General features: G+C 36.5%; 29 protein-coding genes, 1 long non-coding RNA gene, 1 other non-coding gene and 2 pseudogenes across 62 annotated transcripts; 14 read left to right on the forward strand and 19 right to left on the reverse strand.

Annotated features, from left to right (window-relative positions):
- The window catches only part of LOC122282530, a 12,299-nt pseudogene extending 4,606 nt beyond the window's left edge, over nucleotides 1-7,693 (reverse strand).
- A 627-nt stretch (nucleotides 7,694-8,320) lies between these two features.
- Nucleotides 8,321-12,415, forward strand: LOC122280843 (electron transfer flavoprotein subunit alpha, mitochondrial-like). 6 transcript variants are annotated; one of them, XR_006230049.1, is made up of 6 exons: nucleotides 8,326-8,825; nucleotides 9,202-9,470; nucleotides 10,836-10,999; nucleotides 11,211-11,360; nucleotides 11,458-11,544; nucleotides 12,187-12,415. XR_006230049.1 is itself a non-coding variant. In XM_043091905.1 (5 exons), exons 1-5 carry the CDS (start codon nucleotides 8,544-8,546, stop codon nucleotides 12,262-12,264), a joined length of 864 nt encoding a protein of 287 aa, XP_042947839.1. In that variant the 5' UTR covers nucleotides 8,321-8,543; the 3' UTR covers nucleotides 12,265-12,415. The 6 variants fall into 6 exon arrangements, 5 of the variants coding, with proteins under 5 accessions (XP_042947839.1, XP_042947836.1, XP_042947837.1 ...); XM_043091905.1 differs by lacking the exon at nucleotides 11,458-11,544 and having other exon boundaries at nucleotides 8,321-8,825; nucleotides 9,259-9,470; nucleotides 12,209-12,415; XM_043091902.1 differs by lacking the exon at nucleotides 11,458-11,544 and having other exon boundaries at nucleotides 8,324-8,825; nucleotides 12,209-12,415.
- Nucleotides 12,416-34,335: 21,920 nt separating this feature from the next.
- Nucleotides 34,336-35,393, reverse strand: LOC122282604 (vascular-related unknown protein 4-like). Its single transcript, XM_043094542.1, has 3 exons — nucleotides 34,963-35,393; nucleotides 34,791-34,862; nucleotides 34,336-34,664 (listed from the first exon to the last, which is right to left on the reverse strand). Exons 1-3 carry the CDS (start codon nucleotides 35,326-35,328, stop codon nucleotides 34,524-34,526), a joined length of 579 nt encoding a protein of 192 aa, XP_042950476.1. The 5' UTR covers nucleotides 35,329-35,393; the 3' UTR covers nucleotides 34,336-34,523.
- Nucleotides 35,394-39,308: 3,915 nt separating this feature from the next.
- On the reverse strand, nucleotides 39,309-47,831 carry LOC122282591 (AP-5 complex subunit zeta-1). The gene is made up of 16 exons (XM_043094529.1): nucleotides 47,583-47,831; nucleotides 47,281-47,424; nucleotides 46,695-46,786; nucleotides 45,659-45,755; nucleotides 45,021-45,064; nucleotides 44,421-44,509; nucleotides 43,088-43,179; nucleotides 42,855-43,001; nucleotides 42,291-42,438; nucleotides 42,070-42,146; nucleotides 41,747-41,818; nucleotides 40,822-40,869; nucleotides 40,605-40,732; nucleotides 40,345-40,504; nucleotides 40,043-40,253; nucleotides 39,309-39,553 (listed from the first exon to the last, which is right to left on the reverse strand). Exons 1-16 carry the CDS (start codon nucleotides 47,691-47,693, stop codon nucleotides 39,504-39,506), a joined length of 1,710 nt encoding a protein of 569 aa, XP_042950463.1. The 5' UTR covers nucleotides 47,694-47,831; the 3' UTR covers nucleotides 39,309-39,503.
- A 631-nt stretch (nucleotides 47,832-48,462) lies between these two features.
- On the forward strand, nucleotides 48,463-52,219 carry LOC122282600 (aspartic proteinase nepenthesin-2-like). Its single transcript, XM_043094539.1, has 2 exons — nucleotides 48,463-48,975; nucleotides 51,097-52,219. The coding sequence occupies exons 1-2, from the start codon at nucleotides 48,970-48,972 to the stop codon at nucleotides 52,189-52,191; spliced, it is 1,101 nt and encodes a 366-aa protein (XP_042950473.1). The 5' UTR covers nucleotides 48,463-48,969; the 3' UTR covers nucleotides 52,192-52,219.
- Nucleotides 52,220-53,862: 1,643 nt separating this feature from the next.
- Nucleotides 53,863-55,300, forward strand: LOC122282531 (aspartic proteinase nepenthesin-2-like). Its single transcript, XM_043094468.1, has 2 exons — nucleotides 53,863-54,242; nucleotides 54,337-55,300. Exons 1-2 carry the CDS (start codon nucleotides 53,863-53,865, stop codon nucleotides 55,298-55,300), a joined length of 1,344 nt encoding a protein of 447 aa, XP_042950402.1.
- Nucleotides 55,301-61,539: 6,239 nt separating this feature from the next.
- LOC122281910 (glucose-6-phosphate/phosphate translocator 1, chloroplastic-like) lies at nucleotides 61,540-66,213 on the forward strand. 2 transcript variants are annotated; one of them, XM_043093775.1, is made up of 6 exons: nucleotides 61,540-61,939; nucleotides 62,062-62,587; nucleotides 63,098-63,323; nucleotides 63,893-64,115; nucleotides 64,873-65,086; nucleotides 65,845-66,213. In XM_043093775.1, exons 2-6 carry the CDS (start codon nucleotides 62,096-62,098, stop codon nucleotides 65,854-65,856), a joined length of 1,167 nt encoding a protein of 388 aa, XP_042949709.1. In that variant the 5' UTR covers nucleotides 61,540-61,939; nucleotides 62,062-62,095; the 3' UTR covers nucleotides 65,857-66,213. The 2 variants fall into 2 exon arrangements, with proteins under 2 accessions (XP_042949709.1, XP_042949708.1); XM_043093774.1 differs by having other exon boundaries at nucleotides 61,541-61,939; nucleotides 62,070-62,587.
- Nucleotides 65,998-69,617, reverse strand: LOC122281908 (tryptophan synthase beta chain 1-like). The gene is made up of 5 exons (XM_043093773.1): nucleotides 69,208-69,617; nucleotides 68,298-68,654; nucleotides 67,664-68,106; nucleotides 67,485-67,579; nucleotides 65,998-67,312 (listed from the first exon to the last, which is right to left on the reverse strand). Exons 1-5 carry the CDS (start codon nucleotides 69,538-69,540, stop codon nucleotides 67,137-67,139), a joined length of 1,404 nt encoding a protein of 467 aa, XP_042949707.1. The 5' UTR covers nucleotides 69,541-69,617; the 3' UTR covers nucleotides 65,998-67,136.
- A 1,824-nt stretch (nucleotides 69,618-71,441) lies between these two features.
- LOC122281911 (FHA domain-containing protein DDL) lies at nucleotides 71,442-77,084 on the reverse strand. 3 transcript variants are annotated; one of them, XM_043093777.1, is made up of 12 exons: nucleotides 76,929-77,084; nucleotides 76,439-76,508; nucleotides 75,383-76,259; nucleotides 74,876-74,904; nucleotides 73,780-73,846; nucleotides 73,516-73,573; nucleotides 73,269-73,361; nucleotides 72,530-72,644; nucleotides 72,404-72,451; nucleotides 72,266-72,311; nucleotides 72,061-72,131; nucleotides 71,442-71,696 (listed from the first exon to the last, which is right to left on the reverse strand). In XM_043093777.1, exons 3-12 carry the CDS (start codon nucleotides 76,223-76,225, stop codon nucleotides 71,657-71,659), a joined length of 1,410 nt encoding a protein of 469 aa, XP_042949711.1. In that variant the 5' UTR covers nucleotides 76,226-76,259; nucleotides 76,439-76,508; nucleotides 76,929-77,084; the 3' UTR covers nucleotides 71,442-71,656. The 3 variants fall into 3 exon arrangements, with proteins under 3 accessions (XP_042949711.1, XP_042949713.1, XP_042949710.1); XM_043093779.1 differs by lacking the exon at nucleotides 76,439-76,508 and having other exon boundaries at nucleotides 76,933-77,084; XM_043093776.1 differs by lacking the exon at nucleotides 76,439-76,508.
- Nucleotides 77,085-77,233: 149 nt separating this feature from the next.
- Nucleotides 77,234-79,486, forward strand: LOC122281913 (F-box protein At3g62230-like). Its single transcript, XM_043093781.1, has 3 exons — nucleotides 77,234-78,414; nucleotides 78,695-78,868; nucleotides 78,959-79,486. The coding sequence occupies exons 1-3, from the start codon at nucleotides 77,497-77,499 to the stop codon at nucleotides 79,253-79,255; spliced, it is 1,389 nt and encodes a 462-aa protein (XP_042949715.1). The 5' UTR covers nucleotides 77,234-77,496; the 3' UTR covers nucleotides 79,256-79,486.
- A 356-nt stretch (nucleotides 79,487-79,842) lies between these two features.
- On the reverse strand, nucleotides 79,843-82,122 carry LOC122281912 (septum-promoting GTP-binding protein 1-like). Its single transcript, XM_043093780.1, has 6 exons — nucleotides 81,700-82,122; nucleotides 81,450-81,570; nucleotides 81,246-81,342; nucleotides 81,104-81,143; nucleotides 80,585-80,668; nucleotides 79,843-80,280 (listed from the first exon to the last, which is right to left on the reverse strand). Exons 1-6 carry the CDS (start codon nucleotides 82,036-82,038, stop codon nucleotides 80,116-80,118), a joined length of 846 nt encoding a protein of 281 aa, XP_042949714.1. The 5' UTR covers nucleotides 82,039-82,122; the 3' UTR covers nucleotides 79,843-80,115.
- Nucleotides 82,123-85,893: 3,771 nt separating this feature from the next.
- Nucleotides 85,894-90,649, forward strand: LOC122280644. 2 transcript variants are annotated; one of them, XM_043091623.1, is made up of 9 exons: nucleotides 85,894-86,063; nucleotides 86,285-86,451; nucleotides 86,778-86,890; nucleotides 87,749-87,827; nucleotides 88,473-88,501; nucleotides 88,891-88,984; nucleotides 89,485-89,574; nucleotides 89,696-89,886; nucleotides 90,073-90,649. In XM_043091623.1, exons 2-8 carry the CDS (start codon nucleotides 86,308-86,310, stop codon nucleotides 89,822-89,824), a joined length of 678 nt encoding a protein of 225 aa, XP_042947557.1. In that variant the 5' UTR covers nucleotides 85,894-86,063; nucleotides 86,285-86,307; the 3' UTR covers nucleotides 89,825-89,886; nucleotides 90,073-90,649. The 2 variants fall into 2 exon arrangements, with proteins under 2 accessions (XP_042947557.1, XP_042947556.1); XM_043091622.1 differs by having other exon boundaries at nucleotides 86,300-86,451.
- Nucleotides 90,650-91,786: 1,137 nt separating this feature from the next.
- Nucleotides 91,787-94,970, forward strand: LOC122282847 (chloroplastic lipocalin). Of its 2 annotated transcripts, none has more exons than XM_043094895.1 (5): nucleotides 91,787-92,017; nucleotides 92,625-92,748; nucleotides 93,648-93,887; nucleotides 94,184-94,474; nucleotides 94,588-94,970. In XM_043094895.1, the coding sequence occupies exons 1-5, from the start codon at nucleotides 91,950-91,952 to the stop codon at nucleotides 94,858-94,860; spliced, it is 996 nt and encodes a 331-aa protein (XP_042950829.1). In that variant the 5' UTR covers nucleotides 91,787-91,949; the 3' UTR covers nucleotides 94,861-94,970. The 2 variants fall into 2 exon arrangements, with proteins under 2 accessions (XP_042950829.1, XP_042950828.1); XM_043094894.1 differs by having other exon boundaries at nucleotides 91,788-92,017; nucleotides 92,616-92,748.
- Nucleotides 94,971-96,469: 1,499 nt separating this feature from the next.
- On the forward strand, nucleotides 96,470-98,573 carry LOC122282897 (probable metal-nicotianamine transporter YSL14). Its single transcript, XM_043094959.1, has 2 exons — nucleotides 96,470-96,790; nucleotides 96,959-98,573. Exon 2 carries the CDS (start codon nucleotides 97,291-97,293, stop codon nucleotides 98,452-98,454), a length of 1,164 nt encoding a protein of 387 aa, XP_042950893.1. The 5' UTR covers nucleotides 96,470-96,790; nucleotides 96,959-97,290; the 3' UTR covers nucleotides 98,455-98,573.
- A 179-nt stretch (nucleotides 98,574-98,752) lies between these two features.
- Nucleotides 98,753-106,097, reverse strand: LOC122281648 (protein LHCP TRANSLOCATION DEFECT). Its single transcript, XM_043093348.1, has 2 exons — nucleotides 105,750-106,097; nucleotides 98,753-99,193 (listed from the first exon to the last, which is right to left on the reverse strand). Exons 1-2 carry the CDS (start codon nucleotides 106,008-106,010, stop codon nucleotides 98,936-98,938), a joined length of 519 nt encoding a protein of 172 aa, XP_042949282.1. The 5' UTR covers nucleotides 106,011-106,097; the 3' UTR covers nucleotides 98,753-98,935.
- Nucleotides 106,098-108,712: 2,615 nt separating this feature from the next.
- On the reverse strand, nucleotides 108,713-111,548 carry LOC122282532 (protein FAR1-RELATED SEQUENCE 5-like). Its single transcript, XM_043094469.1, has 3 exons — nucleotides 109,239-111,548; nucleotides 109,063-109,152; nucleotides 108,713-108,790 (listed from the first exon to the last, which is right to left on the reverse strand). Exons 1-3 carry the CDS (start codon nucleotides 111,546-111,548, stop codon nucleotides 108,713-108,715), a joined length of 2,478 nt encoding a protein of 825 aa, XP_042950403.1.
- A 3,718-nt stretch (nucleotides 111,549-115,266) lies between these two features.
- LOC122280346 lies at nucleotides 115,267-117,212 on the reverse strand. Its single transcript, XR_006229886.1, has 2 exons — nucleotides 116,993-117,212; nucleotides 115,267-116,310 (listed from the first exon to the last, which is right to left on the reverse strand). It is a non-coding gene; the product is annotated as an uncharacterized LOC122280346 (long non-coding RNA).
- A 1,227-nt stretch (nucleotides 117,213-118,439) lies between these two features.
- LOC122281354 (microtubule-associated protein TORTIFOLIA1-like) lies at nucleotides 118,440-124,746 on the forward strand. 2 transcript variants are annotated; one of them, XM_043092765.1, is made up of 7 exons: nucleotides 118,440-119,603; nucleotides 120,407-120,598; nucleotides 121,217-121,319; nucleotides 121,415-121,435; nucleotides 121,538-122,133; nucleotides 122,577-123,464; nucleotides 124,373-124,746. In XM_043092765.1, exons 1-7 carry the CDS (start codon nucleotides 118,905-118,907, stop codon nucleotides 124,565-124,567), a joined length of 2,694 nt encoding a protein of 897 aa, XP_042948699.1. In that variant the 5' UTR covers nucleotides 118,440-118,904; the 3' UTR covers nucleotides 124,568-124,746. The 2 variants fall into 2 exon arrangements, with proteins under 2 accessions (XP_042948699.1, XP_042948698.1); XM_043092764.1 differs by having other exon boundaries at nucleotides 121,415-122,133.
- A 348-nt stretch (nucleotides 124,747-125,094) lies between these two features.
- On the reverse strand, nucleotides 125,095-143,597 carry LOC122281353 (DNA polymerase I A, chloroplastic/mitochondrial-like). 2 transcript variants are annotated; one of them, XM_043092762.1, is made up of 12 exons: nucleotides 143,186-143,597; nucleotides 141,032-141,794; nucleotides 140,656-140,847; nucleotides 138,297-138,976; nucleotides 137,145-137,604; nucleotides 133,542-133,637; nucleotides 133,259-133,351; nucleotides 132,983-133,177; nucleotides 132,270-132,362; nucleotides 131,975-132,187; nucleotides 126,878-126,967; nucleotides 125,095-126,293 (listed from the first exon to the last, which is right to left on the reverse strand). In XM_043092762.1, exons 1-12 carry the CDS (start codon nucleotides 143,323-143,325, stop codon nucleotides 126,132-126,134), a joined length of 3,177 nt encoding a protein of 1,058 aa, XP_042948696.1. In that variant the 5' UTR covers nucleotides 143,326-143,597; the 3' UTR covers nucleotides 125,095-126,131. The 2 variants fall into 2 exon arrangements, with proteins under 2 accessions (XP_042948696.1, XP_042948695.1); XM_043092761.1 differs by having other exon boundaries at nucleotides 141,032-141,815; nucleotides 143,186-143,596.
- A 1,517-nt stretch (nucleotides 143,598-145,114) lies between these two features.
- Nucleotides 145,115-148,511, reverse strand: LOC122280899 (probable serine/threonine-protein kinase PBL23). Its single transcript, XM_043092018.1, has 5 exons — nucleotides 148,131-148,511; nucleotides 146,678-146,859; nucleotides 146,382-146,571; nucleotides 145,821-146,212; nucleotides 145,115-145,574 (listed from the first exon to the last, which is right to left on the reverse strand). The coding sequence occupies exons 1-5, from the start codon at nucleotides 148,315-148,317 to the stop codon at nucleotides 145,296-145,298; spliced, it is 1,230 nt and encodes a 409-aa protein (XP_042947952.1). The 5' UTR covers nucleotides 148,318-148,511; the 3' UTR covers nucleotides 145,115-145,295.
- A 5,853-nt stretch (nucleotides 148,512-154,364) lies between these two features.
- Nucleotides 154,365-157,103, reverse strand: LOC122280450. Its single transcript, XM_043091349.1, has one exon. It carries the CDS (start codon nucleotides 156,531-156,533, stop codon nucleotides 154,560-154,562), a length of 1,974 nt encoding a protein of 657 aa, XP_042947283.1. The 5' UTR covers nucleotides 156,534-157,103; the 3' UTR covers nucleotides 154,365-154,559.
- Nucleotides 157,104-160,064: 2,961 nt separating this feature from the next.
- Nucleotides 160,065-161,297, reverse strand: LOC122280451 (fatty acid desaturase 4, chloroplastic). Its single transcript, XM_043091350.1, has one exon. It carries the CDS (start codon nucleotides 161,148-161,150, stop codon nucleotides 160,227-160,229), a length of 924 nt encoding a protein of 307 aa, XP_042947284.1. The 5' UTR covers nucleotides 161,151-161,297; the 3' UTR covers nucleotides 160,065-160,226.
- A 1,087-nt stretch (nucleotides 161,298-162,384) lies between these two features.
- LOC122281483 lies at nucleotides 162,385-166,990 on the forward strand. Its single transcript, XM_043092991.1, has 7 exons — nucleotides 162,385-162,992; nucleotides 163,686-163,826; nucleotides 163,973-164,338; nucleotides 164,806-165,051; nucleotides 165,253-165,345; nucleotides 165,968-166,168; nucleotides 166,529-166,990. The coding sequence occupies exons 1-7, from the start codon at nucleotides 162,678-162,680 to the stop codon at nucleotides 166,742-166,744; spliced, it is 1,578 nt and encodes a 525-aa protein (XP_042948925.1). The 5' UTR covers nucleotides 162,385-162,677; the 3' UTR covers nucleotides 166,745-166,990.
- A 277-nt stretch (nucleotides 166,991-167,267) lies between these two features.
- LOC122281484 lies at nucleotides 167,268-174,512 on the reverse strand (annotated as a pseudogene).
- On the reverse strand, nucleotides 167,751-169,283 carry LOC122281485 (cytochrome P450 716B1-like). Of its 2 annotated transcripts, none has more exons than XM_043092993.1 (2): nucleotides 168,700-169,283; nucleotides 167,751-168,333 (listed from the first exon to the last, which is right to left on the reverse strand). In XM_043092993.1, exons 1-2 carry the CDS (start codon nucleotides 168,757-168,759, stop codon nucleotides 168,022-168,024), a joined length of 372 nt encoding a protein of 123 aa, XP_042948927.1. In that variant the 5' UTR covers nucleotides 168,760-169,283; the 3' UTR covers nucleotides 167,751-168,021. The 2 variants fall into 2 exon arrangements, with proteins under 2 accessions (XP_042948927.1, XP_042948926.1); XM_043092992.1 differs by having other exon boundaries at nucleotides 167,751-168,390; nucleotides 168,700-169,269.
- Nucleotides 174,513-176,588: 2,076 nt separating the features above from the next.
- LOC122281137 (CRS2-associated factor 2, mitochondrial) lies at nucleotides 176,589-179,016 on the forward strand. Its single transcript, XM_043092419.1, has 5 exons — nucleotides 176,589-177,146; nucleotides 177,694-177,821; nucleotides 177,909-178,134; nucleotides 178,277-178,404; nucleotides 178,520-179,016. Exons 1-5 carry the CDS (start codon nucleotides 176,672-176,674, stop codon nucleotides 178,643-178,645), a joined length of 1,083 nt encoding a protein of 360 aa, XP_042948353.1. The 5' UTR covers nucleotides 176,589-176,671; the 3' UTR covers nucleotides 178,646-179,016.
- Nucleotides 179,017-179,060: 44 nt separating this feature from the next.
- On the reverse strand, nucleotides 179,061-182,881 carry LOC122281136 (purple acid phosphatase 18). The gene is made up of 5 exons (XM_043092418.1): nucleotides 182,576-182,881; nucleotides 181,144-181,812; nucleotides 180,244-180,432; nucleotides 180,079-180,167; nucleotides 179,061-179,565 (listed from the first exon to the last, which is right to left on the reverse strand). Exons 1-5 carry the CDS (start codon nucleotides 182,708-182,710, stop codon nucleotides 179,346-179,348), a joined length of 1,302 nt encoding a protein of 433 aa, XP_042948352.1. The 5' UTR covers nucleotides 182,711-182,881; the 3' UTR covers nucleotides 179,061-179,345.
- Nucleotides 182,882-183,475: 594 nt separating this feature from the next.
- On the reverse strand, nucleotides 183,476-207,390 carry LOC122281567. 7 transcript variants are annotated; one of them, XM_043093175.1, is made up of 14 exons: nucleotides 206,919-207,388; nucleotides 205,211-206,339; nucleotides 204,377-205,124; nucleotides 203,381-203,867; nucleotides 202,108-202,256; nucleotides 198,630-202,031; nucleotides 198,278-198,490; nucleotides 197,394-197,597; nucleotides 197,040-197,243; nucleotides 189,429-189,587; nucleotides 188,562-188,912; nucleotides 185,586-186,015; nucleotides 184,424-184,520; nucleotides 183,476-183,866 (listed from the first exon to the last, which is right to left on the reverse strand). In XM_043093175.1, exons 1-14 carry the CDS (start codon nucleotides 206,950-206,952, stop codon nucleotides 183,662-183,664), a joined length of 7,812 nt encoding a protein of 2,603 aa, XP_042949109.1. In that variant the 5' UTR covers nucleotides 206,953-207,388; the 3' UTR covers nucleotides 183,476-183,661. The 7 variants fall into 7 exon arrangements, with proteins under 7 accessions (XP_042949109.1, XP_042949108.1, XP_042949106.1 ...); XM_043093174.1 differs by having other exon boundaries at nucleotides 202,108-202,259; XM_043093172.1 differs by having other exon boundaries at nucleotides 203,372-203,867.
- LOC122283615 lies at nucleotides 207,115-207,248 on the forward strand. The gene has a single exon (XR_006231011.1). It is a non-coding gene; the product is annotated as a small nucleolar RNA snoR111 (small nucleolar RNA).
- A 163-nt stretch (nucleotides 207,391-207,553) lies between the features above and the next one.
- Nucleotides 207,554-212,787, forward strand: LOC122281569 (polyadenylate-binding protein RBP45C-like). Its single transcript, XM_043093178.1, has 7 exons — nucleotides 207,554-208,061; nucleotides 209,020-209,494; nucleotides 211,078-211,133; nucleotides 211,210-211,340; nucleotides 211,491-211,587; nucleotides 211,685-211,849; nucleotides 212,435-212,787. Exons 1-7 carry the CDS (start codon nucleotides 207,786-207,788, stop codon nucleotides 212,435-212,437), a joined length of 1,203 nt encoding a protein of 400 aa, XP_042949112.1. The 5' UTR covers nucleotides 207,554-207,785; the 3' UTR covers nucleotides 212,438-212,787.
- Nucleotides 212,788-216,955: 4,168 nt separating this feature from the next.
- LOC122282926 lies at nucleotides 216,956-232,469 on the forward strand. Of its 3 annotated transcripts, none has more exons than XM_043095005.1 (13): nucleotides 216,956-217,467; nucleotides 218,119-218,240; nucleotides 218,360-218,511; nucleotides 219,711-219,861; nucleotides 220,717-220,748; nucleotides 221,062-221,119; nucleotides 221,236-221,266; nucleotides 221,866-222,161; nucleotides 223,825-224,079; nucleotides 230,906-231,007; nucleotides 231,147-231,197; nucleotides 231,403-231,478; nucleotides 232,029-232,469. In XM_043095005.1, the coding sequence occupies exons 1-13, from the start codon at nucleotides 217,284-217,286 to the stop codon at nucleotides 232,175-232,177; spliced, it is 1,659 nt and encodes a 552-aa protein (XP_042950939.1). In that variant the 5' UTR covers nucleotides 216,956-217,283; the 3' UTR covers nucleotides 232,178-232,469. The 3 variants fall into 3 exon arrangements, with proteins under 3 accessions (XP_042950939.1, XP_042950937.1, XP_042950938.1); XM_043095003.1 differs by having other exon boundaries at nucleotides 216,957-217,467; nucleotides 231,391-231,478; XM_043095004.1 differs by having other exon boundaries at nucleotides 216,958-217,467; nucleotides 221,236-221,263; nucleotides 231,391-231,478.
- A 528-nt stretch (nucleotides 232,470-232,997) lies between these two features.
- LOC122282927 lies at nucleotides 232,998-237,404 on the reverse strand. Of its 4 annotated transcripts, none has more exons than XM_043095009.1 (3): nucleotides 236,982-237,404; nucleotides 233,597-234,826; nucleotides 232,998-233,501 (listed from the first exon to the last, which is right to left on the reverse strand). In XM_043095009.1, exons 2-3 carry the CDS (start codon nucleotides 234,767-234,769, stop codon nucleotides 233,433-233,435), a joined length of 1,242 nt encoding a protein of 413 aa, XP_042950943.1. In that variant the 5' UTR covers nucleotides 234,770-234,826; nucleotides 236,982-237,404; the 3' UTR covers nucleotides 232,998-233,432. The 4 variants fall into 4 exon arrangements, with proteins under 4 accessions (XP_042950943.1, XP_042950942.1, XP_042950941.1 ...); XM_043095008.1 differs by having other exon boundaries at nucleotides 232,998-233,478; nucleotides 236,982-237,402; XM_043095007.1 differs by having other exon boundaries at nucleotides 232,998-233,487; nucleotides 233,597-234,893; nucleotides 236,982-237,395.
- A 969-nt stretch (nucleotides 237,405-238,373) lies between these two features.
- On the reverse strand, nucleotides 238,374-243,015 carry LOC122282917 (1-acyl-sn-glycerol-3-phosphate acyltransferase-like). Of its 8 annotated transcripts, none has more exons than XM_043094986.1 (6): nucleotides 242,430-243,010; nucleotides 241,697-242,046; nucleotides 240,224-240,373; nucleotides 239,650-239,748; nucleotides 239,481-239,573; nucleotides 238,374-238,878 (listed from the first exon to the last, which is right to left on the reverse strand). In XM_043094986.1, exons 1-6 carry the CDS (start codon nucleotides 242,452-242,454, stop codon nucleotides 238,612-238,614), a joined length of 984 nt encoding a protein of 327 aa, XP_042950920.1. In that variant the 5' UTR covers nucleotides 242,455-243,010; the 3' UTR covers nucleotides 238,374-238,611. The 8 variants fall into 8 exon arrangements, with proteins under 8 accessions (XP_042950920.1, XP_042950924.1, XP_042950925.1 ...); XM_043094990.1 differs by having other exon boundaries at nucleotides 242,652-243,007; XM_043094991.1 differs by having other exon boundaries at nucleotides 241,697-242,067; nucleotides 242,652-243,007.
- Nucleotides 243,016-243,999: the final 984 nt, after the last annotated feature.

Below are 243,999 nucleotides of genomic sequence, written 5' to 3' on the forward strand. Positions count from 1 at the left end.
TGATCCTAAATTTCTTGAATATGCTTAAACCAAAACATCATCACAGCCGAGTTCGATTAGTTTCCACATTATAATTGTATTACAACATAACACCAAACAACATGCAAATCATAAGAATGTGCATCCCCTTTCGGTCTAATTTATATCAAATATATTAATAAATGTGGCTCAGAATGGTGTAAATATTGACAACATCTGTAACAAAGGAGCCAAACATTAAATGGCTGCAAAATCCCACCCAAACCCCAATTGCCTTTTGTGGAAAGTACCACAAATTGCAATATGAACATTCGGGTGAGGATTACCCCCCCATATTGATGAGACCCCATTAACACTTGTGAATTAATGGCCACTATAACACCATCATCATTGCCTAATAACTAGTCCCCCTTCCCTAACAGATCCGAAACACTGCAAAGGACCCAATATGATGTTAATCACAACCTAATTAACACTTGCATGCTACGAAGAAAAAAAATTAGTTTTAATAATATCTAATATGATGTAATAGTTTGCTTTTAGGTATATTTTCCATTAGGCAATGACCCCATGATATAAAAAAAAAAAAAAAAAAAAAAAAAAAAAAAAAAAAAAAAAGAAAAGCCTAAAGATTCATTAGACCCAAGATTATATATGCTAGATGCCAATGGACCCCACGATAAAATTGAGTTATCTCGCAACAAAGAGGCCATGAATATGCATCTAGTATGTTAATATGCATCCATGAATATGCATGCATGTGAATCCATGAATATGCTTAAACTTTCTACAAGAGTATACCATGCATCCAATTAAATAGTCCAAGTTACATCATCATAGGGAAAACGAAGGTTGTAGAAAATGGAAAAAATAACTCAGGGTCTAATAGTTTAGCACAATAAATATTCAACTAAATTTAGTACTCTGAAAGTTGCAATTTATTTTCCAGAAATGTGGCAATTCGGACAAGAGAGAGTTTAACATTAGCATTAAGAGACTAGAAAGTAAGTGTCATTTGAAAGGTTATTACTGAGATGTCAAAACACTTCCCTAGCAATATAAATAACAATCACTGAGCATGAATTTAAGAGTGAAACATTGATATATGTATTCAATCCGAAACTAAAAGTTTTGTCTTCTCTAGCATAACTATAGCTAAACAACAATCAACAATCAAGTCTCATTTCAACGATCCATTACAATTGAGTTCAAAATGATAAAGTACATATTGTCACAACTACAATGGGTCTGCACAGACCAATCCATTAAAATGACATTCAAAACCAGCAGATTTAGAAGTATATATAGAAGCAGTTTCCTTGGTCCAATTGCAGTTAATATAATATCTCAGTCAACCAAAATAATAGTTATTTTTTGCATCCGCACCATCCACTTGTTTAAGCCATATAATAAAATATCAATTATATTTTATAAGTATAATAAAAAATCACTTATATTTTATAAGTATAATGAAGGGTAAATGAATATCCACCAGCCATATCATATGGATTGAGTAGTCCTGAAAGAAAAGAAATTCAACGTGTATCCAAGTGCAAAAATAAGGATTAGATATCCAGCCCCCAATAGATAGATACTAGAAGTCCAAAATCTCACCATACATCTTCACACCTAGATGAGATACCAAGCAAAAAATGAGTAATATTGCACGGTATCAAGGCATAACATACATCACAACAGATCTCAGTGCAGAGAAACCACAAAAATCAATAGAATGCCAATTAAACTTGGAGATTTATCAACTTGCCAAACCCAGAACAACTATATACAACTACATAAAGATTGGTTGCATAAAAATTGGAATATAAAATCTGCATGATAAAATTGAGCAATGGTAATCTCAACAACAAGGTGAAAGCAACCCAAATATTTACAACAAATTCAGAGCAACTGAAATCTCAACAACCATTTTGAGCTACAATTTTGAGCAAGAATAGCAACTGAGTTCAGACCTAGATTAATTTGCAAGTTTCAGACCCAAGTGCAATGTTTTTGAGCTACGGTTTTCCTTGTTATAACCACAAAGTTTTAGACCCAAATGCAATAATTTCGATCCTTCAACAAATCTCAGTGGAATATGTAATCTTATAGCAATGGTAATTGAAACAACAAATCCAGAGCAACTCATAATCGAAACAACAAATTCAGAGCAACCCAAATCGAAACTCAATCCCTTCATCAACAATTTTGAACAAGAATAGTTAGGGTTTTCAGACCTACATACATACAAAAAGCTAGAGTTTTGAGCAAGAATAGATCTCCAAATACATGCAACCATGGAGGAAACCGAGTGAGGGATATGAAATGAGATAGAGAAGCTTGGTGGCCAACCATGGAGGATCCCAATTCTCACAAAGTCCAGCCATTTTCAGATGCCAAAATATAGAATATGCAAGAGAGAATATGAGAATCCAGCCGAGGAAACCGAAAGTTGAGGGATGACTTACAATCGTCGCGGACTGGTCTGCTTGCGAGGGAGGAGGTGATTTCATGAGGGCATCCAACTGTCCAGAGCAAAGAACCGCGAGACAAGAGAGAGAAAAAAAATTTAGGGATGTACAATCGATGCATAAATATGGAGATTTACTATACAAATCGGAAACCCAAACCCCATTTTAGGAAATGGGATGAAGAAGCCAAATCATCCGAAACCCTATAATTTTCTCCAAATTATGGGAAAAATATCGGTATGTAAATGTTGATTGGGATGCTCTTACAAGTGCAAAGAGAAAAGGCTAAAGTAATTCACACCTAGATGACAGATTTTCATACAAAAGTAGCTCTAAGCTCTCAAAGAGCTCACGAGCTGCATCTTTGTGCGAGTCTCCACCCCCACCATGCTCCCCAATGGCCCAGCACAATTGTAATGCCAACTCTGTCTATATAAGGAAAACAAAAAAGGAAATAACTCGTCCGAACAAATAATGACACCTTTCTGCCTTGATTACTAGGAAGGTCATGAACTGACCTTTGCAGGGCTGTCATAAGCTTCTCCGAGCCTGTCCATTATAGGCTTCTGCAAAGAATTCAACTAACCATTCATTTAAGAGAAGTACAATAGCAACCAATAGACTTGAAGCATGTCGAGAGGAAAAAAGTCTCCAAAAAGAAAGAAAGAACTATGCCACATTAGCACGGGAGAGTTGTTTTAATTGTTTTCCATGCTTTTAACAATTAGAACCTTAAAAACCAAATTTTGTCAAAATACCAATATAGCAAGTTGGTTATGCGTTATTGGGTAATAAGATGAGGTTGGTTCTAACTCGCAAGTTCAAGGTGTAGGTTATCCCTTTTCCCCTCTTTGGGGCGAAACAAAAACGCTAGTCCTCCACAGACTGAGGTTGGTATTGTACAGAGAAACATGACAGGTTTTTGACCAAAAACAAAAAACAAAAACAAAAATTAGCTGAGATATTTGTCGGATTAGACATTGTAAAACAGCTAAAGAGAAAGTGCCTAATGAATGCTTTTTACCAAAAAGAAAAAATTAGCTGAGATATGACACACAGGTTTTGACCAAAAAAAGCCAAAAAGAAAAATTAGCTGAGATATTTGTTGGGTTAGACATTGTAAAATAGCTCAAGACAAAGTGCCTAATGAATGCTTTTTACACCTAAACTTTCCCACTTTTTTTTTTATTAGTAAATAAGAGCTTTATTAAAAATAGGCATAGCCAAGTACACCTAAAATTTTCCAAATTAGAACCCTTTCCCTTCGGACGGGATGTTCTATATATGTGGTGGCGTTAACAAACTTTGTATCCCTGCTTTTCAATTTTGCTTGAAAATTCCTTGTGGCATTACCGTGTAACAGTCATCAGTAGGGGGGCCATAAACACCAGCAGTGAAATAAAATCAGTACAATAAGAAAGCGTCTGTTTTCTGGAAACCACCTTCAAGAGTGCAATAAAATCTGGAGAGCGGTGAAATGGGGCGAGCATGAGTCTTTTGTGAACCTACAAGCATAACTAACTCTTCAGACATACGTACTCCTACTTCTTCAAAATCACATATTAGTAAATTGACATGAAAATATCCAAGCAACAAAGGATAATCAAGACTAAAACAACAGAAAGTCATCTCTCTCTCTCTCTCTCTCTCTCTCACACACACACACACACAACACACCTCATAGGAGAACCTTTTGTCTGGAAATATTGTAGCGTGCCTTGACATAAGCAGAGAAATCAATGCACATATTAAAGCTGCAAGTAGAGGAGACACATAGATCTCATAAGGGTCGCGCTACTGTGCCGCTCCACTGTGACCGCAGCTTTTGACCGCCTGACGTGGCACGCCACGTGTCACGCCACGTGGCATTAAATATATTAAAAAAAAAAAACCGAACGAACGAACGTTCAGAAATTTATGGGATGAATCTGCTGTGCGAGTGAAGCCATTCTCATACCCAGAAAACGCAAACCCAGGAGCCCTACGGTTGCCGTCTCCTCCCAGCCGTCCCTGCGCCGTCACCGTCACCCAAAAAAGGGATCAAGCTGTCGTCCGTAAACCCATACCATCGCCGGTTCACCGGTTCCCTCTTCATTATTTTTTTAATTTCTGGTAAACTCTATGTGCTGCTCCCCATTTTTCCTAATATTCTCTCCATAGGTAGGCGTATGATGCAGAATGTTTTTCCCCAAAACACAAAGCTTTCGACTTGCTTGTTAGTGGGTTCGGGTTGTTTAATTTTTTTAGTCTAGAATCAACTTGAATCACTGCTAGTTTTTCGTATTTGACGTATTTTGTATGGGAATCTATACCCAAGAAACAGAGTTGCCTATAGCAGAATATTTACAGAGAGCAAATCACAGATGGGAATCAGTGGATGGATGGGATATTGATACACATTTACAACGAAAATTTTGCAACACTCAATGTGCAGTGAACTATCATTTTACCTGAACCTGCCGTGGAGTGAATGGCATTGTCGGGGGGCTGAATCAGAAACAGAGTGTATGGGTTTTCCGGTCCCCTCTTTCGGATTCCTCCAGGTTTTTGAGCTACTGTGTGGGACCTTCTATCGCCGGAGATGGGCCGAGTGGCGGTCGGTGCTGTGAAGTTGGGGGCCGGTGGATGGATGGGATATTGATTTCCTCTTGGGAAGGAGGGAGACGTGTGTAATGGGAGGAGACACTGTATGTACTGGGAGAAACCAAAGCAGCGGGAAAGTATTTTTCTCACTTGCCACGTCAGAACTAAAATATATTGTCCACGTCGAGCGGTCATCAAATGCGGTAACCTTCAGGCGGCAGACTAGCTTTATCCATCTCATAAATGTCAACTAAAGGATATGATCCTTCAACAAATCATTTTTGAAAACAGTGAGGTTTCAATGTGGAAGAGGAGCACCAAGGTCAAAAGAAGACTCAAAACTGTATTGACATACAATTATTGACATCACGCAACGTTATGGCAATGTACACATCAAGAATCCGAGGTGTGATATTTGTGTCAATTATTATAATTCACTCTGTTACTAACTGATCCATGCAGAAATTAAAGTGTTTTCGGTGGCTTTGAAGCAGCAGCACTTATGTTTAAATGAAGTGATGCAAACACGTGCAGAGCACATGTTACTATACGGTGCCGTATCAAGTAAATGAGGGAAGTGAAGAAGAGCCGTCCGATTCAGCCTTGATGTAATCTATGCTTCATATAAATACCTGCGTGTCTATGTTAGGGTTATCGAGAGAGGGCTTTCATGTGTATTGTGGCCGTCAGGGTGTTTTGGGAGTGAATCTGTTGAGGGAGAATTAGGGTTTTGTCGAGGAAGAAGTGGCTTTTCTTCGCTCGATATTGGCTCATCTTCTACTCTGAAATTTTGGCTTTATAGATTCATCAATAAAGAATGATATCTGAGGCTGTTCCTACCGTGGAGGTAGGCCATTAGGGCCGAACCACGTAATCTCTGTTTGTATTTCTATTTCCTTAATCTTTTTCATATTTCTTGCTGTTTTACAGATTATTTTGCTTATACTGTTATCCTTGATATCGTGTTGCAACTCTTTTCATTGGATTTCGTTTCTGAGTCTTTAAACACAAGAGACTCTGGTTGTAATCTTTACACGAGGTGCCATTTTAAGGATTTGTTTTAGCCTTTCAGACTGGGAGGTATTAATCGCTGCCTGTAACGTCGTTGCCATTCCAGGAGAAGTCCAGTGGCGTTCCTGAATTATGATATTAACAACATAGTTAATTTCAAGCATCCAGTCAATAAAATCATGTCGTCAAATAACAATCATACAATCCAGTTACACGTTAATGTAGTGCATCCAAAACATCCAAGACAACCCAACAAAAAGGTTTGATGTAAGTTAAAAAGTAAAATATAGTCACAACTGATGGAATGATATTATGGCTAAAATGTTTAAAGAATCCATACACAATTTAATTTATTTCCTCTTAATAGAAAGGCTTCGTTTTAGTAAGTAATAGCTAACCGATATGAAATAGTGAATTGGACATAACAAACATACAGTGAATGAATCAAATAAACAAGAATATGCATTTATCTGCAAGTAAAATGCACATATGCAAAATGGAAAATGAGACTTAAGAAGGAACATTTTTTTTTTATAAGTGACTTAAGAAGGAACATACGGAGATGCCATCATTTTCATCCTTTAAAAGGTCAAGGAACAAAGGAACAGCAACATCTATCGTGTTGATATCTTCATACTCAGAGTCTACCCCCCATCACCTATGGTTGAACCGGTATAAGCTTCATCCATGAGCGCAAGTAGCATCTGGATCCACATAAATCAAAACCGTCAATTCACTCTGTCCTAAGTTTTGGATAGACTTATTTAATTTTTTAAGTCTCAAAAATTACCTCAGGAGCCGCACTCTTCTGGATTGAAGCCATGCTGCTTCAAATAAGTGATCCTGAGCTCCTCTCAACCTTTTCCAATGCAACTAGCAAAACTAACACAGGAGACTACAAAAATGTCAAAAACAACATAATTCATTTAAATCAGGAAATTTAAAAACATGGATACACACACACATGTTTATATCAGAACGCACATACACTTAAAATTACTGACGCCAAGAGTGGATATTACTCACAACTTGCAGTTTAGTAGTTAGACTGAACGAGGAAAGAATAGGGATCATACCAAAAGGGTTCAGTCATTTTGAAAAATTTATATACAGAGTCGTGGCGACAGCTACATATTCTGAAAGCTTTACTACTTTCTTCTGGGCAAACTCCCCATCTTGATCGAAGTCCTGAAAGGCTTGGTTATGGTAGTCCTAGGTCTACAAGACATAGGCTTATCAAGCAGAGGGAATTGCATATTCAAGTGCTGGAGAACAGAGCGTGGTGATAATGTGATGATAATATTGTGGTGTATAGAATTTTCCATTTGATTTATCTTTGTTTAACATCACTTGGCTAAACGACTATAATTTAGCTCTAGCCGGACGCAGTAGGCTACACTTGTTGACGTGCCGCTCCAAGTACGACGACGTTGTGAGCCTTCCCTAAACAAATCGAGTTCCCATCGTCGTCCTAATCATTATCTCGCAGAGAAGAGAGAAGCTGAGACAATCAATGGCAACTCGTGCGATGCTCAGAGCTTTCTCGAAACCCACCTTTCCGTGCCGCACATTCCAATATCTTTCCCTTGCATCCGTTTCTCGGTCCGTATGTTATCTCTCACATATCTATGCTTGAGCCTTGAACCATGCATGTATGATGTAATTGATTGTGTATATCATTCTTATTTTGAAGAATCCAAGCCCATATATGTATCTATCTCCGTGTGTTTGGAAATATGGAATGATTGAGCTCGATGGTCTTGATGTTAATTCAATGCTCTGAAAGAGCGGAGGGTGGTTACAATACATGTGAAATTGATGCCAAAAATGTTAGCATCACATTATCAATTTTATAATATAGTGGCGGAGATGTCTGGATTTCCGAACACAAATGCACCGCAAAATGCGTATATCTTGCCTACCTTGTTCGAGACAAGTGGTTTCAACAGGAAACGTAGTCTTGCTATCAAAGTAGGATCTTATACACGCTTTTTCGGCGACTCAATCCAGGTTTAAAATTGTTATTTTATCTATTTATATATTAAAACCTCGATCGGGAGTTAGTATTGTATTTTTTGAGATTCGCATTGCGGAAAGCTTTTTCACAATTATGAGGTTTAAACACCAGAAAACATTATCTGTTTCAAGCATGATCTACTTTATCTCGCCTTACATAAGAAAGGGATTCAATGAGTCTTGGTTAAACCGTTAAAGAGAAAATTATTGTGCATGCTAAATATTATGGACGAACTTTTTGGAAGACAAACGAACTAAAAGAATCAAATACCTATATTTTGATATAAAGGGATATGCATCATCTCGACCAGCTTTTTCCTAGACTACTACGCCATTTGAGGTGCTCAATTTTTTCACTCGAAGCATTAATCCTAAAAAAGTAGAACAAAACAACTCAGACAAGACAATTTAGATGTTCCAACATACATTAAATTACCAAAAGACAAAAGCAAATGGAAGGCATGTTCTCTTCACAAATTGGAACACATGAAAAGAAGAAACTATGTGCAGAGGGCACTTCAATCAGGTTCACTGGCCAGCAGGTTAGAGTTGGCAATGACTGTCAACAGTCCTTTTTCTTTGCAGGCTAGTACGCTGGTTCTTGCTGAGAATGAAGCTGGTTCTATCAGGGCACCATCTGTGAGTGCAGTAGTGGCTGCAATTGTTTTAAGCAAGGACAACTCCATTACCGTGCTATTGGCCGGCTCAGGTCCTTCCCTTCGAGAAGCTGCCACACATGCTGCCTCATGCCATCCTTCAGTTTCTCAGGTAGGTAAAGCACACTCTTAATCCTCATTACTCTGCAGAACGTTGGAATGAATATTAGGACTGTTGCTTTGGTCCTTTTTACAGCCCATTAAATTGAAGCGACATTGCTATATTTTCTAAGAGTTATGCATTGTGGCCAGCAAGAAATTTTCACTTTGAAAAAGCCCAGAATATTGTCAATCTGCAATTTATAATTGTATTCGATTTACCATCTTGTGTACTTGGGCTATGCCTATCCTTATTATTACTACCGTTTACTTATCAAAAAAATAATTGTATTCGATTTTCTCTTGGATAGTCTTCAGGGATAGAAATAATATATTAGGACTTCCTTCAATATCCTGAGATCTTACACTGATTTGTCTTTGAAACACAGTTCAAGGGCATAATATTATGGGATTCTGAAAGTTGGCTGATGCTATTTCTTGCAAAGGTGCTTGTAGCTGATTCAGATAAATTTACACATCCAATAGCGGAACCTTGGGCTAAACTAGTCCATTTAGTGCAGCAGAGAGGTGACTACTCGCACATAATTGCACCTTCAGTTTCATTTGGGAAAAACATTCTACCACGTGCAGCTGCTCTTTTAGATGTTTCCCCCATTACAGATGTTATTGAAATAGCTGAGTCTGATTTATTTGTCAGGTATATTCTATGGTTTAGCTCCTTTGATTGACATTGCCTTCTCAAGATATTTCATCTGTTGGTTGATATGTGAGTTAATGTTGCTATCAAGTACCAAGCAGACTTCAAGCATCGGATTACATCTCTCTTCATTTCATTGTTTGGATATTGGCAAACTACTTGATGAGGTCTTGGGAAAGGTCTTATTATCAAACTGAAGTTTAATAGGACAGATAACAGTGCTACTTTTTCAGGACCTTAAATTCTTGTATGGGCTGTCAAGACACTTGCATTCTCTTTAATTCCAAATATTGTAATAAAGCCTGAATTCTGGCCTCAATCATGTAGCTCTGCAATGAAACCATGTAGCCTTTATGATGTCAAAGCTATATCAGCTTTAAAAACTAATGGATCTTACCTGAGGTCTTTGGTCATCAGGCGGAAAAAAAGTTATATTATTGGAAATTTTGTGCTGCCAAAATCTTGGAAGAACTACTGATGGGACAAGAGCCTATTTTTCTTTTTTTCGTTTTTACAATTATTGTATCTGTTCTTCTCTCTGTGTTTTCCCTCTTGTGGCTCTTATGAAGGAAATAAAACAGAGAAAACATGGGTAGTTACTGATTTTGTTTTTTGATAAGTAGTTACTGCTTTTGTTTTTAGTGGTCCCTATATCTGTGTTTTCTATGGGTCTAGCTGGTGTCCTGTAAAATGTTTCCTGTCTAGATTACCGAATATTTCAATTCATGGCTACCGGATGCTCTTGTTTTGAGAAGTTCGAGGATGTGCTGCACACATATATAAATAATAAAATGCTTCAAAATATTGTGGTTATCAAGTATTCCCAGTATGTAGAAGTTTTTTTTTACTCTCTTAAACAAGGCAAACTGATCATCAAGTAGAAAGCATTATTCCTCAAAACAGTCTTACCTACAATCTACAAGCTTCACATTCCATTCCATTTACCTGTAAGTAAAAAATTCTAGCCATTCATGTCCTCTACATTGTTTTCATTGCAATCTTTTGTCGGTTAATTTACATTGGTAGAATTGTTTGCAGACATCACTTGACATTATTAAAGAAAAGGATGAACAATTTTTAGAATCTTTTTGCTTCACCTACCTCTTAAACCTCTCTGGTGTGTGACTCTGACTTATTTGCCTCATTTTTTAGCCAGAAAGTTTTCTTAGGCTCAATCACCGACAGTTTTCAGCTCATTATATAGATCTACAATAATCAAATAAATGCTCGAAAGTTGCTATGGTGGAGCAGTTGCTGCTTCTTGTGCTGTAGCATTATGCAAATTCGCTCTTAGGCCTTAACCGTGTGTCTAAGGTGAATGCTGATTTTTTATCTGACATGAAAAATATTAAAATCATTTGCCAGGCCAATATACGCTGGTAATGCACTCTGCACCGTTCGCTACACTGGTGCCAATCCTTGCATGTTGACCATTAGATCCACATCTTTCCCGGTGCCACCAACCTTGGCCGATTCAAAATCTAAGGAGGCTCCTATCTCCCAGGTTGCTCTCTCAACCTTTGGTGAAGGTCTGTTTATCTTTTTCTAATCCCTAGGAATTTTTGTTGGCCACTCTCCGACTTGAACATATACAAAGAAGAGATTTAACAATTCCCATTTTGTAGTTCTTCATTGATAGAGATTTGACTATTTCTTGGGTGATTTGTACTGATCACTTTTATCTGGTAACTCCATGCATGTATTGACATAAAATTATGTACTTATCAACGGATTCTATAGGTAATTCGAGATATATAAAGCAGACATCTCAGGATACAGAACGCCCTGATCTTGGGAATGCACGAATTGTAATCACTGGGGGGCGTGGGTTGAAAAGTGCTGAGAACTTTAAGATGATAGAGAAGCTTGCAGAGAAACTTGGTGCGGCTGGTACATTTTACATATAAAAAGAATTTAGGTTCTTTCATCTTGAATCTATTCAAGCCATTGTTTTCAATATGACCTTGTTTCTTTATTCTACTGCTAGTATAATTTGGAACTTTGTTGATTTTTTTGCTTACTTGGTGCCACCCGTGCTGCTGTTGATGCGGGATTTGTTCCTAATGATCTCCAGGTAACACCCATTATTATTATCTCCAACTTTGTGCATATCGTTTGATATTTTGACATGATTTCATCAGATATGCCTTCCATTCCATTAATTCCAGTTTCTTCGTTGTCTTAAAATTGTTAAAAAAATGATAATAAATAAAAAAAAATTGTTCAAACTCAGTTTTCCTAATTGCCACTATGCAACACGGAAAATAGATATGTGCCAGCTGTCCGTTGGCACTTGAAAGCTATGATGATTCTGAATTTGGAACCTCTTTCTCTCCCTAGAAAGAAAGAAAAATTTTGGTGATATGTGTGCCTGATGCATCTGTATATAAGTTGAAATTCTCATACTGGCATGAGAGGTTTTCTACTTGTTGTCTTTGGGATTGTAGGATGCTTCCAATAGCATTAACTACCAGTATATTTACTATTCACTTTTACCACACATGTTACAATTAGTCTATCGTGCTAATGTAGGGTTCTTAAAACTGCAAATTATAAAAAGCGATAGGACGATGCATTACACTTTTGCCCAATGTTTTACTCACTGTGAAACTTAAATCTGCTTTGCTTTTATGCTCTTTTTCGATGCAAGATTTCGGGGATAGCAATTTTGCTTGCGTTTGATTTTTTCCCCTCTAACGACACCCTTCAATTGCAGGTTGCTGATCATGGACTTGTAGGTGATCTTTTTGAGGTGATACCGGAGTTCCTCGAGAAGGTTCCGGAGAGAAAATAAACCTCTAACCTGTGCTTTTCCAGGATTCCCCCTTGGAGGTGAAAGATTAAGAATGAACTGTCTTGTTTATAATAAGTTCCAAATTCTCATTTCTTTGAACGTCCTTTTATATAGCATGAAATCAAAATCACCCTTTTCAAATCGCCTTAAACTGGTCAAAGGTCGTGATAAGCAATACAGCCAATACTTCCAAATTCTCATGAAGAGGTATTTATTATTATCAAACAACATAATGTCAATGTATAAACAATGAGTTTTAGAGCCAGGTTTCCCATTATGGGATCTGAGTGGTGGTTGTTATCCAGATGACTAACATAAGGGGGGAGTGAATTGAGTTGTATTTAAAAATTAATAATTATAAATCAAATATACAATATAAAATATAAACAAAAAATGAAGCATAAATATAAAGAGTAAGGGTAAAAGAGAAGTAAACACAGTATGTTAACGAAGTTCGGTCCCCACTGCCTACGTCTTCGCCTCAAGCTACCCATTGAGGATCTCCAAATTCACTATTCAACCCCTTTCAAGTAGAAATAGAAACCCATTACACTTTTGAACAACACCGCTATAAAGGATCCGTGTAGAACACCCTCTACACATGCAATCACCTTAAACGTGGTAATTCAACTATTCTCTGCGTAGAACACTTTCTACACGCACAAGGGTTATACACACTCTTTTACTAATACAAGAGCTGATAGTGGGTAGGCTATAAAAAAATACTCCTCAATGACTGAAATAAGAACAATACAGCGTAAACTATCTTTCAAAATGAACAAGGTTTAAGACTCAATGTTTAGAAAAGAGAGAATGAAAGTTTTGAATGAATGTTGTATGCTCTTAGTGTTGTAAATATGAAACTCTCAAATGATTTATTTATAAGCATATGAGATTTCATATTTAAATTTAAAAATATTCACATGTCAAAGACAACATCAGTCATTTTTCAAAAATTTCAAAGCTAATCTTTTTACTTTTTGCATATGACAAAAAGAACACACTTTACTTTTTAAAATTTTCAAACAAAATCATCTACTTTTTGCATAAATCAAAAAAAGTATCAATCATTTTTGAAAATATTCAAATAAAACATGCACATGTGAAAAATGACAATTAATTATTTTTAATATTTTCAAAAATTTCAAACACAATCATCTACTTTTTGCATAAATCAAGAAAAACATCAATCACTTTTGAAAATATACATATAAAACATGCACATGTGAAAAATAACAATCAATCATATTTAATATTTTCAAAATTCAAATCTTTAATCATGTCATGCACATGTGAACGATGATAATCAATCATCTTTTAAAATTTTAACTTTAATTTTTAAAATATTCATGCACATGTGGAAAATGTATTTTAATACTTTATGATAAAATATTAATTTTAAATCTTAATTCTAATTTTGAATTTTTAAGAGATTTACAACATTACACTATGACTTTAATGTAAACTTGTTTCCTTCTTACTCATACTTGGTTTCTTGATGAGCTTTACTTCATTGTGTAGACAACTTGAGTTTAAGACTCCTTTATTCTTTGAATTTATTTGTTATCATCAAAATTCATATGTAAATTTATAATTAAACAAAACTTGAAACTTTGGGTTCAACAATCTCCCTATTTTTGATGATGACAAATACTTGATAGAACTTGAAACCTGTATTAATATTTAAGCTCCCCATGATAATGTGCGTTAGTTTTTCAAGTAAAAGTATAAATATAATTCCAGACATATATAACAAATTTAACAATTCAAACAATATTAATGTTCTAGTCTAAAAATTTAAATAATATTAATGTTCTAGTATAAAACTTCTTCCCCTTTTGACATCATTAAAAAGGATCCACAACAAGTAAATGAACTGAAAAAAAAAATGGGGTGTTAGGAGAAACTGTAAATAGTTAAAAAAATTAAGCCGCCCGTGACCCGACAAGTGTGACTGGAGATTTGAAAAAATCACCTGATGTTATTGATAAACGAGATTAAGGGCTCCAAGTTTCTAAAAAAAATGTCATTTTCACCAATCGGTAAAAAATTACATTGCTCATTGACTTAGATAATAGCTTGTCTTGTTCTTTATACTATCTCTATAAAATCAATCTTAAAGTTCATCCAATCTGTATCAAATTTTCTTCTCATCTCTATAACTCATATGCATTCTTTCAATATTCTCGCTTTAAGTTTTTAATTCTTTTCTCAATGGCTCATTCTTCTAACATTCATCTGAATTCATCTATGAGGTATTCTACACCTCAATCTCTTGTTCTTTCTGCAGCTATTATTTGTGTCATGTTGTAGTAAGAAAATAACAATTTGGCTAATAAGTCAGACTCCAATACTATTTACGACTTGGTGAGTCTCGGGACTCGTTACTCCTCCTCTATAGTTGCTTTTTTTTCCAGCGGCTAAAAGTCAGAAACTATGAGATTGAAAAGCTTAAAGAACAAATTGTTGTACTTCAGCAAATTGTTCAAGAGTTTCACATAAGGAAATGAATATTTTGGCAGAAGAATAAACAGTTGAAATCTCTATTGGATTCTTCATTTCGCTTGCCAGTTTCCATGACTTAACCTCAAGTTTATGTAAAAGTATTTATAAAAATTCTCTCTATTTTTATTGACTCTGGTCTATCTTTTAAGATATATTCGTAACATGCATCATACATATTTATCTTCTAATCATACATAATCTATCTTTTGGCAAAGGTTTTGTGAAAATATCTGCTAACTGATCGTGTGTATTTGTGAACTCTAGTATTATATCGCCCTTCTGCACATGATCTCGAAGAAAATGATTTTTTATTCCAATATGCTTAGTTATAGAATGTTCTATTGGGTTCTTTGAAAGATTTATGGCACTTGTATTATTACATTTGATTGGAATGTGATTATATATGAGTTTAAAATCTTCAAGTTGTTGCTTCATGTAAAGAACTTGAGCACAACAACTACCCGTAGCAACATATTATACCTCAGCAGTAGATAATGCAACAGGATATTGCTTTTTATTAAACTAAGAAATTAGTACATGACTTAAGAAATGACATGTTCCACTTTTTCTTTTTCAATCAATTTTGCAACCAGTATAATCTGCATCTGTGTAACTGATCAGATCGAAAGATATATACTTAGAATACCATAACCCTATGTCAATTGTATCACTAATATATCTCAGAATGCGCTTAACTACAATTAAATGAGATTCTTTTAAAGATAATTGAAAGCATACACATAAAAACACACTAAACATAATATTTGATCTACTGTCTATCAACTATAATAAGCTACCAATCATATTTCGATATATTTTCGAGTCAACTGACTTACTGGATTCATCTTTATCAAGTTTAGTGAATGGACTTATCGGTGTTCCAATTTCCCTACTACCTTCCATTCCAAACTTCTTGAGTAATTCCTTAATATATTTTGATTGATTGATGAATGTCCCACTTTTTACTTGCTTAATTTGCAATTCGAGAAAGAATGTAAATTCTTTCATCATGCTCATTTCAAATTCTTCCTGTATAGTCTTAGCAAAAACTTGACACATATTTTCATTAGTAGCACCAAATATTATATTATCAACATAAATCTGAATCAAAAGAATATCATCATTTTCGTGTTTAATGAAAAGAATTGTGTCGATTTTTCTTCTTGAAAAATATTTTTCAATTAAGAAACCACTGAGTCTCTCGTACTAAGCTTTAGGAGCTTGTTTGAGTGCATATAATACTTTTGTGAGTTTAAAAACATGATTTGGACAAATATGACTTTTAAAATCTGGAAGTTGCTCAACATATACCCCTTCATTTACTTTTCTTGCATAGCTAAAATTCAAGATTCATAAAGAAGTGCTTCATCAATATTTTTAGGTTCAATCTGATATAGAAAAGCAGTATGATTGTAAATATTTCTAAGAGATGACCGAGTACTTACACCTCGTGAAGGTTCTCCCAGAATTTGTTACACTGGATGATCTTTCACAAATTTTCACTATTTTATTGCATCTTGTATTAAATTTTGATGATCTTTCTTATGTCTTCATATTGGACTTCCTCTATTGTGTTATCTTTGTTGAAATTGAGACTTTCCGTGTTATTTATACCTCTTATTTTTTCATCAATAAATTTTTTAGAAAGTAGAGAATTAGATTCATCAAATACTACATGCATAGATTCATGTACATTCAAAATCTTTTTATTAAATATTCTATAAGCTTTACTATTAGTAGAATATCCGAGAAAGATACATTCATCAGATTTTGCATCAAACTTCCCTAAATTATCTCTGTCATTTAAAATAAAACATTTGCATCCAAATACATGAAAGTAACCAATGTTAAATTTTTTCTCATTCCAAAACTCATACGGGGTTTTATCTAATTTAAACCTTAGCATAACTCTATTTATAACATAACATGCAGTACTTACCGTTTCGATCTAAAAGTAACTAGGCAAGTTGTTCTCATTGAGTATTGTTCTTACCATCTTTTGAAGAAATCTATATATCCTTTCTACTACCTCATTTTGTTGAGGAGTTAGAGAAGCAAAAAAATTATGTACAAAACCATTTTCATAACAAAAAGTTTCAATATTTTTATTAACAAACTCTTTTTCCCTATCACTTCGGATACTTGAAATAGTATAGTCCTTTTCATTTTGAATTCTCTTGCATAACTTGGTAAATGCATTATGTGCCTCATCTTTATAAGTAAGAAAGATGACCCAAGTATATCTAGAGAAATCATCAATAATAATAAATACATCATATTTTCCTCCTAAACTTGCAATTTTATTTAGTCTAAAAAGATCCATGTGTATCAGTTGCAGTAGTCTAGTAGAAGAAATATGTTTCTTGGTTTTAAAATAAGTTTTTGTTTGTTTACCAAATTGGCATGCATCACAAATTTTATCTTTAATAAACTTTGTCTTTGGTAAACCTCTCACAAGATCATTTTTTGAAAGTTTAAAAATAAGTTCCATATTTGCATGACCTAGTCTTCTATGTCATAATCAACTAGTTTCATTTTGAGCTGAAAAACAAATAGCATATTATGAGATAATTTTTTCAAAATCGATTGTATAAATATAGTTACTTCTAAGAGCAATAAAATAAATATTACAATCATAATCATTTAAAATAATGCACTTATTCATTTTGAAAGTAATTGTAAATCGTTTGTCACATAATTGACTTATACTAAAAAGATTATACTTTAGACCTTCAACAAGTAGAACATCTTCAATTATGAAAGAATATTCATTACCAATTTTACTTATTCTCACGATCTTCCATTTTGAGTTGTCTCCAAATATCACGTGTCCTTCTTCTTTAGATTTAAGATCAAAGAATTTAGTCTTATCTCCCGTCATGTGTCTTAAACATCCACTATCTAAAAACTATTTGTTTTTACTTGTGGAGGATTTCATGCATACCTATAAAAACAATTAAAATGATTTTTCTTAGTACCCAAATTTTTTAGGTTCCTCATTTATTAGTATTATAATAAACAAGATTTTTAGGTATTCATATGACCCTAATAGTCATTGTATGTTTTCTTCTAATAAGACAAGCATGATAATTATGACTATTTCTATTACAAAAATGACAAATAGCGTATAACATATATGAAGAACTTGAGTGATTGTAATAGTATCTTTATTTGACAAAATTATTTTTATGAAAATAATTTTGAATACTAGAATTTAATATAGAATGATTATCAAAAGAGTTTTTATAAAGTTTGTATTTTTATTTAGACATATATCTCAAGTTTGCCTTATCAAAAATACATCTTTGACTACCAAAAAAATTTTCAAAATTTCTTTTTCCATTCGTAATGTTTTCAATAATATTTTCTAAATCAATTTTCTTCTTCTTCAACTCAAGATTTTCATTTTTTAAAACGATAATTTCTTTTCTTAAAATATCAATTTCCTTTGTTAAAAAAAAAAAAATTCTTTTTCAAAGCAGTATACTTGATACCCAATTTTTCAAATTTTCCATATACCTCTTTTAAAATATTTTGTAATTCTTCATATGAAGGATCTTCAATATTATCAAAATTTGTTACTTCAATGTCATCTTTAGCCATAAGACAAAAATTTGTTGGTTTTTCATTACTTACTTCACTATCTGAGTTACTTGAATCATTAACCCATATAACTTTTATTACTTTCTTACTATTGTTTCGATCTTTTTTTAGTAGATGACAATCTTATTTGATATGACCAGACTTATTGCATTTATAACAAATAAAAATGTCATTTTTATCTGAATCTTTCTTGGAAAACTTTTTGAATGATTTCCTTGGATGAGTTTTATTCTTCTTTAAGAACCTCTTAATTCTTCTTGTTATCATCGTAACTTTTTCATTTTTGTCGTCATTTTCCTCATCTTCGTCACTTTTACTTTCATAAAAAACAGTTTTAAGTGCCAATCTCTTCTTTGACTTTCCTTTTTCTTTTCCTCTTTTCAATGTGTACTTATGGGTGATAAGTGACTCGATGAGTTCATTTACTTTGAGCTTCTTGAGGTCTCTAGTTTCAAGAATCGCTGTCACTTTTGATTCTTAGCGTTTTGGTAAACAGTTTGAATTATTTTTACTATCTCCACCTTGAAATAAATTTTGCTAAGAGCTGTCAAGCTGTTTATGATGTTAGTAAAACGAGAGTATATATACTAGAAATAAATTCATCATCATGCATCTTAAACATTTTATATTCATGAGTAAGAATATAAATTTTTGATTACTTGACTTCGAAGTTCCTTCATAAGTAACTTCCAAGTTATCCCAAATTTCTTTTGCCGTAACGTAAGTCATTATTCTATTAAACTCATTTCCGTTGAGAGTATTATATAATAAATTCATAACAGTTAAATTCAAAGTATAAAGTTTATCATCTTCATGATCAAACTTTTCTTCTTCTTTTTTGACATTTACTCCATTAACAACTTTTATTGGAATGCATTTACAAATTTCTCGACTTTGAGTATAAAGGAATATTCTCATTCTAACTTTTCAGAATGAGTAATTGTCTTCACAAAAGAGCGGGGGCCGATTGCTAGATTGACCTTCATCAAATGAAGCTGTAATTTAGCCATAAGATCTTAACTCAAAAGATAGCTTAATCTTATAACAGATCCCTCACTCTGATACCAATTATTGCCTAGATGACTAACACAAGATGGGGTGAATTAAGTTGTATTTAAAATTAACAATTATAAATCAAATATACAATATAAAATATAAACAAAATATGAAGTAATAATAAATATAAAGAATAAGGATAAGAGATAAACAAATTCAGTATGTTAACGATATTCGGCCCCCACTGCCTACATCCTCGCCTCAAGCTACCCCTTGAGGATCTCCAAATTCACTATTCAAACTCTTTCAGGTGGAGATAGAAACCTATTATACATTTGAACAATATCGTTACAAAGGATCCGTGTAGAACACCCTCTACACTTGCAATCAGCTTACACGTGAAAATTCAACTATTTCATGTCTAGAACACTTTCTACACGCACAAGGGTTATACACACTCTTTTACTAATACAAGAGCTGATTGTGGATAAGTTATCAGAAAAACACTCATCAATGAGTGAAATAAGAACAATATAGCGTAAACTATCTCTTTCAAAATGAATAAAGTTTAAGACTTAATGTTTAGAGAAGAGAGAATAAAAATTTTGAATGAATCTTGTATGCTCTTGGTGTTATAAATGTGAAGATTGTTGAACCCAAGATTTCAAGTTTTGTATAATTATATATTTACACATGGATTTTGATAATAATAAATGAATTCAAAGAATAAAGAAGTCTCAAACTCAAGTTGTCTACACAATGGAGTCAAGCACATCAAGGAAACAAGCATGAGCAAGAAGGGAACAAGTTCACATTAAAATTATAGAGTAATGTTGTAAATCTCTTCAAAATTCGAAATTAGGATTAATGCTCAAAATTAATATTTTATCATAAAGCATTAAAATACATTTTCCACATGTGCATGAATATTTTTGAAAATTAAATTTGAAAATTTTGAAAAATGATTGATTATCATCTTTTGCATGTGCATGCCTTGATTAAAGGGTTGAACTTTGAAAATATTAAAGATGATTGATTGTCATCTTTCACATGTGCATGTTTTATTTGAATATTTTCAAAAGTGATTGATACTTTTTTAGACTTATACAAAATGTATAAAGGTAGATGATTTTGTTTGAAAAATTTGAAAAGTAAAGTGTGCTCATTTTGTCATATACAAAAAGTAAAAGATTAGGTTTGAATTTTTTGAAAAGGAAAGTGTGCTCATTTTGTCATATGCCAAAGGTAAAAGATTAGGTTCGATTTTTTTGAAAAAGTGAATGATGTTGTCTTTAACAATTGAAAAAGAAGAACTTTTTATTTGAATTTTTTGAAAAAGTGAATGATGTTGTCTTTGACATGTGAATCTTTTTAAATTTGAATATGAAGTCTCATATGCCTATAAATAGATTATTTGAGAGCTTCACATTCACAACACCAAGAGCATACAACATTCATTCAAAGCTTTCATTCTCTCTTCTCTAAGCATTGAGCATTAATCCTTGTTCATTTTGAGAGATATAGTTTGCGTTGTATTGTTCTTATTTCACTCATTGAGGAGTGTTTTCTGATAACCTACCTCAGCTTTTGTATCAGAAAAAGGGTGTGTATAACCCTTGTGCGTGTAGAAAGTATTCTACACAGGGAATAGTTGAATCACCACGTGTAAGATGATTGCAAGTGTAGAGGGTGTTCTACACGGATCCTTTATAGCGGTGTTGTTCAAAGGTGTAATAGGTTTTTATCTCTACCTAAAGGAGGTTGAATAGTGAATTTGGGAATCCTCAAGGGGTAGCTTGAAGCGAGGACGTAGGCAGTGGGGCCGAACCTCGTTAACATACTGAGTTTGCTTCTCTCTTACCCTTACTCTTTATATTTATTGTTATTTCATATTTTGTTTATATTTTATATTATATTTGATTTATAATTGTTATTTTTTTTAATACAACTCAATTCACCCCCTCTCTTGTGTTAGTTATCTGGGTAACAATTGGTATCAGAGTTAAGAGCTCTATTATAAGATTAACTATCTTTTGAGTTAAGATCTTATGGCTAACATTGCAGCTTCATTTGGTGAAGGTCAATCTAGCAGTCGGCCTCCACTCTTTTGTGGAGATAATTACTCATTCTGGAAAGTTAGAATGAGAATATTTCTTCAAACTCAAGGTAGAAAAATCTGGAAATGTATTGTAAATGGATCTTATATTCCAACAAAAATGGTTGATGGAGTAAAGGTCAAAAAGAAAGAAGAAGAGTTTGATCGTGAAGACGATAGACTTTATACTTTAAATTTAACTGCTATGAATTTATTATATAATGCTCTTAATGGAAATGAGTTTAATAGAATAATGAATTGCGCTACGGCAAAAGAAATTTGGGATAACTTGGAAGTAACTTATGAAAGAACCTCGCAAGTCAAGGAATCAAAAATTTATATTCTTACTCATAAATATGAAATGTTTAAGATGAATGATGATGAATCTATTTCTAGTATGCACACTCGTTTTACTAACATCATTAACAGCTTGACAGCTCTTGGCAAAGTTTATTTCAAGGTGGAGATAGTAAGAAAAATTCTCAACTCTTTACCAAAACGTTGGGAATCAAAAGTTACAGCGATTTTTGAAGTTAGAGACCTCAAGAAGCTCGAAATCAATGAACTCATCGGGTCACTTATCACCCATGAGTACACATTGAAAAGAGGAGAAGAAGAAGGAAAGCCAAAGAAGAGCTTAGCACTTAAAGCTATTCCTCATGAAAGTGAAAGTGATGAAGATGAGGAAAATGACGATAAAGATGAAGAAGTTGCGATGATAACAAGAAGAATTCAGAGGTTCTTGAAGAAAAATAGAACTCCTCCGAGGAAATCCTTCAAAAAGTTTTCCAAGAAAGATTCAGGTAAAAATGACACTTTAATTTGTTATAAATGCAATAAACCTAGTCATATCAAACCAGATTGTCCTCTGCTAAAGAAAGATCGAAACAAGGGCAAGAAAGCAATGAAAGCTACATGGGATGATGATTCAAGTAGCTCAGATAGTGAAGCAAACAATGAAAAATCAGCAAATTTTTGTCTTATGGCTAAAGATGACATTGAGGTAACAAATCTTGATAATATTGAAGATCCTTCATATGAAAATTTGCAAAATGTTTTAGAAGAGTTATATGAGGAATTTGAAAAATTGGGTATCAAGTATACTGCTTTGAAAAAGAAAAATTCTTCTTTAACAAATGAAATTGAAATTTTAAGAAAAGAAAATATCATTTTGAAAGATGAAAATCTTGAATTGAATAAGAAGAAAACCAATTTAGAAAATATTGTTGAAAACTTTACGAATGGAAAAAGAAATTTTGAAAAACTTCTTGGTAATCAAAGATGTGTTTTTGACAAGGCAGGTTTGGGATATATGCCAAAACAAAAATTCAAACCTTATAAAAATTTCTTTGATAATCATTCTACATCAAAGACTAATATTCAAAATTCTTTTCATAAAAATAATTTTGTCAAAAAGGGATATTGTTATAATCATTCAAGTTTTTCATATATGTTACATGCTATTTGCAATTTTTGTAATAGAAATGGTCATAATTATCATACTTGTCCTATTAGAAGAAATCATACAATGACTATTAGGGTCATATGGGTACCTAAAAATCTTGTTTCTTCTAATATTAATAAATAAAGGACCCAAAGAACTTGGGTACTAAGAAAAATTATTTTAATTGTTTTTATAGGTATGCATGAAGTCTTCCACAAGTAAAAACAAATGGTTTTTAGATAGTGGATGTTCAAGACACATGACGGGAGACAAGACTAAGTTCTTTGATCTTAGATCTAAAGAAAAAGGACACGTGACATTTGGAGACAACTCGAAAGGGAAGATCGTGGAAATAGGTAAAATTGGTAATGAATCTTCTCTCATAATTGAAGATGTTTTACTTGTTGAAGGTCTAAAACATAATCTTTTGAGCATAAGTTAATTATGTGATAAAGGATTTACAGTTACTTTCAAAATGGATAAGTGCATTATTTTGAATGATCATGATTGTAATATTTGTTTTATTGCTTTTAGAAACAATAATGTTTATACAATTGATTTTGAAGAAATTACCTCACAAGATGCTATTTGCTTTTCAGCTCAAAATGAAACTAGTTGGTTATGGCATAGAAGATTAGGTCATGCTAACATGGAACTTATTTCCAAACTTTCAAAAAATGATCTTGTGAGAGGTTTACCAAAAACAAATTTTCTTAAAGATAAAATTTGTGATGCATGTCAATTTGGTAAACAAACAAAAACTTCTTTTAAAACTAAGAAACATATTTCCACTACTAGACCATTGCAACTGATATACATGGATCTTTTTAGACCAAATAGAGTTGCAAGTCTAGGAGGAAAATATTATGCATTTGTTATTGTTAATGATTTCTCTAGATATACTTGGGTCATCTTTCTTGCTCATAAAGATGAGGCACATAATGCCTTTACCAAGTTATGCAAGAGAATTCAAAATGAAAATGACTATACTATTTCAAGTATCCGAAGTGATAGGGGAAAATAGTTTGTTAATAAAAATATTGAAACTTTTTGTGATGAAAATAGTTTTGTGCATAATTTTTCTGCTCCTCGAACTCCTCAACAAAATGGGGTAGTAGAGAGGAAAAATAGATCTCTTCAAGAGATGGCAAGAACAATGCTCAATGAGAACAACTTGCCTAGTTATTTTTGGGCCGAAGCGGTAAGTACTGCATGTTATGTTATAAATAGAGTTATGCTAAGGTCTAAGTTAGATAAAACCCCCTATGAGCTTTGGAATGAGAAAAAACCCAACATTGGTTACTTTCATGTATTTGGATGCAAATGTTTTATTTTGAATGATAGGGATAATTTAGGCAAATTTGATGCAAAATCTGATGAAGGTATCTTTCTCGGGTATTCTACTAATAGTAAAGCTTATAGAGTATTTAATAAAAAGACTTTGACTATACAAGAATCTATGCATGTAGTATTTTATGAATCTAATTCTTCACTCTCCAAGAAATCTATTGATGAAGAAACATGAGGTATAAATAATACAGAAAGTCTCAATCTCAACAAAGAGAAAACAATAAAAGAAGTTCAACATGGAGCCATCAGGAAAGATCATCAAAATTTAATACAAAATGTAACCAAACAGTGGAAATTTGTGAAAGATCATCCAGTGGAATAAATTTTGGGAGAACCTTCACAAGGTGTAAGTACTCGATCATCTCTTAGAAATATTTGCAATCATACTGCTTTTCTATCTCAAATTGAACCCAAAAATATTGATGACGCACTTCTTGATGAATCTTGGATTCTAGCTATGCAAGAAGAGTTGAATCAATTTGAAAGAAATGATGTTTGGACACTTGTTCCTAGACTCAAAAATCATACTATTATTGAAACAAAATGGGTTTTTAGAAACAAGAAAGATGAATCCGGAGTCATTACTAGAAATAAGGCTCGACTTGTAGCCCAAGGTTTTAATCAAGAAGAAGGAATCGATTATGATAAGACATATGCACCTGTCGCAAGATTAGAAGCTATTCGAATGCTACTTGCATATGCTTGTTATAAAGATTTCAAACTTTTTCAAATGGATGTTAAAAGTGCTTTCTTAAATGGTTTTATAAATGAAGAGGTATATGTTGAGCAATTTCCAGGTTTTGAAAATCATATTTTTTCAAATCATGTTTTCAAATTCACAAAAGCACTATATGGACTTAAACAAGCTCCTAGAGCTTGGTACGAAAGACTTAGTGGTTTCTTGATTGAAAAAAGTTTTTCAAGAGGAAAAATCGACACAACTCTTTTCATTAAATATGAAAATGATGATATTCTTTTGATTCAGATTTATGTTGATGATATAATATTCGGTGCTACTAATGAAAATATGTGTCAAGTTTTTGCTAAGACTATGCAAGAAGAATTTGATATGAGCATGATGGGAGAACTTACATTCTTTCTCGGATTGCAAATTAAGCAAGTAAAAAGTGGGACATTCATCAATCAATCAAAATATATTAAGGAATTACTGAAGAAGTTTGGGATGGAAAATGCTAAGGAAATTGGAACACCAATGAGCCCATCAACTAAACTTGATAAAGATGAATCCGGTAAACCAATTGACTCGAAGATATATCGAGGTATGATTGGTAGCTTATTATATTTAACAGCCAGTAGACCAGATATTATGTTTAGTGTGTGCTTATGTGCACGCTTTCAATCATCTCCAAAAGAATCACATTTAATTGCAGTTAAGCGCATTCTTAGATATCTTAGTGGTACAATTAACCTAGGGTTATGGTACCCTAAGCACACATCTTTCGATCTAATCAGCTATACAGATGCAGATTATGCTGGCTGTAAAATAGATCGAAAAAGCACTAGTGGAGCATATCATTTCTTAGGTCATGCATTAGTTTCCTGGTTTAGTAAAAAATAAAATTCTGTTGCACTATCTACTGCTGAGGCAGAATATGTTGCTGCGGGTAGTTGTTGTGCTCAAGTTCTCTATATGAAGCAACAACTTGAAGATTTTAAACTCAAGTATAATCACATTCCAATCAAATGTGATAATACAAGTGCTATAAATCTTTCAAAGAACCCAATACAACATTCTAGAATTAAGCATATTGAAATAAGATATCATTTTCTTCGAGATCATGTGCAAAAAGGCGATATAGTACTAGAATTCACAAACACACACGATCAGTTAGCATATGTTTTCACAAAACCTTTACCAGAAGATAGATTATGTATGATCAAAAAAGAAATAGATATGATGCATGCTATGAATATCTCTTAAAAGATAGACTAGAGTCAATAAAAATAGAGATAGATTTTTTAAATACTTTTATATAAACTTGAGATTCTTAGCCTCATGTTTGAGACGCTCATTCTCTTCATACAATATCATGTCATTCTTATCCATGGGAACCGGCAAGCGGAATGAAGAATCCAATAAAGATTTCAACTGTTTATTCTTCTGCCGAATGATTCCTTCCCTTGTGTGAGACTCTTGAACAATTCGTTGAAGTACAACAATTTGTTATTTGAGCTTTTCAACTTCATGATTTTTGGTTTGTAGCCGCTGAAAAAAAGCAACAATAGAGGAAGAGTAGCGAGTCTCAAGACTCACCAAGTCATAAATAGCATCAGAATCTGACTTATTAGTCAGATTATTATTTTCTTGCTGCAACATGGCACCAATGGCAGCTGCAGAAAAGATAGGAGGTTGAGATGCAGAATGCCTCATGGATGGATCTAGAGAAATGTTATAAGAATGAGCCATTGAGAAAATAATAGAAGGCTTAAAACGAGAATGCTGAAGGAATGCAGATGAGTTATAGAGATGAGATGAAAACTTGATGCAGATTGGATGAAATTCAGAGCTGATTTTATAGAGATGGCATAAAGAATAAGACAAACTATTGTCTCTTCAAATCTTATTTAGTCAAAAGAAATACAAGATATGCCGGACACACATTGTCAAAAGTTTTCTTACTAAGCCAGCGAGATTAACAGTAAATTGTCCCTATTTTTCTAGTAAACGATGAACCTCTGCTGTTATCTGCCGATGTTGACCTTGTATCTGAACCCTTTCTCGTTCCAGCTCCTCTATTCGTGGTTGCAGATCATGAGCATACCAATCTGCAAATTTTTTCAACTCTTGGTTTTCTTGCTTTAGCCTTTTATTCTTACTATCTTTATTAGCAAGCTTCTGTCGTAACTCAAATATTTGCATGTTAAGATGATCAATCTCACTCACACTCGCCATTAACCTCCGAGACATGATCGTAACAGAGGCAGCATATTGACTATTGAGCATTCTTGATTCTGCAATAATCTCAAAATCAGCCTTACTAGAAAAACGGTTCACTGCTCCTATCATGGTATTGACGGCCTCAGGAGAGAAGATTGAAGATTGATGCGTCAAGGATTCCTGATTCAAGTCTGGAACATTAGTGGAAGAGAATTGCTCAGCCATTCTATCGTTGTGGTAAAACAGAACTCAGGTCAAGAAGCAATTATTTTTTTTTTACATCCGATAGATGAAAATGATCATTTTTTTATAGCAACTCAGAGCCTTCAATCACGTTTGTCAACAACATCAGGCGATTGTTTAAATCTCTAGCCACACTAAATTCATAGAGTTAGGCCTCGAGACTTTGCAGCACTTGTCGGGTCACGGACGGATGAAATTTATTTATTTATCTACAGTGTCTACTAACGCACCGTTTTCTTCAGGTCCATTTACTTGTTGTGGATCCTTTTTAATGATGCCAAAATGGGGAGAAGTGTTAGACTAGAACATTAACATTGTTTGAATTGTTAAACTTATTATATATACTTGGAATTATATTTATACTTTTGCTTGAAAAACTAACGCACATTCTTAGGGGAAGCTTAAGTATTAATACAGGTTTCAGGTTCTATCAAATATTTGTCATCATCAAAAAGGGGGAGATTGTTGAACCCAAGATTTCAAGTTTTGTATAATTATATATTTACACATGGATTTTGATGATAACAAATGAATTCAAAGAATAAAGAAGTCTCAAACTCAAGTTGTCTACACAATGGAGTCAAGCACATCAAGGAAACAAGCATGAGCAAGAAGGGAACAAGTTCACATTAAAATTATAGAGTAATGTTGTAAATCTCTTCAAAATTCGAAATTAGGATTAATACTCAAAATTAATATTTTATCATAAAGCATTAAAATACATTTTCCACATGTGCATGAATATCTTTGAAAATTAAATTTGAAAATTTTGAAAAATGATTGATTGTCATCTTTTGCATGTGCATGCCTTGATTAAAGGGTTGAACTTTGAAAATATTAAAGATGATTGATTGTCATCTTTCACATGTGCATGTTTTATTTGAATATTTTCAAAAGTGATTGATGCTTTTTTAGACTTATACAAAAGGTAGATGATTTTGTTTGAAAAATTTGAAAAGTAAAGTGTGCCCATTTTGTCATATACAAAAAGTAAAAGATTAGGTTTGAATTTTTTGAAAAAGAAAGTGTGCTCATTTTGTCACATGCCAAAAGTAAAAGATTAGGTTTGATTTTTTTGAAAAAGTGAATAATGTTGTCTTTAACAATTGGAAAAGAATAACTTTTTATTTGAATTTTTTGAAAAAGTGAATGATGTTGTCTTTGACATGTGAATCTTTTTAAATTTGAATATGAAGTCTCATATGCCTATAAATAAATTATTTGAGAGCTTCACATTCACAACACCAAGAGCATACAACATTCATTCAAAACTTTCATTCTCTCTTCTCTAAGCATTGAGCATTAATCCTTGTTCATTTTGAGAGATATAGTTTGCGCTGTATTGTTCTTATTTCACTTATTGAGGAGTGTTTTCTGATAACCTACCTACTATCAGCTTTTGTATCAGAAAAAGGGTGTGTATAACCCTTGTGCGTGTAGAAAGTATTCTACACGAGGAATAGTTGAATCACCACATGTAAAGTGATTGCAAGTGTAGAGGGTGTTCTACACGGATCCTTTGTAACGGTGTTGTTCAAATGTGTAATAGGTTTTTATCTCTACCTAAAGGAGGTTGAATAGTGAATTTGGGAATCCTCAAGGGGTAGCTTGAGGCGAGGACGTAGGCAGTGGGGCCGAACCTCGTTAACATACTGAGTTTGCTTCTCTCTTACCCTTACTCTTTATATTTATTGTTATTTCATATTTTGTTTATATTTTATATTATATTTGATTTATAATTGTTATTTTTTTTAATACAACTCAATTCACCTCCCTCTTGTGTTAGTCATCTGGGCAACAAAGATCTTAAATGATCTATTTATAAGCATATAAGATTTCATATTCAAATTTAAAAAGATTCACATGTCAAAGACAATATCATTCATTTTTCAAAAATTTCAAACATAATCTACTTCCTTTTTGCATATAACAAAAGAAGCACACTTTACTTTTCAAATTTTTCAAACAAAATCATCTACATTTTGTACAAATAAGAAAAAGTATCAATCTCTTTTGAAAATATTTAAATAAACCATGCACATGTGAAAGATGATAATCAATTATTTTTAATATTTTCAAAATTTTCAAACAAAATATCTACTTTGTGCATAAGTCAAGAAAAACATCAATCACTTTTGAAAATATACAAATAAAGCATGCATATGTAAAGGATGACAATCAATCATTTTTAATATTTTCAAAATTCAAACATTTAATCATGTCATGTGTATGTAAAAGATGACAATCAATCATCTTTCAAAATTTTTAAATTTAATTTTTAAAATATTATGCACATGTGGAAAATATATTTTAATTCTTTATGATAAAATATTAATTTTGAGCCTTAATCCTAATTTTAAATTTTTAAGAAATTTACAACATTACTCTATGACTTTAATGTGAACTTATTTCATTCTTGCTCATACTTAGTTTCTTGATGTGTTTTATTCTATTGTGTAGATAACTTGAGTTTGAGACTCTTTTACTTTTTAAATTCATTTTTTATCATCAAAATTTATATATAAATATATAATTACACAAAATTTAAAATCTTACGTAGTGGTATCATAATACCCTTCCGCGGTACTAACGGTGGTTCGATTCCCCAGATGCGCAGTTTTTTGTTCCCTTTTATTTTTTTAATATATGTTAAAGACTAGAGCAAAATTCTTTTTAAAAAATAAAAAATAAAATCCAGCTAATTCAGATTTACTTGGCTTACCAAAAAATTACTTTTGAAAAGCTATATGAAAGAGTGATAGGCTTACATGCAACCTATTCACAATTTATAGACAATGATAAATATAATAATATTTTTTTAATAAATTTAAACCCATCAAATCAAAAGTAAGAGTCAAAATAAAATTTAAAATAATATTATTTTATTATATAATTATAAACAAGTTGTTATAAGGTAGCAATTAATTCTATCATTTATATTGAATGACATGTTTAACGTGTTGCATGTGAAGGTTATATTTTGAATCGAAGGATAGAAGTGATTTTTGAGAGATTGAATGGGTTGTGCTAGAACCCACTAGAGGATGGCATAAAATTAATTCAAACTGTGCCATAAAATCCATTCTAACATCAATCAATCTTATAAATGTGGACATAGCTTTTGTATATATATATATATGTGTGTGTGTGTGTGTGTGTGTCGAACACCTTGTACTCTCTTTGTGAGATCGATGTCTGTTTGCATGTGCTGGCCGCCTATTAGAAACATCTAAAATAATATTCTTCTTTTTCTAGACTGTAAAATGATCCAAATTGTTCTTTAGAAGCTACTGCATGCAGCATGTGAGGAGTACTTAATCAGTGAGTTTCTTCAATTGACATATGATCATGCAGTATAGTACCTGCATGCATATAAAAACTCCAACCTGCGCGCATTATATATAACTAGGGCTGTTTGGATTTTGCTCATCATAGTTACAAACAACATCGGTTCCAAGCTGTACATGAGAATGCATGCATGCATGGGAGCTTGACTTTAATTAGCAGATGATCGATATATAGTATCCATATAAACATATTCATCATGTGGGATCCAATCTAGGACGTGATCATGTACTTTGACAAAGCTTCCAAACTTCCTGAATTATAGGTTTAATAATTAGGTGGTGCTAGCTAGATAATATTATGGGGTACTGAATAATTTAGGTTTGATTTTCTTTTTCTAAGCTGCTCTCATGATCATCTTGATCCTCTTTTAGGAAACTTTTCAAATGATATAATTATATACATAAAGAAATATTGTCCAAATATGGGTTTTGACCAATCACATGAACAAATTAATTATTCTAGTTTGATTGGCTGATTAATGAAGAATGAAAACATATATATTTCGCTCGCAAGGAAAAATGATAAACATACATCATTTTTCACAACACTTGATCACACAATAATATTTTGTAAAATACCATATAAAAGTAAAATCATTTTATAAAAATATCCTTATTTTACAATATGATGTGTTGTGAAATATATATGTTGTGTGGGTATGATCAATATTGCTCCTATCTAAGTAATTTCTAGATTATTGAACTTTTGAGTACTGGCTATCCTGGCGGCCAAACAATCTGTCCTAATTAAAGATTTTTTCCCCTTAATTCTGACCCAATTATACCTTAAGCTAGCTAGCTAGCAATATCCCTAAATTTGTATAGAGACTCGATCCAAAGAAGTGCTCGTGCATGTAGGTTTTGGCTTATCCACAGTACTGGCCAAGCAATCTGTTGTAATTAAAGAATTTTCAAAGTACTGATCACTCAAAACAGTAGTACTTTTCTTTTGTTTTTTTGGGGGCGGTGATCCGAAGGACACCCGTAATTATTCATGTCCATGATTAATATTATGCTATTTTGATCTTTACTCTTAACCTAGCCTCATCAACAACAAGCTGGAACGTCGACATGCGTTAATAAAACTAGTCGATCGCTCTATTTATTGGCATTTAATATTACAATGTTGGGAATTTGGACCTTCCAAATTCACCCTTCTTAAGATCTACATTTTGCAAGCATAACAAGAAAAATAAAGAAATAATAACACAAGAAATTTACGTGGAAACTCCAAAACAGGAGAAAAACCATCAGACCCAGAGAAAAAAATTCACTATGTAAAAAATTGTTACAATCACACAATTTTTCTCCTCACCACACCTACAAAGTTACCCCACTAGTAAAACGTTAACTTTACACCTCTTATCCTTTTACAAAAGGTTAATAGAGGAATTTAAGTAAAGTCAAAAGTTACTAGATAAGCTTTCAACTGGTGCACTTAAACTAAGAGGCTAAGCCTCTTATTTATAACCTCAAAAACTTACCCCTTCATTATTTCCCACCGATGTGGGACTAAACAAAGAAGCATAGTTTGTCAACAATCTCCACCTTGCGACTTTGACTGGTCTCACAACCAAGCTCCACCTCAATGAAGATCTTTATAGTTTCCGCTATCATGCTTCACCACAAAAGCAAACCCACTCAGAATAAACCAATTCCAAGCATTTCACTTCGGCCCATGTCGAAAACAACCTTGCTGAAAATTATGGTGTAACTTCCACGTTTGGCTCTCCTGGAAGTTCATAAGCCATGGACATAAATTTCCACCGCACACCCTACATCAATGCCAAATTAATGCCTGTGTGAAAACTTGTGAAACCGCTAATATTAACACATCCTCTATCATTGCAACTTTGGAAATTAGCGACATGCCATAAGGATATACATGTCTCTTTTTAAAGATCAAAATCTTCCATGAAGAGAGACACAATATTAGCATCAATATCAGTATCTCCATTTACTGACTTGGAGCCACTTGCCGAACCTGCTCCAGCTCTTGGACAATTTTTCTTAACGTGCCCAGATTGTCCACACTCCCAGCAGACTACTTTCTTCTTCATGGAGTTCTTCATCTTCCCATTTCCAGCTGCTACCATTACTAAGTTTTCAAGTGAAACATTACTTCCACTACTTAGTCTTCTCTCTTCAGAAAAGATTTTACTGGTAACTTTTAAAAAAATTATTTTCTTCTTCCCATGTATCAAAATAGGTTTCATGTGCTCATAGGAAGTTGGAAGAGACCAGATGAGTCTCAAGGCTTGATCCTCATCATCAATTTTAACTCCAATTGCTTCTAGTTCAGTGACAATGCCATTGAAAACGTTTAAATAATCTGAAATAGTTGTACCTTTACTTATCCGCAGTGTATGAAACTGCTCTTTCAGGTACACACGATTTGAGACGCCCTTCGTTTGATACAACTCTTCAAGTTTTTCCCAGAGTTCCTTTGCCGTAGATATTCTATGCACATTTGCAAGAACATTTTTGGCTACGCACAGACGTATCGCACTTGCTGTTCTCAAATCTAGATCCTCCCAATCTTCATCGCTCATTTTATATCTGCTCCTTTCACCAGTCACACTAGTACCAGTGCTGACTTCAGATGTTGGTCTGCCCTTCAATGCCTTGTGTAATCCTGATTGAATCAAGACATTCTTAACTTGTACTTGCCACAAGCCAAAATTGATTCTCACATTAAATTTCTCCACCTCAAATTTTACAAGATTTGAAGGCCTACTTCCTAACATTACTTTGATGAATTTAATGTAGAAATGAATAGTACCTCACTAAGTCAATTCTCAGGAAAAATTGGAGGGTCACAATAGACACTTAAAATTTTCAATCTCCTAGACAGAACCTCCTTAGAATGTACGTATCCACACTACCACACCAAAACTCCACCCCACAAAAAGAGCCTAGTGGCTCTGATACCAATTGTTGAAAATTTAGACCTTCCAAATTCACCCCCCTAGGATCTACCATTTGCAGGCATAACAAGAAAAATAAAGAAATAATAACAATACAAGAAATTTACTTGGAAACTCCAAAACAGGAGAAAAACCATCAGACCTAGAGAAGAAAATTCACTATGTAAAAAATTGTTACAATCACACAATTTTTCTCCTCACCACACCTACAAAGCTACCCCACTAGTAAAACTTTAACTTTATACATCTTTCCCTTTTATAAAAGGTTAATAGAGGAATTTAACTAAAGTCAAAATTTACTAGATAAGTTTTCAACTGGTGCAGTACTTAAACTAAGAGGTTAAGCCTCTTATTTATAACTTCAAAAACTTGCCCCTTCATTATTTCCCACCGGTGTGAGACTAAACAAAGGAGCACAGTTTATCAACATACAAAACTATATATATATATATAATTAGTTTCGAAAGCATTGCTGATCAGCCTGCAGCTCCTTGGCCGGATTATCACCACCTAGATTTTGACATAAATTGTTAATGTCTTTGATAAATTCTTCTTATATATATATATATATATATATGTAATTGTTTTTGTTAATATTAGCGTTTAATTACTTTGGATTTAATTTGGTGTGTAAAGCAGTGAAAAGAAGTAATGTTTCCAAAAAAAGAAAAAAAAATGCATACAAAGCACTTTATAAAACTGTTCTTCAGTTTCATTACAACATGATTCAGTAATAGATCATATATAGTTCTCTGCAGGCATTAATTTGTTCATGCAGCAGAAAGAGAAGGGAGAGAGCTATGCATGCAATGATATATTAATTAAGGATGATTAAACTGCATGAATGGAATCATCGAAGATAATTCACTATCATAGACAAAGGAACTAAGCAAAGGCCCTTCTTCTTCAATTCTGTGCAATCGCTGTCTCTTCCAACAAAACGCACTTCACTTCTCTCATCTATCTGTCCTGAAGTGCCAACAACTTTCTCCTGTAAATCATGTCAAATGCACAAGGACCTCATTTGTTAGGTACGTAATATATTTATTCAACTAACATGAAGAAGAAGAAGAAGAAGAAGAGTTAAAAGAGAATTCATGGATTTTTATTTATTTACCTGAGATATGTTTGCATGATCAGTATCATTTCGCTCAGCATCCATATCCATCTCATCATTCATATCACATACCTATTGTAAACATTGTACAGTAAAGAAAAATATGTTATATATTATATATCGTTAATTCCCACTAATTAAATCATCAGAATATGAACAAGAAATCCCTGACCTTGTGACTCATGTTAATACGAGAACTAGCAGTATCCACTAATGCATTTTCAACCAAAGCTCGGCCTGTTCTTTTCCTTTTCTTGAAGCTCAACGATCTCTTGCTAGTTTTAACCATAGACGAGCCCCGGCCAGCACCTAATTGTTCACTCCTGTCAGACCTTTTTCTGGCCAAGGAAGCAGCATCGGAAACCAGAGAAGAGGTCTCAGAACCAGGGGAGCAATTACTCATGTGTTCGTTGCTTGTTTTGTGATCTGAGAAATCCTCGAAGTACACAGTCCAACCACTCTCCTCTGAAGAGTACTCATGAGAGGTTCTTTGATTGGAAGAAGTGGGCTTGCTCATAGTGTTCATGGAGTTTTCCATCCAAAAAGCAAAAGAATTAAATGAAAGAAGAGGTGGCCGGTTTGAGAGAAGCCCTGATCTCAGGAAGCATATATGAGTGTATATATATAGAACAAGAGAGAAAATAATAAGAAAAATAATCGGGAAGGGTGACGTATATGAGTACTTCAAAATATATTGGTGTGGGTCATAGGAAGTTGGGGAATTACTGCTTAAACTTTAGACGCCACACGTGAGAGAGAGATGGTTTGCCATTTGCGATTAAGATTAGATATATATGCACAGAAGAGAATTGACCAAATGATTAATGTAGGCTGAATGAGAATCACTAGCTACCTTTTTAGTATACTTAAAAACCAGTTCATGTGTCGTCATTTTGTACAAGTTCCCAGCAGAAAATTTGTTAATATTTCTACTTTATAAATTTCACTTAGCTTGATCACAATGGTACTATAGGAGGTTGCAGTTGGCACAATATCTCCTCTAATTTTGCAACAAGATTCTATGCTCAGACCTACTCATGAGACCATGACCACTATCTTCCTTTCCCATTTTAACCACGGCTCTAATATACCATTATCTATATATATATATAGAGAGAGAGAGAGAGAGAGAAGGATATTGTTAAATGGTTTGTTTTCGGCGATTTAATGACCATATAGAAATGCAATTTTAATAACAAAAACTCTTATAAAAATAAATTTACAAATTGACGTGATTTAATATGGTGTAATATTAGATTATATATAAAGTTATATTTATTATGAAATAGATTTAATATATCATATAAAATCATATCAATTTGTGAATATATAATTTTTATTAGATTTCTTTATATGTGACTGTATTCCTCTCTAAATTAAAAATGAATGTGAATCCACCCTAAAAAATAAAAAATAAAAGAAAAAATTTTTTGTTTTAAATTGATTGTTAAAAATGGTTAAGTTATGAAATTGGATGTTAATAATTACTAGGATGTTTCACTCTTGTTTGTCACCCAATGCATGCCCCTACCACTATAATTTGAACTTAATTAATTAATTCACAGGATATATAAATATATATATATATATTTATAAAGCAATGTTACATAAAGTTGTAAAATTACAAACGTTGGGCAATTATTTTGAAAAAAAATGAAGTCCACGATTAAAAAGTTAATTTTTTTTTTATATGGGCCTCATATTAATTCATTTTTTTCAAAATGACTGCACACTACTTGCACAATTATAACTGTAAATATTATTTCTCATATTTATATAACATCGGGCGCCAGTCCTATATACTAATTAAGAGCAGCTGCATATATTGTACTTTGACAATTAATTAAGTATTGACGTTTGTGGAATGAGAGTACTGGTTATCAACCACTCCGGCTTTAATTAATCAAACATAAAAATAAAAAGTCTAATTTTTTTTTGGAAATAATTAACAAAATTAATTAATCTGCAGCTAGCTTATGGCTGCCTACAACTAGGCTCGTCGTTGCCTACTTTTTTTTAATGACATGTTTGGTATTTGCTGATCATCATGATTTGATTTTTTTTTTTTTTTTTTATAGCTTATGGCGGTCCAAATATTAGCTCATGATATATTTTATATATATAATTACTTGTTTTGCTTTGAGGACATATCCTTTATGATGCATGCATTATATATATACACATGATCATCATGTTTGTATATATAATATATATCTCATCTGCCCTTTTACCATTCAATATTAATTCCTAATTTAAACATCAAATATTCATTTTATAAAATCCATGCCTTATGATCACATTATATATATATATATATATATATATATATTTATTATGAAAAATATATAAAGACTTTGCATCAGCATTATGACATTCTTAGCTAGAAGATTTAGGAAGATTTCATTCTGATTAAAAAAGGAAAAAAACAACAAAATGTCGATCGAGCAATGGCCTAAACCTATCTACCCCCTTTCTCATATTATATAAATTTTGTGGGGTATATATGGATCAAGTCACCCACAAGGAATCTATATATAGCCACTGCAGGTCAAGCATCAAGTCACCCATATATATCTTGTATCTTTCTCATGAGATTGATATTAACCTAAAACTGGGTGACTTATATATATATATATATATATATATGGTCCCTGCCCTACAAGCTGTGAGACATGGCAGTAGATTTCCTTGCCAGTTTAATTAGTTCTTAAAATTAAACTGATTAACGATTATGGAGAAGTGAATGGAGACCATTGTTCTTAAAATATTTTGGTCAAATCGATCGATCAGATCATCTATGTATTTTCTTTTTCAAAGACGTCATAGAATGATCCTAATTTGGTCATGGGGTTAGATGCATAGCTCTTTCAAAGTTCAATCAGAATTATCAGGATCAAGCCTGAACACAATATGCAAGAAATGGGACGTTGGCATTATTAATACACGTGCACCAGACTGCCTGACAGCACACGGCATCACATGCGATCGAAGTTGCACGCATGCAGACAAAACAGTCACCAAACTTACTGAGTTTTTAGACGTTGCTCGTGAGAAGAAAACTCATGATCATGATGTTAATCTGAATGGACCAACATTCTCACTTCGAGTCTTACTTTGCTGCACTGATAGGTTTACAGATCAATGTACTTGTGGGCGAAAAATATCTCTTTGCAGCTTCCTAGGCTGCATGTATAAAAAATAAAAATTCTTTGTAAAAAAAATGGATCTCACTAATAAAAAAATAATTTTTTTTATATCTTTTTAAGGTGGGGGTCTACTTTTTTACAAAAGACTTGTATAAAATTTGCCTATTTGAAACTTATATAAATCATTTCTCTTTTACGAAAATCGGTTGAAGTTTATAGGCTAAGCAAGTTATATATATTTTCCTAAGAATTTAGTAAATTTGAAGTGATATGTCAATTTCAATAAATAAGTGTAAGTTACATTTGCTTGAAAATGAAAGATACTGGATATGGTCAAGAATCTCAAAGTTTTGCATGATTCTCTGCATATATGCATGTGCTTTTTCTTCTCTAGAATGGAAACACTGAAAACTACTTGACGGTATTGCTGACTAATAGAAAATCCTGCAACTTAAATATTATTATTCATACTGATAATATATATTCATGATCAATAATTGGAATGCATGGGGTTTTGAGATGAGAAATGTAGGTAAAGACTATTGGGCGGTCCCTTTCTCCACAGCATTTCTCGAACAAAAAACAGATACAAATTACTGATGGACCATGAGATCATATCATACATATGGATAGCCCAAGATACCAAACCTTACTTATATGTCTAAGGTGGTACCATGACAATACATGATAAAATCTAGGTATTTTACATAGTCCAGAGATTGTATACAGCAGGCCATGGTCCCCATCTCTGCTTCACTGCACACGTACGTGCACCACTTGCTGAAATAGACTTGTCGATATGATTTGAGTCCAATAATTTAGCTAGCATGAAGTGGTTTCCCTTTCAATTAGCTAGGAAATATGTATGATGTTACTATATATATATATATAATATGCATGCGTGTGTGTATGTATGTATGTATGTAAGTATAAACATGGTGCATACACATGCATGCATACCATCTATCCTGGTCATGACTTGTTTATTGCATCCTTTAGAATGCTAGCTATCAAATATATTGCGATAGCCAATAAGATATATAATGATCAACAGTACAATATTTATCTTTAGATGAACAAAGAAAGCAAAAGCTTGATGTCCATGTATGCAAGAATTGTCATCCATTTACTTACAACATTCTACTTACAAGCCACTGTAGAGAACATGCCATCTACACTACTTAAGCGACAAGATTTAATTTATAAGATTTAAAATTTATCTTAAAAATCAAAGCATGCTATGTCAATTGCGTGGAATGTGTATACTCCATACTGACTTATAAATAGAGATTTTCGTATAATTACGAACTCACTGTACTTAGACAACTAGGTGTAAATGTATCTTTATATCTATTGCTGTATGATTGGAAGCTTGAAAGATAAGAGCATTTTCTTCATTTATACTTATTCTTTGAAATCTAAAGTATTTGGTCTTAGTATATTCTCTGATAGGATACAAACAAGTATTTACTAGTGACATTAGGAAAAAAAGGGGTCACTTCATAAAGTGGAACTCCAAAGGATCTTCTTATTCCAGAGTCCACCTCTTCCTGCAACAAAGCTTCCTTCATCTTCTAGGAAGGATATTTGAAAATGAAAAATCATGGAACGGTGGACCTGTTACAAAGGAAACATAAATAGTAAGCAGCAAACTACAAGAAACTATTCATAAACAAATCTAATTAAATTGGAATGGAACAATGGATTAGAACATAAAAGCAAAATGGAATGTGTCAACGATTGGTTTAGAATTAACAGGAATGAGAAGATTCATAAAGAAATCCTCCAAGCAGTTTGCGCATATGCACTCACGTAAACGAAAAAATGTTTATAGATCATTTTCCCAAATTTCACTAGTTACAATGCAGTTCGACTAAAGATTAAAAAAAAAAAAAAAAAAAAAAAAGAGAGACCTGTCTGTTTGAAACTTGTCAAAGGACCGGGTATTGTCACAAAGCATTTTTTTTTTTTTTTTGAAAGGAAAAAAAAAATATATATATATATATATATATATATATTATATGCAATAACAAAGCATTAACAGATGGTGCATACAACAAAATTTATATTTTTCCCAAAGCAAGTATTATATGCAATATCCCTGACCTTCTTGTTCACGCAGAATGTAAAATGGAATATGCGCAATTAACTTGGTGCCACCTTCACTCCAGTTCACAGTTCCTGGCTTCTGTGCATATCCACATGAAGGTCGCGAAGGACCCAAAACAGATAAACAAATTGCAGGTTCATTCATCAAGCCCAAATAATCACGAGCGCGCCTCCAAACCCTTACGTCTGAGATTCGGGATCCAGCTACCTTAGGATGCATATTCAAGCAAACGTGTTAGTTGATTAAAAAAACAACTTTAGACAGCATTAAATACTCCGCCTTCTATCTCTAAACAGACCTTGCCCAAGGAAACACGTGCCCTTGGCAGTAATTCACGGTGATGTGTAGCAAGCTTTGCAATAGCTGTTACAACAAAACATAAAAGCCTCGACTGTGATGACTTTCTGGAAGTTTCACTATCAGAGCTCAGGGCTGACTCCTGCCTTATGCCTAGACGACTTCCCAAGGGAACAAGGACATAGGAGTCAGCACCATCTAACACATATAGTACAGCCAATCATTACAAGTGCAAAGAGAAAAGGCTAAAGTAATACATACCTAGATGACAGATTTTCATACAAAAGTAGCTCTAAGCTCTCAAAGAGCTCACGAGCTGCATCTTTGTGCGAGTCTCCACCCCCACCATGCTCCCCAATGGCCCAGCACAATTGTAACGCCAACTCTGTCTATATAAGGAAAACAAACAAGGAAATAATTCGTCCGAACAAATAATGACACCTTTCTGCCTTGATTACTAGGGAGGTCATGAACTGACCTTTGCAGGGCTGTCATAAGCTTCTCCGAGCCTGTCCATTATAGGCTTCTGCAAAGAATTCAACAAGCTATTCATTTAAGAGAAGTACAATAGGAGCCAATAGACTTGAAGCACGTCGAGAGAAAAAAAGTCTCCAGAAAGAAAGAAAGAACTATGCCACATTACCACGGGAGAGTTATTTTTAATTGTTTTCCATGCTTTTAACAATTAGAACCTTAAAAACCAAATTTTGTCAAAATAACAATATAGCAAGTTGGTTATGCGTTATTGGGTAATAAGATCAGGTTGGTTCTAATTCGCAAGTTCAAGGTGGAGGTTATCCCCTTTCCCCTCAAAGAGGGGAAACAAAAACGCTAGTCCTCTACTAACTGAGGTTGGTATTGTAAAGAGAAATATGACAGGTTTTGACCAAAAACAAAAAACAAAAACAAAAATTAGCTGAGATATTTGTCGGGTTAGACATTGTAAAATAGCTAAAGAGAAAGTGCCTAACGAATGCTTTTTACCAAAAAGCAAAAATTAGCTGAGATATGGCACAAAGGTTTTGACCAAAAAAAACCCAAAAACAAAAATTAGCTGAGATATTTGTTGGGTTAGACATTGTAAAATAGCTCAAGACAAAGTGCCTAATGAATGCTTTTTACACCTAAACTTTCCCCCTTTTTTTTAATCAGTAAATAAGAGCTTTATTAAAAATAGGCATAGCCAAGTACACCTAAAATTTTCCAAATTAGAACCCTTTCCCTTCAGACGGGATGTTCTGAATATGTGGTGCCTGTAACACACTTTGTATCTCTGCTTGTCAATTTTGCTTGAAAATTCGTTGGGCCATTACCGTGTAACAGTTATCAGTAGGTGGGTCATAAAGACCAGCACTGAAATAAAATCAGTACAATAAGAAAGCAGTCTGTTTTCTGGAAAATACCTTCAAAAGTGCAATAAAATCTGGAGAGCGGTGAAATGTGGCGAGCATGAACTCTAAGAGTCTTTTGTGAACCTACAAGCATAACTAACTCCTCAGACATACATACTCCTACTTCTTCAAAATCACACATTAGTAAATTGACATGAAAATATCCAAGTAACAAAGGATAATCAAGACTAAAACAACAGAAAGTCATCTCTCTCTCTCTCTCTCTCTCTCTCTCTCTCTCTCTCTCTCTCTCTCTCTCTCTCTCTCTCTCTCTCTCTCTCTCTCTCTCTCACACACACACACACACACACACTCACACACACACACACACACACCTCATAGGAGAACCTTTTGTCTGGAAATATTGTAGCGTGCCTTGACATAAGCAGAGAAATCAACGCGCATATTAAAGCTGCAAGTAGAGGAGACACATAGATCTCATCAATGTCAACTAAAGGATATGATCCTTCAACAAATCATTTCTAAAAACAGTGAGGTTTCAATGTGGAAGAGGAGCACCAAGGTCAAAAGAAGACTCAAAACTGTATCGACATACAATTATTGACATCACGCAGCGTTATGGCAATGTACACATCAAGAATCCGAGGTGCCATTTTAAGGATTTGTTTTAGCCTTTCAGACTGGGGGGTATTAATTGCTGCCTGTAACGCCGTTGCCATTCCAGGAGAAGTCCAGTGGCGTTCCTGAATTATGATAGTAACAACATAGTTAATTTCAAGCATCCAGTCAATACAATCACGTCGTCAAATAACAATCATACAATTCCAGTTACACGTTAATATAGTGCATCTAAAACATCCAAGACAACCCAACAAAAAGGTTTGATGTAAGTTAAAAAGTAAAATATAGTCACAACTGATGGAATGATATTATGGCTAAAATGTTTAAAGAATCCATACACAACTTAATTTATTTCCTCTTTATAGAAAGGCTTCTTTTTAGTAAGTAATAGCTAACCGATATGAAATAGTGAATTGGACATAACAAACATACAGTGAGTGAATCAAATAAATAAACGACTCCAACAAGAATATGCATTTATCTGGCTAGTAAAATGCACATATGCAAAATGGAAAATGAGACTTATGAAGGAACATACAGCGATGCCATCATTTTCATCCTTTAAAAGGTCAAGGAACAAAGGATCAGCAACATCTATCGTGTTGATATCTTCAGACTCAGAGTCTGCCCCTCCATCACCTATGGTTGAACCAGTATAAGCTTCATCCATGAGCGCAAGTAGCATCTGGATCCACATGAATCAATACTGTCAATTCACTCTGTCCTAAGTTTTGGACAGACTTATTTGATTTTTTAAGTCTCAAAAATTACCTCAGGAGCCGCACTCTTCTGGATTGAAGCTATGCTGCTTCCGATAAGTGATCCTGAGCTCCTCTCAACCTTTTCCAATGCGACTACCAAAACTAACACAGGAGACTACAAAAATGTCAAAAACAACATAATTCATTTAAACCAAGAAATTTAAAAACATGGACACACACATGTTTATATCAGAACGCACATACACTTAAAATTACTGACGCCAAGAGTGGATATTACTCACAACTTGCAGTTTAGTAGTTAGACTGGACAAGAAAAGAATAGGGATCATGCCAAAAGGGTTCAGTCATTTTGAAAAATTTATATACAGAGTCGTGGGGACAGCTACATATTCCGAAAGCTTTACTAATTTCTTCTAGGGCAAACTCCCTATCTTGATCGAAGTCCTGAAAGGCTTGGTTATAGTAGTCCCAGGTCTAGAAGACATAGGCTTATCAAGCAGAGGGAATTGCATAGTCCAGTGCTGGAGATCAGAGCGTGGGCTCAGGCCGCTGGTAATAGGGGAGAGTCTCAGAACACATTTCCTGCAGTGAAGGCTCACAAAGTAGACAGCAAGCAACAGCTTCTCAGCCCCCTAACCTTTCTATTAAATTATTAAAGTGCTAGTGCGCCCCCTTTCTCTAATAATAAGGTAAGCTTTGAAGCTGGCTGCTCTGCTATACTATACCATACGAGTTGTAGGGTGGCTAGCGTTTTACTAATATAATATCAAGTAAAGGGGACTCTATCATGATCTTACGAATCTCAAGATCTAAAAATGGAAGAGCAAGTGAAGTGCTAACACCCCTTTATTTTCTTTCAAGATAAAATCTGTTTCCTAATTCTTTTAGGTCAACCATAAAAGAATCCAGGTCTACATACAACTAAAGCTTGATATGCTCCAACTATGTGAGATGAAAAAGCCTTCTCACATATGCCTCGAATAAAGTGGCTCAACTCATGTATATTCCACTCTGGACATACAACAATACATTTTTAGGATGACATCGATATGGATTTACTTACATCACAATTCATAAACACAAACGTGCACATATACAAACTGTATTGTTGGTTCTTCAGCCACCCCCCCCCCCCCCCCCCCCCCACCACCCCCCAAAAACACCCTAATTGCAGTGGGCCGGCCCCATGGAGGTTGAGCCCAAATCTTTTATACATCAATTTAAATGGCAATGATATTAATTAAATCGGTTTATGAATCATATATACTTTTAAAAAGTATGCATACAGGGCCCAATCAGTATAGGCATCTCTCCAAGATCAAATGCAAACAAATGATTATGTACCCATCAAAGAGGCATGGGAGACAAGTATACAAACTCACTTGGCAAGTCCACTAAGGATGGAAAAAGTGGAAGAAATGATCCAGGGGACATCAATCCAGGGAAAACCTTCAAAAATGACTTCTCTAATCTGCAAAGCAACAGATCACTTCATATAATTCTTTTCTATTTTAAAATATTTTAGATTCTCGAGATAATTATGCGTTACGACACTCTGGTCCCACCCTCGATTCATCAGGAATCCCAATACTATCATCATAGTAACACCAACACAGAACATCTTGTGTAAACTATTTAAAAGTTATCCAAATAGTTACAGCTACAAAGACGCGTGAATAGTACCAAAGCAACATCTTTATAATTAAAAGGGCATGCTTGCTGAACTATATATATCCATCACGTGTATGAATTACAAACTAACAAGCAATACTTCCAAATAGATGATCACAGTTGAATGATGGAAGCAGACAATAGATTTTAAGGCATGAAGAAAGTAAGCATAACTAGTTTTACATATATATAACAGTTAGCCAATAAAATAATCCCCCTACCAAAGAAAATACTGTCTGTAAGAATTAATTAAAATAGAATTCTTCTTGATAAGTAATATCATTAATCAAAATTGAAATAAAATGACTTACCTTTCTCCATTCCATGCAATCAACTTTAGTAACAATGGAAAAAACTGCATGCGTATTATCAAATATTAGAAGGCAATATAAAAAAACAAAAACATCATAATATAAAACTTCTGTCTTCTCCATTGTAAAGCAATGCCCGATCCACTATATTTGAAAGCTTATTAAGGAAAAGGAATGCTGAGTCATAGCTAGAATAGTGGTAAGAGTGACTAGATTATAGTGATGCATACAGAGTATTCTGTGCAAATACTTGGGAGCCCAAATAGCCCAAATTTAGCAGTTTTGATTAATTGGCTCTAAAGTAACAAAGTAGGAGTAGCAATTGGTCTGACTTCCCATAAATGATACCAGAGAAAGCTATCGTATTCTAAATTATGTTTACAACATTGAGACAACATTGAATTGGAGAACAATGAGTGTAGCAACATTGATACCACAGGACGTGATTGTAGGTAAATACATATGGCTCTATATGCAACTTAGCCACCACATGATGACATGGCTAGCAATTCGATTGTAATATTATGCAAAAAATTACCATATCTAATAAAATATTATAATCAATTTTAAAAACTTTCATACATTTGAAAAGTTTTCTACATTTTTTTACAGGAAGCATTACGGATATTAAGTTATACCTGAGGCAGTAAGGTAGGAAAAGATGTTAGAAGTTTTTTCTTGTTCATGTTCAGAAAATCAAGGGTAGCTTCTGCAACAACAGGATCTGAAAACTCACTGCAACAAAATTAGAATAAATCGGTTTGTGCAGAGCATAAATTCCTCATACATGTAATATGACTAATATAAGCACACAGAGAGAGAGAGAGAGAGGGGGGGAGGGGGGGGGGGGGGGGGGGGGGGGGAGAGAGAGATTTTAATAAGAAAAAGTATGCATCACAAAATAAAACGAAATATAAACAGAAATTTTAATAAACAAATATGTATGATCACTTCAAACAAGTACAACGGCTGAATACCAGCCAACATGGAGCAGATGGAAGGGGTCAGGGAAATATTTTCTCTTGTTAGGCTTGTACATCATATTGTCATCTGCCACCACAACCATATTCAACCCAAAACTAGATATCGAATGAAAAATGCCCGGTCCAAAAAACAAAAAAATCCTTAAAAACACCACAATGTTACCCACCTCCACGGCTGGAACAACCAGTCCATTGGCCAAAAACTCCTATAGAAACGGCTAAATCTCTACAAACCCAATTCCAAAATCAAACCAAACCATCTTTAAAAAAACACTGTATACTTGAGCTCTTGCATATTCACATGATCAATAAAATTTTGTTTACCAATTAAAAAAAAAATAGACCAACTCAGATCCCCAAATTTAAGGGTAACATTCCTTGGGGTGAAGAACATTTTCCATTGGCTAACATTTTTGGTTGCACTAAATATTGGAAAATAAGGCAAATATTTTTCTTCACGGTATTTAATGCCAAAAAAATTGCAGCCTTAATCTTCTTTCGGGATAGTTAAGAAATTGGATAAGTGTAGGAAATATTTCTTATGACTTAGAAGATAAAATAAAAATCAATTGGCCAAGAGGGGCCTAATAGAATAACCATAGTGAAAGGAAGGTCATTTTTAAATAAATTTTACCTTAGATACTTAGGAGTCTAACCAAAAAAATAATAATCAGCTTGAGATAAGTATTACCGGCTCAAGCATGAACGGAAGAATGCCCTCAGACTTGGATCAGCGTCATGTAGAACTACCTCCCCAAAGTCAAGGTAAAATTGAAGAATGGCCTGATTGACAAATGATACATAAAATAAAAATAAAATAAAAAATTATGAGCAGTATAATGCTAAGTAACACAGGAATGAATGTGATCGAGTTGGTAACATTATCGAAGAAAAAAATGGTGTATGGTATCCGACCAGGAACTGCACTTCGACTCGAGCTTGAACTATTAGAGAAGAAAGATTTTCATTGGCACTCAGGCATTAGGCGCACGGGCGCAAGCTCACAAAAAGCGTTAAAAAAGAGAGGAGAAAAACACATAATTCTTGTAAAAGCAATATATCATCATCTATCTGAAAACAAGATTGAAACTTCATTAATCAGCGATATTGCTTTCCGTATCATAACTCCCCAAACCAATTCCGGATCACTTAAACGACACTCACTTTTAGAATCGATTAAATAAACTTTTTTTTTCCATTTATTTTAACCGCTTACTATCAGCACCATATGTCTACAGCTAGTTCTGGACGGAAATTCTAGAGAAATGAGGCTTAACCAGCAAGAGAAGGCCAATGGAGGTTCGAGACTGCTGAGACAGAGACGCCACCGCCCGCTGAAAGAGTTTGTTGATATTTGGATAAACCCTAGCCACCAAATCCTCGGAATTCTCCGCCTTACACAATTCAAAAAGCTTCTTCACCTAATAAAGAAAAAAAGCAAACACATTGGCATACTGGGGAAAAAATAAAAGGAAAAAGATTTCTGAACCATATGCAATTTCTTTGATTTCTTCTAGATTTTCGGGGGCCAAAAAGAAAATTAAAGATCGAGAGAGGGAGGTAGGAAGGCGAGATATACGGATTGGAGAAGGGAGGGGTCAGAGGCGCTGTCGTTGGCTAGGCCGGAGTCTCTGGCACTATTGGATAAGCTTCTGAGATGGAAATCCCACTCCCTGTCTCGATTACCCATTTTTCTGTACACAAATAAAATGGGAAGTGGATACTCTCGCGTTTCCGAAACAAATCAAAGTGTTTTTCGTGTTTTCGTCGATGGAAACTTCCATCAAACAGACAGACACAGCGCAGGGGGAGAGAGAGAGAGAGAGAGAGAGAGAGAGTATGGTCTCACCGCTGCGCACCGTTTTAAAGATCTAGCCAAGAGATTTTTCATTTTTTTTTATTTAAAAAAAATAAAAATATAATAAACAATTAAACTTTTTCAAATCTCAAATTAACTTTTTTAAATCTTAAAATAATAATAATAATAATAAATAATATTTTAATAATATTTTATTTAATTTTTATCTTTCAATTAAAACCATCTCATTTTATCTCTGAATTTAAACCAATCATAAAAGATACAAGATTTAAGTAATAAGTTTAAATGGTAAGATTTTAAAATTTTAAAATTATATTACATGTAAGATTTGTAAGATTGAAATTTTATATTATATAAATACTTTATTAAACATGGTCTACACACCTACTCAAAAATAGAAATTTTTTTATGAATAATTCTACGTACAATTGTGAAATGCGTAAATGTCGTGTTATCACTTTGAAAAATAATAGGATCAATTATTAAAAAATTAATTTTTTTATATAAGTCATGTTTTATTCACTTTTTTTAAAACGATTAGACGAAAGTTATATAATTTCTCTTTTTTTTATGATTAATATTAGGCAAAGTTTCATTTCCTTTAAAAGAAGGAACTCCTCATAATATTAAACATATAACATGAACAAATGCAAATAAATATATTGAAGATAAAAGAAGATCAGAACTTGTCTCGTGCACAGTTCTCTGGAGCAAACCGGACTACACCTAAATTGAGATCATAAACCACACGCATATCTTGTTGCTGCCATGCCCCCAGCACTGTTTTGCCTGCGAACGGCATCAAAGCCACGCAAAAGTATATCTTTGCCTTGTCATGAAAATACATATACGTTGGTTCCACCTTATAGTCGGCTCCTTGGAAATGGAATGTCATTGGTATATATGCACGGAACTTTGGATTAGACTTGTAGCAGTATTCCATCCCCCCAACTTTTGGTACCCTCTGCACGCCTAAAGACTTGAAATGCTCGTCAAATTCCTTCATCACTCTCTCATAAGGACCTCGGTCTAAGAACGTGGTTATGGCTCCTGTGTCGATGATGCAGCCTCCATTTCCGTTTGGTTTCAGAGCAAAGGTTCCTGGTGGGAAACCAATACGACGGTCCCCAACACTAATGTCTAGCAAATGAAGGTAATAGTTGCTTTTCATTGTTTGGTACATAAGTGGGGTTGTTTTATAGTCTCTTCTCGTTGATATTGTGTCCTCTCCAAACCTTAGGATGCTAGTAGCCTCCATTTCACGGTCGCCGTAGACCAAGCAGTATGAAAAACGGCCTTGGATTGTGGTTTTCAATTGGCTAACCAAAGACTCCGGTTCTCTGTTCAATCCCAAGATCCCAGAAATCTTTTTCCCACGAAAAGTGAAATACTGATTGTCATTTGAGCAGCCAAATATCATGTCTTTTACAGGCAGGACACGGCCATTATTTTGTGGAAATGTGAAGGTTTCTGTTGAGAGTGTACCCTTAGTTACAGCTCCAACACCATATTTTTGGGTATAAACACACTTTTCATTGACACATTTATAAAATGGCTTACGACAACGAGGGTCATTGCATTGGATCTTTTGGTAAGTGGTGGAAGCAATAGAGTTGAACAAGGGAGGTATTTGATTAAAGCAATTAATGCAAGGAAGGCACTGTGTCCAAATGAGGCCACTTCCACCATCAACAAGGAAAAATTGAGAACTTTGTGGGGTTCCAAGAGAAGGCTCAGCAGAGTATACGATGCTATCTTCATGCACTGGGAGATGGATATTCTCAGGGTCTACGGTGGCATTTTGGGAGGACTTTGACATCAGATAGTTTGCCCTTGCATGGGAGATTTCGGCCAGTTTCTGTATTCTTTCAGATTGGCTAATATTTCCGGGGTACAAAGGAGATTCTGGGGAGAATCTAGGGATGGGCTTTAGGCTAAATCCAGCGGAATCTGAAGGAGTGAAGCAGAGTAAAGAGACTAGTACTGTGAGGCAGAGAGAGAGAGAGCATGGAATCGAGAACTCTGAACATGAGCCATTTGGGGGGGTATGGTTGAGCCTGCTGAAGCATTCACGGCCCCCTCATTTATTGGGTTCCAAGAAAGTGGACTCAAATAAATAGACTTCTTGCGTAATTGGAAGTTAACTCAACGACAGAATGGCCATAATCACATACTTAAATAGCTTAAAATCCCACTGAAGATCGAGTACTAATTGCCACATTAAACAAAAACTAATAAATTTTGTCCCAACTTGAAACCAATTAGGCATGATATACATAAGATACTGGATCTCACAATATTTATTGTTGTCCATGTGAATTTAAAACCCATGAATGTTGTAAAATACTCAATATCAAAATATTAAATACTCAATAAATGTTGTAAAATCCATTTGATACATCTTTCGCTTTGTTACTTAAAACCCTTAAATTCAAGTAGAAACTTAAGATTATCTTAATCGTGTTAAGAAAACAACTACAAAACGGACACATCCGATAATGGTTCTCTAATATCAAAATCACATTATATAGCAAATAGTACTACTTGAGCCAACAACAAGCTCATTCTTAGCAGAGTTCTATTACATAGTTACTTTTGCATATTTTTTACATACTCTACTTATGTGATTGGCCAAAGCCGTTATTTTATATTAAAAAAAAGTAATGCAATCAATCACATTAGTAAAGTACGTAAAGAGTATACAAAAGTGATTACACATAAAGTTCTTATTAATTATATAGATATTGATAGAAAGATCGACTTAAAAAGGAAAATTAGAAACATAGAATTAAGCTTTTACTTTTCTTCATCTGTAGTGCCATATGTAGCGCCAGTGACATAATGTCTAATTACTTGACAAAGATGGTTTTTAGAGACTATAAATTAGAGTAGTACAGCTAGCAGCTGGTTGACGGGAACATATTCTTAAACCTGGCTAGCTAGCTCTAAAATGGCTGGAGTACTCCAATTTCTTGCTGCTTCTCTATTTCTTTATTCCCTGATCATGATAACAGTCTCTCAATTTCATTTTAGTACTTCTGCAAAACTCAGTGGGTTGAGCCTGAAGATCATCCCTAGGGACTGTCCAGAGTCTCCTTTATATCCTGGAGATCACCTGACTCGACTTGAGAGAATGGAAAGATTGATCAAATTCTCTACAGCTAGGGCCCAATATTTGGAAACAATATCCATGAGTACCGTCAATTCGACAATATTGGACAACAAGAACATTCGTTTTACATTGTTCCGTGATAACTTCTTCTTCATGGTGCAGGTAGGCATTGGGTTACCAGAGAAGCTGGTATTTTTACTTATGGACACAGGTGGTGGCCTGATTTGGACGCAATGCGAACCGTGCAAGAACTGTTACAAGCAAGCATATCCCATTTACAATTCACGTGCTTCCATTACTTACAGGAAACTCCCTTGTAACCACCCTCTCTGTAAAGGCGACAGTGCCCGCTACCAATGCGTCAATGGCGAATGCGTTTACGACCTCGGTTATCTTGGCGGGGCGTCAACCAAAGGCGTTGCATCCTTCGAAACATTCAAAGTTCCAGTCGACGAATCTAACGCCAAGTACATTTATAATGTAATCTTTGGCTGCTCGAACGATAACCAAGGTATGCAATTTGCCAAAAATGGTGTCATTTCTGGGGTCTTGGGATTGAGCCTGTCGCCGGATTCACTAGTCTCTCAGACGCTCGATGAAGACTACCGACGATTCTCTTATTGCTTGATCCCTTTTGATGAAGCCGTGGTCATGGCTCCTAGTCTTCTAAGATTTGGTGCTGACATTCCCTTACCGCCGACAAACATTCAGACAACCCCATTTGTCAAACCACCGGCCGGGACAAATTATTACCTTTTGAATTTACAGGATGTAAGTGTTGGCTTCCATCGACTAGGGTTTCCACCAGATACCTTCAAACCCAAGCAAGATGGCACAGGTGGTTGTATTATAGACTCAGGAGCTTTGATCTCTAGACTTGATCAGAATACCATTAATGGGCGCAATGCTTACATGGAGGTGATGGATGCATTTAAGAATCATTACGATTATTTCAAGCTTCAGAGAATTGGAAAAGTGGCTGAGGGTCTTGAACTTTGTTACGAATACAAACAGGATTTCATGGAGTATGCCACAATGACGTACCACTTTGAAGGAGCAGACTACAATGTAGAGTCAAAGTACGTGAATTTTTATGACACTCAGGCAGGGTATTTTTGCGTAGCACTGTTGCCAGGAAATGGAAAAAGTTTACTTGGAGCATGGCATCAACAAAATATGCGCATTATTTATGATGGCAAAATTGGTGCACTCCAATTTGCCACCGAGCATTGTGCTACTAATAATCATATAAATTAATAAGATATTCCTGTAATTTTCTAATCAATCCTATTTCATAAAGAGAAATGATATTTATAATATTAGAATTTATAAGTCTCGCATATTCTCTTTGAAAAAAATAAATAAATATAAAATTTATATGAAAAAAATAATTTTTTAATAGTAAATCTCACTCTTTTTCAAAAGAATGCACGGAACTTACTTACTATAACATTGTATCTAGCATTATCTTTTCATAAATAATTTGCCTCTAATTAGCTAGATATTATTGCAAGCATGACATGTCATGCTATGCCATGCCATGCCTCTCTTCCATAGTTGTATGGTTACTTCTCTTATAAGAAGCTTAATTATGGATGGTCTCCTTTCCTAACTGGAAGGTATATCTTATGATAACAGAATTAATGGCCATAATCACACACTTGAATAGCTTAAAATTATATTTTTGAAGAAATTAGAGTCTTGACTTAATTTTTACCACCAAATCTTTAGATGGAAATTTAGTTTGGCATTTACAGTAATATTGACAATTATTTCTTCACTCGGCTTTAATATTACCATAAATATATGTGTGTGTATATATATATATGAGTTTTGCTACATACAAGCATAGTTGTGCACTAATCTGTGTACCAATACTGATTTATTGATACTTAAAATTTAAATTAACACTGTTTTTAATAAAATCTACTTTTTGACCAATCACATCACATTGGTGCACAGATTAGTGCACAACTATGCTTGCAACTATATTTTTCCTATATATATATGGTATTGAAATAACCATTTTGGAGCCTTAAAATCGAAACGGGGCAAAGCACATGAGAGTACCTAAATGATTTTCCTTTAAATTAATTTAAAGGAAATCTAATACAATATATATCCATCACATAAACTATGTCCAACCTTGAAAGTAACTGCTGATTAAAGAATTTCAGACAGCCCATCATTTCAATCTGCAATTAATGAGCTCAGTCCTTTAACAGCTTTGCATATTCTATGGCATTTAGATATGAGATGGCATCCTCTCCACTGGCTATTCATTTAGCTATTTCACTTAAAAAGAGAAGAATTATTAATTATTAGTACAAAATATGATAATGCTTGCAGGTCATTACACTTCTAAAATGACAGGAAAACTCCTGTAGTACTATAAGTGTTTGTTATCTTTTCTTAATAAAATTTCCTCAGCTAGTCTATGGACATAATCACGTTGTCGAATCGCATTAAATTTTATGTGTCATGTGTGTGCTTAATTCTTATATTTTTACAATTATTTTATTGTCTGTCACGTTATATATATTGTTTGTGGGTGTGATATGTTCACAACAGAAAAAAGAAACCATTAATACCTAAAGTAATATACATGGATATAATGACATATACATGGAAAGATATAAAATAAAATACAGAGAAGATCATTTACATTATTCTTATTCTCTTGCATACTTACTATATATATAGGGCCGGCTATAATTATAACATGCTTAAGAAGCCTATTAAGCCTTTCTCAGAAGCATATTAAGCCTTAATTTACCTGACAAATATGCTTCTGAGAAAGGCTATAAGCATCATGCATGTATATGTGCCAGTACTCAATACTGCGAGCTAGCTAGCTATCGACGTTGACGGGAACATTCATATTGATCTCAAGTCTTTAATTAACCAAGCTAGCTAGCTAGTTCTAAAATGGCCCGACTCCAATTTCTTGCTGCTGCTTTATTTCTTTACTGTACCCTGATCATAACAATGTCCCAATTTCATTTTATTCATGCAAAACGTAGGGGATTGAGCCTAAAGATCATCCCTAGGGACAGCCCAGAGTCTCCTTTATATGCTGGAAACCTGACTCAACTTGAGCGGATAGAAAGATTTATCAAATCCTCTGAAGCTGGATCTCAATATATTTTGGGAACAAAATCAACTACTACGACTACCAATTCAACGCTACTATCGTACCAGCCTGAGAACATTCGTCTTCGACTGCTTCTTGAAGGCGTTAAATTCTTGGTGCAGGTAGGCATTGGATCGAACACCAGAGAAACAAATGTTTTTATTCGTGGACGCAGGTGGTGGCCTGATTTGGACGCAGTGCGAGCCATGCACCAACTGCTACCCGCAAGCATATCCCATTTACGACTCAACTGCTTCCATTTCCTACAGAAAGCTCCCCTGCAATCACCCGCTCTGTCAAGGTGACAGTGCCCTCTACCAATGTGTCGATGGCGAATGCGTTTATCACTATGAATATGGCAGCGGAGAGACCACCAAAGGCATTGCATCTTTGGATACATTTGAGCTTTTGGTTGGTGATCAAACTACCACTGAGTTCATTCCTGATATAATCTTTGGTTGTTCCAAGGAGTCCCATTTTCCTCAATTTGCCCAAAATGGTGTCATTTCTGGGATCTTGGGATTGAATCTGTCGCCGGATTCTCTGGTGAGTCAGCTGTTTGATGACGAGGACCGGCGTTTCTCTCATTGCTTTGTGCCTTTTCCTGATGCAATGATGTCTCCTAGTTTCCTAAAATTTGGCAATGACATTCCCCCGCCGCCGGCAAACATTCAGACAACCCCATTTGTGACACTACCGTGGTCGTTTCACTACCATTTGAATTTACTGGATATAAGTGTTAGTTCTCATCGCATAGGATTCCATCCAGACACTTTCAAAATCAAGAAAGATGGCTCGGGTGGTTGTACTATAGACTCTGGAACTCTGATCACTCAAATCGATCAAAACACTGTTGGGATCGATGCATTTTCTGTGGTGATGACTGCATTTCAGAATTATTATGATTCGCTCGGGCAGCTTGAGAGAGTTTACTCGACTGAAGGTTTTCCACTTTGTTACGAGTACCCACCGGATTTCGGGGACTTTGCCACAATGACGTACCATTTCGAAGGTGGAGACTACTTTGTGGATTCAATGTACGTAAACTATTACTCCGATATAGGATATTATTTCTGCGTAGCAGTGAGGGAAGGAAATGGGCAAAGTATACTTGGAGCATGGCATCAGCAAAATATGCGCATTACTTATGATATCCATGGCGTGCACTGCATTTTGCTGGAGAGACCTGTGCTAATAATGATTCTACCTAATTCATATATAATATTATTGTAACAACCCGCTAGAAATTTAATTGTGAAATTTCTATTAACTTAGGAACTCGTGAAAACCCCATAAGTTTTCACGAATCCATTAATCGTATAGGTTTTTGTCTAACTACATAGTTAGTGTTATTATTTACTATGGTATCAGAAGTGTGTTTTTGATTATTGGAGATAGTTAGAAGTGTCAAAATGTATTATGGTTTGTGCCATTAGACTCGGAGGGTTATTTAAAGTCTTATGGCGCAATAACATTTTTTCATATTTTCGGACAAAACGTCTGTTCAAAACTGTAGATATTATTGGATAAAAAGAAATATCTTGAGGTAATTTTCATGAATATTATTGGGTAAAAATATTTTGAGTTGATTTTTATAGATATTATTAGATAAAAATATCTTAAGTTGATTTTTATAGATACTATTGGATAGAATATTATGAGATAATCTTTTATAGATATTTTGGGTAGGAGAAAACTACACTCAACTCTCAACTCCAGCCACATCTCTTCCATATCTCATCCATAAGTATCTCCAGCCACCTCTCCCCACGAAATTATCTTCATTTACACTTTCCATTGAAAGAATATCAAACACTCTCTCTCGGACAGCTTTTAGGAGGTCTTTTGCACGCCCATTTCGAAGCTTTTGTAAGTGTTTTATCATAAAGTCTCCTTCATATAAGTTGTTCCTTTTTTAGTCTAGTTTACATGGATATCTTATTTGCCCCATTTGAAGATTATATAGTCATTCAAATATTATGTAAACTATAGAAAGGTCATTCTGGGAGATAAACTGGAGAATATGTTATAGTTTGGAGTTTTTTACCAAGCTAATGGATAGATATTGGTCCGAAATTTTTATGGAGTATTGTTAACATGTATATGTGACTATTGATTGAGGATTTTTGCATGATTAAAGATTTTGATGAAATTTTTTCTTAGATTTAGAAACTTAGAAACTGGAAGAAGAAAAACAGTTTCTGTTTTGAAAAAGTTTAACTCTTTGGTGGTCTAAACCTATTCCAATGACTTTGATAATTTTATTGGAGGATCCTAAGCATCTTATATACATGTTATATTATTATTTTGAAGATATTTGGTGTTAGTTTCAAAGATATGAAATTTTATGCAAAGAGATATTCAAATAAGCCAAAGTGTGGATATTCTTGGCTAAATTTATGTTTTGGTTAATTTCTAACCATGTAATCTTGAATTAGAAGCTTATATATGTTTTAGGACATCTTTTTAAACCATGTGATGGTTTGGTTTGAAGATCATATATTTATAAGTCATAGATCAAGAGATTTATCAAAACTAGTTGAGGAAAAAGTTTCTGTTTTTGGACTAAGTGTAAAACCAAAAACTCCAAATGTTATTTTGTGATTTTGGTGACTTTAGTTTGATGATTTAAAGCATGGTTGATGTTAGGATGATATTATGAATATGTTAGAAGTAAGATTTGATTTTTGAAATTCTTGGAGATGTTTTGATTTAAGGTCAAAACTTGTGATTCAAGTACTTGGATCTTTTTACAAAAAAAAGTTTGGTGTTAATTATTAGCTTTTTCTAAATGGATGTTTTAAGTATGGTCTTGAACTTAGGATTGGAAGATGTTTGTTGCAAAATTTTGGTTTAAGCATGAGTTTTGAAGTTAGAAGGAATTGCAACAAAAATCAAGGAAAATAGCCTATGGATGTTTCGGCTATAGTGTGTTCTTCATAGTTGTGTTTTGTTTTAAATTTTTCTGAGTTGATATTTAAGTTTAGGATAAAATTTACATGAGGAATATAAATTTTGGAAACTTTTGGAGTTAGTATGCAAAATCCTTAAGTTATGGGTAAAACAGTTATTTTCTCACATGTAGAAAGTAAAATAAAAATTTTACTCTTTAAGTTAGTATTTTCCATATTTCAAATTATTAGTGATTTAGTTCTAACTTTTAGAATCACTAATTACAGTTCCTCGTGATCGCACTTGAAATTTTATAAGAAACGCGGAGATCGAGGTAAGTTAGCTTTTAACTTACTAGCAGTCTTCTGTGTATGTGTGCTAAGTAAAGGAACTACAGTATATGTATGTATGTTATCATATATGTCATGCCATGCCAAGTTATCACGTAATTGTCTATTATACAGAATTTATTCTGTCATCAATTTTTATCTGTTACATAATATATTCTGTCATGTATTACTGTACATTACAAGTATGTCATGTTAAATATGTTGTCTATTATATGTTATGCCATGTTACAAAATGTTTCTATCTCAAGTTGGTCATGTATTTCAAGTTATGTTCAAATCACGTTATGTTACATCAGGGCTCCAGTCCTTTTGTATTCCAGTCACGTTTCATCTTGAATACATTCAGTTTGTGTAGAATACATGGGGCCACAACAACTGTGGAGTATGTACTTAACTGCATTGTGATGTGTAGAATACATGAGACCACAACAACTGTGGAGTATGTATTTACACGTAAAATACATAGGGCCACAACAACTGTGGAGTATGTATTTTTCATGTTAAGTCAAGTTTGTGTAGAATACATGGGTCCACAACAACTGTGGAGTATGTATTTTTCATGTTAAGTCAAGTTTGTGTAGAATACATGGGACCACAACAACTGTGGAATATGTATTTTTTATGTTAAGTCAAGTTTGTGTAGAATACATGGGGCCACAACAACTGTGGAGTATGTATTTACACGTAGAATACATGGGGCCACAACAACTGTGGAGTATGTATTTTTCATGTTAATTCAAGTTTCAAAACAAGTTCATGCTAAGTCAAGTTTCAGATCAAATTCATGTCAAGTCAAGTTCAGTTCATGTTTCAATTTAAGTTATGTCAATTATGCTATGTTGTACGCCAAGTTATGCTTTAATTACTTATGAATTTGATTATGCATTTATGCTTTTACTGTCATCCATGCATTATTAGCCTGTGTGGAAGTTTTTTTGTTAACTTACTGAGATTTGTAATCAAATCTCACTTTGGTAGTCCCAACTACCATTCCCCCCGAATGGTAGATTTTGTTACAGGATCTGAAGGAGAATCAGGAGCTGATCAACTAGACACAGTTGACTAAGGGACGGTGCGACATAAATGTTAATATAGTAATTAACGTAAATTACTACTTGTACGATTGAGTTGCATCTCTAGTACTTTTTGGATCATAACCATTTTGGACTAGTGTTGTGATCTTAGTTGTTCAATGGATTTTTATGTATGAAATATGTTTTAAGCATTTGGGATATTTTCAATTTGGTGCATAGTATTGCTAAAGAAAAAATTTATCCGCTGCGAATATTGCATATTGTTAGATGCATATTAGGAATATTGCATCTTATATGTCATGAACGGGGGCAGGTAACCTTGTGTTGCATGTCTCGACGCTTCAAATGTCCGTCCGATCCCAAACGAAATTTGGGGGCGTCACAATTATGCTTGCCCAAACAGGCCTAGCTACTAGCTAGGAGGAACAAAATTCAAATATTATATATATATATTGAATAAATGGATTGAGATTTCTATAGCTAATCATGTGTTCTCCAAATAGGTTATTACTCCTCACATTTTTTTTTTTTTTTTTGGAAGAGAACAAATCAAACTTTATTCAACTTGGTAAATCAAATGGATGAATACACGAGGGAATGTCCCCCAACGTTATGCTCTCCTTAGAGAGTTTAATAGCATCCTTGATTAAAGCATGAGCTACATTATTACATACTCTAGAAACATGTACTACAGACCGGCCATCTTTCAAAAGAACCTAACAAAACTTTAGCATCAGACAAAATCATCCCAGTTGATGACTCAACCTGGTTTAGATTGTTGAGAGATAAGACAACTTGCTTTGCATCTCCCTCAAATATCACTAGAGTTAGTTCCAACTGTTTGCAGAGAAGAATAGCTTTTAGAACACCATAAGATTCTGCTTAAATGAAAATTAGGAAAAAAGTCTTTTTGTGATCTTAAGGATGCCACCACTCTGCCCTCCCAGTTTCTGATCACGACACCGGCACCAATTTTGCACTTATCTTTATCAAATGCAATATCCCAATTGGCTTTGAAGACATTTAAAGGTGGTGCACTCCAAGTAGGAACACTTAGACTTGTCAATCTTGAACCGCAGCAACCTTTTCATTAGCCTTACTGTAATAAAAAACAACATGAGTTGCAGCCTTGACTACCCTCCCTGGCTCTTAGAATTTGTTTTCAAAAATGAAGTTGTTCATTCTCTTCCAAATTTGGTATACTGTAGCTGCAAATTCATCTAGCTTCTTGCTATCCAGTGCAAAATTCATATGGCTCCACAGCTCCTTAAAATCATTATCTCTAACCACTCCTTTTTGTAGCTTCCATGAACACAAGCTCCACACATCTTGGTATTAGTCCTCACATTTGGTAGAAGAAAATCGTGACTATAATTAGACACTTAGAGGTTATAAAATAAGCAAAAATAAAAACTCATGCATAAAAAAAATAACCAGAAAACACCCATCCACAATACTCAGTAGCAAACAACATACAAATCAAATAGAACAAAAACAACATGGGAAAGAAAAAAAAAAAACCTTTAAGAAACATTGCCCAACTATTCTTATTTATCATTTTATGCTAAGTTTGGATATTGAGATAAATTAAATTGAATTGTGAAAAAAACTCTTAACTCATCTCATCATTACAATTTTTTAAAATTTTCATATAAAATATAATAAATAATTCAACTTTTTCAAATTATAAAATAATAATATTATAAATAATATTATTTTATTTAATTTTTAATTTTTATCTAAAATCATCTTATCTTATATTACTATTTAAACAACCTCTTAACATTAATGTAAATTTATATTCTATCTAAATAAATTCTGAATGAGTTGTTCGTGTAGTTAGTAATGTAATGTTTGATATTTTAAATTAAGAATAAATATTTATAATGTAAATTATTCAAATGCCACCTAATTATTTTAAAAAAATAAATAAAATATATACCCACTTGAAAATTATTTACCAGAGGTAATTTAATTTGACTTATTCAATGAACTTTTGCGTCCAACCCTCATTTCTAAAGCATTGTGATGGGACGTCCTATCAACTTCAATATTTAATTCATTCTTATTGTTTTCTTTATTATTTTTCGAGAGTATTTAATTCATTCATTATCTCTTAAATTTACGTTTATTCAATGAATTTAAAATATAAAAAAAAGTCATATATATAAATTTATAATTTAATTTAATTTAATATGATATATCAAATTGTACAATTATTTTTATTATAAAATAAAAATATATATAATATAAAATCATATCCATCTATAATTTTTTTTATAATCAAAATATTCTCTAAAATATATTAAAATTTATATTTTAAATAATAAAATTAAATATTTTAATCAATTATGAGGTATTTTGACACATGTTATCCTATATTTATGCAAAGAATTTGTATTAATAACAAAACCGATTCATCCGCAACTCTTTTTTTTTTTTTTTAAATAAATAAATTAATCGATGACTGATCAATCTTGAAGAATCATCACCCTGTCTCTTTAAACAAACATTACAAAAAAAAGAAAAAAAAAAAAAAATAGAAGCTCATGTTTGACCATACCGTCGGCGTTTGCAAAGAGAGATAGAGAGAAGAAAGATCTCAAACCGACACCATCTCGGACTTTGCTCAAAGGTAGATGGGGCAGCATCCAATCCAATGAATCCATGATATGGTATCCAATCTCTATAGTTATCTAATGCAATTAGAGATATATTTTCAGTTATTGTGTTTATAGATGAGAAAGGAATATTGTGTAATTATTTTTAAAAAAATAATAAATTTAAGATTTATTTAAAAATTAATTTATTAATAATAAATCTTACCTTTTTAAAAAAATCTATAACGAAATAAGTAAAAGGAAAATGCTATATCTCTCGTTGGGAGTGATTTTTTTTAATAATTAAGTAAAAATTATTTAATATTATTATAAATTTTTTATTTTTTTTAAATATTTAAAAAATTAAAAAAATAATGTGAAAAATATAAAAAAATAAAAATTTTTAACTTAACGGGAGCTCCTAGCTGTGGCCGTAACACTTTCCTAAATGAAATCATAGCCAAATGAAAATCTGCCACATGCGGCAGACGTGGCAATATGCTATTGGTCCCTGAAACCATCAATCTCTGCATATTACCACAGCATAGCTAAACCTGTCAGTTTCCAAAACTGCTTTTTTTTCTCTCTCTCTCTGTCTCCCCAACCTTTCCAACACGAGAGTTCGATCCAACACTACTTTTTTACGCAAAAAGAGATCCACACCACCACGATTAGTTTGAATATTTGGTAATACTATATAATATAACATGAAGGTTTGGTCTTTGGACTGAGATCTCGGAGAAGAGTCCCATTGGAGATCTCAAAGGCCATAAAATTTTTCACCAACCCGATCAAGCCACTCAACCAGACACCAGAGAGCAGGAAAGAAAACCCAATAACCGACTCTGGTGCTTCCTGGCTCTTTGTTGTTTATAAATCTCCACCAGACATAGTTTATGTATTGATCCTTCTTTGTGATCGAGTTCTCTTAGATCGTGGCAGGGCTTTAGGTCAAAACCAAGGCTTTTGAAAATCCTTTTAAAAGTCATAATAAAGGTTTTGGCTTTCCCTTCTCAAACTCTCTAAGAAGTTGATTGATCTCCTTCCAAGTATATATATATATATATATATTTTTAATTATTTGCTGATCGTCTGTTGCGTTTTTTGTTTTGTGCGAGATACCCAGAAAGCCTATTTGGAATCCTTTACGCCATGATTTGCTCCGTGAAACAATCTGTCACAACGACGATCAATGGGTCCGATTTGTTTCTTCGGAAGAGGTCTCCAGCACACCCGATTCAGCGATCCTCGCTGTTTTTGCCGGTTCTGGGGGAAACGCAGAGATTCTCTTTATCGGTTTCGAAGCCTCTGCATTTATCTTCGGCTGAGAATCTGAGTTTGAAAGCTAGGAGGGATCCGATCAAATGCGAGGCTTACGATGCGGCGGACAGCTCGAAGCCGGTGGAGCCAGTGGCGCCGGAGGCAGTGAATAAGGTGAAGATCGGACTGTATTTCGCAACGTGGTGGGCTTTGAACGTGGTGTTCAATATCTACAACAAGAAGGTTTTGAATGCGTACCCGTACCCGTGGCTGACTTCGACGCTCTCGCTTGCTTGTGGTTCTCTCATGATGCTGATCTCTTGGGCCACTAGAATAGCCGAGGCACCCAAGACCGATTTGGAGTTCTGGAAGACTTTGTTTCCGGTGAGTGAGAACCTCGGTTTTGTTTGGTTGGTGAGAAAGTAGAGCGACTGGAAAGAAAAAGGAAGTTTTTCGTATGTATGCCTCTTTATGTGGTTTTGCATTTGATCTTTTAGTTGTTTTAGTACTCATGCATATATTTGTTTGAATTATGAAAAGTTAGAAAATTGCCCTTTTGTTTGGCTGCCGAGAAAGTTAAGAAAAAAGAAAGTGATGTTTTTGTATTGTGTGCTTATGTTGTGTGGTGTAATACATGAAGAAAATGACTTTATTCATCCAAGTAGGCCCAAGTTGTTGAATTTAGTGCAGCTTGGTGGGGGGTTTTAGTGGTGAAAGCTCTGAACTCATAAACCATGATTCCATTTAGCCACATCCTATTGACAACCAAAGCGCACACCATTAGGGGTTTTGGTGTTTCTAGGGTTCGTCATATGCCTTGGGTTATTGCGATGCTTGGATTCTTTGGCTTTCTGTAAAGGACTGTGACCTCAGTGTTTCTTTCGTTTTCAATAGGTTGCTGTGGCGCATACAATTGGTCATGTTGCGGCAACTGTGAGTATGTCAAAGGTTGCAGTTTCATTCACCCACATCATCAAGAGTGGTGAGCCTGCTTTCAGTGTATTGGTTTCGAGATTCCTGTTGGGTGAGAGCTTCCCAGTGCCGGTTTACCTGTCACTCATTCCAATTATTGGCGGCTGTGCTCTTGCTGCTGTAACTGAGCTCAACTTCAACATGATTGGTACAAAAACAAACTATATATTGTAACTCTTGCAATTATTATCTTAGAATGTTGGTATTGCATTATTATTTGTTCTTCTTTTCCTAATGTATATTTAGTTTGTGACATATATATATATATATATATCTTTATATATGTGTATTTATATATATCTTGTCTAGCTGATTAGAATAGGCAGAAAAAGATACTCCCCAAATTCTTGACATTAACTTTGGACTGCAGAAGGCAAAATCTTTTGTTTGGTTAGGCTAAGTCGCCGGATTTCTCTATTGTCTTGTATAGCAAAACTAAATTGTATATATTCATCCTTGCCCTAATGTTGTCAGCATTCAATTTGAAGATTAAGTTTTTTTTTTTTTTTTTTTTGTCTTCCATATTCATCTTAAGACGCAAAACTTGCTTGTTTGTTTATTTTTCCAACCCAGGAATATCCAGTCAGTTGTTGACACTATTTGTTTTGTTTTTGGAATACTTTCTGTCATTGGAGAACGTTTTATGCATTGGTGTAGTTGTTCTTGATTTTCTTTTAGTTTTCAGAGCCCTGAATTTGGTTTGTTGACTTTCACTAGGTTTTATGGGGGCCATGATATCAAACTTGGCATTTGTCTTCCGAAACATATTCTCAAAGAGAGGCATGAAGGGAAAGTCCGTTAGTGGAATGAACTATTATGCTTGTCTTTCTATGTTATCCCTTTTAATTCTCACACCATTTGCCATTGCTGTGGAGGGACCACAGATGTGGGCAGCTGGTTGGCAAACAGCTATGTCTCAAATTGGACCGCAATTCGTATGGTAATTTTTTGACAACTACCAATTTAGATATCCTTGTTCTGTTTGGTTGCACAGTTGCAGTCTACTTCATGTGTATGGTCTCCCATGATAGATTACAGGACGAATGGTGAATCAATTATTTGAAGTAATATTGGGTTGAGCACGATTACAGATCTGCCTTCTCACCAGACGTTTTAGGTGCAGAATAATTGCAGTTTTTTATTTTAATTCCTCCCAGAGTAATGAGGAAACTGTGAGCCAACTTGTGATAGCTTGTATATAAATCTATTTTCTTTCTGTTATTCGTGCTCAAGAGTTTGAATTGTACTGGAAGGAGTCAAGAATCCTCATCTGAATGATAATGCTTTCTCCATATAGCATCAAAAGTGGCCTGAAACAGTCTATAAATTCACGATTTCCAACATATTAGACTATTTGCAGATTCAAAAGAAAAGCTTACTTGTTTAAGCCCCAGGCTTCAGCTCATGTGGTAAAAGTAGGTTCGGATTGGGGTAGGTATCAGATTCAATACCGACAAGAAAAAATAAATTGAAGACAAAAAGGAAGAAAGAATGTAGTTTTTTGTAATAGTCAAATGCATATTATTTGGATTGTTATATCATTGACGGTGTTTGATACTCATGGTGCCTTTGATCCTTTTGTTTTTTCAATTACTTGTTAATTGATGTTTTACGAGGTTTCCATGGAATGTATATACCGTGTTTCCTGTTTGGATTCCTTTTCGACTAATTGTGTGGGCGTTAATTGTACATGCTAGGTGGTTGGCAGCACAGAGCGTGTTCTATCATCTCTATAACCAGGTCTCATACATGTCCCTGGACGAGATCTCTCCCTTGACATTCAGCATTGGAAACACCATGAAACGTATATCTGTCATAGTCTCCTCAATCATCATTTTCCACACACCAGTCCAGCCCGTCAATGCTCTTGGAGCTGCAATCGCAGTTCTTGGAACCTTCTTGTATTCCCAGGTACTTCCCAGTTCTGTTTATGAGTTGAGCATGATTACTCATAATTGATTATTATCTTTATTATATTAAACGACTACTACACCCTTTAGATATCAGTCTGGTCCAAAATGGACTAATTGTAATCTGAACAAATTTTGCTTGTTTTCATTCTCATGTCACTTGATGATTGTACATTAGAGATATCCACAGAGAGAGAGAGAGAGAGAGAGAGAGAGAGAGAGAGTACGATGGCCGACACAAGAAAATCTATCCCTAATTGTTGTGGTAGCTACCTACTTCTGAATGAATAGAGATGGATGATGGCATGAAGGTTAGGTGGGAACCATGTCATGTCATGTCTCCAACCCAGAGCAGTTCAGTAGCCTTATTATGATGCGGTTGATTAACTCAATAAATCATGGATGGGGTAGAATTAAAGGCTGCTTTCGTAGTGTATCAGTTTGGTGTGGAGTATTGTGAGAGGTTGGTTCTTAGCTACCAATCTTCTGGTTGATTTGGTGTTAGGTGAGTTCCTGTTGTGCCGCTCGTTTGGACGGTCTAAACAAATTGCCTACTTGAGTTTAATAATTAAAACTAGGATATACCTTCGAATATTCCCCTCCTCTTGTAAAAGCATAGCATGGGGTCCTCAAACCAAAGTTGACCGTAGACATAAATTATAGGAATATGCTTAATTTCATTCCTTTCACATTATACAACTCTCGCCTCCATTCATTTAAGATTAATTAAAATCTAATTATATGTTTTCAAATTTGCAGGCAAAGCAGTAAGAGGTATTGGGTTCTCAAATTTAGATTTTCATCATGTGGCATAAAATGATGGAAGAGAGTGGCTATCAAGATTTGCTTCTTGGCCGCAGGGGGCATTGACAAGAGCTGCTTTCAGAATTCATGAGTAGCACTGTTTGTTTGTTTGTTTTTTTTTTTTTTGTGTCTTTTTGAACTTACCGTTTGTCATGTTGTAGATGATAATTATTAGTTTTGGAGACAGTATTATTGCCATAAGGGTAAAGTAATAGCGGCTTTTTAGGAGAGTTTTAGAATAAAACAAGGACAATTCCTCAAGTCCTTGACCGTTTTGGAAAAACAAGCAATTTCAATTTGCAGTTGCACTAAAATTTGTTGGTATTTTGTGTCTTTTAGAATTTTTGCTTTTAGATATTTCGATGATATTGCAGATGTGGAGATGTTTCTGAGAGTGGTTTTGGAGGTATCCCTTTGATGTAATAAGAAGACACAAACGGCATATGCTTTTGGCAGATTGGAGGGCCCGCGCACAAGTTGGCTTTAGTGAGTAATCTTTCCATGTTGGATGGGGACATCCATTATTTTAAGACCCAGATTTTTACGTAGGGTGGTTTCGTAGGGAGATTGCAATATTTTATTGTCCTTGGCTTGCAACATGATTATATTAAATTCATAAATGTTATAGGGAATGGGAAAGAATCCGCATATAAACAACCATTTAAAAAGAAATGCATTTGTATCTTCTACGTATTAAACTAAAGGTAAACTATATTCTCACATAAAAAAGTCACCGTTTGGTTTTTTTTTTTTTAAATCTTTTTAAAAATATTTAAAGAGTTTTAAAAAATGTTTTGAAAAAAAAAAAAACAAAAACAAAAACAAGGTTGGCCTTATCTCTGGAGGCACTATTTGGGAGGTCACCCTAATCTAAAAATTAATTGAACTTTAGAAATGCTATTTATCTCGAAAGAGTGCTCCGAAATTTTTTTTTGTACTTGGTGATTAAGGAATTGTTTTTAAATAATGTTATAATTTTTTTTAAATGTTTATAATGATTAAAAAAACGCAATAAAAAAAAAAAAAGAAAAAACAAATATATATACTGTTCCAGATACTTTTGGAATGAATTGTTCGGTACCTATAAGACCCATTGAACTTTGAGTTTGTTATTTGAGATGTGATTGTTTATTCGTAAACGGCACACAATCTAGAAATTGATTGATCGATAGCTCTGCCACTGCAATCAACCACAACCTTTTGTTTCATTTGGGAGAGTAAGGATAGGAATACATGAAGAGTACCATCTAAATCTGCAGACGCCTGATAGCTGTGTGCACATCCTTGTCCCCTCTGCCACTGCAATTAACCACAACCTTGGTTCCATTTGGGAGAGTAGGGCACAGCTGCTCTAAGTAAGCCACTGCATGAGATGTCTCCAGCGCAGGGATTATGCCCTCTAGTCGCGATAATCTCTTGAAACCTGCATGTACAAAATAAATCAATGACAAAACGAGTTACGGCCCAAGGGAATAAAATGTGGAGGATCTTAAGAGCAACTTCGACCTGGGGCAAACCTTGTAAAAAACAATAAAGAAGATATCTGCCCTCTTAAAAAAAGAAGAATCAGCAGAAATGTAAAGTAGATGCCGTACCTTCCAATGCTTCCTCATCAGTTATGTTATAATACTCGGCACGGCCCGTATCTTTCAAATAACTGTGCTCTGGTCCAACCCCAGGATAGTCCAAGCTATTAGCCATAAAGAAAAGGTGTCCAAAATTTAGAAATAAATACAGTATAAAGCCACACCAAAAGTCATATCAAGTGTCTTACCCAGCACTTATGGAATGCGGTTCAATGATTTGCCCGTCCTCATCCTGTAATAAATAGCTCATAGCTCCATGCAAAACCCCCACTTCTCCTTTTGTCAAGGTAGCAGCATGTTTGCCACTGTCCAATCCAAAGCCTGCAGCCTCCACACCAATCAACCTAACATCTTTGTCATCAACAAACTCATCGAAGATTCCCATGGCATTTGAACCTCCACCTACACATGCTACCAGAACATCTGGCATCCCTCCCCATTTTTCCAGTGCTTGTTTTCTGGTTTCTTTACCAATTACTGCATGGAACTCTCGAACCATCATGGGGTATGGATGTGGCCCAGCAACAGATCCCAAAATATAATGAGTCGTCTCAACATTAGTTACCCAGTCCCTGATAGCTTCTGACGTAGCATCTTTCAAGGTGGCTGTCCCAGAATGAACTGCTCTAACCTGTATTATGAAAGAGAAACTCACAATATTAATATATAAGAACAACTTCATATAAACAACAAAAGCTAGTGCTGGAAAAATAGGCAACATCCAATCAGACAAGTTAATTGAACGACGGAATAGAACAGTCAATGCATCAATTAGGCTACATCACAGAAAGAATCTAATGGTGAAAACTATGACAAATAGACCTCAGCCCCAAGAAGCCGCATCCTGAAGACATTAAGTGCTTGCCTCTCCATATCTTGCGCACCCATATAAATGATACACTGCATACCAAACCGAGCACAAACAGTTGCTGTCGCGACCCCGTGCTGACCAGCTCCAGTTTCAGCAATTATCCGATTTTTCCCCAATCGCTTGGCAAGCAAAGCTTGGCCAACAGCATTGTTGATTTTGTGAGCCCCCGTGTGATTCAGATCTTCTCTCTTAAGGTAAATGTGCGGGCCTTCACCATTTGGACGCTTATAATGCTCAGTTAGCCTCTCCGCAAAGTAAAGAGGACTCTCCCTTCCAACATAATCTTTCAGGATTGCATTCAGTTCTTTCTGCAATATCAAATATTTTTTAGCTCACAATTCAGTAACTTCGACACATGTACATAAATTCACGCATGGTTCACAACTAGAGTTCTTTTCCCCCAAGACACTTGATTAGGAGTAATGTACTTCAATAACGCTCGAATCTTTCTCGCTTGATTGAGCTTTGAAAAACTGGGGAATGTTGTTGGAAAGGCAGAAATTTGGTTCCTTTTGTGGCAAATTATCAAGCCCTCAAAATTGCTATACGCAGTTAAGTTGGGTCTCAGCTTCTCATTACTCTCACATCAATGCATTACTTCGATAACACGTCAAAACGATACGAAATGAAGCCCTCGGACAAAGAAAGCCGTTTTCTCAATCCTCTATATCTAACCCTCTATTTGGTATCCGCGAAAATGAGGGGAGAAAAAAAAAAAAGGTCCACAGTTTACCACTCAATGTGCTCCGAAAATTCATACTTTCTTCCCAATAAAAAAACTCTTCGCAAACATCCCAACGAATGAAACCCCAGCAAACAAATGAACCAAAAAAGATTGGACATTGGAGGAGTCAAAAGAACCTGAAAGCCCTCGTCGGCGGCTAGGGAGTGGAAGGCGGACTCGAGCTCGGAGAGGGCGTGCATGAGGGTTTCGGGGACATACTTGCCGCCGAACTTGCCGAAGCGGCCGAAGGAATCGGGTCTCTGAAGGAGAGAAGTACCGGTAGCCATTTGGAGGGCCCGGCTGTCTAGGGAGCAAGATACAGCAAAAGAAGATAGAGCCTTGGAAGGGCAGGAGGGGGTAAATTGGTGGAAGCGGAACGGCAATTTGGAGGAGAGAAACGGTTTGGGTAGAGCGAAGGTGGTAATGGTAGTGGCTGTAGAAGAGGGTGGTGTTGCGGGTGCGGCGGCCATTTTTGGGAAGGAATGGTTCAGTGCTCGTCAGTTATTCATTTATTTTGATTAATTTTCAATCAATTGGGCACTTTAATTTTGGATTTGGGGAAATCCACTTTTATGTACCTGTCGAAAGTGAAAAAATATAGTTGTAAATATAATTATATATTAATTTATAAATTTTGTTATTCATAAATTTCACATGTTATATATTTTTATTTTTATTTTTTAAAATTTTTTTAAAATTTATTTTTTTAAAATTAATTCAAATTTGTTATTTATTATTCATAAAACAAATATTTAGTAAAAGAAAAAAAAAATAAAAAAATAGTTGGCATGTGATTTATAGACTTATAAACAGAATTTTTTTTAATTTATATATTAATATGGTGTGATGGATTAAAAAATAAATTTTATTAAAAAAATATTAATTTAAATTTTAAATATAAATAAATTAATATTAATATATAGATTAATATGTGACTGTGTTTATACGTGTAAAATTCATCGAAATTACACAACAGGGACAGGCCACTGTCTGGATTTTCTTCGCTTGTTGCTTTTGCTGCCGCCACGTGCGTGCTTGGGGATTGTTCTTTTTCTTTTAGCAGTATTTTAATCTTTTAGAAATACATTTAAAAAGACTAAAAACATATAAATTTCGTTTAGACAGTGAGTTTAGATTACATAAAGTCAGATAAAAATTTAAATTTAAATAAAATATTATTTTTTTAATAATAATATTATTATTTTAAAAATTAAAAAATTAAATTATTTATTATATTTTATATAAAATTTTAAAATATTAAAATAATAAAATAAAACATTTTTACTATTCAAACGTAACGATAAAATAACTTTTATTTGCTACTTTCGGTAAAGAAAACTGACCATCAATGATCTCCTTCCGCTATACTATTTAATTCTAGACGACAATCAATTTGATAGTTTCGGATAATATTATTTAAGATATTACTCCAATTTACAACCAAAGATTTACCAATTTTTAGATTTAATCCCAAGGTATTATGAATTAAATAAAAATGAAATGATTAAATTATGAAAGTATATATACTCCTTTTATTGCAACCGAATTCCAATTTTTATTCTTGATTCCATCAATAATTTCTTTACATTCTTTCTATTCTATAAACTACGCCCTCTTTATACCGACAACTTATCCTTACTAACATTGGTTAAAAATTAAAAACCAATAAAATAGCCTAAAGAAGCAAAATGTGAAAGAGAAGATACGATTATCTCTCAAGATGAAATTTAAGAAATGATATTGTTAGAAGAAAATTGCAACAAATATAGAGATTATATAAAAGTAAACACAAACTGATGTGATTTTATAAAATCTATTAGATCTACTTTACAATTTGAAATATCATATCAATTTATAAATTTATTTTTATATACTCCCTTTGTAACTAAAGTATTTCTCTTGTTAAAAACTTAAAAGGATGATCGTGATTGAAGAAGAAACCCGAACCAGGCACTCACTCCATAGAAGCCAACAGGGTCTTATCACCTAGCCATACCCCAACAATAGTAGTATTTTTTTTTTTTTTTTAAAGTAGTATTAGTAGTCCACTATTGTGTCTATCTTTTCCACTTTTCCAACATATCAGTTTTGGGTAGGTCGGGCCTTAATAAGTCCCAATATATATATATATATATATATACAAAAAATATGATATTAAGCCCAACAAAAGAAAAAGAAAACAGAAATTAGAAAGGTATGCTTGAAGTTCTTAATCTAGTCCTCCAAAACCAGTCTGCTCAAGTGCTTATGAACTTTGCTATAGCCTATAGATATGTCCAAATATCTATAGCCCAGAAAAAAATAATAAAAATAAATAACAGAGTACAAATATCATCCAAATGAAAAATTGACTCGAGAGTCGAGAAAGAGGTCAAAGCAACAATGAGGTCCTCATTAATATGTAGAAGTACACGAGTCAAGACATTCACCGGTTATTTCAGCAACCTCGGCACTAAGACAATCAAAACTGAACTGCATCTATAGAAAAAGAAGCACAAGCATTCAGTAAATAGTACCTACACATATCAAATCAAAACATGTTCCACATGCCGGAAGGAGGCACATCGAGTAGCCAAATTCTCGTAGTCACTCGGCTGAGTTCTCGTGCAGTAGTACATACTCTCGGCTACAAGAAAAGGCAATATATAGAATCATATTACAATGATGCAATGGGACTGTCTCAGGTAGAGATTCTAAAGAAATTGTGATAGTTCAATGCATGCTTCACTGGCCAATCAATATTTTTCATAACCACACTTAAATAATGAGCCCCCCATGTTTATTGAAGATTTATTATTATTATTATTATTATTTTATTTATAAGAAAGAATTTTATTCATCGAATGAAATAGGCGACGAGCCCATGCATACAAAAGTATACAAAAGAAAACACCTAATTACATTCTAAAAAGAAGATAACGAAAACAGAAAATTATGAACATAAACATTTGAAAGCATAAGTTAGATATTAATGAGCGTGAGCGGCCTACCTACTATTACCAAATCTGATGGTGTCTCTTTCAAAAAGTTCATAATAACGTTGAGGTTCAATGGCATTATCCTGCAAACATAACATAACATGTTGCAGAATGGCTACAAATGGCAACCGAATTTCAATTTTGTTGACACTATTCATGCAACTAAACAAATTATTAAAAAAAAAATGTAAGAGAGATGTCAATATGAGCAACTTACATTAATATGAGTTTTATTTGTGCTTCCGAGGTCCATTAAGTAAGGCCTAACATGGTGGAAACAAAATAACTTACCTATAAAATTGAAGATATTCTCTTGGCAATCAAAAACAGAAATCATAAAGTACTTTAGTCTCACCTTACTTGCTTTGACAATGTACCATCAGGTTCTTCCTTTTCTACTTGTCTGATGGGTAGGGGAAAGAAAATCAAGCAGTGTTCAAGAAAATCAATGACTGAATAAAACTGCAAAATATAGATATACCGGAATTGAATGACAGCATGCTGCTTGCTGCAAGATGGGTGGTCTGTCGGAATGTCTGCAACCCTACGTTCCCTCCCAAAAAGATAACAACTTTGACGGTGTATATAAAGGGGCTCTGTCGATGATATGTACTTCTTAGAACATATGTATTTTAGTGCCAGGAACTAAAAAAAGCCTTCTTGAACATCAAGAATATTCTCTGACAAAGAAAAATTAGTAATGAATACATGCAGCTAGCATAAGCCAATATGGCCCACGATTGTTCAACTTTTTGGCTTCCACTCGATGTGAGCAGAAAAGGAGGGTGAATATTAGTTCAATAACATTTACGCCCTCATGATGCTTTATTTATGTATTATTTTAAAGGGGGGAAATGAGTCAAATGATTTTTCTTCCTACTTTTTCATTCTCTTCCCCATGCTAAAAACCAAACAAGAAGATACAATCAGTCTATTATCCACTCCTTTCTTCCCTTCATCCATACATGTCAAAGGAAGAACTACCCTCTCCCTTTCCCTTTATTTTCATTTCCATAGCTCATTTCCTTTTTCCTTCCTCACCCCCTCATGCAATCAGACATGGTATAAGAAAAATAAACTGAGAAAAGCAGCTGGGCAACAAGAGAACATGCAGTTTCATTAGTATCAAACAAAGCATAGAGATGTATGGTGCAAGAAGGGAAGCAAGAACGAAGACATATAGCTTGCAACTATAAGCTCTACAGGACTTAAATACTCACCATTTAGCACTTCACCAGCCTTGAAGACATAAAGTCGCCATCTTACATTCGGCTTTCGAGCATCAGGGGGTTCAGTGAAGAGGAGTGTCACACCTAACAAGGAAATACCCACTTAGCAAAGGAATGATAAATTTAAGGTCAAAACCAATTTCACATCCAACTGGACAACCAAATCAGAAAATTCTTCACTACAAAACACACATAGGAAGGGAATAGTGCAGTGAAATCTAAGAAATGAAAATATCACCTCTGACTCTATTGGTTTCTGCAGCAAGCTTTCCAGATAGTTCAAATGAAGGTTTTTGCTGCAATAAAGATAACAATAATTAAATAGGATGCATGTTATTTACTCATTTAAAACAAATTACACCGCAATAATGATGCCCGGCATTTAAGGATAAGCAAGACCTGTTCTTGCCACAAACCTAGCACAAGTTGGTGTAGATAAAGATAGAAACAAAAGATCTTGTCATTATGATGAAAAAACCAATATGACCAACCTAAACCTTACCGTTTCCTTTGCTTCCAGAGCCTCCTCAGCAGCCTTCATCTTAGCTACTGAATCATTCTCATTATTCCTGCTCAAGCAGCAAGCAACCACCAGTTAAAAGCTTTACATCAAGATCAATCTCAATAAGAGTAGTGTATTGTCTGACTTTAGAGAGAGAAAAGAACAAAAGGAAAAAAGATAAGTTAACAAATTCAAGTATATTGATGAGCCTAATTTAATTTTAATTTATCTACCCTAGTAGGTGCAAATCTAAAATACATTTTTTCTGTAACTGGAGCAAACTCAGATCCTTCGACTCCAGATCCCAAAGTTAGACTTTTTTTCCCTTTTTGGTTCAGGGAAGAAGTTGCTATAAGATATTATGAAGAATTTCTTTTTCCTTCCAAACTAAATTCTGCAAAATTCTTGTGAAATTTTTAATTTTTGTTATTTATGCAGTTGAGATTATTTCTCAATTTCATTTTATTGCTAACACCTTACTTCACATGTATGCAAGGCTTCTCCCCTATTGGCTGAGGAAAGGAAAATGCTCAAATCCATAACCAAAGGTATAATAGAGAAAAAACAGTCCCATAACAGAATGAAAAGCTTCACATAACAGAAACATTATATGTAAATTCTTTTTGTCCCTTATGCATTAAAAAATCAATGTGCACAAATCTAAGGAGAAGGAGCCATTACTCCAATGTGCATTTTCACCACTTCCATCACAGCACAAAAGGAACAAAGAAATAAAATAGAGCCAGTTTGATAAGTAATAATTTGAGAAACTCAAAGCTTCAAAGAATTATAATGAGCTGCTTCTTAAAAAGCCACCTAAAATACACTTAACAAAAGCAAAGAAAAGTTCACCGCCAAATGGGCAGCAAGGCAACTTCTGCTTCATAAAAGCAGAAGCTGATGAAAAGCCATACTCCATCAAACAGAGCCTTGGCAATAGTATACGGAGTGTGGTAACAAAGTTGCAAAGGTGATTTATATATGATAACTAGCCTTTTGTTTCATTTCTCCAAATATTATTAGTTTGTGGTTATATCTTAAAAAAGATTCCTTGCTGAAGCTTGAGTGAAGAGTTTGAAATTCTTCAGCAGCTTACCGGTCTTCAGAGCCTCTTAAGTTTGCCACCTGAAATTATTTGTCAATTGAACCCACAGTCAGGAACTTTAGATGAGCACCAACACAAGGCAAAATCTTAACAAATATGCACTTCTGGTCTTTTTTCTTTTTCTCCCTTTTACATCTGAACTCAGGGGAAATGCATGTCAAAGAAAATAAATAAATTCAACTGAGAGCTCAAGCTAAAAGTAATTCATTCAACAACTAAATTTCTCACCCACTCCATTTTTTTCTCCCATAAGCTATCTTATTAAGGAAAAGAAGTCATTGTCCATCAATTTTATAACACGAATTTCTAATTTATAGCAGTTATCCAAGATGACAAAACTAGTTCATCCTATGCCAATAACTGCCCTGCGAATGGACAACAAAAGCAGTTCTAGTATGAAAACAATTTTAGTTGCGTTGGTTTTTTCAATGCAAGAATTATTGTAAGAAAACAAATAAATAAGGAAATTCATTTGAAGGAGTGGATATCACCAGACACCTCGTCACGAGCTCTGGTATCAGCAGCTGGTGGAGGCGAACGAGATCTATGCTTGCTCCTGTGATGACGATCTAGAGGAGAATTAGACCGCTCGTGCCTTGATCTTGAAGACTTGCTTTCATTACCATCTCTACCTGACCTTCTGCCCTTTCTCTCTTCCCCAATTTCCCTATCAGAACCCCTTTCTCTATGTGTCTCAATATCACTACCCCGGCCATGGTTCTTTTCATGCTCTGTATAAATTTCTCTCCTAGTCTCATTATCATCCCTACCTGACCTTTTTTCTTTTCTCTCACTTCCAGTTTCTCTCTCAGAACCCCTTCCCCTATTTGCCCCCCTATCACTCCCCTTTCCATGGTTCTTTTCATGCCCCCTCTCAGTTTCTCTCTCAATCACATTATCATGCCTCCCTGGCCTTCCCTCTTTCTGCTCACTCACAGTTTCCCTCCCAGAACTCCTTTCCCTATGTCTCCCCCTATCACTTCCCCTGCCATTATTCTTTTCAAGCTCTCTCTCAATTTCTCTCTCAACCTCTCTTTCAGCCTGAGCTCTCCTCAACGGCTTTTTCCGGGGAGAAGGCGAGTGAGCTTTCTCAGTTTCCCTTTCATCTTGAGCTCTCCTCAACCGTTTTGTACGAGGAGAAGGTGAGCGAGCAGTGGGAGAACTTGACCTCGCATGCTTTGGAGATTTAGCACGACCAGAATGTTTATCTCTTGCCGGAGAACTAATCCTGTGGGAGCTCTTTTGTCGAGTGGGTGATCTCTCTCTTTGAGGACTCCTTCTATGAAGAGAACCCTGACCCCTGACTGGAGATTCTGAATTATTGGATATATTTCGCGCCATCAGTGATTCACAATACACTATTGGACTTTTCTAGCTGCAAAATTAAGAGTTATAAATTAAGAGTACAAAACACACGCAGATATACATATACATATATATATGTATGCATGTATGCATGTAAGATAAAATCAGAAATCTCTAACAGAGAACAATGACAATAAGGAGGTTAAAAATAGATTTCTGAACATTTTGAACTTAGTATTTGCAAATTACCCAACGATTGTCAGCTTAAAACGCCGAGGAAAAAAAAAAATCCAACCATGAATGCTGCTTTAACTTGCTTCTGAAAGAAAATGAAACGAGGGGATTACTTCAACTAAGCCATGGCATCGAATCAGGCCCAAGTTGAATCATGACTGAATTATCTAAACTTACTGTAAAGTAAAATGCCATTAGAAAAAATAAAAAAAACCTCAAGATTGAGCATCATTTTTTCCCTACATTTGTCTCAGCCCCAATGTCCAAGAATCCCGAACAATGACATATCAAAACAAAACAACTGATCTATAATTTCCAGCCTCGTGTTTGTCGTCTTGTTGCAAAATACTACACAAGTATAAGCACCTATATGCCTACGCTAATGAACGTAACGGCGTAACCCTCCCTAACGCTCTGTTTGTCTCAGCGGGAAAATCTCAGGTGAAACACCAATCAAAACGAGAAGCGAAACGACTGAAAAATAAAAGGAAATAGAAGTAGTTACCGACTCGGTGAGCGAGGAGAAACGGAGTAAGTCGGACCGAACTCGATCAGTGCTGATAGGGTTTGGGATTTCGTTAGCTTTGTATGTGCTTATGGTTTCACTGAGGGTTTTGGGAATAACAATCTGATTGGATTTTTGCCCGATAGATCCTCTCCGTCTACGAACAAGGGTCCCAAAATGAACAGACGGCTACGATTAATTCCATCTCGCAAGTCAAATACGAGGCAATCTTTTTTTATCTTTAAAAACGCTTCCAAAGGCGACGGCAGGATGATGTGTCGAATGTCGTCGTCTTAATAAATTATCGTCTGTTTAAAAATAAAATAAAAAATAAATTATCGTCATAACTAACTAGAAAGGAACCGTTACATTACATTGTCATTTTACCATCCACGCTAAATATTTTGTGCCCGCGAAAAACTCCTGTTTACTTGAATATCAAAAAGACGCAACATTTCGTCAAAACTCGAAACATCGCATCGTTTTCTTCATTGCAACGTTTCACTGATACAAAATGGACCCAATTTATGGCTTTTCGAACAACCCACGGCAAAACTATCCGTAAGCCATGGCCGGGAACTTGGACATGTTTTCTAGATTGACCGACGAAATTCTCTTAATCATCATTTTTTTCTTGCCGTTCAAAGAAGCCGCCAGAACGTGCGTTCTATCCAAGCGTTGGCGTCATATATGGCGGGAAACAAAGAACGTAGACTTTGATGAGAGGTTCTTTGTCGGAGTTGGTGAATCCCAGGAAAGACAAGAAACTCAGAGACAGATTTTCATAGATTTTGCAAGACAATGGATGGAGAACTATCAAGAAACTGGCATAGATAAGTTTCGGCTCTCATGCTTGAAGCCCGTAAATTTCCGTGAGGATGTGGAGCGCTGCATTGCATTTGCCATTAGCCATAATGTGAAGGTGTTGGACCTTGATTTTTCGGATCCACTATGGGAAGAAGATGGCTTTAGCAATCATGAAGCTTTGTTTGATTTGCCCATGAATGTGTATGGACATGTTGTTCTTGAATCCCTGAAGTTGTTTTCTTGCAGTTTTCGGGTGTCTGACTTCATGAATGTCAAAGCACTGAAGCATGTATCTTTAGGTTGGCTTCAGTTGAATGTGTATTTTATTGAATCTTTGTTACTTAATTGTCCACTGCTAGAAAGTTTGAGCTTGACGAAATGTTGGAACTTAGAGCATCTGCGTATCAACGGACCAAATTTGCGGCTAAGAAGTCTAGTCATCGACAAATGCAATTTTCTTAGAGATTTTGACATAAAAGCGCCGAATTTACGGTTCTTGAAATATTCAGGGGTGGTGGGAATTTTTGACATAGAGATAAACCGGAACTACATGGAAGAGGCAGATCTGGATTTTGGACTTGAGTACGAAGTTGATGAAGCTGTCGGTAATCTTCTTCATAAACTCCTAGAACAACTTTACCCCATCAGGGTTTTGACCGTTTGCAGTTACATGCTTCAGGTATATATGATCTATGTTATTTCTACATTTCCACACATCTATATTCGATTTCAATTTAACAATTTTTATATCATTGATCTAAGCATATGATAGGATGGACTTTTTTGGCCAAAGGTTAAACCCTAGGATCAGTTCTACTCTTGTGTGTAACGTGTGTTTCTCTCTAAGCATCATGAATTTTAGTTAAAAAAGTTCTCGGGATTTTGATTTTATGAGGAATATGAAGGCCATTTATGCTGCATCCCAAGTCTGTTTTGACCATTTATGTTCACTATTTTAGGTTATTCCCCTTGGAGAAGAACCATTGCGTATGAGTTTTCCCTTGAACTTAAAGCACTTGATACTGAAAGCTGCTATGCACGAGAATGAATTATATGGAATCAGATTCTTCCTAAACAGTTGTCCTTATTTGGAGACTCTTACTATTGAAATAGGTCCTGGAAGAGTTTTTGATGTAAGTATTAGTAAGAATTGGTTAATTACTTACTTTTTTTTCCTTGGAATTATCTTACAAATATTCTCCATTTATTTTGGTTTATTTTAGGATTATACACCTCCATTTGAGTTGAACCCGGATAGATTCTGGACGCAGTGCCCCAAATTCGATTGCCTAGGTAGAAATCTTAAGGTGGTAGATATAAAAGGCTTCACAGGGACAAGACATGAAGTTTGCTTGCTTTGCTATCTAATCTTTTATGGGAGCGTCCTGGAACGCCTTAATATCACTATTTGGAAGGAAGGAGGAGCTAATGGTGGAAATGTGGAAGTATACCGAAAAAGAGCTCAAGGGTTGCAGAGTTTTAAAAAAAGCTCCCCAAATCTGCAGATATCAATCTATTGAATCACCGACACTTTTGCTGCTACTATTGACTACAAAAAATGGATAATCGAGCTGCTCTTACTAGTTATTGCATATGGGAATTTGTATGAACTTAGATAAGATAACAGATACTGAGAATTTGTCCTTAAACTCTGTATAGTCATGGGTGTATAGGTAGGAGTTCTTTGATTTACAGATTATTTTATTGCTTTCAAGTGTCATTTGAGCAGGTCTCCAATGTGTTGTTCTTGAATTTCCAACTACAGCCTAATGATTAGATTTAGAATGTTTAATTGCAAAGTGCACGAGTGCAAGGGAAAGAGAGCGGCTTATTCCAACTGATTCTGGTCTAAACCCCACTGAAAAAAAAAAGGGAAAATGATTAAGGGATTAGCTTTATAATTGCCAAAAAGTAGTTGCTGTTTTCACTAATCTGGCACATGGTAATGGTGCCGTGTAGAGTTTTCTGCAGTCTAATAAAACTGTAACACTTGAGGTTTTTTCATATTTCACAAGATATATTCTGCTTGTTTTTGATGCAGAAAAGTGAGTTTGTGCTCTTCCATTTCCAGTAATTGCGAAGTCTACCGAGGGTAAAAAAATCAAAAGAAATAAAATTCTCAGATCTTTGCTATTTCTATGCTTGTGAAAACATCCTGCTACAACCACTATTCACAGCCCCCCCTCCTTTCATTGTAAAACTAGTAATTAGAAATTTAGAAGTTGAAAAAAAAAACTAAAAAATGGAAAAGAAAAAATGAAAAACCATGAAAGTGGACAAGTACTAGGTGGTGAGCCCTGGGGTCAATCAGCTGGGATTAAGACATTTGATTGTAGTTTTCTTTTCAGCTTTGTACAACTGGATCAGTGCAGAATACGCCTTAGAAGTCGATGATTGGCTCTCCAATGGTCAGATTCCGCTCTACCTTCCACGGCAAGTTAAAGAGCTTGGCCATGATAAATTTGAAAATCTTATTCACATTTATGTTGTGAGTTGCGCTTGAAAAGAAAAGGGTCGCCTTCATAGCCCTTGCATATGCCCTGGCCTGCATACACAGAAATCAAACTTGTTAAGCGGCCAAATCACATGAGAGAAAGGCATAATCTTTAGCAAAAGTCCTAATTTATCTAAAGTTCTCTTTACAATGTAATCCAACTTAATTAACATGTGGCCCCCCCGTGCTTATCTCTAACGCGGTGCGAGAAAAGAGGGTTGGGAAATGTCAGTTTTCCAAAGATTGACAAAGGAAGACTTCATGTCTGCAGAATTCTCCCAGTCATTGTCCATCTTTATAAGTAAGAGAAACACCGGTAGATATAGTTACAAACATTAGGGTGTTGCTTAGTTACCTGAGTCACGATTGTCCACTGCAAATCCGGAGGAAGTCTAACAAAATCATCAAATTTTGTTCCTATTAGAATGGGAATTGCAGTCTGCATATAAAGAAATATGGAAAAAAATAATATTAGATATAAAATCGTCCATTCATATCAGTTCTTAATCATGAACTTTGGGGCTCCACTCACTCGAAGAGCACTAAAGAAATCATAAGCACTCATTTTGCAGGTCAAACACCAAAAACGTTGAAGGTGAAGATGTTTTGTGGGGAATATGAATGGACATTTCTGTGATAAAAGAGCAATTATTGTACATATCATGTCTTTTATCTCTTTCCTTAAACAGACAATTTATTATTTAAAAATGTCAATTATTGTCATAAATCAGAACTGATGCCTGCATCATCAGCATTAATGGATTCACTGTACTCTTTATAATTCAGAAACTTTTTCCGTGTACAAAGGCACTCGCATCAACATTTAATAACTGATGTGAACTATTTATCCAGAATTAATATGATTAATTATTACCTGATTCCACTTTCTTGCTTGACTATACCATCCGACAACACTGAAAATGCACAAAAATGAACCGAGTTTTTCATGAACATACGAATACGACAGCTATTCGGAGCTATTTTTGACCCAAAAGAAAAGAGAATTATAGGCATACCTATTTAGTGTACTCCGACTAGTAAGATCGAACATGAACAAAATTGCTACTGCATCTTTACAAGCGATTGGAACTTGGTCGTGTGATCCGGGGTCACCTACGTCCAGATAAATATGGAAGAATATTAAGGCCGGAAAAGTTGATTTGATCCACAAATATGGCTCTGGAATCGGCGAGAACAGAATCAAACAAGATTAAACATACCTCCCACATCCCAAATGTTAAGTGAAATCCGGGCACCTTGAACAGATAAAGTCTTGTCCATCAAGTTTAATCCTGCCATCTGCAAGCTGCTCTTTTCCTGCTCATCTCCTACATATTTTATCTTCAAAAAGGGAAAACAAATCATGAAGAAAAAGAAAAAAAGCTGTTTAGGTTGTGTGGCATGTATGAAAGCAGAAATTAATCACCATCAAATAACCAGAAAATCATGGGACTTTTCGAATCTACTCACCACAAAACTTGTTTTTCCAATCTGGTCATCACCCAACAGACTGATCTTCAAGGTCACCAAATCTGAATCCGTCTCATACCCACCACAAGACATGGCGGATTCATCGAATCCCAAACCCGCCTCTATTGCCTCCGGCGGAGGAAACGAACCCCGGCGAGACAAGCGCCGGTACTCGCTTCCCCTTCCCGTGGAACAGACAAGAATCCTATCCCAAATGAATCGAAAGAACCGCCTGATAAACGAAACCCTTTGGAGTACGCTCAACCGGATGTTGATGTGAACAATTTTCCGGCAAAGTTGTGACATGTTTCTAGCTGCTTCGTGAACAAACTTGGCCATCAAGAAGGCTGCCGAACTTGTAATTGTATTCTCATTGTCTTCGTCTGTACTTCGGTTTTGATACACTTGGTCTTATAAACTAACAGCGAACATACGGAGGTGACTGTGTTATAGGAAGACAGTTGACCGGTATTTTCTTTTTCGTTATTTTTTTTTTTTTTTTTTTTCTTTTGGATTTCGATTCCAAAACAGTCCACCTTGCCGGCTCGATGGAAACTACCAAGAACGGGGCATTTTGGTCTGCTGGCTACCAAGACCTCGGATAAGGGGTATCTTTTGTTCTGAGGTGTATTTTTAGATAAGAAGTGTGTAATGCTTATAAGAATATGGAATTTTCTACTTTCTAAAGGGATATAGTAATAGAATATTTGATATTATTTGAACGGGAGATTGGCCGACACACGAGAGACTGTTAAGATAAATATAAATAATTAAATATATATATTTTATTAATTAAAATTTTTAAAATAAATAATAATTTTATGATAATTGTGTTTAAAGATAATATAGTTAACTGATGGCATGAATGATGAGATGAAAACATATAAGAAAAGTGAACATCCCATTGGTGGATCTAGATCAAGTTTGGAATAAAAGGCAAAAGCTGCAATAACACTTGAACAAAATCACACATTCCCATCCTCAGTTTGTCGCTTTTTCCATTAAAAATATATACATCATAGCAAAAGAAAGAGAAAGGCATTTAAAAAAAAAAAAAAAAAAACAGAGAGAGAGAAGGTTCTTTGATTGATTGGTTTATGTATAAATCTTCAACTTCACTCATCGTATATGCTTTTTCTAATGGTCACTTCTTACCCACTTCACCCGCTTATGACATGATATTATTAGTTATTAGATATAGTGTATGTTTGAGGTTGTGATAAAAAATATAATTTATAACTTATAATTTAAGTAATAAGTTCTACTATTAAAAAGTTATTTATTGTTTGGTAACCATATATTTAAAGCACTTTAAAACACGTTATATTTGTTTGTAAACAAATTAAAAAAATATTTTTTGAGATAGAAATAACAATTATTTAAATTTTTAAAAATTATGATCATATTCTTGAAAGTTTGAAAATTATAATTATCTTAAAGTTGTATAAATATTTTCGTCCATTAACAGTCTTTTTAAAATTCAAATTTAGTTCCATATTATTCAGAAAAGCACATTTGAGAAAAAATATTAAAATTATGTTTTTTCTCAAATGTACTTTTTATCTTATTGGAGATTAAAAGTATTTTAATATGTAATATCTAAATGATCTAATTTTTTCATTAAAAAACTTTTTAAAATATTTAAATATTTTTTAAAATTCTTATCGTAATTCCAAACATGCCTATAGTCTAAATTTAATAGATTATATAAATTTACGTTAATTTATAAATTTATTTTTATAATTATAATTTATTTTATTAAAATAAATTTATAAACTGATATATTTTAATATGATTTTTATTGAAAAAAAAATATTGATATTTTCAGTTTAGGCGTCCCAATAAATAAATATCTCTTGCAACAATACGTTGGCGTTTTATTGCTCCTTGATTATTATTTATTTATCTTACTTGAATTGAAAAGTTTGCCCTGGCGTGATCGTTATTCGTTAGGTGTTTCTATATTTGGTGGGGGTAGGACCCAAGGGAGGTCCAATATTGGGGACACCTGGACTGAAACGCACTAACTGATTATCATACAGTAGCTATTTTGTTTGCTGTACGTGTAGGTAATGCTTCTGAGTTGGGTAACTTGGGTTGGTGTGACAACTGAGTTCAATGCTGCTTATTGATCTTATCAACATCTCAATAATCATCATTGTTCACATTTTTTAGTCCACTTTAAATAATAAATAAATATTACAATCATAAAAGATTAAAATAATTTTATAATAAATTACGTAAATTTATATAAATTTACTTTTATAAAATTATTTTGTGATTAAAACGTTTCGCTTAAGGATATTATATAAATAAGACTCCTTCAACCTATCAAAATTAAAACATCTTAATACAACTTTAATCATATTTAATTAATGAATAAGAATATATATATAGTTATAAGATATGCAAGTCCCACACATTTATTTTAAAAAATAAATAGAGTTCACCATTATATATTTTTTCATGTGGATCATAAGTTTATCTATTTTTTTTTAAAAGTGCGTAATCTTGCACATCTTAAAATTGTAAAAAAAAATGTTTTAATCACACCAAAATTTCACAAACTGATATAATTTAATATAATATGTTAGATTATAAAATAAATTTAATATATAATTTAAATTTTTTGAATTTGTGAATTTAATTAGGTTGAATTTCTTCGTATGTTTACTTTAATCTTTGTTTTATAATTTAAAGAATAGTTGGGAATCCATTTCAATCATTGAGAGGACAACACAAGTGGGGCGAGAATTGTATTGGGATGTAATTACATATAGACCACGTCTATCCATGAATTATAAATTAGGAGAATAATATTTTAATGCATAGATTCGAACACGATCGTTGTAGACAGATTTAACAATATTGTCAAATAAATATTGGGTGCCACATTGATTTCGTTAATGAGATTTGTTGACACGTCAAAGGAGACTCGAAAAAGGTAATCATTAATTGAAATTTAATTCAAATGATGGGTCCACCTATTTCAATTCTTATATAAAAATAATCTGATGTGTTTTAACGTGATATGTCAGAATATAAAATTATTTTTATATAATTATATAAATTTATAATTTTATTTTATATAATTTATTTATGTTTATAGTCATTCTTTTATATATATATTTGGTACGTACTAAGTACGCCAACCGAACGTCAAGTCTGTATGGCCCAAAAATCTTGAAATAAAGTCAAATTGGCCTTTAATGTTTGTGCTTTAATGTTTGTGCTTTTATTGTATTGGGAAAGTAACCACCGGAGAAAATAGGAGGAGGAATTAATTAAGTAGTTGGATGCTCCTACGACCTCGTAGCTTTTGTATGTATCCAAGTTGGATTTTGCTTTTGGCGTTAAACAACATATTTATTGAAGTTATAAGTATAATTATGTATTAATATATATATTAATTTAATATAATTAATTAAAAAATAAATTTTATTAAAAATAATATTAATTTAAATTTTAAATATAAATAAAATAATATTAATAAGTAAATTAATATATAATTTTATTTATATGTAATAAAATTCTGATTAATCTTTCCTAACTTTAAAATAGAAAAATAATAATATTATGCTTAAAAAAATATTTTATAAGATTGAGTAGTTTCACGTTTTGTTTGTTTTTGTAAAAGATATGAGTTAAGAAAAAAATTAAAAATAAAATAAAATATTGTTAGAATATATTTTTTAAATATTATTATTATTTTAAGATTTAAAAATGTTGAATTTTTTATTTTATTTTGTATAGAAATTTGAAAAAATTGTAATGATTAGATAAGATGAGATGTATTGTGAAAAAAGACGAAGTCATGTTAATATGTGAATTTACTTTTATTAAACTCTATTGTGTCAAAACATTTTTCAAGGATAAGGATTTTAAAAAATTAAATAGATAAGAATTTTATTTTCGAAATTATGATATTGAGCTCATTTGTTTTTCGATTAAAATGATCAAGATTTCCATAATTTTATGATAATCTACAAACTTCTACATTAAAAAATGTGTTTAATGAATCAATTAACGAGCTTTTAAATAAATAAAAAGAATCTGTTAACTATTAAAAGAAAAGGCTAAATCCGTTATGGGTATAGGACCCACGAGGCCCAGGAAAAACGACCATGAGGCCCAAAACGTTTCTATATGTATCCCTTTGCCGAAAGATTCCTGCTATTTCCAGAGGAGTACAAATACGAGCCCACAGTCGTTTATTTGTACGCAAGAGTTGGCATCCGCCAGGCCTTATGCGCAGGGTGCAGCGTACACTCGCCGTACAGGACATCGGTTCTTTGATTCCCGCCGATAGCTTAAGAAGCGCTTGAACTGTTCTCTTCGTCATTGAGTGATAGTAAAATACCCAGGTAATTAAACGCTTCAACAAATTCGCCTTTTTATATTTTGGGCTCTCGTGTATTAGTATCTTTGCACGCTGACTGCTCGTTTAGATGACAAATAGAACTGTTTGCCATGTTATTTATTTGTTCTCAACTCTAGCTCAAGTTTTTGTTTACATTTGTGATTTTTTTCTCTACTTTTTTGTTTCGGGTTGTATCACAATGCCGAGTCATATACGTGTGTTAAGAACGAATATGTACAGGAGACTCCATGGGTTCAGAAATTGATACTCTCGAGGTGAGGTTAACATCCATGCTTGGTCAGCTCCAAACAGAGTGCGGCATTCTTGAAAGAATAGTGTACAAGAACAAGAACCAGCATCGGCGTTGCTCGTATTTCCAGCATATTTTGAAGGTTCTTATTCTTTCTTGTCCTTTGAAGAAGCATACCGTTTTTCGGTTTCTGCTGATGAAAAGGTATAAAAGAGACGAAACTTGTTACTAGGATGTGCTAAATATACAACAATCTAGCTTCAAGTTTGTCAACTAGCTGTAAATTCGCGGAGTTCACTGGTGGGATTTTGTTGGATAGCATATAGTGATTATTTTTATTTTTTATTTTATTTATTTATTTATTTATTTTTATTTTTTTAACTTAGCATCCAAATGGAGCACTGGGATCTACATGCTATGAAATTCGTATTGGTTTGTGCACTTTTCCATACTTTTTTGTGATGTTAGGTGAGGAGGGGTTTAAGGCTGCTGCAATCGGCTAAATTGGAGGAGTTAGTAGATTCTTGCTTTTTGGTTATCACTGGAAAGAGACCTAAACAAAAGGTGCACCTTTTAGAAAGGTAAAATTTCTTTTGTCTTATGCTGGACATAATAATTAATAGATGCATTGTACAATACGAATGTTCATGTACTTGTATCCTTATGTGAAGTGAGCTTACCATAACAAATATAGAATGCCCGAGTCACAGTTTTTCTTCTTCTTCTTTTACAACAATATGATAAATTATGTTATGGTACTTGTTATACTGTATACTTGAATTTAACTTAGAAATCCTAATACCTACTGTAGAATCTGCTCTAGGATTATTTCTTATTACTCGAATGAAACCTCTCTATGCATGCTAAGAAGCAGGTTTGGAAATGTGATTGTTGCTATTTGACTTGAGTATCAAGAACTTGCAAATACTTTGATTTAGTATTTTTTCTTGTGGAGCACAATGCGTGCATATGTAACTGTATATGACTGTATTCACCTTAGAATTGGGATGGCTATCAAAAAACTATAGGCGAGACCCAATGTAGTGGGCTTTCTGCTAAACCTTTGTTTTTTAATGCTTCTTCTAAACAATAAAGCCTCATTTCCGTTGTTGTTTTGCTATTCCTTGGCCCACTATCTACCTCCTGTTCCGTGCTATTATATAAACAGGAACAGAGCACAATACCCAATCTGATAGTCTTGTAAATGGATCAAAATACCTTTCTCTGCTTTCCTTTTCAGTTTATAATGGCATCTTAAAGTCAGTTTTGGGGAATAAAAAAATGAGCTTTGAGTCTCCCTATCTGGATATGTTGTGCATGACCCCATTCCCCCAAGTATTTTTGAGATGACTTCATCTTTAAATATGAGATATGTAACTTGCATTGAAAATGTTTACGCTTGCCGGTTTGTTTCTACTTATTGATTCATATTGCCCCAGTTTAAAGAGGAGAAAATGTGATGGTGGAAAACATAATATTATGGAACGACTTCTGGGAGCTGCACGACTACTCTTGCTGGTATGGTCATGCTTTTCACTTATACTTTCTATCTTCCTCTCCCGCCTTAGTGTTTACCAAACTCATTTTCACAACTGCCTTTTCTATAGCAAGGTTGTTTCGAAACAACATGGACATCACCCAGTCACTCACTCTCTCTTGCTCTCATATTTATGCTACCGAAATAGAGATTTCAGCCATATGTTTTTTCTTCATTTGTACTAGTACCCAACTAATTATTGGGTTTTGTTTCTAAAGATCTAAATATTTTCATTCTTTTGAACCATGTGATCTTTATCAGCTTGTGCATTTTAATGGTTAAGCAACTTTTCTATGAAGTGCACTCAATAGACATTTAAGATAGGCATTTTACAATACATTATGGAGTGGTGAAAGTACATTTCATGATTTATGCCTTGTCAACTTAATTATGGTCTCTGATAGGAGTTTTGATAGGGAACATAACCATTTTAATGTGCCAAACAGTAACAAAATCAACTAAGCTTTGGCTCCATGGCTTTCCAAATATCGGGAGTCAACCTTGTTGAATAATGCTTCTCCTGGACTTCATGTTCCCATTAACCATATGACATTGGTGATATGATATCAATTTGCATGGATTTACTCGAACTTGATGTAATGATATGTGCCTTGTTTCTCTTGCAGACTGTTGAGCCAATGTTGATGGCAGCTACGTATCCTCTGTTTATTGTTTAAATGGTTACTTTTCAATATTGTATATGAGTTGCAATATTCTTTTTTGAAAGTTTTCCTTTTTTATACACTTTAGAGCTTTTGGATGTACTTCAACTCCTATGACTGCTGGTTTTCTGTTATCAAGCATCTACACTAACACACAATTTCCCTTTCTTATAATTATCATGAAAGAGAAATATTTACATTTCTTAAAACTTAGCATCTTTTCTTGTGCTGTTGTTATGTATGTTTAATCTGTGGCTTTGAACCCTAGAAACAGTTTATCTGCCAGATGATGCAATAATAGATTTTTCAAGCTTACTTCATGTGGTTTTTTTGGTTCAGAGGAGCAAAAAGAGTATCATTCTCAACCTTGACTATTTTTCAGTGAGATATCTATCTTGCTTGCTCGATCTTTTTTCACGGGATTTTCTCTGACAATGTTGGCTTTGCTTGCACGCCTTCGAGTTTTGGTTCAGCAAGTACGTTTCTGTAAATTAAGTTTATTTTAGGCATATCACCTCATTGATCCAGTTGCTCTATGTAATTGTCCTGTCTTGAATAACCACATTCCCAGAGGATGAAATTTGGATGGATGACACGGTTATAAAGGTTATTTCCCAGCAGCATATTTAGAAACGGAAATCAGATGAACTAGCTTTAGTTTCAGGCAACAATCTCACCTGCCCAACTGAGAAAGAAAATTATTACTTCGAGCATTGACGTTAGCCATTTGTAGAAAAGCTAGCAGTCTCCTAGTGACAGTCCTTTAGGAATATGTGATTCTAGGCATTTGGTATATAAAATCCTAAATTAGTGGATTGGCATTGTGGAGGCTTAAGTTCTTACATTTATTTATTTGGCACCTAACCTAAATGGGCACCCGGATTGGACCGAACCTTTTGTCAGTGGAGCTGCCTGCTGTAATCATGGAACTAGGCTGTGTCTTCCAATTAAACTTCTGTTTGTGTTACTTGTACAGATATTACTTGATGTTGTCTCAGTATTCAACATAGTTTCTTCTCTCTCCCAGAAGAAGCAATCTGTAAAGATAAGCCAGGAAGGAATTGAGGTTGGTATGCACCTGTTTAGGTCCTACGAACTCTTCTGGTCAATATCTCCTTTAGATGCCTTTTTGCTTTTTGTTTTTTAATTTTTAATTACTTTTTCTTGTCTTGCCATGACCCATGCAGGTCTCCAGGGAGTTTTATTCAAACAATGATGAAGTTGTTACCTTAGAGTGTGTATGGAAATTGGATAAGTTTGTATCACTTGAGAGGACGTATAAGAGCAATACTGGAAGCCCAAATTGGGGATCTTAAAGAAGATGCATCAATAGGAACATCAACTGTAAAGTATCAAACTATTGAGTCTTTTATCGGAGGTAAGCATTATCAGGATCAGATGAAACAAGAGTTGAAGGAATTCCATGAACCCAGAATTTATGATTCATTAAACTACATTACTATGTACATGATGGACTACATTATGATGCATGTAAACTCTCTACCATTGTTATGGTGTCTTGATGCTATTACTTTCTAGCAAGTCCTGAACGTCTCTTTTGTAGATGATGAACTTGTTCACGAGAGGGTGGATTCAGACCAAATGGGTGAAAAATGTCCATCTTACTTCAAGGGGGGACAAGATTGATTCACTGGCAAGCCCACCCATGAAGAGTGACAATGGGAAGGAAGTTGAAGATTGTAGGGAAGAGATGGTTCGGACACAACATCTACACCTAACAAGAAACTCCTGCAGGAAGTTAGTTTGCTTACAGCCTCAAAGCCCTCTCCAAGTTCAAATACTTAAATACTCAAGTCTGGATCCAGAAAAGCAGCATTCGTCTCCTTGAAAGATCCTCCAGCGTTAACAAAAGATGAGAAAAATCCTCGAGTACTCGGCGTTAAGGAAAATGAAACCAATGGTGAGGACAGCGGAGCTCCATTTTTCAGTTTGCTCATTGGTGGAAATGCGAAGGATAGTCTCCTCTAGTTACTAACCTTTGAATTGGAATTTTTTCATAATAATCTCATGAATTATTTTTCATATAACTAATTCTTTGACTTTATTAACCTGTAAAATGGGAAAATCTTCATTATATTCTTAGATACCATATAATTTATTGAGCGCTGCCACAGCCTACACTTACCGAAAATCGGTATCGAATAGGGTAAATCATCTTTTAATTTTTTTTATCTATTTTATTTACATATTTTTTTTTATCATTTTAAATATTTTTTAAAAAATAATAAAATTTTAAAATTATTATAAAATATTTTCTTAATCATTAAGTAAAATAAAAAAATAAAAACACAATTTGACGGAAATTCTCAATAGAAAACTTTTGTGTGAATAGTATTTCTCCAATTTATTTAGCATCAAAGTGGAGGAAAACCAGCCAATGAAATCTGAATGCTGTCTTCTCGAGGGTTGCTTAGGTTGGGGTTTGGACAGTGAGAAGTGTTATGAATAATAAAAAAAAAAATAGATAAAAAAATAATAATAAAATATTAAATAATAATAAATAATAATAATAAAATAATAAATAATAATAAAATATAGTAAGAATATTTTGTTGTCTCAAAATCAAATTTGGACCCACATGAGTTGAATGGTTTGTTTAGGATAGATTTTTTTCTCTCTCCTTTCTTTCTTCTTCAATTTTTATTTTTTTATTTTTTTTGGAGGTTAAAGTTATGGCTTGTCCTGTTCCTTCGCTCGATTGTCTCTATTTACACCCTTTCTATTCAAGTAAAATAATAATAATATTATTATTAATAATTAAAAAAATAGAAGAGTTTGTCATAGCTCATTTAAAATTTTTTAAAAATATTTTACTTTAAAATATAAATAAACTATATATAAATACTTGTTGTGATTCATGGGTTTGGTTCTAATAATGACCCTAAAATGTGTGAGAAATAAGAACAAAATGATTTATATATATATATATATATATATATATATATTACATTCTTCATGTAAAGTAGAGATTGCATGGTCTTTTTTTTTTTTTTTTCTACTCCAAAAAGGCTTTCTTCAAAATAATTGATACGAGATGCTATGCTTGGAATTGGTGTCTCACCAATAATATTAACACTGAAATAGCTTTTCTTAATTTTTTTTTTTTAATTTCTATGCAAATATCAGAATACTATAAGAATAAAAATACAAAGAACCCATAACCTTCTTTTATTGGCCTTTATGCTGATAATTAATATTAAAAGCCAAAAAAAAAAAGGGAAATTAAAATAATCAGTTAAGAAGGCGTCCGCACCAGACACCACCAGATGAGACGTTTCGAGAAGATTTTTTGGAGGAGAAAGAGACTAGAGTACAGAGAGAGAGAGGGAGAGAGATGGTGGGTGACTCTGAAGAACGGAACTAACCTGAAAACAAAACAAAAAGGTACCAAAAAAAAAAACTGAAGCTTTGAAAAGGAAAATGGTACAGGTTCTTCAAACATCACCAGTGCTCCTTCAATGTTGTTCCTCGTCTCCTCCAAATCCCAGGTTTTTCCCTATTTTTGACATAAAACTATCGTCGGGGTCCCATTCCGTTTTCTGCTTGCAATTAGGAACAAAACTGATCCTTTGCTGAAATCTTTCTCTTATCTCTAGTATTGTTTTCATCTTTTAACTATTTGAAGTATCGGGTTTTCTAGAGTTTCTTTAATGCTCCCTTGGTCGCTGCGGAAGCATCGGGAATCAATGGGAAGCTTGGATTGGATTGGTCGTTAGAGTCTGAGGCTCGATCTGCTAGTTCATGTTATATTCTAATGGTGGAGACATTGTAACATTTGATATGAGGAAACTCAGAAATAAGAGAACCTAGAAAAATCGAAATAAGTAAATGAATTATAATTTCTACGCTCTTATTGGTTGAGAATGGTGCATGTGCAATGGGTAAATTTCATTTTGAAAAGTCTGTTCTAGTAAATTTCATTTTGTCTCTTTCCTTTCCGATCGTCGATTGATGAACAATTAATGTATATACTTGAGACCCTCTCTCAATTATATGCTGTTTTAGCATGTAAACTTGTGTTTTTGTTTTGTTTTTTAATTTTTATGGCTCTTTCAAGAAATGTATAGGGTAACAATCTGTTTGCAGCCCATACAGGGGAATGGGAGGAAAAGTAATGCTCAAGTGCTCTTCTGAGCACACTATAGCCAGTAAGCTTGTGACCAAACATGTATTATCCGGGATTGCTGCTTCGATAATCTTTTTCTCTCGGACACACCAGGTTAGCATTCGTGCTGCTGCAGGTGCTGGCATTGAATAATTTGAGATATGGTGTAAAGTGCCCAACTTTAAAAGAAACATAACATTTTCATCACTACTTGGCATGTTGTAAGTTGCATTGTAGACCAATGATTATAAAGGGAACCTTATAATTACAATATTATAGGCCAAAACTCCTTCGGGTAACATTCTCTTCCTATCCTTTCCCATCCCATACGGTTAGAAACTTGTTTAAAGGATGTACTCTGATTGTATACCTATAAAACAAGGATATACTCTGAGTTTATGTTTCGTTTAAGATCTAGTTGAAGGATAGGGAGTCTCCCTTTACAGAACCCTTTTTGCAGTGATATTTTCTTCATTTTTTTCTTATAAACCGTTCAGGATCTTGTGATTAGGCTTAATTTGGATACAAAAACGGTTTCATCCCATCTCATCATTACAATTTTTTCAAATTTCCGTACAAAATATAATAAACAATTCAATTTTTTCAAATCCCTAAACAATAATAATATTAAAAAATAAATTTTGCTACATACAAGTAAAGTTGCGTACTAATATTGATTCTTTCATATTCAAAATTTAAATTAGCACTATTTTCAATAAAATCTACTTTTTGACCAATCACATTAGACTGATGCACATATTAGTGCGTAGTTGTGCTTGCAACTAAATTTTTCTTTAACAAATAATATTCTAATAATATTTTATTCAACTTTCAATTATCTCATCTCATCTCACTCTCTAAACTACACCTACACCTAAGACTAGATGTGCTAGTGAATTTCTAGGAGCCAGAGGAGTCGAGGACTATAAATAAATTATGGCCAAAAACTAGGCATATACCTCCATATGATGGGCATGAGCTGTTTCTAAATCAGCCATCTATTTTGTGGGCAGGTTGTTGCAGCGGATCTATCTCATCAATCCAACATATGCCAGCTTGCTAGTGTCCTGGATGGCACACCAACTCTTCCACTTGATGAAGGTTCTGATAAAAGAGGCGGGAAACTAATGATGATGAGAGGTATGACAGCCAAGGATTTTGACCCCACTAGATATTCGGGAAGATGGTTTGAAGTTGCTTCACGCAAAGGTGGATTTGCGGGACAAGGGCAAGAAGACTGTCACTGTACTCAGGTAAGGGGAAGTATGATGTATGATAGTGGCTTGCAGTGAAGACATTTATCTATTGGGAGACCGGTTTACATAGACAATCCGTTTTATGGCTCATTGTCATGCACAATTTTATTTATTGTGGATGGTGTAAGCAAATAGCTCTATCCAGAACCTGTATCTGCATTTCTTGTCTCTAAGATATGTTGGGTTCTTTTATTAATGTCTTATAACAGATCATTTTATATTGGGTCTTTCACTCAATACTTGCTTGCCCGCAAATTTCTGGCTTCTAAATGTGCTTATAAATCAAATTGCAGGGTGTATATACATATGATATGGAGACATCCTCTATCCAAGTCGATACATTTTGTTTTCATGGAGGGCCCAATGGATATATTACCGGCATTAGAGGAAATGTTCAATGTCTTTCAGAGGAAGATTTGGATAAAAATGAGAGTCAACTAGAGAAGCAGGAGATGATAAAAGAGAAATGTTATCTTCGTTTTCCAACGTTACCATTTATACCCAAGGAGCCTTATGATGTGATTGCTTCTGATTACGACAATTTTTCTCTTGTTTCGGGAGCAAAAGACAGAAGTTTTATTCAGGTAATTACCAACTGGCTATCATGTCATTTGATCAAGTGATATTTTGTTGTCCCGAGGTTTTTAAAGATTTATAGATTTGAAGTATATTCTTAATTTGGCGTCAATATTTACAGATCTACTCAAGGAAACCCGACCCTGGACCTGAATTCATAGAGAAGTACAAAACTTACTTGGCGAACTTTGGGTATGATCCGAGCAAGATCAAGGACACCCCACAAGACTGTGAGGTAATACCAAACAGTCGGTTAGCTGCAATGATGTCCATGTCTGGAATGCAACAGGCTCTCACCAACCAATTCCCTGAATTGAAGGCTGCCATCGAACTAAATCCATTTACTAGTGTATTTGATACTCTGAAGAAGCTCTTTGAGCTGTATTTTAAGTAGTTATCGGGTTCAATTGGCGTGCTTGTGTGCCTTACATAGAGCAATAGAATATGACAGTTAATTATGTGGGTCCATAATTTAAATAATGAATTCAACGCCATTGACTAATATATGCTTTTTGCTGGTCAAACGAAACAATTGATCCGGCATCGATTTCATGTTTATTTTTGAGTAACAAAGCCGTCTGAAAAATCAGTTCACATCAGTTTGCAATTGTCCAGTTGGGTTTTTCCGGACGATTCGGACCATCCAGAAGCCCTACCTCAAACGATCGAGACATTAATATATATAAATGGTACTCGTGTCTGCATCATTTTAGCGGTCAAATATGAGATATATACCTGCATGCATGCATGTGAAGATCGATAATATTATCCAATGCAGAGGGACAGAGAGATGTCTACTTTTGGTAAGATTGAGGTGTCTTCGGTTATTTAGTGTGGTGTATAAACGGTTCTTCTCTTAATTGTTGTGCGATAATACTTTTTGAAGAACTTCTCTCCAAGACCCAGCATACAAAATTAGTAAAATCTTTGTAACAGAAACTCTCCAAAATCTCATTCCCCTAAAACCAACTAAACCGCCCATGATAAAAAGGATGCTGTACGCAGCATCCCTTCGTACCACAACTGGCCTGAATATCATATGGAAATCATAGAAACAAATTCAAGCACACAAGCAAAATCCCAGCAGCACCGCTCAATGCAGCCCACGACGTCTGAAGAGCACGAGCAGCAGTATTCCGACTACAATGGTACAAGGGACAACCTCCCTCCGCAATACGAAAGGTTGGCAAAAGATGGTAGCCGTGGAAACGGTTCTACTGAAGGCTCCTCAATGTCGATGGTAGAAGTTGCATTCAAGATCAAGGAGGTTCCGACATGGACTAATCAGATAACTTTGAGATCTTTGATCGTGAGCGTAGGGTTGGGTACTTTCTTTGCTATGCTGGCGATTAAGCAAAGTTTGTCTACAGGAGTTCTTAGCCCTGTGACTATATATACCTCGGTGGTTGGATACTCCAGCATCAAAGCATGGCTCATGATCCTTGAAACAAGTGGGATCGTAGGACAGCCTTTTACGAGGCAAGAGAACGCTATAATTCAATCTTGTGTGGTTGGAATCACCGGCGTTTGTTTCAGCGGTACGCCCTGTTCAAATTTATATGTTTTTTCACAAAATTTGACGTTGTTTTCTTCTCTTTTGTTTTCAGTACTACTAGTTAGAGAGTATATATTTATGCAATATTGCTCGCTAGTTGGATCAATATTCTTACGATTTGAGTTTGAATATTGGTTTTTTCTTAATTTATAATTTTAACGGATCATATATGCATGCATGGATATTGCAGGCGGGTTAGGAAATTACCTATTTTCCATGAGCAGTACTGTAGCAGCAAGATATACAGTAGGTAATGACCCGCAGAACATTAAGGACCCAGGCACTGCCTGGATGATTGCATACTTATTTGTTGCAAATTTCTCCGGCTTCTTCTTTATGATCCCTCTTCAAAAGGTACGTACGTACATTATTATATCTATACAAATTACCTGTTCTCTCTCTCTCTCTCTCCCCCTAATGTATCTCCCCTTCCTTTTTCTTATTTTGAACTCTACTGATCTTGGTCTTCAGTATATGCTCTTAAAACTCAAATTGGGGTACCCTTCTGGGCTTTCAATTGGTCACCTTCTGAACACCATCCACTCTCCTCTTACAAGCAAGTTCGCCAGGTACCATTGCCGTCACTTTCTCTCGATCTGTCTCTCTTCCCATCTAAACTCTTTCTTATATACAGGGAACGACTAGTAACATTAGGCAAGTTCTTCTCCTTTAGCTTCTTTTGGAGTTGTTTCCTGTGGATGTTTTCCGGTGGGAGGAATTGTGGGTTTTCTACCTTACCCATATTTGGTTTCGCAGCACGAGATAAGAGGTACGTCCGTACGTACTTCCTTCGTTAAAAGTTCATGTGGTAATTTATTTGCAAACATTATAATAACCTTGTTATATATATATATATATATATATATGGCTAATTATAATGAACTGATGCACTAATATTTCGATCTTCTTGATGATCTTGTGGCAACATTATTATCAGCTTCTATTTCGAGTTCTACACGGCACATGTTGGGGTAGGCATGTTGTGTCCATACAGCACAAGCTTTTCGGTGTTAGTTGGATCAATTCTTTCTTGGGGAATCTTGTTCCCATTTTTACGAAGTAAAAGGGGAATCTGGTACGATTCAAACGCGAACGCGCGCTTTGACTACATTGGTTTTGGAGGTTACAGAGTAAAGTCTTGTTCATTAATATTCCTAATTAATTAAACATATCTATATATATTTGAGTCATTAATTATATATTAACCATGAGTGCTGCATACAACTCTCTCTCTCTCTCTCTCAGATATTTTTAATTTCTTTCTTAAACATGCATGATATGTACGTGCAGTTCACCCTTGGTTTGGCTATAATGCTCGGTGACAGCGCGTTCCACGCCTTCAAACATATTGTTACTAATTGGATCTGCAAATCAAGGAACAAAGGGACTACCGCTGTGATCAGCAGCGGTACTGATAATCATCATGATCATCTTCATCGCCATATTCCCGTTAATGCTGGGCCCCTATTCTCTGACCCGGATCATGAGAGCAATGATATTGCTAGTACTAATTGCTGTACTGATACTAGGATCAGGAACCAAAACTTCCTCAACGAGTTAATCCCAAACAAGGTAGCAATAGTCGGCGTTGTTGCTCTTGTGGCTGTCGCTGCAATATCACTTCCTATACTCTTCCCTCCTGTCAAATGGTACTACGTCTTGTGCATGTACGCAATTGCCGGTCCTGTAGCTTTCAGCAGAGCACACGTCGCCGGCCTGACCGACATGAACCCTACTGCAAATTTTGGAAGGGCGGCCATGTTCGTCTTTGGAGCTTGGGCTGGAGTCAATCATGGCGGTGTTCTTGTGGCTCTAGTCGCTTGTGGGGTGATGATGAGTTTTGTCAGCCCTGCTTCTCAACTCATGTCAGACCTGAAAACTGGATACTTAACCCTAGCTTCCTCAAAGTCTATATTCGTGAGCAAAATCTTTGGGAATATGATTGGCTGCATTATCTGTCCTCTCATCTTTAAATACTACCGCTCACATTATCGTGGTTTCGGTGGTCCTAAATCACCCTTTTCGGTCCTTATGGCTCCATATTTTAGAGAAGGTGCAATCGCCGGTCTGCAAGGATATAAAGGTTTGCCAATGTACGCGGTGCATTTTTGCGTCGCTTTCTTCATTGCAGCCATCGTCATCAATATAATCAAAGAGCTTTTACCGGAGAAGGTGTCGAAATATGTTCCAATTCCGATAGCAATGGGAATACCATTTCATGTTGGAGGCTACATTTCTATCAGTTTCTGCATTGGGTCCTTGATACTTTTTCTGTGGAGGAGGAAGAACAGGGCTACGGCTGATGCATATTCACAAATAGTTGGTACGGCTTTGCTTTGTGGAGAAGGGTTTTGGGTTTTGATTGAATCCATACTCGCTTTGGTTAATATTTTGCCCCCTGCTTGCGCAACGTTTCTTCCAGGGCAGTATTGAGTATACTTAACTCTGCTTGCATGCTAATTAAAAGCAAGCTAGCATGAAAAGCAAGCTAGCATAGCATGCACCACTTCATTTTTCATTTTTAGTTATAGCAGAATTGTATTATATATTCCTAATCGTTAATGAGATTTACTTCTTCTTCCCTTTTGATGAGATGATCTTTTCATTTAGGAACATATTTTATATAAAAATTATGCGTTTCCAAATACTTTGTAATTATATCGGAGATCACTTTGGTAAAAACTAATCAATTTCATTCCTTCTTATACTATATATACATAAAAGCATGCCATTGAATGAAATCGTATTTTAGATGACAGCAATTCATTTTCTCTCTTTATAAGGTCATGATAATACTTGAATAAAAGAAACTTGCGATTTCGGGGAAAAAAGAAGACTAAATGATAGGACTCATGCATATTCCATTACTTCTCTCTCTCTTTTACCATTTAAAAAAAAAAAAAAAGCATCTAGTTTATGCCTTCTGAACTGTAAAACTCAGAATGAAGTCCTTGATTTCATCACTAGCAGCCCTGTCAAGGGCAGTCCGTCCATCGGCATCCTTGACTGTGTAATTAGCTCCAGCTCTTAGCAACTCTTCAATTTTTGGCTTGTCGCCTTCTGAGGCAGCCATCATCAATATGATGTCCACAGGGTGGATGTTTTGGTTTAAAAGAGCATCCATCTTATCATATGAACCTTCCACAGCAAGCATTCCCATGTAATTAAAATACTGCAAGGTAGAACAATGTCACCAATAAATTTCTCATTGTGGCTGTATTTGAGACTATTTTCCTTGATCACAATAAGAGCATGATTAATCAACCTCAGGATATTTAATATCTTTTTTTTTGATAAGTAATATGATATTTCATTGATAAAAGGATAGGCATAGCCCAAGTACACTAGAGGTATACAAAAGCATACACCTTTTTAAGAACTAGTAACAGTTACAAGAAAATCATGAAAACTAAGCCCATTTAAATCCAACCCCATAGCCCACATAAATAGAGTCTTCCAAAAGAAACTCCTAAACTCTTCCAAGGAACGTTCATGGTCCTCAAAGAGTCTCTCATTACGTTCACTCCAAATACACCAAAGAATACAAATAGGGGCCATTTTCCAAACAGCTGCAATCTGTGGTGTCCCAGTAATACCTCTCCAGCATGCCAGAAGATCAACCACCCGGCCTGGCATCACCCATGCTATTTCCATCTTGCTGAAAAAGTAGTTCCACATGTCTCTAGCATACTCACAGTGTAAAAGTAGATGATCCACCGTTTCCCCACTCTTCTGACACATACAACACCAATCCGTGATAACAAGGCCCCTTCTCCTCAGATTATCATTAGTCAGTATCTTGCCTAAGGCTGCTGTCCAAACAAAAAAGGCAGCCTTTGTTGGTGCTTTAGTCCTCCAAATGTTCTTCCAGGGGAAAGAATGTCCTTGTTGCCCAGTAATAGAATTATAAAACGAGCGTACTGTGAATTTTCCTTTCCTCAAAGGTCTCCAAATCATCACATCTTCAGTTGTGGCAGCAATAGGAATGTTATACAGCAAATTAAAAAAATCCACCAGCATGTTCACTTCCCAGTCGTGTACCTCCCTATTTAGGCTGATATTCCACTCTTGTGAACCTTGTATAGTTACCCTCAAATCAGCTACCATGGCATCTGGATCCCTTGCAATACTGTAAATAGCAGGATAAGCCTCCTGCAACACTGTGTCACCCACCCAACAATCCTTCCAAAAGCGTATCCTTCTTCCATCCCCCAAGCTCAATCGAGTATTACTAGCAAAAGAATCCCATCCTTTCCGTATGAACTTCCACAACCCCACTCCATAGGACCCCCTTCCCTCTTTTGTACACCAACTCCCCATTTCACAACCATATTTCAAATCTATCACCCCTTTCCATAAGGCTCCACTCTCATTGTTATATCGCCAAAGCCATTTTCCTAATAAAGACCTATTAAGAATCCTCACATTCCTAACCCCCAATCCGCCATCTCTCAAGGAAATGCACACCTTATCCCAGCCCACTAAATGAAACTTAAACTCCCTATTCCACTCCATAAAAAATCACGTTGAAGTTTTTCCATTCTACATGCAATGCTAGCAGGAAGAGGGAATAGAGACAAATAGTACGTAGGAAGATTTGAGAAAGTGCTCTTAATAAGAGTGAGCCGCCCCCCTTTGGATAAATATAACCTTTTCCAACCAGCCAACCTACGCTCAAATTTTTCCAAAACCCCATCCCAAATAGACTTAGCTTTGAAAGAAGCCCCCAATGGGAGTCCAAGATACTTCATCGGCAAGAAAGAGACCACGCATCCCAATATGTTAGCCAATCTGCTCATGTTACTTACATCCCCTACTGCGACCATTTCTGTCTTATCAAGATTAATCTTCAATCCGGAAATAGCTTCAAAACAAAGTAGAATGGCCTTCAATGATTGAATATGTCCAGCATTTGCCTCACACAATAGCAAGGTATCATCTGCAAATAAAAGGTGAGAAATAATAGTTTGGCTATGTGAATCCCCCACAGAGAAACCAGAGAAGAACCCTCCTCCTACAGCCGCCGTCACCATTTTACTCAGAGCCTCCATGACTACTACAAATAAAAGTGGTGATAATGGATCTCCTTGACGTAGCCCTCGCGAACTATTAAAGAAGCCCACTGGTTCTCCATTTACCAATACCGAGAAGCGTGCCGTTGACACACAATGCCCTATCCACTTCCTCCATCTTTCCCCAAACCCACATCTACTCAACATGTACAACAGAAAGTCCCAGTTAACATGATCGTATGCCTTTTCCATGTCTAGCTTACAAAGTATACCAGGAATTCCTGATCTGATTCTGCTGTCCAAACATTCATTGGCAATGAGAACCGAATCTAGTATTTGTCTCCCCCTAATAAAGGCATTTTGCGATTTAGAGATAATCTTTTCCATTACCGTGCTCATTCTATTTGCCAACACCTTCGACAATATCTTATATACACTGCCAACAAGACTGATCGGTCTGAAATCTTGTACCTCTATTGCCCCAGCTTTTTTAGGGACTAAGGCAATAAAAGTAGCATTTAGGCTTTTTTCAAATTTGCCATGAGTGAAAAATTCCTGGAAAACCCGCATAACATCTTCTCTCACCACCTCCCAACAAGTTTGGAAAAAAGCCATGTTAAAACCATCCGGGCCTGGAGCTTTATCTTTATTCATTTTCCTAAGAACTTTATGTACTTCTTCCTCTTCAAAAGGTCTCTCCAACCACACCCTACTAACTTGGTCAATACTCTCAAAAGTTAGGCCATCCACCTTAGGTCTCCAAGCAATAGGTTCTGACAATAAGTTTTCAAAATGTGCAGCTACATATTCCTTCATTTCCGCCTGATCTGACGAGGTAATACCATCAATATTCAGAGACTCAATGGTATTGAACCTCCTATGTGCATTAGCTACGCGATGGAAAAACTTGGTGCATTTATCCCCCTCCCGAAGCCATAACGCCCTTGACTTTTGCCTCCATGAAATCTCCTCCAATAAGGTAAGTCTTTCGAGTTCAGTTACTACTTGCTCTTTTCGATTGATCTCATCACCTACTCCCTCCAAACTCTGTAATTCTTGAAGTAAGCAATTTTTCTGGTTAGTTATTTCACCAAACTCCTGCTCATTCCATGTCTTCAAATCCTTCTTCAAAGCTTTCAATTTTCCAGCCAACACCTTACTCGGATTACCCTCAAATACATAAGAATTCCACCAATTTCTAACCAAATCCACAAACCCCTCCTTTTTTAGCCACATGTTTTCAAACTTAAAAGGCCTCTTACCCCCTTGCACTCCACCCCCATCTAGTAAAACAGGAAAATGGTCAGAACATAACCTCTGGAGCCTCTTCTGGGTCAGATCTGGAAATTGCATCTCCCACGAAGGCGAAATAAGAAACCTGTCCAATCTTGACCAAGTGTGATTATTAGACCAAGTGTACTCCCCTCCCATCAGAGGAATATCCATAAGGCCTAGTTCAAAGATAAAGTCCGAAAACTCCACCATTGCTGAATTTTGAAGTCTCCCCGCCCCCGATCTTTCGGTAGGGAATCTTGTTACATTAAAATCCCCACCAATGCACCATGGGACCTCCCACCAAGAATTAAGTCCAGCCAGCTCATCCCACAACCTTTTCCTCTCCCTATCCAAATTAGGCCCATAAACCCCAGCGAATGCCCATACAAACCCATCTTCCAAATTTTTAAAGGAACACCCCACTGCATACTCCCCCATAAACTCATCAGTACACTCCACAACCCTCTTATCCCACATAACCAAAATACCTCCCGAGGCCCCTTTCGATGGTAAATATATCCATCCTACATATTGACAACTCCAAATGCTTCTAATAATTCTTCTACTAATGATTTTCAACTTTGTTTCCTGCAAACAAATGACGTCCGCCTTCCATTGCCTTAACAAAGCCCTTATACAAAGACGTTTATTCGACTCATTCAACCCCCTAACGTTCCAACTCAGAATTTTTGGCTTCATTTACAAACTGCTCCAGCCCTTCCCTTATTTCTGCCCCTACTCGCACTTCCCTCCTTTCCTTCATAATTTATAGACCACATCAAGCGTTTCAGCTCCCTATCTCTTTTTGACCCTACTCCCTGATGTCCTGCTGCAATGGCTGTAATCAAAGCTTTAAATTGCTCTTCATACCCCTCACAAGATATTCCCAAACAGCTTTGAAGGTCCTCAACCTTTTTTAAAAGCCAGTCAGTGGAAATATTAGGGGGAATCACATTTAAAGGTGTGGGATCCTCTCCTACAGCCTCCTCCTCCTCTGTTGGAATACTAGTAGGATCATACAACATCAACATCCCTTCCTCCTTAGCTGAAGAGCACCCTCCCTCCACCTCTTCCACTGTTTTTTCTTGTATCCCCTCACACGGCACCCCCAAGCCCTCTAGTTTCTCACCAGACTGCACTACAGGTAAAAACACCTGCTCTAATGGTTCAGAACAAGTCACCGAAATGTTCTGTACAAACCCACTCGATGAAGACCCTCCCTGGACAGCTCCCGAACCCTTACTGAAAAGAATAGGCTCAATCCCGTTGCTTAAAGCCTCCATTTCATTTTCCGGCGACTGTACTACCACCGGCGGGACCTCACCTGAGCCGCCGCACATGGTCGATCGGTTCTGTGCCAGAACCACCCCAAGTCTCGGCCCTAGAGGTACTGTATCGGACTCCCCATACAGACCCTCAATCTCGGCCCCCTCCCTTTCCGGCGACTGTACGACCACCGGCAGGACTTCGCCTGAGCCACCTTCCACCGTCGGCCGGTTCTGTGCCAGAGCCACCCCAGGACCCGGCCCTATAGGTGCCATATCGGCTTCAATGGTCAGACCCGAAACACACTGTTTCGGGTCTTTTACACGCCAGTTCAGGCCTGAGTTTTTACTCGGGCCCAGCCCATGCACACCCTTGCCCAGGCCCAGCCCGTGAACCACACCTTTGCCCTTTGGATCTTCCTCTCCCCCCTGGCCCACTTGTATCTGTTTTCCAGCCCCCATCTCATTCTGTCCCTGCTTTCCAATCCGTGGGCCACAGCCCACTATCTGGCCTAACTCTATTTCAATCCCTTTATTCTCCTCAGCACACCGTAACAGCCTACTTAAGTTGACTTGCAAAGCATCAACCTGACACTTTATCTCCTGTAAAGCACTCAACACCGTTTCCTCATTCATACTAGCTCTACTAGCTTCCCCCTTAGCCTGCAACCCATCCTTTAGCAGACCTACCCCTCCTCTAGCACCTGCCATAGTCTCAGAGTGATGTGACCCCCTGACTGTAGCTTGGAGCACCTCCCTGTAAGACCTGTAAGAAGAGCTTTGTGGTGGCTGTGAAGTTGCTCCACCAGTACAGCCAGCTTCCCTCAGTGCCTCCACCATTTTCCTCCACCCCCTTCCTTCCTTATCCTCTGGAATAAACAAGAAATTCCGATATCCACCCCCCCATATTCCATCAGCTCTAAAAAACTTCCTCTAGAATTAGTACGTTTCTGTGCAACATACCCCCTATCACCTTCTCTATGCCCAGAAAAAAACTCCTTCCTACCAGCTTTCAAGCAATCCTCTAGAGCTTTTAAGAACCACCTTCCCGTGCCTATCCTCAGTCTAACCTTTTTCACCACCTTCCAACCTTTTTCAGTAAGATGAACCCAACTTCCCTCCCTTACAACCTCAAAAATCTTAGATTCAATCGCCACCCGTTTCCTCATAACTCCACTAATCTACTAACTCTCCTCTATAATCACCAAAGCTTCACCAGAATGGAATAGTTTTCATCCTCTATTTTCAAATACTCAACATAAATATATTTAATATCTTTCAGGTCATGTCTGTTTATTTGGTTCACATGAAAAGGTGACCTTGCTAAGTAGCCACCAGATAAATCAGTAGAATTATGATTCATTGTTTTATTTTGAGAAATCCCAAGAGCCAAAAAACATAGCAAACCTAGAATTTCAGGTTGGCCAGCAACCTCTATCAGAACCTAATTATCCAATTGGGGGCAAAACTTCCCTTTCGATAATATACTTCGCCTAGCTACCTGTTTTAGAATTTCTAGAAATTGTGAATGGTATTCTATCGTCGAATATCTTGTTTGATGTCTGATACTGTCGATGTCTGATACTGTCAACTGTTCTATGTAAAGGGAGGTCTATTAAGGTTCAAATTTCACAAGTGAGAACAATTTTCTATGTACTCATCCCCATTGCCACAATCTGCTCTTCTCGAGATAAATTTACAACTTCCATTCCTCGCATCTTCATTTGCTTATGTTGGGAATGTATAGCAACTTGCTTACAAGAAAAAAAAAAAAAAAAAAAAAAATTATGGCAAATTCTTATTAGCACTTGTATTAATGTCAAACATCCTTAATGTGACATGTTGCAGAGCCTTCTGAGGTTATATTCAGATTATAATTAATTAAGAATCTAATGAAGTTGAACACAAACATCTGTGTTCCATCTTCTGACCACAGATATGTACACCAAGTTGTAGATCAATACAACTTGAATAGAACCATGAATTAAAATCAGAAATCTATTGTCAATCTTCGGAGTCCAATTTCGACAGATTCCATTTAATTAACGACCGCACACTACTTTCACAGAGCTCTTGAAAATAAAAAATAGAAATAACAGCTAGCTACATTTATCTCCAACAGACAGACAAACATATATACGTAAACAGAGAAAGTTCGAGGGAAAAAGATAATAACCTGTTCGACATCATCTCTATCGAAGTCTTCACGGGTTTGACTGCCGTAAATGCCCGCACCTTCAGCATCAACGCCACTTTTACCAAACTTGAACCAGCACTTGGCTCTAGAGCCATTGGAGGGTCCGATTCCATAGTGTCCGACCCACCCGAGCCTATTTCGGATGCCCAAAAACCGGGAGTGGAATTTGGACAAAGGAAGAGGAGTAACGGAAGGCTTGAAGGTGAAGGATAAGTGAGTGATACATGGGATTGAGGCCATAGATGAGTTTCCAGAGTATCTGAACGCAAAGTACTCTGCCTTACCACACCCTCGGCTCTATCCACTCGTCAGGCGGAGGAAGTAATGTTAGAGTGTGAGTCATTATATTTATGTTTTCTTGCATATATGATCTTTGCCGTTCGATTAGTAGGCTATTTCTAGAATCATGCGGTTCACTTTTGTTGATGTTAATTTTTATAAAAGAAATTATTTTAAAATTTAAATCTTATAAATCAAAATTTATTATATAAGTGATGTAGAATAAAATATATACTGATTTAAAAATAAAATAAACTCATTTTCTATACAAGGTGAGCGGTGAGCATACAAAAATTGTGATTATTGAATGGAAAAAGATATTCGCAGGAGACTTCGCGCAGGGATCGCGCAGGAGACGTCTACGTGGAAAATAAAACGGTGCGTTTCGTACGTAGGTTTCCATCCTCCATCTCTCTCTTCTATTCAAATCTCCCTCTCCTCTAGCTCCCTCCTTCATCAATTTTCTCTGGTTTATGAAATCTGACCTTTACACATCTCCCTCCCTCGTTCTCACTGTTATCCTCCATTTCCGAAGTGCAGCCAATACCCAAGATGGGTTTATGAACCCAAAAACTCTAACAGAGAGGCATCTCCCTCCCTCCTCTGTGTCGCAACCCGAGAGACATCTCAATCCTGCAAAGGTACTCTCTCTCTCTCTCTCTCTCTCTCTCTCACACACACACACACACACACACACAGGTTGATTCCGTTTGTTCTTAGGCGAAGGGGTTCACGTTGGGTTTGGATTATGAGCAATTTTTCCTAAATTATGAGCTGCATTTTTTCCCTATTTCTGTTCAATTGAATGGTGGAACTAACAATTTTTCGTGAAACAAAGTATAACCAACTCTTTCGGGTTCTGTCCTATTTTAGGTATTGATCCAAGCAAGTGGGAGTCCGTATAAACATGCGGCCTGTTGTCTGTTCTTGAGCTAGCACAAAATAAAGATAATCCATATGATGAAAACTATAAATCATTGATAAAAAAAAAATTAGAAATTGAAATCTGTCGATGAAAATTATTTCTGAACCTTTTGCTAATTTCAGGCATGGTGGGACTGGTCTTCGGTTCTGCATTATGCAGACCCTGGTGAATAAAATTATCGTGATATATATATTGATGATGTATGGCTTATAAATCATCAATGGCTTATAACCGAACTCTCTATTGGGTTCAGTACTATATGTTAAATTTTATAACAAAAAGTCTTTAGATGCTTTGCTTTGACTGAGACTGGTCCACTATTATAGATCCTGCCACCATGTTTGCCATGAACTCTTTATTGGTGGTTCTTCTAGTCAACTCTAATCAATGTCAACATTTTGTGTGAAAATCCTAGATTTTTATTCAAGTTGGAGTTTTTGAGGATGGAATATACATACCCAAGCTGGGTTCTTGGGGTGGGGATTATTTGAGAAGTGCCTTGTTAACTTTTATTGGGGCTGGAATATATAGATGCTACTTGTTCCCCACTGCATCTCCATCACAAGCACCCAAATTACTTTTACCACTGAATCAAAACTGTTGCCATGAGAATGATGGAAAATTTGATCTTTACCACATTCAATCTCCCTTCCAAGCATATCCCACTTCCTCCTCTTATACAAAATATATGTGTACACGTAGGTGTGAGATCTGAAAGTGGGTGAGATCTGAGAGTGGGTTCTCTGTCTTTTATCTCTATGTATAGTCCTAGTCCTAGACTATTGTAATGGTGGATAAAGCTGCTCCATTTTTTTATTGTCCTTCACAATTAATGTTTTTGGATAGTGGATTTCATGTGGCAATTGATTGAGCCATATTGAAAATTTGTCTTGTAGCGCTCGCTATTTTTTTTTTTCTTTTTGTGTCTTTATGCATGCATTTGCACACTGCAATTTCTTGAGTTTGTGAAGTTTTTTTTACCTCTAGGCTATCACCTGCATGTCCATAATTTTTCCAAGTTGTCCTAAACAAAAAATTTTAAATCAAACCAAAATTTTGTGAGGCGAAAATAAAGGTTCTATCTTCTTCTTTTCTAGGTTTTGTATCCTTGCATGATGCAAAAATCTCTTTGTTCAATTCACAATTATATTGTTGATAACAGGTTAACAAGATGGGCATAAAAATCAAGGTCACAATGGCAGAATCTAGTAGTGAGTAAAATTTGTTTCATCTGAATACTATGTGAAAACCTGTGCAGATACCCATGCAACTTTAAAAAATAAAGAGCTTATCCAATTGAATTATCAATGCAGGTGCTACTTGCATTACATGGTAGAATGGGTAAATCATCAATGGCTAACTTTCGCATCAAGCAAGAGCTAACCAACCTTTAGCTTATGCAGCCTTCGGAGATATGGATGCAGATCCATTGTCCAAGTCCAACATATATAATAAATAACTCATGACTGAATGCACTGTGCTTGATTACCTGACTCTATAATCAATAACTTGCATCGGAAGGAGGAAAAGCTTCAAAAAAGAATGGAAGAAATTGTGAAGAGGGAGTTGGAAGTCCACAACAAAGAAGTTGAAATTGGAAGACAAGAAGCATACATCCAGCGTGATATTACCATATCAATAACCATGTATTTCATACAATCAAAAAGAAGCCCCACTTAATGGGAACTTTGTACATTGTATGTTAGAAAAATGAAAATACCCTCAATAGATCTCAAAATCATAAACCAAAATCCCCAAGATTTGGCTGTGCTCCATCCTCATTATCCGGTTGTGTTCCATCCACCCCAAGATGCATCTATGAAGATAATAACACAAAGTTTACTAGTTATAAACTAGAGATGAAACAAAATCAAGTTAAGGATTTGAAGTAGAGATGAAACAAAATGGAATAATTAAGTATACTTTCTTGAGTTGCAATCATTGGTTCGCCAAACTGGGTTCCACTAGGGCAAAAAACCTCGGGGATGTTTCCACATGGCTAATACCAAAAAAATAGATGAAGTAACCTGATTACTTTCAAATAAAAATAAAAATGAAATATAATTTAAATATGAAGAGTTTGTATACCTGAATGGGAACACCCTCTTGTGTCCCAACCAATGCTTCGCCAAACAAATTCCTACACGTGTTAACAACTTCGGTATCTCCTCCACGTGGCTACAAAAAAAAAAAAAAAACCATTTCACATTAAAAAAAAAAAACAATGAAACAAAATCTAGCAAAAAAAGTTAAGGATTAATTACTTGTCTATGTTTTCCCTTTTGTTTGGCCGTTCTCATCTTGGCCTTGCACACTTTCTCCATTATAGAAGCTCTCCTCAAAGATGGTGGTCTACCTTTACCTCTCACAACAAGGGGACTAATTACTTTCTTTGAACTTGTACCTATAGTTGTATCTACAGTTGGAACTACAATATTGGAACAATTTTGGATTGGCGGCTTGTTGCTGAGATAGACCTCGTTCATTGCATACAACTTGTCAATCATATCCTGAGCATACTCATCACATGAAGCTGCATTACTTGCGACGTCACCACATATCTTCATTATACGTGAGAATCTACTCACGTCTGGCCTCGGATCAACTACATCATAATTGCTACTTATCAGAGTGTATTTTCTTTTTATGTCCTTTCTCCATCGGTCCAATATGTACTTCTTAGGCAGCGAACGAACTCGGTTAGCCTTCAAAGTTGCAAATACATGTCTACACAATATACCTCTCATCTCAAACAATCCGCATGAACATTTCACCTCACACTCAACTTCATTAAAGTACACAGAATGGGTAACCTGTTTGATGAAACCATCAAGGCGGACATCATCTTCTACATGATACGTTGCAATTACACCATCCTTTTGTTGTAAAATTGGAAGACAACCAAGTATCCCCATTACTTCTTGCTGAACTTCTCTAAATTTAGAGTTTGTGTACAACTCCTGAAATATCTCCTCGAATGGAGAGACAGATACGAGTGGGATTCTGAAGTTGAATGAGTGAAAATCTGCCCCATTTTCATTCTCAATCTTCTTCCTCAATGCATTATCGAACTGATCGACAAACTCTTTTAAATTTGTCTTAGCATGAACGTATCCATCAAAAAAAGCATTCATACTCTCACTTCGTTGGGTTGTACTCATTCCAGCCCAGAAAATTTTTTTAAGGAATACCGGTACCCAATAAGTACGTTCTGTGTATAATGATTGCAACCAGGCATTCTCCTGCAAGTTGTATGTCATATTTAACACATCCCAACATTTCTCAAACTCCTCAATGGTCTGTGAGTCATACACACACTTGAGCAAATGACTTTTCAACCCGGTTTTGTATGCATTGTGGGAACCCAACTTCTCAGGTACTTTTTTTAATATGTGCCACAAGCAAAATCTATGTCGGCTATTTGGAAAGACAACAGCAATGGCATTTTTCATTGCTCTATCTTGATCTGTGATAATAGCATTCGGGGCATTACCATCCATACAATTCAACCAAGTCTCAAACAACCATGTAAACGTTTCAGTATCTTCACTAGAAATCAATCCTGCCCCCAAAAGGATTGATTGGCCATGATGGTTTACACCCACAAACGGTGCAAAGGGCATCCCATACCTATTTGTCAAATACGTGGTGTCGAAAGTGACGACATCGCCAAAATATTTGTAGGCTGCCCTACTCCGTGCGTCTGCCCAAAAAACATTCCTCAACCTGCCATCATCGTCCAAATCCAAAGAATAAAAAAACCCATCATGCTTGTATTGCATCCTAGCAAAATAATCACGAAAAGCTCCAGCGCCACCTTTCCCAACTCGAATGTGACGTGCCTTATCAATGTAATTACGACAGTCTTTTTCTAAGAATGGCAAATTTTCATACCCACCCGCTCCTTGCACAAGAGAGGCAAAACTCTTATTCATTCGGATCCCGGCCTGATCATTTGTATCTAAGACTCTCTTCACAGACTCGCTCACTTCTCTATTGCAGCGAAAGAACCTTGATTTCTGTGGACTTAGGCCATGGTTGTGCTCATTGTGTACACTCAACACTTTCACCATCCCATCAACAAACGTAGCATTTATCTTTGCCTTACATTCTGTTTTTGATGTCGGACGTGGCCTCGAAACATTTGACGTCCGGTTCCGTGCCTTCCCTCCACGGGCACAACCGAGTGTGATATATCTAAGAGTCCCATCCTTATACCTCTTACTACTTTGTATACTTATTCCGAAACCACATTGTTTTCCATATTTCTTATAATAAGAATGTAATTCTTCTTCTGATGTAAACATCATCCCCAACTTGGGCTCCTCAATGCTATCATCTGCCTCAGTATGCACTGTATTCTGTGTTCCGGACTCATCGTCATCTTTGACTTCAACAGCATCAGGAACAGTGGGCGTAGACAAACTTTCAACCTCGCTAGAGTCAGGTGTGACACTTTGAATTTCTTTCACATTGCTTGAACTTGCAAAGTGTGAACCAATAGAAGGATTAACTGATGAGTGAAATGGGGGCAGTAGATTTTCCTGCAGTTTACACCCACAAGATAAATCCATGTTGATTAAAAACATGGTGAAAAATAACCGCACTACTTATGGAATAAAATTATCACCTGAGTAGTCCATATAAATGAGTCCATGTAATTTTTAAGGCAGTTTTGATCCAAGCAGGGAACAATAATTCTTCTAGTTACCCTTCATGATTTCAATACAAAAAAAGGTTGAAGTGAGAAAAAATCTCTAGAGTTGAGAAACTGATGAAGATCAACATAGATTAGAGTAAGATAATATCTTAGATGTGAAAAGTCATATGTCTCTATATATTAAAAATTTCGAGTCATGCCCTATAACCACTCCGACACGCCCACCTTCTTGTGGTCATGTTGCTCCCAAGTATTTTTATTACTTAATGAAAGAAGTGAAGAAATTCTATAATTTTTATGATGACGTAAAATGAGGTGCATGATGAGTTGCACATTAGTGAGTAAGCTCCATTGAGCCACGTAAGGAAATTTTTAGAAAGAGAAAGTACATGAAAAGATCAATAAATCCAAAAAGTCATTACTAGTTTCTCTTTTATTGAATAATCTATCCTCTGTATCTTGTATTCTATTCATCCACAAAATAAGCTCATTGCCATACATATTTCTTTATGTGAGTTTTTCTTCCCCTCATTTAAGCGCCTAGATTGACTAAATTTATTAGAAGAGAAAAGATGCATGACCATAATTCAATAAACATAATTTAGTAGTCATTGGCTACAAGGATATACTTTTTTTTTTTTAGAAGTGCATCTGCTATATAAATAAATTCCATGGGACCAAACCATGGATGTTTTATTAAAAACTTTTTCACCTACTCATCAAGGAAAAAAGGAAGGCAATGATAGAGAAAACCTTTGCTTAAACAAGAAATGACCGGAATGAGGCACCTAAAAGCAAGATGAAACCAGTTATGTCCAAAATAGACAGCATCTACCCGCGTCCTAAAATCAAGCTTTGGACTTCAGCTAATTAACATTCACCTAAAATGTTGTTTATCACCTTGTCTTTTTAATTATAAAAAAAATGTGGTTTATCACCTTAACCTGCTTGTAAAATTTTAAGCTGTAGTTATAACCTTTACGCTTGCACCCACCCCAATTGGGAGATAGACAAAAACATATATATATATATATAGAGAGAGAGAGAGAGAGAGAGAGAGAGAGAGAGAGAGAGAGAGAGAGAGAGAGAGAGCTCTGTTTCATTGTATTCCCATGATGTACATGGGCTATGTATAGTTTGCTTGAACCCAACCACTATCACTGCTTTTGCTCACTACAGGTATTCCCATCATCGTCAAAATCACCGATCCTTTTCACCTTTACTGAACTCTTTGGGCTTAACAGGATACTTCCCAGAGAAGTAATAGCAACTTTATGAAAATAAAATTTGGGGAAAATGAACCCACTTACCACAGATGATGCCGACTGCTGGTGGATGAGGTGAAGTGTTCAAAGCTGCCAAAGATAACGCCAATGCAGACTACTGGTGGAGGTAGATTCAAAAAATCTGATGAAGGTGGGGTTGGTGGCGGAGGAGTGCAGCACAGCCCATCCAATGAACGGGTAGTGGAGAAAAAACAAACTTGAATGGGTTTCGAAAAGGGATTGCAAAAATCAGTATTTTGGAGATAAAAGGGAGTGAAGGAGACGAATGTGAATAGAAAGGAAATGAAGTTTTTCTACAGGTAGGAAACTATGAACAAGTTTATGAATTTGCTTTTCCAGTTCAGTTTGCACGACGCGGGTAATTGTTTCTTTTCTTTTTTTTGTTTTTTATTTTAAGTTATACTTGACGTGGCAAAGTTACTTATTCGTGCACATTTCCTACGCAAACTTTCCTGTCCGTAGAATCACCCATTTAGTTTAAAATCATTTTCATATTCAATTCATATTATTTCATTAAATGGATGTCTTATATATTAGTATTGGTGCACGATTTGGTATGCAAACTCGCTTGTAAAAAGAATTTTCCTTCTACATATGACTAAATTGTGATGAGAAATATGAGATGGAGACTAAAAACAAAACAAAAAACCATGCTCCAAAGTTGTTATTTATTGGCTTAAATAGTTGATAAATGTGAAGTTTGAGAGAAAGGTATATCGAACCTAAGTCACACATTGCCATATAGGGTTGGGCGGAGCCCTATCGCCACCTCTGCACCCCAAATACTTATATACATAGAACCATACATTACAAAAAAAAAAAAAAAAAGAGAGAGATAGAGAGAGAGAAAAAATTTCTAGTAATAATTTTTAAAAAAATGAAAGCTGAAAATGTCTTTTTTTTTTTTGTTTTGTTTTTGGGAAGGGGGGGGGGGGGAGGGCGTTGGGGTTTGGTTAAATTAACCCTAAATCTCACTCTACCCTCATCCTCTGCTATGGCTCCTCCTCTTTGAGTACACAGGTTTATTTTTTACTAGTTTAGATTTTTGTAGACTTTGTGTGAATTTATATTTTGTTGTGTTTTCTCTTTTGTTCTTTTGTTTGATTTTTTATTTTTATTTTTTTCAAAAGCGTAGGGCTATGCAAAGGGGGTCCCGCCCCTACAATATGCCCCCGCATCCTGATGTTAGATTGCAGGGGTACCAACCCCAACCCCGACACCCCCGCCCCCCCCATGCAGGAGCAGGTGAGGGGAGGGATCAACCCCACGCCGGGGGTGCAGGTAGCACCCCTACTGCCATGGTAATACAACACTGTTATTTGGTTTTTCTTTAACCATTTGACTCTGGTACCAAAAGTTCCTGCATCATCCCTTCCAACTTCCAACTTGCTCACCATTTTACACTAATAATAGGAAAAACAAAGGTAAAAAGGTATTTCCATTTGCAGAAATGATAGGCGAGAGTTGGCAGTTACAAACTGGTCGTGCATGTTCAATTTTTTGAGTTTGACCATGACCACAACCAACAATAGATAGTATTTCTTTCACCTTCTAATGAACAGTCCTTGCCAAGAGTACAATGGCACCTTTTGCGTTCAGCAAAACTGAAGGAATTAAACACATTTCCTTGCCAACCTCACATTTTTCATCTGCTTTTCGTTGTTATGAGAGTCTGAACTTATCCACCGCCTACTTTAGATATATTGGCGCAGTTGGCTTACCAAATTCTGAGCTAGTTTCTTCTTTCATTTACTTCTTTTACCCAGCCGGTTTAATGAGAACCGAGAACTTGAATGCTCCCAAAAATTGAAAAAAAAAAATAAAGAATTTAATTTCTTTACATGGTATGTAGAATGAACTTCGATCATATCATTCCTGTGACAGTTTTAGAACCGCAATAGAATGCCACAAACAGAAACACATGGCAGAAGAAATCATCTAAACGTCCTCCCCTAATAGAAAGTACTCAAGTTGCTTCACCCAAGTGGGTAGCATCTTCTTCTTTTGCCTTGAAGACATGGAAAGAAAATAACAGCTTACTGAAAATGGACATGAAAGCACTTATACCTTCTTCTGAGCCTCACCTCATCATATGATAGTGATAGGGTGGGGAGACCTCGTGTTAATTTTGAAAGCCATAATATACTTGGTAGTTAACAACTTAACATGAAGCAGCACTATCTGCCCCAGTTGAATCCTGATCATAATCCATGTTCACAACCCAAGTATACAGTAAACATTTAAATGGAGACCAAGTGGTTAGAAAAAGGTATAGTGGTTAGCAAATTAAACGCTTTTACTGCAAGCACATGAATATGATGACCACGTCACCCTCCTATTCTCCAATCAGGGAAAATCTGCTGATCTTTTATTTAAGATGAAGAACATAAGTTAAAGAGTTCATGTGAATCACCAGGTAAAAATGCAAAACCAAATGACTTAGACTCAAAACTTCCCCACCAAGATGAGACCCAAACCCACCTCTCTTCATCCACAAGCCTCCTTCACACAAACCAAACAAAACGTGTGTCAATCCAGCACCAAGGCCATGAAGGTCCCTGAAGAAATGAAGGCACAGAATCCTGTAGAAATAGGTGCTCGAGGCACCATCGGAGATCCAGACCATGGCCTCTTCTAGTAGTCATTCCAGACCCACTTTTGGATCTGACATAGCAACGCAAAAGAAGAAAAAGGAACGCAGCATGCTCATACCAAGTATATGTTCTACAGTGGAAATTTCGGACAACAATCAACCAGTTGGAAGTTCTGGTTTCAGTTACAAGAACCTTAAATGAGATCTGAAGAAGTTGCTAGCTTAGATAACACTCTCAGATAGCTTTGAGAATCCCAGCTTCTTGAGACGATTTGTTATGGGGCTAGCCCATGCTCTATCCCGGTTCCCACATTTTATATCCACAATTTCAACTATCTTAGATGCTTTCTTGTCAGTTTTTCCCCTACTAGGAGTTCTATCAAGAGTAATACTATCAGAGATGAGCATTGGTATTCGATGGGTATTTCTAGTGTAGCCGTTTGTTTTCCTGGTAATATCAATGCTTCTATGATCAATGTAGTTGCTGCTTGGCTCGTCAGATGATTTTTTTGGCTGTAGTCTTTTAGGAGTTGTAGCACCATAGGGAACTGAAACAGGTACTAACTGACGTTTGGTCCGGGAAGATAAGGGCATCTGAGGTGCAGATTTAATGGAATCCAGTTCCCTCGCCATCAGGGAACTAATAGATCCCATGGTACCAACCTTGATGGATCCTCCACCACCCTTAATAGTTTCTAACGTGTGAACCATGTTTACTATAGTCTCAAACAAAGGTCTAAGCAGATATCTTTTAGCAGGGAAGTTCTATATCTGCAACACTTGCCAAGAAATATAGCCTGCCAATAAGATCACCACAACATATATAGATGTCAATGGTATGAAATAAATTTGAATTTCTTTGTATCAAAGTAGTTACCAATACATTTTTTAGCAGTTTCCGAATATAATTTACAGTCAGGGTAGCAATAGATTGAAGCATAAGCAGATCTCAATTCAACTAGAAAGCTGCAAACTTTAAGGCAACACACATACACACCCAAAAAAAAAATAAAAAAAAGAGTTCATACCAAATTCTGCTAATCAAACCTGATTGAGGAAGTGGTTTAGAGATTAAGAGTTCATGTGTACACTATATCTATAGATAAATCAACTACAAGCAGAATGTTGAGCAAATCCAATCAAAATGCTGGTCAATGGGAGAGAAGGAAAACCTCTACCTACTTTAACCGTAATAATTAAATGGCAGTGAACACAGCACAGCCCGCAGCCATTGATATCAAAGCAAGAAAACTCAAGATACCATATAATTCTACTTCCTATGGTAAATGTAATAACCCAATAACGGCGATTTAAGTCTAGATCAAACAAGATAAATTTCGGTGTTTTTAGCATTACATCTCACAAAACTGCCTCGAATAGTTTGAAACCACCTCGAATTATCAGTACCCACAACCAGAAATGGTAAGAGCAAACCATGAAACACTTTCCAGATCAAAAGGCATGAGATTTGAAGCCTACCCACCAAGCAAAGGGTCATAAAGTTTGAGCTCCAGGCGCGCTTGAAGATGACAAATTGAAACTGCCTGACTCGGCAAAGAGACAAACCCCCAATTCTTGGATCTTAAAATTTTGTTGCAAATTATCGCCTTCAAGAAGATTCCTAAATCCAATTTTAATCCAACTTTATACAAACTTTGTTGTCTTATTTGGAGTGTCGCAAACCGGTCAGCCCAGTGGGCCTCATCATCTGACACTTAACTATTGTATTTTCGGCCTTTTTCAATTTTTAATCAATCATATTTTGCCATGTAATATCGAGGCAGTTTCGCTTCAGTTCAACAAAACACATCGTTAAAAGTTATTAAAAAGTGTTGTCATGACTTTTTATTTTTATTTTATTTTTAGAAATATTTGATATCTCTCAACAAAAGTGAAAATCACATGTATTAAGTTAAAAAAGTCTGTATTTCCTTAGTAAAATGAAAAATTTTGAATGATGAATTAAAATTAATTTCTTTAATAATTACAAAGACATGCGAAGAGAAGCGTTACTGTTAAAATTTTATAAAAGTAAATTTACAAATTGATTTAATTTATATGATATGTTAAATTTATTTTATAATATGATGTATTATATTAAATTATATTAATTTATGAATTTATTTTATAAAATGACTAAAATATTTTTTTTATTCAACAAATTAATTTTAATTGATCATGATTTTGCACTCATTTTCTCAGAAGACGCCCTTTGAAAGTGGGCTTATCACCCAAGGCCTGCACATTTGAACTTGATATTGGGCCGAATTGTTATTGGTCCTTAGAAAGCCCATAGGATTTTCTAAAAATACTGAATTCGATCAGTGTATTGTGTGTGGCGCCAGAGACGAGAGGAAAGAACTCGTGAGAAAGCGTGACTACGTTGGTCTCCATGTCCATGTCATGGGAAAAGAATGCATGCACCACTACTGTTTGCTTTAAATGTAACATTTATATATATATACACATTATAATATTAGTATTATCTCCGCTCACAATAATAATAATAGTAATAATTAAAAAAAATACAAATCGTTTTCACTCTAATGTAATGAAATATTATAATGATAAGCAAATTAAATTGATTTAATAAAATTATTTACTTGCAAATAAATGCAGAAGATATATTATTTATTTACGCTAAATATTAAGAAAATACGAGTTCTTAATCTTATTAAAATTCTTAATTTTAAAATTATGAAATACCGACTCGTATCAATTAGACTATCACGATTTTAACTTTAAAGATTTATTTGTGAGAAAGATAAGCAAATTGAAAATAATTTTAATCTAATATATAAATTAATAAAAATGTCGGTGCATTATGAGGAAGGAGACATGGAGACCACATCTATAAAATATATAAAAAAATATTAATAATTTAGAATTTGTCAAATAATAAACGAACACAAATACCAATCAGATGCTCCTTTTTGAATCGAACTCCAGATTATCCAATCGTCAATGAAAATAAATGTCCTCTCTCTGTCTTCATTATCTATCTCCCTTCCTCCCTCGTATTGAGAATGTTCTTTTCTCTGCAAAGGATTCAAGAGTCAAGATCACTGTGATTCCTGCCCTCCACCTTGTCCCCACACCTCTCCTCCTCCGTTTTCACTCTGAAATCCCAGATCTCTCTCTCTCTCTCTCTCTCTCTTCCCATTTTTCAAATCCTCGGAAAAACACCCTCCCCACCTCTTTTGCTGTATTTTATACCAATTCACCCAAACTCTCGCATCTTTCTCAACCTTTTCTTCCAACCCAACCCACACTCGCCCATCAATGTAATCATATGTATGAATAGCTCTCATTTCACTCCAAACTGAAAATAATTGCGGACCAAACTCCATTTCCTTTACCTTTACAACTCTCTGCAGGCACCACTCTTAACATGAGTTCCCAAGATCCCAAGTCTTCTTCAAAGCCCCTCAAATCCCCCAATCTGTCCCAGCCCTCGAGATCTTCCTCCCTCTCTTCCCACCTGGCCATGGTGGAGCTTAAGCAGAAGATACTTACCTCTCTTTCCAAGCTCTCCGACCGGGACACCCATCAAATTGCCATGGATGACCTCCAGTCCACCATACATTCCCTCTCACCCGACGCTCTCCCCATGCTCCTTAACTCCCTCTACGACGCCGTTTCCTCCGACCCCAAGCCCTCCGCCCGCAAGGACTCCCTCCGCCTCCTCGCCCTCACCTGCTCCTCCCACCCCGACGCTGCCTCCGCCCACCTCACCAAGATCATCGCCCACGTCGTAAAGCGCCTCAAGGACAACGACTCCGCCGTCCGGGACGCCTGTCGCGACGCCATTGGCTCCCTCTCGGCTCTCTACCTCAAGAACGCTGGTGTTAACGGCAACGACAGTGTGGTGGGCCTCTTCGTCAGGCCCTTGTTCGAGGCCATGGGGGAGCAGAACAAAGGGGTCCAATCCGGTGCAGCCATGTGCGTGGCCAAGATGGTGGAGTGCGCTTCCGAGCCACCCCCCATCTCCGCGTTCCAGAAGCTTTGCCCCAGGGTCTGCCGCTTGCTTAACAATCCCAATTTCTTGTCCAAGGCCTCGCTCTTGTCCGTCGTCGTCAGCCTGTCTCAGGTTTTGCCTTGCTTGCATGCCGCATTTTCTCTTTGTTAGATTCTTTATTTACGTACTATGTACGTTACGGGAATCCGTAGGCGAATAGAGAGACTTGGGATAATTTTAATTGAAATCTGGTGCGTTTTGTGATTCTGGTTGAAATTTGTGATGATTTCGTGGGTGAATGTGGTTGAAATGGGTTGAGTGTATGTTTCATTCGTTAGGAAAAATGTGGGAATTGAAACCACCGTAGTTTACAACTAGTGGAACATAATTTGGATAATAATTTGTTGACAAAGTAACAATGCGGCAGATGATTTGCAATGTACAACCGGGAGAGGATTCTATACCTGATTGTTGAAAGAATACGATATATGGGCAAAGAAAATAATTCGATTCCGTCCCTTAGACTTTCTATTGTTTGGAGCCCAATGTACCTAAGTTCATTTTCTACTGAGCTGAAAGAGAAATATTGGACTGAATGGGGCCTATGTTACTAAATATAAACGAGGCCAAGGGGAAAATTAAAAATTTGTTCTATTTATTATTATTATTTTTTTTAGCCCCCACCAACTAAGCTGTGGGTGGTACGTTCCTCATTTACTCTCTTTTTCCCATGTTTCCATTTTTCTTGTGTTAGTTATGCCTATATGTGAGTTTTCCTTCCACAAGCTGTTGTCCCCAACATCAATTTGTAAAAATCTTGCCTGTTTAATGCCTATGCAATTAAGTACATACGGTGCTGAAGAAAGTATGAACCAGATTTTGTGTGTTAAAAAGGAGCAAGCTTAGGAATTCTCAGGTGGTGTGAGTTTGTACAGGTGGGAGCAATTGCACCTCAAAGCTTGGAGAATTTGCTCCAAAGTATTCATGAATGCCTTGGTAATACAGATTGGGCAACACGTAAGGCAGCGGCTGAAGCGTTGAGTGCATTGGCATTGCATTCAAGTAATTTGGTTTCGAATAAAGCTGCTTCTACCTTGACGGCACTTGAGTCTTGCCGTTTTGACAAGGTAGCTTTCTGATCAATATTTGGACTTCCTCTTTTAGTCTTTTCCGGTAGCCTGCAGTTGTCCTATCTGTAGCTCTTTTTTTGGAGGTCAAAAGGTCTAATAATCTTTTTGTTTTTTACATTTCAATTGATCAACATATTTTTGCCTTTGGCATTGCTACCCAATCTTTCTTCAGTGGGCTTCTATAATTAAATAGCTCATATACAATTTACTTATCAATGCTTAATGTTTCTCATTGAGACTTTTTTGTCAATTTATACTTAATTGGAAAATTAGGGACAGGAGAGAGAGGATGAAGATGTTATTTAAGCTTATGGAATAATTTACAACACACACACACACACACACACACACACACTCATTTACCAATATAGTGAACTGCAATGATCTGTGCTTGTCTGGACACTCAACACATGTTACTATCCTCATATTTTTCATTCCTCTCCTTTATCCCTAGTTTATAGGGAGATGAAAATCTTCCTAAAGATTTGAAAGCAGTATTTTCCTGGATGAAGGAACTGCTGAAATTGTAGAAGTGTAGAAGTGAAAAACCATACGAGGTTTGAATCTAAAAATTTTCATAATTGGTTGGTAAATGTAAGATTAATTGGTTTACAGATAAAACCTGTTAGAGATAGCATGACAGAGGCATTGCAATTATGGAAAAAAATTTCTGGCAAAGGAGGAGATGGATCTCCAGATGGCAAGACACCCTCTCGTGGTAGGCATGCCCCTACTGTTTTGTTCTTCTAAATGATAATTAAATTATGCATTGTTTCTCTCACTAGTTGGTTTTCATTGTGCATGATATTTCAGATGGTGAAACTCCTGAACTAGGTAAATTGTCTGACAAAAATGGTCTGCAAAATCTAAATCCCAGTGAAAGGGGATCAGAGCAAGCAGCTAAGAATTTATCTAATGGTTCTTCCCCTTCTTCAGATTCTGTTTCTAAAGCCAGAGGTGGTAGCATTTCAGAAAAAGCAGTTGTAATATTGAAGAAGAAAGCACCTGCCCTTACTGACAAGGACCTAAACCCAGAATTCTTCCAGAAACTTGAAACAAGGGGTTCTGGTGAATTGCCTGTAGAAGTAGTTGTTCCTCGTAGATATGTCAGTTCTTCGAATGCAAACAACGAGGAAGAACCAGATCCAAATGATACCGAATTAAGGGGAAGATCAAATCGCATTGAAAATACCCAATCTGATGATTTTCATGGATCTTCCAACAGCAAATTCCGTAATATAGAGAGAGTCAGTGCTTCTGCCTATTCTAAACAACGAGGTCATGATGAAATTGCACGTGATAAGTGGCCTGAAGAGAGGGTAAATGGAAAAGAGCCTAGAATGAGAGCATTTGATGGCGATGACAGGATTGATACTAATCAGAGGGAGTCATCTGGCAATCGTGTGGGTTTCTCCAAAACTGATGCTCAATCTGAAGGATCCTTCATCAATAACAAAGGAAGTTGGTTGGCAATCCAGAGGCAGCTATTGCAGCTGGAGAGACAACAAGCTCATCTGATGAACATGCTTCAGGTATAACCAATTTAAGCATCAATAAAATAGTTACCATACATAATTTTCTAAGAGCATTGGCAATGGTTTTTTTATCTTCATATGTAAAATTACATGTTTTGAAGATTGATTTTGAATATGAAGAAAAATTCCTACATTGGATTATGTATTTTTTGATCAAATAATAATAAAATAATAAAGAGAGAGAAGAGAAAAAAGAAAAGAGAGAAAAAGAGAGAAAAGAGAGAGTTGGGAGACGAGAGAAAAAACAATAAAATAATATTTGAAGAAGGAAAAGGACATCTTCAAACATGAATAACGATTGCTCATAGTTATTTAAAATTATGAAGATAAATAAACCAATGTAGATGAAATTGTGGCAAGTTTATTCAAATTTGACTTCAAAAATGAAGATGAATAAACCATTGCTAGTGCTCTAAATGATTTGTAACTTCACCTTGTAGGGTTTCATGGGTGGCTCTCATGATAGCATGGTAACTTTAGAGAATAGAGTAAGGGGTCTTGAGCGAGTTGTTGAAGACATGGCACAGGACTTGTCAATATTCTCTGGTAGAAGAGGTGGTAATTTTGCAATGGGATTTGAGGGATCTTCTAATAGGCCTCTGGGAAAGTATAGTGGTTTCCCCGAGTATTCTAGTGCCAAATTTGGAAGGGGTGGTGATGGGCGAATTCCATTTGGAGAAAGAATTCCCCAGTCTGATGGAATGACTTTGAGCATGAGAGGAAGGGGCCCTCCTTGGAGATCTGACATGTCTGAGGCCTGGGATTTTCCTGCATCCAGTGCTTCCAGAAATGGGCAGATTGGCTCAAGGAGAGCTCTTGGTGGCAGTAGTATGGATGGTAGGTCACCAAAATCGGAACATGAGAGTGATCAGGGTGGTACCAGGAGAGCTTGGGACAAAGGAACTGGACCTGTTAGGCTTGGTGAGGGGCCTTCTGCAAGAAGTGTTTGGCAGGCCTCGAAGGATGAAGCTACACTGGAAGCGATTCGGGTAGCTGGGGAGGACAGTGGAACTTCTCAGACGGCAAGAGTAGCTATCCCTGAAATGACTGCAGAAGCTTTGGGGGATGATAGTGTTGGCCATGACCGGGATCCAGTGTGGACTTCTTGGAGTAACGCAATGGATGCTCTTCAAGTGGGTGATGTGGATTCTGCCTATGCTGATGTTTTGTCTACAGGGGATTCTTACTTGCTTGTAAAGCTAATGGACAGATCAGGTCCTGTGCTTGACCAACTCTCGAACGAAGTAGCAAGTGAGATCTTGCTTGCTGTTGCACAATTTTTACCGGAGCAGAACCTTTTTGACTTATGTTTATCTTGGATTCATCAGGTATGTTTTTCTTAGATCTTTACGTATTGAAGCTGCTCAATGTGGGAAATTTGTGTTTTCTATTCTTATTCCTTGACTTGCTAGGTTTCATCAATTTTTTATTTTGGCAACGTATCATCTAATGTGGTACTTTAGGTTCTGGGGGAAAATTCTGACCAAGTAAAATTTCCCCCATGCCTATCTAGCTATAAGTTGTAGTTTGAATGCAAATTATAGGGTTGTAATTAGTGAATTCCTTGAGACGAAATTTGACAGTACCCAATATTATTGAACTTATCAAAATATTAACATTTTTAGTGTTTTTTTTTTTATTTAACCTTATTTTTAGCTTTAGGGAACCTTAATACTTCGTGGTTTCTTACCATTTATATAGCTGATGGAAGAAGATAGAACCTTAAGTAGGTGGAAGAAACACAAATTTATTTATTCTAACCCCAGCTCTATTCTTCACCTTTTAACAATGTTTATTATGTTGAATTTTAGGCCATTAGAATCTGAATCTTTTACTTAATCAATAACTTGTGGTTTTGCAATAACTGTCAAAGTAGAATCCCCAAAATGCTTCACGTTGTAATTCAACATAGTGCATTTTTGCAATATTGTTAGAGTCACAAATATGGCTCGATCAGACTGTTAATAATTACTCAAGCTTGTGCCCATGAATATTTTATAGCCTTACTTCCCAAACATATTACCTGCTTAGTTTTCTGTTTATCCATAGCTTTACCTCTACTCCAGAGGATTGGGAAGAAAGTATGGTTTTCTACCTCACGGAGTTAGCTAGTGAAACTTCTTATTACTCGATACTCATGCTAACTGTTTCTTTCTAAGCAAAGGGTTTCCTTACTATATATTTTAATTCTTTCCATGTGGCGAGAAATGCCTGATTCATTATGCATTGTGTTCAGTTGGTGGAAATGGTACTGGAAAATGGACCCCATGTTTTGAGTATTCCCATGGATGTGAAGAAGGAGCTTGTGATGAATTTAAATGAAGCTTCTTCAACAATGGATCCACCTGAGGACTGGGAAGGTGCAACGCCTGACCAACTCTTGTTGCAGTTGGCATCAGCCTGGGGAGTTAATCTGCAGCAGCAGAAGTAGTCTCCAGTTAACAGCCTATTGGTAATGGAATACTGTACTAAATATGCAGACTTTTCTTTGGGTATTTCGGTATATATCTCATTTTTTTAGCATAAGTTGAATGGAATTTTGAGTGAATGAACAACACATTTCGATTGCACATTATGCAATAGAGTTATTGATTGAAGTTGGATTTGCAATGGTTTTTCTTAGTAAGTCTTGATTGAATCACACTGGCTTGGTGGTTCACAGCTTCTCTTGGCCTCGGTGTATAAATCTCGAGTAATGCTATTCATTATCTTTTTTTTTTTTTTTTATCCTATAATATAGCATTAGATGATTAGAGATTATTTATTATATTTCACTTATGAACTTATTATTTAATGCTACATCATGAGATGATGAATAGATTTATTCATAAAGTTTTATGTTGAGATGATACAGCCAGCCAGTTAACCCACCAGAGAAATGAAAAAAGATGTGAAGTTGGGGTTGAACGCCACATAGAGCTTTACAAGAAAGAAAGCAAAAAGTAAATAGAAAAAATATCAACAAAAATTGAATCATTAAAATAAATGCTCCGTAACTGGAGTTTTGTCCATGGAGAAAAATCTGGAGAAATAAGGCTCCTCCAAAAGTATCATTCTTTGTTTGGACTGCTTCCCTGGGGAAGATACTCACTACAGATAACTTGAGGAAAAGGAGGATTATTATTGCCGACTGGTGTTGCATGTGCAAAAGAGGGGGAGAGTCGGTAGACCATCTCCTTTTACACTGTGATACGGTAAGGGTACTCTGGAATGAGGTATTATCGCGACTGGATATGGCTTGGGTGATGCCTAAAACAGTGGAGGCGGCGCTGGCCAGCTGGTCAAATATAAGGGGCAGAAAACCAATCAAAGAGATGTGGAAGATGATCCCTCTATGCATTATGTGGTGCGTATGGCAGGAGCGAAATGAGAGGACCTTTGAGGATCAAGAAAGATCAGTGGAGGAGCTTAAACTGTTATTTTTTAGAACACTTTGTAGCTGGGCCATTGCTGTGGATTTTAATGGCATGGCTATGCATGATTTTCTTATCTCTAATGTGCCTACCTAGTTAGGGCGTTAGTGTTGTAACACTGGCTTTGCTATTGATCAATACAATTTGTTTATTTATCAAAAAAAAAAAAAAAAAAAAATGCTCCGTAACTGGAGTTAGGCTTTTGTTTCTTTTCGAGAAGCACAATCCTTTATCGTGCATACAGTTACATGGGAACAACTGACTGAAATGGTAAGAACTCTTATATACAGCATATTTGTCCCTAGTGCCTGCCTCCCTCATCCGCCAGAAATACATAGCCACCAAAGTTGCAGCCTCTTTTCAACCCCACACTCCGGCCAGTCTGAAAATATTGCAACATCAAAGTGGCAGAAAATTTTACTATGGTGGAAGCCCGATTTCCAATGAAAAAACCTTTGAAGTTAGTTGCAACCAAATAAATCGTTGGCAAAGATTGTGCTCAAGGTTTGCTAGCACAGAGCTCCATATTCAAAGGGCAAAAGAACCTCAGACCAAAATCCCAGTGTCCTTTGTCGCGACAGACTACTTGGCAGAATACCAGTTTTGAGCGCACTTTGCATCAACCGATAAGTCAACTTTAAGAATATTCTTGCCATTGAAGGGTTTGGACATACACTCAACAACTATGGCCTTTGCGACCTCAGCTGTCTCTGTTGGTCCTTCCAAGATTACTTCATCATGGACCTGTTTTCCAGTGCAATATCCATAAGTTTTCAACGAAACACGCGTGTACTGAGGCCATATGGGAAATCAAATATGGTGCTAGGACATGAAATTAAATGAAATATGAGTTGAAGATTACTCTTAAATTAGCCTCAACATTTCATATAGGGTTCTTATCAAAAGAAAAATATATTTCATATAAGGCACACTTAGAATAGATGGACAACATAAGAATTCTACTGAGGTCGCTTGGAGTGTAATTTAAAAGTTTCAAACATGACTGGGTACAGGGATCAAACAAGATTTTTCATCTTGGGGAGATATATTAAGGAGTATAAATGGAATTTAGATTTTTTCCTCTTTTTTTTCTCTCTTTTTGGCACGAAAATTTTAAAAAATTGGTCACACATGTAAAGGCCAAAACTGATTTTTTTTTTCCCCCTTTTTTCAGGGGAGCCATGGCCCCTTCAAGGGCATAATGTAGCTCTGGCCCGCAGGTACTTTTACAGGCAATACATTCTAGATGTAAATTCTTCCACGAGTCAAAGCAGATAGAAAAGATAATAAAAAAACTGAAGATGTAAAACTCAAGGCATGCAATGAACCTGTAAAAGCAGCTTCCACCCTAGCTCCTTCAACCGTGCATTTTTTGTTATTTCTAACATGGCGCACATGGCAACATCAGCAGCACTACCCTGTTGCAATATCCTAAATTAGAAACCACTGAGTAGCTGATCAGGATTTTTTTTTTTTCTGGGGAGTGGGTGAGGGAAGAGATATCATAGTTTATCTACTAACAATTAATATCTTTTTTTTTTTTTTTTTTTTTTTTTTTTTTTTTTATTGGCACTGGATATCCAGGAACAGCATCCCGACATTAGCAATTAATATGTTTTAAATCTATATTACCAATCCCAGATCTGATGTTTTTTAAGCAATGTGGCTAACAATTTCTATTTTTTGATAATTATTAAGAATTTTATTACGAAGAATAGGCACAGCCCAAGTACACAAGAAGTATACAAAGAAAATACCTATTACACACTAGAAAGCAGGAAACTACGACAGAAACAGATTCAGTACATTATCACCATTCCTTATAAAGATCCTAGCCCACAAACTCAAAGTAGAAAAGAAAAAATAACAAAGATGTTCAAAAGAACGCTCTGTCTTCAAAACATCTCTCATTCCTTTCCAGCCATAAACACCACATAAAACACAAAGGAATCATTCTCCACTCTGGCAGCAGCACATTTCCTTGCCTCAAAACCACGCCAACATGCAAGGAGATCCACAATTTCCTTAGGCATTACCCAATATAAACCTGTCCGACCAATAACCTCATTCCACAAAGACTTGCCACCTCACAATGTGAAAAAAAAAAAAAACGATGATTTACAGATTCACCATCCTTCTTGCACATGACACACCAATCAGCTATACACAAACGAAGTTTTCTAAGATTATCCACGGTCAATACTTTACCTAGAGCAACCACCCAACTGAAATACGCCACCTTAGTAGGTACCTTCACCCTCCAAATGCTTTTCCAGGAGAATACACAGCCAGAATGACAATTAAGCACCTTGTAAAAAAAACTGACTGAAAACCTGAAATTTCCAGCATGATCCCACAGTAGCCTGTCTTCTCTTCCCTGCATCACTTTTGAGTTATAAATTCTTTCCAGAAAATCTGAAACAACATTCACTTCCCAGTCATTTGAATCTCTAATAAAGTCAACATTCCATAGAATATTATTATCCGTACATTGAAGGTAATCTGCCACATCAACATTTTGATCCCTTGCACTCTTGTAAAGAGATGGAAAATCTAATTTAAGAGCTGATTCCCCACACCAAATGTCGTGCGAAAAGAGAATCATTTTCCCTTCCCCCACCTTAAATTTAATATGTTAAGAAAACTCCTCCGATTTCCTAATACCCTTCCATAAACTCACCCCATACACTTCTCTAACCCACTCCCATATTTAACAGCAACAACATTCTTCCATAAAGCATCTCTCTCTCCATGATATCTCCAAAGCCATTTTCTAAGGAGTGCTTTATTAAACAACTTCAAATTTCTCACCTCCAATCCTCAACCTTATTCCAACTAACCAAATGAAACTTCTTTTCCTCTCCTATTCCTCCCCATAAGAAATTACGATAAATATTCTCAATTCTACTAGCAGCCCCAACAGGCAAAGGGAAAAGTGAAAGAAAATATGTAAGAAGATTAGACAGCGTTCTCTTTATCAAAGTAATTCTTCCCCCTTTGGACAAATATAACTTTTTCCATCCAGCCAACCTTCTCTCAATCTTCTCAATAACCCCATCCCATATCAAAACAGATTTGTGAGGAGCCCCCCAGGGAAAACCAAGATACTTCAGTGGCAATGAAGCAATCTTACACTCAAAATATTAACCAAATCTGAAATATTACCTACGGCACCCACTGGTACAATTTCAGACTTGTTTAGGTTAATCCCGAGACCCAAGACAGCTTCAAAACATAACAACAATGCTCTCAAAGATCGAATATGTTCTTGATTGGGCTCACTGAAAATCAATGTGTCCTCAGCAAAAAGAAGATAAGATAATTTCATGCTATTCTGTTTCTCGTTGCCCAACTCAAAACCCGACAAGTACCTTCCTTCCACCGCCGCTTCCAACATTCTACTTAATGCATCCATGACAAGGATGAAAAGAAAAGGAGATAGTGGATCTCCTCGTCTCAAACCATGTGAACTATTAAAAAAACCAACTGGAGTGCCATTCACCAAAATGGAAAATCTCAATGTCAAAATGCAATGTTTGATCCACATATACCATTTCTCTCCAAAACCATATCTCCCAAGCAAATACAAGAGAAAATCCCAACTCACATGGTCATACGCTTTTTCCATGTCCAATTTAATCAAAATTCCAGATTCATTTGATTTAATTCTGTTGTCCACATACTCATAAGCAACTAATACCGAATCAAGAATTTGTCTCCCTCTTACAAAGGCATTTTGAGATTTCGATAAATATTTCCCAACACCCAACTCATACAATTAGCTAACACCTTTGAGATTATCTTGTATACCCCCATTCACCAAACTAATAGGCCGAAAATCCTGCATTTGCACAGCCCCTACCTTTTTGGGAGGTTTGTTGTCCTGATTTGAGGCAGAAAAAGGTTACTGAGATTGTGTTCTGACCATTATCCTATTATGTTGGAGAGTGGGGGCACTTTTAGAGGACTAAGGTATTTTAAATTTGAAAATATGTAGTTGAAGGCTGAGAGTTTTGTGAATAGAGTGAGAATTCGGTGGTCTTTGTACTCTTTTTCTGGTACTCCGAGCTTTGTACTGACTGGTAAACTTAAAGCATTAAAAATGGATTTGAAGAAGGGGAATGTTGAGGAGTTTGGGAACTAGGCAAATAAAAGGAAATTTTTGATGCAGCAGTTGCAAAGTTTGGACGAATGGGAGCTGTTGGGGGACTTATCCAGTGAGGAATTGGAGAGAAAAAAAGTGGTGGTTGATGCTTTAGACAAGATCACTTTAATGGAGGAAATCTCTTGGAGACAAAATTCCCAGGTCCTTTGGCTGAAGGAAGGTGACAAGTGCACGGAATTTTTTCACTGTATGGAAAACTTTCATAGAAGAAATAATGCAATTGAATTTCTTCATGATGGTGAAAACATCATTTCAAATCGAGAAGTCATTAAGGATTGCATTGTCAATTTTTGTGAGAAGTTTTTTTGATCGGAAAATAAAAGAAAATAAATTTTTTATGAGAAGTTGTTTAGAGAAGAATATTCATGGAGACCAAAGCTTGATGGACTGTTTTTTGACTCTATTGATCAGGCAAGTGCAGAATGGTTGGAGAGAGCTTTTGAAGAGGATGAAGTTCTTGATGTGGTTAGAGGAATGGCAAGGGATAAGGCTCCGGGTCGAGATGGTTTTTCAGTGGCTTTTTTTCACTCTTGTCGGGATATAGTGCGGGAGGATATTATGAAGGTCTTTCATGAATTTTATACATTTATGAAATTTGAGAAAAGTTTCAATGCTACAGCACAATAACCTCTTCAATTCCATTTCCTTCTTAAGAGCGGATCTAGCCAATGAAGGTTGACCAACCTCTATAACTATTAAAAGTGCTCTAAATTGTTCCTCAAATCCAACACAAGAGATTCCCACACAATCATTAATTTCATCCACTTCCTCATCACCCAATCAAATGAGGAATTGGGCCAATCAATTTCAAGAAGGATAGAACACAATGGATCAAGGTCCATTTCTTCATCAAACTCCCACAGCTCTCCTAACTCACTTGCTTCTGCCTCTTCCTCCCCTCCAACATTTACATCCCAAAGTTTAACTTCTGGGTGCAAGGGGCCCCAGAAACAAATTCCTCAATTGACCCAGTGACATTACCACTCAACTCCACCTCCCTCCACCACTTCCACCCCCTCTGAAACCCTCTCATTGCATTCATGACGTAGCTCAATAGGATCTAGTCACGACTGAGAAGAGAACCTCCCAACCCCGAGATGAGAATCTCCCTTCTGAACCTCGGGCTCTGAGGAAGACAAAATGCTCCCCTTCGCCGGAGTTGAACACACCACCTAAGCACCCTCAGAGGGATCGACTACCACTGTCATCCCTTTCTGTGAAGAAAGCACAACCTCCTGTGCCATCGAGGGTAACTGAAGATTCACCTATGGATAGACCCCTGTCGAAGAGTCCTTCGGAGACTCACCTGCCGCCATCGACCCTATCTATGAGGTCGAAGTGTCCGTCTGAGCACTTGGGCTAGGCCACCCTTCCCCTCAAGCTTTTTAGCCTTGTATCTCGCATGAAGGCTTAGCCTTTGGAGAGAACTGGCCTTTTTATTGGGCCTTGATTCGGCCCATCTGCTGACTTATCATTGAAACCCACAAGCCCATTCCGTTGCTCCACCATCTTTTTTCCTTCTTCCTTATCCTCTAAATTTAGGTCCAAACTCATAAACAAACCCAACCCTTCATCTACCTTCTTCAACATTGACTCCAACCTCTCCTTCCAACCAAATAACTCTACCCTTACGTGCCACAAAGACCCTTCAACTTCTCCAACTTTCTACAACACCTCAACAGGCCAACCATTCTTCCTTCCATCCATTTGCTTCCACCACAAAACATCATTCCTTTTGTTACCATCCAATACTGATTCATCCTTTCTAAATTTACCAACGCTATAAATTTGATGAGGAACAAAACCCTCTGCAAGGGATGGAAGATGAAAGGTCGTACCCAGAGAGAGAGAGAGAGAGAGAGAGAGAGAGAGAGCGAGACCATAATAAATTGCAAGTTTTTTGGCTAACAATTTCAGAAGAGGTTTGCATCTCCACCTCAGGATGACAGTCAATGTTATTTCTGACATGGTGAAAAATGAAACGTTGAGAGCAAGAAAGGAAGGATTAGAATAATGAGTTCAGAAGGTAATCAAGACACATTTATGTTAGTATGTGGTACATACGAACTTTTGTAAGACTTTTTGGGAGTGACAAGCATCAATTAAAAGCATTGGTTATGAAAAGTACACTGGGCCCTTTTTCCAGATCAGGAGCTTCTGGTGTTATTATTGTGGTACAGAGGAGGGGAAGGTGAGATTATGGAATGACCAATAGAGAGAAAAGAGAGATGAATGTTTGAGTGAGAAAGAAGGGAAGAACCTGCACTGGGGTATTGATAGCAGCTCGCTCAATGTGACCTTTTTGATAGGTGGTAGCATGGGCCATTGAAGGGAACCGGCGGGCACGTCCTAGCAATGTGCATACAAACTGTTTATCACGGGCCTCTTGTTTACGTTCTTCTTGCCAGGCAAGCACTTCTTTTCTATTGCTGTACCATAGATCGACCGTTTTCTTTGCTTCCTTGACAGAAACCTGAGGAACAAAGATTGAAAACCATCATGCCCCGGGCAATCAAATCATTACAAGTCCCTCATGCTTGTAGGTTCTCAAGTACCTTCCAATCTCGGGCAAGCCCCACTGGAGTTTTTCCATATGCAATAGAAAAGTTGAGCATTTTAGCTTTCCTTCTTTCAGAAGCAAAGGCATCCTGAAACATTCAAGAAGAAAAAATGTAATGGGGATTGGATGTTTGGGTCAGAGATAAGTTCTATCACTGTGCAACAAAGGACCTACAACTCTTAGATCAATGACTTGAATTACTTTTTTTGATAAGTAGCAATGACTTGAGTCTCCATCAACTCTAAATTACTCGAGCAACCTATGTTGTAGGCAGGCACCAATAAGAAGTCACCACTGCTCAACCACATGTTGCATTTCAAGTGCACTCTAACCAATTTGTTTCCTCAACTATAATAATTTAATCAAAGGGAATTGTTCTGAGTTAACCTTTGATAACATTTGGACAATGTAAGTCAATAAATTACAGGCCTGTAACAGTGGCACTAGAAGTTTTAAGAATAGAAACCATGCCAGATTTACTACAAGTGAAAGAAACGTAAATGAAATTCCATCCCAATTATGAACAAGAGGAAGATGTGCAATGAATTACAGGCTCTGACACTATACTGGTTCGCTACTTCAAAGTTACTTTTATATCTCCTACTACATGCTTCAAACAAAGAAAGGGAGGCATCAAGTATATGTATCTCTGGCAGTAACGCATCATTTTAGAATTGGAAATTGTTGCCATGGAGCTTTATGGTTTACCTTTAATAGTGGAACTGGGGGTTTATCTTCACCAGGTTGAGGGTGCCACTCAAGAAGCACTTGCTTTTTGTCAATTGCTTCACGAATATAAGGGTACATATTCATTGCAGTCCTTGAATGGAAATCTCCACCGGCTCTGAAAGCATCTAGCATACTTTTACAACTAGCAAGATGGGCAAGAATCCGAAGTTCCAGCTGTAATATGAACACACAGCTCAATCAGCAGATGGAAACCAATGCAACCACTTTAGATCGGAAGGTAAGAGTGTCACTGACTTGTCCATAATCTGCAACAATAAGGGAATTCCCCGGTGCAGCAATGAATGCCTGACGGATCTTATACCGATCCTTCTCTAAAGCAGGCTGATTCTGATTACAGACAGCATGAACAGTATACTCGTAAGTCTCTATTAACATGAAGTTACAAGATCTTTTCCTGTTTTCGGTCTTGTAGTATCGAACATCTATATTCAAAACATGAGCCTTTTTTTTTAAGTAAAACACGAGCTATTTTAGTCGTATGTTGATTGAAAGATTAGTAAAGAAACAAAAATAGAACCTGTAAACTTGGCCTCCTAGCTGATAAGCGCCCAGTTTCCGTGTTGATATTTAATGAACAATGAATACGCTCATTCTTGCCTGATATATTAATTCCCTGTGGTAGAAAGAAACTAACTTCTTAAGCCAGGCAAAACATCTTTGCTTATGCACAGGTAAATTTTGGGGCTGTATCCTTGTCCAATCCCACATGTAAACTCTTGCATGAGTAGGGGAATCACTTATGTAGCCATTTCACATCTACTCATGCAGATGCCCTAATTTATGATATATGCCAAGAAAATAAAGCTAGCATGCAACTTATCAAAAAAAATAAAAAAATAAAGCTAGCATGCAAACTACACACAAGCAAAGAGGAAAGTTGGATAACTTAATGCACACATACACACAAGCAAGCGGGCCCACACGCAGCATTTACACTTCAATAGCAATACAAATGAGACACCCTTAGCCATACACGCGCGCACAAAAAACTAATAAGAAACCCTAATCCACATACACACAATGAGAGACAAACAATGATGGGGCAGCACCAGACCTTGCCCACTTTCACCAATAATTGTGATAACTTCAGACATCTAACAAGTTAAGGCTTCTTATAAAAGATTGTTTCGAAGCCACAACATGCTTTTGTTAAGGGTCGGCATTCCAAGTATCCTTTGCAAACTACATATGAAGAAGGCTTTTGATATGTTAACTGGGACTTCTTGGTTTATAGTCTTGGCAGATTTGGTTTTGGGGAGAGATGGTGCGATTGGATGAAGTATTGTATCAGTACCACTAGATTCTCGGTGTTGGTTAATGGCACCCCCAAGGATTTCATCAACAGCTCCCGCAGATTGAGACAAGGTGATCCTCTATCTTCTTTCCTCTTGTCTTAGTTATGGATGTATTGAGCAGAATGTTGGAGGTAGCAGTGGATGGGTCTTTCTTGTCCGGATTTTCAGCAGGTGGTACTTCATTTGGGAGCATCAATGTATCTCATCTTCTCTTCTCTGACGACACCTTAATTCTTTGTGAGCCGGATCCTAATCAAATTAGTTCATTGAGAGCTCTCTTACTTTGTTTTGAAGCTATTTTTGGCCTCAAGGCAAACTTGTCTAAATCTGAACTAGAACCAGTTGGCTTGGTAGGTCACATCGGAGACTTGCCTGAAATTTTGGGATATAAGGTTTCTTCTTTGCCTATGAAGTACCTTGGTCTTCCCTCAGGGGCCCCTCATAAATCCAAGGTAATATGGGATGGTGTTATCGAAAAAAAGGGGGAAGAATAACTCTTATTAAGAGTACGTTATCTATCTAACCTCCTCACGTACTATATTTCATTATTCCCAATTCCAGCTGATGTGGCAGGATGGAAAGATTATTCAGCGCTTTATTGTGGGGTGGATTGGGGGACGAGAAAAAGTTCTATTTGATTAAATTGGACAAGATTTGTACCCCCTACCTTGTGGTGGTTTGGGGATTAGAAAAATAAACATTTTCAATAAGGCCCTACTTGGGAAATGGTTGTGGCGGTACCAGAAAAAAAGTGACGCTTTCTAGAGGACCTTGGTTGAAGCCAAATTTGGCAGCATTAGGGGAGGTTGGATTTCTAATGAAGTGTGTGGATCGTATGGTGCAGGTGTGTGAAAATTTATTAGGAAGGGCTGGGAGGATTTCATTCATAATTTCAGATCTGTGGCGGGGCAAGGAACAAGGGTCCAGATTCTGGGTTGATGTTTGGTGCAGTGATGTTGCTCTCAAGGAGGTTTTTCCTTCTCTTTTTAGAATTGCATTGCATAAGGAAGCATCCATTGCTGATTTTATGGACTCTTCGAATGGCCTGCTACAGTGGATTGTGTCATTTATCAGCACAGTTCAAGATTGGGAAGTGGGAGACATTTTTTTATTCTACAGTACCTTGTATGCATTGAATTTGGAGTGTGACGTGGAGGACAAACTGTTGTGGATACACCCTGGACACAAGAACTTCTCTGTTAGATCTTTGTACAATGCTTTGTCTACCCATCCTTCCGCTGTTTTCCCTTGGAAGTGCAAAGTGCCCCTAAAAGTTGCTTTCTTTGGTTGGCTGGCCTCTCACAGGAAACTACTGACCGTAGACAAGCTGAGGAATGACAAATCGACGGACCATCTACTTCTCCATTGTGAAGTGGTAAAGGCTCTATGGGATGAAATCTTTGTCAGGCTGGACATTGCTTGGGCGATGCCAAAGCGGGTGGTGGATCTTTTGGCTTGTTGGTGCGGAATACAGGGAAATCATCAAGTAGCATAGGTTTGGAAGATGGAGCCCCTATGTCTTATGTGGTGTGTATGGAATAAGAGGAATGGAAAATCTTTTGAAAAATAGAGAAAGCACATTGGGGGGGATCAGAGACTTATTTTTCCAATCTTTGTTAATTTGGGCTAAGGCTATTGTATTAGAGGGGGTTAATTTTAATGACTTGTATGCTTCTTTTTTTGTTCGTAGGCTGTAATTAGCTATTTCTCTCTTGTATACCAACTGTGTAATTGGGCTATGCCTAATCATGAGGATCAATAAATTTTCTTACTCATAAAAATAAAAAAAAAATAAAAATAAAAAAGAGTTCAAAAAAATTGAAAAATGACCAAAATAACTTCTAGAACACATTTGAAATTGGACAAGACTGTCCAAATGTTGATGGGGGTGAGACCCCATTATATATTATGTCATTATGCAATTATACTAATTATTTTAGGAAAGAGTAATGCTACATACAGTCGTGGAATTGCAAACGCCGCGCAATCGCTTTGAAAAAGAGTGGGGTCCACGATTAAAAAGTTAGTTCTTTTTTTCATATGGGTCACATATTAATTCATTTTTTTCAAAGCAACTGCACGCCGTTTGCACAACCACGACTGCAAATATCATTTCTCTTTAGGAAAAAAAGTGAAAAATGACCAAAATAACTTCTAGAACACATTTGAAATTGGACAAGACTGTCCAAATGTTGATGGGGGTAAGACCCCATTATATATTATGTCATTATGCAATTATACTAATTATTTTAGGAAAACAAATCTATAATAAGAAACATCAAGGGGCTCCCCACCCCCCTGCATGTGCCATGTGAAAGACATCCTAGCTGTCAACTGACTACACCAAATAAAAAATGTAGGCACATCTATAAAAATATACACAAAAACACACCCTCATAATGCAGACACCACAGGAGAAAAATTCCTGTCCCAAACAGGAGCTGTCAACAGAATAAAAAGGCCATAAGACTGACCTTATCCTGCTCATACTAGTTGTACTAATATTGGGTTCCAACAAATGGATTCAAAAGAAAAACAAACTCATAGGCGTGTAAGTGAATTCACTGATTCTAATGACTATACAAAGAGGTAATTGTTGTCTCAATCACCTTTTACAGTCTATAACACATTGTGGAGCATAATCAAACAACCATACAACTCCCATAGTTTGGTTTAAAGAAATGAATTCTTAACTGCTTCTGTATGAGGTAGGCAATTGCAATACTGGCGGACATAAAAATTATCAATGCTAATGAGCTCTGGTACATTTCAAATAGGGGTATATACAAAAACCAATACCAGAAAGAAATCTTAGTGGCAATCACCTGCAAGGGGAGTATGAAGTTGGATATCAAGGAGTCAATGGAGCAAACTTCACATAATGCAGAAATGGCATGACAAGCCTCCCTCCCCTCCTCTTCTTTTTCGAAAGCTAGAAAAGCTTTTCCATAAGCAGATTTGTTGACATCACCAGTTGATTTTTGTTTTTCTGAAACTTCATTTTCAGCGGTATTTTCTACATTGTCATCCAGTTGCAAGTCAAAAGAATCACTCATAAAATCATACTCTGCAGAAACCTTTCCAGCCAGGGCCTTCAAAGCATCACCACTAACTGATGGCCAACCACTTGCTGTGAACATCTCAGCTGGTAGTGGATTGTCACGGATGCTGTGCAGCCTAATATTTCGAAATTTTGGGGGAGTCTTCTCGCCATCTTCAATCACTTGATGAACATTAGGAACTTTGAAGATCCTCTCATTTGGTAGACACTCGTCAGGATCCTTTCTGTAACAGAAAAGAATAAGGTTAAAGGGCACAATGCTTTCTTGGGACTCCATTTACCTAGGAGGAATTCATGTAGACATGACGTTTTGTAATCTTTTAAGCAGTCTATTCCTTTGAATATCATGGAATATGAACTTTATCACAGGAAACATAGCATTTCATTATCATGAAGGGTTATTATGCAGACCTCTTGGGGTCCATTCCCAACTATCTTGAGCAATAATTCCAGTAATATTCCGGCAACCTTTGACACTCAAAAACATATCATATCCCCCACCCCCAGGGGGCATGTGGAAAAGAAAATCATGTTAACCAAAAGAGTATGAGTATCAACAATATTGAAGTATATCGGGAATTGGTCATTTTGCATGTGAAAATTTTAATCTTTCAGTTGTACCACAAGAAAGCTATTGTATCCCTTCAAAAAAGTTACAGCACATTACAATACTATATACTTTACTGTCAAAGATTCCAATTTAGTAGACCTTTAGAATTGTTTCCCTCATTGTGTTGGAATCTGAGATTTTAACTTTCTGTATATGATTCCAGTGTAACTCTTAAAATGCTGAGCATCTCTAAAGGAAAACTGTCGGCATTTATCTATAGAGGGCCAGAGGCTGCAATTCCACACCATTCACAACCAAATGTATTTAAAAACAAATACACTTGCATAAGGTATAATGAAGTGTTACCTGTTTGCAATGCCACCAAAAAGTAGCTGGCGTAGTTGTGTATCACTTCCCACATTCATGTACTTGGCATCAGCGCAATATCTGGTTGCCCAGTTGCGAAATCTATTAGTAGCAATCACTTGTTCTGCTTTGGCTACCTTCTCCACCTCAGCAAGATATGCTCGATCAACCAGCATTCCCTCAGTTTCCATTTTAACCAAAAGGTCACCAAATGGTTGCCAGTATTCTTCATAGAAGTCAAACATGGATTTTACAGAAACTGGTTTTCCATCAAGTTTCCATGGCATATTTGATAGATGGCTTTTCAAGCTCTCATAAAGCTTTAGTGTGCTTTTTGCATCTAATACAGAATAACAAATCCATGGTTTCCGCTCTTCTCTTTGTAGCTCTTCAACAGGGGAAAGGATGATCATTTTACCTTCCGATCCATCTATTTTAAGCTTTCTCCTGCCAAAGATTGTTTTCATAGAAACTTTACCAAACAACTCTTCTTCGTGGCATAATTCAGCCCCAGACATAACCCTCTTGTCACCAGTAAGTGCTTCAAGAGAATACCCGCCCATAGTTCTTCTTGATGAATCCCACAATCGTGCCATATGCATTGTGTCAGCATGAAAACCAGAAAGCTTAAGCCCATAGTTTTCAATAACGTGGTTATCAAAGCTATAGTTGTGCCAAACCTACAGAAAGGATGTGGATTGTCATTTTCAAGCACCAGTTTCTCGTAGTATGATTAAAATGGTAGAAAGAGGGATAGAAAAATTGTTCAATACAGTCAATATTCAATTCTATAACAAGTATTTGCAACATCAAAGGGGCATACCATACGAGCCTGGCTCCGTTAAGAAACAGATCTTACCAGGGAGAATTCAAATTCTGATTTTCTTTTATAAAGATTGTGAACAAAAGTGTAGCTTCAACCCATGAGAATGGGAGGCTATGGTGATCTTGAGTACCTTGGTAATCTTGTAATCAGGTAGATAGTGAGTAAAGTATAACATATATGAATGTGTGCATCTATAAGTGATCAATATATGTATATATATTCATCAAATGGTAAAAGTAACAGGTGTGGATGAGCAGGAATCACATCACCAATAAAAATTTTATTTTAATTTTTGATAGGTAATAAGTTATTTTATTGAAATAGGATGGGCATAGCCCATGTACACTGGAAGTATACATGTGCATACACCTATTTAAGAGCTAGAAATAGTTACAAGGAAATCATGGAAGCTAAGGCCATTAAGATCTAAAGCAATGGCCCACAAAATAAAAAATTTATTAAAACATAGGTATATTATATATACATGCTATGTAATAAAAATTTTATTAGAAAAAGAAAAACCTCAAGCACAGTACCCTGATTAAGCAGATTAAGGGCTCGTTTGGACACTCGGAGTATCTCAGAATTCTGCGAATAGTAGTAAAATGGCTGAGTTCAGATGTTTTATTGAGTTTTGGGAAATGACAGAGAAAAAGTTTAATAAAAATATTATAAACTTAAAAAATTGTTTGAATATAATTTTTTAATATTTTTTCTCAAAAAAATATAATTTTTTAATATTATTTTCGGTTTGAAGTTTGAAAAAGTTGTATTGATTTGTGTGTTTTGTTTTTAAGTTTGTAAAAGTTGTAATGATTAGGTAATGATTAGATGAAAAAATTGAAGATTTGAAATTGAAGAGTGTTTTGTGTTTGAGTGATGTTTGGAAAGAAAATTGTGAGAAGTTTTGAGAATTTCTCATCTCATCTCATTCCCCAAACGTACCCTAAGAGAACAGGTGTTGCTGCGTCTAACATTGAGCATGTAGTAGGTTGATCTAGGCAATTATGATCGACATTTTGAGCTTTGAGATGTTATACAAATATAGCTAGCACATCCTTGGCTCATGACACAAGTTTTATACGATTGGTCTGCCTAAAAAATTATCAAATGTGTATCTATCTATCTAGAGAGAGAGAGAGAGAGAGAAAGAAAGAGAGTAAAATCGAAGGGCAATAAGTGAATACAATCAACTTAGCAAAGTATCACACACAAAACAGGATACTCCTAAAGGTTGGCCATCAGATCAGGGAAGCCATTTCACAAGTGGCTTGAATTTTAAAAAATGCCTTGTCCCCCATGCAGAAGTCAGTGAAACCCACTTTTCCAGAGATTTCCCATCTGAAGTAATTTCACACAACCACCAACCTCTAAAAACTGCACCAAACCTGTCATACCACATATATAATAATTGAAATAATAAGGTAGTCATTCACAAGCCATTGCTCAATACTTATACATGTAATTATCACTTAACTAGCAAGCATACCGATTCCTAGAAAGGAGCAATGCAACCAAAAGAATATAAAATACCTTTTTGATGGATGGGTCTTCAAAGAAAGGAGCAAAGGCAATCAAAAGATCCCTACCACCACCATCAAGAACATCAACCCAAACAAAAGACTTCCCATTTCCAAAATCCACTTCAGGTCCAGAATATATACTGAAGCATATAATCTCCCCGTGATCAACAGGTGTTTCTTGCTTCACATCTATCTTTGCAACCTGAAATCAAGTGATTATCAAAAAGCATAAAGTAGCATGTAGATAATAAATTTTCTAAATAGCTTAGAAATGCACTCTATTAAATATACATGGATATTGATAATTATGTACTTCTCCATTGTATAAACAATCACATGGTAATTAGTAAAATAGTAAAACAGAGGCAACCTTTGTAGAATAATACCTCGGTATCGCAAGCATGGACAAGATGCCTGTACTTATTTGTAAGCATCCCAACAACCTCCTTTGCTACAGTGGCATCATCAACAATAAGAACACTGTCATAGATGCTGCCTAGTCTCTCATGAAGATCTGGCTGGCAATATGCCTGTTTACTAGTGGAGGGTTTGATTAATCCAGAATTTGTTTCTTTTATTTCCTCCAAGTACCTTGACTGGTCAAGTTTGAGACCATTAACATCTTTCACAACTATATTTCCGTCTCCTCCACTCTCTATTTCAGCAGAAGCTAGGTCAGAAGCTGAGTCAGATGGTGCAAGATCGGTAGGAGTATTAATAAGGATGCCACCACTTGAAGACAATATGTTTGCTCGACTACAAGTTTTATGTCGTGGATCACTAACACGTTTCAAAGCCTCCAGCTCAAGTTTCCTTGTAATTCTCATCATTTCAGTCTCTCGTTTCCATGACTCTAAAGTGACCCTTGAGCCACCATGCATAGCAAAAGCATCACGTCTGTGAGGATTACTACCCCCAATCTCCTGAGATAGTGGTCCACTAAAATTTCCCAGAACATGCTCCCCTTCTTTATCTACCTTTTGGGGGTCAATGATTGGTTTTTTCAAGAGGCTTCCAGTTGAATTATCTCGATCCATGTAGCAAGGGACCATCTTAACTGTGGAATAACAAGGAGGTATGTGCCTGAGCCTCCAACAAATAGATCTAGTGTTATAATTCTTGTCATGGTAGAATGTGCACTCTCCTTGTCTGATATCAGTACCAATATTACTTTATCAAGGACATTAAGAAAAAAAATTGATAATTAGACATTAAGAAAAATAAACTGGAACAAAATAATTTTCTGGCATGTAAAGTACCAAAAAGAGCAGAATTAAAGAATATCTTGAGCAGTGATGAGATCGTAGCGTAGCAACAATCGACCACCCATATGTTAAGTGAAATATATCAGCTTGCATGTCCTAAAATTTAATTTAATTCCCCCAGGTCTGCCATTTTTTTCCTAGTGATGTGTCTACTAAAATTATGCAAATAAATTAAGGATTAGCGCACCATAAAGTAAAAGTGCAGTAGCAAGAGCTGAATAAGGAGACATGAAATTCTACAATGTTCACCAAGCAAAGACCGGTGTAATTGAGTGTTGCCTTTGTGCTTATTAATAAAAAGTTATTACTTATAAAAAACAAGACGTTCACAAAGCATATTGTGCTCTTATTTTTAATTTGTAGGAAAATCCTGAGATTATTATTGAACATTTTAAATTTTATGTCTCTTATCCAAATATTGAAATACTGATACCCTCCAGGGCCTGTAAATATATTGCACTCTAATGATTCGGATTAAGACCATATTAGCACCAAAGCCATTTAAAAGCTGCAACTGAGAACTACACTTTATTGGAACCTTATTTTCAAAAAGAGCAATACCAATTATCCAACATCTTATCCAATGTCCTTTTTAACCTTTGAAACTAGTGACATGGACAAAAGTGAACATCATCAAGAACCTAAAAAAAATAAACTAGAATATTCTTGAATTTGCGCAAAGAAATGCATAGTAAAGCGTAATTTGAAGTTACAAGTCTCAAAACAACATCAAATCGTGGTTCTCGTGTAATCCTAGCTTTGCTTTCTCTCAGTAAGCCGTTCCCTAACTTTTCCTCACAGTTAACTCCAATAATATAAAACAATTTTTTTTTTTTTTTGATTGGTAATCAAGAAGTTTTATTCCTAGAAATAGGCAAAGCCCAAGTACACAGGGAGTATATATGAGAAGAACCTAACTAGAGCAATAATATTAAACAAAATTTAAAATTGGAAGGATATGATATTGTCAATGCAATTTCAGATTATGACCAAAATGACGAAAAGTCAACAAACATGAAATTCAAGAAATAATCAGCTTTATATAACCCGACCAACTGAAAATTCCGAAGGCATAAAAAAATGAAATAAAAAAGGGAACAGCACAATGGAATAAATAGAAATAAATATACAGAAACAAGAAAACCCCACATAACCCAAGAAACCAACAATAAAAACATGAAAATGGGTAATCGACAAGCTAAAAACCCGTGTAAGAAAAAACCTATCAGGTAATATGACAGAAATAGTGCAGTTTGAAAGACATTGAAACTGTACATGTGCAGGGATTTAGAGGAGAACAAGAGGGACCGAGAAGAGGAAGAAGAGATGGAAGAAGACGGGGAAAATAAGGAATAAGAGGCCCAAGACGGTCTCGGGTTCAGGGGACGGGGTTGGGGGGATAACCCCATAGCCATCAGTCTTCCAACTCGGCCCAGCTTGCTTCCACAGTTGCTTAAACAAGATGCCGTCTTGGTGCGCTTAGTGGTAAGCCCGTAAATATGCTGAGGGTTCGAGGAGCTTCCTATTTTGCGTATGGTACTTAACCCACTGGCGGGTCTGAGAGGGAAGCAGAACAGGGTGTCGCCATGAGAGACAGAAACAGAGACACAGACAGAGAGCGGCTAAACCCTGAAGCTGGGGAAACATAAAAATAAAAACCCAAAATATTAACGGGCAAATGGCTGGCTGACGACCGGGCAAATAGAGTCAGGAAAAGTGGGTGAATATACATACGGATGTATGATAATAATTTTACTTATTAGTCCTACTCCACATATGATATGTAATTTTTTATTTTATTTTTCGTAATAAATATATGGCATAAATATAATAAATAAAATAATTCAATTGATTTAATAAAAATAAACAAAAAAATTAAAACACATATAACGTGTGATGTAAGATAATTTATCCATCCCCACATATATATATATATATACACACACATTAGACAATACTAGCGAGCTGACCAACTTGTTACTTATATTCATACATACCAAACACTTTGTCAATCTCCTTCCAAACACTAAATTTCAGTTCTAACCTATGAGTGAGGGTATAAAAATTAACCGAAAAATTGGACCTATGACTTGTGGAATCAGTTCGATTTTGGATTGGTTTCCTTAGTTCCAATATCAGTTAGTATTGGTCCCGTTCCGGTTCTATACTTTTTAAGACCAAATCAGATTGGTTTGTTATGTTGTATATTTTAAACTTTTAAATTTTATATATAATAATATAAATTATAATTATATATGATAATGTCATTATAATTTATAACAGAAAATTTTAATCCTAAATATGAAAATTTATTTGATCATATGCTTTAATTATAAAATTTATATTAATAACATTTTATGGCCTAATAAATTCTAAATATATTCTTTTTGATAAGTACATTAGTAAATTAGTAATACTAATATACATTAGTATATAATGTACATTAATTACAATTTACATTTTATGGCCTAATACTAATAGTCTAATACTATATTACTATTAGTAATATATTTTAAATCTGTATATAAATTACTATATAAATCACTATACTAAATAATTATATATGAAATAATGATATAGTAATATTAATATTATCACTATCACTAATATAGTTATAATAAATTTAAATCACTATAACAAATACTAATATATAGTTATTCTTATCACTATAACTAATACTATTATATATACTAATATTATTAAAATCGACATACAAGGTCGAAACTATCAAAACTAGAGGTACCAGTTTAAGAGGGTAACCAGTGCGTAATCGGTTTTAAAAAATATAAAATCGGTACATACTAGTTTGGTCCCAAATTTTATCCAAAATTGGACCAAACTAAACCGTTATACCTTAGTCATGAATACGTAAGTACCGCACAATCTTTTTAAAAAAAATAAGTAAATATTAGAAATATTAGATCCACATCAAAATTTTTAATAGTGGGCTCAACTATTTTTCAAAACGATTGAACAGCGCTTGCACTCTTAATGACTGTATTTATCATTATTCTTTATATTACAAATTATTTATATGATATAATTTAATTTGTAAAATTTAAATTAAATTTTAAAACTTATCTTTTTAATTAAATTATACTACCTATGTAATATGTAGTATAAATAAAATTATTTATATCATCATATCATGTAAAGTGATATTAATTTATATATTTAACAAATTTTCCTCTGATTACACACCTCTAACGAGAAAAGAATGACATTAGAACAACTGGCATTCGGGTTGAATTCAAATTATGTTTCTTTTTTTTACAGCGCAGCTCACCTGCATCGTGTCTAGATTTCATGAAACGGTTCAAAAGCTTAACCATTTGCAATTTTTTTTTTTTTTTTTTCATTTTCTTTACACACACAATACCATGATCTAGCTACGAGACTCGATATTTCCACCACTTTCTTCTTTATCGGGACAAGCTGAATTGGCTTCGTCTTTCTGATCACCAGCCTCTTCGTTCTTGTTCACGGATAAAAATTCAAGAGCTGTAACGACATCGCTAATTAGAGGTCGAGTAGTATCTTCCTCTTGGAGACACATGGCTGCAACTGCTAGAGCTTGGTACAGACTCTTTACTGGGTACTGTCCTTCAAGCGAAGGGTCCGCCATTAACGTGAACTTCCTTCTGTCTCTAAATAGTGGTTGTGCCTGCAAAAAGAACAACTTGATCATCAATTTTAAGGCCTCAACTTATATGCTTTCCTGCACAGCCAAACTGCTACCTTGGAGGATTGAGACTTCGATGTCAAACTAAAAGGAATGCCAGAAAAAAGTAACCATTGGAGCATGATGATCATCACAACATTGAAAGCTTTTAAATTCAGTCCTAATGCTTGAGAAAGCTATGATTTTTTTTTTTTTTTTGGGAGGGAAATTAGAATATAATAGGCATACCCAAGTAACTAGATTCTGCTCCTCTGTTGCTCTTGTATTGTCAATGACTCTCCTTCCTGTGATTATCTCCAAAAACACCACTCCAAAGCTGTAGACATCGGATTTTGTTGTCAATTGGCCTGTGAGAGCATACTCGGGTGCACAGTAGCCATAGGTTCCCATCACCCTGGTGGAGACGTGGGACTTATCCCCAGTTGGACCTAGCTTTGCAAGGCCAAAATCCGAAAGCTTTGGTTTGAAGTTCTCGTCCAATAGTATGTTTGATGCTTTGAAATCCCGATATATCACTGGTGGATCAGCTGTTTCATGCAAGTATTCAAGCCCTCTTGCTGCACCTTCAGCAATTTTCATCCTGGTATTCCAATCCAAAGGTTTTCTGTTCGGAGCTATATCTGTGTATCATATAAAAAAGTTGCTCAGATACCATTACAGCTGGGATAGCAAGCTCGCAGTTATCGATATATTCGATAACTGCTTAAAATATTCTATATAACTTGTGAGAATAGAGATGATAAAATCTAAAATGAAGCACGACATTTGTATTAGTAATTTCGGGCATACCGAGAAGGTGATCCTCCAAGGAACCATTGGGCATGTACTCATAAACTAAAATCCTCTGATCCCCATCAGCACAATATCCAACCAAATTGACAAGGTTAGGATGGTGAAGAAGACTCAACATCAAAACCTCCACAAGAAATTCTCTGTTCCCTTGGAATCCATTCCTGTCGAGTTGCTTAACTGCAACCACCTGAGTGAGATGAGGCATGAAAAGTTACTGAATTTTTGTATATCTTTGTTTTTATTTGAATTGTAATCATTAAAAACTAAACATGATTGTTTGTATAATATGATACTTGATTTGTGCTTGCAATGCGCCCTTTGTACACCCTCCCGAAGCCTCCTTCACCCAGCAGATTCTCAGAGTGGAAGTTTTGAGTAGCAACACACAGCTCACGGAAAGTGAAAACTCTAGCGGAAATAGTTCCCTTTCCGATCTTTTTTATCTCTTCCGTTATGAACCTTCTCCTGCTGCTATCTGGAATATAAAAGCATGTTCAAATTTACATTTTCCATTCGATTTGGAGGGGAAAAATGTTGTTCCAAAAACACAGAGTAGTCCCCAGAAAAGGAAAACATAAAATCGAAGAATAGAAACAAATTCTCCAAATTTCAAATTTGCAGATGAAGATGTAGGTTCATAAACATCAGGGGAGAATGTTTAACAAATATTCTGCACTTTTAAGGTTTACTACTCATGTTTATATAACTTGAATTAAATGAGTACATTTGTTGAGATCTGAAGGAAGCAGATCATAATACCATTGTAAATAGCAAATGACATGCAATGAGAAGGCCAGGAAGAGAAAAATGCATAACTTAAGAAACCAAAAATCTCAGATTATTGCACCTGCATGAAATTATTGCTTACGTGATCGATGAGGCTTCCATGTGTTGGAAACAAAAAGAAAATGGCTCCATCCTTAAATTCAGGACATGTTACACAAAGTTTAGGATTTTTTTTTCTTTTTTTGACGAATTGGGATTCTGGATCACAATCATAACAGATAGGTGAAGAAGAAAATAAACAAAGTCACAAAATGTGCACAGATGGAGACTATCAATGAATACTATCTGGTCGAATAAAAATTTAGGAAAAAACCTATCTTTTTCATGTTGTGCAACCTTACCTTTCTCTCTCTATGCCTTTCCTCTTTAAAAACCCAAACTCATCTAAAATTTCCCTTACGGTTTTCTCAAGTATTTTTTTTTTTATTTTTATTTTTTTAATTTTCCATTCTTTAAGATCGAAAAATCTCGATCTTAGCCACCAACAGTTCACACACGCCTCAGACATCGATCTTCCAAACGACTCAAGAATCGCTATCATCCAACCAGCGCCTATGTTTACGCTGTCCATACCACACGTGAGCCCCTTGCACTGCAGCGAATGAGAATATGGAGGTAGTGAGGTAGAGTTCACCATCAAAACGCGCCAGAACACAGACGATCATAAATGCTTTCTATCAATCGATTCTTGAGCATAAGGAACATGAACATTCTTTCTCTCAGCGAATGAGAATATGCATTTAGCGATTCTTGAGCCTAAGGAACATGAACATTCTCTCTTTCTTTTAATTTTACCCCTCTTTTCTTCCTAGTGCTCAATTGCTGTAATGGGTTTTTTGTACGAGGCACCCACCCCCTCCTTCTATATCTCCAATATAATTTTAATGCATATTGATGAAAAAAAAGTCATCTTTTTATTGTGGAGGAGAAAAAGAACGGATATTGAAGTGAAAAATTTACCTGATTTGAATGAGAGCTTAGTGAAGGAGGCTAAAGTTTTTGTGTCCCTGTATTCCTTAATGCTCCTTTTTAATGATTTTCTGCCGATTTTCTCTTGTGGCATGCAACAATGAAAACACCCGGCCATTTTACTCTCCTTCTTCCCAACTTTAATCTCAATCTGACCACACCAAATTCGAAAGATCATCACAATCTTGCATTTATTTGTCACACCGTGAAGACTTTCGGTCGACACAACAAAAAGCGTTTGAAATGGAGAAACCAATCTGCTTAGCTATCAATTTGTCTTAATCCCGGAAAAACCAGAACCTGGTTTTTCAGGAAATTAACGAAGGAAAACTCTCCACAATATTAATTTGTTTTGGTTTATCTTCCCCACAATCCCTTTGAGTCGAATAGGGAAATGACCGAGTCAAATTTTCTATATATGTTCGGAAGAAACAGCAGCTACCAATCTTTTGCTTAACTGCCTCTCCATCTTATTTTCAAAAATCCGTTGAGAGAGAATATATTTTCATTCCATTTTGCCCCATATATAATAATTTATGATTTTGTATTTTTGAATTATTTTTGTGTGTAAATAGTGGCAAGAGAACCAAAGAAATCATGGTGATTGGTGAATAAATGCCATTCATATATGTTCACCAAAATTTAAAAAGGAGAAATGATACTTTTGCCTTCCAATAGCTGAAATTACAACAGCCCTACTAATATTTTTTTATGTTTTTTTCTATTAATTATTAAATGTGTAAATGCCGTATGGTCATTTTGAAAAATGATAGTCTATTATTAAAAAATTAATTTTTTTTATGTGAATTATATATTTATTCACATTTTTTAAAATAATTATATGTCACTTGCATATTCACGATTGTAATTATTATTATTATTTTTCTCCCAAAAACTTGACCTAAAAAATATGAAAATGTATTTGTAGAGGCGACTCTTTTGTAGCTGGAGTCGTAGAAAGTAGAGGTCGAGATAGTTTACACTAATGCATCTTGTACAGTCGGGCGATTAAACTTTTTAAGGCGAACATGACATTTTTTTTCGCAGTAATATAGCCCTCAAAACAAATGACATAATGATGTTCAATGTCAGTTTGATCTGACACCATGGTGCTTAGTGTTCCGAAAACATCGAAGAAACAGAGAATTGGCTTATCTTGTTTTTCCCTCCCTAATACTTCTTTGTTCATTCCCTTTTTATTGTCTTGCACTTTGCTGATTTTCCTGAAATGATTGTGCCCCCGCAGTCTCGTTTTTGTGATAGTTACTTCTGTTTTGATCTACTGAACAGATATCAGCAAACAAACTGCAGAAAATATGCATCATATGTGACGACTTGCACATCATTCTCCAGAGGTATAAAGACTAAAGCACTAAATCATTGCCAGAGGCTTCTAATTAGTGAAACAGGTTCTGTTATGAGCACAAGGACCAAAATACTTGCTTTGATTTCATCCTGAGCTTTCAACCATGTATAATTCAAGTAGGACATATAACTGAAGCAAAGCAGTTTCATTGTAGAGCTATGGAGCAGACCAACTTTGTTTGGTTGGTATTGTTGCAACTTAGAAAGATATGAAGTAAAGTCATCGACTGAGAAGAGAAAATCTGAAGTGTCTATTATTTGGAGTTACAACTCTGTATTTATACATGTAAAATACTGAAGGCTATAAAAGTAAATACATTATAGCCAACGTAACTAATTAACAGAATTGAACTAACTAACAGAATTGAACTAGTTACTTAATAGTCCCCCTCAAGATGAATTGTATATATTTTGTACATTCATCTTGGACAAAAGAGAAAAGAAAGAATTAAAACCCAATGGTTTAGTTAGAATGTCTGCAACTTGATGAACTGAAGAGACATGTAAAGTTCGAATGATGCCAGCTTGTATTTTCTCCCTTATGATGTGACAATCTAACTCAATATGCTTTGTTCCTTCATGAAACACTGTGTTGGCAGCAATATGTAAAGCAGCTTGGTTATCACAGAACAATAGTGAAGACTTGGAAAGTGTTTGATGTAAGTCTGAAAGTAAAGAAGTAATCCAAGTGATTTCACATACTGCACATGCCATGGACCTATATTCAGCTTCAGCAGATGACCTGGACACAGTTTTCTGCTTCTTTGATTTCCAAGACACAAGTGAATCTCCAATGAACACACAGAAACCAGAAACTGATCTTCTTGTGTCAAGACAGCTAGCCCAATCTGAGTCAGCAAAGGCTTTTAATTGAATGGAAGAGGATGCTGAGAAAAAAAGTCCTTGTCCTGGAGCCTTTTTAATGTATTTCAGAATTCTCATAGCAGCCTGCATGTGTGGCACTCGAGGTTGATCAAGAAACTGGCTGAGATGATGCACAGAAAAAGTGATGTCTGGCCGTGTATTGGTAAGATACAATAATCTTCCAATAATTCTTCTATAACTTGTGCTGTCTTCTATTAGCTCCCCATCTTCCTTGCTGAGCTTACAATGAGTATCCATAGGAAAATTTACTGGTTTGGAACCAAGTAAACCAGCACTATCTATCAGCTCTAAAGCATACTTTCTTTGACATATGGAAATGCCTTGTTTACTTCTAGCAATTTCCATACCTAAAAAATACTTGACAGGTCCAAGATCTTTCAATTTAAACTGATCATTAAGAGCAGTTTTAATTGATTCTACAGCTGCCATGTTGCTGCTAGCTAAAAGTATATCATCTACATATACTAATAAAGCAACAAATTCAATGCCCTTTTTCCTTGTGAATAAGGAGTAATCTGACTTGGACTGCTGAAAACCAAGTTGAATTAAGGCTGCTGTGAATTTGGAATTCCATTGTCTAGATGCCTGTTTCAGGCCATAGAGTGATTTATGCAATTTACACACTCTAGTGTCCCCCTTTCGAAGATATCCAGGTGGTAACTTCATGTAAACATCCTCATCTAAGTCTCCATATAGAAATGCATTGTTGACATCAAGATGAATAAGATGCCAACCATGTATTGCAGCTAATGATAAGAAACACCTTACTGTCACCATTTTTGCAACAGGAGAAAAGGTTTCAAAAAAATCAAGACCCTCTCTTTGAGTATATCCTTTTGCTACTAATCTTGCCTTATATCTCTCAATGGAACCATCAGCTTTATATTTAATTTTATAAACCCACTTACAACCAATTGGAATTTTATTTGGTGGGAGTTCAGTGAGTGTCCAGGTGTGATTTGATTCTAGAGCAGCTAGTTCAAGGGACATAGCTTCTCTCCAATGAGGGTGATGGACAGCTTGATGATAAAATTCTGGTTCTATTTGAGATGAAATGGATATGCTGAAGGCACGATGTGAGGATGACAATTTTGAGTAAGATATAAAATCAGAAATGTTGTAAGGAGTACTTACTTGCTTACAGAGCATACCTTCAGGAGATGTGTTGGAGGTAGAAGTTGCAAGGTGACAATGATAATTCTGCAAATATTTAGGAGCTTTATGCTGTCGAGTAGATTTTCTCAAGTGAGGAAATTGATTTTCATCTTGGATATTGAATTGGTTTGGTATGTTTGGAGAAACAGTGTTTAGTAAATCCATGATGTTAGGCTCTAGTTGAGATACTGTTTCAGAATGAGGTGTGGGCTGTCTGTTTGTAGTAGAGATTGTTTCTGGAATGTACTTGGGTACTACAACTTGAGATGAATCAGAAGAGGATTTAAGTTCAGAAAAAAATGGAAAAACTGTTTCATGAAACACAACATCTCTAGAAATGAGGAATGTATTTTTCTCAAGATCAAATAATTTGTATCCTTTTGTACCAAAAGGATATCCTATGAATATACATTTTCTGGCTCTAGAATCAAACTTGGATCTGTTTTGAGTAAGAGTTGAAGCATAACATAATGAACCAAAAACCTTTAAGTTTGTATATGAAGGAATTTTTCCATATAAAACTTCATGAGGTGACTGATTATTTAGAAGAGGAGAAGGAATCCTATTTATTATATATGTGGCTGTGAGTATACATTCACCCCAGAATTTCAAAGGCACATTTGATTGAAACCTCAAAGCTCTAGCTACATTGAGAAGATGTTGGTGTTTACGTTCTACTATGGAATTTTGTTGTGGTGTTTCCACACAAGATTTTTGATGGATAATTCCTTTTGAAGAAAAGAAATCTAACATGTTAAACTCTGGACCATTATCTGTTCTTATACACTGGATTTTTGCTTTAAACTGTGTAAACACCAAACTATAGAAAGAACTGAAAATACTCCTCACATCTGATTTAGACTTCATGAGATATACCCATGTTGATCTTGAATGATCATCAACTATTGTTAGAAAGTATCTAAATCCATCATGGGTAGGAATTGAGAAAGGTCCCCATATATCACAATGTACTAATTGAAAAACAGAACTAGCATTGTAATTATGAGTATGAAATGACAATCTTTTCTGTTTTGCTAAAGGACATACAGAACAATGATTTGTATGTACTTCTTTATTTGAAAAAGAAACATCTGGAATTGATTTAGAAAGAACTTGCAATTTAGCTAATGATGGGTGGCCAAGTCTACAATGCCAAAGGTGGAACTTTGATTGTATTACTGAGTTGGTATTTGAGAAGGTAGAAAAACTATCAACAGCATTAGCTTGTGGTTGTTGCAGTAGATATAGACCAGCAACTCTGCTACCCTTCCCAATCATCCTCCATGGGGTAAGGCCCTGAATATAGCAATCATTAGATGTAAAAATAAAACAACATTTCTGATTGGAGGTTAATTTGCTCACTGAAATCAGATTATATGAGAAAGATGGTACACATAACACATCTTTTAGGATTAACTGATCAGATATTTGTACACTTCCAATATGTGTAACTGGAACATTTTCACCATTTGGAAGTTGTACAGAAGAATTGATTTTCTGAGTAATGTTTGTAAAACAATCAACAGAATGAATTATGTGGTCTGTGGCACCTGTATCGATGATCCAGGTGTTTGAATATGTATTGTTTGGCATTCTTACATTAAAGACTAAGCTGGAAACAGATTGATGGGATGAATTTATACCTGCTGAAGAGGATAACAGGTTAGGAATAGAAGAAACAATTGCTGCTTGATGAGTATCCTGAGATGGTTGTTTGTTGTGGATTAAAGCAAGTAATTGCTGACATTCTTCTTGAGAGAAAGGCAGTGAGTTTGTGGATTCAAAAGAATTACTCGAAGATTGAGCCATGACTTGATTGGCTGTGGAAAATCTCCCTTTCTGTTGTCTATAGTTGGGAGGATACCCATGGATCTTGTAGCATTTATCAACCGTATGGTTGGTCATCCCACAATGAGTACATAGCAGTTTTTCTTTTCTTCCTTGCTGCCTCCCAAAATTCTGTCTATGAGTTTCTGTCTTCTTGCTCAAGAATGCTGCTGTTTCAACATTAGATGAACGTGTTGATCCAACTTCTTGTTGTTTCTCCTCTTGGATAATTAGAGAAAACACTTTGGTAATCGGTGGCAGTGGATCTATAAGCAAAATCTGTCCTCTAATGTGAAAGAAATTTTCATTCAATCCCATAAGGAACTGAATAACATGCTGTCTATGTTGATATTCTAAAAAAAATTTGACAGCACCACAACTGCAAGATTTTAATGCTCCATACGTACAGTTGGGAATCTGATTGTAGTTAAGTAGTTCATCCCATAAGCACTTAAATTTTCGATAATAAGCACTTACAGATAACTGATCTTGTGATAGTGATGCAAGATCCTTCTGTAGTTGAAAAATTCTTGGCCCGTTTCCATGAGAAAATTGATTCTCTAATTCTTCCCACATTTCTTTTGCAGTTGTTGCATATATAATTGTTCCTGCAATGTCCTTTGAAACAGAGTTCAAGATCCAAGATAGTATCATGTTGTTGCATCGCTCCCATGATTCATATAAAGGATCAGAATCAGCTGGCTGTTGTATGACTCCACGGATGAACCCCATCTTGTTCTTTGCCTTCAAGGCAATTTGCATTGATCTACACCATGTGTGGTAATTATCTCCCGTGAGGACTTGAGAAACCAACACAGAACCAGTCGAATCTCCATTCTGCAAATGATAGGGATCAGCTAGTTGATCACGCATGTAAACTGAACTAGAGTTCAGAACTGAATTAGAGTTTGGCATTTCATCAGCCATCGCAGCAAAAAAAAAAAATGGAACCCTATAGTTTCATCACTGATACCATGTTGCAACTTAGAAAGATATGAAGTAAAGTCATCGACTGAGAAGAGAAAATCTGAAGTGTCTATTATTTGGAGTTACACTCTGTATTTATACATGTAAAATACTGAAGGCTATAAAAGTAAATACATTATAGCCAACGTAACTAATTAACAGAATTGAACTAACTAACAGAATTGAACTAGTTACTTAATAGGTATTTCCTCAAACCTGTAACTAGCTAGACCTAGCCGCTTTTAGCTCTGCAATCGCTCTCTCAAGCCGAGTAATCCGAGCTTCAAGTTCCCGTCCTGGTATTTCATGTGTATAGCTACCACCTTCTCCTTCCTTACCATGGATGCTCACCCTGTTGTAAACAAGACTTTCTGCCTTGCTCTCACCTGGACCATCAATGTCTCTTTCTAGCCCTTTCACTGCATCTTCAACTTTAATATTTTCCCCGGCTCTCATCATTGATTCCGTCTTTTTCACAGCTCCATCCGTCACTGAAAAGCTCTGTGATTGGCCCAAAAAAGGCTCATCAACACCATCTGCTCTTCTACCTAGACTGTCATGCATGCCATAAGATCTCATTTCCCCACCTGCTGATTTATCTTCCTTTATAGATTTCTCGACTTCAACCTTGTTGCATTTGGGCGAGAAACCAGGGGGAACATCAGCATCATTATCTCCCTTGTTTCCTATGGATGCCTGAGCAACTTGTTTTGGCACTGTTGGTTTATATATGTTAACAGAGTCCTCAGCTTTAACCTTGTTAAATTTGGGAGAGAAACCAGGCAAAACATCACCATCTTTACCTGTTGGAACCCGTAGTGCCTGACCTGATATTGATTGTTTCCACCAGTTCAAGTAACGAGTGGTAACCTCACCCTCACAAAGGCGGGATGGAACATACAATGTCACATCACTCGGTCGCTTACTATAATTGTTCCAGGCAATTTTATGATCCTTACTGCATTTAGCAACACAGCCCGGGAGATCTTGATCCATTCCAAACTGCATTGCAACTCGATGTGGGAAGTAATGTTCTATACAGCCAAGCCCAACCAGCTCGGAGACCCTAAAATATCTAACCCATGCCTCTATTTCTTCATCCAATTTAGCATTAACCGGTACCCAAATTTCCTTTTCTCCATAAAGTTTTCGACAATTCAATCTGAATGTATATGAAACGTAAGGACGCCAAAGAAAACTTTCCCTGGCCGAGTCTAGAGCCGACCTCACATTCTTATCTTTCACACTTCTGACTCTATGCCAGCGAGCAAATACCGGGTCACCACATATGATCAGATTTGGCTTTGGCTGCAGTGATCTAAATCTCTCCCACACCCAAAGCTGAACTAAATGATACGGTGACCGGAAGGTTACTTCGACCACGTCTTTGTCCAATGCAACAATGGCTTCTTTCAACAGACTCAAATCGCTGTAAATGCTAGCAAGAACTGCAGGGGCAAGCGCTATTCGAGTCCCTTTAGCGAGATGAATAGCAATAGGGAAAAAATCCTTGTTGATCCACCTAGAGTTGGGGAGAAATGATATAGACAACCAGAAAACAAGAAATACTTCATGCTCGACTTCGCTCTCAGTATTCATGAACATCTTCATCCACACTCCTGGGCAGGCCTTGCGAGCTTTACTCCTCAAAGCTTCAACACGCGCTTGCATCAGTTTCGCCTCTATTTCTTTCAACTCTTGGGTTTCGACAGGGCTATAAACAGATTCTCCTAAAACTGAGAAACCTCCCAAAACCATTATATCCTCCAACGTGAGCGTTGCTTCTGCCCAAGGAAAAATACATGTGTTGGTCTTAGAACACCACCTTTCAGCAATAGCAATAACAATATCATGGTTCATGTCGATTTCGTACGTAGAATTCATTATAGCTTCAAATATGCCGGCTTTCTTCCACAAAGATTGATACTTGGGACACATGGAATCGACCCAACTTTTCCATTTTCTTGGCGGGTTTTGCCAGCCGTTGAATCTGACCTTCAGAGGCCATTTTGAGGGTTCGAAAGTGGGTGGTAGGGAAGAGGGAGAGAGTGAAGGAAGCTCAAAGATTGGCCCTTTTATGGAGAACGCGGAGGGTTTTAGAAAACGGGCTCGTCTGAAAGTTGGGTTGTGGTCACACATGGGCGAAACCATGAGTTCCTCTCTAAGCTCAATGGTATTGTCTGATAGTTCAGTCATTGTCGGAGGTCAAGAAGGTTGGAAAATGGACTCTATTTTGTACAACAGGCAAAGGGTTATTGTAATCCGTTAAATTTTCCCCTTCTTCTTTGCCTTGTCCTCTGTTTGTTTTTCCGGAAAATGAAAGGCTCTGCTGAACTCGAACCTTTTGGTTCCTTCGAAGCGGAAAAATGCAGATTTCTCTCAGCTTTAGTGAGGTTGAACAGCTTCAACAAAAAGGCAAAAGCCTGCCCTTTTTATGTTTGCAGAACAAAACAATGCTACAGAGAAAGGTGGAAGTGTGCGTTGCTGCAAGACAACCAAATCATTTCCCAAAGATACTACCTACCGTACCAACAACACGACGCCGCACTGAACAAAAATTACTTTCTGCAAACACTTCGAGAAAGTGAAGTCTATGACATCGTCAGAAAACTTCTAGAAAAAACTTACCCACGTGAACCAAAATAGTTCTTGAAAACACTTTCCTACCTTCCTCCGTCTCCCCGAGCTGCTTTAATGGATGAAACCGCCGCTCCGATACAGTTGTGAGTGCATACAAAACGGATACCCATAAAATAAAAATGCATACAAAACGTCGCTGAGGTGGGGAAAATGTGCATACGAAACGTGCTCTGGGGGAAACAAATAGCATACGAAACGTCACAGTACTCTATTTTCTTAGGAAGAAGAAAAACAAAAAGATAGGACACTGATCACATTCTGACGGGAAGAGACAAAAAATTATTTTATATTTTAATAAATTTACAATTAATCTAATGATTAAAATTGACAATTCCGCTTTAGTACAGTTAAAAGAAGATGAGAGAGTCCATCATTGTATGTGCTTGACATTCTGATGGGAAAGAGGAAAAAATGCATTTTTCTTTCGTCCACAAAATTTATGTACCCTTCAACGTTGGATTTATTTGACATTTTTCCTTTATTTCAAAAACTTTAAGCGGCGTTTGACTCATCTTATTTTATTTTATTTAATTATTATAATTTTTTAAAATTTTAAATAAAATATAATAAACAAATTTCTAAATAAAAATTATATTAATTTAATTGAGAGTAATAGTTTAAAATATAAGGATAATATAATGAATTTTGCTATTTATTATTATCACACATCATATTTATTTTTATTTTTTTATTTTATTCTTTTTAAAATAATTGAGTTTTTCTACTTATCATTTATATACCATATATTTAGTAAGAGAAAAAAATATATAAAAAGTTTAAAAATTATGTATAGCATGTGGTGTGAGGTTGATGAAAATAATTTTTCTTTTAAAATTATAATTTTTTATTTATCTTTTTATCAAATATTTTTAAATATTAAAAAATATACAAACTTACTAATAGTCACTCCATTAAGTATTAAAAAAAAAAAAAATTGAAGATCGGTTACACTCATACCTATCCCTCGAGGTACAAGAAGATCCAGAGTATAAGTGGAATTAGCTAGGCCAACGTTTGTCACCGTCCGCGTGTAACCCTTGGTCCCTGAGTGCTAGATCCCAGTACGATTGAAAATGAAGGATAGTTTAACAATGATTGTTGCATTCTAAGTGTAATTATAAGTTCTGTACTTTACTGTGCATTTTTCTGATTCGGCATGCTTATTGATTTTGTCATATTAACATCCTGCTCATGATTTCCAGGAATTGGGTAGTGGTTTTGAGGTGATTTCTATTGGAAAGAAAATCTTGTTCGATCTGTTCCAACTGAGTTAAATAAAGACCATAATGAAATTTTAGAGTTTGCTCAGATTCTTGGAGTTTTCTATGTTTTTTCTTCCTTTAAACTTTGTCCTTAAACGCTCACATTTGGCGTTCCCTCTCAGCCTCGAGGCTTTGCGACTGTTGATGAAGTTGAGAGATGGCTCTCTTGGACCTCCGGCCGTGCTATGGATACCCTTGATACTTAACTAGATGTATGTTTTAACTATCTATTCCTTATATGTGTGTGTGTGTGTGTGTGTGTGTAGTGGGATCAATGGGGCTCAGAAAAACTTGTTGCTTTTGCGGGAAGGTCTTGCAATGATCGATAATGGCCACAGAGATGGTAAACGCCGGTACCGGTTCCCCTGTGTATCTTCGTTCTCAACTTCAATAGTTCATACTTCAACGCTTGATTTTCAAACAACCGCAGCTTAATGCCTGTTAGGCTGCTACCTAAGGATAAAGGAGGGAAGTGATATGTTATTATTAACTTTGTAGTACTAGTACGAGTTGGTCCAATGGAAGGAATCATCTTTGTCACTTCTGTCTCTCCCCATGTGCAAGCATAACTCTCTTTGGTCTGGTGACTCTCTTACTTGTATGGTTTATACTGTGACTCACATTTTTCGTGAAGGTAATGCAGTTGCTGATTTTTTAGCAAAGAGTGGTGCTGAGGGTTTGAACTCTGATTGGTCTGGTGATCAGACGTTGCCCAGCCTTTTAAGAGGCCTTATTCGCATGGATAAGTTGGGCCTTCCTTACTTAAGGGTTTCGTAAGGTTTATGCTTGGCAAGTTCTTTATATTTGTTTTGTTATATGCTCCATTTTGGCTGGCTTGTTGTTTTTTGCAGGTTGTCATGTCATCGGTTGGTTTTGAGTTTGGTTTCTTGTTTTTTCTTTTGGCTTTGTATTTGAATGTTTTGGTTATTAAGGTTTTTTCCGCATGGGTTTTGGTTTTTTGTATCCCCCATGCGTCAGGTTGTAACCACGGTTTTCCTCCGCCATAAGTGAGGGTTTTTAATAAAATTGGGGTAGGGGCTCCTCTCGTACATGGGGCCCTGACTTTTTGTTAAAAAAAAAAAAAAAAAAAGCATAACTCTCTTTGCGCTTACCACCCTATAGAGGCAGTTAGATAGACGTAGACATGCTCATGATGCTGTGAGATTGTGCCCCGGATATCTAATTGTCTCAACTGGCTCCACACTCGCAACATTTGAGATTAATTTTCTTTTTCTCAGGTTATCTGTGCTGCTCATTCCTTTTAGATGGATGCTACTCTCCCATCTTCGATTTTATCATATTCACTCGTACAGATTGATGTCACACATTTTAAGTGGTTTTATAAGTTAACTATTTAAATGAAAAATCCCTTAAAATGGGACACAACAATTGGTGCGACTGAAAATGACAAAATTCAAGATTAAGAACAGTAATCTTTCTTTTTATTAATGCACCTTGGCTTTATTGTATGGCATTAAAGGAGTTCCGAATGGGTGGTGAGTAAATAGAAGAGTTCTAGATTATGAGAAATGTCCGGCTTGTAGACTTTTTCAAGAGATACCAACTGAAGGGTCCATGTTCTGGCTGTACGTTTTCCCAAAAAAAAAAAAAAAATGTTACTGAGGTCATGCAAAAAATAGACAGGTGGTCGCTTTGGTTGTGCAATCGTCGATGTTGTATCAAGTTCCCTAAACGACACTGATGACGTGCCCTTTTGGAACGGTCTTAGTTAATATATGGTTCTGCCTATGTTGATGGTCTCATTGTACCAATGTCTCTAAACGATAGGTTACAAAAAATTAAACAAAAAAGGTTTCACGATGCCTTTTGCTTATTTGAACGGCCTTCATTGTGCAAAATAGACGTCTATCCACAAACTACATATATCGCATTGCAATATGCAATAACATTCACCCACAAACAATGGATCATAAATTCTAGCAAGAAAACTCGACCGTGTGAAAAAAGGAGAGGTAACCAGAGAAGGTCAGTGGGCTGTAATTTTAGGAGGGATCTCATTCTCTTCGGTCCACTCAGAGTTGGGCTCACTCCATGACCGGGGTCTTACCCCTAGCTTAAAGAACAACATCATCTCCAATACTCCAAAAACCTTTTGTCGATCCAAGAATTCATTCCAAACCCCACTCACGATGCAGTAGTTATTGTTATAAGGCGGGCGATGATGATCAGCATGTTGAGAACGAGACACCAGCAGCCCTGCATCTTGCAATGTAACCACCAGTGGCGGAAGCTTGCTCTTTGTGGTGTGAGCCCAAGCATGAAATTGCTGGCTAAACATAATGCAGCCAGAGCACACCCACACGAATCCGTGAAAAACTGGGTCGTTGAAAGCAAGGTCTAATGGGAGCACTGTGAAGGTCACTGCTCGAGCGAGGGCGTGTAAGTTGTTCGCAAATTGTCGCCGAGTGATCGTCCATGGCCATTTATGGTGACCTTGAAATGCCTCTATTTGGGCACCAAAAAATGGAGTTGACGCTCCGCCATAGTTGTCGATACCCCAGTGGTAGACTCCGGACCCAAGGTCTGCTAAAATGTAACCGACCCAGCCAGCTAAAATGGGCTCGAGCCATAGGTGTGATTCTGCTGCACCCGTTGCTGCTTTTGCTAGAGAGATGAGCACCGTGGTGCACCCACTTGCCACCCATGCACGATGAGACCATGTTGATTTCAGGGTCGGGTCGTGGAGAACGGGACGGTTAGGATCTGTGACAGAGGTTGGTGAGGGATCGAGCCGTGGCTCCATGACTAATTGGTCAGAATTAAGCCTAGGCTTGGCGGTGTTGGTGGTGGCGGCCAAGCAACATACGCGGGTGCGGATGAACGGCCTGTGGCACCGGTGGACATGGTGCCGGAAGCTCAAAGGGTACTTGTGTTGAGCCAAGATTGACATTGGAAAGTAGTGTCGAAGAAGAAGTCCCAGTTCTAGTGCCTAAGGGGAGGGGGGACTTAAATGAATGGCTCGCAACATTGAATAGTGGCTGCGGAAGGGGCTGGTGGCTTTGTGGAGTGGAATGAACAAGACTAGGATGTGGTGAGCATAGAGTGTGCGTGTCAACAGAGGCTGTGGGGTGGGTGTTGGATCTTGTTTTTTTACACTTTCGTTAAGGTTTTCTTAGACGTCTTTGACACTCAAAATTCAAAAGTCCTTGGCTTTCGTTTGCCAATCCCAGTGGCAACCAAGCAAGCTTGCATGTGGCATGTGGTCCATTTAACATTAACTTGGCCTTCTTTTGAGCCATTGGATTGACTACCGATAATATGGTGTAGGTGCTAAAGTCCCAAAAAAGGGGTTTTTGTTGGAGTATTGTTTCTAATCATAATAGCAGGTGAGGCATATTCGAATCCTACAGCATCTATAACCTCCACAAATGTCACGATTTATCGAATATCATTATCAGAGTGTCAAATTTAGGTCTGGTTAGGACATCGGGTTGAGGTGAGATGAAAATTAAATAAAATATTATTAAAAATAATTTTTAATATTATTTTTATTTTAAAATTTAAAAAAATTAAATTATTTATTATATTATGTTTAAAAATTTAGAAAAATTATAATAATTAGATTAGATGAAGTGAGATGATTTCACTAAACAAACCAAACCTTAGAATAGGTAATCGCAATTCGTACACACTAAAATCAATCGATTTCTACTCTATTTGCATGCTTTTCCTTCATCCCATCCTTTTAAAAAATAAAAATAAAGAAAAATAATGGAATGCTAATTACCATTGTTATCCCAAAAGTCTTTTAAAGTGGCAGCTAATTAATTTCCTCCTTGCCAAACGCCCTTACTCTAACTATACTCCTCCAACCCCTCAACCTGCAATCGCCGAGCCGTCACTGTTGGTGTTCGCTCTCCTCTAGGCCAATGGACCAATGACCCTAATTGGGCCCTAAGCCCTTTTAAAAAAATTGTAGTGGACTCTTTTATCAATCTTGGTCAGGCTTTTATCCCAAGTATTTCCCAATCCCTCTATGGATAACATGATTTGATAAGAAGAGGAGAGGAATCTTGAATCCATCAACCAAGAAGCTAAAAAAATGAGTCATAATCTCACTGTATAACACATCAGCACCAGCAGCATCATCATCATCAATTTTATTTTATTTTTTTTGTTTGGAGATCTTTGTATGTCAGAAACATTAATAGATACGAAATAAGGAGGACAAAATCATGATGTTTGGTATCGAGTTTGGGCTAAAAATAGAAGATCTAGACAAGTTTGTACTAATAAAAAGGGCTACACAACAATATGTATACTATATAAGAAAAAGGATGCAATTCGGAGAGTAAAAGTTGTCTTCCATGGAGAGATAAAGAGACGGGGAACGTGGGAGGAATCGATTCCTTCACACAACCCCCCTGTCACTGATTAAGTTATTTCCCCGTTCTACCCCTCTTTCTCTCCCGTAACCATGGCTCCTTCACTATCTTTGCTTTCCTTCTTCTTCTTCTTCACCGCGGTTTCTTTCTTCTCTCCACTTTTATATTCGGCAAAGTTTCCGTTTCGCCCCCGGGACGTGCTCCCTCTGCTGCCCAGACAAGTCTCGTGGCCTATCCTCAACTCGCTCCATAGCCCAGTGGACCTTCTGCCCTCTTTCGTGGGCGCTGCTTCGTCCCCAAACGACACTCTGGAATGGAAGGGCGCGTGCTTCTACGGTAACAGGGCTTGGATCGAGTTCCACAACAAGAGCGGCTCTGAATTTGGCGGTGGGACCCTTCACATCAAGGTCTGGTTATTGAGTTCACTTACCTCTATTTTTGTTCCTTTCCCTTTTTCTGGCTCTTTGATTTGTGTTGGCTTTCTTGACTTTTTGAGTATCCGTATCTGGGCATTTGTCGAATTTGGCGGTGGAACCCTTCTTGGTCAAGGTGTGGGATGAACTTAATCTGGATTTTTTTTTCCCTGCGTGGTTTCTTAAATTTAGCTATTTTTCTTGGAGTTCGGAATTTTGACCATCTGGTTGTTGTAGTTGTTGAGCTTTATTGCTGGTCTTGAGTCGAACTCGTATAGACGTTACTCTGATAGGTGAGTCTGAGGGTTCGTGGTTTGCAAAATACATAATTGGAGTTACGCTTCGACCGGAATTAGGTTGTAGCTGGTTTAAATTTCGATGGTTTAAATTTCGATTATGATTCAAGGTGTAATTGAGACTAAACACATCATAGTATTGCATCATATAAATGTGTTTGAGTTCTATCATATTCATAAATCTTTCGAGGACTTGTGGTTCAAAAAATTACCTGCTTTGACAGTGGTTTCTTGGATACCTCGAGGTTTTTCTTCTTCTCATTGAAAGGCATTTGCTTCGATGCTGCCCATTCTGCTAGATTATGATATGGGGTGCTGTTTCAAACACTGTACGTTGTCTTTTAGCTGATAAAAAAATAAATCGTTGAGAGTTATGTTTGTGCCTGTCCAGGTAAGCAATGCTCATAGTTGGACATGCATGGATCTTTATGTCTTTGCAACTCCATACCGTGTGACTTGGGATTACTACTTTATATCTCGGGAGCATACATATGAGTTTAAAGAGTGGCAAGGGAAAGCTGAGTTCGAATATGTAAGTTGCCACTTTCTGTTATTGAAAACTTACTACATCAACTCTTTTTTTATTATTATTATTATTATTATTATTATTATTATTATTATTATTTTCAGCGCATAAATTTTGTGGTAGATGTGGCTTTTAGTTTCTACCTGAATCAGGTGAAAAACAGGGGAGTCTCTATTTTCCTCATGCAAGCAGGGATGCTGGGAACTCTTCAAGCATTATGGGATGTCTTCCCCTTATTTACAAATACTGGATGGGGTGAGAACTCTAACATTGGATTTCTCAAGAAACACATGGGGGCATCTTTTGAGCAACGTCCTCAACCCTGGGTGACAAACATCAGTGTTGACAATATTAACTCTGGCGATTTCCTTGCGATATCCAAAATTCGTGGCCGATGGGGTGGTTTTGAGACTCTAGAGAAGTGGGTCAGTGGAGCATATGCTGGTCATTCCGCTGTTTGCTTAAAGGATTCTGAAGGAAAGTTATGGGTTGGTGAATCAGGCCATGAAAATGAAAAGGTGCAACCATGAAACAAAATTATAGCATGGTCTTCCTTGTAGCATGCAGCTTTTTTTTACTGATATCCCTTGATATCAATATTTTTGTGATTTTTTCTTCTTCTAAATATATTTTAGGAATTTATGATATATCTCTTTTCAGTAGATTATGGGAAAGCATCTGTGACCGTGCTATCCTGGCATGATGTTCCAGCTGACAATCACAAGGATTGGAAGCAACCAACAAAACAGTTTAGGCAATATATTCCACCTAATTTGTAAACTTTTATATTTGGGTGTGTACCCAATTTTGTTTTTAATCTTTTCATTTTCTTTGGTTTTTATTTATTTTTATTAGCTGAGCATCTGTCTCTCTCTCTGATGAGTAACAAGTAGCCAAGTATCTTATATAAGGTCTACTTTTATGTAACTAGGATTTGGAGTTAATGTGCCAGTGTTTTATCTCTACCTTTTTTTTTTTTTTGTAGGGAGAAGATGTAATTGCCATGTTACCATGGGATGAGTGGTGGGATTTTGAGCTGAATAAAGATGATTCCAATCCCCATATTGCTTTGCTTCCGCTGCATCCTGATGTGAGAGCAAAGTTCAACGAGACTGCTGCATGGGAGTATGCTCAGAGCATGGATGGCAAACCATATGGTTATCATAATATGATATTTAGTTGGATAGACACTATAGACAGGAACTATCCACCTCCGTTGGATGCTCACCTGGTATGTATATTTTACTAGGATAACAATTGGCTGATTTAATTCAAAGCATTGTGGTGTCTCAGAAATGGTACCTTTCTGGTAGTCTTGACAACTTTTATCTGTCAGATTAGGATGATACATGCGCATGTGTTTATGACTGAAAGGTGTGAATCTTAGGCGTGCTTAAGTTAGTGGTTCTGACTGTCAAACGTAATTCTACAGGTTGCTTCTGTAATGACAGTTTGGAATCAAATACAGCCTGAATATGCTGCTAACATGTGGAATGAAGCCTTGAACAAACGACTTGGAACTCAGGTATTTTTTTATAAGTGAAATAAAATTTTATTACCAAGTAAAAAGGCATAGCCCAGTACACAGGGAGTATACCAGATACAATTAGGATCTAGAAAAGGAAACAAGAAAATCATGAAAACTAGCCCGATTAAGAAAAATAGCTGATGCCCAAAGAAATAAAGTATGGAACTCGGGTATCATAACAGCCCTTCATCTACTTTTGCCGCTTTGCTTGTCAGGTTATCTTATTGAGGTGTAAGTTGAAGCCATGAAATATATTTATGCAGAAGATAGATAGCCTAGCATTAAAGAATGAGTTAGATGTACGTGGTTTGAAAAACACAAGCCTGTCACTGTAAACCAAATGGGAATTTGTTACCTTGAAATCCCTGTCATGCCTTACCTCCTTGGATTAAAAATAGATATTATGGCCTAATCTAAACCCTTCTAACCATTAGATCTGATGGCTAGCAGATTGTTATATCAACTTCTCTACATTTTCCTTCCTTTTTTTTGGTTTGCTTAGAAGTCAAGCCCTTGACCAAGATCATTAATTGAGAGCAAAAAATGGACAAGATCATTTTTAAAATTCATTGTTATTCGTGATTCTTGTATTATCTGAGTTGGTTAATGTTCCATGCAGGGTCTTAGTCTTCCTGATATTCTTGTAGAAGTTGAAAAGCGTGGCTCATCTTTTGATGAATTGCTGACTATACCCGAACAAGACGACTGGCTTTATGCTGATGGGAAGTCAACATCATGTGTTGCTTTCATTCTTGAAATGTATAAGGAGGCAGGGTTGTTCGATCCGATTGCCAGCTATATTCAAGTCACCGAGTTCACAGTGAGTCTGTCAATAAATAAATTCCTTTCTATTCGGGAGTAAAATCTCATTATTGCTTCAGCTCAATAAGTTTGGTTTATAAATATACAAGTAAAGAAGAAGACAGTACATTATATACAGCATCTGAATGATAAGAAATCTGCAGTTGTACCGGTTGTATGTGCAGATATCTTACATCACTGGTAGATTATACCCCTTTTTATTTCCTCTCCGGTTTGGATTTAGTAAGCTTTAAAACATTCAAAATGACAATTAGAGTGTCATAGATAATGTGAATGCCCATTCAAGACTGATTTTTTAGATAATATGCAAGTAAACTTTCTTTCTATATATTAATTTATTTCTCTGCCACGAATGCAGATAAAGGATGCTTATAACCTCAAGTTTTTTGAGAGTAATTCAAGCCGGCTGCCAAAATGGTGCAATGATGGGGACAATGTGAAGCTCCCTTTTTGTCAGATTCGAGGGAAGTATCGAATGGAATTACCTGGATACAATTCCATGGAAGCATACCCGCATATGAACGAAAGATGTCCATCTCTGCCTCCTAAATACTCAAGGCCACAGAATTGTTAAGTCATTTTTTATTTTACTCGTGGAAATTTTATACACGATGATGGTAGCATGCCAGGCTCCTTCACTGGTAGGTCTCCTGTATAGTATTGTTTGATACAATTGTATAAACTGATCCAAATGTGAAGGATGTTTTTTTTTCCTTTTTAATCCCAGTTGTAAATATGGTGATCAGACGGTACAAAAAGAAAACCGTGTCAACTTTTCCCCCTTTTAATCAGCAATATCAACTATTGAATTGTTGTACAATATGCATGAAAGCAAGAAGATGAATCGTCATGTCCATAGTGTTAATGTTTCTTTGTAGTTGTCTGGAATTTACCTTGGCGAAATTTAAACAGAAAATTGTTTGGTCAAGTTACAAACAATCATGGGGACAGAAGCTTCCACTTCGTTCCCGCAGTGTCCTTGGTCTTATGGGACGTTGTATTTGGAACTCAAGTTGAGTTTGGGCTTTATTTTAGTGCAAGGTGGAAACTGCTGGTTTGTTGCTGTGATTTTACGAGTTTGGACTTTATTCTAGTCATTAGTTGAACTTGATTGTATATTTGAGCTAATTTTGCAACAGCGTACTCTCATTATGCAACCAGGATGCATAACAATAATGTTGTAAAAGACAAGCACGAAACTAGTTCCAGTACTAAAGATCCTACAGAGGTATGTAAGACAGGCATTATTCTAGTTACAATACTAGCGATCTCGTAGAGCTAATATAGTTATTTCTTTGGCACAAGTTGGATCGGCAGTCCTTGAGTTGGTACTGGCATCGGATCCCTGCTGAAAGAATTGTCTGCACATAGCTTCCACGTGAACTGAGTCACCAGATGATGAATTGTGACAAGAGTTTCGATTCTTGCCAACTCGTATCCCGGACATATTCGCTGACGTCCTCCGAATGCAACGAGCGAGTAGGGTGGAACTGTCTGGCTTTCTTGGATCGAACTTCGATGGTTCTGGGAATATACTACCGTCCATTTGGGTTATTGGAGTAGTCCAGAATATCTGAATGTCACAAATAGAGGGACTTCACTCGTGTCTCATATGAGCAATATTCTACATAACTGGACCATTTTAGACCATTTCTCTTATTTGATTTGCTTAATGGTGAATGAAGTTACGGTGTTGTTCGTCTCCACGCATTCAAATTGATCTCGCTTTTAAAATTGTATGAGAGAGACAGAGGGGGGAGAGTTTTATGTATACCTTGAACAACAGATGCATAAACAGCTGGTTCGTTGGCCAGAAGCCCGATTATAAAAGTTATCGGCACAGATGAGGTATCAAATCCTGCAACCATGACGACCATAAATAACATTGTGTACAATCTCATCCACAGCAAGTGCTTCTTCATTGTCCTCATTGCGGATGCTAAGCAGGCAAGTGATGAGGTCTTGGCGAGGAGAAGCAGCCTTACGCTCAAGTTCTACTCTCTTCTCACGTATGACGTCCTTGAGCATGTTCTGTACTCTTGCGCTTGCTCTCAGGCTGCAGTTGTAGCATGTGAAGGGCAAGTTGATTGGGACCGACCACATTCCTTCTATCATCTCTTGGAAGCAAGCCACAAATGCCTCTCTTCGACCTCCTCGCTCAAGCTCGAATAAAATGGAACAAATTATGTAAAATGTGAGGGTCTTCGCTAAGGGCAACACCTTTAAGCAAGACATAACGTGTACTTTAGGGACTACAAAATTGTGAAATCACTTGCGCGCGCACACATCTATATAAATATATATACATATATATATTAAATATCTCATAAGCAGAGGAAATTCTAAAGTAAGCCATGTTCAGATTTCAGTACACTTCTCTTGTAAAAGGCCATTTACTGTTTGTAGTATGGAATTTTTCCCTTTTTTTTTTTGGCTGAGCTAAGAAAGATAATGACGTTATGGAAAAGGACCAATCTATTGAGTGAGAAATAACACATTTATAAGCCACATTCAATAAGTATTTCATACCTTGACTTGTTGTTTACGTTGCCAATGGATCTCAAGGTGCCTCCTGACTTCTTTATCCATTTTCCCCACATAATGATTCAGGTTTTAAGAATGATACAAGTGCGCTTCTAACACGCTTGTGATCTTCAGGATTCAGCTTGAATATACTCTAGTCGCCCAAAATCATCCGAATAGATTGAGTTTGCCGGTTAGAAATTGTGCTGCTATCACTGGTGAATAAAAACTTGTTTGCAGCCTGCCCACAAATGAACATTGTTGGTTTGCCGAAGAGGCTTAGCTTCGATATTGGACCATACTTTCTGATTCTTGCTTCTAGCCATTTTCTGCAGTGTTGGGAAGCATGGCTTGAAGAAGGCTTATGCTTTGGCCAATAAAGGGTATTCCTAGTGACCCTAGATGTAGTCTTTTTGATGATCTTCTTCATGGAGAAGGAAGATGGGCCTTAGGAAGAGGAAAATAGTGTTGTGTGGGTTCCTATATGGAGGATGGCCTATGTGGGTCTATTAAGTCCACATGGAGAGAGAACTTAGGCCCAATTTAATTAGGTTTATTAAAGCTTGAGTGGTGCTCCTATTAGTAAAGAGTTTTGCTACGTATAAGCAAAATCGCGTATTAATTTGTGTACCAATACTGATTCTTTCATATTCAAAATTTAATTTAGCACGATTTTTAATCAAATCCATTTTTTGATTAATTATATTAAATTGGTATACATATTAGTGTACAGTTATGTTTGCAATTAGATTTTTCCCTTAGTAAAATAGAGAGTGTTTGAAAAAACAAAAATAAAGGGAGAAAATCGTGTGAGAAGAAGAAGACAGAGGCTGCCAAAAACAGAATAGCCCGTACAGTTTCCATCATACCTTCCGATTGGCGTTGCCTGTCGTTCAATCAAGCTGAAATTTTGCAGACACGTTCACGACTCAAGGTTCTACAATCTGAACGGTGGAGATCTGATTTAGAGCATTCTTTCTGATGTTTGAAGTCATAAATAGTAACGCATCTTCTTTAGTGAAATCTCTTGTATTACACTGTTTGATTGTCAAGAAAGTGTTTTCTTGAGATTATTGTTAATTGTATGCCTCTAGTGTTATCTAGAGAGAAAATTTGTATACACATCATTGTTGATAGTGGAAGAGTTTAGGTCCCGTGGTTTTTTTCTTTGCATTGAAGGGTTTTCCACGTAAAAATTCTTAGCTCTTTGTATGTGTGTGATTTTGCTTTAGATTATTTTCTATTAAATTACTTCCTATCAGATTCACACAAAGTGAGAGATAATTATTTCTACTGTTTGATAATTGATTTGGTTATTCCAAGTTACTGTTGATATTTCTCCTAACAAATAGCCAAGATAACATTCATTGTTTTGGGTGTTTATGGTGTTTTGAAGCTTGGTTGCCGGGGTGAGGGGAGGTTGACTTGATTGAGAGAAAGAAATAGGAGATACAAAAGACCCATGAGAGTGAGCTATACCTAAATAGGCTCACAGAAGGAACTGGATTTCTTTTTCATTTTTTTGTCTTTATTTATCTTTTCTGTTTTTGTATTATTTCTTTTGTCTTCTTTTGGGTTGTAAACCACTGACCTCTTCTTTGGAAAGATAAACAACAAACAAGGATGACATTATTGTGATCACTCATTTAAAAATTGGAAAACATTGTGTGTCACAAGGAAAGGAGCTACATGCTTGGTTGATCAGATGACAACATATACCTCATGGTTATTGGAATCTTTAAAGTCAAAAGCATGAGACAAATTCTATTGTTTATGTGAATGATTGTTTATTGGCACTAAAAGCCCCACCTTTGGCCTTTCTTATTAGTTTTGGGAAGGTTTGGGTTTGTATGGGTGCAAGTGGATGCGATTAAGCAGGGTATATCTTGCTTGTTGACCAACTTTGCTCGACATGATATCAGTAAAGAATATTATAAAAGATTACATTCACATATTTTAACGACATAAGGGCATCTCAAAATTGTGATTCCATGGAGAATACGGCCAAAAGTTTTATTTTAATACATGTTTCCAAATTTCAATGTGATATGGAAGACTCTTGTTTCCAGGTTATTAGGAACAAGCTTATTCACGTATCATGCACAAGAACCACGACGGAATTGGCAATTGTTTCTAGTGCCATCTATAGGAGCATTTCTCCTCAAGGGATTGGTAAAAGAGGTCTGGGCTTCCGTGGCGTTGGTCAACAACTCTATAACAATCACAAAGGAGAAGGGCCATAGGAAAAATGAGAAATAAGAACAAAGGAACAGTGAACTTGTCCTGAAACCAGGTTTTCTTTCAATTTCTAAGATGTGATCCCATTGCAGTTAACAGTATAAGAAAGAAATCCACAACACCATCAATCGGCCTTGGGGGTGGAATATAGTTGCTATCGGTTGTAATTTTGTACACAAGAAACCCAGTCATGAGAGAACTGCAAAAAAAACCCAAATGCCATTAGCACTGGAAGACTCGAAAACATATTGTACTCACACGGAAGTTTCCCATAAGTGTACATTTATCAAGAACTAAGTTTACCAATCTATGGCATTCAAAGTTGAGTTCCACAATACTTGAACACACAATGGTTAAATGATCAACAACTGCTCATGGCTGAAAATCCAAGTGCCATTAGCACTGGAAGAATCAAATACATATTGTACTCACACGGAAGTTTCCCATAACTGTACATTTATCAAGAACCGAGTTTACCTATCTATAGCATTCAAAGTTGAGTTCCACAATACTTGAACACACAATGGTTAAATGATCAACAACTGCTCATGGCTTAACAAAGATACATATTGCAACATTATCACCATAGGGTAACCATGGTTTTCTTCTGCTATAAGTGAGTATTTTTTAATTAAGTATGGAGCACCATCCTCTTTGGAAAGAAAAAATCTATTCATCATTCCCATACCACACACTGTACATCATTTTTTATTTTTTATTTTTTTCTCTTACCATATGTGTAGTGTATGGATGATGAGTAGAAAAATCCAATTAATTTATGAAGAATAAAACAAAAAAAAATTAAAAAAAATTAAAAAAATTAAACTAAGTTTGGTGTGTGGGAATGATGAGTAGCGAAACTCGGAAAGAAAACAAAAACATTATCGCCGTGTGTAAAAATTGCGATTCGCAATAACTTTTAAGCCTCAATATGAATTGCAAAGTACATTATCTTTTCAGAGTTTTTGGCAAAAAAGATCAACCAGTACAATCATCGAAGACGATTAGGATGTTGAAAAAATGCAGCCAATATAATTCTAGATTGTCAGCAATCACAACCTTCAGCATTTTCATTCCTATGAAAACACCAAGACCTTCAAGTAACCACAAACAAAATGAACTAGAATGATTGTTGAGTTTCACACACTTCCTCAAATGCACAACCCAGAATAGATACGTCCAAAGGATGTTTTTTTTTTTTTTTTTAAATCTTTCTTTCTAGTCATCTGGAGTTTTCTTATATATTATGTTTCCCCTTCAATTTACCTTAACAAAGTTTAGAGAGGAATGTGATTGGTCAAGATACAAACAATCATGGGTACAGAAGCTTCCACTTTGATCCTGCATTGTCCTCGATCTCATGGGATGTTGTATTCAGAACTCAAGTTATTCAAGTTTGGGCTTTATTTTAGTACAACTTAGTCGTGTGGAAACTGCTGGTTTGATGCTGTAATTTTACCAGTTTGGACTTCATTCTAATCTGTGGTCGAACTCAATTATATATTTCAGCTGTTTTTGCAATATAGTATTCTCATTGTGCAACTAGGATGCATAACAAAAATGCTGTCTAAGACAAGCATGAAGGCAGTTCCAACACTAAGATCATGTAGAGCTATGTAAGAAAAGCATTATTATAATGAAGATCTTGTACAGCTATATAAGAAAAACATTATTATTATTACCAAACTAGATATCTCATGGAGCTAACATAGCTTCTTTGGCATTAGTTGGATAGGGAGTCCTTGAGTTGGTATTGGTGTGGGATCCCTACAGAAGGAATTGTCGGCACGCAGCTTCCATGTGAACTGAGTCACCAGATGATGAATTGTGACAAGAGTTTCGATTCTTGCAAACTCGTATCCTGGACATATTCTCTGACCTCCTCCAAATGCAACGAAAGAGTAGGGCAGGACAGATTGGTTTTCAAATCTACTTGGATCGAACTTTGATGGTTCTGGGAATATGCTACCGTCCATATGGGTTATTGTTGTAGTCCAAAATATTTGAATGTCACAAACAGAGGGGCTTCAGTTCTATAATTATATATGAGAAATCTATATTGGAACAGCAAAGAAGAGATCAAGACCAGAGTAAAATCTAGAAATGGGATTTCACTCACTTGCCACCCTTTAGGGATTAGATATCCACCAAACTCAATATCTTTCAGGGCGGTCCTGAAGCCACCAAATACAGGAGGAACCATTCTCAATGTTTCCATTGCTACTCTCCAGGTGTACTTCATTTTGGCTAAGTCTTCCCAGGTTAGGAACTCTCCGGAGGGCTTGCTTTTAGCTATCTCTTCTTGCTCTGCAAAATTTAATCAGCAGCTCACTCACGCGTCTCATGTGAGCAATATTCTACATAACTGGACCATTTTAGACCATTTCTCTTATTTGATTTGCTTAATGGTGAATGAAGTTACGGTGTTATTCGTCTCCACGCATTCAAATTGATCTCGCTTTTAAAATTGTATGAGAGAGACAAAGGGGGAAGAGTTTTATGTATACCTTGAACAACAGATGCATAAACAGCTGGTTCGTTGGCTAGAAGCCTGATTATAAAAGTTATCAGCACAGATGAAGTATCAAATCCTGCAACCATGACGACCATAACATTGTGTACAATCTCATCCACAGTAAGTGCTTCTTCATTGTCCTCATTGCGGATGCCGAGCAGGCAAGAGATGAGGTCTTGGTGAGGAGAAGCAGCCTTATGCTCAAGTTCTACTCTCTTCTCACCTATGAGGTCTTTGAGCATGTTCTAAACTCTTGCACTTGCTCTGAGGCCACGGTTGTAGCGTGTGAAGGGCAAGTTGAGTGGAACAGACCACATCCCTTCTGTCATCTCTTGAAAGCAAGACACAAATGCCTCTCTCCGACCTCCTCGTTCAAGCCCCGAATAGAAGAGAGCAAATTATGTCAAACGTTAGGGTCTTCGCGAGGGGCAATACCTATCAGCCATACAAAACGTCTACTTCATGGACTACAAAATAAATTTAATGAAGTTTTGGTTGCAATCAGCATACCTTGACTTGTTGCTTGCCTTGCCAATGCATCTCAAAGTGCTTCCTGACTTCTACATCCATTTTTCCCACATACTGCTTTAATGATTCAGGTTTTAAGAACGATACAAGTGCGCCTCTGACGCGCTTGTGATCTTCAACGTTCAGTTCAATTATATTCCGTTCACCCAAAATCATCCGAAGAGATTGATTTTGCCTGTTAGAAATTGCGCTGCTATGTCTGGTAAAAACAAACTTGTTTGCAGCCTGTCCGGAAACGAACACTGTTGGTTTGCCGAAGAGACTTAGCTTTGATATTGGACCATACTTTGCGATTCTTTCTTCTAGACATTTTTCTGCAGTGTTGGCACGCATGGCTCGAAGAAGTCCTATACTTTCACCGATAAGGGGTATTCCTAGTGACCCTGGAGGCAGTCTCTTTGATAATCTTCTTCCCCATGAAATGACAAGGAAGATGGGCATCAGGAAGAGGAAGATTGCCAGGAAAATATTCATGTTTTGGGTGTCTATGGTGTGAAGCTTGGTTGAGAGAAAGAAACAAGAGATACAAAAGGCACATGAGAGTGGACTGCCCAGTGCCTAAATAGGCTCACGGAAGCCGAAAGGAAACGGATTTTTTTTTTTTCTTTTTTTGTCTTAATTTCTCTCTGTTTTTATTTTATTTTATTTATTTTTATTTATTTTTTATTTTTTTAATGCGAATGAGGTATCTGGAGTGAAAGACATTTTTTGTCTTTTTTTTTTCATGCATTTTTTAACACTTTTAAATATTTAAAAACAAAAAAAATTTACAATATTATTAAAAAATACTTTCTTAACCACAGGATTTAAAAAAAAAAAAAAAAACCACTGTTGGGAGCCCCCATGAATTTTCTATTCAATGGAAAATGCTTAGTCCCGTTTAGATAGTGAAAGTATTTTATCTCATTTCATCTAATCTCATTTCATTATTATAATTTTTTTAAATTTTTGTACAAAATATAATAAATTATTCAACTTTTTCAAATTTTAAAAATAATAATAATATTAAAAAATAATATTCTAATAATATTTTGTTCAACTCACTATTCAAATGACACCTAGTGGTACGATGATTGTGCTGCTAAATTTGACCAATTGTATAATTTTATTTTTTTAATGATTCAAAAGTAAATATTAATAAAAATAAATAAATATTAATAAATATATATACGTTTTTTTTAGAAAAAATATTTAAAATAAAAAGTTATACATAGTATAAATGTAGATAGCTTCCTTGATTGATCAGATGACATAGTAATATTTATGGTAATGTACAAAAGTTTTGTGAAAGGGTTCGGATTGTAAGTTATATCTGTTGAAATAAATCACAAAATATATTAGATTTTATTCTTTAAGAAATTATAAATCTAGCTTTCAATTGATTAAGATTTTTCTATATCAAAAGAAAAATATGATTAAACTTATATCAAGAATCTTCTCTCTCTCAATTAATATAAAGTAAGAACAATAAATTAGTAAACACATAAATAATTGAGAAAAATCAATCTCATAAATAATATTACTAATCTTCAATAAGGTTTCATCATCAACTATTCTTGAATATTTAGAAAAAGTGGTACTACAGTGCTACTTTGCTGCTCAAGGTGACCCCTACTTTCTTTCTTTTTTCTTTAAAAAATAAATTTAAATATTTTTAAAAAATAAAAAATACAACAATATATTTAAAATTATTTTTTTAATTATTAAGTAAAAAAGAAATTGACCAGCTGTTTTTTAATTTTTAAGTGTGGACGGCATACAAAGTTTTCTAATTTAAAAATGAAATGATATAAAAATTTTATAAATAGTAATAAAATAATTTATAATATTAAGTCAGCCACCAAGATGCCATATTAACGGGAATTGCAAGCGGGATGCTCAAGCAGTCGAGCATTTTCCATTTTTCCGTGGACCTTCTCCCGCGTGGGATTTAGGTGGCCAAAAGTTCATGATTCATGTCAATAGGAATTTTTATTTTATTTTTAAATAATTTTTTTTTTACTATTTTTATGCCACATATTATAAATATGTTTTTATTTATTTTATTTTTATAAAATTAAAAGAATTATTTTATTCATCGTCAATATTTCATATGTTTGATATTTATTCTTTTATTTATTATTTATACACTATATATTAAATAAAAAAATTATATATAATATGTGGTATTAAAAAAAAAAAAGAGTAGAATAGACTTTTAAATAAACTTGTATTTAGTTTAGATTTGTCTTCACGTAAATACGAAAATTACAAGGTAGTATATGGTAATTTGCTTTTGTCATTGTTAAAAATTGGTAAATTTGATTAGGGAAATATTTTAACTGATTAATAAAATCAATTTTATTGACACAATTTAAGATAATATTTTTAGGACAATGCTACACTTATAATTGGTGGCTCCCATTGGGAGTCATCGTTTAAGCTTAAAAAAAGGTTTTTATTTAAAATTATTTTTTAATACTTTTAAATATTTTAAAAAAATATAAAAAATTTATATTAATATTAAATAATTTTTTTAATCATTAAAAAAATAAAAAAAATAAAAATTGGCCAGCGGTAAACCCCGCTTAATATTTTCCATATTTTTATTTTTAACTCTTTCCACCCCACTCATTTCATTGCCAGAACCAGGTCACGGTCCGTAGATCCCTGAGAGTGCTGTGTAGCACAAAACCTTCAATACTCAAGTGTCTTCGCATGGCGCTTCAAATTCAAACCCTAACCATACCTCCCAAGAAATATTTTCTCTGTTTTTCTCGCTTCTTAAGCCAATTCCTATCCAGAGACCCCTACGACCCTCCATTTTCGCCATCTTCTAAACCCCCAAAACTCAAGAAAACCAATAAGAAAGATCCAAGTCACGCGAAAGACCCGACCTTGAACCGGCCCCTCAAGTCGGACCTTCCCTTCGACTTCAGATACTCCTACTCTGAGACAAACCCGTCCGTCGAACCCATCGGATTCCGAGAACCCCCGAGGTTCTCTCCGTTCGGTCCCGGCCGGCTCGACCGTAGATGGACAGGGACCTCCGCCCCGGCCCAACAGCAAGTAGACCCAGAAAGCGTCGCGCAGGCGAGGAGTCGGGTTCTTGGTGACCCGCTTACGGAGGAGGAAGTTGCAGAGCTCGTGGAAAATTACCGTCATAGTGATTGTGCTAGCCAAATCAATCTGGGTAATTTTCCATCCCAAATTATGAATCTAAAACTAGTTACATTTGTTTTTTGTTCGGTTTGCTCTTAGCGTCTTCTTTGGAAATGTCTGTAGTTCTTGATCATCTACTTGATTTTGAGAGATACGGGTAAGGAAAAGCGTTTCTTCTTGGGAGTGGATGGCATTGAAAATGTGTTATTTTGGGAGATTACGGTATTAAAAATGTGTCATTTTGCTTTTTTTAATATGTTAAATGCCTAAATACAGAAAATGGCACTGGCTTGGGGTGAGCATTGAGAGACCTCTGGTAGAGAGGAGGCAAGGATTTCAAGGATTTTTGAGCTTTGGTGTAAGTGGGTTTACTCGGGATTTAGGCTTATTTATCAATCATTAAATGCAAGATAATAAAGCCAAAAAAATAAAATAAAATTGCAAGATAACAAAGAGTGTGAGAACGTGGTATGCCTTTTGTAGACTAGGAACCAGTGTAATTCACATTGCACACGCAAAAAAAATTTCATATTTAATAAAAATGTATGAATGTACCAATAATTTTGTTGTTGTGTTAGGGAAGGGGGGAGTTACTCACAATATGCTGGATGACATCCACAACCATTGGAAAAGGGCTGAAGCTGTGAGGATCAAGTGCTTGGGTGTGCCAACCCTTGATATGGATAATGTTTGCTTTCACCTTGAGGTTTAACTTTATTCACTATCCATCTGCACTTATTGAAGGATTTCCCATTTTTGGTTTTCAATAATGTAGATAGTAGTTTGTCTGTAGGACAAATCTGGTGGGAAGGTTATTTACCAGCACCTTAACATCCTTCTTTTATACCGGGGTCGAAACTATGATCCAAATAATCGGCCAGTTATTCCTCTAATGCTGTGGAAGCCCTATGCACCTATATATCCAAAGCTTGTGAAGAATGTTGCTGATGGGTTAACATTTGAAGAAACGAAGGAAATGAGAAACAGGGGACTGAATTCTCCCCCGCTAATGAAACTTAGTGAGTGAAGATAAGGCTTGATGGCTATAGATGGATTAGTGTAATTCTTTCTTCTCGCGACTAATGATTGAAAAATGAGAGATAAATTGCATGGAGACATGACTCTATAACCTCAATCATTATTGGATGATTTTTGCTGCAGCTAGGAACGGCGTATATATGAATGTTGTGGCGAGAGTGAGGGAAGCTTTGGAGACGGAAGAGGTGGTGAGACTAGACTGTACCCATGTTGGTACCAGCGATTGCAAAAAAATAGGTTTGAAATTAAAGGTATGACGCCGTATCTTCAAATAATTTTATGAAATTCATGAGGCTCTTTGGAGGGAGTTGTGAGTTTCTACTCCAAGCTTATATAATTGTGGTTTTCCTTCTCTGATAAATTCAGGATCTGGTACCTTGTGTCCCGATTTTGTTCAATAATGAGCAAATAATACTTTGGAGGGCGAAGAGAGAGCAGGAACAGGAGTCTAACTTATTGAAGGAAGATACAAGTGCAAAGATGCTTGGATGAGTTTCTAGGACATTTTAAACGAGCTCTTGAGGACAGTCGTTCTTCTCCAAACAGACAGCAGGCTGCAAGAAGAATTGATTGGTCTATTGTCTGATGCCTAAATGATATTGTTGGATTCATCTCAAGTCCTCTGCAATATGTTTTGGGATTACTGCCACCCTGACTGGACACATCAACATTATGAGAGCATCTCTCCACCACCCAAACTCATGTCATTACCTATAAAAAACCAACAGATTCCCTTTGTGACTGCCTTCGGAGACTAAGGTGTAGAATTGTGCTCCTAGGAATTCGACCTTTTGCAGTTTTTTGAAACGGATTATTATTTTAGGGTTAACTTATTGAGAATTTTAGTTATTTTTCAATCAAAAGATTCTTTTATAACGGCGATAAAAGTACAAACATCCAACAGAAGTAACAAACACCAGTGGTACCATAAAACGAAAAACTTGAAATTCACATCATACAAGGCTAGAATTTATGGTAAATCTACTAACAACATAGTGAATTCTTGGTAAAATACATACATGACTAGCGGCTGCTTGAAATCAGTGAATGTATTCCACCGATTAAAGCAGCCAGCCAGATAATGGACTTGCATAATTCTTGGACTGTAAAATCCAATATTTATAAGGGCTCCTTTGCAAAGAGAAACCCCGTTCCTATATAGTGAGCAAGCACTAGAGAGCATAACAAACTTCTAAGGTGCCATAAGTATTTTCCTTAGTTCGTTTTTCTTCTCAGCAACGCAACCTGAACTGATGAGTGACGTTATCCAGACCTGATCAGACCTTACAGGTTCGTCGTCATCATTCCGATGCCAGCTCCAGAAAGCATGAGTTGAATTCATGATCTTCAACTCACCATGACCAAAACTTGCTTCTCGAAAGACTGACCACTCAGGCTGTGGGTCTACATACCTATCAATTTACAAGAATTCAATGAGATCCACGCCTCTTATCAAGGAGTTATAAACAAAATAAACACCACATTTATTCCCTAAAAACCAGGCTTCCAACAACTGCAATGAATGTCTCATCCACAATATTGTATTTACTGCAAAGAATTGGAAATACATTCTCTTAAACATAATATCAAAATTGTGAAAATCTCAGCTTGCAAGTCTGATAATCACCAACTGATTTTTTAAACCCGCTAGTTTCTAAAGGAGACGCCCTCTCAGAAAAACAAACGTCCCTTTTATGCAACAAAATGAAGAGTAAATATATTTAAAATGTACCACCTCTAAATGGGGCTCATTTAGCAGCCAGTTATAGTTCTGAGAAGATAATGGATTAAAGATGTCCAAAATATGTAAACAGGATCAAATTTGTTCCTTATGTGCATAAGATCAAGTCAAACATTCCGTTTATGTGAGTATATTTGCCCATGTGAACTACAGAACGAGAAATTTTGTTATAGCAAGGATATACCGGTGAGCTAAACCTTCTCTATTTCCTCCATCACCAATGGTTATGTGTACAGTGCCACAAGGATCAAATCTTCCAGTTTTGACACGTTTCTGTTGAACAAAACACGGCAAGTTAAAATCCAATTGCAATAACATAATAAAGAATTCTTAAACAGTCAAAGCATACCGTGCGTTCATAAGCATGAACATGGCCAGCAAGTACCATATCCACATTGGCAGCATAAAGCAAGGGTTCCATGGCCACCATCATATCGTCACCTTCACCTTGATGAGCCTTGTTACTGTTATACCAAGGAACATGAAATAGCACGATCAGCCAAGGTGTCTTTTTCCGGTCCACTTTCGAGAGATCAACCTATGGAACAAGAGTGACAGTAAAATCCAATTTTAACTGTTTCATATGAAGCATTGAATTGGCAGAGAAAATATTCAAACAATGAAGAAAACAGGAAGAACTGGATAAGCATCTTAAATTGTATGTGTATGCCAATATAACATGATGATAGGAAAATTAAGTTTTCAAGCGTGCTCATATTTTGAGGTTAGCCTCAAATCTGGGGTAATTTCCCAATGAAATTAAGCTTCAGTCAGTCATGCTAAAAGCCTAAACCTAGGAAATGCTCCTGTCAAAGACTACAATTTTTCTTAGTGTTTGTAGGGGGAACATCTTTTTAAGTGGGATCTCAATGGCCAGAGAACATATCTAGGTAGCAGGTTCGGGTCCTATCACTTTATTCCCTAGTTTTACCAAAGTTAAGCAGGACCTAGTTACAACAGTTATCTAAAGCCAAACAGTTGCTGTGTGGATTTTCTGTACGAAAGTGCCGTGCCTAAACATAATTATTGTAACGATATACAGCAATGGATATAGAACCAACATATTACATTGTAAGGCTCGTTGCAAAGAGCTCCTTCCATTTATTTGATTATTCAACCCAAATATTCATCTCTGTTGAATTTTTACTCTTATTCATAATCAAAGATTGACTACTCTTTATGATTTAATTTGGCTATTAAGTAACAAAATAATGTTCCTTCCGAACCAAAAGAAATGTAAATGACTAACCTTCAGCCACCTGTACTGGTCTGACTGCTCATCATAATCTTCATATGAACCGAGCATGATAACATGAACACCTGCAACTTCAAATGAATAATAAAGATTTGAACTCGATCCACTCTCCTCAAAAGGCATCTTCCATCTCGAATTATACGATTCAAACCCATCCTTCAGCAATGGTATGTTCTCCTCTTCATGGTTCCCTTCTGTAACCATCCATGGCCTTGCACTTGCAAGGGGCTGCACCAGCTCACCAAAGGTGTCCCATCGGTGTTGCAGATAATCAGCATATGAGAGGTCCCCAGGAAGTAGATGCAAATCATATTTGCACTGGTCAATGTGATCTAGAGTTGTTTTGGTCCAGCCAGTTTGACCCAGATCTCCTGCCACAGCAAAAGTAACCGGAAATTGAGCTGGAGGGGTCTTTAACTGAAAGTCAGGTCCTTGTCCTCCACATCGGTAAAAGTAGGTTGTGTTATGTTCCAGAGGCCCGATGACCGTGTGGTGTATCTTCCCTGAACTATAGAATAGATAAGTATAAGATGTGCTTTCTCCATTGGCTATAGAACTGTAACTCCCAGGTGATGTGCCATACTCAACAATTGAAGGAGAAGATTTATCACCAGTGACCCATGTCACTCGCATGTGCTTGTCTCCAGCCAAAGAGATGTGAACCTATAACAGGGATGTGCACACAAAAGTAGTTAAAAAAAAGCCAAGCATAGCCAAACAAAAATACGGAGATAATAAACGGAAGAAATAAAAGAGCAAGAATACACCAAAAATCAAATGTCTCAAGGGACCATCATTGGAAATTCGCAAAATCATTCCTCTACAAAAGACTTTGGAAAAGCTATTTGTCAACACAAAAGATAACTACATCTACTCGAATAAAAATAAGTTCGTAATACACAGACTTATCATTTAACTGCATCCATGACATTCAGGGAACTTAGGATTTTCCAAATCCATATTCACAAGACTACTATACATAGAGGTGGTAAGTCAGTCCAATAAGGGTTTGTAAACCCAAGGACCTATACCATAAGATAATCATGGACATGCACATTTAGTCCAAACACTGGATGGTTTCACAGTCGAAAAAAGCAAGCAGTATCATACAAATTCTGTAATATAACTTATCACAACAAAAAGTCTCATAATTTACTTCTCATTTGTATTACCGGATGATGTCTTCAATTAAACACTCTTTTCACGGATTAAAACCCTCTGGATTTTCTACTCCTAATAATAACTTTTAAATAAATAAATAAATAAGCTGAGAATAAAAAATCTGACGAACTAGTTAAAGCCGAAGTTACACAAAGAAACTAAGCACGATCCGACACGTATAACAAGAATTCAAAGAAGGATGAGATCGGAACCGAAACTGTGCCACTATGCAATGGAGTAAGAAGAGAAATGACAACAACGTTACCTGCTGGGGATAATTCGGGGGCTTTGGGTTCCACGAGAAACCCAGGGTTTTGCGAGGCTGAGGTCTAACGTAGTCGGCTATCGCAGTTGCCGAGATTGAGAATAAACAGACCGTAAGGATCAGCTTCGGGTCCATGATTCTTTCCTTAGGTGACCCGAATCAGAACTCACTTTCTCTGGCTCTGCTACTACTTAAGCACCGACTGAATTATCTAAACCGAATAAGAACTGTTCGTCAGCGTGTGGGGTCGAGCGTAAAATCATTTTCCGGAATCCTTATAGAGTACGTTAGCGTCCGTGAATTTTTGTTTCCACTCTTCAATCTGAAAAGGCTTTTTAAAGTCTCATTATTCACTGTTTGTTTTGGCATTTTCTGTTAGAAAAATATCTAAATATTTGAAAAAAGAAGAAGATAGAAAGTGAAGTTTGTTTTCACATTCATTCTTATTTTATATTAACTTATTCTATCTAATTATTACAAATTTATCAAATTCTTACATAAAATAAAATAAAATAAATAATTTAATAATTTAATATTTTAAAATAAAAATAATATTAAAAAATAAATTCTAATAATATTTTATTTAACTTTTAAATTTCATCTTAATTCATCTTATTTTTTTCACAATTATTTGATATTTATTTTATTTTATTTTATGAGGCTGAGCTGAGGGTGAACTGCACAGTTTGATGATTAAATAGTGAGGAATTTGCCACAAATCCAAGTTTATTAAACCCACAAGAAAAATACTTGTGTCAAATAAATTTGCCTCTTCATTTTAACTGTTCATGCCTTTTAATTATTATTATTATTATTATTTTACTTAATAGTTAAGAAAGTAAATATTAATGTATTGGTTTTTTTTTTTTTAAATATTTTTAAAATGTGAAAAATAAAAAATAAATTAGAAAGTGCCATTTAGCCTATAGGGCATGCCGCCCGGCAGTTGGGCGGCATAGTAACATCACTCAACTCACAAATATACATTTATATGGAGAATCATGGGGTTCAAGTAATCTCTCAGCAAAATTTTGATTCCATAACCTCTCATATTCATGAATAAAGGTTGGAATTTAAATCTAAAAATTACATCTCTTTTATGATACTTCTTTCCCACTCATATACACCAGATGTCTCCATATCTTGAGATGATAAAACCTGCAAATCTGATGGTTTCTTTCTCAACGCGTTTGCGAAAATGACCAAAAGCGTTTGACAAGTATGGAGTTCATCCATCTTCTGCAAGTCAGTGAGCTCCAATGAAAGATCCTTCCATGGCTGGTAATATGACCTGCATATTGAACATGCTGGTTCAGATTATAGATCAATTAGTGAGATAAACACTACATAACCAAGAGATGGAATCCACGCTTGTTGATATTTCATAAAGAGTTCTGCTATAGCCACAAAAAGATTATATAAAGTAATCACACAAAATTACGAGACTTCATATAGTCCGTTAAATCTACTTTATAATATTTCATTCCCTTGTAACTAAAATAAAATCTTCAGCAAAACATCATACTGTAAATAACAAGACCAACTATTTGTGTGACCGGTTAGCTGAACTCTTTCAAATTTTTCATCAATGATTCAACAAAAACAAAGTCGACCAAATTTTTATATAAGATCAGCTTTCTTTTAAAGCAAATTATCATCAGTTTGATTCTTCCATCAGCTCCAAACACAATTGTGCTATTTAGCAGCTGCAACCCCTGTGAAAAACTTTGCTTTTCTTTTTTGATTCTGAATATCTTGTTATAGACCACCTTTCTGTTCCAAATCTTGTGGCCGTAACAAAAACCTAATGAGTGAAAAAGGAAAAGGATGGAGGGAACGATATATTACCATCTCCAGGAAGGATTGGCTTCAGCAGGATAACGTATCTTCAAACACAGTGATGCCACAAGAGTTTTGTTACCAAGGAAGATATCTGATCTGGGTTCTACAAATATATGAAATTAAACTCAGCAAACGATCACTTTCCCAAAAGTGTCAAAAAAAAAAAAAAATATTTGCATAAACATATAATTTGTACAATCTCACCCAGTCACTATTAAAAATATATATATTTTTGGGAGAGAAGGCCAGAATTGTAGTAATTAAAACATTGCACTGGCTTAATTTTTTACAACAAATTTTTCAATCTCTCTAAAAAGGAAATAATTCAGATAAAGAATCTCAAAATAAAAAATTCACACCATTCTTCCACTCTTATAAATTAACAAGTAATACCAAGTGTAATTAATTTATATGTTAGTGTAGACATTTCATTGTCCCCCTACTCAGCCCCATTCCAGTTACAAGGTGTTGTGAGACGTGAGGCAATTGCTAATGAATTATACACAATAATCAAAAGAGCAAAACAATATAAATCGACATAAAGATTTAACGTGATTCAACGATGTGCCTACATCCACATGGAGCGAGTAGTGCAAAATTTACTATCAGTCAATTAGGGTTACATAATGTGTATTTATACTAATCATAAATGTACAAATGTATTTAAGAAAATTACAAAAATACCCCCCGTACCATACCCGCTCCGACATCTGCCTACTTTCATTGTATGAGCCATATACTTCAACACAAGGGATTGGCTAGGCCTATGAAACATGAAGGTATTCTTTATCACAGATCCACATTCTATTTAAAAAAGGACATTTATTATCACATCACATTCTCAAAATTGATTGTCACAATTAGTTTATATCCACCAAAAGTAAGCCGGCTATTTAGACCAAACAAGCCTCAGGTCAAAATTAATGTCCACTGAAACAATGGTGTAGGGCCAGTTTAAAATTCCTTTCGATAAGTGAGTTCAAAATTTTTAATCAATTTCTAAGATTCCCTGCTTGGTGAAGTATAGTGGATGAAGTAGAATACCCAAGACCTTGTTCAAAGTTTAGACTCCTGGTCAAACACAGAAATTGTATATTCCAAAAAACCACTACTCTGGCACCTAAACCCAGAATGCCAAATAACTAAAACCAAGTTTAGAATATCTTACCTGCAAAACTGGAGGCATAAAAAAGGAGACAAAGTGCGGATATAACTGATGGGAGAACTCTGCAATTAATGCCAAGATGCTGTTGGAGGTAGAAAATCACAGCAGCTAATAAATTCTCACAGCCAAATCTATTTTGGATGCTTTCATCACGTGCATTTCCAATAAGATCCCATAAAGATTGCAGTGTTCCCAATTTTAACCGATTTGATAATTCAGGGTCCAAATCATTAGATTTCCAAGAAAGCTTCCCTAGAATTACAGCAGCAGTTAGCCAACGTAAAAGTTTTGATCTCAAAGATTCCTCATATATCTCTTCCTCTGAAGAAATGGTGAAACGGGGACGAGATTCTTTAAGCTGAAGCATTTGTGAGTCTGCTTTTGAAGCAGTGGAAATTGCCCACATAAGAAAACTTGAAAGGTTTTCACAACTCTGCAAAAACATACAAAAACAAGATTTTGGAATATGGTCTAACCAAAGGGGCAAAAACTGATTTTCCATGGTAATACAATAAATATAAACATCTTAAATGCCAAAATAAGTTACTCAAGTAGGTCATCAAAAAGTAGGAAAGGACATACTCGACAACCCCAATGGAAGATGTTTACTTATGCCCTAGCCTAAGCATCCAATAATGAGAACAGATGGACCTAGGAGAACGTAAGAAAAACTCTAATTTTGGAAACAAAAGCCAGAGAATAACGTGCAAGGAACATAGGGACAGTGCACTATTGATTCCTTAAGTTTGGCCAGGCACAAAAGGGACAAACCTTCAAATGTAGCTAGCTTTAACAGACTACCTGGATGCTGTCCAGCAGTTTATATCGAAGATTGTCAGTAAAATATCAATTTTGAAAAGCAGGATGCATAGAATTAATGTTTCCCTCCTCACTAGGCAACTATAAAATGCTTCAAAATCTAAGAAAGACTCAGGTTTGATCTACTTCAGAATGAAACAACTACAAGCTATTTTGTTATGTTTAAATAAGTACTGCAATTTTATTAAAGAGCGCAGAAGGGTGCAATCCAAGTACATAGGAAGTCAACAAAAGGAAACACCCAACAAGCAAGGATGAAGAGAGAGCAAAAATCTTTAAAAGTCTAAGGTGAGCGAGCAGCCATCCAAGCATAGAGAGTGCTGAATACAATAGCTTCTAATTTTGTCCCCATCCACTTTTGATCTTTAAAAGCTTGAATTTTGCATTCTAGCCAAACACACCACATTAAAAATAGGAGGACCATCCTTCAAACTTTTAAATTTCTATGACCTTCACGGGTATTCTGCCAATGTGCTAATATCTCCACCTCTCACTGGGGCATAACCCACTCAATCCCAAAAGTGCTGAATATCACCACCCATGGATCCCTAACCAACTCATGATGTAGCAGAAGTTGATCAATGTTTTCCTCATTCTAGATACACATAAAGCAATCAATCTATTATGACTATATTTCTTTCCAGGATTATCTGTAGTTCAGATCTTTCCCAAAGCAACCTCGAGAGGTGGCATAGTGGTCCTAGGGTGAACCATATAAACCGGACGTCGAAACTTCGCATTCACACTCTTGGATCGGACTGAGTGAATTTTCCCTTGAATCAGCCGAGGTACACTTATAGGAAATTCCTTGTTGAGGGCTTGTGCACCCCCGATATTAGTCAAGACTCTGTCCTAGACATCCGGTGCCAATGAAAAAAAAAAATATTGTTCCCAAGTCTAGCAACCAAACGATTAAAGCAACATTCGATCGTGTGTGTGTGTGTTTCTTTTTTTTTTTTTTTTTTGGGGGGGGGGGGGGGGGGGGGGTGGCAATGAAACCTCAAATATTTATCATTTGGATAGGATCCAACAATCTGGTCATCATCACATCTTCACTACTTGAAAGAATACAACTTGTTAATCGATAATTCATGGTTATGTGCAATCGCTACAGACTTCAACAGACTCTGCTTTCATGATTTTCTTGTTTCTAGTTCTTGAGAAGGTATCATCTCTTGTGTACGTCCTATGTACTTGAGTTATGCCTATTTTTCAATCATATTAATAAAATTTCTCACTTACCAAGAAAAGGAATACAACTTGTTGAAAAACAATAGAGAACATCTTCAACTCCAAATCTTGGGCTTCTCTAATAGAAGTTACATTCATTGGCACATACTATCTTAAATCAGGTTAAGTCTACAAAAACCTGTGTGATAACTCATATGATAAGAAAAATGGTAGGTGATGTATGAGATCCCACATTACTTGAGAATGAGAAGTTCTTGCTTTTTATAAGGTTCCAATGGGGCTCCAATTGTATCATTGACTAGTCCTTTTGGAGTATAGGTCATGTAGTTTGGGTCTTCCATTGGGGTTTTACAAATGGTATCAGAGCATATCCCAACCACAAATATGGGACTTGAGCTGTGCCACTTACGACCGACTAGACCTACGAGGAAGTCGGGAATTTAAGGGGGGTAGATTGTGATACCCCATATGATAAGAATAAGGGTAAGTGGTATATGAGATCCCACATTACTTGGGAATAAGAAGTTCTTGCTCTTTATAAGGTTCCAATGGGGCTGCTAGTCCTTTTGGAATATAGGCCATGTGCTTTGGGTCTTTCATTGGGGTGTTACAACTTGCTAGTCTATTTTCTCAGCATTTCTCTGCATAAGCAGTAAGCCTACAAAAGTAGGATCCTTTCTCCTCATTCTATCAACCGCAACCTCACATTTACTTTCTCCAATCCATCTCTGTCCAGATGCTTGCCACCTTTCAGCAAGACAGCCCCTTAGTATTAAGGATGCTAAGGCAATACTGCATCAGTGACCCATTAAGGGTTCTGCAGAAAAAAATTAAGTGGGGAATATTGCAATCACTAGATCCTATTGTTTTATTTGAAGTTACAATTTTAAGCTATTGGAGGGCATAATGTATGTGTGTGTGTGTGTGTGTGTGTGTGAGAGAGAGAGAGAGAGAGAGAGAGAGAGATACCATGTGGAAAATAGCAACCGCAGGTGTACCCATAAGTATAGCTCTTAGCCCAGCCTCCGCACAAGGGCAAGAGCCAGCATAATTATTTACATTAACAGACTGATACATTTGATATAAACCCTCAACTGATAGAGTAAAATGTGGCTGGTATATTTTCCTCTTCTGCGATATCTTCAGAGTTGATATAATTATTTGCAGAAATGGATCAAGCAATGCCACATTTTCCTCTATGAATGTTGACCCACCAATTAAGAATTTGTACAGATGCAAAGAAAGTTCTATGAGCTGCTGAAGGGCATCCTTTTGCAACCACTCAGTAATGTTTCTGGATGAAATAGCATCAATGACCACCTAATTCAAACAAGAGAAAAGTTAATTGAGAAAGAAACAGAAAACTGCTATGTACATTTACTAGTGACATATTATTGATTGAGCTTAAACAAGAGAAAACAGTTGTGGTTCATCAAGCTGTTAGGAGTGCTTTATGACATAAACATGGAAATATTACAATTATATTGTAAAACAATCACATCTCAGCATGGCATCACGAAAGATGAGGTTCTTGATCATGATGATGATAAAAATAATGTTAACAAACTTCAATAACATTCAAGTTGATAACATTGGGACAAAATGAACAAAGAAATAGAACATTTTTTTTTATAGGTAAAAAGATATACGAATATACATGACATCTTATGAGCAGAGAAAAAGTTTTAAGTGAATAAGATCACCTTTCTTCACCATAAGGTAGAACACTGGACTAATCATCATGAGGTCATCAGCATTTGCAGATATCAAATAGGGAAAAAAATAAAAGAAAAATAAATGAAAACTGTTTAGCCCTAGTGGAAATGAGTCAATTACCTCCAATACGACATGTAATTGCATTAAGAAAAAACTTTCTTTGTCTTCAAAGAGCTTATCACTGGAGAATGAGAGAATGGATGATAACCATGAAAACAAACCACAGCGTTGAACTAGATAACGAGCCATCTTATGCAATTTGACAGACTTCTTCACTATCTGCAGTGCAAATAAGAAGAAATATTAGAATTGTCAGTTGTAAAATCCCATGTTGAAAGGTCGAGCTCACACCCAACTTTGATTAGGACTGTCAAATTGTGATACAATCCGCAAATCCAACACAAAATTAACACATTAGGGTTGATGGGTCTTACTCACTTAATAAAAGGAGTCAAGTTAGGATTAACTCGTATACGAACCAGACTTGATTTGACATGACCCCAACCTGACACATGACTTTCAGAGCTGGCAATTTTTGTCACAATTCTTGAAGCAGACTCAGACCAACATGAATGGTTAAGGTTGAGGAATTTTTTAATTAAATGGGTCAAGTTAGGGTTGGCTCATATGTGATACAAACCTAACTTAACATGATCCGAACCCAAGACGACTACATGAATTTCCAGCCCTAACTTAACATGATCCGAACCAAGATGACTACATGAATTTCCAGCCCTAACTTTCATGTTAACGTCTCAATAATGGATCAAATTGAATTACTTGCTGAAAACAAACTCCCTCAAATTTAGCTCTCCGTACAAGTGCATTTTTAGCTTTTCTTTTCACATTTCTGCCGTCGGGGATGGTTACTAGTTGATTTTAACGTCGTCGGAAGGCAGGATGGGTTTCAGGCGGGAGTTTGTGATTGACACTAAGTTTTTTTCAGTTGTGAGAGAGGGTGGCTTGATTCGCATCACTGAGAGAGGAAGGAGGTTTAAACAAGAATTATTGCTTGGACTGGGGACTGCGCAATGGCTAGGTGGAGCTCTGGAGGGCTGTGTGACAGATAGAAGAGAAGATTTCTTTTCATCTAGGAGGGAGGGTCACAAGAGTTTTATTATTCAAAGGTCCTCAAATAGTCGAGGTCGTTTCGTTAAGGTGGCAGTGTATGGTGATGGGGGACGAAACTGTTGCATTATTATCCCTGAAGAGGAAGGTAGTAATGGCTGGAGTAAACTACGTGAGGCACTGAAGGAGAGTTTACAGATGGTGAAAAACAGCCATGGCAAACCTGGTGAAGCTCTAAAGAGAGGGGGTGAGAAGGTAATTTCTTACAAAGAAGCTTTACTGAAGGAGGGGACGCATGCGGGGTTAACTGGTGCAGGAAGGGGTACTGTACATCGAGCCCATAGAGATCAGTCTAGGGAGACAGAGAGTGGCAGAGACGTGAGGGAGTTGGTACGTGATATGCAGGACTAGTTGAGGATGGTGCAGGAGGAGGTGTCCTTGGTGAGGAAGCTGGTCGAGGCATTTAAAGAAGGTGTGGAAACGGGGCGTTTTAGGGAAAGCAATTTAAGGAGGGTAGGAGGGGGAGCAGGCTGGTATGAGGATTCGGGCTGGGCTGGTCGTGGGCCAAAGCCCACGGATCATAAGAGGGACAGATATCATAAGGGGAAGGGCTGGAATGGGTATCAGGTGGGCCGGCCCTGGGCTGGGCCCGAGCACCAGCTGAAGAAATCGGCCCTGCAGGAATGGGCACGGGTCACGGGTAAGAAGTCGGGTCATGGGTCAGGCGATGGTCTTCTATCGGAATCTTTGTCGCGCCGGCAACAGAATCGGCCAGCCGACCAACAGACGACGCCGGCGACGCCGTCCGATCACCAGTTGATACCAGAAGTCGCAAATCCCGTTGACACGACGAGCAACCATCAGCAGACCACGGGGCAGAGTACTGAGATGACGCCGACGGTGGTTCCTCCTCCACCCCGACCGCATCAGAACACGACGGTAGACCATCCAACGGCGCCGGAGAGCCGGGAAGTTTTCTTCGAGCCTCAGACCACGCCGTTAGTGCCTCTGGTCAGCCTTCCCTCATCACCGAGTGCCTGTTCTCTTAGGGGGTCTGTGCAGAATCGGCCGACGGGGCTTGGGGAGGAAGGGGGAGGTCCGGCGAGACCCTTAGGGGTAATCTGTGATATTGTAAGAGTGGAACACAGTGAAGGAGGAGAAGAAGAGGATTCGGCCAGTGAGCTTTTTCTATCTGATGAAGAGAGTTCTCAAAGGCTCTTACAGGGGATTAATGGGCACAAAGGGGAAGGGGGTTTAGAGATTGGAGAAGTGAACTTGGAGGGGCAAAAGGATTTTAGGATACAAAATCCAATTCCTCTTAACTGTATGTACCCGGATCCTTCTAGTGTTTCAGATTGGGTGTTCCAAACGGTGAATGATATAAAGGACATGGTGGGACTAAAGTGTGAAGGTTATGAAGAGCAATTCATGGCATTACTCACCGCCATTGAAGTGGGTCATCAACAACAAAGGAAAATGGGGTCCAAGAAACAGCGGGAACTCAATAGGCTAACATGGTCCATGAATTCTGAAGGTAGCTCAAGTAGGGAGAGGTCAAAAGGGAAGGGGCTGGCTTACTCCAATAAATGAAACCAAAAATTCTATCGTGGAATGTCAGGGGTCTAAACGATGCCGGTAAGCGGCTTCAATTAAGAAACTTATTGCGTGGTTGGTAGCCGGACATTGTTTGTTTACAGGAAACGAAATTGAAAATAGTCAATACAAAAATAATACGAAGTATATGGGGCTGTGTTCATGTCGATTGGGTGTATTTGGCAGCGAAGGGAGCCTCGGGAGGAGTGTTGGTGATGTGGGATCAACGGGTGGTGGAGAAATTGGAGGAGGCAGTGGGGTTGTTCTCAGTGGCATGTTCTTTTAGGAGTGTGATCGATGGGTTTATGTGGGCCTTTGCAGGTGTTTATGGACCCAACGCAGATAGTGAACGAAGACTTCTATGGGATGAACTAGTTGGATTACACAGCTGGTGGGATCTTCCTTGGTGCATAGGCGGTGATTTCAATGTAACAAGATTCCCAAGCGAGTGTTTTGGAAATAGACGAATGCGTCCAGCAATGTCAGATTTCTCGGAATGCATTTCTGAGATGAACCTAGTGGACTTACCACTAGCGGGGGGCTTATACACGTGGGCGAATAATCAGACATGGTCTAGGTTAGATAGATTTCTAATCTCCCCGGAATGGGAAATTCACTATCCAGAGGTGTGGCAGAAGAGATTGCCTCGGTTGTGCTCAAATCATTGGCCCATCATGCTGGACGGTGGGGGAATTCAAAGAAGGCAGCAACACTTTAAGTTCGAAAACATGTGGCTGCAAACTGAAGGCTTTGTGGAGAGGGTCGGACAGTGGTGGTCTTCATACCAGATTCAGGGTACTCCTAGTTTTGTTTTTGCTGGAAAGCTAAAGGCTTTAAAACAAGATCTAAAGCTTTGGAACAAGCAGTCATTTGGCAATATCGGGGAACTCAAGAAAACAAAGCAGTGGGAGATACAAGAGTTAGAAAGGGTTCAAGAGTTAAGGCCTTTGAATCAGGAGGAACAAGCCCAAAAATTAGCTTTGGTTGTAGAGCTCGAGAGGATCATTCTAATGGAAGAGATCTCGTGGAGGCAGAAGTCTAGAGCTATATGGCTGAAGGAAGGTGACCGTAGCACTAAGTTTTTTCACAGGGTTGCCAATTCACACAGGTGATCCAACAACATCGAGATGCTGAAGATTGATGGGTCAGAGTGCAGGGATGTGCAAGTGATTAACAATCACGTGGTTAGTTTTTATGAACAGCTTCTTACTGAGCAGGTGAGGTGGAGGCCTAAGCCAGAGGGGTTGGCTTTTGAGTCCATTGGACCTTTGGACTCTAATCGTTTGGAGAGACCGTTCGAAGAGGCAGAGGTGTTAGATGTGGTAAGGAAAATGGCGAGAGACAAGGCTCCGGGTCCAGATGGGTACTCTATGGGTTTTTTCCAAACTTGTTGGGAGATCCTAAGGGAGGACTTAATGGAGGTGCTGCAAGAGTTTTATTCGTTTGGAAAGCTTGAGAAAAGCTTAAATGCCACTTTTATAGCCTTAATACCAAAAAGGGCGGGAGCGGAGAATATACAGGAGTTTCGCCCCATTAGCCTAGTCAACAGGGTCTATAAGATTTTATCCAAGATACTGGCAAATCGCCTTAGTCAGATCGTTGGAAAGATTATTTCAAAGCCTCAAAATGCATTTGTAAAGGACAGACAGATCCTAGATGCAGTGCTCATCGCCAATGAATGCTTGGATAGTAGATTAAAAGCGGGTCATCCAGGGATTATATGTAAGCTAGACATGGAGAAGGCGTATGATCATGTTAATTGGAACTTTCTAATTGATATTTTGGGGAAGTGTGGTTTTGGGGAGAGATGGCGTACGTGTATCCGATGGTGCATTTCTACGGCGAAATTCTCAGTCTTAATAAATGGAACCCCTACTGGTTTTTTCAATAGCACACGAGGACTAAGACAGGGAGATCCGTTGTCCCCATTACTCTTTGTCATTGTAATAGAGGCTTTGAGCAGAATGATCTCAGTCCTGGTTGCAAATGGGCATATGACTGGTTACTTGATTGGAACCCCAGGAGGGGGTAGTATTAACATTTCCCATTTGTTGTTTGCAGATGACACCCTAATTTTTTGTGAGGCGAACCAACTCCAAGTTAGAGTACTGAAGGCACTCCTACTTTGCTTTGAGGTAGCGTCAGGCTTGAAAGTGAATCTGGACAAATCAGAGATGGTGCCTATTGGTGGTGTTCAGCGTCTAAGACACTTGGCGAATACTTTGGGGTGTAAGACTGCTACACTCCCCATGACATATCTAGGCCTTCCGTTGGGGGCCCCCTCGAGAGCAGTTGCGTTATGGGATACAGTGATTAAGAGAGTAGAGTGAAGTTTAGCAGGTTGGAAGAGAATGTACTTATCAAAAGGGGGTCGGGTAACGCTAATAAAGAGTACCCTATCTAACCTCCCAACATATTTTCTTTCCCTGTTTCCTATTCCGGCAAGGGTGGCACTTCGTATTGAGAAACTACAACGGGACTTCTTGTGGGGCGGAATAGGAGAGGAGTTCAAGTTTCATCTAGTCAGGTGGGAACAGGTTTGTAAGCCCATCTCGAGTGGGGGGTTGGGCATTAGAAAGCTGAGAATCTTTAATCAGGCGCTACTTGGAAAGTGGTTGTGGAGATACCATAGAGAACCAGAAGCTCTCTGGAAGGTGGTGATTGCAAATAAGTATGGAGAATTATGGGGTGGTTGGTGTTCTAAGGAAGTGCGAGGGGCTCATGGCGTGGGATTGTGGAAACATATTAGACAGGGATGGGAGGTTTTCTCTCACTATACGAGGCTTCGTTTAGGAGAGGGAAACAGGATCAAATTCTGGTATGACACCTGGTGTGGCAATTGTGCATTTAAGGATTTATTCCCGACATTATTTTTGGTTGCAAGCGACAAAGAGAAATCAGTGGCGGAAGTCATGGTGGTCATGGGGGAGCAAATTCAGTGGAATATCAGTTTTAGCAGGGCTGCTCAAGATTGGGAAATGGACACTTTTGAAGCCTTTTTCAACCTCTTGTACTCAACCAAACCAAGTGTTCAGCTTCTAGATTCGTTGTGGTGGGTACCGTCGGGAAAAGGTATGTTTTCAGTCCGTATTTTCTACAAGGCTCTAACACAAGGGCAACCCCTCACAGTTTCCGTGGAAAAAGCTTTGGAAACACAAGGCGCCCCTCAAAGCGGCTTTCTTTGTGTGGTCCGCTTCTTTGGGCAAGATCCTCACAACGGATAATTTGAGAAAACGAAGGGTGATCATCGTAGATTGGTGTTGCATGTGCAAGAAGGGGGGAGAATCTGTCGACCATCTTTTATTACACTGTGAGGTAGCTCGAGGGTTATGGAACGAGGTTTTCTGTAGACTAGACTTGGGTTGGGTTATGCCGGAATCAGTTGTGGCGGTTCTTGCTAGCTGGACAGGTCTGAGGGGCAACAACCAGATTAAGGCAATTTGGAAGATGATCCCGATATGCATTATGTGGTGCGTGTGGCAAGAGCGCAATGATCGGACTTTCGAGGATAAAGAGAGATCAATGGAGGAGCTCAAAGTCTTCTTTTTTAGAACTCTCTGTACTTGGGCTATTGCTGTTAGTTTTAATGGCCAGAATTTACATGAGTTTCTTATTTCTTTCGATCCTACGTAGTGTAGGACATTCTTTGTACTGAACGTGGCATTTTGCCTATTCTTTTGAATATATCTTCTTACTTTTCTCAAAAAAAAAATAATGGATCAAAATTTCAACTCAGTTACAGATCACAGTTCTCTAGCCAACTCAACAGTTCAGAAACAAACAAAGAGCATATGACTGCTCAACAAAGCCTTTGTCACATATGCTTGATCAGCTGCATGGAACCTATTTTGTCATTCCATTACATTTGAGAACAATTTTTTTCTTGAATTTTTTTATAATGTAAAAGCAATTATATGATAGCCGCAAGGGGCAGGACCAAAGTTCATGGGATATATACAAGAGAAAGCACAATTTTTTCTTTCTTGAATTCCACAAGAAAAGGGGTTCTCCAAAGCTTCTACCCCTTTTCTCCTTGTTTTCTCCAATCCTTACAACATTTACAACCTTAAAGAAGTCACTACTACAATCCAGTGCACACTAATTGCTAGTTTTTGTTGCAGATGTCCAAACTGTCATTACCAAGTTTTCTTCATCTAATACAAATTAGTATCTTCCAATTCCATGTACTTATTCTTACGCACCAAAACTGAAGGATGAGGAAGATAATAAGGATGGTGATGCTGTTAGTAATTACTACAACTTAATTCCATTCTTAAATGTCTTGCCATTCTAGCATCTCAAAATGCATTTTTTAACATCAAGATCATGAAGAGAGCAACTTGTAAAGAGAAAACAAGTATCAAACCACTAATATAAAATTATTACGTGGGGAAAATAAACAAGTATGCTCAACTAATCTAAGATGGATATATGCATGCAGACCAAGCTGTCCATTACCAATTTATTTTAGATCTAGTCCTACAAGAGGTCTAAATAGGCAAAAGATTTTTCTTTTGTCGGTATATTACATGTGCAACCAGCGAATTTTGAGCTCATAACCTCACTCTCCACTTGTTAATACAGGGGGAGACCTCATTCGTTTTTTTGGTTATATCCAATTCGTGGATGACAAACAATGGAAAAAGACTGAGACAAGGACAAGAGACATTTCTCCACTAAGATAGCACCAGGAAGATGACATTTCTCTTCCTTAATATATATAACACCACTGCATTTTGAAGAAAAAAACTTTCCTCAAAATTATCATTTTAAAATCCTGCTCTCATACTGAATCAATTTCAAATAAAAATTCCACGCGACTCTACATGTTGACCCGAATCTAGCATCCAATGGGAAAAACAAAAACAAAAAAGCCTAGCAACCCCAAGAAGCTTTGATGAACCATAAAATTTTATTGAAGGGGACTAAAAAACAGATTATGTCAAGAAAGAAATTTCCAGAATTTTCAGAAAAATTATGCAAAAAAATAGCCAGGAATTGACGCAGTCCAGTGAGGTAAAGTAATATACCAGAAAAGACATAACTCATTTTAATGGGCATGTTGACTACCTGAAGAATCAGTGCCTTTGAATTGTTATCTGAAAGAGGACAGACATAAAAACTGAACAGCGTCTCAATAATCGAGTTTCTGATATATATTTGTGCATCATCATCCATGTTCAGGCCTGCATACAGTAAGCGCAGTATCCACAACCTTTCTGCTTTGAAATTAACAGAGCTACTCCAGAAAAATTTCTGAAACAATGGTATACCCTGCAGATAGAAAAGAAAAGGTGAAAGAAAGCAACAATATTTTGATAAGCAAGAAAGCAACAATTATAAGACAAATAAACTAATATAAACATAAATCACTGAATTAGAAAATTGAAATTGAGATATATGCATGGGTCACGAAACTTATACCTTCATATTTACCCTAGAAGACTGCATCAAAAGCTTACTTATATCTGTATAGTGATCATGCGAAGGGTCCAACAATATAAAAGATGATTCTGCAGCAAAAAGAGCAATAACAGAAGGGATTTTCTGCCATGGTTCTTCAACACCATTTTGTACATAAGTCAACAGAAGCCGGAGTTGCATTACATCCTTCCTCTTTTGAAACTTCTGCATATAAAAGCATGCATTTTTGTTAAAATAGCTTCAACAAAAATGTAATGCAGAACGGAAAACGATCCACCATTGTACAAATTGAGAACATTTCTCAAAGGTCTGAGGTAGCATGCCGGTTATAAAAATATGACCATAACAGCACTACATTGTTTTACACCAAAACCAAGTATATCTACTCATTTTTATTGGGATAAATACACTTTGCACCCTTAAAATATAAAGAGTTTTGCACATTGCACCCTAAACTATGAAAACAAACACCTTGCACCTTCAAACAAAAACATATTGACACTTTTCACCCTCCATTAAGATCAAACTGTCAAGATTGTGACACATAATTGAATGAGGGTGTGAAGTGTAAGTTTTTGGTCATTTGAGGGTACAATGTTTCGATTTATGTAGTTTAGAGTGCAATTGCAACATTCCTGATAGTTTGAAGGTGCAAATTGCACTTTTCCCCAAATCTACTGCTTTATATTTTCATCAGGGGGGCAGGGACAAGTGCGCTGGTCTTAAAATGTTTCACATTGACAACACTATATGAAGGATTGCTTTTCTACTATGCGACACACCATAAGAAAATTGCTGACAGTGAAACTTCAGCAACACAAACATACATATACATGCACATAAAACATGTTCTGAAAACAAGCTATAAAAAAACATAACACCACCTCCAATGCACACTTAAAGATCCCAAGAGTCTCATAACCCAATTTTCTTATCCTGTCATCTGACGAAGATATGCTAACAAATGCAACTGCAAGCAAACCTAAACCAGCAAACTCCATCGGTTCAATATAGCCCAATGACAGACTATGAATCGAAAAGTGCAAGATGAAAAAAGGATCGTAACGTTCTATTTTTCCAACTTCAGGAGGATGTGCCTGCATTAAATTCAATGGCACTATTAGGTGAGAATTAGGATAAGCTCAGGAGAAATTAAAAAATGGTCACTTTAAAAAGTAAAAAGTAAAAAGTAAAACATGAATCACTCAATATATCCCTAATATAACTTGTCTGAACCTTTTTCAAGGATAATGGTTCATCAACTGCAATAGCATCATAGGGAAAATACAGCACTGTCGACACACATATTTTGGGGTCAATTGAAAGATTTTCTCTAAATTGATTTTTCCGACGTTCCCCAACTCCTTCAGTGTCACTCATGATATCTGAACATATATCCCGCTCCACATCCCGTTCTTTTTTCACTTTTAAAGCAGAACTTCCCCATAGGTGATCTGTTTCAGTAGTATTCACAAAGTCTGATCCATTTACAGACTCAATATCATGCATCAGACTATATATCATCAAGTCAACTTCGCTGAGTGTTGCACCATAAGAAGACAAAAGCAGTAAATGCAACTCTCTAAAATTTATACCAAAATCTTTTCCAGAATCAAAACCAAATTGAGCCTTGTCCGGAAAGAGTACGCGGAGCAATTTAATAACTTCCAACCGTCTTGAAAACAATTCACACTCGCCACTAACTGCATTGTGTTTAGTAGAAGAGATAACAAGTGATCTCAGAATGCTGGACATAGGCCTTAAAAATGCACCAACAGGAGAACCAGACGATTTGAAGACTGAATGAAGAGTAGGAGCAAACTGAGAGTGGGCAACCAGCAGCTGCAGATAAGGGACACGTGAAAACTCTACATCACAGAGCGAAGTTAGGATATGTTGCAGTGCTTTCAGAGTTGTGGGATCCTCAAACCTATATAGAAGTGCCGATCTCATCAATTGCTCTAGGAAGGGAACAGATTGCAATCGGACAAGATCACCATGCATCTCTTTGGTTAATTCAAAAATACTTTCCAAAATGAAGACTTCCAAATATCTGCACAGCATAGAACTGTCTGTGCTCTTTTCCTTTGCACAACTATCAGAGAGTATAGGGAATTTCTTAACAATCCATTGCCAAATACTCACCAAAATATTTATAAACCGCATTCTTGATGCATCTGAATTTGATCCCATTTCCAAAGAACCTTCCTTCAAGTCCCCACCTGCTTCCTTTTGCAGAGACGGCATCTGATAATTTTTTGGAAATAACAAAATCCTGCAAAGAGATAACTTTGCAATAATTCTGTTCATATGGTTTAATGACTGGTTTAGTGAACTAGAATCCATCTCACCAATAACCCAGTCTAACAGCTCATCTTGTGCAGTAGAATGGGGGAAAAGTTTATCAAATAGTTTCAATCGCCTTTTCATTTTCATTGAAACTCCACCATAGGCAAAGTGATACTGCAACATATGAATAGATTTTCCAAGAAGACTGCCATCCACAAGACTGCGAAGCTCTTGGGTTGATGATGGCAAGAACTCACCATATTCTTCATCAAATACATTTCCAGAGACAAAGCTCTTCCAGTGAAGGAAACCATTCCAAAGAATTCTTGAATACAAAGAATCCATGTTTTCAACATGCCTCTGGCACTGCTTTCCAAATTTCATAAAAATTGCATTCAAGTATGACATGGCAGCAGGCAGAAGAATGATAAAGTCCTCATCAGAAAGGGTAAGGCCACAGCTTTCTTCCTTCATGTTGCCCTCATGCAAAACTTTGTTAATGATATCCAGAAATAAGTGACCAAAAATTGACAAATGTAAGGAGCTAGTCTCAATAAGAAGAAACAGTAATTTAGCTTTTGTCTTGCTGGTCCTGTAAATGCAATGAGAAAGCATTTCCACAGGAGTGATCATTATGACCCTTGAGACTATCAAACTTAATGGATGGATACTCTGTTGTTCGTTGTGTTTCTGTCTGCTACCAGCATTAACAGCTTCAAGCAAACATGTATCTGCAAAATTGGATTCAGAATGCATGGCAAAATTAACCACCTTAATATAGATCTCCTCAATCAGGTCGATATTGATATTCTCTTCTTCTATTCCCCATAACGCATTGAGTGATACCCTCTTTGTAACTGGATGCTCCAAATAAGAAGACAGGGTTTTGAAGGCACCGGCAGCAATACAAAATCCAACAGCGAGAGCAGAAGTTTTGGAAGACTTCCAAACTGTCAAGTCATGCATGTCAATGCTATTAAACATCCACTGCACGAATTCAAGAAGTTCAAATGGGGATATAAAACGTATCAGAGCATGTAGAGCATAAAATGTTGGAAGAAAAGGTATCATATCTTTAGTAAGAATGCACAGATCAAACTTGTCCCTGGCTTCCAGAAATAGCCTTTGCATCAAGGCATTAAAAGCCCCCACAAGCTGCTTATTGGCACTTTTTCCAGCTTTTGATACAAAATTTTGGTCACTGCATAGAGTCAACAAATACTCGGAAGTTGTCGTCAAAATACTCAAGATACAATGATCCAATTTATGGACTGTCTGCTTGGATAAACAAATCAGCATATCCAAAGTTTCAGCTACGTTTATATTCCCTAAGTCTTCTTTACAATCAATAGGACAGGATAATGATGCTACCACAGCAGGATGACAAAAGATGGATTCAGCCACATCTTGAATAACTTGTCTTGAGACAGGAAACCCAGAATTTCTGGAAGAATCAGAATCAGTTTTTAAAATCAATAGTTGAGCTAACAAGTTCTCAACGAGATTAAAGCAAATGTCCGCAAGTTGTTGAAGTTCAATTATTGGTTTACTCTTGTAAGATAATTTTATCTGATGGATCCAAAATAGCACAAGCCGAAGATAAGAAATATGGTGGCAATCAGCTGTAGAGTCAGATAACTTGGCCAGAAGCAGGTCTTGCATTTTCAAGGGCTCCAATGAGTAAGGACCTTCAATGTTCATTATAGCAGGAAATAGCACATGGAAAGGTACTTGCTTCAAAAAGAAACCAAATGCAGCAGCGGATTCACTTTCACCGAATTTTCCATCATAACCCACCATCTGAGAGTCCAAAGAACGACATGGATTTCCACTGGCATCATCCTCACCGTCCTTACAATGAATAATAGATAAAGCCACTTCCAGACCAGGAAAGAACATTTTGGGCCATAACTTAGAAACACTGGTAAGGAGGCTTTGTTCAAGAAAGAATTCTGATAATAAAATTGACATAGGAACTCCACAAAGGTTATATGAAATGGTCATAACTGATGGAAAATTTATCAATATCACATCAGGTAACGTACAAATAATTGAGGAAGAAAATGCTTTGGTTATGCCAGCTATATTACCAACATCCCCACTCCTTACAAGTCTTTTAACTTCATCAAGTGTGCTTGCAAAAGAACTATGATTGGGTGGAGACTTTTTATCAGTAGAAAAAATACAAGAAGTTTGTTGATTTGAAATGCTCTGTGAAAAGAGAAATAAGTTCTCCAATGGACTCCACTCAGAGAAGAAATCCCGAGAATCATCAACTGCACAGCAGTGATCACCAAGTCTCTCAGACAAGACTGATTCAACCAACGCAGAAAACGATCCTGCATCTACCTATCATAATTCATTCCTTTTATTAGATTATGCAGAGACAGAAGGCAGTTACAAAGGTAAAAGACAAGATGTTTACCTGAGTTTGTAAGAGATATTTTAATGTATTGCATACATATACGGATATGATTGACTTCTCAGGCAATGTAAAGCTTCCAGATTCAGAAGTTAGCAACCTTAGACACTTCTGCAAGACACATACAGCAAGAGGACTGAAAGTAGGTGATACTTCTGCCAGAAAAGTGGGGTGAAAAATTAAAAAGGGAAAAAACCCATCATTTATCATTCACTTCATAAAAGGATAGAAAGAACATCAATTAACAACAAGACTTTATCCTCGTATTCTTATTTTCTTTTCAAAGGGTAGGACAATCTGGCAATTCGATGAATAGCAAAGTAGTCAGCAAAAGTAAAACAGTCAATAAGTTCAGCAAAATATTTCTCTCAAGCAGATCATTTCCAATTTAATTGATGTGAGCTTCCAGGCCACATTATGGTTAGAGTAAAGTGAATAACAACCTTAAGCCTTGCCATGACATACTATATGGTTTGTGTGAAAGATATGACTATATTGGTATCAAGTTTAACCGAGGAAAGGCATATTTGTGTTTATATACAGATGTAGCACAATCACTATCCTATTCAGGGAAGAGTGGAAAAACCCTATGTTTGAGAATTAAAAATAAAACATAGTGTTCCACAGAATAGTTCAAAAAAAAAAAAAAAAAGTCTAGATGAGTTGACAACGAGTAATAACATTTGATTTCCACCAACAGTCCCAGGTCAAGGCAAAAAGCTAGCACTCTATAGGATCGTGAAATATAAAACAAACCAGCCACCCATCACCTAGAGGCTTGTGAAAAATAAAGCAGACCTTAGTAGGGCCACTCAACACCATTTCCACAGAAAATTAGCATTACTCGTGCAATCAGCGGATAAATTTAATATCAAGAGCAAAATAGAAAGTATCTCATAAAACAGAGAGTTATAATAGGTTTATTTAAACTATAATGGTTAGGGATCAAATGCTAAAAGAAAAAAAAAAGTTATTGATGCATAATTAAAAGCATAAAGGTTATGTGTCTCTGTCAACATCTTATTAAATTGTTACCATCCTGACCTCCTACACTGTTTTCTATGTTTTTCTTGCACCTCTTAGAGTTCTCCTAAATTACTGATCATTTGAAGTTATTATCATGCCACTGCCGCAGCCACATTGAACACCTCAGACTTCATAACCACACCGCCCAAAAATAAGGCATACAGATATGATTAATGAAATGTGATTTTTTTCAATAAGGAAATGCAATTGAACAGATAGGAAGCATATGCTCACCAATTACCTTTAATACCTTTCAAATGGTATGTATAATGCTTAACAATATCCCAATACTTGAACAAATTATTCCCGATGGTAGAAATGGCATCACATAAAAATGAGATAACAACAGGAGACAAACTCTGCAATGGTTCAACCTCTGGGACCTTAAAATATGATTTTCCTCTGTCATAACTCGGTAAAAATAAGAACCATGCTCCAATTTCATCTAGGTTTTTGTCAAACGCACCAGTACTAAACATAGCTGCTTGTGCCAAACCATGTGATAGATCCTTTATATCAGTGATTGGCGAAAAAATGAACAAGTTAATAAATGATTGAAGATGCTTGTACATCTGTGGAGGGGTTCTAATGGGAATACCCCTGCTCGGAGAGAATCCAATGTATTCTGTTAGCAGAGACAAGAGGGAGCACTGCAGATTAATTGGCATTGCTAAGGGATTATTGAGGAGACCTATAAAAAAATCAAATGAACCTTCCAATGCAGTAGGAGCTGTCCGCTGCACAAGAAAATTTAGAAACCATTGTAAGGATATTATAGTAAGCTTTCTAATTACCCGTAGAAGTCGATCATAGAAAATGCAACACTCACATTTGTCCCTTGATAAATTCCTCGACCCTTGATGAGTTCAAATAACACCCATTTATTTTTCAGGTGGCCTATGTATACCGCTTGGGCTATGCCTTTTACTATCAATAAAATCTTACTTTTATTGATCAAAAAAAATTCAGGAGGGCTAACGACGAATGATATACAAAACTAATAAGTATCCATCTGGTGCTGCAGGGTGATTTTAACTTCGGCTACAGAAGTTTATATGATAGTCAAAAGCATAAAAGTTTTCTAATTCTAGGAGCTTCTAAAGGAAAAAATAAATAAATTTGAAATTTATCAAAAGAAACAAAACAGATGGTTCATCAAAAGCACTATATTTCCATCTAAGTTAAGCTAGCAAACCACATTCTAAAGGCCAAACCATTTATAGGTAACAAAGAATATGAAACTTACAATATAAATTTTAAGAGCATCAAGCAGCTTAGATTGAATGAAAATCCCTGTATCCTCCAATGTAATCAGAGGCATGGAGTGTCGGCCTAAATCCCAAATTTCAGCAATAACAACCATAAGATCCTTACCACTATCAGTCTCATCTGCTGCAACTGAACCAACAACTCTTTCACTGTCTCCAGTCAAAGCAATGCCCGGAGTAGAACCTATTCCACTTACAATGATATCTGGATCCTTGTTCCCAAAATTTTTTTTCAACTTTTTTAGTTTATTGCCACTACATTCAGTAAAATTTTCTGAATATGCCGTTCTCTTCAGACAAGACCCATGAGTTTTGGAGTCGCGAGTCAGAGATGAAAGTAGAGTGAGTAAAACTTGTGGATCAGGGAGCAAGGTTCGGACTTCATTCTGAATTTCTTGCTTGAGAGATGCCCAACCTTGCAACCTTTGATCATTTAAATAAGAACCATGGTTCAATGCACCAATGAAGGAGTCCAGCAACTTGAGTGCCTCCAAAAGAAGCTTTAGAGTTCCATGCATCACAACAAAGTTTGAGTGAAGCAACCCCTTATTAATTACTGACCGGCTGAATGGACGAGGAAACAAGCATTTCAAGATACTCTGCACATCCGCATCATCAAACAAAGGGGGATTATGAGACCTAGAATCGAGGAAACCAAAAGGATGGCCAGTGCCCACTGAGGAAACCAAGTTTGCAGCCAGAGAAACAGTAGATAACCTGCAAATGCTTCAGTCACCTTGCAAATAAACAAATACAGAAAAAAAAAATAATGAAACGATCATTTAGACATGCAATGGTATAAAGAAACCGACCACGTTGGTGACGCAAAATCTTCAAGGTTGTAAGGAAACTCTTCCATGTATGCTGAACCAAAAGAGGGACTCCCACTAACAATAGCCAAAAGCAAGTATCTGTGATAGCCAATCTCAGTTGCTTTTAGCTTTTTCATGAGTTCAACAAGTCGTTTCGGATTACCTTTCAATGGACTTGGGTGTCTCTTCAAATCTGGCATTAAACCATTACAGGGATCAGAGCAAACAAGGACAAGAATACGATACGACAACTCTGCAGCAGGTCCATCCATTTCTCTTCCAGAAATGCTGACTAATTGTTCCAAGGTAACACTCCCAAAGAGAACACTTCTAAGACCAGGGGGCACCAAGGACTCTTCCACAAGAACCCTATCACGTAATGTGGACAAAACATAAATAATAGTCTCGTCGTCATCATCCCCAAGACCACGAAGGACACCAGAATACATTTCCTTCTGCTGCAGCACCCATCTCAACAATCCTGGCCTCCCCACCTCTAAAAATGACATTGCAAAGCCAACAAAAGCCTTCCTCGATGACTGCTTCATTCTCTTCTCATTTTGGTTCTTTTTATATACGGAAAGCTTGGAAAATGCCTTGAGTTTGAAGTCAAATTTCTTTGCAAACTCAGAGGCCAATCCTGGCCTACGCCGGACAATTGAAGCCATTAGCAACAGCGCAGCATTTTGGTGCTTCACTTCTGTACTATTCAGTTCCTTATAAACATCTATCATGTATTCTTCCATGACAAATTTTGCAAGCTTATCAAGAACCCTACTAACAGCTATTCTTTCTGCATCATTTGGATTGTACATCCCATCAGGATGACCCAGAATAGTAGATACCAGTGACAATATATATGACAATCCAGGCTTCCCACGTTGAAGTTTCCAAGCATCAAGAAGCTCCGAGCAGTTAGAAGAAGCCCTTATATATAGACGGAGCAATTCACCTCCAGTGTTACCTTTTAGTAATTTAATGAACTCCTTTACACCAGCTGAGCATAGTTTTATTTCAATCGTATTAATCATATGCAATATTTCTTTAAGTTTAGCTTCATGGGTCACTTTGACTTCAAATCTGGGATCTGCTCGTTCAACCTCACTATTATCATCATCACCTACAATGACTGCAATTGAAATACAAACATAAAATAAAGAATATTGTTACCGTTTCCTGTAATTTCAATCACAATCAATACTTACTTTACATAAGTCTCATTCAGTTTATAGTTTTGTATTGAAACCTCAAAGAAATAACTCCAATAAATTAAACCGTATGTTATGTTTGGTTGCTTAGAAAATTAGGAAGAACAAACATCAGCTAACCTCCCATTCAGATGAGCCTCGAAGGGCGACATATCCTCAGTTTTAAAATGATAAAGAGTTAAAACTAAATATATAAAAAAAACAAAAAAACAGAAACAAATATAAATATGATGATAATTGACACGTTGCACATTGAGATTCACTAATATCCAAGAAATTTCATAACCCCTTGACCCAATCACTGCCCAGTATAAGTCCCAATATGAGAATTTCTAGATATCTCATCTCCCAAAAAATGTCCACCAAACGGCTAAGTTCAGAGCATTTTATGTTGAAGTTGGCAGTTTTTGAAGAAATTTCTTAGCATATTACAAATTTTTTTCCTGGAATCCGAAATTTGAGCGACAAATACTCGAGGAGTGGTATATGTAGATGTGTACCTTGATCTTCCGAAGCTGAGCTCGGTTCCCCCATTGAAGAGTTCAGACAGAGGCGCTTCCGTTCTTCTCTACAGCCGATTGAAATGTAAAGGTTAGGTCTCCCGATGGGGTTTAGGGATCTCTTAACTTTCTCTGATAATCGCTAATATTTGAAATTTTCTTTCGTTCTTTTCAAATCAAAGCCTCTGTTCGGTTTGACAGGAAAGGGGAGACAGCCCTGTGTCTCCTACGTTCAGAAGAACACTGAGGTAGAGCAAAAAATCAATGGCCGAGATATCATTTCGGCCGTCATTTATTTTTATTGGAGATTCGATTGTTGCTCGTTTACTTTCATTGTTTCAGACAGTTTTTCTTTGATGAACGGGGATTCTGGAAAATAGGGTTTAAGGGCGCAAACGGAAGGTACAAGGGTTTTGGTCTCTGTTTTTTTTTTTTTTTTAAAGGGGCTCTGTTAATTACCTAGAGCCCAATGCTATTTTTATAAGCAGACTAATAGACGCATAAATAACATTCCAAAACAAAGCTCAGCCCAATTGATAACCACCTGTTTTATTACCCGAGCCCGAGGCAACAAACCCGACGTGCCCTATCCCAATCCGTCCAATAGATCCAATCCACGTTTCACGGCACCCTACCTCTCTTCAACCGTCCCAACCCCACGCGCCACTATATAACTCCCGCTCGCAACCTTACGTATATTTTCCCTTCCCGTCGCTGGTGCCTGACTAGGGTTTAGAATCGATCTTCCCCACCCCCCTCCTCTCTCTCTTCCTTATCCTGATTGATCTCTCCCTCTGGTCCGGTTTCCTTATTTTTATTCGTTTGTTTTTTTGCTTTCTCTGTTTGTTTTGCGTGTGGATCTTAGCCATGATGCAACAGCCACCACCAATGTCATCGGATCAGCAGAGCCAGCAGCAGCAGCAACAACAGTGGATGATGATGCAGCCGTCTCAGCAGCAGCCGGTCCCTCCGACGGGTTGGGCCCCCCAGGCCGTGCCCCCTCAACTGGCGCAGGCTCAGGCCCAGCAGTATCCGGCCCCGCAGAACTCCGTTTCCGAAGAGATCCGATCTTTATGGATCGGGGACTTGCTGCCCTGGATGGAGGAAAATTATATCCTCACGTGCTTTAGTCACACTGGAGAGGTAAAAAAATGTGTATTTATGTATGTATGCCTGTGCGTGTGGACAAATCCGTGTGCGTATACGTCTGTTTTCCTCCGATCTAGAGCTTTGTTTGTGTGGGTGGAAAATTTGCGCGGTTTTTGTTCGGAAAAAGAGTTTCTCCTTTTTTAACTGTTTTGGGCGTGGGGGTCTGTTTTGTTTGGGTTATATAGTAGATTTGGCATTGTCTGCTGTAAGTTAGGGTTTCGAATATAACTTGCTCATTTGTTGTGGAATTGTATTATATCGTCAGTACTGGATTTCTTAGAACCTTAGTTATGATGTAAGTTTTGTTCGGCTAAACTACTCACAGACCAGCTGTCATTTATGGTAATTTTCTGTGTGGTTGTGGTTTTGCAAATCCAAAGGCAAATTAGCTCTTTTCTTTTCTTTTTTTTTGCTAGCTTTTCTGTTGTGGGAATGATGTTAAATTTGTGAATACTAATTTTCTTCTCTTTCTACGTGTAAAAAATTTATTTTCTTTCTATTTCATTTTCATTGAGTCTTTTCTTTCTGTTTGTTCTTTTATTATTTGTTTTCTTTCTACTTGTAAAAAACTTATTTTCTTTCTATTTCATTTTCGTTGAGTCTTCTCTTTCTGTTTGTTCTTTTTTTTTTTAAATAAGTAAACGGTTGTATTGAAAATGCTTTCTTTCTGTTTCGATGGTCGTGATGAAAATTTTCGTACCAGGAGTGAAGCTCAATGAAATTACTTATTGGTTTTATAATCTTTCATTTTTTTGTCAGTTCTTTATATTATGCGAGTAGTTTTATCTATTGAAGCAAAGTAAAAATTTGCAACAGACTTGGGCATCAGAAGTTTGCACGTTCTATAATCTAATTTAATTGTTCCACAAGTTATTGCATATTCACCCTTTATCACCTCACTCTTACCATCTCTTATTTCTGATCTCATTGTTTTTATTGTGCATTATTTTAGGTTGTATCAGCCAAGGTTATTCGCAATAAGCAAACGGGAGTGTCTGACGGTTATGGTTTCATTGAATTTGTTAGCCGTGCTGCGGCAGACAGGGTTTTGCAAACATACAATGGCACATTGATGCCAAGTACTGAGCAGAATTTCCGTCTGAACTGGGCCACCCTTGGTGCTGGTGAGAAGCGACAAGATGATGGTCCTGACCATACAGTTTTTGTGGGTGATTTGGCAGCTGATGTTACTGATTACTTGCTTCAAGAGACCTTCAAAACTGTATACAAATCAGTGAAAGGTGCAAAAGTTGTCACTGATAGGACCACTGGACGTTCGAAGGGTTATGGGTTTGTCAGGTTTGGTGATGAGAGTGAGCAGTTGCGATCAATGACTGAAATGAATGGCCGGTATTGTTCTACAAGGCCCATGCGCATTGGTCCGGCTGCTACAAAAAAACCTGTCGGTGGACAGCAATATCAGAATCGTATGTTTTGGTAACCCTATTAATGCTTTGATGCGATTGCTTCACGAGATTTTGGAACTTAAATGTTGCTGCTTGGTTTATGTTTTTGCTTGGTCTACTTTTTTGCTTTGTCGTTTTCCTTTCTTTTGCTGGGGGAAAGGGATCTCACTTGTCTAATATGCTAGCGTTTTTTTTCCTTTTCTGGATTGTCAAGTATTTGACTTTTCTCAGTTATTCATTTGAAGATTGGCGGGACTTACATGGTCATTTCATTCCAGTACTTACCTTTGTAAAATTGGGCACATTTAAATTCTCTTAAAACATGCAAAAGCTTATATAAAACTCATGTTGTCTTAAAGCAGGACACCGAGAGGCTCTCATTTTTGGGGGGCCTGGAACTGATTTCAGCTGAAATGATTCCACTTTAATCCGTGGCTCATTTTAGGTCAGTTATCTTGTTTATGTCGTAAAGTTCGTACTTTTTGTGGCATTTGTTATGCTACATTCAGAATTACTTTTCCAGTTCCTTATTCATTAAGAATTTCCAGTTCCTTATTCATTTAGAATTTCCAGTTCCTTACATTTTAAGAGTTACCAGTCAAGTTTAGATTCATTCCCTTTTCCAAATTTTGTATATTTCCATTTCCATTTCCATTATTTTTTACCTACATGAACCGTAGAAACATATGTTCTTTTCTGACATTTGATTTAGTTGCCCTGAGCCCTTCACATTAGGCCTTTTTTCTTTTTTGTAATTTTTTGGCCCATGCCTGATAGTGCTGTTACTTTAAAGATTTTATAGTACAAGTAACGGTGCTTGCTCTCTTTTTCCTTTCTGGTTTTCAATTGAGGGCTTAAAATACCTGTAGCAGCCAAGAACTCAATACTTTGTTAGCTTCAGCATATGATTTACTAAACCTGTCATGATGGATTTGTAATTTCAAGTTTTATACTTTAAAAATGCTATAGTACATGCTCTGTTCTTGTGTTCTTATTACTGCAGTTATATCATTTCCTCCTATTATTTTTTGTATTGCTTGTGTGGCATCTCAATTTTTGAGGTAAACTTGATTCTGTGCGTCAGATACGTCCACTTCCATGGTTTGTGATGGGGTCTTAGAATCTTAAATATATCACTAGATTCAACAATTCACCTGTAGCGATTTGTCTGAATGGTTTAAAAGTTACTGCATGTTCTAAGGGGATACTATTAGAGGGGTTTTCAATATGTTGAGATATTTATTTTCTGTTCTGTTTACAACTGGCATATTCATTCTCTTGATTGTCTTCCAATTTAACAAATCTATGATATTATTTTTTTATCATATAGAGAAATAAATAAATAAAAATTACATATGTCCAAATGATTGATTTTGGGGAATCCACATTTGGTTCCAGGAACTTGTTTAGCATGTTTTTGTCAATGTGAACTTATTCAAAATGGCACAGTTCAGATTGAATGTTTTTGGCACCACATCAAATCATCTGTCTTGAGTGCGTAGTGCACCCATATTGCAGGAACTTGAAGAAGTTTAGATGCTATATATACGCCCTGAAAACTTTGATATTAATGTTGTTAGTTCACATGTATTTGTTATTTGCAGCTACTTACCAGAATACTCAAGGAAACCAGGGGGAGAATGATCCAAATAATACAACTGTGGGTAGTTTGCCATAATGTTGATATGATTTACTTCCTGTGATATCCTAGTGACACTTGATACTGCTGGTGACAGATATTTGTTGGGGGTTTGGATTCAAGTGTCACAGATGACTTGTTGAGGCAAGTGTTTGGCCAGTTTGGTGAGCTAGTTCATGTCAAAATACCAATGGGTAAGCGATGTGGATTTGTTCAATTTGCAAGCAGGTAACATTCTCTACATACAAGTGCCTGCCAGTTTGTTTTTCTTTTTTTCTCTCTCTAGTCTTCTTTGTAACATCATCAGTTTTAGTTTTCTCTGTAACATCATCAGTTTTAGTTTTCTTTGTAACATCATCAGTTTTTTATGTACTTCAGAGCTAGTGCAGAGCAGGCACTATCACTAATGAATGGTACTCAGTTAGGAGGACAAAGTATTAGACTGTCATGGGGGCGTAGTCTGTCAAACAAGCAGGTTTTGAGTTGTGACAATGTTTTTTAACGACTTTTTTACTATTTATGTTTCCCACTATCTGGATGATTTATAGAATCTATCTATTTTACCGGTTCAGACACAGCCAGATCAAACACAGTGGAATGGTGCATATTATGGGTACCCACAAGGATACGATGCATATACATACGCACCCCCTGCCCAGGACCCTAACATGTATTATGGAGGCTATCCTGGATATGGAAATTACCAGCAGCCTGGTGCTTACCAACAGCCACAGCAGGTAACTAATGTTGCGACTTTCAGTCACTTTTTCTCTCTGTATGTATAGACCTTTTTCTGCATATTGAAATTAAAGATACATAACCTGTGGCTAATTTCTTCTAATGGCCATGGGACAGTCTGGTATCAAATTGTATATAGTCATATTTGAAATCAGGTTGCTCACAAGGTGTCCCATCAGCTAACTTCTAGTTCCTCTCTGATGGAATGCTTCTAAATGAGGTCATTACCTGTGCTGTTGATTGTGAAAAACTGCAGCTTTGTTGGGAGTGGGTTCCATTGAGTGGATTGAAAATCTTTTTGTAATATTATTTTGCTGGTTGGTCAGCCGGGGCTGATGTTCTGTGACTGGACATAATAGGATATATTAGGTTTCCAATGGCCTTTTGACATACCTTACATATAATTTATTGTTAAGCAAGCGTGGGTGCATGAAGGGTGGTTGATGGTGTGTTCTGAAGCTAGAAGATTCTGTTGTCATGCTTGTCAAAAAAAAAAAAGATTCTGTTGTCATGCTTGTCCTCTATTCACATGTTATATTTGGATCATGGTGTTCATAATTTGTTTATATTTTTGCTATGTGCAGTGATCTTACCCACTTCATGTCTGAAGGTCGGCCTCACTGTGTTCCCAGTGCAAGTTAGGTTGGGTTTTTGGTCTTCGGCTGTAAGAAGGTCTTGGGGTTGGATATCAATTTGTTTTAGTTTTAACCTTTTTTTTTTCATTTTTCCTTTTTTTTTTTTTTTTTTTTTTTTAACCTTCTTTCCGTTGTCTTCTTTTCTTTTCTTTTTTTCTTTTTTTTTTCCCCTTGTGACGAAGAGTATTATGAAGGCGCTAGTATGGTGATGCTGGTGTGCCACATCGATGACTTCTGTGATAGCTTTGGACAGTATGGATTTGCCAATATTTGGTGTTGGATGGAAGTACCATTTGTCTACATATTGATGTTGCGTGATAATCTCTAATACCATGTGATGGTGCTTTATGATTGATAGATGTGCTACTTAGATGGTTAGTTTAATTGAGATGGGATGTGAGTTAAAATAAAATTTTGTTAATGTAACGTCCCTATTCCGGAGTTTCGGGGAGGGAGTTCTTGTTATCTAAACCATACCCCGTGACACAATTATATACTCTAAATTTTTCATAAAATAAGAAATTTATTTATTCAAATCAAATATATATGTTCCTCTCCAGACACTAAAGAAATATTTAAATAAAATAAATTAAAATCTCTACAAAGACTCAAAAATATCTAAGACTCAAAATACTAAAATAACAAAAAATAATAAATATGCTAAATAGGACTTTTTAATAAATACTTGTATCATCTGGCTCAATCATTAAAATTGTTTGAAAAATATTATGGAGATAAATGTGAATTGTCAATAATTTAGTAAATAGAGAATATATACTAATATGTAAATAAGAGCCTTTACATAATTTATAATGCATAACAAAATATTTACCTTTGGAATGCAAAATAAGAACATTTACTTTCATAATGCAAAATTAAACATGTTATTAAAATATCATAGCAAAACTTTAATAAACAATCTTATTCAAAAAATTATTTGGCATACTATAATATGAAACATCATCCTCATACCATATTAGTGCATCAAATCAAAACAGAAAACGTGTTTAACCATCATGGTAAAGTTATAAACTATCATTATTCCAATAGTTGAGCCATATACTATGTTTAAATCCCCATTGTAGGGTTATAAACCACTATTATACATGTAAAGGGGTCGTATGCCATTATTATTACTCGTGGTTGAACTATATGCCACCATTATCACTTATGACTGGGTCATTTGCGACTATTATCACTTATGACTAGGCCGTTTACCACTATTATCAGCCATGGCATGGCTTTAACGAAAATATAATAGAAACAACATCAAAACTAAAGTATATTCAAATATAGAATCAGAGATTATTCATATGTCACATCATATCAAAATTGAGTATTGAATAGATTAAAATCATTTCACATATTCCAAAATTTGATTCAGAACATTTTCACACCACATGCAACAAATTTCAAATTTCATATTCGCTCTTTTTGCATGTTTAAAAAATAAAATGTCAAAAATAAACTCATGTCTACACGAATCATGACAAAAAATATTTTTTCTCTTTCATACAAATTTCATGAGTAATGCATAACACATAACTAAGGTTGTTTCAAATTTATTTTCATAATAGAGCATGCATATTTTTTAAAATTGACCTTTTTATTTCTTTATGCAAACTTTAGCATAGGAATTTCAATTGCCTGAAATTTTAACTTTTCCTAAATTTATCCATAATAGTATTAGACGAAAATCAATCATCACATATAAAATAGATACAAAATTTATTTGAAACTCAAATTAAGCATTTGTTTTGATATTTAAGCATGAAGTAATAAAATAACTTATTTTTCCTAAAAAACCTAAATTCTCATAATCTCAAAGTATTGTCACCTCCCAAATTAATCGATATCCTCTTAATATTGACTTAACATAACTCCAACCCAGTCACCAATCTCTTTAACATCAAGCTCAACTTAAAAATACATGTCAAATTTTAAAGGTCAAACCTAGCTCCAATCAAATAAGTATTCTGGCCCTACTTATTAAGGGCAATAATGTAAAATCATTTCAAATAGTTCTTCAGGTGATTTACGAAAAAATACCTCACAAAACAGCTTGACGGAAATCTTCGTAAATAAGTCCAGAGATCATGTACCATTGTCCATCAGAGCTTAAAGCCTAAAAACTCTTTACAAAGATATATATATTATATATGTTTCTGGAGGAAGGAGAGAAACAAAAGAAAAACAGAAAACTAAGGGAGGAAGAGGCTTCGTCGGAAGGAAGAGCTTACCAAGAGGCAGATGTGGCAGAGACTCAGGCGGAGCTAGGTGGCTGAGCGAGAGAGAGAGAGAGAGAGAGGGCACGACGTCGAGGGAGGAAAGGAAACTCATCGCGAGACAGTGAGGAGGCTTGCGACGGTTTGGAGTGACAGGAAGCTTTTGGTGACGATTTATGGGGCAAAGTGCTGTGGCTTCTGTCGTGGGGCAGTGTCTGAGGTGAGTTATGGATCGAAGAGACGTGGTATGTTTTGAGTGTGGAAAACAGGGGTCTTCCGCGAGGTTGGGTGTGGTGGTTTCCGAGGTGTAGGGTGTTGTGAAGGAGCAAGGGTGGTGGTGGTGGTTTGCTGGGCGGCTATCCTTGTGGATTGCATGTTTATCGTGGTTGGGGGAGGTTCCTACGGTAGTGTGGCTCTCAGTCTTCATGTGGCACTGTTGTGTAGTGGGTGATCTGGTGCAGCGACACCAAGAGACGTGACACAGGGTTGCGTCTCGGGCTGGGCTCGTTCGTGGCAGTGGCTGGTGGTCCTCTCGTGATGCAGTGATTTGCTGCTGATCCAAGCAACAGGGGTAGAGGGAAGGAGGCTAGAGGTGGTTAACGTGGCTTCAGTTGCTTCCTGGACGTGGACTAGAGGCTGTTCGTATGTTGAGAATTGGGTGGCTTGTGTGGAGGAGCTTGGCAGTTGGCTACCTTAAGGTGGTGCGATGCCAACCCTAGTCTAGAGGTTGAAGATGATCAATACGTGCATGAGGGGCTGTGCATAAAGTGTGTAACGTGTATATATATAGCATTGCCGTGAACCCTAGTGGGAGACGTGCATGGTATGGAGACCTGGTTCTCATGGGCTTGGTTTTGGGTCAATTTTTGAAAGTATTTAAGCCCACAACTTGTATGGTATATGGACTTAAACAAATGGATTGGGCTAAGCCGGTTAGAGCAATTCCACAATATCTTGGGCTTGTGCGTAATTTTTCTCACGGGTCAAGTATTTTATTATTACTAATGGGTCTCAACTCAAATTCTAAAAATAATACAAACTTATTCAGGCAAATTCCCACTTGATCAATTAAAAGAATTTAACTTAATTTTCAAGCCTAATAAAAATCCATACCGTGTAAAAATAAATTTCTATTTTTTTGGGCTCTTAAATAAATTTTTTTTTTTTTTTTTTATGGCACATGGGCTTGATGTTGGGCCTAGGCGTTACAGTTATAATATTATTTTATAATATTATTATTAATTTAAGACTTGAAAATATTAAATTATTTATTATATTTTATGTAAAAATTTTTAAAAATTATAATACTAAGATGATATAAAATACTTTCACTATCTAAATAGAGTTTAAATATTCCAACTTGATCTGGTTTCGAATTTCTCTAATATCTTAAGATGTGGAAATATTCTTTCTCAGAACCTCTAGTCAGAGTCGTTATTAATAAAGTGATGATGGCAGTGGCTCAGCAACAAATACTTAAAAAATTTGGCCTAAATTTAATGCATGCATGGAGAGTAGACAATTGTGGATGCGAATTACTTCGTTTACATAAAAATACTTAGAAAAATCATTTTAGGGGTATTTACGGCAATATTTGAATTAAGTACTTCCAATTTAAAAAAATTATATATATATTCATCATTTTTTTTCTTTTTTTATAGTTCTCTTTATCATTTTATAATATTGCATTAGATGATTGGTCCAATCATTTAATATTATATTATGAGATAATGAGAAAATGATAAAAATTGAGATGATGAATAGTATTTTATCCTTTGTTTGAATTTCATGCTTCACACCACTATTTTTAATTTTGTACCATACCGGCCACTGGTCTGGTACATAAATTATATCTGTTTTGTATTGGTTCAAATACCAGTCGATATTTCGGCATGTACCGACTTACGTATCATCTTGTACTTGTCGGTATTTCTGCCTTTATTTTGATTTTTTTTATTTTTTCAAACTACAAATTTATTTTTTGACTCCCAATTCAAATCAAGCTATTTATAATTTATATATATGTATTTATATATAAATTATTATTTTGGAATATAATTATTTATATATTGACTATCCTAAAACGATATACAAAACGATATTGATATCGAAATATTTCTTCTCAATACTTTGACCTATACAGCATCAAATATGGTATTTAAAACATTGCTTCGCATATTAAAAATAAAAATTGCCCTTTTCTTTTATTTATTAGTGGAGCACTCGGAATTTGTGAAAGGTTTTTGTTTTCTGAAATTCAGAAACAGGGTAGTGAGATTACGCGGGGAGGGAGGATCCGGAAAAGGAAAATGACCGAGCCGAGATTGAGAGTGAGAGAGACGTATTACGTGCGCAAAAAGCTCCTCTTTTTCATTTATTTTCCCCTTTGTATTAAGTTTTTTCCAATTCCCACACATCCTCGTTAAAAGCCCACAAAGAAGCCCATCGCTGCTTCAGATCCCTCCCTGCGGCTGCATTAACCTCCAAATCACGCTGTGAAAGAAAATTCCAGAAAAGAGAGAGAGCACAGAAAGAAACAGAGCAAATTGAATCAGCTGAAAACAGTGATCATTATGGGCCGTAGAGACAGAGAGTCCCTGAACTATGAGACCTCTTATTCTTCTTCTCCTTCTTCATTGAGTGAGGCTTTGATCTTGGCCACCATGTGCATCATTGGCCTCCCAGTTGACGTGCACATCAAGGACGGTTCTGTCTATTCTGGACTCTTCCACACTTCCTCTGTCGAAGACGAGTACGGTATGTCGCTTAATCTTTCCTATTATTTTGCTTTGGGTTTTTGAATTTTTATTGAATTGATATATCAATCATTTCTGGGTTTTTATTGTTGTTTCGAAAGTGTATCGGGATTTTGTTGTACGGAAAAAATTGCATCTGGGTTTTGATTTTCTTGAGGATTTATGGTGGACATGATTGGGCTGGGTTTGGCTTGTCTGGAATTTGATCTAGGTTCGCTGAGTATATTGCTTCATTTCTTTCTTGGAGTGGAAATGAGAATGAGGAATCGATTGTTTGTATTTCCAATTTTCTTTTCCCAAAGGCAAGACAATGAAAAAGTAAGTTTCATTTGTTCCTCCTTTAGTATATTTAGAGAAGGACCAGGAATGAGCAATCTGACTGTGAGATGATTTATTTATCAGATTTGAGAATGATGTTATATTTTGCTCAACCGAACTGGTACAAGTAAGAACCGTATGGCTTAGTCTATAGGAGGGGCATATACTTTTCAGATTTGAAGTGTTAATCACTATAAGCATATGATTGGATATGAGCCATATTTGGTCATTGTCTTTTAGAATCAAGAGGGCTTCAAGTGTCTTTCAGAATAATATTTTTTACTCTTACGTAGTATATTACCATATTTACCAAATTGCTTTTTGCTTTGCTTAGGTATCGTTCTTAAGAATGCAAGTTTGACTAAAAAGGGAAAAAGTTATTCGAATGTAGCAAATGGTGTGCTCATAGACACACTGGTAATCCACTCAAGTGATCTAGTTCAAGTTGTTGCAAAGGTATGTCACTATTCTGATTCTTTTATTTTGTTTCACTCCTAATTTTACTTATAAAAATATACATATATTTCATATCATGTAGAACAAATTGTGCTATAAAAATGTTACATTTTGTGTAGGGGGTTCAGCTTTCATCTGATGTTGTTGTTAGAAATATGGCTGGTGATCATACAGAAGCTGTTGTGGGGATTGTACCTTCTGAGCATCCAGTGACAGAGGCAAACAAAACTACGAAGTCTGCCATACATAAGAATAAAATCAATCAGACAAGGTAGTCATTGCTAGATTCATATTGACCGAAATCATGGTCAAGGATTATTCCTTTTGACATTTACTTATGATGTATAACAAAAGGAGAATACCAGTAATGTTACGGATGGTTTGAGGCTAGGTTATTAAAACTTACTTTTTGATTAGCATGTAATTAATTATATGAGCAGATATCTTTTCTTTTTGCTTGCTCACTTGAGAAATTAATAATCTAACATAAAGATTGACTCATGAAGGCAATTTGGACAAGATTGAATTGGACAAAAAAGCTGTTGCAGGAATTTATGATTAAGTGAAAAGCTAAAGCTCACTCTAGAGAAACTAGCAATTGACATTTTGTAGCCAGTATGTCTATGGCTTTTGTCTAGGCATTTTCTTAATATCCTATCTGAGGACTGCATGGATTTGTACTGTCCTCTTTGGTTGATAGTTCTCTTAGAACCAATAGCCCAATCTCAGAGGATTGTTCATTCATGCAGTGGGATGGAGAAGGGATTCGTTTGAGCATTTCCTCTTCCATGTTTTTAGGGAAAATATGCACAAAATGTTATTCATCATCACATCATATGTTGAGGTTGACTGTAGACTATGTTCTAAAGTCTTCTTCTTGACTTTGTCAATATCAATATTTCTTTATTCTTTGCAAAAGCTAGTATTCAATCAGTGCTCTCCATGAGCCTATTAGCCTGATGGCCAAGTACGTATATCCCTGGCATTTATTCACTTTTTTTTATTTTTTGGATGAGTTAAACTCAACACTCGTTCTATTGGGACCATAGGTTCAAATCTCAAAATAAGAAGGTTCTGTGCTTTAACATGTCTCGTATATGGAGGTGTTATTATATATAATCTTATTAAAAAATTATATAATCTTTAATTATATATTAGTGGTGCAATGGTGATTTAATCTGGGGCTTATACCTGAGTGCTTAAATATGTGAAGAATTAATAACAAGTTTTATTTATCATAAAAAAATTTTATACTCACTCAAAAGCCTTGACTAGGCTCATGTTGTAATGACTTAGTTTGTTTTCCTGAGGGTCCAAGCTTGGATTTTTGAGTTATTGGAGAAAAGTTGCATGATTATTCTTTATTGTGAGTTTTAATAAAGATGACTGGTTACTAATTACTCTATTTTGAGACAATATCTCTTCAATTTTGGTATGAACTTATGTATATGTTATCACATGCAAAAGCAGGAGTTCGGTTCGAGCAGAGAATGGCTTTGCTCATGGTTTGATGCCCAAAATATCTGGAGGGAAGCATGAACAGAGAAAATCATCAACAAATCAGATAGGAGATGCTTTGGAAATTGAAGATGGTAAAAGTGACAGGATAAGTTCAGCAAAGGTATTCTCTCTCTCTCTCTCTCTCTCTCTCTCTCTCTCTCTCTCTCTCTCTCTCACACACACAGACGCATGCATATTCTCCTTATATGTGCGCGCACATGTTAAAACTCAGCTAATATCAATTAAGATTTGCCTCTTCTTCTTCTTCTTCTTCTTCTTCTTTTTTTTTTTTTTTTGATAAGTAAAAATGTTATATATTTTCATGTTCCTGAACAATATGTTCATGGATGGATATTCTAATCTTGAGAGGCTTAGTCTTGTGCTAACAACGCGAGAATACGTGCGCTCGCCTGTAAAAACTCAGCTAATATCAATTAAGATTTGTCCTCTTCTTTTCATGTTCCTGAACAATATGTTCATGGATGGATATTCTGATCTTGAGAGGTTTAGTTTTGTGGTAACAATGCGAGAAAAATGCTAGCTACATCTGCACTATAACCCAAAAAAGTTAATCTTGAAGAATTGAAGCTTCCCTAAATTCAATTGTAAAGCCCAGTTTCACCTAGTAAGTAGCCAATATGGGACTTAGAACTGATGATTACCTTTATAACTTAAGTACTCTATGTGAATTATTATTTATCCCGGTGTGGAGCTTGGGAGCTATGTTTGCTGTAAAGCTGTCATGCTTCTTTTTTTGTTTTAAGAAAAGATCCAGCCAAATTGCTTGTTTAAAGCTAGTAGATGATGGAATGCCTTTTGGTTTTTTTTTTTATAGGGTAGTGTACACAGTCCATAATATGCGGGTCCATGTGTTTCATGTGAAACTTTGTAAGATAATCTTAGTTTTTAGAGGTCGGTGTGCATCTGTCATTTATATACTTGTTTTCTTTTCTCACTTGATCTCTTCAATACCCAGGTTGAAGAAGCTTCTGGAGAATCTGATGGGAGGTATGCCTAACCATTGAGTTTATTTAATTGTTGGGAGTGATTGATGATCACCCTAAAAGTTGGGCCCTAGTTGCTGTCCTTGGCCCTTGCATCAGGAGTGCACATCAGTTGGATAATTTTCTACTATCTGTCTATTCTGGCAAATAGAACCAGAGATCCCCTTTGGGGCAATTGCCTTTCATACATATAGTGCGCGGACGCACTGTTGTGGGGCTTCAAAATATTTCCTCCTTTTATATTTTCATCTTTATATTTGTTTGTCATTCTCAGTTCCTGTATATTGTCTTTCTGACTGACAGGCTGAATATGACAGGTCAAACAGTGAACAATATATTTTCAGAGAGAAGATGGAGTGTCATGGAGAAGCAAGTGTATGTTTAGATGAACATAGTCATTCCCTTTACATAGGATTATGGATTTTTGGAAAATAGAAATATTTGCCTATTATAGTTTTCAATATACTCACCGGTTTGATTGCTTTGTGCAGGCTGATGAAGTTCAAGGATCTACTTCAAGTTGTGAATTCAATATCCATTGTACTCTTTGGAGGGATTAAAATCATCTGAATCACGTCTAACTAGAAATCACATGCCTTGTTATAGTAGGGGACGTTTCTTTATATTAGCAGTCAGCATCTTTTTTAATAAGTAAGAAAGATTTTATTGATCCATGTAATTAGGCAAAGCCTGAGTACACAAGGAGTATACAAAAAAGAGCCTAATTACAAACTATGTGCTATGGAAAGTAGTGTAAAAGTCATTAAAACTTGTTCCATTCAATACAATGGAAGAAGCCCAAAGCAACACTGTATAAAAGAAAAAGTCCCTAAAACCCTCCGGAGTTCTTGTTAAGCTCACTTCCACATATTCACTATTTTCTACAATAGTACCCATTTCTGCACAGTATTAATGGCTGAATAGAAATTGGGTTGATGCTTGCAATCTTTCTAAAACATGGCATTCTCTCTATTGAGATGCATCTTGATCATCATTCCCTTGCAAGTGTGAAACTCTCTGACTGGGCGATTGGTAGATTATTATGTCATTTTGCCTCATATAACTCGAAGTCATCATTCTAGTTCTCTGTGTTTGAATATTGTTTAATACTTTCAATGCAGTGGATACCAGCCTTAACCGAGTAAAACCTGTTGAGGATGGGTATGCAAAGAGGACATCACAGCTCTTGCCAAATGAAGCATCCAGTGATCCTGCTACTATACCAGTTAAACCAGACAACCAATGCTGTAAAAGGCCCACTTCAGCAGAAACCTCTTCATCCAATGCAATTTCTTCAGGTCTTTCGACTTCTTCCAAACCAAATGTGGATGTCACCTCAAAGTCAAATCTTAGTTCATTCACAACATCAACTGAAATGGTCCCTCAACAAAATCCAGAATCTAATAGAAGTTCTAAGGTAATTTATTTATCTGGAACAACCATGTTCAATTCCCTTGAATTGTTATGTTTAGTTCGATTTATCTTGCCTTGCGAGTTATTGGATACCTGTACTGACCATCTAATTTTTAATTAGGGGTGTAACCGGTCCGGTTCGGTCCGGTTTTAGACAAAATCTAGAACCGAACCGGTAGGCACCGGTTTTACATTTTTCAAAACCGATTACGCACCGATTACCCTCCTAAACCGGTATTCCGGTCCGGTTCGGTCCGGTTTTCCGGTTTTAATAAAATATATATTTATTATAAAAAAAAAATCTGTTTAAAAAAAAAAAAACTGCTATGTCAAAAAATTCTACTTAAAAAAAAAAAAACTACTATATAAAAAGACTGCTATGCAAAAAAAAAAAAGTGCTATGTAAAAAATTTATGCTATTAGTATAGCTTTGGTACGGCTTTATATAAATTATATGCTAATATATATAATTTATATTTATCTACTAATGTCTTATGTACTTATCAAAAAAAATATAAAGAGTTTTAAGTGTATTAGGCCATTAAAATTTATTAATAATATTTGAGTGATTTTCTTTCTTTTTAGGTTCTTACTTCTTATGAATCTATGATAAAATGTTACTAATAAATAATATATATTTATAATATTATATATTTAAAGCATATGATCAATTAAATTTTCATGTTTGAGATTAAACTTTTATTTTATAAATTAAAATAACACTATCTTATATATAATTATAATTTATATTATTATATATTATATATAAAAAATTATATATAATATAAAATATATAACATATAACATTAAATAATAAAAAAATATACACATATTAAATAGTACCGGTCCGGTCTAAAAATGGCCGGAACCGAAACCGGACCGGTTCCGGCCGGTTTTTCATTTTATGAAACCGGTTCTGGACCAGACCGGTTCAAAACCGGCACAACCGGTCCGGTCCAGGCCGGTCTGGTCCGATTTTCCGGTTTACCGGTTAAAATTTACACCCCTATTTTTAATCATCAATTGGGTCACCAATAACCTATTTGTTTCATTATAAAAATGCTGTTTTAAGTGTTGATTGAAGCATCTTGGAATTAACAACAACTGTATTTGAGAACCATTGACTAACAAGTACTATTTTTTTTTTTTTTTTTATTTTTATACGGGAAACCTCTCCAAGGCAGGGCCCTTTGGACCAATCCTTGCAAAGTAAACCCCGGTCCCATGCACCACACTCTCAGAAGTTTCCCTACACGGAATTGGTTAAATTGGTGGCTTATCACCAAGGGGTGTGGCCCCAAAAGATTTTTTGCACCCATGAGGTGTTGAACCTTGGACCTTGAAGGGAGTGATACCCCAAGACCAAGGCCTTCACCACTTGGGCCAACCCCTTGGGGTTCAGGGTTTTGATAAGTAAGACAATTACAGGGTATACATTGAATAGGCCAAGACATATTACTTATATAAAAAAAAAAAGGACAGGGTCATTGGTATATCCAAGTATGATTGCCATTAATATTTTCAATAAGTAGGTCTTTACTTAACTCTGTATCACTGGCGTTAATACAAATAACTGGGTGGCAGAACAAATTTAGAGAAAGTAAGAAATAGTGTAGCATAATTAATTGTAATGAAGCTTATTTCTTTTGACATTTTTTTTCTTCTAGGAATTTAAGCTCAACCCAGGAGCAGAAATTTTCTCTCCGTCCCTTGCAAATCTCATATCAATGGCTCCAGCAGTGCCAACTGTTGCAAGCATGACTTACATACCAAACAACTCTTCTGTGGGGCCTGTTGCTGCTGCTCAACCAGAACCTGAATTCAGCACATTTGCATCTTGTTCATCCATGAATGTCAAGGTTGTCCCGTATGGTAATTTGACAGCTGGAAATGGTGTCAGCGGTTCTCGATTTTCCCAACCTGTATGTATTATTTGGTGTTTCTGAGTTCTTATTCTTACATGTCATTAATCCTCTTGGTAAATAATTTTAGCAATGCACTTATAGATAGTACTGTGGTAAGAAATAGGCCTATAATCCTCCAGCTTAATTGGTTTTATGTGCTTGAGGAATCACCACAAATGCGGTGGCATTTACCTCCTTCCATAGGCTGCCTGGGTCAAAGAAAGACTTCACAGCCTTTACCACCTCATTTCCAACATTATCCCAGGCTTTGAGAAAAGGGTGTTGTTCCTATTTGGGCCTGGTGCAGCGGTGCTTTATTGTTGTTCAATAAGAATAGGACAGCTTTGATCCTCAAGACACATTTTTCTCTCGATCTTACAACCAGAAAATGAAGTACTTGTTCTGAATATGTGTGGAAGATCTTTCTCCCATTCTCTGGTTTAATAAGCCAAGGGAACATTTTCTGGTTTTTAACATAACCCACTTCTGATATGTTATATGAGCAGAAGATCTTTCTCCTATTTTCTAGTTTTATAAGCCCCGGAAACATCTTCTTTGAATGCTTTGTAGTAGTTGAACTAGTCCAATCTAGATCAAATAAGAACTACTGGAATGACCGCTGCTTAGGATTAGAAAATCACCATACCTAAAATCTGGGAACTTCTTTGGTTATCGAAGAATGTTGCAATTTTTTTCTATCTAAGAATTCCTTGTGCAAAAGGAAAGAAAGAAGAAGTATTAAATTACAATTAGAGTTAGTTTTTAAGGAAATATACTTCTTAGAGTGCTTGTGTATTTTATTATTTTTACTCCATAATGGGTTTTACTTCTTTCTCTCAAACTTCTGCATGAACCCATTGGCAATTTGGTCCACAGCAGAGTGCTTGCTACTATGTTTGCTCTCACCTGATAAATGCATGCAGCAGGGAAAGAAAACATAGGTTACCGAAATATTTTCTCTCCGTACAAATGAAAATTGTCGTCTTGGCGGTGTTGATGCTATGCGCAGTGTAGCATCCTGATTGTTTCTAGATGGCAGGCTCCAGGGAGTTAGTAGTAGAATCGAAATTGATTACGTTAGTGAAGGATGGGGGCAATATACGTATTTCAGAACAGGGCTGGAAGGAAAGGCATGAAGTGCTGGTGGGACTTAATACCGCTTTGTGGTTTGTGAGAGTGCTAGAGGAATGCTTGAGAGGGGGAACGAAGGTGGTTTATTCGGTGATAAGGGAAAACTACAGAAGTTTTGTGGCGCAACGTTGTGAGAATAGCCAGGGGTGATACCTGTCCATCGCAGAGTATGGTCATGCGGGAAGAAATACTCTGCTCTGTTTCCTAGAAGGTAAAAATGGATGGGGATGGAGACGGTTGAAAGAGACTGTTGCAGAGCTGGTCCATCAAAAGGGAACTAGGCTGGGACCTGGTGCCGGACCTTAGGTGAGCATTGTAGGAAGAGGGGTGATCAACCGGTCATTCAAGGAGGCTCTCACGACGGGGGCCCAAAACCACGAGCAGAGAAAGTACGCTGAACGTGACAGTATCCCTGACGGGGTGGAGAGTCGAGCCTTGCACCATGTACGGGGTGTAGATTTTGACAGGACGCGTTCTGGGCAGAAGGCATGGGAGACCCGTAGGCGTCTGATGGATTTGCAGGGGCAGTTGAGGAAACTGCAGAAGGAGATGGAGGAAGTACGTTTGCATGTCGGGCTGAAAAAAGAAAACAATTGGCACGGGGATGAGGAAAGGGGTAGAAAAGGAAAGGGACCGGTTTTTGTTAATTACAATTGGGGATCTTTGTGGGTTAAGAAGACTGGGCCGCAACCCAAGGTGTTTAATGAAAGGCCCCAAGTGGTGTCTAATGAAAGGTGTTTAATAAGCTCTGGTGGGCCGACTAAGGTGAGTAAAGAAAGGGCCCAGCCCAACGGCCCGGGCGATGAAAGAACAACTTTAACGGGTGGAGGGCCCAGTAGTGGAGGGCCAGCCATGGGCCTTGGGCTGCCCCGTGACACGATCCGAGCCCACCCCCGAAAAGGAAAGCTCGGAGCTTTTTCGTGAAGGCTCGGTGGAGCGCATACCCGAGATGGTGCGACCCTCGTCGCCGGTGGATGGGGCTGCGCCGAGCCCACAGATATCGTCGACGAAGCTAGTGGAGCACTCCGGTGATGATCTGGCAGCCGTGACTGACGGCGTACAGGATCTAGACTCGTCGCAGCTTGTCTCGAACAGCTTGTCTCGGCAGCTTGTTTCGGCAGGCATTTTTTCAGAAAAGAGTGGACAGATGGTGCCGATAAGTCATGGGGATATGGTGTTGGGGCCGTTTGTATCCTCTACTGACTTAGATCACGAGATGGTGGAGGCTTTTGAGGATGGGGAGGTTTTGGAGGATATACGGCTTTCGGTGGATGGAGATATGGGGTATCCTGAAGTATGTGGTCAGTTGGGACAGGAAATTGAAGCATTTGAAGATGAACTGAATGGAATACAGATGTGCAGGATGGAAGACCCAATCCCGTTAAATTTCAGCTTCCCAACTCAACCGAATATTTCAGATTGGGTCTATCATAAGGTGAGAGAGATTCAAAAACTAGTAGGGATTGATTGTGATGGTTATGAGGAGCAGTTTTTGGCCCTGTTTACTGCAATTGAAGCGGGACATAGACAACAAACAAAAGGTGAATCAAAGAAGCATCGTGAACTTAAAAGGTTGGCTTGATCGATGAATATGGAGGGCAACTCAAGCAAGAGTAGGACAAAGGGGAAGGGGCTGGATGTTTCTAAATGAAACCCAAAATCGTGTCCTGGAATGTCCGTGGGCTAAATGAGATCAATAAGTGCCTACGGATCAGAAATTTGCTGCGGGAATGGAAGGCCGACTTTGTATGCCTACAAGAGACTAAGCTGAAAATGATTAGTAGGAAAATAGTGAGGAGTTTGTGGAGTGGAGTTCATGTGGGTTGGGTGTTCCAAGCATCAAATGGGGCTTCGGGAGGGATCTTGTTGATGTGGGATAGGCGGGTGGTGGAGATGACGGAGGAGTTTGTGGGACAGTATGTAGTAGCTTGTTCCTTCAAATTTGTTGTCGATAACTTTAAGTGGGCTTTTGCAGGTGTCTATGGCCCAAATTTAGATACAAACAGGAGATTGCTATGGGAAGAATTGGCGGGGATTCAAACTTGGTGGGAACTACCATGGTGTATTGGGGGGGACTTCAATGTCGTAAGATTCCCAAGCGAAGTCTCGGGGAGTAGAAGATTGCAGACAGCGATGGAGAATTTCTCAGAGTGCATTTTTGACCTGAATCTAGTGGATATGCCACTAGCTGGGGGTACTGCAACTTGGTCTAATAACCAGTCATGGTCTCGGTTGGATCGGTTCCTAATCTCTCAAGAATGGGAAAGGCAATTCCCAGATGTATGGCAAAAACGTCTATCTCGTATTGGATCGGATCATTGGCCTATTATGCTGGATTGTGGAGGAGTGAGGAATGGACGCATACCTTTTAAATTTGAAAACATGTGGCTAAAATTGGAAGGCTTTGTTGATAGGGTCAAACAGTGGTGGTCTTCCTATCAGTTCCAAGGTACTCCTAGTTTCATTCTTGCGGGGAAATTAAAAGCACTTAAAAGAGACCTAAAAGCGTGGAATGTGGAGTCCTTTGGTAATGTGGGGGAAAACAAAAAAATTAAGTTGCTGGAAATTCAGGAGTTAGAAAGGCTCCAAGAGGTTCAAGCACTTACCCAGGACGAACAAGATCGAAAGGCTGTGTTGGTTGCTGAAGTGGAGAGGATTCTATTATTAGAAGAGATGTCTTGGCGCCAAAAGTCCAGGGCATTGTGGTTAAGGGAAGGAGACCGAAGCACGAGCTTTTTTCACAGAATTGCAAACTCTCCTAGAAGAAATAATAATATTGAGGTGCTGAAAATTGAAGGGGTGGAATGTAGGGATGAGCAGTTAGTACATAACCATATTGTTGACTTCTATGAGAACTTGCTATCGGAGCAAGTGGGCTGGCGGCCCCCCCTGAATGGGATGGTCTTTGATACCATCGATTTGAGTGAGGCGACACGCTTGGAAAGGGATTTTGAGGAGATAGAGGTTTATGAAGTAATAAGGAAAATGGCCAGGGACAAGGCTCTAGGGTCGGATGGATTCTCTATGGGTTTCTTCCAAGAATGTTGGGAAGTGATAAAAGAGGACCTTATGAAGGTGTTTCAAGAGTTCTTTGTGTCTGGTAAATTTGAGAAAAGCCTTAACACTACTTTCTTAGCATTGATACCTAAAAGGGTGGGGGCTATGGAGATCAAAGATTATCGGCCTATCAGCTTAGTGAATGGGGTTTATAAGATCATTTCTAAAGCATTAGCAAACAGATTGAGCGAGGTGATGGGGAAGATTGTCACGAAACCTCAAAACACTTTTGTAAAAGGTAGACAGATTTTGGATGCGGTGCTAATTGCTGATGAATGCCTTGACAGTAGTTTGAAAACCCGGAACACAAAGGTTATGTGCAAGCTAGATATGGAGAAGACCTATGACCATGTTAATTGGGATTTCCTTCTCCATATGCTCAGGAGATGCGGTTTTGGGGAGCGATGGAGTGCATGGATTCATTGGTACATATCTACACCAAAGTTCTCTGTGTTGGTAAATGGAAGTACAGTGGGTTTTTTTAGTAGTTCTCGTGGGCTGAGACAAGGGGACCCGTTATCACCTCTGCTGTTTGTAATAGTTATGGAGGCTCTAAGCAGGATGCTCGAGGTTATGGTTGTGAATGGTCTCCTAAACGGCATCCCGATTGGCACTCCGGAAGGAGGTATTATTAATATTTCTCATTTAATATTTGCAGATGACACTCTTATCATGTGCGAAGCAAATCAAAATCAGATGCAAGTTTTGAAGGTGCTACTCTACTGTTTTGAAGCAATTTCCGGGTTGAGGGTGAATTTAGAGAAATCAGAAATGGTGCCGATTGGGGAAGTGTCGAATATACGTCAGCTGGCTAGGACGTTGGGATGCAAGATTTCGGCTTTTCCTATGACATATTTGGGACTTCCTTTGGGGAGTGCTTCTAGGGCGCTTTCGATATGGGATACAGTGATCGAGAAAATAGAGCGAAGACTAGCAGGGTGGAAGAGAATGTACTTGTTAAAAGGTGGAAGGATTACCTTGATAAAGAGTACTCTCTCTAACCTTCCTACGTATTTTTTATCTCTTTTCCCAATACCTGCTAGTGTGGCGACACGTATTGAGAAACTCCAACGTGATTTTTTGTGGGGGGGTATGGGGGAGGAGTTCAAATTTCACTTGGTTAATTGGGGGCAAGTGCAGCGCCCTATCTCAGGAGGATGTTTGGGGATCAGAAATTTAAGGGTTTTTAATCGAGCTCTATTAGGCAAATGGCTGTGGAGATTTGCTAAGGAACCAGACTCTTTATGGAAATTGGTGATCGAGAAGAAATATGGTGGTTTATGGGGTGACTGGTGTACTAGAGATGTAAGGGGGGTCTATGGGGTTGGTTTGTGGAAACATATAAGAAAAGGGTGGGGGGTTTTTAACCGGTACGTTCAGCTCCAGCTGGGTGTAGGTTCAAGAATTAAATTCTGGGGAGATGTTTGGTGTGGTAATAGGGCGTTACAAGAACTCTATCCCTCCCTCTTCCAGATTGCAAGGGAAAAGGATGCTGCAGTGTTAGAGATTATGGAGATTGCAGGGGGACAGATAATTTGGAACATTAATTTTACTAGGGAGGCACATGATTGGGAAATAAGCAGTTTTGCAGACTTCTATGGACTCCTATACTCCATAAGACCAAACAGGCAACAAGCGGATGTTATGTGGTGGACTCTAACAGGCAAAGGTACTTTTTCGGTTCGCTCCTTCTATAAAGCCCTAACCCAGGTGCCTAACACTCAGTACCCTTGGAGGAAGATCTGGAGACACAAGGCCCCTCCCAAAGTTTCTTTCTTTGTATGGACTGCTTCTTTGGGAAAGATTCTTACCACTGATAATTTGAGAAAAAAAAGGATCATCATTGCAGATTGGTGTTGCATGTGCAGAGGTGGGGGAGAGTCGGTAGAGCATCTACTTTTGCATTGTGATACAGCTAGGACTCTTTGGAATGAGGTTTTTGCTAGATTGGATATGCCCTGGGTTATGCCGAAGACAGTGGAGGCGGCTTTGGCTAGTTGGTCCAACATAAGAGGCAGACAACCAATTAAAGAAATTTGAAAGATGATCCATCTATGCATTATGTGGTGCCTGTGGCAGGAGCGCAATGTGCGGACTTTCGAAGATCAAGAGAGATCGTTAGGGGAGCTTAAACTTTTATTTTTTAGAACTCTCTGTAGTTGGGCTATTGCTGTTGATTTTAACGGCATGGCCTTTCATGATTTTCTTGTCTCTAATGTGCCTACCTAGTTAGGGCATTAGAATTGTGTACTGATATTTCCTTTTTTTGATCAATATACCTTATTTATTCATCAAAAAAAAATTAGAGTTAGTTTCAGTTAACTCCACGGTACTATCAGTTATGAGACTTTCAACCTTTTGCCAAATGGGCAAAAAAGTTTTTCAGGGTTTAGTTTGTAGCATTATCTAAACATGCGTCTTGTTGATTATCATGTCTTTTTAGACTATCATTAGAACTTTAGAGTTCTTAGGTTTTTAATTTTCTGTAGTTTCTAGCACTTTTTCCTTTATATTTTGTTTAGTATTCTCATGTATACTTCATATGTACTAGGATGACACCTCTTACAGTATTAATAAATTTTATCTATCTTAATAATAAAAATAATATATATTTCCGAGGTGTGGGTTTCACTCAAATTTTCCCTTATGGCTATAGATTGTTGGACCTATGGGAAGCAGGACTCAGCCATTTCGATATCCTGGACAGTATAATCCTGTTCGGGCTGGACCTGCATATACACATCCAACGGCTCAAGCTGTAAGTAGTAGAATGATTTCGTGGGTCATACTTCTTGTGATTCTATAGCATGTAACCTGGTGTAACTGGATTAAGAGACATTTTGAGTTTCTTGCTTGTTACCTGGTTATTTATAAATTGATAATCTCTCTCTCCCCAGGTTATGTTTGGACGATGGGGTCCGCTTGTCTATGTCCATCCAGTTTCTAACGTAAGTTAATGTGTCTGTGACATGCTTGATGGCATTTGCGGATTATAGTTCAGTCTCTTTTTCCTCTATTTTGTGGATTAGTTACTATTTTTATCTTGCCACATCATGCTTATCTATTGTACCTAGATTTTATATTTAAATCTATTACTGTGATTTCAACTGATTACTTAGTCACTATTATTTCACATTGAAGGATTTGGTTCAGGGTGCAGCCGCTATCTCACCGCTATCTGTGCGTCCTGTCTTGACTCCACATCAAGTCCAATTTCAAAAGCAGCAAGGTAAATGGAAGGCTATTATGTCCACACTGAATATTTATTATTTCAGAGAATAGTGTTGGTATCATTATTATCGTTGAAGTTAACTTGGTATCATTATTATCGTTGAAGTTAACTGCTAATATTCAATTTTCTAGCCTTCTAGATAAATGTTACGTACCAATGAGTGTTACCATTGCATGTGAAGAGCTGACAGCTCAGCTAGTCATCATGGTAACGGTCCAAAGTAATGAAATTAGTTGGATTTTGGATATATCTCAATCCCAATAACTAACATAATCTTACTCAACTTGGTCTCCTTGCTAACTGATTGAGGTGGACTAGGTAACCTATATATACAAGGGAAAGAAATAATGAAAATTATTCAAACATGTCCATATATTTGCCCTCTTATCCATAGAAAATGATTGTGAAAGGAAGTGAGGTTTCCTTGGGAAAGATTATTTTTGGAAAACCAAGGAAACGGTTATAGGACTGATTCAGGTCCGTCCACCAACCTTCTGAAATGTTCAATTTTCATTGAAGCATCCTTTCTGTTTTTTGAAATGCGCAGGAAGTGCAGTAGGCCAAGCGTTGCATCTCTCTGGACAGCAACCTTTCGCAGTGCCAAGCCACATCCCACTTGTGCAGTCTACCTTCCCTGCAAACCACCCAATTTCGGTCCCAGGAGCTAATGGTCTCTACGGCACCAAGTTTTCATGAATAAGTTTTCGTTTTCAATCACCTCAACAGGTTTTCTCTTCTTTTCTTTTATTTTTTTAATTTTTTAATTTTGTTTTTTAATAATTGTAAAATTTTTCCATAAAATTTTGGCCCACAATTTTGTATTCGAGAAGAGTCCAGTTGAACAGCACTGAGTTACAAGTGTTATCGGTTTGAAGTAAAAGATCATATCCCTTTAAACAAGGGTTTGTTCAGTAGAACCCATTTTATGGATGAAGGTTTATTGCTCATTAAACAATGTATGAAAAATGAGTCCTGATGTTTCCAGATTCTTTCAAGAGCATGCACTTGCACATCTTCTTGAGCTTGCGGTGGTCTCCACAACCAATAATTAAGCTGTGGAATTTGAACTATATACGGCTAAACAAGAGTTGAATCTGTGTCGTCGTCCTCAATGCGTATAGACTTATCCTGGCTATAACCAATTGTTGTGAATCATGGTATCCGATACGGATTTCTTAGGAAGTTTCTCTTCTTGGTCTTAACTACGATTTCAACTGTGACATTTGATGCTCAGCTCACTATTATGGGGCTTTTTTCTCATCTAACAAAATGTGTGCTCCCCATGAAAGGCCATACCAGGACCTTCAAAGAAATGCTAAATCCTTGCAACTAGAATTTTGATTATAACCAGAAAATTTTCAATTGCAATGTATGCATATGCGCTGTACAAGTACCCTACAAGAGGCATTCATTATAACTAAATTATTTTCTAAGCAAGTTTTATACAAACAAAATAGATGTACTAATTTATGTATTAACATTGATTTCTTCATATTCAAAATTTAAATTAACACTATTTTAATAAAATTTATTTTTTCACCAATCACATTAAATTAATGTACATATCAGTATACAGTTATACTTGCAACTAGATTTTTCTTAAGCTACTGTGAGCAATGAAGACTTAAGAACTACAAGCTGAAAAGGCACAAGTAACACTGTCAGATCCTGATGGCCTAACCAAATATGGATCCTCTGCCAAGCCCTTTCCTATTTTAAGATCCCAACCTCACACATAGTTGTCTGATTTGCCTATATGTTTCTCCATAATTGACTAATTCCAGTCAGTCAATCTGGAACTTCTTGTGAGTTACTACGAAAATTGCATATACAAGATACAGTTCAAAGTGTATTCTGTTAAATCAGGCACTTGATATTCCGGACTATTTCTTCGTTTGATCAATTTCTTTATCTCCGAGATTAGTTTCCGGACTCCTTGGTTCATCTAACTTCAGTCCACAAGCTTTTGCTGGCTGCTGGTTCTCCATTGCGGTTTCCTGCAAAATCTAGTTTTGAAGTGCTGTACATCAGTGCCTAATTGCACATGCGTTGAATATTCGAGTACACAGTCCACTACAAAATAATGAATACGTTTAGTTGAAGCATTATTTTTACCTGCAATAGCTCAGTCATTTTGCCAGTTATATTATTCTCAATAGGTTTTAAAGAGGGACCCGGCTGGTTCTGAAGATTTGGCTGTACCGCCTGCAGTGGCTCAATTAATAGGGGCTGATCCATGTCATTAAATTCATCTTTCTGACTATGGCCAGAAACTTTAACTGACATTTTACCAGCAGACCCACTACTTTCAATTTCAGTCTTTGCTGACTCTGATGGAGCTTGAGTTTTCTTGCTGACCTCAGTCGATAGATTCTCGAAAGGCATGCCAGGCAATATTGCTGATGTGACTTCTAAATCAGGTACCACCTCTGGTGGAGGTTGAATATACGGAACATTTTCACTTCGCAAATCTTTTGGTGTAACCTGGTTGCTGGCTTGAGGTAGAGAAGTAGGTGCTTGGTTTCCAATTGTTGGCACCTGGTTGTTGAGGGTTGAAGCATCTGATGATTGAGCACCTCCAACCTGTTTGCTCTTTGAGACTGCCAAATGAGCACCTTGGATAGCGACTGGAGATGGTTGGTTTGCAAGTGCTACCCCATTAGCAGGTTTGAGCACTAGAGGCACTACATTGCCCCTTGGAACTACCAAAGAAGCCTGTTTGCCTTTCAAGGCCACAAGGCTAGCAGACTCAGGTGCTACTCCAGGCACCTGAAATGAATTATTTCCATTTCTTGGAGATTTAAAATTTTGCCTCTCTGTGTATCGAGGGTTATAGCCATGGACCTTAGAATAAGTTTGTGCTGGGAGAGGAATCTCATTGCGCCTGATCATTCTCATGTCTGGGGCCACATCATTCTCAGCTGAAACAGGAATGAAATGTCCAGGCTTAAAGACAACACCCCTCAAAGTGGTGTCGGAGTTGCCAACCCGAACGCTCAGCAAATATCCCGCATCAAATCCTGCCTCAATGACACCAGAAACTTCCTGGCCCACCATGTCATCATTTGCATCACTAATTGAATCAACCTGACGGGGCTGATTTCCTTTCACATCTTCACACGCAGGAGGGACACGACCATTCACCCCATGGTTTGAACTCTGATCCTTCGCAACATGAGCTTTCTCCCCATTATCTAGCCTTGGATACTTCCGCGGACGACCCCTTTTGCGCTTCATGGGGACATCTGCCAAGCCATCAGGGTTGCTCCCTTGGTAGGCTTGGCTCATCTTAAGTATCCCTTGCAAATATTATCTCTTTTCAGCGCAATCTTTCTATAGTTTATCCTGCATTCAATGGCCACATGGTCATAATCTGATGCCATGCATCCTTTTCTCCGACAATCTCAGCAGCCTAAAAAATTTGTTACTACCATGAGCTCCAAACAAAAACATACTTTAAACATACAGATAACTATATGTTTGTTCTAAGTAACCAGAATATTAATATAGAAAAATATTGCCTAACAACAAAAAGCAGCCATTGATGTTTTCTTTGCTATTATAAACTTAAATTCAGCTTCGAAAGGGTTATTGAAAAATCCAGCCACACAATGTCCATTTATGACTAGACATTTTAGCTCATTCAAGTCAGGTGTGGATGGACCAATAGAACAGCTTTTTTTATAAGTAAACCAATAGAACATCTTATAAGCAAGAACTAAGCTCATAAGGAAAGCCCTTGACACCTTTTCCCATGACATATAGGTTACAGAATTAAGTTTATCCTTACATTCAGGCAGAAACTCTTAGGGATCTCAATCCCACTAGTTCCAATGTTTACCTCACCAGGGATAGAATGAAAATCAGATAATACAAGCAACACGTTTTTTTTTTTTTTTTTTTGGGTGGGGGGGGGGATAAGTTGCTAATACAAGCAACACTTGTGACTATAAAAGAAGAATGGCCATTTAGTAGCAATTACCAACAGGTTCTTCAAGTATTTTATCGTCTTTGACCCCTGAGAAGGGAATTTAATGGCAATGAAGGAAACCAACTAACCAAAATTACATATTTTCTGGAACCATTGGTAGAAGTTGGAAAACAAAGCAGGCCTTAGGATTTTACATTTCAAAATGTCTGGAACCTCAAAAGGCATTGTATACTACGGATGCAAGAATTGAGACTTGTGCACCTCTATTAAACAGTTAACATCAAGCTTTATACCAATGACATCCAGTAAGTAGATTTCTGATATTTTACTCAATGTTGCAAAGACTATCAAAATCAATAAAAAGTAGATTTTTTGTCATTCGGCACAAATATAACAGAATCAAAATCACATATTAAGTAGACTAACAAACCATAACTCCCAGCTGCAGAAAAGGCAATTGGTATTTCATTTGCCCAAATGGTCAACGAATTCCTTTCTGGTGCATATAAATAATTTAAAACAATCCATTCAATAGAATAAAAAATAAATAAAGCCTTCTCGAAGTTGCGTCTCTTTTACCAAAAAAATGTTTTGAACAACTAAGAGATGCACACTTGCATCATGAAAAAAATTAAACATCAATTCTCCCCATTGTATGGCTATGTCATGGAAAAGGGCACATATATTCAAAATTTATTGTCAACCATGTAGGCTTACAAAGGCAAGCTTCTTTGCAATATAAATAATTTGAGCATCCAGGCATTAGCTGTACAACTATTATACCACCTGAGCTAAACTAAACTATAAACCATAGAGCAATTTGCTTGCAAACCCAATCTTCCAGTAGTTGTCAAGTAGAGCTGTAAATAGACGTACTTGCAGTATAAAATAAAAAAGTCTACGAGTGAGTACTAATTATGCACACAATAACTGAGGACTTGAGATGGGTACAAAAAGTATTTAATAAAAATATATTTAAACTTCTATGCTTCCAAAAAATGGTTGATATTACTCTCACAAACCCTGATACTCTTTTTGGTCGCTGAAAAGTTTTTAAAAGAAATAAAATAACGACTCAAATAGCATCAAGTAAGAGAAACTCTCACTCAAAAAAGAAAAAAGAAAAAAAAAGAAGCCAAGCTACACTATCTAAGCAAAAACCCAAAACCACTCCATGTTGAAAGCTCTTTCATATAGCTTGAGCGTTGAAAGTCTTCCATTAGACTGGAGCGTTAGATTCTTTTCTCTTTTTTTTCTTTCACTTCTTTTAAATGGGAATGAACCGAATGGATAAAAGAAAAGAGAAAGAAAGAAAGTAATTCGCTGGACTTTGTCTCTGCAAATGGTTTTCTTTCTTCAATCTTTTCTCTAATTTATTTCATGGTATAAAAAATCATGGTATCAAAGCCAACAAGAGAATTAGGGTGCTGAAACAATAACCCAAAACCTGATTGGAAAAAAAGAAGAAAACCTAAATTTAGGGCTTAATGATGGAGAAATAAAGCATGCAAGATAAGATAAAGTGTGCTTTAGAGAGCAAAGATGAAATAGGATTGCGAGAGGCCGTACCTTTGGGATGTGCTCTGGGTGAAACCGAAAAAAAAATTGTGTTTTTTTATTACTGACTGTAAAACTAAAGAAGAACAATTTGCAATCACTTCTCGGAAAACAGATTCAGGAACCCCAGATGTGTTTCGGGCGTCGACAGAAAACCTGGACCGAGCCTGTTCTTTTTGGTTTTCGTTTTTAGTTTTGTTGTCTTAGGCGAAGAGCGCGAGGTCGGTGAGTGTGTTGCTGCTTGTCTGGGTGGTTGGGGTGAGAGGTGGCGCATTCAAGGCAGTGAAGCACTGAAGACTGATACCGTGTCGGACTGCTACGAGGAGAGGTAAACATGGCAGTGAGAGGTTGCCACGTGGTTAAAACACATGATCCCACCGAATTATAAATTTTGTGTAAAAACATTATCATTATTTTTCAACTATCAATTTTGACAAATGACATGTAATGGGAAATTTATTAATAATAAATAAATAATTTAATTTAAAATATTTTATATGAATTTTGAGAAAAAAAAAAAAGAGTGAGAAAAAGTTAAATTAAAATATTATAAAATTAATATATTGTTATAATATAATTTTTATTTTAATATCTAACTAAAATTGTTTTTTTTTTGTTTGAAAGTTTAAAAAAATTTTAATAATTAAGTAATGATTAGATAAAAAAATAAAAAATTAAAAATTAAAAAATATTTATATTTAAATAATATTTAGAAAAAATTATGAAAATTTTTTATATGAAATAAGGTGATATACTTTACATTCTCAAACAAGAATGAGTTCATAACTTATGTTTACTCTAAAAATCAATCTTTTAATTGTTTTTTTAAAAAATCTCTTTATATTTAATTTTCAACCCATCAATAAATGAAGTATCAGAAAAGTCATTGTCAACTTGATTTTGTAATTCAGGTTTTCGTGAGTGTCTTTAATAAAAAAAAAAGGTTTTCGTGAGTGATAGTGGTACGGCAACTCAAAAATCATTGAAGAATATTCTTCCCAAGTGTAAGCTTAAAAGCAGTTCAGTCTTTTATCCTTCAGAATTTGCAAAGCTGAGACCTTTAAAAAAAAAAAACAATGTTAAAAGAATAACCACTGATCAAACCCGTGCTTGAGCATAGAATGGTTTTTTGCTACTCCTGGAAAATGATGGTAACCAGTTACCCAAAAACATTGATGGGAATGAACTATACAAGCACATATGCTGATATACATATATGAGCAAAAGGATTGAGTCATGCTATATACAGTCGTGGAGTGGAATCCACTATTAAAAAAATAAGATCTACTATTTAAAAGAGCAAGGTCCACTACTAAAAAATTAATTTTTTTATGTGAGTCATGTATTTATTCAATTTTTTAAAATGATTGCATAAAGCTTACGCACTTACGATTATAGCTATCATTTCTCAAAAGGATCTCTGCATTCACTTCGATGCACTGAAAATGATCATAGTCAATTTTACAAGGCTAAGAAAACCTAGTCAATGAGCAAACTAAGCTTATTGCAAGAGAATAAGTGGTACAAAATATGACACTCAATCATGCAAATTGAAAACTTAACTCAATCATGCTTGTTGTAGCAAGTTTGCATTGGGACTTCCTTCTAAGAATCGAATGATCAAAAGGATGATGCACCTCCACTATGAATTGGAACCATTTCTGGGATCTTCTACCACAGGAGGCCTCTGAGACTCGGGGAGATGTTTGACATACAAGTCATGAATCATCTTAATGTAGTCGTCGATCTTGTCAGCTGTCCAATCATTGGTACTTATTGGAGGAAGATACCTTACTGTCAGAGGTGCTGGTCGAACATTTAAGCTGCCCTTCTTCCATGCTAGATGGGTACCTGTCAAGACCATGGGAACTATTGGGAGGCCTGACTGCAATGCCAAATGAACAAAGCCCTGCAATGGAAAGTGATAAGCCAAAGATTTGCTTTAACATATGGGATGAGCAAGAAAAGTTACCACATCAATTGCATATCAAACAATAACAAAGAAACTATACATTGAAATGGCCAACTGATCATTCAGTAACATTTTATTATAGTTGCCAAAAAATTGAGGGTTCCTGCCTTTATTTTCATGTATGTTTCCATCTGCAAGATTTGATACAATATTTATTATCCATATAAAGGTATTTATTAATCAAAGTAAAACAGATTTCACAATAAGAGTAATGTCATTCATCCGTTTGTTTATGCAAGGCATTCCTTAACCTACTTCCAATTAGATGACTGAAGTTTAGAACAATCACCAATTGAATTTCTGACCCACAAAGTGGAAGGGCCCAGGAGGATGCAAACTTCATTTATTACTCAAGTATTCACTTAATACTCGAGAAAAGACCTCATCAATTACAAAGCTAGGCACATTGGCTTGGATTACCCCCAAGTGATGCCTGCCACTTTGGGCCAAAGACAAATTAGACAATACCACCATATATCCCACAATGTGATTTATATCATGAAGAAAATACCAAGTCCCAACACGGGAAAAATTATTGCCTTTTTAAAAGGGAGTAGACGCCCATTTTTGGACCTGGTGCCTTCGGGAAAAATTATCAAAGATAGGTTGTTTTCCACTATTGCACGAGCTGCCTGGGCATAAGAAGGATCACAAGTTAGATACGCTATTAAAAGAATCTCGGACGAACAATGTGGGGAAAATGGCCACCTGTTTCATGGATTCAATGGCTGCAGTTGGGTTGGAGCGATCTATTCGAAGGTGGTTTGCCAAAACATAAAGTTGTCCAAATAGTGGGTACCAAATGATCTGCATAAAATACGTATTGGGTCATTGGAGTTCCTCAATCCATTCTAGAAAGTAAGTAAATCTGGCATGGGCGTGGTGACCATATGAATAACTCTCCACTCTAATATACACCTGTACATTGTTTTTATAAGTAATCTGCACTAGTACGTAGCAAAGATAAATCTAATGTTGAAGGCAACTAGCTAGTAAAAAAACCTATGCTTAAATAGAGGTTATATTAAAATCCATTTTTCACCACCCAGTCTGCGTTTGGGTGGTGAGGAACCACAATCAAAGAAAATGGATCTTGATCAGCAGGGATGAGGGCAAGAAATGGGCATTTTTTTAATGGGGTGCAAATCTTCACCAAGAGGAGCCTTGTTCACAACATTGCATGAGCAATGTCAAGGCTCAACTAACTATTATGATGATACAGACAAATTAATTTTCAAAATAAAAAAGATCTGCCATGTTTATTCTTAAAGCATTAACATACCTCCTTCTTGGCAATGCCAACAGTGCCTGTGGGAGTCAACCACATTATTAGGAAAATATCGAGAGGAGATGCATGGTTACTGATATAAATGGCCCTCTTACTAGAAAATTCAGCACCCTGAATCTTTGTAGGATTCCCAAGGATCCACATCTGCGATCAATGTTCTGAAGCATTAATCATCTACTGCAAAACCCCTCAAATTCTCCAAACTAAATAAATTTGCAGGACGCTAACACAGGAGAATATTGAACAGCAAGAGCCATATTGATGTGTTTTACTCTTCAAGTATCAGTAAATGCTTGGGGCATCTTATTCAAATGCACTCCATGAAACCTAGGATGTTATGGGAAAATGTTTGCTGACCATATGCTAGAACACATTGTCATATGTGCAACAAAGACTTAAATCAGTCCAAATTCTCTGATATGGTGTTGTTCTGTGTACGGCTCCATTTCATAGAACTTACCTTTCTTTGATGCTTATGTATGAAGAGTTCGAAAATGTAGAGTATTTATTACTTAACACAAGCTCTGTAAGGTTCTCGTGAGAAATCTCTCTGAGTCTAAAATGTGAAATGCAAGCTGTATTTTGTTTTTCAGGAATTTATTTTGAAAGAAACTCTTTCTGAGCACTCTTTTCAATTAGCTGTGAATTAATATCTTTTGACCCGACCGAGCATTTTCTGTTTTTCACGTACTGTTACAGATGATATTCCCAAATCAATGCCATGCTGTGGTCCAGTCAATGACTGCCAGAGTAAATGCTCAGACTTGTCAGCATTCAACGATCAAGAAAAAACCAACCCTTTTTCCACGGGCCTCTAACACTTAATTGTTACGAAATCTAAGGATGACTTCTCTCACAAAGTCTCGGACAATAATTTATGGTTGCCCAAAAGGAATTACAATCTTATCCGGTTCAATTAATAGGTTGTTTCCCCTTAAGGAGAAGAACTATCGGCAGACTTTATTAGCTATGGCTGCTAACGCAATACATATCGGCTAATAAAAATGAGAAACTGGGAAAAAAAATGAACGAGGTCCAACACTACATTCATACTCATATCCGTGAATTAAATGAAGTTCAAATGGAAAAGAGGTCTCCTAATCAATGAAGAAAACAGTACACTAGGAGAAACAGCAAACAATTCAAGAGCACAGAATAAATGCCAGCAAAGATCTTCTAGGGTGATGATATTGTACTATTTTTTAAAAAAGAGTTCAAAGAAGAATAAAGAAAATGGAAACAGCTCGTATCAGCCCAATTTAATTCTGTGGCCTAGTTTGAATCTTATAGAAACAGCAGAAAGAAAAGGGTGTCAATCAAAAGTCCAATTTTCTTTTCCTCAGTTCTTCAGCTCATACGCTACTCGACCATTGAGAAACACACAAACATTCAGCACCATAGCCATCTACTTCAAAACCTCAGCACAAGCAAAGGCAACACGAGCCATAAAATCAAAAGGTACCTTACCATTAATCTACCAGTAATATGTCCATATATGTTCCCCTGCCTGATCCTCTCATAAGGCCACGGTATAAGCGCGAGCATGATCAACGCCCAAACGAATGTCGTGACCATCATCGTCGCGAAACATATGACAACTCTAATCCAAGATAGTAATACTGAGCCCCATCCCTCTTCATCCAAATACATATTGGCCTTTAGCTTCGATCCCAGTTCTTTCGCCGGAATTTTCGGCGTTTCCTTCACACCAAGTCTAGAGCTTGCATTGAAGCAGCACTCCAATCTTCGAAACCTCGGAAAAGAACTAGTTCCACCATTCTCCATAAGTAAATGATCAAAGTCTTTGCACTGTTTGGCTGCAAACAAACAGAGAATACCTGAACAGGGCAAGAAAAGAACAGATACTGCAAACATTAAATGAATACAGTAGAAAGTGTACTGTTTGGCTGCTGAGAAAGCGAAGAAAAAACCTGACCTTGTACCTTCCTTTCGTCTCCGAGAAAATTAAACCAAGCTTCGAAAAGTTACCGGTCGAACGAAGCTTAAAGGCTTCGTATTTACTCAACCCTCTAGCTAACCAAGTAGAGCCTTAAGCTGAATCCTAGTCAAACATATATCGCATATTCTATATAGAAGGTTTAAGAAACAAGTACCAAAGCCTCAAAATATGCAAGTAACTTCAATTTTAATCTATCGTTGAAACTGGGTCAACGAGAAAACTAATAAGAAAAGTAACTACCTCGACACTGGAAACAAAAGGACATGAAACTTCCAAATGAGATAATGCTTGTACAAACGCATAAAGCCTAGCTGAGTTGGGTTCAGTATACACTTTACACGACATCAAAAGTTGTTGTTTTTTCTCTTTTTTTTTTTTTTTAAATTTTTCTCGGCAGCCAAACAGACCCAAGTTCCGAGGCAACAGAATGGAAACTTGGGAACACCCCCCGAACGTCCTTACCAGATTAGGGGAATGGGAAAAGCGTACAGGGCAATCCAATTGGATAGAATGAATGGTAACACTTGTGTTCGAGATAAACTGTCGCGAAAAGAACCCGTGGCAAAGGCGTCCAGCCGGCACAGGGCAAGGCAATCCAATTGCATAGAAAAAAAAAAAAAAAAACACAACTTTTGTAAAGAAGCAAAAAGGCAAACTCATCGAAACAAGACAAGACAGAAAAACGCGAGGCTCTCGTTTCGGGCATTTGTTGTTTTTGCGTCGTCTGTGAAAGAGAATCCGACCTGCAATGACGTTGGATAATGGTGTTATGGTTCAAACTCTTACAGCATCAATATTCTCAATATTTGTCATTCACTTGAAATTTGGACGATGGTGTTAAGGTTTTAGTCTCGAACTCTTACACCAAACTCACGCTGTGGGTGTTAGGCGTATAGTGTTAAAATTCATGTTGTTTGTGAATAATATTTAAGAGAAGTGCACCGTCATTTTAAACCTTATAAATTAATATCATTTTATATTGTAATTTAATTAAATTAATTTATAAATTTACTTTTATGAGATTTATTTATGACTATATCATTTCTCAACATTTAATACAACATGGTTTCATATATTTAATTTATTCTTTTCTGAATTCTAAAAAATATTTGGGATTAAAAATTAGAAGATTTTCTAAATATAGGACAATCATAAATATAAATCGACTTGAAGCTTGTACATTGAAGAGGATAATCTGTTTGAGATTGTGAAAAAAAGTTTGGAATTATAGTGAAAAATATAGCTTATAGAGTTACGACTTATAACTTATAGTTTAAGTAATAAGTTCTATTATTAAAAAATTATTTACTATTTAGTTACCATATATTTCAATCAAACACGTTACGTTTGATTATAAACAAATTAAAAAGGTGTTGTCTGAAATAGAAATGATGATTATTTGAATTTTAAAAAATGATGACTATATCCCTAAAAACTTAAAAATTATATGGATATTTTTATCCATTGACAGTCTTTTTAAAATTCAAATTACATTATATATTATTCAAAAAAATATCAAACGTACTTTTTAACTTATTTGAGATTAAAATTACTTCACTATGCAACACCTAAATAATCTAATTTTTTCATTAGTCTCAAAGTACCGCAAACATGGGCCATAGAAAAAGAAAAAAGGAATGTGATCATGACTTGTGTTACTTTTGTTGAAAAAAAACCATACGTTAAATTAAACATTAATTTATGTAATTGCTGCCCATCTATTCAATCATCCTCATATACAGAGTGGTCCAAAAAGTATTATCTCTTTGAGTCTTTTGATTGGATTGTCTTTTGTAAAAAGAATCTACCG

The sequence above is a fragment of the Carya illinoinensis genome, chromosome 11, assembly GCF_018687715.1.
Source record: "Carya illinoinensis cultivar Pawnee chromosome 11, C.illinoinensisPawnee_v1, whole genome shotgun sequence".
Lineage (NCBI taxonomy): Eukaryota > Viridiplantae > Streptophyta > Magnoliopsida > Fagales > Juglandaceae > Carya > Carya illinoinensis.

What these genes read in the sequence shown, in the direction of transcription:
- LOC122281648 (XM_043093348.1), bottom strand. Translation starts at nt 106,010, where the DNA reads ATGGCCTCAATCCCATGTATCACTCACTTATCCTTCACCTTCAAGCCT. An exon ending in ATAGAGATGATGTCGAACAG is followed by an intron (nt 99,194 to 105,749) that starts GTTATTATCTTT and finishes TCTACCTTGCAG; the next exon opens with TATTTTAATTACATGGGAAT.
- LOC122280451 (XM_043091350.1), bottom strand. Translation starts at nt 161,150, where the DNA reads ATGTCAATCTTGGCTCAACACAAGTACCCTTTGAGCTTCCGGCACCAT.
- LOC122282927 (XM_043095007.1), bottom strand. Translation starts at nt 234,769, where the DNA reads ATGAGCCAAGCCTACCAAGGGAGCAACCCTGATGGCTTGGCAGATGTC. An exon ending in AAATGACTGAGCTATTGCAG is followed by an intron (nt 233,488 to 233,596) that starts GTAAAAATAATG and finishes CTTCAAAACTAG; the next exon opens with ATTTTGCAGGAAACCGCAAT.
- LOC122281483 (XM_043092991.1), top strand. Translation starts at nt 162,678, where the DNA reads ATGGCTCCTTCACTATCTTTGCTTTCCTTCTTCTTCTTCTTCACCGCG. An exon ending in CAGGCCATGAAAATGAAAAG is followed by an intron (nt 164,339 to 164,805) that starts GTGCAACCATGA and finishes TTTTTTTTGTAG; the next exon opens with GGAGAAGATGTAATTGCCAT. An exon ending in TTCAAGTCACCGAGTTCACA is followed by an intron (nt 166,169 to 166,528) that starts GTGAGTCTGTCA and finishes CCACGAATGCAG; the next exon opens with ATAAAGGATGCTTATAACCT.
- LOC122282531 (XM_043094468.1), top strand. Translation starts at nt 53,863, where the DNA reads ATGGCCCGACTCCAATTTCTTGCTGCTGCTTTATTTCTTTACTGTACC. An exon ending in GTTTTTATTCGTGGACGCAG is followed by an intron (nt 54,243 to 54,336) that starts GTGGTGGCCTGA and finishes CATTTCCTACAG; the next exon opens with AAAGCTCCCCTGCAATCACC.
- LOC122282604 (XM_043094542.1), bottom strand. Translation starts at nt 35,328, where the DNA reads ATGGAAAACTCCATGAACACTATGAGCAAGCCCACTTCTTCCAATCAA. An exon ending in GTATTAACATGAGTCACAAG is followed by an intron (nt 34,863 to 34,962) that starts GTCAGGGATTTC and finishes TGTTTACAATAG; the next exon opens with GTATGTGATATGAATGATGA. An exon ending in ATCATGCAAACATATCTCAG is followed by an intron (nt 34,665 to 34,790) that starts GTAAATAAATAA and finishes CATGATTTACAG; the next exon opens with GAGAAAGTTGTTGGCACTTC.
- LOC122281567 (XM_043093171.1), bottom strand. Translation starts at nt 206,952, where the DNA reads ATGGGGGAACCGAGCTCAGCTTCGGAAGATCAAG. An exon ending in GATTTTGCGTCACCAACGTG is followed by an intron (nt 205,125 to 205,210) that starts GTCGGTTTCTTT and finishes AGGTGACTGAAG; the next exon opens with CATTTGCAGGTTATCTACTG. An exon ending in AATATCTCTTACAAACTCAG is followed by an intron (nt 202,032 to 202,107) that starts GTAAACATCTTG and finishes GAATTATGATAG; the next exon opens with GTAGATGCAGGATCGTTTTC.
- LOC122282926 (XM_043095003.1), top strand. Translation starts at nt 217,284, where the DNA reads ATGGGCCGTAGAGACAGAGAGTCCCTGAACTATGAGACCTCTTATTCT. An exon ending in AATAAAATCAATCAGACAAG is followed by an intron (nt 218,512 to 219,710) that starts GTAGTCATTGCT and finishes ATGCAAAAGCAG; the next exon opens with GAGTTCGGTTCGAGCAGAGA. An exon ending in TCTGGAGAATCTGATGGGAG is followed by an intron (nt 220,749 to 221,061) that starts GTATGCCTAACC and finishes TGAATATGACAG; the next exon opens with GTCAAACAGTGAACAATATA.
- LOC122282897 (XM_043094959.1), top strand. Translation starts at nt 97,291, where the DNA reads ATGCATGATATGTACGTGCAGTTCACCCTTGGTTTGGCTATAATGCTC.
- LOC122281353 (XM_043092761.1), bottom strand. Translation starts at nt 143,325, where the DNA reads ATGGCTATGGGGTTATCCCCCCAACCCCGTCCCCTGAACCCGAGACCG. An exon ending in TCCTCTAAATCCCTGCACAT is followed by an intron (nt 141,816 to 143,185) that starts GTACAGTTTCAA and finishes TCCTTGATAAAG; the next exon opens with TAATATTGGTACTGATATCA. An exon ending in CCCCAGTTCCACTATTAAAG is followed by an intron (nt 132,363 to 132,982) that starts GTAAACCATAAA and finishes TGAATGTTTCAG; the next exon opens with GATGCCTTTGCTTCTGAAAG.
- LOC122281913 (XM_043093781.1), top strand. Translation starts at nt 77,497, where the DNA reads ATGGCCGGGAACTTGGACATGTTTTCTAGATTGACCGACGAAATTCTC. An exon ending in TTTGCAGTTACATGCTTCAG is followed by an intron (nt 78,415 to 78,694) that starts GTATATATGATC and finishes TCACTATTTTAG; the next exon opens with GTTATTCCCCTTGGAGAAGA. An exon ending in GTCCTGGAAGAGTTTTTGAT is followed by an intron (nt 78,869 to 78,958) that starts GTAAGTATTAGT and finishes GGTTTATTTTAG; the next exon opens with GATTATACACCTCCATTTGA.
- LOC122282847 (XM_043094894.1), top strand. Translation starts at nt 91,950, where the DNA reads ATGGTACAGGTTCTTCAAACATCACCAGTGCTCCTTCAATGTTGTTCC. An exon ending in TTTTCTCTCGGACACACCAG is followed by an intron (nt 92,749 to 93,647) that starts GTTAGCATTCGT and finishes TTTTGTGGGCAG; the next exon opens with GTTGTTGCAGCGGATCTATC. An exon ending in AAGACTGTCACTGTACTCAG is followed by an intron (nt 93,888 to 94,183) that starts GTAAGGGGAAGT and finishes ATCAAATTGCAG; the next exon opens with GGTGTATATACATATGATAT.
- LOC122281908 (XM_043093773.1), bottom strand. Translation starts at nt 69,540, where the DNA reads ATGGCCGCCGCACCCGCAACACCACCCTCTTCTACAGCCACTACCATT. An exon ending in CCGCCGACGAGGGCTTTCAG is followed by an intron (nt 68,655 to 69,207) that starts GTTCTTTTGACT and finishes TTGATATTGCAG; the next exon opens with AAAGAACTGAATGCAATCCT. An exon ending in TGCGGCTTCTTGGGGCTGAG is followed by an intron (nt 68,107 to 68,297) that starts GTCTATTTGTCA and finishes TTCATAATACAG; the next exon opens with GTTAGAGCAGTTCATTCTGG.
- LOC122282917 (XM_043094985.1), bottom strand. Translation starts at nt 242,104, where the DNA reads ATGTTTGCAGTATCTGTTCTTTTCTTGCCCTGTTCAGGTATTCTCTGT. An exon ending in ATATTACTGGTAGATTAATG is followed by an intron (nt 240,374 to 241,696) that starts GTAAGGTACCTT and finishes CATTGATCGCAG; the next exon opens with ATGTGGATCCTTGGGAATCC. An exon ending in CCATTGAATCCATGAAACAG is followed by an intron (nt 239,574 to 239,649) that starts GTGGCCATTTTC and finishes TCTTATGCCCAG; the next exon opens with GCAGCTCGTGCAATAGTGGA.
- LOC122282591 (XM_043094529.1), bottom strand. Translation starts at nt 47,693, where the DNA reads ATGGGTAATCGAGACAGGGAGTGGGATTTCCATCTCAGAAGCTTATCC. An exon ending in TTCCGTTCATGCTTGAGCCG is followed by an intron (nt 45,756 to 46,694) that starts GTAATACTTATC and finishes ATTTTGTTGCAG; the next exon opens with TGAGTTTTCAGATCCTGTTG. An exon ending in CATTCTGCGTGAACAAGAAG is followed by an intron (nt 39,554 to 40,042) that starts GTCAGGGATATT and finishes CCTTTGTAACAG; the next exon opens with GTCCACCGTTCCATGATTTT.
- LOC122281910 (XM_043093775.1), top strand. Translation starts at nt 62,096, where the DNA reads ATGATTTGCTCCGTGAAACAATCTGTCACAACGACGATCAATGGGTCC. An exon ending in TCTGGAAGACTTTGTTTCCG is followed by an intron (nt 62,588 to 63,097) that starts GTGAGTGAGAAC and finishes CGTTTTCAATAG; the next exon opens with GTTGCTGTGGCGCATACAAT. An exon ending in GCTCAACTTCAACATGATTG is followed by an intron (nt 63,324 to 63,892) that starts GTACAAAAACAA and finishes GACTTTCACTAG; the next exon opens with GTTTTATGGGGGCCATGATA.
- LOC122280843 (XM_043091902.1), top strand. Translation starts at nt 8,544, where the DNA reads ATGAAAAGAAGAAACTATGTGCAGAGGGCACTTCAATCAGGTTCACTG. An exon ending in GCCATCCTTCAGTTTCTCAG is followed by an intron (nt 8,826 to 9,201) that starts GTAGGTAAAGCA and finishes TTTGAAACACAG; the next exon opens with TTCAAGGGCATAATATTATG. An exon ending in AGAGAAACTTGGTGCGGCTG is followed by an intron (nt 11,361 to 12,208) that starts GTACATTTTACA and finishes ATGGACTTGTAG; the next exon opens with GTGATCTTTTTGAGGTGATA.
- LOC122281912 (XM_043093780.1), bottom strand. Translation starts at nt 82,038, where the DNA reads ATGGCCAAGTTTGTTCACGAAGCAGCTAGAAACATGTCACAACTTTGC. An exon ending in TAACATTTGGGATGTGGGAG is followed by an intron (nt 81,343 to 81,449) that starts GTATGTTTAATC and finishes ATCTGGACGTAG; the next exon opens with GTGACCCCGGATCACACGAC. An exon ending in AAGCAAGAAAGTGGAATCAG is followed by an intron (nt 80,669 to 81,103) that starts GTAATAATTAAT and finishes CTTTATATGCAG; the next exon opens with ACTGCAATTCCCATTCTAAT.
- LOC122281137 (XM_043092419.1), top strand. Translation starts at nt 176,672, where the DNA reads ATGGCGCTTCAAATTCAAACCCTAACCATACCTCCCAAGAAATATTTT. An exon ending in ATGTTTGCTTTCACCTTGAG is followed by an intron (nt 177,822 to 177,908) that starts GTTTAACTTTAT and finishes GTTTGTCTGTAG; the next exon opens with GACAAATCTGGTGGGAAGGT. An exon ending in AAATAGGTTTGAAATTAAAG is followed by an intron (nt 178,405 to 178,519) that starts GTATGACGCCGT and finishes TGATAAATTCAG; the next exon opens with GATCTGGTACCTTGTGTCCC.
- LOC122281136 (XM_043092418.1), bottom strand. Translation starts at nt 182,710, where the DNA reads ATGGACCCGAAGCTGATCCTTACGGTCTGTTTATTCTCAATCTCGGCA. An exon ending in CCCCGAATTATCCCCAGCAG is followed by an intron (nt 181,813 to 182,575) that starts GTAACGTTGTTG and finishes TCCCTGTTATAG; the next exon opens with GTTCACATCTCTTTGGCTGG. An exon ending in AGAGAAGGTTTAGCTCACCG is followed by an intron (nt 179,566 to 180,078) that starts GTATATCCTTGC and finishes GTAAATTGATAG; the next exon opens with GTATGTAGACCCACAGCCTG.
- LOC122280644 (XM_043091623.1), top strand. Translation starts at nt 86,308, where the DNA reads ATGGGTTCAGAAATTGATACTCTCGAGGTGAGGTTAACATCCATGCTT. An exon ending in ATTTCCAGCATATTTTGAAG is followed by an intron (nt 86,452 to 86,777) that starts GTTCTTATTCTT and finishes TTGTGATGTTAG; the next exon opens with GTGAGGAGGGGTTTAAGGCT. An exon ending in AAGGTGCACCTTTTAGAAAG is followed by an intron (nt 86,891 to 87,748) that starts GTAAAATTTCTT and finishes ATATTGCCCCAG; the next exon opens with TTTAAAGAGGAGAAAATGTG.
- LOC122281485 (XM_043092992.1), bottom strand. Translation starts at nt 168,759, where the DNA reads ATGGATAAAGAAGTCAGGAGGCACCTTGAGATCCATTGGCAACGTAAA. An exon ending in AACGTAAACAACAAGTCAAG is followed by an intron (nt 168,391 to 168,699) that starts GTATGAAATACT and finishes TCTTGCTTAAAG; the next exon opens with GTGTTGCCCTTAGCGAAGAC.
- LOC122280899 (XM_043092018.1), bottom strand. Translation starts at nt 148,317, where the DNA reads ATGATCTTTCGAATTTGGTGTGGTCAGATTGAGATTAAAGTTGGGAAG. An exon ending in GCATTGCAAGCACAAATCAA is followed by an intron (nt 146,572 to 146,677) that starts GTATCATATTAT and finishes CATCTCACTCAG; the next exon opens with GTGGTTGCAGTTAAGCAACT. An exon ending in AGCAGAATCTAGTTACTTGG is followed by an intron (nt 145,575 to 145,820) that starts GTATGCCTATTA and finishes TTCTTTTTGCAG; the next exon opens with GCACAACCACTATTTAGAGA.
- LOC122280450 (XM_043091349.1), bottom strand. Translation starts at nt 156,533, where the DNA reads ATGACTGAACTATCAGACAATACCATTGAGCTTAGAGAGGAACTCATG.
- LOC122281911 (XM_043093779.1), bottom strand. Translation starts at nt 76,225, where the DNA reads ATGGCGCGAAATATATCCAATAATTCAGAATCTCCAGTCAGGGGTCAG. An exon ending in TTAAGAGGCTCTGAAGACCG is followed by an intron (nt 73,847 to 74,875) that starts GTAAGCTGCTGA and finishes CTGCTTGAGCAG; the next exon opens with GAATAATGAGAATGATTCAG. An exon ending in GGCTGGTGAAGTGCTAAATG is followed by an intron (nt 72,645 to 73,268) that starts GTGAGTATTTAA and finishes TATCATCGACAG; the next exon opens with AGCCCCTTTATATACACCGT.
- LOC122281569 (XM_043093178.1), top strand. Translation starts at nt 207,786, where the DNA reads ATGATGCAACAGCCACCACCAATGTCATCGGATCAGCAGAGCCAGCAG. An exon ending in GCTTTAGTCACACTGGAGAG is followed by an intron (nt 208,062 to 209,019) that starts GTAAAAAAATGT and finishes GCATTATTTTAG; the next exon opens with GTTGTATCAGCCAAGGTTAT. An exon ending in GTAGTCTGTCAAACAAGCAG is followed by an intron (nt 211,588 to 211,684) that starts GTTTTGAGTTGT and finishes TTACCGGTTCAG; the next exon opens with ACACAGCCAGATCAAACACA.
- LOC122282532 (XM_043094469.1), bottom strand. Translation starts at nt 111,548, where the DNA reads ATGGATTTATCTTGTGGGTGTAAACTGCAGGAAAATCTACTGCCCCCA. An exon ending in AAAAGGGAAAACATAGACAA is followed by an intron (nt 109,153 to 109,238) that starts GTAATTAATCCT and finishes TTTTTTTTGTAG; the next exon opens with CCACGTGGAGGAGATACCGA. An exon ending in AAGAGGGTGTTCCCATTCAG is followed by an intron (nt 108,791 to 109,062) that starts GTATACAAACTC and finishes TTATCTTCATAG; the next exon opens with ATGCATCTTGGGGTGGATGG.
- LOC122281354 (XM_043092764.1), top strand. Translation starts at nt 118,905, where the DNA reads ATGAGTTCCCAAGATCCCAAGTCTTCTTCAAAGCCCCTCAAATCCCCC. An exon ending in AGTCTTGCCGTTTTGACAAG is followed by an intron (nt 120,599 to 121,216) that starts GTAGCTTTCTGA and finishes ATTGGTTTACAG; the next exon opens with ATAAAACCTGTTAGAGATAG. An exon ending in TGGCAAGACACCCTCTCGTG is followed by an intron (nt 121,320 to 121,414) that starts GTAGGCATGCCC and finishes ATGATATTTCAG; the next exon opens with ATGGTGAAACTCCTGAACTA.